The following is a 288,358-nucleotide window of genomic DNA, read 5'->3' as shown; positions in this document are numbered from 1 at the left end:
CGCAACCGTACTCACCCATCCTTCTGCCTCTACATCCAGGTCATTTATAAAATTCACAAAGAGCAGGGATCCCAGGACAGATACCTGCAGCACTCCAATAGTCAACAACCTCCAGTCAGAATACTTTCCTTCCAAAACTATCCTCTGCTTTCTTCCTTCAAGCCAATTTTTTATCCAAACAGCCAAGGTTCCAGTTATCCCATGCCTCATGAGTCTCACAAGAGGGACCTTGTCAAATGCTTTCCTAAAGTCCATGTAGACCACATGCACTGCCCTACCGTCATCAATTTCTTTTGTTATCTCTTCAAAAAACTCAAACAGGCTCGTGAAACACAATCTTCCCTTTACAAACCCATGTTGACTATCTATGAGGAGACTGTCCTTCTCTAAATGCTTGTAGATCCTATCACTAAGAATCCTTTCCTGTAGTTTGCATACCACCGACGTAAGACTCACCGGTCTATAGTTCTCAGGTCTCTCCCTATTACCTTTTTTAAACAAAGGAACTGTATCTGCCATTCTCCAGTCCTCCGGCAATTCCTCTGCAGTCAAAGAGGATTCAAAGATCATAGATAATGCTCCTGCGATCTCTTCTCTCAATTCTCACAATAACCTGTGGTGTATCGTATCTGACCCTGGGGAATTATCAATCTTAATGTTTTTAAGAAGATCCAGCACTTCTTCTTCCTTAATCCTCACACTGTCCAGCACACAGGCCCGCTCTACGTCGACCTCATCCTGATCAAGATCCTTTTCACTTGTGAATACTGAAACAAAGTATTCATTTAGAACCTCCCAATCCCGCTCCGCTTTCAGGCACATGTTGCCCTCTTTATCCTTTAGCGCTCCCACCTTCGTTCTCGTCATCCTACTGTTCTTCACATATGCATAGAACGCCTTGGTGTTTTCCTTAATCCCACGTGCCAAGGCCTTTTCATGCCCTCTTCGAGCTCTTCTAATTCCTTTCTTTAGCTCCCTCCTGCCTACCCTATATTTCTCTGAGGCCCCTCCTACTTCCTGCTTCTAATATCTAACATATGCTTCCTTTTTCCTCTTGACGAGTTGCCTCACGTTTCCCTTTTCCCTTTTCCTACCATGTTTTCCTTGCCTCAGTGAGACAAACCTATCCTAAACCCTGCTCAAGTGGTCCCTAAACTTCTCCCACATTACTTCTGTGCTTTCCCCTTTGAACATATGTTTCCAATTTACTCTCACTAATTCCTGATTCATCCCTTCAAAGTTAGCCCTTCACCAGGTAAGCACTTTACATTTTGTCTGATTTTATCCCTTTCCATTGCTCTGCTGAAGCTAAGAGAGTTGTGGTTACTCTCACCAAAATACTGCCCCACCAAGAGGTCTGTCACCTGACCAGGTTCATTACCCAAAACTAGATCCAGTATAGTCTCTCCTCTCGTTGGCCGGTCCACATACTGCGTCAGGAATCCTTTTTGAACATACCTGACAAATTCAGCCCCATCCATACTCCTTGCAGTCAGGTGGTGTCAGTCAATATGAGGGAAGTTGAAATCATCCATAAGTACTACCCTGTATTTCCTGCACCATTCTAAAATCTGCCTGATTATCTGCTCCTCGGTGTCCCGAGGGCTATTTGGGGGTCTATAGATTACTCTCAGCACAGTGATTGATTCCTTCCTCTTTCTGACTTCCACCCAGACTGACCGCCTATTTTTATTTTTCATGTTTGCCAAAAATACTCAGGGATTGTGTTCTTAGTTTAGGTGTATGTTACAAAGTGTGAATCAATACATGTGTGATTATAATATAGTACATTACAGAAATTTGTGCAAATACTAATCTCTATTTTACTTTTAAACTTAACGTTCAAACAGTCAATCTTTCATGGTGTTTTTATCTTTCCCATGCTTTGTCAAATTCCCTCAAAACCAGATCCTGTTATTCAAAGTGGCATTTGGTCAACCTTTATCCCTTTTCCACTTACCATTCATGTAGTTAGTTTTCTCACCAGTGAGACATAGGCCTTCACATACTCCTTTCACAGGAGTTATCTTATCACCAATGTTTTCCAAACTAAGCCCATTTGCTGAACTTCCAAACAATTCATCAATTTTATCTTCAGGGTCTTTCATTCTATTTGTTTTCAATTTAACAGCTGCAGATGATCCCTCTTGGTCAAAACATCGCTTCAAGCTCTGCCTCTCCAAATCACATAATTGAATAACATCAGCGAGTTGTCTATATTTAAATTTCCAAACAAACTGTAATTGATGCACCGGCACCTTGTTAACAAGCCATTGTTCAGTTAACGGTCCCTTCCCTTTTGTCAATCCTTCTAAAACCAATTCAGACTTTCAATTTTGTTTATTCAATTTAGGAGCAACACCTTTCCCTTCTCCTTCAATTATAGTCACTTCACCAGCTTTCATCTCCTCACTAACTTTTAACACACCTTCTAACACAAACAACTGAGAATTCTCACTTTCCACTGGTATCAAGTTTAACCCTTTCTTCACTGAACCAAGTCCTTCTGACCCAAAAGGACTGTATTCATTTTCAACTAAATCAGATACCTCAGACTTTTCCTGAGTTTCAACACTAGGTTCAGTACCCTGTGCATCCATACCCTTCACACCCTGAACACACTTAAACGGGACATCTGCCTCTTCCAGGCTTTCAATACCAGTCCCATTTTCAAATTCTAAGTTCCCTTGATCCTCCCAGTTACTCTCTGGGCAACTTCCCTTCGGAGTAAACTCAACCTTGCAGGTTAAAACAACCTCGTCTGCTAACCCAGCAGACTCCCTCAAGGTAGTAGCGTCCTTTTCATCTAGGACTGCCCTTACATCATGATCGGAAACACATTTAAATTCTTCAACTGCAAACTGCTCTGTCAAGACAGACAGATCATCCTTGTCCAACCCTGGACCTTCTAACTGCCATATCTGTTTCTCATCTTCACTCCGTGCCTCCGTAACATCCTTCCTTACTCCAAAATGTCCCGCTAGGGGTATCCTATGTCAAATTCAAATTTTCCTTCTGATAGACCTTCGGAACCACCACCTGGTGTACCACCGCCCAGTCCTCATCGACTGGCACCATGGTCGGCCTCCACTTCCTCATTAACACTCTCTCCTTCAGGTAGTAGCCCTCTGGTTCCCGATCAATTTCTGTCTCAGAAAGAGCTGACTCTCTCAAAGCCACAAGCTCCTAATCACATCTCTGTTCCTTTATAAATTCCCTCCTTGCTAAGGATAGATCTACCTCCTCTCCTTTACTCTCTTTCACCCCACTATCCTCCGTTTTACCACCCTCTCGCCCCTCTTTGTACAGGGTCGGTATAAACGTCTCCGCCAAATCAACACTGGATTCATTTAAACTGGCTCCTTTCTCAGCCGCCTTTCTAAATAAGCTGCGAGTGATTGCGCATGCGGGATAATCTTGGAATCTATGGGCGGGTCCTTAGCACTTGTCTGCTTTCCTGATGAACACACGTCACCACCGGCCAGATCGTTACGAAGTAGGACGTCCACGCCGTCCATCGGTAGTTTCGACCTCACCCCTATTTCGACTGGTCCAGATACCAGGTCACATTTCAAAAATATCCTGTGCAAAGGTACGGCCTTGGTCCCTTTTCCGATACCTCTTAACACAGCCTCCGCAGTCTGGTTCTCAAAACCAAAATCTAATACCTTTCTTAAAATCAATGACTGACCAGCTCCAGTATCTCTCCAGATCCGTATTGGAACTGGGTTTCTCCTTCCTTCACAGACACCGCCCCTTCCGAGCTAAACTTCTCACGCCCCTCTTGTGCTCTATCTACCTTCGCCTTCCTCCTCAATCCATTCACCGGCTCAATGCAACCAGTAGGAATTGCTGTTTTCCATTTTCCTGTCTCTTTCGGAGCAAAGCACTTAGATGATATATGACCAGCTTTCCCACAATTATAACACGTAAAGCTGGGATCCTTCCTGCCAACCTGTTTTTCCTGCTCCTTACCTTTTCCACAAGCTCCCGGCTTATTCTCTGCCTTAGTCGGTAGGCTTTATCTACGGTCCCTACTGCCTCTCTGGCAACTTTTATTTGAGGAAAACTTTGACTTGTGGGTTAAAGCATACTCGTCTGCTAAATTGGCAGTCGCAGACAGTCTCTGTCTCCTTCTCATCCAACTACGTCTTCATACTCTCAGGGATACAACTTTTAAATTGCTCCATCAGTATTAAATGTAACAGATTATCCTAATCTTCATCAACGCCTCTTGAGGCCCACCAACGCTCACAATACATTTGCATCTCACGGGCAAACTCTTTATTCGTGTGGTTCCAGGGCTTTCTCAAGTTCCGGAACTTCTGCCGGTATGCCTCTGGCACCAACTCGTAACTCCTCAGTACAACACTTTTTACTTCCTCATAATACCTAGACTCATCCATGGACAGTGCCGAATACGCTTACTGAGCCTTCCCCCTAAGTACCCTGTGTAACAGAACAGCCCATTTTCTCTCAGGCCAGTTCTGATTCACAGCCACTTTCTCAAGATGGAGGAAGAACTTGTCGACATTCATCTCCTCGAATGGATATACCAACTGGATCACCTGACCAATCTTGAACCCCTCATTTGGGTCTGCCGCTCGTTCTCTTCCCTGCTGCACCTTTAACCTCTCTATTTCCAGCGCATGATGCCTCTCTTTCTCCCTTTCTTCCATCTCCGTTTCAGCCTCCTCACTCCTCCTTTCAGCCTCCTCTCTCCTCCTTTCAGCCTCCCTTTCAGTTTTCTCCCTTCGCCTCTCAGCATCCTCTCTTCGCCCTGCAGCTTCTCTCTCTGTTTCCAGCTGCCTTATCCGAAGTTCATGCTCCCTCTTCTCCTCAGCCAACCTTAATTTTTCTATCTCTAACGTTGGCTGGTTTCCTCTCAGGGAACTGGTCAAATACATCTGGTGTGAACGCACCCTTGGATACATAATGCATAGCTATTTCCTTCTGTATATCCACTTTTCTTATCCACGATTTCACCTCTGGGAGATCTAATCTTTTCGCAACGTTCACCAATTCAGCCTTCCCGGCAACCTCTAATGCCCCCGAAGTCGGGTCTTTTAAAAATTTGACAGTCTCCACTCAGCTGGTTTCCCGACTGGTTAATCTCACAACCAGATCAGATAAGGGACTCTTATCCCGATTCGCTGGCACCCTGATTAGTTAATCAAATCCCGGACGAGCTCCCAATTTGTTACGTACCCCATAACTGGGTGTCAGACCAGCCGAGAAAGAAGAATCAGTTGAAGTCTGATGGTACTATATTTAAAGGTGCTTATTAACAAAAATAAGCAAAACCATATCAATAATGCAAATATACTAATGACACAAAGTAGCAGTAATAAACCTAAAAGTGTAGGAATAATAATAATAATCAATAATAAACAAGCTCTATCGATGACTAGGGATAAATTAATATCATAGAATATAACATTCAGTTCAGTTTATGAGTGCTGTCGTAGTTATGCTTGTTGTGTTGTAATCGTTGGGAGAGAGAGAGAGAGAGAGAGAGAGAGAGAGAGAGAGAGAGAGAGAGAGAGAGAGAGAGAGAGAGAGAGAGAGAGAGAGAATAAGCAGTTGCTGTTAGCAAACCTTATTGTTGCCTTTTGATTCCGTTGCACAGTTGTTACGGTGGTCATTCAGCTATGACCCCTCCATCCTTCTGCTAGACCGTTCTTCAGGATGGACTCGTCACTCTAGCATGAGTGGACACACACACAAGTCCCCACAGGCCCTGCTTTTACACTAATGGCCTTACTGACCGACCTCCTGATTCGGTCTTCGAATCCCCCACCTTTCTTGTGGGTTCCAACACTCAATCTGTGTCCACTGGCGTGTCTGACGGATGTCTCCCCAGACCTGTCTTTTATCCCTACCAATGGGGACTCAGCTATCCATCAATCCTGCATGACCGTGTTCATCAAAGCAGGCCACTCCTGCAGTCCACTGAGGACTGTTATTGAGCAAACTATTGTCCTTGCAGCGAAACAGTAAATAATTCAAAAGGAGTCACAATACAGTTAATCAGCAATCTCCCTTCTCTCTGATCTGTCGCAGATGGTATTGCCTGTTTTTCTTCTCTCTTTCTCATGCTCAGCATAACAACAGTAATAGGCCGTGCTTCTCAGGAAGGGGGGGGGGGTTGGGAATTGCTAACCCTTCACCACATTGTCCATCGAGTTCGTTCACCACTCATAACAGCTGTGAAAGAATATACACAAACTCTTCTCTCGTTCTCACATTTTTAGAGGGGCAACTTGCAACCTGATGTTATGAAGATCGATCTTTTAACTTCCGGTAGTGCCCCGACCCTCTAATATTCCCCATACCTATTTCTCTCTCCTACATTATCGGCTTAGTTGCCTTTCACCTACCTCTGGGGCTCCACGGACTTTTCTGACTTCCATGGACTTTTGTCCTTTCCTTTCAGCTTCCCCCTTCTCCTGCCCTGCATCTCTTTCACCAATTAACTTCTCAGCACTTTTTTCACCACTGACCCTGCTAGATAAACCTATCACCTTGTGTTTCTCCCTCTCTACACCCAAATTCATACTCTGACAACTCATCTAGTTTCGGGACTCGGCTCGAAACACCTACTGTAATCTTTTCCATGGATACTGACTAATCTGCTCAGTACCGTCAGCATTTGTGAGTTTTACTTCAACCTCTACACTTAGCGTCATAGCTAATGAAGGCCGGCGTGCTAAAAACATCCACTGCCACTTTGTGATGGTTCTTCTATTGGGTACAAATAGCTTGTGATCCTCTGTTCCTGTGTTTGATAATATTTCTCACTATGATACTGTTCAATCAGAGTCTCACATAGTTAAGACATTCTAACGCACTTTTCTGAAATGAACACCATTTGCCATAATGGCTGAAGAAGTGAATTGACGCTGTAGTGGGAATTTGTACAATCAAATATGAGGTAGCTCCATTTAGAAAGACAATAAAAACAAACTGTACAGTAGTGGATTAACCATGGAGATGTTCCAGAGAAAAATATACATGAAATTAATTAATTATAAAAGGCAGTTGTTAAAATATGTACCTGTAAAGTGATAAAATCGTCGAGTTCCCACACAGAAGGTAAAGGCGATGTACCTCAATGGATAGGAGGAATGGGAAGTGGAATAAAAATGAGTGAGCACAGGGAGATCGTGTCTATTTCTTGTGGACAGCTAGCTTAATGATCAATTTTAATTATATTGTATTAGGTACCTTCCGTATTCTGCAGGATATACTATGGCGAATGGGTAACTGGAAATTTGGGCTCGCATGGGATTTTAGTATTAATTGAAGCGCCAGGTATTATCCCAGGAATTAAATTGACGCCTTCAACGCTGGAGTATATACGATGTAACGTCACATGGAGTTTCGTGATGCAGCATTGAGCTTTGGAATTTCAGATCCATCTCAGTGCCTTGTAGCCTGCTGCGTTTATAACGCTCCTCTCCATGGCTTCCTTTTTGTTACACATCTTCATCGCTGAAGAATTAAGAATGCCACCTGTATGATCAAGGTTGCCTCATGTTCTAATTCAGTTGCGATATTATGATTAGTAACAATGAAAGTAATGGTACTGAAATCGATTTCGATTGGAGTATGATATTCTCCGAAACGGTTGTGTATTGGTGAGCATTCTCGGTGACTGCAGAGGAGGATTACGAATACACGTCTTCTCGGGCACTGTATACAGGTGTAAGTGGTAGTTAGTCGTGCTTTATTTTGTGTTTTTTTTGGACATCCACCCCATATGATGTGTTGTAATTCGTACTATAAGATATTCCACAGAGTTGTGAATGAAGCCCAGTCCATCAGAGGAAGTAACCTCACTCACCGCCTCAACCCATTGTTACATCATATAAACCAGTATACCTCTGGACATAAGCCATCTTAACGAGGAAGACTTTGCACTCAGGGTATTCTGCATTTTCTTTTTTCTTTGACTAATTTATGAAATTACATGTGGAATGATCCCACTCAATTGCATGCAAATCAAATAAATTAACTGTATCTCACTTCATGTGTTACGGACTCAAGCAACAATAAATATATGAGTTCGGCAAGGGTTTTTATAACAAATAACACGTTTATTAAACACTGAAAACGAACCCCCCAAAAGTAAACAAATCCCTAACGTAACCGGAAATCAGCTGCTGTGCGGCAGCTTAAACAGTTCTTAAAGCAATGAAGCTTAAACAGTTCTGAAAGCGATGATGCAAAACCAGTTCTTCAAAGTAGTATTGCCAAAAGTTCAAAATGCTGACAGTCCATTTAAGGACGATTTAAATTCTCTTTCAGGTCGTGTTGCTTCGGTTCAAATTGCTTCAAATTGAACTTTTCCCACGAATAATTTACGTAACAAATCAGCTTAAAGGCACTGACCTTTCCTTTACAAAACTATTCCCAATCCTTTCTGCTATTTCACAGGGATTAACACGAGAACAGTCAACGAATTCCGTCCGAATAAGTAACACACAAGTCCAACCTGTTTCACTGTCGAAATCGATTTCCCTCAATCTCTGAACTCCCGAACTCCGATCTTCACTCTCCACTGATTCTCAACTAGCAATGTAATAAAGAAACTGCTGGCAATGACCTTTTAAACTTTTGGCATTAAGTAAAACTTCATATTTCAACTAAACTGCGTCATAACATGAAGTCACGCAGTGGCATGAAGTCAACATGGCAAATCCAGCCGCAAACTGCCCCTCCTTACAGGGAGGGGTCCTCCTTTTATACCCTGTAAAAATACCTGTCACATGACCTCTACTGGCGGCAAAATGTTACGGGTACGTAACACCTCCCTCCAAAACAACATTTTTGGTCTGACAAGAACAAACATTTTAACTATTATTTACAAGAAAAACAAATGTATACATTTTAGAACATACACAATATACAATACAATATCATCATATCACATCTTACAATACAGTAGGAGTGTTACAATTGTAAAAAAAGCACCCCATAAAAATTATATTTTACATTCAACATCGAGATAGACAATCAGCAACCACTTTATCTTTACCTTTAATATGAGTTATCACAATATTGTACTCTTGTAACATCAAACTCCAATTTAATAATCTTCTGTTTTTGTTTGTCATCTTACTCAGAAAAACTAACGGAATTTCAGTGTAAACAATATGTGGTTTTTGAGTTGTACCAACATATACCTCAAAATATTCTAAAGCTAAATCAAGAGATAACAATTCCTTTTCTACTGTCGAATAGTTTCTGTGATGCTTTTATATTTCTTAGAAAAGTAAGCTACTGGATGATCAACCTCATCACCCTCATTCCTTTGCATTAATACTGCTCCTGCAGCCTCATCACTAGCATCTACAGCTAATGAAAAAGGCTTTTCAAAGTCAGGTGCCTTAAGCACAGGTTGTTGACGTATCACGGTTTTCAATTTTTCAAATGTTTCTTGACAAGGCACTGTCCACACAAACTTCACATTCTTCTGCAAAAGGTTAGTTAATGGAAGGGCAACATTAGCAAAATTCTTACAAAATTTTCGATAATATCCTACCATTCCCAAGAACCTTCTGAGAGATTCTTTCCCCGTTGGAGTGGGAATCTCTAAAACTGCCCGAACTTTTGCCTGTACAGGAGCTACCTTACCCTGACCCACAGCATAACCAAGGTAATTCACAGTGGCATGTCCAAATTCACTCTTAGCTAAATTAATAGTTACGTTAGCTTTTGAAAGCCTTTCAAACAATTTCTCCACCGCAATAATGTGTGCTTCCCAAGTATCATTTCCAGTCACTAAATCATCAATATAAGCAACAGTATCTTTCTATCCCTGAATCACAGAGTTAATCATCCTCTGGAAACTTTCTGGGGCATTCTTCATCCCAAATAGAAGAACATTATATTCATATAGCCCAAATGGAGTTACAAATACAGAAATCTCTCTACCTCTGTCCGTTAATGGAACACACTAATACCCTTTCAATAAATCAATCTTTGTAAGGAAATTTGCTTTTCCAAATTTATCTACATAATCATCTACTCTAGAAAATGGATATGCATCTGATTTCGTTACAGCATTCACCTTCCTATATTCCGTACAAAACCTAATACTACCATCGGGCTTTGGCACAATAACACAGTGTGAACTCCAATTCGAGTTAGAATGTCTAATGATATTATTCTCTAATATATATTCTATTTCTTTCTCAGCAAGTTCACATTTTCCTATGTTCATCCTATCTAGGTGTTGTTTAATAGGTTTGGCATCTTTAACATCTACATCATGTGAAGCTATAGTAGTCCTTCTCGGAACATCTGGAAACAAATCTTTATTTTTAAAAATTAATTCGTTCATCTGTTCTTTCTACTCTAGCTGTGATTGTGCTAGTTTCTCATCAATATTTTCTAGAATGGTTGAATTTGGTAACCTAACAGAAACCATGTTAGATTTAGAATGAAATTCAGTTGAAACATCTGTCATGGTCCTAGTTAAATCAAATTCATTATCATTGACCACAACAGTCATAGAGTCAGGTTGTTTCCCAAAATATGGTTTTATCATATTTATATGCCAAAGTTGTGTTGACCTTCTAAGATCTGGAGTTTTTATCACGTAATCTACATCATTGATTTTAGACACAATTTCATAAGGACCATGAAATCTAACTTGTAAAGGATTCGTTTGCACTGGGAAAAGAACCAACACCTTATCTCCAGGCTTAAACATCCTCATCCAAGCTTCTTTATCATACCAAGTTTTCCTTTTCTCCTGAGCCAATTTTAAATTTTCCTTGGCTAAGCTACAAGTTTTATCTAACCTGTCCTGAAATTTCAAAACATAGTCCAACAAATTAGAGTGTATTTCCTTACTAATCCACTGTTCTTTTAATAAAGCTAAAGGTCTTCTAACTCTTTGCCCAAATTCAAGTTCAAATGGACTGAAACCTAAAGATTCTTGTACCAATTCCCTTACTGCAAATAAAAGTAGTTTTATACCCTCATCCCAATCTCATTTTCAACACAATACGTCATAATCATATTCTTGAGGGTAGAATGAAACCTCTCCAAGGCCCCTTGACTCTCTGGATGGTATGCAGACGAAGTGATTTGCTTAGCTGCCAATTTATAAACTACCTGTTGAAACAATCCAGACATAAAATTACTCCCTTTATCAGTTTGTATTTCCATAGGTAGTCCAAAATAAGTAAATAATTTTATTAAGGGCCTTTGTCACAGTTGTAGCTTTTATATTCCTAAGTGGTACTGCCTCTGGAACCCTAGACGAAGTACACATGAGAGTCAACAAGGACTGATAACCAGTTTTTGTCTTTGGTAATCTACAATAACTTTAGAAAACGGTTCACCAAATGCTGGCATAGGTTATAATGGAGCTACTGGTGTAACTTGATTTGGATTACCCACAATCTGACAAGTATGGTACGTTTTACAAAATATCGCCACATCTTTCCTTAGACCAGGCCAGTAAAAATGTTTTAAAATCTTGTCCACAGTTTTCCTTACCCCTTTATTTCCACCTAAAGGCACACTATGAGCTAAAGTCAAAATCTTATTTCGATAAACTTTAGGGACAACTACCTGGTAAACAACATTCCATTCCACACTTGCAGAGATTGTAGGTGATCTCCACTTCCTCATCAACACTCCTTTTTCCAAGTAATATCCTACTGGCACCTTCTCAATTTCACTATCTAGAAGAGCTTGTTCCCTTAATTTTATCTCAGGGTCTCTATTCTGGTCTGCTATCATCTCCTTCCGAGACAAAGATAAATCTTCATAGTCAGACTTACTCAAAGAATCTTGTTCAAACAACGAAGGTAAGGAAGTCTCTGACATCTTCCAAACTCGAATCCTGAGTTGAGTAACAACCTCATTCTGCGCATCAATCTTTTTAGCCATAGATCTAGTCACAACACAGGAAGAATATTGTTAGAATTCATCTCTGGTTCCTCTGACTCCATTGTCAAATGCACTTCAGGAAAAACTTATCCACCAGCCAAGTCATTACCTAACAACAAGGAAATACCCTTCACAGGTAGGCTATGCTGCGATCCTACTTTAACAAATCCTGTAACTAACCCTGACTTTAAATTTACTTTATGCAAATGTACAGGCATAAAATCACTCTCAACACCGCTTATATAATTTACCACACCAGTATCAGGCTCTTCATTAAACTTCAATACACTGTCTAACATCACTGATTGAGACGCTCCAGTATCCCTAAGGAATTTTATTGGCACCAGAGTAGATCCTTCTTTCAAGGATACAAACCCTTCAGTTATAAAATGATTATATCCCTTTCTAACTTAGTCAGACTCTAACAAAACCTCATTTGTGTTTATCGAACGCTGAAATTTTACAGGTTCTTCAGTATGTTGCACACAAACATCTGGAACTGCTTCCTTCTATTAGCTATTACATGGCCAGGCTTCTTACAATAGTTACAAATAAGACCAAACTGTCTTTCCTTCAGAGGTTTTCCTTCCTCGTTATCTTTCTCATTAACTTCTGATTTAATTTCTGATTTATCTTGTGGCTCCATGTTATTTTCACTCTTAAAAATTCTGCCCTGAGGAAATTTATTCTTATGGATTAAAACATGTTCATTAGCTAATCGAGCACAGTCCTGCAATGTATCAGTATCCCTCTCATTTAAGTAGGTCCTTACTTCAACAGGGATGCTTCTTTTAAATTCCTCCATTAAAATCAGCTCTTTCAATGTATCATAGTCCTCATTTACATTTTTAGAAGAAACCCATCTCTCAAAACACACAGCTTTATCATAAGCAAATTCCACAGAAGTTTTTTTTTTTTTTCCCACAGACTTCTTCAAACTTCTGAATCTTTCTCTATACGTTTCTGGGACTAATTCGTATGATTTTAAAATATGCATTTTCACAGTATCATAATCAAGTGCTTGCGCAGCAGTTAAAGCTGTATAGACTTGTTGTGCTTTATCTTTAATTACACTTTGTAACAACACTGACCATTTTTTTCCGGCCACTCTTAAATCTGAGCAATCGTTTCAAAATGTTGGAAATATCTTTCCATTTCTGCTTCACTAAATGGCGGGACCAATATAATTTCTTGACTAGCAACAAACCGTTTTCTAGAACCAGAAGACTGATTCCCAGAACTTAATTCCGTCATTGCATATTCAAAATCCCTTTTTTTCCGCTCATCTTCTAACCTACAACGCTCCAATTCTGCTTTACTTTGTTCCAACTTCATTTGTTCGAATTGTAACTACATCTCTATATTAATTATTGGAAACGACTCTAAATTCGATTCGTCAAAATCACCCGAATCCACATAGTGTGACGAGATTTTTCTCTGTATTACAGCCTTTGATGCAGTCTTCAAAATAACTTTATGTTGCAATCTACTAGCTATCTCAGACACCTCAGTTTTTTTTTCGCCTTCGCTATCAACTCCGCGTCTGGCGAAATCAGAAACTCATCAATATTCATTGTTGCCGAAAACCACTCACAAGCCAATCAAACAAAAGAATCAAGTGTTCCCGATTTCCAAAACACCGATTCAAAATCTAACAAGCATTTAAACTCAAACGATCCAATCTGTACGCAGCCCCCATATTTACGTAATGGATTCAAGCAACAATAAATATATGAGTTCGGCAAGGGTTTTTATAACAAATAACCCGTTTATTAAACACTGAAAACAAACCCCCCAAAAGAAAACAAATCACTAACCGAAAATCAGGTGCTGTGCGGCAGCTTAAACAGTTCTTAAAGCAATGAAACTTAAACAGTTCTTGAAGCGATATTGCAAAAACAGTGCTTCAAAGTAATATTGCCAGAAGTTCAAAATACTTACAGTCCATTTAAGGGAGAGACTTTTTAAAAACGATTTAAATTCTCTTTCACGTCGTGTTGTTTCGGTTCCCAAAAAGAACTTTTCCCACGAAGAATTTACGTAACGAAACAGCTTAAAGGCACTGACCTTTCCTTTACAAAACTGTTCCTTTCTGCTATTTTACAGGGATTATCACGAGAACAGTCAACGAATTCCTTCCGAATAAGAATCAAACAAGGTCGAACCTGTTTCACCGTAGAAATCGATTTCCCTCGATCTTTGAACTCCCGAACTCCGATTTTCACTCTCCACTGATTCTCAACTAGCAGTATTATAAAGAAACTGCTGGCAATGACCTTTTAATATTTAGGCATTAGATAAAGCATCTTTCAGCTAAACTGCGTCATAACATTAAATCACGCAGTGGAATGAAGTCAACGTGGCAAATCCAGCCACGAACTGCCCCTCCTCACAGGGAGGGGTCCTCCTTTTATATCCTGTTAAAAAAAAGAACTATCACATGACTTCTATTGGCGGCAAAATGTCACGGGTACGTAACACATGTGACTATAACAAACCAGCACCAATATGCACCCAAGCAGAATTAATACTCAGAGCATGGAAAGGAACTCCATGCAAGACAAAATCGACGATCAGCTTTCTCTATAATTTCACATGACTTCACGGAATCATAACCCAGATCAGGAAACACAACTAGACAGGGCTGGAAATGCTCAGAGGAATTGTGTTAATCGAATTTACTTCCACCTGATATTGAAGCAGATATTTTCTTTTTCTCTACTTTTAGTGAAACTCGGAAGAAAACCTCGGATGTTGTTGACAAGATGTCAGTCAGTCTGTTCATCTATTCTCAACAAGCGGAACATTCTCTTGCACGTAAGCATCCTTGTTAAGATTTCTACTAATACACTGTGGGTGTTTCATATTACCAGTTCTGTAAGAGCATTCTGTTCTGCTTTTATTATATTTGGATTTCAGTAAAAAATAAGAGGCTGTGTTATTCAACTTAGGAATGAAATGTCAGATAATCAGAATGGTGGAATTGGAAGAAGTTTCTAGAGAAGGCTAGGGGAGAGGGTTTTGGGACAGGCACTGGTCTCGATGTACTTTAGGCAGAAGCTGGGTGAAGACAGGAGGGATGATATGTGAGGATGCCATCCGTATTGCACAATGTGCCTTGAGCAGATGAATAGCTGAAGACGGAAGGAGCAATACTCCCATTGGGGTGCCTGTTTGCTTGAAAATGGATTCGAGCGACATTTGGAATCTCGTGTGTGCATTCACGCACACCGCGTGTCTCGCGCATCACTTAAAGGCAACTTAAAGTTGAGCTGCAGCGTATGTGCACATTCAGGGTCGATTAACTGTAATAGGACATTATTTATCTTTTCCCTTTATCTTTTGCGTCCTAAACTTCTATAAAGCTGATATTCATGAAATCCCCTTCCTTCTAATTCTATGCAAAATGAAAAAAAAATAATAGATGACGGAATGTAAGAAAGAATATAAAGAGAATCAAAATGAGATTTAGCTCCATAAAACCATAAGACATAGCTGCAGAATGAGGCCCAGAGAGTCTGCTCCGCTATTCCATCATGGTTGGCCCTTTTCCCCATCCCTGGCCCCACTCCCCGGACGTCTCCCAGGAACACCGTTTCCGGCGTCAGTACACCCAATGACCTGACCTCCATAGATGCCTGTGAATTTCACAAATTCATCACCCTCTGGTTAAATAGCTTTCTCCGGATCTCTGCTTTAAATGGACGCCCCTCTATCCCGAGAGTGTTCTATCTTGCCCTAACCTTCACCACCAAGGGAAACATCCCTCCCACCTCTACTGTGTCTAGGCTTTTGAACATTAAGAACATTTCAGTAAGCAACTCTCCTCTCCCTCCTTCCATCCCTCTTAGCACCACCATCAAATGTTCCTCTTATGATAAACCTTTCATTCCCGGAATCATCATTGTGATTCTCTCTGAACTCTCTTAAATACCAGCACATATTGTCTAAGATGAGGAGCCTAAACCAAAGTTGAGTCCTTAGCAGTACCTTATAAACCCTCACCATGACATGCTGCTCTTTTATCCTGGACCTCTTGAAATGTATGCTAACATTGCCTTTCCCTTCCTCACCACCAATTCGACTGCAGGTTAACGTTTATATTTAAATAAATATACATGAAAGAAAGAACTATACAAATAAGCTGCACACTAGACGGAATGAATATAGCCTTGACATAAATTAACTGAGTCGACATTGAATACATTATAGCTGAGCAGGTTACAAATGTGAAAAACGCATTGGCTCTGGCCGCATTGTTTACCTTCACATCTAGCCATAAGCACGCAGAGTCTGATTAGACTCTGTAATTGATTCTATTTAATATATGTATGACAACGAGGTGTTATTTGTCCATATTCTTCAATATTTCACTGTCAATATCCGTGCCTTTTCAGTGTTATCTATAAATTCCTTCAGTGGAATATTGATATATATCGACCACGATCAAGTGTTAAAAAGTTACGCGTTGTGTTACCTGTTTTTATTAAACAATTCACCCCTGTGACCTTTCTGTGTTATACATCTCAATAAGGTCAGTCCTCATTCATTTGCCCCTGTGAACATATGTCCCTGACTGCTCAATCTCCCGCATATTGCTTTGTTCCTCAAGACCTAGACATATGGTTTTTGATCTCCATATGTATCGTTAAACCCACTTTTAGTTGTTTGGAAATGCGGTAAATTTTCTAGGAAGCATACATGAATCGCTAGAGGAATTCAGCAGGTGAGGAAGCATCTACGGAAAAGAGTACAGTAGAGGTTTCTGTCCGAGATCCCTCATCAGGACTGGAAATAAGGGATAAAGAGTCATCAGATTCCTGTTCCTCATTCCCTGTATTTCTCTCACCCATCATCTTCCCAGCTCTTAACATCACTACGTCCCCACGCGCTCGTGGTTACACTATCACTCTTCGGTTTTTTCTCCCCTCTCCCACCTTCCAGCTCAGACTAAGTCATTTTGTACGTGTTCTCTTAGCTTTTTTTGAAGAGTGTGTTGTGCTCAATTTTGTACAGAATAACCAACAGTTGATTTTGAATATTAAATAAGGCAAACAAGACTGGGAGAGCAAATTGCTTGATTCTGCCGTCACGGATTATTCAATTATGAACGTATAGACAGAAAACGAATCAATACTACATAGATACAGTAGCGTTCAAAAGCTTCGGTACCCCTGTTCAAAATTTCTATTACTATGAATAGTTTAGTGAGTAGAAGGTGAACCGATCTCCAAAAGTCATAAAGTTAAAGATGAAAAACTCTTTTCCACATTTTAAGCAAGCCTAGTGTGTTATGTTTACTTTGTACAATTTTAGAGTGAAAAAAGGAAAGGAGCATCATGCAAAGGTTTGGTCACCCCAAGAGATTTGAACTCTTAAATAACTTTTACCAAGGTCTCACACCTTAATTAGCTTGTTAGGGCTATGGCTTGTTCACAGTCATCGTTAGGAAAGACCAAGTGGTGCAAATTTCAAAGCTTTATTAATACTCTGACTCCTCAAACCTTATCTCAACAACCAGCATCCGTAGCACCTCTAAGCAGCTACCGAACGCTCTGAAAATTAAAATACTTGTTGCCGACAAAGCATTGGCAGAGTATGTGAGCAAGTCCTTGCAATTGAAATAAGTTTGCAAATGGCGAAAATACGAAACTTTACAAAAAGAGCACAGAAACTTTGTAAACAAGAGCCTAAAAGAACATAAGTGGTAGAACAGAGAACAGAGATGCGGAGAAACTTTTTCACCCAGAGAGTGGCGGATATGTGGAATGCTCTGCCCCAGAAGGCAGTGGAGGCCAAGTCTTTGAATGCTTTCAAGAGATAGAATTCTTAAGATATTGGGGTCAAGGGATGTGGGGAGAGGGCAGGAATGCGGTACTGATTGTGCATGTTTAGCCATGATCAAAGTGAAAGCCGGTGCTGCAGCCTGTCAGTTTGTTCTCCACGGTGCCACTATAGATATTTTGAGTGTATTTGTTTACATACCAAATCCCTTCAAATTCCTAATGAACTATAGTCGCTGTCTTGCCGTCGTTATAGCAATATCGATGTGTTGCGACCAGGTATTTCCTCAGTGATCTTGACTCCCACAAACTTGAAGCTTCTCTCTCTCTCCACTTCTACTCCCTCTTTTGGGATTTGGGGTGTTCCTTCAACTTAACCTTCCTGAAGTCCACAATCAGCTCTTTGGTGCTAGTCACGTTGAGTGCCAGGGTGTTGCTCCGGCACCACTCTAAGATTTGACATATCTCATTCCTGTACTCCCTGTCGTCACTATCTGATATTCTACCAACAATGGTTGTATCATGAGCAAATTTATAAATGGTATTTGAGCTATGCCTAGCCACACAGTCGTGCATATGTAGAGAGTAGAGCAGTGGGCGATGCACACACCCCTGAGTTGCGGCAGTGTTGATCGTCCGCGAGGAGGATATCTTATCTCAATCAGCAGAGCTTGTGTTCTTATGGTTAGGAAGTCAAGAATCCAATTGCAGAGGGAGGTACACAAACTCAGGATTTTCAACTTCTCAATCAAGATTGTGGGAACGATGGTATTAAATGTTGAGCTATAGATGAAGAAGAGCATCCTGACATAGGTTTTTGTGTTGTCCAGGAGGTCTAAAGCTGTGTGGAAGGCTATTGGTAAACTAACTCCTTCACCATGTCTTCAGCATGTTCAAAGTTTGATCACACCTGCGGGTTGAGATTGTGAGTTATTGTAAGGCCAATTAAATGGTATCAGAAGTAATTTTCAAATGTGGATTAGGACAGGCTGCTTTAAAGCAAAGTTGCACTTGACAAGTTGAAGGCTTTCAAAAGCAATCTTCTTGTGCATACCAAGTCTGTATGTGCCTGTCAGTATAAAAAGGTAAAGATAACAAATGTAAGGTCCCTTGGTTTACAAGAAATATTGAAAAGCTGGTTAAGAGTTTATAGCAGGTACATTGAAGATACAGCAAGCCGCAAGAAATGACATTTTTAAGGAGTCTAGGAAATGCAAGACAACGTTTAGGAAATAAATCAGGAGGGATAAAATGGCATGTAGTTTCTCCAGCAGGCAAGCTGAACAAGAGGCTTAAATGATTGGACAGAGATGTTAAGTGCAAAGGGGTTGCAAGTGATAAAATTGATCTTCAGAAATTCCAGAATAGTAACACATGTGAGGAACCAAAACAGACGGACGAGCTCAAGGTTTAGAATACTGGTTATCAATTTATTTGGCTTTTGTCGGGCACAGCCTCGAGGAAAGTGTCTGTGTGTGCAAGTCTATATGAACCTTTGTTGTAATGCGTTCTGACTCTCGTACAACTCAAGCTGCACATTATATTGCCTGTGTAATTTCCTGCTTTCTCGCCACTAGAGCTACACTGTTGACTGAACATTCTGCTACATGCCGCAACATATCACTATGTTCTTTCTATGTCCTTGACATAGAACGGTCGCATAACATTCGCCCATGTTCTATCCAAATAAAAGAATGGTGCTGTCTGGTCACACTCGACAAATCCCAAAGTGGCGCAGCAAATAAGGTGTTTCTTTTTAACACTAAAACGCCCGATCTAAAATGAGTGACCAGTCCAAATAGTATTTGCTCTCCCTTATCCTCCTTTTAGTGGAGCTCGGAAAACTGTGATTGCAATTTAGGATGTTTAAACTTGTGTGTCAACTACACTACTACTTCATACAGTCCAAACTGTACCTTAAAAGGGTTTACTTTCAGCCTCGCATTTTCGATAACCTTTAAAGTTCTCAAAACCACGTGACAACGCTTTTCTCTCTCCTGCAGTTGCAAGCATTATATCATTTATTTATTACTATCGGCATCTGCGGGTATTTTGGAAGGGGACACGACAATTGTTTTAAGTGGACATTTTTGGAAGATGACGAGGCCGTAATGGAAACACTGGGGCAGCCACAAACTGCTGTCCCTGAACCTAGTAGCTAACTTATCCTGACTATTGGGATGGACAAGAGTTCACACAAAAAAAAATAGACGCAACATTGCAGACAGGCTGTTCAAGCTGTTAGATGCATCCAACTACTTAGGTCATTACCGTCTGGCATACTTGTTCAGAAAGATGTAATCAATGTTACCAGGAAGGAGCTGACCAGCTTAAGTGAGAAATGGATCGGGAACTCCTTTGGGAAATGTTTCGCTGGATCACTCCTTGTTGCTGTAGTTCTGTCACTGCATTTAATACTGACTGCGACCTTGGTGTGACTGGTCTACTACTCGACGGGAATCACATCAATAAATCCAACATCTTGTTTGAAATTGACCCACATTAATGGATATTTTTAAACAAGAACAAAATAGCCTGCACTCTTGCCACTTCCCATCGTCCCCAACTTCTGGCGTTCCAATAGAACGGTCGCTATGATGATGCCTTCGTTATTGTCGTTAAAGCATTGGTGTACAGTTGTAATAGTGTTCATGTTTTATTTCGAGACGGGTTCACTAGACTGTGCAAACATAGATCCTCCCCCTACACTGGCTAAATTTGCTCATATGGGTAAATCCAGTTTCATGATCGATATTGTGGCCCGCTGTCTTTAAACACACTGCACTGTTAGCCCTCACCCTTGTCACCGGCAGACAGGAATTTTAACTCATCTGCCGCAATCTTGAAAACAGGTCCAAATAGGCTACTGTTCGACGATATGTGGTGATCATACACTTGGTATATTCGCGGTTCCTATCCTGCTTCTCCTGCACATTTCGCTGAAAATTTGCCCTTCAATCTCAGGGCCGGAGATTTCCGGAGATTTTATCCACTCGAAACTTAAGTCAGTACTCCCCAAATTTCATCAGTATGTGGGCTTTGCAACGAGGGGGGAGAACGCGTTGGACCTGGTTGACAAAAACATACCCGACGCGTACAGTGCCGGGCCAAGCCCCACCTCGGTTACTCAGACCACATCTCTGTTATGCTAATCCCAGCATACAGACTGCTCGTCTGGCGCTCCAGACCAGCTCAGAAGCAGGTGAAAACCTGGCCAGCAGGAGCCATCTCTGCTCTTCTACACTGCTTTGAGCACAGTGACTAGCACATGTTCAGGGAGGCTGCAACCGATGTTGACTCTACCAACTTAGAGGAGTACACAGCATCAGTGACTAGCTACATCAGCAAGTGCATAGATGATGCTACTCTGTCCAAGACCACCACTATACATGCTAACCAGAAGCCATGGATGACTGTGGAGGTGTATGCGCTCATGAGGTCCCAAGATTCCGCCTTCAGAGTAGGCGACAAGGCAGCACTCACAACAGCAACGGGCAAACTGTGCCAGGCCATCAGAGGGGCAAAGCGTGCACACGCGCAGCGAATCCACAGCCACTTCCAGGTCAGCGGCAACACACGGCGCCTACAGAAAGGCATGCAGGACATCAGCAATTTTAGGACAACATCACGTGACTGTGCGGGTGATGCCTCCCTCCCAGGTGCACTGAATAACTACTACGCCCTTTTACAGGCGGGAAATGACGTGGCGGAGAGGAAGTCCACCACCCTTACAAATAACCAGGTGATGTGTGTCACCTTGGCCGATGTAAGAAGAACCCTGTGTCAATCCACAGAAGGCTGCTGGAACAGAGAACATTCCTGTTACAGTGCTCGAAGGATGTGCAGACCAGCTATTAGATGTTCTCACTGACATCGTCAACATCTCCCTGAGCAGAGCTACCGTTCCAACGTGCTTCAAGGCCACCACCATCTTCCCCGTGCCGAAAAAGTCTTCAGTGCCGTGCCGAAATGACTACCGGCCCATTGCATTCACATCAATCATCATGATGTGTTTCGAGAGGCTCGTCATTAGTCGTATCAAGACGCTGCTGCCCCCTCCCCCACGTACTGGACCCCTGCAGTTTGCGTACCGTCCCTACCGCTCAACAGACGACGCCATTGCCAGCACTATCAACCGGTCCCTATCGCATCTGGACAAAAAAGACACGTACGTTCGAATCCCATAGACTTCAGTTCAGCATTCAACACAATCATCCGTCAGAAACTGATTGGAAGGCTGAGCCTACTGGGCCCGAACACCTCCCTCTGCAACTTGATTCTAGACTTCAGTCCGGATCGTGAGCAGCATCTGCAAATTCATCACACTGAGTACGCTCCCCCACCTCCCAGGGCTGTGTTCTCAGACCACTGTTGTTCACTCTTCTGACCCAGGACAATGCGGCAACAGACAGCTTGACCACATCATCAAGTTCGCCGATGACACGACCATGGTGCGCCTCATCAGCAAGAAGGACGAGTCCTCTTACATAGAGGATTTACAGCGACTAACGGACTAGTGCAGAGCCGACAACCTGTCTCAGAATGTCAACAAAAGAGAAGGTTGTTGACTTCAGGGAGCGACCACACCCCGCCCAATATTGACGGCTCCTCGTTAGAGATCGTTGAGAGCTAAACATTTCTTGGTGTTCTCCTAGCAGATAATATCACCTGGTCCCTCAACATCAGCTCCATAGCAAATAAAGCCCAGCAGCGTCTATAGTTTCTGCGAAGGCTGAGGAAAGGCTATCTCACCCCCCCCCCCCGCGCATCCTCATCACATTCTACCGGGGTTATATTGAGAGTGTCATGAGCATCACTGCATGGTTCGGAAATTGCTCTATCTCGGATTGCAAGACCCTGCAGTGGATAGTGAGGTCAGCTGAGAAGATCATCGGGGTCTCTCTTCCCGCCATCAAGGATATTTACACTACACGCTGTATCCGCAAAACAAACAACATTACGAAGGACCCCACGCACCCCTCATACAATCCCTTCTCCCTCCTGCCGTCTGGGAAAAGGCTCCGAAGCATTCGGGCTCTAACGACCAGACTAGGTAACCGTTTCTTCCCCCAAGCTATCAGAATACTCAATAACCAGAGCCTGGACTGACACCTATTGTCTTGTTTATTATTTATTGTAATGCCCGCCTTGTTTTGTGCACTTTTTACACTCCTAATTAAGTTTGTAGTCCAGTGTAGTTTTTTTTTCCCCTGTGTTGTTCAGTCTAGTTTTTGTACGGTGTCATTTAACACCGTGGTCCTGAAAAACGTTGTCTCGTTTTTACCATGTACTGTACCAGCAGTTATGTTCGAAATGGCAATAAAAGGTGAATTCACTTGACTTGTCTCAGCTTATGACCAAGCAGCAGTCTCTGCTACAAATAATTCGCTTATCTCAACTGATACGTGAAAACAGTTTTGATGAGGTATTTGTGATTATCGGGGAAGCATAAGTTGTCCCAATTCTGGATGTCTATACCTTAGGTAAAGAAGAGCCAAGGGGTGTGAAAATTTGCCACTTTTGCGGGGGATGATAAAGAAAGGAATGGCTTTGTCAAAAATTTCCATGTAAATTGCGTAAAGATGGAGTTTCCGGAATTTCCCAAACACGTCTGTAGTCTGGCAGGCTCGACCCTGGACCCTGCATCCAATCCGAGGCCATTCATTAATCTGAGGTGAAGTGAAGCTGGGCTCCAACGTAATTGAGGATGAAGCTGAAATCAGTTTGGTTACTGAGACCTGAGTTGCTGGAAGTCTCGCCTGATGGACGAGGTAGGCATTTCCAGGAGACAGGGAAAGTCCCATTTTGTGGCTGCGGCCGAAGAAACTGTAAATGAGATGATACGGTCCCAGAGACTAAGGAAACACTCCAATAGGCTGGCGTAAGACGCATTATGGAAGCAGAGCCTGTCCTCACAGTGATATATACTACAGCCATTTACAATTGAGTTGTGTGTGATATTCCGAAATTTGACATAATGTTAATTTTAAAGATCAGAAAACGTGACTATTGTGGGTGGGGGAGAATGTAAGGTGTTTACTGCTCATGCCGTAGGGTATTTCATTTAGTAGCTTTCCGTAGAAAACAATGTGTCCTGCTGATAGTTTTGGTTTCGGTTTAACACAAACGGCTGAAATGTTCAGCCAACCAATGTTATGTCAGCCAATCAGGACGCTGGAAGGCAAAACCCCTGGGGAAAGCTGGTAGGAGAGATATCTGTAGTCTTTTTTGTTGGAAATGGAGAGAGGAGTTCGAAAAAGACTGTCTTAGCATTCGATTCGAGGGGAGATGGTATTGCAAGGGTCCGTCGTCAGTTGAAGGGGTCCAAGTTGGAAAGTTCTACTGGTAATTTGTGAGGATAGAATGGCGCCGCGAGTAACGGGCATACCCAGGTGTTGATAGAAACGACCTTTATTAACTGAGCACATTTAGAGAGGGGTGATGTTACGGGTCAGTTTTGTTATTATTATTTAAATTCTATTTTTTTTTACTTTTTTTATTGCATTTTTAAATGATTACGAAGTATGAAAAAACAATGTATATATCCCTTACCCCCTCCCCTTAACCCCTCCCCCCTAACTGCCCTATAGAAAAAAAAAGAAAGAAAGAAAGAATGTCTGGTTGTTGGAAGATCTCCACATGCTCCATGGAATTCGTAATAACTTTAATAGGTATATTTATTTCTTTCCCCTAATAACCAATTGTTTCATCTTCAGAGCATCTATATATTTAATCCTGTCTTTTGTAAATAAGGGCTCCAAATTTTCAGAGATGTTTCATATTTATCTCTTAAATTATAAGTATTTTTTTCTAATGGAATACAACTGGAACAAATTACAGGAACACAACTTCCTCATAATCCAATATTATTTTTACTAGGTGGTATTGAAGGGATAAAACCGAAACTCAAACTAAATAAGTATCAGAAAGAATTTATAAAAATTGCACTGGCAGTAGCCAAAAAAGCTATTGCAGTTACTTGGAAATCGGATACACATTTAAGTATAGATTCTTGGAAGAAAGAAATCTATGGTTGTATTTAAATTCTAATTGTTATTTTCCACTTAGTAACTGGTTGATAAATTGAAATTAGCTAATACATTTTTCTTATAACTATATGTAAAGTATGTTCTGCTATTTCTTTCCGATGGTTAATTGTACATGTGCAGCCTTTACGCAACATTTGCACAAATCGGGTTTCTATTAATCGAAGCACCCCAACTTTCCTGTTTAGTTTGACCAAAATCATACTAACCCTTGACGTACATTTTTTAAGAAAGTGACATTGTCACTGCTGAGTCCTGTGGCTTTCAGCAAAGCTGGCTAACGAACCAAGATTTTTTACAAGCCCAGTGAGTGGGATCCAACGATACAAAGAAGTCGGTTTGAGCTACTCCAGACAACAACCGAGAGTAGGTGGGGTTGGTATGCCACTCTGAAGTACACAATGGAACAGTTAAGAATTCAGAACCAATGAGAGACATAGGCGGAGAGCCGAAGCAATAATATCCAAGGCCAACAATGACAATACACAACATTGAAAATATAGGAAATCGAATAAATTGCTTAGTAATCAATTCGATACCAATTGAGACAGCTGCAAGACAGAGAGATAAAAAAAACAGATCCACTCCAAACACAACCAATTAGACATACAAGCTAAATAATCCAAAGACAACCCATACCAAAGACATACAAAAGATGTGATACTGAGAAAATACAGTCCACATACTTAAAGTGATAAAAATCGCTTTTTTAAACCAAGCCTGGTTGAGAAACGTAATATTCTCTAACTATGCTGCAAGATCATCTACTGATTCAGAATACTGCGTGCAGACAAATTTACAATTGTCAGGCTTGTATCCATCACCCTTTCCCACACCCCATCCTCACGTTATAATTCAGTTAAACCAACTGCCTGCAGTTTTGCCCTATAATCAGCCGTTTCCTCTTAGAAGTGGCTCTACACACAGCATTAGCAAGTATACCAGAGACACAATATTTTGCCCTCTCTCTGCAGTTCCCAGCCAGATGTCGTTATTTTATACAGTGGTATGCAAAAGTTTGGGCACCCCGATGAAAATTTCTGTGAGTTCAGTGAGTAGAAGACGAACTGATCTCCAAAAGTGATAAAGGTAAAGAGGAAACATTCTTTCAAAAATTTTAGGAAAAATAGTGTATTATTTTAGTTTTGTACAATTTTCGAGTGATAAAAATGAAAGGAGCACGCGTCAAAAAATTGGGCATCCCAGGAGATTGGAGCTCCTGTAACGTTTGCCAAGGACTCAGAACTTAATTAGCATGTTAGGGTTAAGGCCTGTTCACAGTCATCGTTAGGAAAGGCCAGGTGATGCAAATTTCAAAGCTTTATAAATACTCTGATCCGCAAATATTGTCCCAACAATCAACAGCCATCGGCTTTTCTAAGCAGCTGCCTAGCACTCTAAAAATAAAAATTAACGATACCCACAAAACAGGAGAAGGCTATAAGTAGATAGCAATGCGTTTTCCGGTTGCCGTTTCCTCTATCCGTAATGTAATTAAGAAATGGCAGATAATAAGAACGGTGGAGGTCAATTTGAAGTCTGGAAGACCAATGAAATTTTCCGCGAGGTTTGCTCGTCGGATTGCTAAAAAGCACCGTTTGCTGCAAAGGACCTTCAGGAAGATGCAGCGGACACTGGGGTGGCGGTACACTGTTCTAATGTGCAGTGTAACCCGCACAAATATGACCTTCATCGAACAATCATCCGAAGAAAACCTTTCCTGCGACCTCACCACAAAATTCAGCATCATAAGTTTGAAAGGGAACATCTAAACAAGCCTGATGCATTTTGGAAAGAAGTCCTGTGGACTGATGAAGATAAAAGAGAAGTTTTAACTGCAATGAGCAAAGGTATGTTTGGAGAAAATAGAGTGTAGAATTTCACGGAAAGAAGACCTGGCCAACTGTTAAGCACTGGAGTGGATCGATCATGCTTTGGGCTTGTGTTGCAGCCAGTGGCACGCGGAACATTTCACTGGTAGAGGGAAGAATGAATTCATTTAAGTACCAACCAATGGAGGAAGCAAACATGACACCGTTTGTAAAAAAGCTGAAAGTCAAAACTGGATGGTTGCTACAAGAGGATAATGATCTTGAACCCAAGTCAAAATCCAGAATAGACTACCTCAAGAGGCGCAAGCTATGCCCTCACAGTCCCCGACCTAAACATAATCGAAAATCTGTGCATAAACCTCAAAAGAACAGTGCTAGCAAAAAGGACTAAGTATCTCAGGGAACTAGAAGCCTTTTGCATGGAAGAATGGGCAAAAATCCCCCAAAGAAGAATTGAAGGTCTCTTAGCTGGCTACAGAAAGCAGTTACAAGCTGTGTTACTTGCCAAAGGGGGTGTTGCTAAGTACTGACAATGCAGGGTGTCCAAACATTTTCTTCGGGCACTTTTCCTGTTTTTCTGCTATATTTAGAACTCTAGACGATGCAAAAAAAAAGTATACTTAGAAATGTTTCATCTTTAAATTCACACAGTAACAGAAATTCTGACCTGGGTTCCCAAACTTTTGCATGCCACTGTATCTTCTCCACATCTTGGCAATACTGTCCGCAAGGATATAGTTCTTTATCGGGTTCAGATGTAACTTCTCATTTTATACAGTTTACTCTTTACACCAATTATATCTCAATGATTTCATAATTATATATATATATGAAACCCTGGCCCCAGCATCTAATCCGAGGCCAGTCATACATCTCCAACATCACTCTATATTCCTCCCTGAGTTGCTCGAGGAACTGGGAAGAATCCATAGATTACTGCCTTGGTACTCCTGCTATTCAGCCTTTTCGCATGCTCCCTATACAGTTTGCGCAGGATTTCGTCCTGTTTTCTACCTATGACATTGTTCCTAATAGGCAGCATTAGCCCTGAGACATTCTTAATCGTTGCATGTGAGAGGCGACAAACATTCCTGGAGTACTTTTTTCGCGGACACAGAATCGCCTGCTTTTGTATTGTTCATTTCTGTACATCTCCAGACTCGGATTACTATCGCATTACCTGCCTTCTCTGCTGACACTTAGTGCTGACCATAGCGCTGCCCACAAACTAGATGCTGCTGCTGTGACGTTCAAGATCAAACCATCGTTGGTGTCCAAATTATCTTACTGCGGCAGAGGGAAACGGCAGCAGGGGAACACTCTGCTGACTGGTTAATCCCCTTGTTTCCGCCAGTAGTCACACATCTGCTTCTTGCAGTCTGCAGTTTTTGTTGCTGCTAAACTAAACTTCTCACCTTTGAGGTTTTCAGCTCCCAGATTGCCCGTAGTATATCTGGCACCAACTCCAGTGCACTTGTATTTGCCTTTTGAAAAACCTAATAAAAAGATTGAAAAAGAAAGAAAGAAAAATAGACTTGTCAACCAGGAGATAAAGCTGGGTGCATTTTCAGCAGATGTACTTTATGAAACGGCGGACCGTTACAATATCTGATTAAACCAGCTTTCCACTACATTAACAACGACCCTGCTTACATTTGTTATAACTCTGGTTCTGCCTTTCTAGTTATAACTGCTGTAGTCAACCAAGTGACTCCAAAGTCGTGGGCACAATTGGACTCCTCCTACTGCCGTCAATGCACGACTCTTACAAAACAGCCCCACTCAACGCAGATCTTTACCGAAAGGGTCCCACCAACCACTGGCTCATCCAATAATGAACGTTCCCAAAATGGGAATTCACAATATAGACGCGAAGTTTGCATTATCTCGTCTTATAGAAACAGATAAGACACAATCCGGAGGAAACTTGCAATTTTCAAATGGCAACCGCCCAGGAAGATGCCGCTCCCTCACTCGGTACGTCAGACAAATATTGTCTTCAATGGGGGAAAAGTGAGCAGCACAGACGTCCAATAAAACTATCGGCTCAGCTGATGGTCAAGGAACTTTTCCCTTCGTTGTCACGGTGGTCTGCCATATGGCGGTGTGCCAATTTTGAAGAACACTCTGCATACGTAGCTTCTTAAAGAGGTAAAGCAGCTGTGGAGCTTGAACAGCGAGGTTTCTGTCGGAGAACTAATGAGCAGATTGTCAATGTTTTCCCCCCTTTAGTCTGGCTGCTTTTGGAAGGTCAGAATTGTTTTGCGCAGAACCTACGGAATCTTCCGATATTCTTGATGGCTACAAACGGGTAGAGTGCCCAAATGCAGGAAACAATGGAATCTCCAATCACTACTGTTACGCCTATTTTCGCACTGCAGTGCTATGCACCAAGGAGGAATATTTGCAGTGCAGACCTCGGCAAAATGGTAGCGCGTTCGGACGCAGCAGCCTCTCGGGGGGTATAACCACATGTGTCTTTCTTTCCTTGATACATTCATATTTTTCTAGGATTACAAGACAAATCTTGACTCATGAACTTGGTTTATTCCGACTCTACCCCACCAATGAGTTGCACATTGGTGGATATGCGGACTCGGTGCTAAACGTCTTGCTGTCTGATATGTCGAAGGCATCGAAGCTGATCAGTCAAGGCGGCGTGAAGTGTTACTAATGGCGATTAACTTGGACGATTCCCTTGCGATAGGAAGACTCTGCAGGAAATTCATAATGCAACATGTCGCAAACCTGATTCCTTTATGTTGTGGTACGACAATCAGCGAGACAACTGCCTTTCCAAGGTGGTTGCGATGTGAAGACCTTCAGCCGAGCGTTTTCTTGCTGCGACAGTCCTATAGAGGAAACGCCAGATGCGTTGTATCTTGAGATCGGTGCTTTGTCGGGGTGGGGAGAGTGACCGCTTCCACTGGAGCCTTTCACCACTGATCGATTGGTATTCTGTCAGGCTGGATTGCGTGCGAGTGAGCGAGTAGCAACTTGCTGTGCGTTAGACTGTTGAAAACTGCACGTTCTCAAATATCAATATGCGGGACAAGTCTCTCAGGGACTTGGACAATATGTAATATTTCTTTACGTGACAGTATTTTTGTTTTTGTTTTTGCTATGTTGAATATGTCGTGTGCGTTTTGTTGTTGGAACCCCGGGGAATGCTGTTTCTTCTGATAGTATTCAAGTATGGTTGATTGCTATTTAAACACAAATTGTATTCCATTTGTTTTATGTCTGTGCCCAGGTGGTAGAGATACAGTGGATTGAGTCGATTAGCTGAGATCATGAGAGGCAGCAGAATTAGTGAGGTTGTCATACCTAAGGTGATGGATGCAGGTGGCCACCAGATCGGTGACAAGCAAGAAATTTAGATGAGGTTGGCAGAGAATGCTGTGTAATCAGTTCCTTCAGTTCATGCATATGGTTTAGATACTGTCGAGTGATGGAAAGCAGCACTGATCACGTCTGTTGAATAACGTTGTCTCGTGATAACAGCAAAGGGCTGCAGTGATTACTGTCCCGATAGCTTGGAGATGGGCATACATTTTTGCGGCTTGACCCAATAAGCCGGATGGTGTTTCGCCTCCAAGTGCTAGGGTCGAGAAGGATACCGCCATGCGATTGTAGAATATCTTAAAGGTGGAGTGTGAACAGACTGATGCAGTGACACAGCATTACAGAAATGAAACAGAACCGTAGGTACATCAGGTGCGGGCCGACATGAGATTCTGCATTGTCTCATCCTCACGTGATCCATAGACGTCCATACCAAGCGCATATAATTAACAACACCTGTTTTGAAAGTAGAAATCCAAGTTTAATGGTCGGAGCTTAGTGAACGTAGCGCTGAACGGCGACTCGCTTGCTTGCATCATCGGAAACAGCTCTATTTCCATCTTTAATATCTCTGTTTTCCATTTCAGGCTTCTTTTGAACACCCTAACGTAGAGTTACATGCTGTCCTAGGTTCTTTGCAGGAATTGGGTCAGCTCTCGGGGTTTCAGGACTGGCCGTTATCTGGCATAACAAAGGCGTGACCGTAGGCTTCGGCTCACCTTTGGAGGCCTAGGATCTCGGGGCTGTTAAGACGGGCAGATCGAAGATTGATATCCCGACAGGCTGGTGTGTCGTGGAAACCGGAAGATCTTTGGCTGCGTACCTAGAGACCTAATGAGGAATTCTTTCTCATCAGTACTTAACAAACTTTTGTAAATGGGCATCCTTTTCTCCGATATGTCGTCTGGTCCACGATTTATGACTTTAGGAATTATCATCTTCAAATCACGTCCATACAGGTCTTTCAAATTTTGATCTTTTTTTCGATGAGATCCCTCCTCTTCTACGTTCCATGGAAAAGAGGGCCGCAGCCATCAAACGTTTCTCAAACGATAAACCTTTTATTCACAGTATCATTCTCCTGAACCTCTTATAATCGCGTTCTGATGTCAGCGCATCTTTTCATAGAAAAGAAACCCGACGTTGCCCACAAGTGAGGCCACACCAGTGCCTTATGAAGCCTTAGCTTTAGATCATTATGTTTACATTCCAATCGAATGCTAACATTTCTGCAACCTCTTTGCCTCACCATCAGTACCCAGCTCTCCAGCTTTAGTATTGTCAGTATTCAACAGCACGGAATCAGAAACGGCACCCTTTATTTCATAAAACCTGTGTGGATGAGTCTGTGCCGATGAGAATAAACTGAAAATAGTCGAATGAAAAGCTGTGAGTGAACTAGTAGATACGCAGATTCTGCGGGTTGGATCGATGGCACTCAGGTCTCGCCATTCAGGGCTATCCAAGAATGCCGGGTGAAACTCACCGAGTGCTCGCTCAGCAGTAAAGGAAACATGACGAACCTTGTGAGAGACGGATTAAGATGCACAGCAACTGTAGCAGGGTTAGCAGACCGTTACCTTCTACAAAGCGCGGCCTAACATCTTGAATGTCAGTTTTCCTAAACTCCCAGATCATGTCAAATACTTTCTTTTTTCCTACGGTTTTAAAGGAAGAATTAAACTGCCGATATTGGGCTCTGTGCAGCAACCAGTGACCCTGTGATCTTTTTCTAAGAGGCCAACGTCATATTTTATTTCCAGTTTCTGAACCCTCGCAAGGTGGCAGGCCCAGATGGGGTACTTTGTGGGACTCTGAAACCCTATGCCAACCAACCGGCACTATGTTCAATAATATTTGCAATCTTTCAGAGATACAATTGGAATTTCCTACTGGCTTCAAAACGGCAACTATCATACAAGTCCAAGAAGAGCAGGGTAAACTGCCATAACGGCTGCGCCAAGTAGCATACAAATCGACGTCGATGAACTATTTCGACTGATAGTTATGGCTATAATCAAGCGTTTTATTTCAGCCAGCACCTGGACCAACAATAATTTATGTATTTCTTCTACAGATACGATTATGTTGGCTCTTCATGTGACAATACTAATACTAATATCAGGCTGCTGTTTACCCACTGCAGTTATACGGTTTAGATCATCAGATCATCCGACATTGGAACAGAATAAGGACAGTAGGCCCATCTATTCTGTTCCACCATTTCATCATGGCTGTTGCAATTTTCCTCTCAGACCCGTTTTTCTACCTTCTCCGCGGATCCCTTCATACCCTGACCAATTAAGAAGCTATCAAATGTTACCTTCACTATGTACATAGGTTCCTTTGGCAACGGATTCCACAGAGTCACCATACTCTGGCTGAACACATCCTTCCAAATCTCCGTTCTCAAAGGGCGCCACTCTTTTCTTTGCTGTGCCCTGCGATCATAGAGTTTCCCATCAGAGCAGACATCCTCTTCACATCCAATGTATCAAGGTTTTTCAACATTTGATCAGGTTCGATGTGGTCATCTCTAATTACATTAGATTTGATTAGGTTCGATTCAACTTTATTGTCATTGGGTCGAGTACAGATACAAAGGCAATGAAATGCAGTTAGCATCTGACCAGAAATGCAAAGAATAGTGTTATTTACAAAATAACTGCGAATAAATAGTAAGTGCAAGAGCACACAAATATAAAAGTACTGAGACAGTGCATTATGGGTGCAATACTGCTTAGCCCTGTGATGTGAGGTTCAGCAGGGTCACAGCCCCAGTGAAAGAAGCTCTTCCTACCGGATGTGAGGACAGTAGAAAGTCCATGGATAGGGTGAGATGCATCCTTGAAAATGATTTCCCCCCTGCTCAGGCAGCGTTTAAGACAGTTGTTCTGAATGGTGGGCAATTGGGTGCCGATAATCCGCTGGGACCTTTAACCACCCGCTGGAGAGCATTGCGGTCCGATACGGAAAATTGCTATACCACACTGCGATGCAGTTGGTGAGCATGCTGTCAACGGTACAGCGGTAAAATTCCGTTGGTATCCTGGGACAGAGGTGAGATTTCTTGATGCTCCGCAGGAGCATTTCTTGTTGCGCCTATTTGATCGAGTTCAGGGACCAGGTGAGATGCTTGGAAGTATTCAAAAGTGTTCATTAGTAAAATAAGATAATCAATATCAATAATGCAAATATATAGATAGCACGTTAGCAATAATAAACCTAAAACGTAGGAATAATAATAAGCAATGATAAACAAGTTCTATCGATGTCTAGGGGTAAATGAATTGTCAAAGAAAAGTGTAAAGTTCAGATCGGTTCATGCGTGCTGATGTAGTTATGGTTGTTGGTTGTAATCGTTGGAGAGAGAGAGAGCGCGAGCGAGATGTAACAGCTACAGTCCGGCCAACCTTCCTTTGCTTTCTTAATCCTTCGTATCTTTGTGGACATTCAGTTATGCCCCCTCTGCCGTTCAGCTGGACCGTTCTTCTGTGGTGAACTCGTCACTCTGGCATGAGTGGACTCACACACAAGTCCCCACCGGCCCAGCTGTAACAATGAGTTTAACTGACCGATCTCCTTGTTCGGTCTCCGATGCCTCACACCTTCCCGTGGGTTTCAACACTCAATCAGTGTCCACTAGTGTATCTCCTTGTGTGTCTGAATGGTGTCTCTCCAGACATGACTTTTATCTCTAATCACGGGGTCTCAGCAATCAATCAATTTTGAATGTCTGTGTCCATCAAACCAGCCCACTCCGGCTGTCCACTGAGGAATGTTAATGAACAGAATGGTATAAGATAAATAACCCCGGCAGAAGTCATAATACGGCAAAACAACAAGTCTCTCTCCCCTCTCTTATCTGCAGCAGATGATCTTGCATGTTTTCTTTTCATCTCTCTCTCTCATGAGCAGCATGGCAACAGTAATCGTTTGTGATTCTCAAAGGGAGATGGAATATGGCAATTCTGCACCCTATTGTCCATTAGAACTGTTCATCCTTCATAACACCCCCATCCTTCTGGGAATTTTCACCAAGGTGAAAATTAACTAATACAGCATCTTACAGAATTACTCAGTTTAACAAAATACAGAAGTGGTCTTAACTACAAAAATGATACAGATACATTTTTAACTTAACATCTAGATAAACAATCAGCAATTCAATTGTCACTCTTTATATGTTGTATTTTAATATCAAATTCCTATAGGAACAGACTCCAACTTAGTAAAGTCCTATTTATATTGTTCATGCTAGCCTGAAACACCAAGGGTTTGTGATCAATATAAACAATTAATGGTTTCGGTGCTGATCAAATGTAGACCTTAAAATGCTGTATCGCCACGATAAGTGCCGGCAATTCTTTTTCCAAAGTAGAGTAATTTTTCTGATGCATATTGAACTTTCGAGAGAAATAGGCTACTGGGTGTTCCACTCCATCCCCTGCTTTCTGCCATAGGACTGCCCCTGCAGCTTCGTCACCTGCATCAGTCATCAGGGAGAAAGGTTTCCAAAGGTCAGCTGTTTTTAAATCAGGGTGATGGCACAGTATGATTTTCAACTTCTCGAAAGCTTCCTGGCAAGAACTGCTCCACTCAATTTTTTCCTCCTTCCGTAGGAGTTTTGTAAGCGGGAAGGCAATATCCGCAAAGTTCTTACAACATTTTTGATAGTACCCCACCATGCCCAAAAACCTTCTCAGGGCTCTCTTATTTGCTGGTACAGGAACCTAGGAAATAGCCTGTACTTTAGCCTGCCCAGGAGCCAATTGCACCTGTCCTATCACATACCCCAAGTAAGTGATCGTGTCATGACCAAATTCACTTTTTGCGAGGTTCACTGTGAGTTAGGCTTGAGACATTATTTTAAACAGCTTCTGTACAGCCTCAAGGTGCTCATCCCATGTGTCACTCCAAACTACTACATCGTCAATATAAGCCTTTTTATTTGGTAACCCTTTAATCACTGCGTCAATCATCCTCTGAAATGTCCCTGGAGCAGCTTTCATTCCGAACTGCAAGACATTGAATTCGTAGAACCCGGATGGGGTGACAAAGGCTGAAATTTCTCAAGCCCTGTCCGTAAAAAGAACGCACCAGTATCCCTTTTAGCATTTCAATCTTAGTGATGTATCTCGCCTTACCCATTTTATCAATACAATCGTCCACCCTAGGGATAGGGTAAGCATCTGTTTGTGTGACAGCATTCACCTTTCTGTATGGAGATGCCCATGCAGAAGCAGATTCACGAATAATACCAGCAGCTAGCATATGCTCAATTTCTTGTTCCACCAGCTTGTTCTTTTCCAAATTCATCCGATAAGGGGATTGCTTAATAGGCTGGACTGAGGTAGCAATAACATCATGCTCTGTTCCTTTACACTCCCTTGTATCCCTCTGGTTGTTTATCAATCTCTGTCTCAGAAAAAAAAAACTGATTCTCTCAATGCCACAAGCTCCTCATCACGTCTCTGTTCCTTTATAAATTCTCTCCTTGCTAAGGGTACGTCTACCTCCTCTGCTGTATTCTCTCTAACCTCACTATTCTCCGCTTTACCACCCTCTAACCCTTCTTGGTACAGGGTCTGTAAAAACGTCTCAGCCAAATCAACACTGGACTAATTTAAACTTGCTTCTTTCTCATCCGCCTTTCTCGACATGCTGCGAGTGATTGCGCATGCGGGATATATCTCAGAGTCTATGGGCGGGTCCTCAGCACTGACAGCCTTGCTTTTTAATTTCACTGCTGAACACACGTCACCAACTGCTAATTCGTTACCAAGAAGGACGTCCACGCCGTCCCTCGGTAGTTCCGACCACACCCCTATTTCGACTGGTCCAGATATCAGGTCACATTTTAAAATGATCTTGTGCAGTTACCTCTCAACACAACCTTCCCAGTCTCATGACCGAACTCTAGCACCTTCTTTAGGATCAATGACTGACCAGTCCCAGTATCTCTCCAGATCCGCACTGGAACTGTGGTTTCTCTCTTTCACAGACACCGTCCCTTCCGAAATAAGTTTCTCACGCCCCTCTTGGGCTCTATCCAACCTTGCCTTCCTGATCGATCTACTGACCGACTCAATGCACCCTATAGGGATCGCCGTTTTCCCTTTTCCTGTCTCCTTCCTCGGAGCAAAGCACTTAGATGTGATATGACCAGCTTTCCCACAATTGTAACATGTAAAGCTAGGAACCTTCCGGCCAGCCTGTTTTTCCCCTTCGTTACCTTTTCCACTAGCTCCCGGCTTATTCTCTGACTTAGACGGTGGGCTTTCTGTACCGTCCCTACTGCCTGTCTGGTAACTCTTATTTGGGGGAAAATTTGTCTTGTGGTTTAAGGCATACTCATCTGCTAACCTGGCAAATTCCGATATAGACTTATTCTTCGTCTCATTCAGATACGTCTGGATATTATCCTTTAAATTTTTCGATTAGAATTAACTCCCTTAAACGACAGAGATCCTCCTCCACCATTTCTGCAGCGCACCAACGATCCAAGAGCACACCCTTCTCGAATGCAAACTCTGTAAACGTCTGATTCCAATGTTTCCTTAAATCCCTGAACTTTTGTCTATACGCTTCTGGTACCAACTCGTAGGCCCGAAGGATAGCCTCCTTTACTTCCTCATTACCCTCTGCAACCTCCTCAGACAACGCCGCATATGCCCGTTGAGCCTTCCCTTTTAATACACTTTGTTGCAACGCCACCCGCTTATCTCTGGGCCACTTCTGATTCACTGCCACCTTTTCAAAATGTAGAAAGTACCGATCAACTTCCGTCTCCTCGAACGGAGGTAGTAGCCTAAACTCCCTACTAACATTAAACTTCTCCTCCCGGTCTGCCCCGCTATCCAGACGTTACCATTTCTCAATCTCGAACTGCAGCTGTCTCTCTGACTCCTCCCACTCCAGCTTCTTCCTTTCTGCTTCAGTTTCCTTTATCCGGATCACATGCTTCCTTTTCTCCTTCTCCTCAGCCTCCCTCTCTGCTTCCAGCTGCCTAACCGAAATTCATTCTGCCTCTCCTTCTCCTTCTCAGACAACCATAATTTTTCTATCTCTAACTGAACCTCCCCCTCGGCTGGTTTCCGCTCAGGGAACAGGTCCAATACATTTGGTTGGAATACAACCTCGGAATAATGCATAGCTATTGCTTTCTGTATATCCAACTTTCTCATCGACGATTTCACCGCCGAGAGATTTAATCAACTCGCAACACTCACCAATTCCGACTTCCTGGCATACTCCAATGCCCGCGAAGTCTGAGCTTTTGATTTTTTTTCTCTATTTCCATCTCTGCTGGTTTTCCAGTCTGGTTACCCAGCTACCAAATCAGATAAGTGACTTTTATCCTGATTCACTTGCCCCCAATTTGGTAATCAAATCCTGGAAGACGAGGAACCAATTTGTTACGTACCACGTAACTGGGTGTCTGACCAGCAGAGAATGAAGAATCCGTTGGAGTCTGGTGGTACTATATTCAAAAGTGTTTATTGGTAAAATAATCAAACCAGTATCAATAATGCAAATATATAGGTAACACAAGTTAGCAATAATAAACCTAAATATTACTAAAAACAATAATAAACAAGCTGTACCGATGTCTAGGCGTAAATGAATTGTCATAGAAAAATATGAATTTCAGATCATAATGTCATAATACGGTAAATCAACAAGTCTCTCCCCCCCTCTCTTATCCGTTGCAGAAGTTCTTGCATGTTCTATTTTCATCTCTCTCTCTCTCATGAGCAGCATAGCAACAGTAATGGTTTGTGATTCTCATACGGTGGGGGTTGGAATTTGGGCAACTCTGTACCCTATTATCCATCAGAGCTGTTCATCCTTCATAACAACATCAAGGAATTTGAAGCTTGATACAGGCTCCAGTACAGCTCTGTTGATGCAGATGGGGACTTGAGTGTGGCTCCTAGCTTGCCTGAAATCCCCAATGATCTCCTTGGTCTTCTTGGTGTTAAGAGCCAGGTCGTTGTCGGCACACCACGCAGCCAAGTGCTGGACCTCGCCCGGTAGGTACGATGGCAGCGATCTTGAAGCTTGTAGGGACAACTTTGTGGGACAGGGACAGATTGTTAATGTCGGCGAATGCCCCGGCCAACTGCCCTGCAGAGACTCTGAGCACACTCTCAGGTATTCCATTCGGACCAACTGCCTTACATACATTCACCCTACTCAGGGTTTCGCAAACATTGGAGATGTAAAGTGAGAGAGGCTGTACACCAGGTGGGAGAACCGCTTTGAGGGTGACCTCCTTGTTCTCTCAGTCAAAGCTAGCGTAGAAGTAATTGAGCTGATCAGAGAGGGAAGCAGAGGTAGAGAGGGGCACAGTCCCAGGTGGTTTGAAGTCTATAATAATCTGCATGCCATACCAGATGTGCCGGGGTTCCGAGGAGTTGAAATGCTCCACGATTTTCTGTTTGTATATGTGTTTAGCCTGAGAGATTGCTCTCCTCAAGTTGGCCCTGTCTGAGCTATAAGCCTCCCGGTCTCTAGAGTTGAAGACTCAATCTCTGGCTTTGAGCTGGAGGCGAACCTTTCTGTTTATCCATGCTTTCAGATTGGGAAATACTTCTATTTGTTTTTGTAATGTCACTGTATCTACACAAGTGTTGATGTGCACAAGGACAAAGTTGGTATATAAATCAAATTTAATCTGAGAGTCTGTGGTGGCATGGATAGCAAACGCGCTGCAGTCTGTGTGCTGGGATTGGTGCTGAGGAACAGAGTCAGCACCCTCCAGCCAGATCTTAATAGTCTTCATTGAGGATTTCACACGTTTAATGACCGGGCTATACTACGGAAGCAGAAACAATGAAAGATGGTCTGAATGTCCCAGATGGAGAAGTGTAGTGGTTTTGAAAGCATCAGCCACATAAGTGTAGACATGATCTAAAGTTTTATTATCCCCTGTGCTGCATGATACATTTTGGTAAAATCTTGGATGCACAATGGTTACAATGATTAAAGTCTCCAGATACAGTAAAGGCTCTTCTAGATGTAATGTCTGTAATTTGCTAATAGCGGCACTGAGGTGTTTCATGGCTAATTTAGCATTAGCATCCGGTGGAGCATAAACTGCGACAACAATGATTCATGTAAACTCTCGAAGTTGATAAAACAGGTCGGTACCTAATAATCAGGCATACCAAATCAGCAGGGCAATAACTGCCAGCAATGGTAGTACACCATAATCGATTCACGTAGATGCATAAACCACCACCCTTACGCATACCTATCGCTGTTACAGCTCTGTCAGCCCTGAAGACCGTCCGCCCTTCCAGCTCCACCACGTTGCTTGGGACGTCACTCTATAGACTCGTCTCCGTAATAAAAAAAAACAAACAAACATGAGGTTGCAATCCATAAGCCTTCTTTGTGTGAGGGTACAAATCCATAGTTAGACCAGCTTTTTCGTCAGAGACCGAACATTGGTGAGGAAGATCCTAGGTAGCGCTGGCCGGTGTGGATTCAGTGTTAGCCTCACACGCAAACCTTCACGCGTCTCCCGTCTTTGTTTACAGTCTTGACGCCGGCGCCGGTCCCTTCCGGTCGGAGCGATTTGAATGCATGTCTGCCGTGTCCTTATTAACTTAGGAGGTAATTGGTCGAAGTTGAATGTATAGTCCAAAGTAGTGTCAGTGCATCGTTAGTTAATGTCCAAAAGTGACTGTTTGCTGTAAGTATAGATCGCATAGCCGAATCGAGCGAACACGCAGGAAACAAGCAGATAAATTATCACTATTTTTCGAAATCTGGTAAGACACTGACCCTGGCGGTACACATGCGCCGCAGCCATCAGTTCCGAATTCTAGTCGAAATACGCCCTGAGCCGCCAAACGCGTCTCAGAAGACAATTTGTTCAATCCTGGAATCACTTCCCGAAGCTTCCATTAACCCCTCTCCTCTCTGAGATCATGAGCCCGAAACTGCTCACAACTGAGACCACTGCCAGTATTTTATAAAATATCAACATGACATCCGTGCTTTTATATTATAGTTCTCTTGAAATTAATGCAAACATCACATTTGTTTTCCACACCACATGCTCAATTTGCAAATGAAAGTAGTTTATCCTACTCAGGTACCTCAAATCACTCGGCGCCTCGTTTTTTCAAATTTTCTTTCAATTTAAAAATAGTAAGCCCTTTCATTTCTTCTACCAAACTGCATGACCATGGACCTCCCGACACTGTCCCTGCAGCTATCTTCGTACAGGCTGAATGGGGTTCGACAGGCATCAATGATGGGGGTAATCAAATATGAACGCCGCTTTATTTTTTTTTTTAATTCCACTGATGACCCTGAAGTAATAGCTGGAATTTCCCGATGCAGTATAAAAGACACAGTATATATACATCACATGGAGGAAGAAGTAATATAAGGCAAGATGGCATGGCGGTGGCTATCGAGCGAAGTCAAAGCCTGCAAAAAAAAAAAAACAAAGGGAAAATATGAAGAGAACTAGAAAGTCAATAAGAAGTTAAAGATGGAATGCAGAGGTCAGTTTATCAATAATATGGAAGAGGATACCGAAAGTTCTTCAGGCACATTAAGTAGAAAATTGACAAGAGGTTGGATATCACAGCGCTGAAACATGATGCTGGAAGGGTACTAATGGGAAGAAGGAAATGGAGCACAAACTGAAAAAGTATTCGCCAACAGTATTCACAGTGGAAGTCACTAGCAGTATGGTGGACGTTCCAGATATTAGAGGTCATAAGTGTGTAACGTTACCATTACAAGCGAGTAGCTTCTTGAGAAACTGAAAGGTCTGAAATATAAAAGTGACCTGGACCACACCCCAGCGTTATGGAAGAGGTAGCTGAAGAGATTGCAGTGGTATCAGTAATAATCTTTCAAGAGTCACTATAATCTGGAATGGTTTCTAAAGACTGCATTTTGCAAATGTTAATCCACTCTTCAAGAAGGAAGAGAGGCAGAATTAAGAGAAATATAGGCCATTTAATCTGACCTATATCGTTCAGCAGAAGTTCCAGTTGATTGTTAAGAATCTGGCTGCAGATTACTTGTAGGCGCATGATAAATTACGCAGTATTCAGCTCAGGTTGCTCAAGGGAACTTATTGACTGATAAATCTGTTGGGATTCTTTGAAAACATAACAAGCAGAATGGACAAAAGAAAATCAGTAAATGTGGCGTATTGGGATTTTTCGAAGGCCATTGACAGGGTGGCACACATGATACTGCCTAACAAGGTAAGAGCCCATGATACTAGAAGGATGATTATAGCATGGACAATGCAGTGGGTGATGGACAGGTCTCAAAGAGCGGAAATAAAGGAGCTATTTTCGGTGAGATGCCGGCTACCATTCCGCATGAGCCAACTCCTCGCTCATCCCGTTGTAGTCTTCCTTGTTCAAGCATAATACAAAAATTTTACATCTAATTATTTCATCCTCCATCTGTATGCGAAATTCAGTCATAGTATGATCACTCTTTCTCAGAGGATCCCTGACTACAAGATCGTTAATCGTACCTGTCTCATTGCACAGGACTAGATCTAAGGTAGTATTTTCCCCTTTCAGGCTCAGAGTAATATGATGCTCAAGAAAACCATCACGGATGCATTTTATGAAGTCCTTCTCAAGACTCTTTTGGCTAACCTGATTCTCCCTTTCTGCGTGGAAGTTAAAACCCCCTAAGACAACTGCCGTTCCTTTCTTAGAGACCAGAGTCATTTCTTTGTTAATCGCCTTTGCCACTGCAATGTTTTTATTTGATGGACTATAGACAAAACAACAGGTGATTTTCTTTTCTTCTTTTACTATTCTTAATCTCTACTCAGTTGGACTCAACATTCTGCTCCGTAGTTCTTATATCGTCTCTCAATTCGGCCTGATATCATCCCTAATCAAGACAGCTACCCTCCTCTGCCTTTCTGCCTAACTTTCCGTATTATCTGATACCCTTGGATATTTAATTCCCAGTCATCTCTACTTTGCATCCAGGTTTCTGTAATGGCCTGTAAATCATGTGCCATGGTACAAGTTCTCTACCCTTGTATCTAATACTACGGACATTTAGGTAAAATGTCCTCATACTCATTGTCCTTTTTGAATCTAGTAACCTCTGAGATTTTTGCTTTTTACTTTTATACAAACTATTCTACTTTTTTTCTTCACCAAATCTAGCTCTGGTGATTGCATCACTTCCCTGTTACTTTCTGTGTGGGTTCCCTGTCCCATGCCATATTAATTTAAATCCTCTCCAACAGCACTAGCAAATAATCTCCCTAGGACATTGATTCCGCCCTGCCCAGATGTGGACCGTGCAGACGGTACGGGTCCCACCTCCCTCAGGAGCGATTCTAATGCCCCAAAACTATGAAACCCTTCCACCTGCACCACGGCTCAAGCGGTATATACATTCCAACTATCCTGCTATTCCAAATCTGGTTAGCAGGTGGCACCGGCAATAACCCTGAGATTATTACCATTGAGGACCTACTCTTTAATTTCTCCCCTACGCTAAATTCAGCTTGAACGACCTCCCTCTTTCTTCCTATATCGGTACCACCTGCATGCACCAGCTGGCTGCTTATCCTCCCCTTTCAGAATGCCCTGCAGCCTCTCCGAGACATCTCTGACGCTTGCACCCCGGAGGCAACACACCATACTGAAGTCACGCTTGCGGCCTCAAAAGCTTCTCTCTAATCCCCTTAACATGGAATCACCTACCGCAACAGCTCTGCCACGCTTTTTCTTGCCCTCATGCGCAGAGCCACACACGGTACCATGATCTCGTCTACTGCTCTTCAGCTGATGAGCCAACTCCCCCAACAGACTTCAGAGTGGAATATCCGTTTTGAATGACCGCAAGAGACTGCTGTACTACCTTCCTGCTACTATTCGTCCTGTTGGTCACCTATTCCCTATCTTTCCTTAGATCATTAAACTGCGGTGTGCCAACTCACTAAATGTGGTATCCACATCATTTTCAGCATCTCGGATGCCCCAAAGTAATTCCATGCGCAGCCATGCGGTGTATCAGGAACTGCAGCTGGACACACTTCCTGCACACGTAGCCTTCAGGGACACTGTCAGGCTTTCTGCTTTCCCACATAACACTGGAGGAGTATGGCACGTGTATGCGCTCACCTGCCATGTCAGAGCAACGAATATTAGCGGAGGAGGACTACAGGAGAAAAGGAAGTGCCCGCTGGAATATCGCATACAGTTATCTGTGAATCTCTGCGAACCGGTTCTTCGCCCAAGCCCCGTTTGAGCCACAGCCCCTCTAACTCTGCACCTTCTTAATCTACTGCCGGCTCTGAACGTTCACAAAACGAATGCTCATAAGGTGAAAACTAACTCAAGCTGAGAGAATGCACTGCGTCTAACAGGATGCAGAACACGATTCCTGGCAGCAGTAAAAAGAATTTCTGAAAAAAAAATCTATGTACAGCCTTCTTAATAGAAACATTGAAAACCTACAGGATGAGGTCTCCAGATGGCGACTGATGGAGTGAGTTGATTTGAAGCTTGCTCCTAAACTTTTCAGTCGTTTACCACTCTTATTATTTACTTAAACTAAAGCAGATAACTGTTTTTTTCAGATACTCTTACAATCTGATACTTATTTAGATAAATCCAGTACCAGAGGACAATAGAAATTAGTTGAAAACATTGGTGAGGGCGGGCTTACCCTGAATGCAATATCGAAGTTATTGTATGAAAGAATCGACCAATTAAATTTGAAACTGGAAATTAAAATTTCGAAACTATTCAACGAGAAAATCGAGCAGAGAGATTCGATATTGGAAGAGAAATTCGACGCCGTGGATTTGACGTTAAGGGTGATTAATACTGCAATGGGAACATTTAAAGGGGAGACCAAGGAGTTACAGGGACGTGCCTTTGAACTTGAAGAAGCCGACAAGAAGATATATGGCAGAGTCGAGATACTGGAAAGGAAACTGTTTACGGCTGTATTCGGCTTGATATAACTGTATTGGTGCAACAGAAAATTATGATGATTGATCTGGAAAGTCGAAATCGCAGACAAAATATTAGACTAATTTGCCTACCTGAAGATATTGAAAAAGGAGAATACCGCACTGATGTTTTCTCTGAATTTTTAAGGAAGGTGTTTGCTCGGAAATGTTCTCCAAGTCACCGATTCTGGATCGCGCACAAAGGATCCCAAGAATGAGACGGGCATCAGAATCCAAATCAAAGCGTGTCGTTTTACGATTTCATTACGTACATATTAAGGAACAGTTAATTTGACTTGCCCGTCAGAAAATAATTATGGAATATGGAAACCACCAATTTCGATTGGTGGAATAAAATATTCCCGAGGTGATGCGTCAGAGGTCGGCGTTTAATTCGATAATGAGTGATTTGTATCATGCTAAATTCAGACCTGCGTTATTATACTCTGCTAGCCTCAGAATGATCTTATCTGGTGAATCCCTCAAATGCTACACTTCAGTCGAAAAGGCTCAAACCTTTTCCGAGGATCTAAATGCAAGTTCGATAGTTTCGATATAGTCCAATGATTATGTGGATTTAATATTGTCTTCGATAGAAAGTGACAGTTTTCATATTGATGATAAATTGTATTTGCCTAGTCAATAAAGTCAACAGTCTGTTAGAGTATAATGGTTTCGATGATTAAAAACTGCTTTCTATAGTTTCAATTAAAATGGTAATTTGATACAGTCTACAGTTTAATGGTAGATCTTACATTTTTTGTTACTTATGTTCTGGTAAAATGTGTTTTCTGTTTCGAATTATAAGTGTGTGCCATATTTTTAGGATAATTATTTCTGTACTTTTAAAATGGCTTTTGAAGTATTCAAAAGTGAAAGTTTAAAGTAACCGGTTGTCTGATGTGCACTTGGTTTTTACTTTGTTTAGTCTATTTGAGACTGATTAAATTTAAAGCATGGCAGTCCTCTCCAGATTAAAGGATAAATTGGTTTATTATTATGTTTTAACATACACTTGGATTAATTTTAAAAACTAAATATAAATCTTGACTTTCATAGTTTGATTTTATTCTCTCCTAGCTTTCGTAAATGGTGATTGGGATTTGACAAAAGTTTTCGTTATATCTTTATGATAAATCCGTTCTTTATTGATTTTCCCCCTTGCGACTTTTTAAAATAACTCTGATTGATTTGAGTTCTAATGAACTGATTGTCCTTTTTTCAAATTGTGAAACATAACTAATCTATTAACACTTTTTCCTTCTGTTTTTCAAACTGGCTTTTCGTGATTAAAATAAAATCGTTTAGTAAAATGGTGGCTGCTCAAAATGTGAGAGGTGTTCATTTCTTTTTTAAAAATTTTGGAACTTCGTCACTAGAGAAATGGGGGTAGAGTCCGGGGTGGTTTGCTTTCTAACTGTCTATTGGTTAGTTTCTGGGTTCTTTGGGGTGGGACAGGATTGTTTTCTTTTTCTCAGTTTTTTTTCTGGGCTGGATTGATACTACAAATATATCCGATTGTCGTGACTTCCGGATCCTCTTTTGACTTGTTTTCCTTTTTTTAGGAACATGACTTCCCTACAGTATTATTAATTCTGTATACATTATATGATTTAAATACTTAAAATTAATAAGACTATTAATTTTGTTTCATGAAATAATAATGATTTGAAGCATTCGATTAAACAGAAAATACATAAAAATATTTAATAGACTGAAAGCTCAAACTTTTTTTTGCTCAGGAGACTCATGTGAGGAAGGAGGACAATCAACGTTTTTATTAGATTTTGGAGGGGATGCTAATTCACCCGCAAATGTGAAAGGTGTTTCTACATTTATTGATTGTTCGATTCCGGTCCTTCATTATGAGACAATTTCAGAACCAACTGGTAGATTTTTGATGATCCCCGGTTTACTTTATAATCAGGTAGTTTTTATGGTTAATATTTATGCTCCAAATGTCGTTTATCCTGAATTATTAAATAAATTATTTGCATTATTCCCTAATTTGGACAAATATAAGTTGATAATGGGTGGAGACGTTAACTGCTGTTTGGATCCTTTGATGGATAGGTCTTCAGAGAAACAAATCCTAACAATTAAACCTGCATTTTTTATTAATTCTTTTTTTAGAGGACTCTGGAACATCAGATATTCGGCGTCTTCTACATCCTAATGATAAAGAGTTTTCCTATTTCTCTCATGGAGTGAACAAATATTCTTGAATTGATTACTTTTTATTGACTCCCGATTAGTACCATCTGTCATTGCTTGTGATTATGATGCAATTACTATTTCTGATCATGCATCTCTGAAATTACGAACTAAATTAGCTGATGTAAGTATTAGAGGTAGATAATGGAGGTTCAACTCGACCAGACTTAAAGACTTAAATATTGTTAGTTTCATTAAAGAACAGATCTTTTTTTTTTTCTTTTCAACTATCTCTACTGAAGCAATTTCCAGTAGGATATTATGGGAAACTTTTATGGCATATATTCTTGGACAAATTGTTTCATACTCTGCTGGATTAAAAAACCGAAACAATAATGAAATGTGTATATTGGTTAATCAGATTAAAGCAATTGATAAAGAATATTCAGTTACTCCCAATTTGAAGATTTGTAAGAAGAGAGTTGAACTTACGATGCAATATAGTTTTGTTATTAAAATCTCACATTGAAAACCAGTTACTAAAAATTAAATCACCATTTTATGTGCATGGTGATAAATAGGGGAAATTATTGGCTAATCAATTGAAAATTGTTTCGTTTATACGCCAGATTATTAAAATTGGTAAACTGGATGGAAATTTTGCAGTTGACAGTGATGGCATAAATAAACCTTTTCAAGAATTCTATACAACTTTATATCAATCCAAATTCACTGACGATGCTACTACAATGCATGAATTGTTACAGAAATTGAATATCCCCAAACTATCATCTGATGAATATTTTTATTAGATAAACCGATTACGGAGGAAGGATATCAGAAAGCAATTTCTTTAATGAACTCCGGAAAAGCCCCTGATATGGATGGATGTACAGAAGAATTTAATAAAGGTTTTTTTTTCCGATTTCTTCTCTCCTTTGTTAAGTAGAAATTTTAAAGATGCCTTCTTTATAGTTAAACTACCAGAATCCGTTTATGAAACATTCATTTCCTTAATTCTTGAAAAATATAAAGACCCTGCTGCATGTGCTTCATACAGACCAATATCTTTGTTGAATGTAGATGTTATAACTCTATCTAATATAATGACACTTAGAATGGAAATTATAGAAGATCAGCCTGGATTTATAAAAAATTCGTTACTCATGCTTTAATGTTATAACCATATTATAACCATGGTTATGTTATTGGATATTATATAAACTTCCTCACCTAAAATTGCAGAACGTATTATTTCATTTGATGCTGATAAAGCATACGAGAGAATTGAATGGAAATATTTGTTTTATAAACGAGAAATTTAATTTTAGTCCAAAGTTTATATCTTGGAATAAATTGATATATCACCTCCTTTGGCCTCTGAAGTTACAAACAGTCAGAGATCTCCCTTTTTCTTTGGCTTTTTCTTGATACTATGCAGGGCTGCCCTTTAAGTCTTTTACTATTTGAATTGCTTTAGAACAACTAGCAATTGCTTTTCGAGATTCACCACATATATTAGACATTATGCGGGGCAATGAAACACATAAAGTATGATTATATGCAGATGACATGTTATTATATATGTCTAATCCAGAGAAATCCCTTCCTTCAGTAACATCATTACTTCCTCGATTTAGTAGATTTTCTAGTAATAAGTTACATTTTCATAAGAGTGAGTTATTCCCATTACATACGCAGACTTTAATTTACAGGAGATCTCCATTAAGATTGGCTACAGATTAGTTTATGTGTTTAGAGGTAAAATTACGAAGAAACATCAGGACTTATTTACGGCCAATTTCTTACCTTTAATTGATCATATTAAACAATTATTAACTAAATGGTCTCCAATGTCTTATCATTAGTTGGCAGAATCAATGCTATTTAGATGATAGTATTACCTAAGTTTCTTTATTTATTTCGGGTAGTACTAATTATTTTTCCTAAATCTTTTTTTTTATTGATTCCAAAATTTCTTCAGCTCTATGGCAAGGTAAAACATCAATGTTTGCTAAGAAATATTTACAGAATTACAGGTCGGTGGGACTAGTTGAGAGTAAACGTTCGGCACGGGCTAGAAAGGCCGACATGGCCTGCTTCCGTGCTGTAATTGTTGTCTGAATATGTTGTTATTTCATTATTGGGCATTTAATATCCGAAATTTAACCTTTTGGAACCAAGATTTAAATAAAATTCGAAGTCCAATGTGGTTGAATCTTGAAAGTGAGACAGTGCAAGTATTTTCATGGGCGTCTATTTTAGGGTCATCTCTCCCCTTTTCATTTACTAAATTTTACAAACAAATTACTAACCCAGTAATTATGGATCCAATACGAATATGGTTTCAATTCCGTAAATTTTTGATTTGAATAAATGTACCATTTATAGCCGTATTTTATTTCCTTTTTTCAACTATCCTGAATTGATCAAGACTTTCATCTTTGGAAAATGAAAGAAATGAACCGTTTTCGTGATTTAATTACGAGTAACTGTTTTAGGTCTTTTGAACTATTATCTAATAAATACAACTTGTCTAGATCGCACTTTTCTGGATATCTACAGATTAGAAAGTTCTGAATATTATTTTGCCTACCTTTCCGATGGCATCTCAAACTGAAATTACGGAAAAGGAAACAAGTTTAAATCCCTTACAAATAAATGTACTGTCAAAGTAACTACCTACGATTTGACCATGAAAATCTCCTTAGGTATATCTAATAAGATAAAGAATGAATGGGATCGAGAACCTGAAGTAAGTATATCCATAGAAGAATGGGAAAAGATTCTGAAATTATTTAATACTTCTTCAATGTGTGCTCGGCATACTTTAATACAATTTAAAGTGTTTCATAGAACATATATGCCAAAAGACAAACTAGCCCGTTGTTATTTCCAGATAAATCCTATCTGTGACAGATGTAACATTTTGGAAAACAAATGGAAAGATATCTTTAATATTGTTGCAGCAGTTTATATATTGATTCACAACTCCATCCTGTTACTGTAATTTTTGGATTACCGATGATTGTTATTCATCATCTGCAGCCTGCCGTTTGATAGCATTTGCTACGCTGGTGGCCGGACGATCAATGCTATTTAAATGGAAAGATGCTGATCCCACTACTACATTTCAATAGTTCTCTCAAATTATAGCTTGTATAAACCTAGAACAATTTAAAAGTGGCACGGTTAATTCCTCCATAAAGTTCAAGGAAACTTGGGAGACATTTATTCAATTACCATAGATGACACTTTTTTTTTTTTATTTTGAATCCTTTCCCTTAATACCTAATCCTTTATGGAAGGAGGAAGAGAGTCAATAACGGAATCATTATAATTAGCAAATTATGCCAGCCCAGTATTTCTTTCTTTGTTTTTGTATTGTTTTCTCTTAGTTGAGGGGATTTATGTTTTTTTTTTCTGTTGAACTAATCTTTTAGACGATTTCCTGATTATATTATCAAGAAATTGTGTGGACGTGACTGGATATGATATTTGGACGGTATGTTTGCATATTTTGTGGCTATTATTGGAATTCTGTTGTTACGAACCGTGGGTATAGTGTGAATGTTACATGACCATGATGTAATTGAGGCTCTGCTGGGCATGAGGTAATGGTCTTGTGATGGAGGAGTGATGTAATTTTCCCGCATGTGAGAGGTCATGTGATGACCTCTATCAACAGGTATAAAGGTAGTTATCCTCCCTGTGACGCAGATCATCTCGTGGCTTAATTCGTCGGTGATTCCGTTATGCTGCGTATTTGATTTCATGATGCAGCTTCGTTTTAAAATGGAGTTTCAATTTCTACTGTATGAATCGTAGTGCCGGCAGTTCTGAAAATCGCTGCCTGTTAAAGTCCAGTCGGAGAATGAAGTATTATCGAAGATCGGGAAGCTGAAGGATCGAGGAAAGTTGGTGTTGTCGCGGTAATACAGGATCGCATTATTTAATCTTCATTCAGAAGGTGGTAATCACGATGGTCCCTGGTGGAAGAGCAGAAAGGACTGTGGTGGTGAATTATTCGCTAAAAGGAAAAAGTCAGTCCATTTAAGCCGTTTTATTTCCTTCGTCGTAAATCCTTTGGACAAGACATATTTAGGCTTGGATCAGCAGTAACAGCGTGACGTCGAGGAATTCCCTATTTCTAGCAAAATCTCTCGAAAGTGATTGCATAAGTCATTTTGACTTTTACATTTACTACTTTAAGAACACTATTCGCATTTCTCATTTTGAAAACTGTTCAGGCTGCCGAATAGCAACTGACTTCCGGTTAAGTTAGTAATTTGTTTACTATTTTTTTTTTCTGAGCAGTGTTTAATAGATGTTTTAATTGATATAAAAATCATCTGAATTCTATATTCATATTTGCCATATCGTAACAACTAGCGGCTATCGTCCGGGATATGTACTATTTTTGTGTTTAACTGTTTGTTTCACTGTCGATCAGTGTTTTCGTAAAGGGGAATACCCGATTCTTTTGTTTGATTAGTTTGTGAGTGGTATTCGGCAACAACGAATATTATCGACTTCCTGGTATCGCCAGATCCAGTGCTATGAGCGAAGGCGAAAAACACTGATATATTTGAGATTGCTAGCAGGTTGGAACTTAATGGTATTTCGAAGGTTACAATAAAGTCTGTAATTCAGAGGAAAATCGCGGAACATTGCCAAGATTCGCGTTTTTTTGATGAGGTGATTTTAGACACCTCTGTGGGTAAAGCAGCAATCCAGTTACACCTGGAACAATTTGAGTTAAAACCGCTTAGAATAGAACCTGAATTAAAACTGAAGCAATTGGAAGCTAGCTTGTCGGTTTGAAGCTGAAAGCAAATTGAAAGAATTTGAACTTGCGTTGGCGGAATTAACGTCATGGAATCAGTCTTCTGATTCTAGAAAAACGTTTGTTATTAGTCAGAAAATTAAATCCGTCCCTTCCTTTAATGAAATAGTAGAGAAATATTTTCAACATTTTGAAACTCTTTCTCTGATTTCAGAGTGGCCGAAATAGAAATGGCCAGTGTTGCTACAGACTGTAATTAAAGGCAACGCACAACGTTTATACACCTTTAACTGCTGAGCAAGCACTTGATTATCATATTGTGAAAATGAATATGTTAAAGGCGTATGACCTAGTCTGGATGCATACCGTGAAAGATAAATTTGAAGAAATCTGTTGAAAATAATCATATGTAATTCGTCTACGATAAAGCTGCATGTTTTGCGAGATGGGTTTCCACTAGAGATGTAAATGGGGACTATAATCTCTTGAAAGAACTGATTTTAGCAGAGGAATTTAAAAGGAGCATCCCTGTTGAAGTAAAGACATACTTAAATGAGAGGGACACTGCTACATTGCAGGACTCTGCTAAATTTACTGATGAGTATGCTTTAATCCACAGGAATAAATTTCCTCAGGGCAGAACTTGAAAAAGGAAAATAACTCAGAAAATAAAGGTAAACCAGAAATTAAATGATTAGTAAGAAAGGTGTGAAGGAAAGACAGTTTGCTCCCATTTATAATTATTGTTGGAAACCAGGTCACGTAATAGCCAACTGTTTCCGATTGAAGAAGAAGTAGAAGGAAGCAGTCTCCGATGCTTTTGTGCAGAATACTGAAACACTTGTAAATCCACAGGGTTCGATAAATACAAGTGAAGCTTTGTTAGAGTCTGACCAAGTTAAGCAGGGATATGATCATTTTATAACTGAAGGATTTGTATCATGAAAGACGGATCCACTCCGTTGCCAATAACAATACTTCGGGATACTGGAGCTTCTCAATCACCGATGATATACAGTGTGCTATAGTTTATTAATGAGTCTGACACTGGTGAGGTAAATTATATAGAAGGTTTTGAGAGTGCCCTTATGCCTGTACATTTGCACAGAGTAAATTTAATGTCAGGGTTAGTTACAGGATCTGTTAACGTAGGACTGCAACCGAGTTTACCCGTGAAGGATATTTCTTTATTGTTAGGAAATGACTTGGCAACTGGACAAGTTTTCCCTGAAATGCATTTGACAATAAAGTCAGAGGAACCACTTATGGCTTCTTACACGGTCGTCTCCTATGTTGTAACTCGAACTACGGCTAAAAGGCTTAATGTGTCTGTGCAGAAGGAGGTTGTTACCCATGACTGTTAAACTCGGGTTTCGAGATTTGAGGATGGGTCAGGAACTATCCTACCTTCATTGCTTGACCAAGACTCCTGGAGTAAGTCTTACCATGAAGAGTTTTGTCTGTCTCGGAAAGAGATAATAGCAGAGCAGAGTAGAGACCCAGAGATTATCAAATTAAAAGAACAAGCTCTTCCGGACAGTGAAATGGTTAAGGTGCCAGTTGGATATTATTTTGAGAAAGGAGTATTGATGAGGAAGTGCAGATCACCTACAATTCTTGCAAGTGATGAATGGAATATTGTTCACCAAGTAGTTGATCCTAAAGTTTATCGAAATGAGATTTTAACTTTAGCCCATGGTGTGCCGTTGGGTGGACATCAAGGGGTGAGGAAAACTGTGGGCAAGATTTTAAATCATTTTTACTGGCCTAGTTTGAGAAAAGATGTGGCGATGTTTTGCAGAACGTGTCATGCTTGCCAAATTGTGGGTAAACCTAATCAAGTTACGCTAGTGTCCCCACTGCAACTTATTCCCGCATTCGGTGAACGTTTTCCAAAATTATTTAGATTGTGAAGGACAATTACCAAAAGCAAAAACTGCCTATCAGTACTTGCTGACTAACATGTGCACTGCGTCTTGGTTTCCAGAGGCAGTGCCACTTAGGAATATAACAACTAAAACTATAATAAAGGCTCTTATAAAATTCTTGACTTATTTTGGTTTCCTGGAGTAGATCATTGTGTAAAATGGGAAGAACAAAGTTCCTTACCAAGATCGATTTATTGAAAGGGTATTGTGTGTTCCATTAACGTATAGAGGTAGAGAGAATTCTGCGTTTGTAACTCCATCTGGGCTATTCAACATAATGGTTCAATTATTTGGGATGAAGAATGTCCCGTGTACTTTCCAGCTGTTGATTAACACTGTGATTCAAGGATTAAGGGATACAGATGCTTATAGTGACGATTTAGGTACAGAAAATGATACTTGGAAAGCAGGCTTTTAATACTTCTGAAAGGCTTTAAACAGATAACTTAACTATTATCTTAGCTTATAGTGAATTCTGTCATACCACCGTGACTTACCTCCGGTTATGTTGTGGGTCAAGTTAAGGTAGCTCCCCTTCAAGCAGAAGTTAGGACAATTTCAGAGATCCCCACTCCAAATGGGGGGGAGAAAAAGCTCTCAGAAGTTTCCTGGGAATGGTAGGATATTACCGAAAATTTTTAAGAACTTTGCTAATACTGCCCTTTGATTAACTAACCTCTTGAAGAACAATGAAATGTTTTTTCTGGACAGTGCTTTGTCAATAAGCAGCCGAAAACTCGAAAACTACGATATGTCATCAAACTGTGCTCAAAGCAAATGACTTTGGAAAACTTTTACCATGAGCTGTAGATGTTTGCGATGAGGCTGCAGGAGCAGTACTACTGCAAAGAAATGAGAGTGATGCGGTTGATCATCCGGTAGCTTCCTTTTCTAAGAAATTTAATAAGCATCAAAAAGTATTCGACCATATGAAATAAATTGTTATCTCTTGTTTTGGCCTTAGAACCTGTTGATGTATATGCTGGAATAGATCAAAAGCCAATCATAGTCTACACCGGCTATAATATTTCAGTGTTTCAGAGTAAGATGAAAAACAAAAATAGAAGGTTTTTCAATTGAAGTTTGATGTTACAGGAGTACAATATTTTGATAACTCATATTAAAAGCAAAGATAATGTGATTATTGATTGTCTATTTCGATGTTGAAAATACAATGTAATTTTTTAATGGAGTGATGTTTTAACATTAGTAACACTCCTGCTGTATAATAATTTATAAAGTGTTGTATAATAATACTATGTATACCCTTCACGTTGTAAATTGTATGCATTTGTATTTTGCTTCTATAAATAGTTAATTGTTACAATTTTGTTCTTGACAGATAATTTTTTTGGAGGAACGTGTTACGTACCCATGGTGTCTTTTGACTGTCACATGACCGTGATGTAATTGAGGCTCTGCTGGGCATGATGTCATGGCCTTGTGAAGGTGGAGTGATGTAATTTTCCCGCCAGTGAGAGGTCATGCGACGGCCTCGATCAACAGGTAAAAAAGGAAAACCCCTCCCCTTGGCGCAGATCAGTTACTGGCTTAATTCGTCGGTAATTCCGTTCTTCTGCGTATTTGATTTCATGACGCAGTCTTGTTTTAAAATGGGGTTTAACTTTGTCCTGTAAGAATCATTGTCCCAGCATTTATGAAAATCGCACCCAGTTAAAGTCCAGTCGCAGAGTGAAGAATTATCGAAATTTGGGAAGCTGAAGGATCGAGGAAAGTTGGTGTTGTTGACGGCAATACAGTATCGAACTTATTTAATCCACATTCAGAAGGTGGTAATCTGCACCCACGATGGTCCTTGCTGGAAGAGCGGAAAAAACTGGGGCAGTGAGTCATTCGCTAAAAGGAAAAGGTCAGCCCATTTAAGCCGTTTTATTTCGCTCGTCGTAAATCCTTCAGGCAAGGCATATTTCACCTGGAATTTCTAGTAACGTCGAGGAATTCCCTATTTCTAGGAAAATCTCTCCTAAGTGACTGTGTAAATCATTTGGACTTTTCCATATTCTACATCTAAGAACTGTATTCGGATTTCTAGTTTCAAGAGCTGTTGGAGCTGCCGTATAGCAGCCGACTTCCGTTTAAGTTAGTCGTTTGTTTACTTTTGAGATTTTTTTCTGAGCAGTGTTTAACAGATGTTTTATTTGTTATAAAAACCTGTCTAAATTCTATATTAATTGCTGCCGTATCGTAACACTATTCTGTTGATATTGTTATTATTGATATGTTCATTTAATTGTTGATAATGCAATAAAAAGATTTGAAAAGAAAGAAATCCTACAGCATAAAACAGGCTTTTCGGCTAACATAGCTGTGCCGAACAGTTCTCTACACTAAAACTATTTAGGCTTTACTCATAGCCCTCTATTTTCCTAAGCTGCATGTAACCATCTAGGTTTATCTTAAAACAATAAATCGTTTCCGCCTCCACCATAGCCGCCGGCAACCCATTCCACGCACTCAGCACTTGACACCTTGACATCCCCGTTGTACCTGGTTCAAATCACGTTAAAACTATGCCTTCCTATGCTAGGTATTTCAGCCCTGGGGAAAAGCCTCTGACTAGCCACACGATGAATGCGTCTCAATTTTTTGAACACTTCGATTCTGTCCCCTCACCTCTTCTTCGCTCCAAGGAAAAAAGGCCGAGTTCACTCAACCTAATCTCATTAGGCATGCTCGTCATCCTTGTAAATCTCTTCTGCACCCTTGCTCTGGTTTCCACATCGTTCCTGTGTGATCTTGATCCTGTATAGCTACATAGCTACAAATTTACCTCCTGGCTCTTACAAGGAATCACACGATTGATGAAGGCCAAAATACCGTATGCCTTCTTAACCATAGAGTCAGCCTACGTAGCAGCTCTGACAGCCCTATGGACTCGGACCCAAAGCTCCCACTGATCTTCCTCACTTCCAAGAGTCTTACCATTAATACTATACTTTACCATCATATTTGACTTACAAAAATGAACCACCTCACACTGATCGGTGTTGAAATCCATCTGCCACTTCTCAGCCCAGTTTTCCAACCTTTCATTTCCTGTTGTAACCTCTGACAGCACTCCACACTATCCACAGAACTGCCTGTTCTGTTCTCGTACAAGTGTAGGAACACAGAACTAAACACCGAGGTAAACCGTTGTCAATGAAAACAGGATCGCCGGAATATTAATCGTTTACTGTTCACTCTTCCACATTAACGTATGGTGAAAACTGTTGATAAAGCTATACATACTATATACAGTATTAGTTTCCTTGTTGGCATCAAATTTACATCATAAATATTTGTAAAAGTAAAACTACAACAAACTATATTACATTAAAGAACAGCATATATAGAACAGAATCTACGTACGCCATGAACTGGCATTAAAAACACTTCACACAAACTACCCAGTAACGTTCTCAGTAGCATAAGAAAATAAACTTTATCAACCGTCATTATTTTTAACAGAATCAGCGTTAACATTTTTACTTCATTATATCGATTATCATAGGAGTTTACGGCGTTACTTCGTTGATGTTTCTTAGTGTGAAAAATGAAAACTTCTCTCGCGCTGATGCTGCACACACAAGCCCCATCCTTTCGGTTTCTCCAAGCCGTTATTTACCCATAAAACGTAGCGAAAGCGGGTGTGACGTCATCGCATGTCGCGTTACAACACAGACAACGAATTTACTTTCAACAACCTTAACCTTAACTAGTGTTACGTATTCAGGCAACAATAAATACAATAGTTCGGCAAGGGTTTTATATAACAAACAACAAGTTTATTAAACACAGAAAACAAACCCCCAAAAAGTAAACAGACATTAACGTAACCAGAAACCAACTGCGGTGCGGCAGCCCAAACAGCTCTTAAAGCGATATTGCAAAAACAGTTCTTTAAAGTGGTATTGCCAAAAGTTCGATATGCTCACAGTCCATTTAAAAGGAGAGACTTCATAAGACGATTTAAATTCTCTTTCACGTCGCTTGGCTTCGATCCCCGACGTCGAACTTCCCACGGAGAATTTACGAAACGAAACGGCTTAAAGGCACTGACATTTCCTTCCTCACTACCTTCAATACTTTCTGGTTAAACCCAAGGATTAACAAGAAGATAGTCAACGAAATCCTTCCAAATTAGGATCAAACAAAGGTCGAAACCTGTTTCAACGTAGAAAGCGATTTTCCTCGATATTTAAATTCCGAAATCCGATCTTCACTCTCCACTAATTTCGAACTAGCAGAATCGTAAAGAACCTGCTGGCAATGACCTTTTAAACTTTAGGCATTAGATAAAAACTTCATGCTTCAAATAAACTGCGTCATCACTTAAAACACGCAGTGGCATAAAGTCAACTTGGCAAATCCAGCCACGAACTGCCACTCCTCACAAGGTGGGGTCTACCTTTTATAACCTGTAAAAAAAAACCTGTCACATGATCTCTACTGGCGGGAAAATGACGTCACTCCAGCATCACAAGACCATCACCTCAAGTCCATTATAGCTTCAACCCCAGTCACGTGACAAGGGCACCACTGTCATGTGTCACGAGTACATAACACCTCCCTCCAAAAAAGCATTTTTGGTCTGACAAGAACAGAAATTTTTAACAATTGCTTACAAGAAAAACAAAGGTATAAATTTTATAACATACACAATATACAATACCATCATATAACAACTTATAACTCACAATACAGTAGGAGTGTTACAATTGAAAAAAAAACACTCCATAAAAAAAATTACAGTGTACATTCAACATCGAGATGGACAATCAGCAACCACCTTATCTTTACCTTTAATATGAGTTATCACAATATTGTACTCTTGTAACATCAAACTCCAATTTAATAATCACTGTTTTTGTTTTTCATCTTACTCAGAAAAACTAACGGATTATGATCCGTGTAAACAATAAGTGGTTTTTGAGTTGTGCCAACATATACCTCAAAATATTCCAAAGCTAAAACAAGAGATAAAAATCCTTTCTCTATTGTCGAATAGGTTCTTTGCTGCTTATTAAATTTCTTAGAAAAGTAAGCTACTGGATGATCAACCTCATTCCTTTGCATTAATACTGCTCCTGCAGCCTCATTACAAGCATCCACAGCCAATGAAAAAGGTCTTTCAAAGTCAGGTGCCTTAAGCACAGATTGTTGACATATCATTGTTTTCAATTTTGTAAATGCTTCTTGACAAGGCACCGTCCATACAAACTTCTCATTCTTCTGCAGAAGGTTAGTTAATGGAAGGGCAACATTAGCAAAATTTTTACAAAAATTTCGATAATATCCTACCTTTCCCAAAAACCTTCTGAGGGTTTTATTCCCCGTTGGAGTGGGAATCTCTAAAATTGCCTGAACTTTTGCCTGAACAGGAGCTACCTTACCTTGACGCATAACATAACCAAGGTAAGTCACAGTGGCATGTCCAAATTCACTCTTAGCTAAATTAATAGTTAAGTTAGCTTTTGAAAGCCTTTCAATCAATTTCTCCATCGCAATAATGTGTGCTTCCCAAGTATCATTTCCTGTCACTAAATCATCAATGTGAGCATGAGGATCTTTCAATCCCTGAATCACAAAGTTAATCATCCTCTGGAATGTACCTGGGGCATTCTTCATCCCAAATGGAAGAACATTATACTCATATAACCCAGATGGAGTTACAAATGCAGAAATCTCTCTACCTCTGTCCGTTAATGGAACACCCCAATACCCTTTCAACAAATCAATCTTTGTAAGGAACCTTGCTTTTCCAACTTTATCTGCGCAATCATCTACTCTAGGAATTGGATATGCATCTGTTTTCGTTACAGCATTCACCTTCCTATAATCCGTACAAAACCTAATACTACCATCTGAATTTGGCACCATAACACATGGCGAACTCCAATTCGAGTTAGAATAAGTTATTCTCTAACTTATATTCAATTTCTTTCTCAGCAAGTTCACATTTTTCCATTTTCATCCTATATGGATGTTGTTTAATAGGTTTGGCATCTCCAACATCTACATCATCTGAAGCTATAGTAGTCCTTCTCGGAACATCTGGAAACAACTCCTTATATTTAAAAATTAACGCCTTCATCTGTTGTCTCTGCTCTAACCGTAAATGTGCTAATTTTTCATCAATATTTTCCAGAATGGTTGAATTTGTTAACCTAGCAGAAACAATGTTGGATTTAGAATGAAAGCCAGATGAATCATGCATCATGTTCCTAGTTAAATCAAACTCACTCTCACTAACCACAACAGTCACAGTATAAGATGGTTTCTCAAAATATGGTTTCAACATATTTATATGGCAAAGTTGTGTTGACCTTCTACGATCTGGAGTTTTTACCACGCAATCCACATGACTGATTTTAGACAGAATTTCATAAGGACCATGAAATCTAGCTTGTAAAGGATTTGTCTGCACTGAAAAAAAAAACAACACCTTATCTCCAGGCTTAAACATCCTCATCCTAGCTTCTTTATCATACCAAGTCTTAATTTTCTCCTGAGCCAACTTTAAGTTTTCCTTAGCTAAGCTACAAGCTCTATGTAACCTGTCCTTAAATTTCAAAACATAGTCCAATAAATTAGTGTGTACATCCTTACTAATCCACAGTTCTTTCAATAAAGCTAAAGGTCCTCTAACTCTATGCCCAAACACAAGTTCAAATGGACTAAAACCTAAAGATTCCTGTACCGATTCCCTTACTGCAAATAAAAGTAAGTTTATACCCTCATTCCAGTCACTTTCATTTTCCACACAAAATGTCCTAATCATATTCTTGAGGGTAGAATGAAACCTCTCCAAGGCACCCTGCGATTCTGGATGGTATGCAGACGAAGTGATTTGCTTAGCTCCTAATTTATAAACTATCTGTTGAAGCAATCCAGACATAAAATTACTGCCTTGATCAGTTTGTATCTCCTTAGGTAATCCAAAATAAGTAAAAAAAAAAAAAATAAGTGACTTTGTCACAGATTTTGCTTTTATATTCCTAAGTGGTACCGCCTCTGGAAACCTAGACGAAGTACACATGATAGTCAACAACTACTGATAACCAGTTTTTGTCTTTGGTAATGGACCAACACAATCTACAATAACTTTAGAAAACGGTTCACCAAATGCTGCGAAAGGTTGTAATGGAGCTACTGGTGTAACCTGATTTGGTTTACCCACAATTTGACAAGTATGGCACGTTTTGCAAAACATCGCCACATCTTTTCTTAGACCAGGCCAGTAAAAATGTTTGAAAATCTTGTCCACAGTTTTCCTTACCCCTTGATGTCCACCTAAAGGCACACTATGAGCTGAAGTCAAAATCTCATTTCGATAAACTTTCGGGACAACTACCTGGTAAATAACATTCCAATCCGCACTTGCAGGAATTGTAGGCGATCTCCACTTCCTCATCAACACTCCTTTTTCCAAGTAATATCCTACTGGCACCTTCACAATTTCACTATCTAGTAAAGCCTGCTCTCTTAATTTTATAATCTCAGAGTCTCTATTCTGCTCTGCTATCATCTCCTTCCGAGACAGAGATAAATCTTTATAGTCAGACTTACTCCAAGAATCTTGTTCAAACAACGAAGATAAGGAAGTCTCTGACACATCCTCAAAACTCGAATCCTGATTTGAACAGTCTTGAGTAGCAACCTCATTCTGCGCATCAATCTTTTTTAGCCATAGCTCTCGTCACAACACAGGAAGAATCTGTGTTAGAATTCAACTCTGGTTCCTCTGACTCCATTGTCAAATGCACTTCAGGAAAAACTTGTCCACCTGCCAAGTCATTACCTAAAAATAAAGAAATACCCTTCACAGGTAAGCTAAGCTGTAATCCTACTTTAACAAATCCTGTAACTAACCCTGACTTTAAATTTACTTTATGTAAATATACAGGCATAAAATCACTTCCAACACCTCTTATGGAATTTACCTCACCAGTATCAGACTTTTCATTAAACTTCAACACAGAGTCTAACATCAGAGATTGAGAAGCACCAGTATCCCTAAGGATTCTTATTGGACCAAAGTAGATCCTTCTTTCAAGGATTCAAACTCTTCTGTTATAAAATGATTATATCCTTTTTTAACTTGCTCAGACTCTAACAAAGCCTCATTTGTGTTTATCAAACCCCGTAACTTTACAGGTGCTTCAGTATGTTGCACACAAGCATCTGGAGCTGCTTCCTTCTCTTTCTTTTTCAATTTGAAACAGTTAGCTATTGCATGGCCAGGCTTCCTGCAATAGTTACAAATAAGACCAAACTGTCTTTCCTTCACAGGCCTTCCTTTCTCATCAACTTTCTCCTTAACCTCTGATTAAATTTCTGATTTACCTTGAATCTCCATGTTATTTTTCCTCTTAAAATTTCTGCCCTGAGGAAATTTATTCTTATGGAATAAAACATACTCATCAGCCAATCTAGCATAGTCCTGCAATTTATCAGTATCCTTCTCATTTAAGTAGGTCCTTACTTCAACAGGAATGCTTCTTTTAAATTCCTCCATTAAAATCAACTCTCTCAATGTATCATAGTCCCCATTTACATTTTTACAAGAAACCCACCTCTCAAATCACATAGCTTTATCATAGGCAAATTGCACATAAGTTTTTTCCACAGACTTTTTCAAACTTCTGAAACTTTCCCTATAAGCTTCTGGTACTAATTCATATGCGTTTACGATATGCATCTTTACAATATCATAATCAAGTGCTTGCGCAGCTATTAAAGCTGTGTAAACTTGTTGTGCGTTGCCTTTAATTACACTCTGTAACGACACTGACCATTTATCTTTCGGCCACTCTGACATCCGAGTGTCAAAATGTTGAAAATATCTTTCCTCTTCTGTTTCACTAAATGGAGGGACCAATTTAATTTCTTGACTAGTAACAAACGGTGTTTTAGAACCAGAAGACTGATTCCCAGACCTTTATTCCTCCATTGCATATGCAAATTATCTCTGCTTTTGTTCCGCCTCCAATTTACAACGCTCCAATTTCATTTGTTCGATTTGCAACTGCATCTCCAGATTACTTATTGGAAACGACTCTAAAACCGAATCATCAAAAACACCCGAGACCACATAGTGTGAGGCGATTTTTCTCTGTATAACAGCCTTAGATGTAGTCTGCAAAATACCTTTAAGTTGCAATCTACTAGCTATCTCAAACACCTCAGATTTTCTTCGCCTTCGCTAACACCTCGTCAGCTGGCGAAGCCAGAAACTCATCAATATTCATTGGTATCGAATACCACAAGCCAAACAAAAGAACCGAGTAATCCCCTTTTCCAAACCGCCGATTCAAAAGTTAGCAAGCATTTAAACTCAAATGATCCAATCCAGACGCAGCCCCCATATTTAATGTTACGTATTCAGGCAACAATAAATACATGAGTTCGGCAAGGGTTTTATATAACAAACAACACGTTTATTAAACACAGAAAACAAACCCCCAAAAAGTAAACAAACACTAACGTAACCGGAAACCAACTGCGGTGCGGCAGCCCAAAGAGTTCTTAAAGCGATATTGCAAAAACAGTTATTTAAAGTGGTATTGCCAAAAGTTCGATATGCTCACAGTCCAATTAGAAGGAGAGACTTCATAAGACGATTTAAATTCTCTTGCACGTCGCTTGGCTTCGATCCCCGACGTCGAACTTCCCACGGAGAATTTACGAAACGAAACGGCTTAAAGGCACTGACCTTTCCTTCCTCAATACCTTCAATCCTTTCTGGATAAACCCAGGGATTAACACGAAGATAGTCAACGAAATCCTTCCAAATAAGGATCAAACAAAGGTCGAAACCTGTTTCATCGTAGAAAGCGATTTTCCTCGATCTTTAACTTCCGATCTCCGATCTTCACTCTCCACTAATTTCGAACTAGCAGAATCGTAAAGAACCTGCTGGCAATGACCTTTTAAACTTTAGGCATTGGATAAAAACTTCATCCTTCAACTAAACTGCGTCATCACTTAAAACACGCAGTGGCATGAAGTCAACTCGGCAAATCCAGCCACGAACTGCCCCTCCTCACAAGGTGGGGTCTACCTTTTATAACCTGCAAAACAAACCTGTCACATGATCTCTACTGGCGGGAAAATGTCGTCACTCCACCATAACAAGACCATCACCTCAAGTCCTTTATAGCTTCAACCCCAGTCAAGTGACAAGGGCACCACTGTCATGTGTCACGAGTACGTAACACTAGAAAATAATTACAAACGAATTACTAAAGCGAAAATATAATAAGGCTAAACAAATGGCTTATGACCTGACCTTCGTAATGTCACTATGAACCTGATGCAAAATTTTAGTCTCTAAATCAGTCCTTCGGTAGTAGAACGACTTCTGCAACGACTCCTGCCTGATAGCCTCACATATCCCCTATCTTGACTGTAGCTATCCCTCTCCAAAGCTATTGTAAAGAGATAACATTGTGAACACTATCTCCAAACTGCTCTCCCAGTGAAATACTTGACAACTGATCAGGTTGATTTCCCAATACCAGATCAAGTATAGGATTTCCTCTTGACGAGTTATCTACATATTGTGTCAAGAAACCTTCCTTAATACTGCTAACAAACTCTACCCCACCTAAACTGCTCAGTCTAAGGAGATGTCAATCAATATTCCAAGAAGTATTCCAGGACAACAACGCGACGCAGCTTGCAGAGGCCACTCTGGAGCTGATTATCTGTTATTTGTGAAGTGGGGTGCCGTGCGCAATCATAATCGATAGAAAACGGACGTGGGAGCACGGAAGAATATCGGGAAATCTCCAGGAAGACGTTTTTCGTTGCTGCTGTTGCTGTGAGGTCCAGGATTCTGCTGGGAAGAACAGGCCCCCAGTCCTCGGGGTCGCGTTGACGATGGCCGTTAGCGGGGCCGTCTTATAAGCTCGGCAGAGGATGGTGCTCGGAGAAGCTGTGTTGGAGGGGATGGTCGTCGGCTCGGAGGTTCGACGGCCGTGCTCCGGGCCAGTAGCATCGGCGGTTCCCACCGGCCGTGCTCCGGGCCAGTAGCATCGGCGGTTCCCACCGGCCGCGTTCCGGGCCTTCGGTGTGTGCTGCGTCTGCGAGGCTGGGTTCGACGGAGCTTTCCTTGTGTGCTGCGTCTGCGAGGCTGAGTCGGGCGGCTCCGTGGAAGTCCATAGCGGGGTCATTCCCTTCTCCCGCCGGCGTGGGATAGCGAGTCTCTCGGGACCCTAGGAACTTGTGGGAACTGTGTCGTGATTTCTTTTGAACTTATAGTCCTTTAACATTTTTGGACTATTGTTTATGTGCCCATACTCTGTTTTTTTTATCAATTATGCTATTGTTTGCACAGTTGTAACTATATGTTGTAACTATATGGTTTTGTGCAGGTCTTGTGCCTTTAGTTTTTGGTCTTGTTTGTCTGGTGGATTTGGAGCTCCTTTCTGGGGAACGGACTAAGACGGTAGCGCGATATTAATACGCAACAGCCTTTCCGGACATTGGATTGGGGATTGCCAAACTTTATGTGAATTTTCTAGTGTAGTCTGTTTTGTCATATGCTTTTGTGATATCATTCTGGAGGAACGTTGTCTCATTTTTTAACTGCATTGTATTTATGGTTACTAAATGACAATAAACTGGATCCGAATCCGAATCTAAATCTGAATATTTGGTAAATTAAAATCTCCCAACACAACAATCCGGTTATTACTAATCCTTTCCAGAATCTGTCTCACCATCTTCTCTTCGATGTCCCTGTTAGAGTAAGATGCTTTAAAAGAAACATCCAGTAGATTTATGGACCCTCTCCTGTCCCTAACCTTAACCCACAGAGACTCCGTAGATATCCCACCATAACTTCCACCCTTTCTGCGGACGTGACACTATCTCTGCTCAACAATGCCACACCCCACCTGTTTTGCCTCTCTCTCCGTCCTTCCTTAAACATTTATAGCCTGGCACTTGAGGTAGCCATTCCTGCCCCTGCACCATCCAATTTTTTGTAATATTCACAACATTTTATTTCTAAGTGCTGATTCACGCTCTAAGCACATCCGCTTTACTCAAAATACCTCTCGCATTAAAATAGACACACCTCATACCATCGCTGTGAGCGCGTCCGTTCCCTATCACCTGCCTATCCTCCTTTTTGCACTGTACCCAAGCTTTGTCTAATTGTGAGCCAACTTACCTTCGGTCCGTCACTTCAATTTGGTTCGCATCCCCCAGCAATTCTAGTTTAAACTCTCCCCAATAGCCTCAGCAAACTTCCGCGCCAGGGTATTGTTCCCTCTCGGATTCAAGGGCAATCAGTACTTTTTGTACCCAAGAAGAGATCCCAATGATCCGGAAATCAGCATCCCTACACCCTGCACCAATGCCTCAGCCACACATTCATTCGCCACCTCATTCTGTTTCTGTAATCCCGGTCACGTGGTACAGGCAGTAATTCAGAGATTACTAACTTCGAAGTTCTGCTTCCCAACTTCTTCCCTAATTCACTGTAGTATGCTGTCAGGAACTCCTCCATTTTGCTTCTACCAGGAAAGCCGTCCCGCCCCTACCCTCGGCAACAGTACTCAAGCAGGATTACATTTTGTAAACAGAGCCAGCCACTGTGGCTCTCTCTGGTACCTGCTTCTTGTATTTCTTTCTACCTACTGTGACCGACTTCTCCGTCTCATGTGGTTCCGTTGGAACTACATGCATATAGCAACTCTCAATCACTTCCTCACTCTCACTGACCAGATGAAGGTTATCGAGCTGCATCTCCAGGTACATAACGCGATTTATAAGGAGGTGCAGCTCGCTGCACCTGGTGCAGATGTCGTCGCCTGGGTGGCTGGGAGTCTCCAGGACCTCCCATATCTGACACCGAGAACTGAAAACTGTCTCACACAGATACCCACTCTCTTTATTTTGAACAGATAACCTACCTAGCTTCGACCGCTTATCACCTACACCCCATTGAACTAAAGCCTTACGACTACGTCTCCCATTAGTGATCGCCCGCTTTTCCGAAGTCCGCTCGGTAAATATGTTTTCCTTTAAAAATCTTCCCGCTGTTCTCACTGGCCAACCTCCACGCGTATGCGCAGTCGGGTCCCGTTCAAACCGCTGAAGTATTGAGCAGACACGAGGAAATCTGCAGATGTTGGAAACTCAAACATCACAAACAAAATGGTGGTGGAACACAGCAGGCTCGGCAGCAACTATAAGGCGAGGTACTGTCGACGTTTCGGGCCGAGACCCTTCGTCCTGGCCTGCTGTGCTCCACCAGTATTTTGTATGTCCTGTTTTAATATTGGATCGAATCGTTCTTTAAAACTGTGCACCTCAAGAACACTTGTTGAGCTGAATTAATGCGTCATAATAATGCCTGTTCGGATGAAGCTAACTGAATGTTTATGAATGTCTCAGGGACTGAAGCCATTGCCTTTTCCAACACAATTGAACCAATAGAATTCAGTTACACGGATTTTCAGGACCCAGAATTAGAACAATCCTGTGATACTTACGGATAGAAATGATGATGTTTTGCACGCAAAAACTGTAATGCCAGGGATTTTGGGTGCTGGTTAAATATTTCGGTAGTGTTCATCTAACAAGTTTTAACACTCCACTTTCAGGACGAATAACATGTAGTCTGTTTTATCTCCACGCTCATTGAGACAATGAATATGGGACTCGTAATAATGATTCACACTATCCATCCTGGAACGAGGTGGCATAACATTTATCCGGATAGTCTGGAGTACGTATTGGCAATACAATGTCGAATGTTTAAGAACCATTTGCAATAACAGCGGAACTGATGGTTCGAAATGGATAATCCGCTGTCAAACGGAATGATAACAACGTTTTTGACAAAAATTGTAAAAACTAAGAAAGGCTTAGCATCTGAATCTTGAGGATAGACACAACATCATAAAGGCTAAAACACCCAGGCGATATGGTCCACATTGCTCAACCATACAGCAAATGATTTTCAAAAATTGTTTTGAAGTGTTAAGTAGCATCCTCGTGTACAAAAAGGGAGGCTTCAACGATATGATTCAATATGCTATGTGCAAAAGACAACCCAATTGGATAAATATAACTTTAATTAATCGTAAGCCAAAACTGAAAGTGCAGTATCATATTGAGAGAAAGTATCCAGCATATTAGTAATACAGTATCCTAAAAGGGGCTAAACGGGACAAAGGCGTCGTTCTAAAAAAATTGAAATATGTTGCGCGCGTACATTGACTGGGCTAACAATACACAACGGTACTACAAGCTGGTCACGCATTTAACTAGATATTTACGGGACAATTATAATATAGTCAGAGAGGAGTAACACAGTATAATGTCCAGCCATAGTGGGCTATGCAAGGAGACGTAAGACAGGATATACAAAGGGAAGTGGACAATTTCAGGTCCGTAGAAAAGGGTAAATGGTCCAGTATTGGAGGGACAGGGGAAAACGACAGTAAATGCATCTGCTATGGGTAGATTAAGCATAATCAGGGCAAGTGTCGATTGAAATGCTAAGGAGAATCAGAACAACAACCTTGGACATAAAGAGCGGGTGATCACACTTCGAGCAGTAAGGCAACGGGACCAGTTTTCGAGATCTCTGAATAGGAGTTGTAATGTCTTCTGACGAAATGTACTTGCCGTCGGTGACGAGGATGTGAAAATAAAACAAATCGGAAGACACCCGGGCCGCAATATCGATATTTAACCTCAATCGCCCACTGCAGATAACAACTACAATGGTGATGGCCTCAGGTAGAGGCTCGATCAGCTAACTGAACCCGTGTCGATAAAGAACAAAGACTGAACTACTACTGTACTGGTTTGGTTTTGCACAATCACGATTGCACCATCTTGGGAGTAGCTACACTGTTATGCGTGGGGTCTGTATTGAAGGCTGCCAAAAGGCCACGGGATTTCCCATATGAAATCCACGATCTGTCCACTATTTATGCCAGACGGCACCTAACAGTTAAACACTGATTATAACTGTCTAACCAAATATGTCAGTCGGTGTGTCCAAGTTTGGCGAATCCATCTAACGTTTTGAATAGCCTGAAGCAAGAACAGGACACTTTCACACTTGGATATTGCAAATATATATATAGCTCATTCTAGTGCATCCCGCTAGTAAGGATAAGACAGCTTTCATGTTCAGTGTGAGCAGCATACTTGGAGAAGGCTGACTCAGGGTTTCCATAACAACCTCGCCATTTTCCTTCGATGTCTCCTTAACACAATCCCCCTTCCTCCCTTCGTAGAATCCAGTACCAGTATTCTGCAAAAAACTAGATAATATTCTATAAACACCTCCACAGTGGACAGAGCACATCCGGGTGGTTTCTGAAACCTTACAGATTATCGAAAATGCAGGACTAAAAATAAACCGTTCAAGATGCAATTTGGACACACTGAGTTAGTGTCACAGCGACACCATCTTACATAAGGCAAGGAAATAGAACCGAAGGAATGTGAGAAATCAATTCTTAGATACCATTCCCGTTCACAAGAACGTAACCCTACAGTATTTAGCAAACCCAAATTACTCTCAAAGATTTCCAGGGAATTGCATTATTCTCGCAAAACCTCTTCGACCTCACGTAAGATGATGTACACAATGTAAAGGACAGTTGCAATGTACGTCGAACATATACCAGGGCGTATCGCGTCTGAAACCAACCCAGGTGCAGCGACAGTATCTGGACCTGTAGAATATATATATTTTTTACTGAGACCCAGAGCGAATTCGATGCAGCCGTTGTATCTCTAGAACATGGTGACAAGTTATTGCATACTACTTGTTTGTTAAACCTTGGGCCTGTAGCAGCTGGAATACATTGAAGTGTTGAAGCAACAGAATGTGCGAGTTTGACAAATGGAGCGTCGGAAACGATTACTCTGATGATTCAGGTATTCTATCACACACACCATAGAATGGATTCTCACCTAGAGGCAAGAAAACTACAGGTGCTGTGCGACAGACGTCGAGCGAAATGGGCCACCGTGTAGTTACCTGCTGACAAAACCGTACAGACAATAAGGGATAGTCAGGCAGTTTCAAAGAACGGAGTGGAAACCCACTGGACATCTTAGAGCTAATTCATGAAAGATGACGAGGAGTTAATCACAGCAGAATAGCCCTTAATATGAAGTGATACGTTGACATTTTTGAAGATAGGTAACATGATGGAAGTCCACGAGCAGGGTTGCTTGTTGTGGATAAAGTGGGGAAGTTAACAGGAAGGAAACACCCGGCTACGATCAAAATAAGTTACAATAATAAAAGCGACACGAGACTCCGATAAAATAGGTACGGGGCAGTGGGTGGACATCTTTACAGGCAGTAGATATGCAATTGGAGTAGTTTTCATGTAACTTGGACAAGGCGATATTATCTGACCTCCTCATGAGAGCGTATACAGTACACCATGGAGAAGAGTGAAGAATTTAGTTGAAACTGATAATTATTGTAAAAGGACCCGCAGGCAGAGCCTTGATGTAGAGGCAGGCAGGCAAAATTGATGCAGTTCCACCTTCAGGATTTTCGTTAATTCGGGTATAGAGAAAATTGCGTTTGCTGTTAGACAGATTGATCTTTTACTCTGTAATTAGGATCTCGTACGCGACATAATTAAATATTCTTAGAAACACAATTCTGTTATCAAAAATAGTTTTGCTGCTGATTTCATGAATTGAGACGCAAGATCTCTGTTATTTCATGCGCTGGTAGTTGAACATTGACTTGTCTCCAGGAGCATAACTCGCCCATTCTTTCAAAGAAACTCTCGCCTGACCTTTTAGTTTGCTCCGACACCACTATCAGGTATTTCTAGCAGAAAAACGCAGAATGAAAATTCCGTAAGTAACATTAATAATCATGGTGAATTATGCCAAAAACGTTTTGTTAATTAGAATCAGCAATTTAAAATCATTGGCGGAAGTCGGGAAATGTGTTGTTCTACAGCAACTGTACATTGGAATGTTAGAAAAATGTACAAATGTTTATTTGGGAGTGTTCGTCAATTTGCTAGGCCCGAAATGAAGGAGAAGTTCTTCGTGGAGACATGCAAATATTCTGTTTCTTCGGAACAGAGAGGGACAATGTAAAAGAGTCTTAAAAGCTATAATTTAATCTAGATTTTAGAACAATGCCAGATTCAGTACTTTATGAGCTTTAGATAAAGTCTTGATAGCAGACATCGATTACACAAATTCAAATATTTAACGAAAACATCGAATACATCATATTCACTGCAATCCTGATGACGGCCGAATTGTTGTCATGTTTCCCCTGGGGATCTTACAGTGGAAATATGTGTAGTTGGTAAAACAGCATCCGAATTCGAGAAAGCACTTGGTCTATTCTATAGGGAACGGAAACGTTAGTGTAGCCCAATGAACTTGCCACTCACGTTCGTCTAAGGCAATTAGCTTTCGGCCCCTCCAAACAGGGCATTCCAGTTTGGGTGGGTGCTGTGTACTGTTCCCCAGTGAAACCCACACGCAACATATCAGAGTACACAACATGTGTTGAAATGGTTACAGTTTATAAATCTTCTTTTTCTATGTGGTTAGCAGGTAAACAAAATATAAAAGAAAAAAACGCAACTTTATTAAATAATTCGTGCACAACAATCGCTGGAGCTCACGCCTCAGGTATTCCTCCGTAAACGAACTCTGCCGAGACGTCCCCGACGTCCGAACCCTCCAATTCCCGTATACGACCACCGGTGATCACTGAGCGCTCTCTACAGTCGTCTTTCTTCTTCTCGCCCCTCGTCCAACAGTCAGCGAAAACTCCGCTCCCAGACATACAAGAAAGAATAACATTTCTCCCATTGGTTAGTCCCCCGTTATCTGTAGTTATAACTGAAACATAGCTGCTACAGAGAAACCATTAACTCAGCAGTTAACACAACATAGAAACCATTACATTTTTAACATGGCAATTATCCGATTCCTCGTTGACGATACATAATTTTCTGCACAAGAATGAACGAATGGCCAATATCAAACTTCCTCGCAATCGCATCTGCTCCGTAGCTTGAGCAAAGGGACAAAACAGAGACGTATACAGCCTAAGCTTTTGTGGAACACATATTTTTATATATGCAACATTCAGGCTGTGCAGACTGTCTTCCTGCAGTTCAATCTGGCCGTCTTTGAAGAGAACCTTGCGACACAATTCATGAAAACATTATTCAAGTATTTGTTAGCGAGAGAAACCCGACATGCATAACATGACTAGAAAGCAGAGTACACTATGATTTATAAAATAAAATTAATTTAAATGTCATCAAAATTTCATACAGTAAACACCAATTAAAACTAAAATGTCAGAAAGGTGGGAAGATGTGCCTGGAGGCTGTGGAAGTGAGCGAGGTCCTGAATGAATACTTCTCTTCGGTATTCACCAATGAGAGAGAACTTGATGACGGCCAAGACAATATGAGTGAGGTTAATGTTTTGGAGCATGTTGATATTAAGGGAGAGGAGTTGTTGGAGATGTTAAAATACATTAAGACGGATAAGTTCCCGCGGCCTGACGGAATATTCACCATGCTGCTGCACAAGGCGAGGGAAGAAATTGCTGATTCGATGGCTAGGATCCTTACGTCCTCGTTGTCCACGGGAATGGTACCAGAGGATTGGAGGGAGCGGATATTGTCCCCTTGTTCAAAAAAGGAAGTAGTGATAGTCCGGGTAATTATAGACAAGTGAGCCTTACGCCTGGGGTGGGAAAACTACTGGAAAACTTTCTTAGAGATAGGATCTATGGGCATTTAAAGAATCACGGTCTGATCAGGGCAAGTCAGAATGGCTTTGTGAAGGGCAGATCCTCTCTAATAAGTCTGACAGTGTTCTTTCAGTAGGTGACCAGGTATATAGATGAGGATAGTGCAATGGATGTGATTTACATGGATTTTAGTAAGACCTGCAGAAAGCAGAGGGTCGCGGTGGAGGGATTACATTCGTATTGGAGGGTTGTGACTAGTGTCTCCCAACGAGGATTCGTTCTGTGTCCTCTACATTTCGTCATTTTTATAAACGACCTGGGTGTGGGGATAGACGTGTGGGTTGGCAAGTTTTCAGACAGAAAGTTTTCTGGGGTTGTGCATAGTATGGAGACATTGATAGGTTGAAGAAGTGAGCTGAGAAGTGGAAGGTGGTACTCCGAGGAAGGAGAAACTCCGAGGAAGGAGAAACTCCAAGGCTGAGAACAAAATAAAAACCAGGATACATTGAAGTGTGGAGGAGCAGAGGGATCTGGTGCTACACGTCAACAGATCGCTGAAAGTTGCCTCACAGGTAAATAAGGTAGTTCAGAAAGCTTATAGAGTGTTAGCTTTCATAAGTCGAGGGATAGAGTTTAACAGTCGCGGGTTAATGATGCAACTTTATAAAATTCTGGTTAGGCCACACTTGGAGTACTGTGTCCTGTTCTGGTCGCCTTACTATAGGAAGGATGTGGAAGCACTGGAAAGGGTACACAAGAAATTTACCAGGCTGCTGCCTGGTTTAGAGAGTATGCATTATGATGAGAGATTAATGGAGCTTGGGTTTACTCTTTCGAGAGAAGGCGGATGAGTGGAGACATAATAGAGTTATACAAAATATCAAGAGGAACAGATAGAGCGGGCAGGGCACCAGGGCACCACTGCTCAATACCAGAGGACATGGTTTTAAGGTAAGGGTTGGGAAGTTCAAGGAGAGTATTAAAGGAAGGTTTTTTACTCCAAGTGTGGTTGGTGCATGGAAAGTACAGCCTAAGTCATTGTTTGAGGCAGATGCACTAGTGAAATTTAAGAGACTCCAAGATCTATGTTCTAAAGTAACATAAACATTTTTTCAGAATTTTCTTCCTATATCTTTTCTAAATTTTCGTCATCTTTCCTACAGAATAGAAATATCTCAGAAATGAAGACGTCCTAAGGCAATTTAACTTTGAAGGTTGAGGAACACTGACAGGAAATCTACTTCACAATATTTACACATTGCCATTTTCCTTATTTTGGAATGGAATTTTAAATCGACCTATTTTTCTTCTTTGTGACTTTGAATAGGCATCAGGATTCATCGACTGCATATCGAAAAAAAAAATCAAAATATGTCGTTGATCGTTCAGCGTTGATATGAAGGAAAAAGTAAATATTTACACTGACGTCACGTCCGCAGAGTCACTTATATGCCCTTCCTTTGTGCGCAAAATAATGATATAACCATAATCTGTTTTCTTTATTATTATTATTATTATTATTATTATTATTATTATTATTATTATTATTATTATTATTAAGAATAACACCAGTACCTTGAATTTACAACACGTACAATGTCTCAAAAAGGAGGCAAAAAAACTTTTGCCGATAAATAAACCCTACGAAGCAGAAAAGTGAGGAAAAAAAGAGACCCGTTGGAGGTACAACCCCGTAGCCATGCGTCATACAAAAAGCTACTAAAAATAAGCATCACACCTCCAACAAGAAAAATAAAGACATATTAAAAATTACATTAAGCTCGTGGATAATAACGGGCTAATGAGCCCCATCTCTTCTCAAAGTAAAATAAAGATTCGAAGGTTCGACTTCTAATTTTCTCCAAGCTAAGGCACAGCATCATTTGCGAGAAACATTGTGAAAAAGTACAAGCTGATATACCTTTCCATTTCAACAACGTGGTCCTCCTAGCTATCAATATAACAAACGCAATAACATGTTGGTCAAACACAGAAAAACCATGTTTTTTTTGAGAAATTATTCCAAACAGCACAGTCATTTGTTAGGTTGTAAGTTGATTCTGAGTGCATTAGAAATTGTCGAAAAGACTGACTTCCAAAACTATTTTGTATAGAACATGAACAGTACATATATGTCAGTGTAGCTATCTCAGTTTTACATCTAACACAATATTTGTCAACATTGGGAAATATTTTAGAAAGTCTCTCCTTCGTCAAATGGTAACGATGTACCATTTTAAATTGAATCAGTGAATGACCAGGGCACATCGGAGAATCGTTAACCAGCTTCAGAATCCGCGTCCAATGCTCCAATATAAAAATCAAAATGAGTTCCTTCTCCCAATCCTGTTTAATCTTAAGTAAAGGACGCTTATCCCATTGTAATAATAAATTTTAAATTCTTCCAATAGAATCTTTCATCGAGAGGTTCATATTTATTACAGTATTTAACAAGTCAGCCTGCAATATGTAAGGAGAATTACTTAAATATTTTTTGTAAAAAATGTCTAACTGGAAGATATTGTAAAAATGTGAATATGAGAGAGAATACTTATCGATTAATTGTTCAAAATACATTAATCTGCCATTAAGTCCATTAAGGAGGAAAAATGGCTATAAATATCCTTATACATTTTTAGTAATTATAATACCTAAATATCTAAACTAATCCGTAGGTTTAAAAGAAATATTATCATATATAGAGACAGATTCATTTAAAGTAAGTAATTCACTTTTACTAAGATTTATTTTTAACCCGACAAGTCTCCAAATTTATCAAATAATTTTAGCAAAACAGGAATAGATTCTTCAGCCTTAGAGATATATATATATATATATACTTAGAATATTATACCAATAAATAATCAGCGTAAAGATAGAACTTGTGCATGGTCTCATTCACAAAAATCCCATGAATATTCTTGGCTTAACTAAGAGCAATAGCAATGGGTTTTATATTATATTAATTAACAAAGGACTTAATGGACAACCTTGTCTTTTGCCCCGTGAGAGCTGGCAAAAAGGAGACCTATAGTTATTAGTGACAACAGTAGCAAGAGGAGCTTTATATATCATTTAACCCAATTATTAATATTAATACGAAAACCAAATGTTTCTAAAACATTAAATGAATATTTCCAGTCGACTCAATCAAATGTTTTTTTTTCAGCTTCAAAATATACAGCACATTGTGGAGTTTTAGAAGAAGGCGAATATATAATGTTAAGTAATCTCTGAAAATTTGAAAAGGAATAACACCACTTTATAAAACCTCTTTGATCTTTAAGAATGATTTTACCCAAAATACTCTCCAACCGATTGGCCATTATCTGACAGAGAATCTTAGTATCAACTTTCGATACTGAAATAGCTCAGTATGAGGCAGAATCAGTAGGATCTTTATCATTTTTGAGAATTAAAAAAATAGAAGCTTCTTAAAAAGTGGAGGGTAAATCACTTTTCAGAAAATAATCTTTAAACATCTGCAACATATATGGAGAGAGCAATTTTCTATTTTTTGAATAAAATTCTAGAGGATATCCATCAAGTCCCGTGGCCTTACCAGACTGCATGGAAACAATAGCTTTATGAATTTCGGATTCAGTAGTTCGGGCATCAAGAGATTTTTGATACTCAGCAGAAATTTTAGGAAAAGCTATCTTTCGTAAAAAAAAACATTTCAGAAGAATCTACAGGACATTGAGATTTATAAAGTTCAGTATAAAATCTTGAAAAATCTTATTAACTTCTTCATATTCTCGAACTAGGGCACCATCCTTTCTACTAATTCTGAAAATTTGCTTTTTGGCTCCAGCCGATTTTAATTGAGATGCAAGTAGTTTATTATGTTTTATCTCCAAACTTATAATATTGGCTCTTTAACTTATGTAGATAAACTTCAATTGGATGAATTAATTATAGGTTATATTGTGATTGAAGTTCCACCCTTTATAAAAAATATGTCAGTATTAGTGGAAGTCGCATAGATATTATATAACTGTTTAATTTGGTTTGAAATCTTATCTAATTTTGCTTTGGTCTGTGTTTTTTTTTAAAGTTTAGCTGAATAAGAAATATTCTGACCACGTAAAAATGCTTTGAATGTACCCCATGTAATTAATTTACACATAACTTCTATATCATTATTTTTTATTATTATCTGGCTTTCAATAAAACTGATTAACTCAGAATTTTGCAATAAAGTCTGAGAAAGCCCCATGGTGGACGGCCAAAAATGACCTAATCAAATTCAAAGGACAAACCCAAAGGCGCATGATCAGATATAGCAATTGAGGCATGTTTAGCGTTTTTATCATTAGGCTAAAGTCGGAGATCAATTTTAATATAATCGATCCTCTACTATTTTTTTATAAACGTGAATAAAACGAATATTTTCTGTTATCAGGGTGCAAATGCTCCCATAATTCGATCAACTCAAAATCGGTCAAAAAGGAATTAATAACTGACGCACAACGGTTCGGATCATAGGATTTAAACAACAGTCATAATTCCCGCCCATTATCAACATATACTCATTTAAATCTGCAGTAAAGCAAATATTTCTCTTTTTAAAAAATCATCTGATTTAGGACCATACAAGTTAACCAAAACAAACTTTCTATTACAAATTACCCCTTTAGCAATTAAAAATCTGCCATTAGAATCTGATTCAATATCCTCTTGTGTAAATATGTTAAACTTAGTAAAGATAGATACGCCTTTAGTTTTGCACTGAGAAGTAGCACGGAGCTGTATGTCAGTCCACCAGCGAAAAAATCTATTTTGATCTCCCGCACTGATATGCATCTTCTGAGCAAAAATGAGACCAGGTTGGAATCGATTAATAGTTTTAAAAATCTTTTTTCGTTTAGTAGGATGATTCCAGCCACGTATATTCCAGCTTATTACATTAATCCTTTTAACTGCCATACACTAATTTGTATTCCAATTTACTTTATCCACGCGCAGAATACATACCAATACGGAATTATCAAAGATGGCGATGATGAAGAATACAGCCATATAGAAAACACGAATGCTCCGGAACCATCCAATGGGGGAAAAATAACTACGAACTCTAAACCCACCAACCCTCCCAAAAAAGCGAAAAAATCATGTGAAGTAAGATCGTTGCGAAGCCATCAGCCGCTCTGTCGGTCTCGTATCTCCCTCTCACCCGCCAGTACACAAAAAAAAATGATCAATCAAGAAAAACAGTAACGTCTCGACAAAGGAGACTGTTTACATTCCATCATGTATTAAACAGAAATAGAGCCAAACTAATATAATCTCTTAAAGAGAAACAACAGCGCCATCTTAAATTAAGTTTTAAATTCCTAAGAAAATTTTAAATTCGGTTAAAAGGCGCTATGATAAAACAGATAAAAAAGTTAATAGTATATTTAATCGCGGAGCAGGTTCTCTGCCCGAAAAAAAAAGTCTACACTTTATTCCTCTCCAGAGATGCCGCATGATTCTGAGATCCATCATCTATTTGTATTTGTTGATCTAAAATCTTTCCATCTGCAGAGTCTCTTGTGTTTCAGCTCAGTGCAGTTCTGTTTCTTGTCCATTTACCTGCCTGTTTTCCAGAATAATTGTCTATTCATCAATCTGTTATTATAGTTAAAACATTCAAGGCGATGTCATCCTTTGAAGGGTTCTGCTCAAAATCTTGATAGCATATCAGTCTGCAAACAATATATTGAACTAATCAGCAAATGTCAATAAGTAGACTTCTATGACCAATACTGGGTAATATTGCTAAATTTACCATCAAATTATTATTCAATTCTACGGACATAACATGACCAACAGATTTTTTTTCCGGAGTTATGAAATTATTGTGAGATTTTTTTCAGGAAAAATACGATCGTTAAGTAAATAAACGAACAGAAAATACATAAAGAACGAAATACCTGATATCCCTATTAGAATTGCAGCTCTGTTCCATATTCTGCAAATTGCCTGCGGTGAATCGGTTGGCTTGATGTTCATCATGTGTAGAATTGCTCAGGTCCAGCACCATTAGTGAACGATTTCCAGCGAGAGCGCAGAATAGATCTTCCAGACAGTCATCTGTAAGTTTGTTGGATTTCAGTCTGTAATGCAAGTGAAATATTAAAATATGTGCCAATTCAGAGTCTCATTACGTAATTAAAGGAAAATGCGGGAAGACTTAGGCTACTGGAGCCCTCAATACGATTTCTACTGATATCTGTTACATCTCTCTGCCATCCGATCAAGCTCGAAAAGAAGTGTTAAACCAATGGATCCACCATCTTCGAAGCCCTTTCTTTACCATGAGATCCTGATGATGCGCCTTCGTTTAGCCATGTGAAAATTTGGACATCAAACTGTGATTTAAACAGTTTCCTCCTTGCTATTTGAAATTAGCCTTCTTCTTATCTTTAGAGTCTTTGTAGTGTCCTCCATAGAGAAGATTGGTGGAACAGTCGTGTCCAGATTGTTTTTGTGTTTGCAGTTTGTCTCTATTTGCACATTTATAAGGCTTTGATTGTTTATGTACTCTTCCCAATGACCCTGTTACATTTCTTTGCTCTACTGTGAATACAGGCAAGAAAAATCCAGCGCAGGGTAGCATTTGTTGACAAATACCTATGTTGCTAATAACGTTACACTGAACTAGAAATTTTGTCTTTTTTTTTTTGCCTTCTTGGTATTATCTTCTCTGAATTTCCCGCAACGACGTGAGTTGTCTTATTTCTACTTGTATATCTACAGAAACTCCGATTATTTTACTTTTGTTGCAGGCAGACTATCGCACAATTTCCTGTCTTCCAATGAGGCATATAGTCTTTTTTCTAATTTATCCTAAAATATTCCATGTCCTCTAGAGTACCAACAAACTTTGCGCTTTGTACATTAAACTTATAAATATGTTATGCATTCCTGCGGCTTTCTTTCTCATTGAATCAATTCTTCCATTTAAGTTCAATTCCTTTAGAGTGTTATCGTCAAGGTGCCCTTCCAAAAACTTTTAATCAAAGTTCAAACTGAAGGAAATTCTAATCACTGCAATGTTATACTCTCACTGCCTGGTTATTACAGTGGACTATCCATATTTCAATGGAAATCTATGATGATTATTACTATTAATCTGCCACTGTCCATGTGCTAATCTGTCTCCCTGATTGCTTCAGCAAGCGGTCTCATTAATTCAATCAATACAACAATATATTTGCAGAATTTAATCTGAAACCGAAATTTCAATCTTAGCTATGCATCATGAATTCTGTTATATTTAAAGTCAATACCTGTCATGGGATGTTCAAAGACAAGATCTCTTATCATTCCTTCTTCACTACTGTTGACTGGATCTAAATAATCGTTCTCCCCTTAGGTTTGAAAATATACAATTCAAACAATTTCCATCCCTTTTTGATGCCAGCAATATCTACTTCTTCGTGAAATATTAAGCTACCCACTTGCAGACAAAAAATGGACTAGTGGTCGCTCCTCTCCTTTAGATGAAGGGCATGTTTGCAACACCCGTAAGCGAATTTCCGCTGTTACTGTCGAAACAGATAAATCCGTTTCCAATGAAACAGTACTATGAATTGAAACAATTTTTTTACGACAGACCCTGCTTAATCCTTTTATCTGTTTCCCTATTTATTGTTTGCTAACATTCAACATAAAACATATTGTCACAGGTCAGGTGAATATCAACACACACGCTTTTGGACGGGTAAGTCCCCGGTGCCTGACGGAATATTCCCCAGGCTGCTCCACGAGACAAGGAAAGAGATTGCTGAGCATCAGGCTGGCATCCTTGTGCCCTCGCTGTCCACGGGATTGATATCGGAGGAGTGGACGGAGTCAAATGTTGTTCCCGTGTTCAAAAAATGTAATAGGGATAGTCCGGGTAATTATATAACAGTGAGACTTAAGTCTGTGGTGGGAAAGTTGTTGGAAAAGATTCTTAGAGATAGGATGTAGGGGTATTTAGAGAACCATGATCTTATCAGGGACAGTCAGCATGGCTTTGTGTAGGGCAGATGGTGTCTAACGAGCCCAATATTGTTCTTTGTGGAGGTGACCATGCATATACATGAGGGTAGTGCAGTGGATGTGATCTTCATGTACTTTAGTAATGTGCTTGACAAGGTTCAACACGGTAGGCTTATTCAGAAAGCCAGATGGGATGGGGTTCAGGGAAGTTCGGGCAGCTGGATTCAGAATTGGCTTGCCTGAAGAAAGCAGAGGGTCGTGGTGGAGGATGTACATTCGGATTGGAGGACTGTGACTAGTGGTGTCCCACAAGGCTCTGTTCTGCGACCTCTACTTTTCCTGACTTTTATTAGCGACTTGAATGTCAGGGTAGAAGGGTGGGTTGGCAAGTTTGCAGACAACACAAAGTTTGGTGGTGTTGTGGATAGTGTATAGGATTGTCGAAGATTGCAAAGGGGCATGGATTGGACGCAGAAGTGGGCTGAGAAGTGGCAGATGGAATTCAACCCAGAGAAATACGAGGTGGTACACTTTGGAAGGACATATTCCGAGTCAGAGTACGAAGTAAATGGCAGTGGAGTGTGGAGAAGCAGAGGGATCTGGTGGTAAATGTCCACGGATCCCTGAAAGTTGCTTCACAGGTAGATAGGTTAGTTAAGAAATCTTATTAGCTGCTAGCTTTCATAAGTCAAGGGACAGAGTTTAAGTGTCGCGGAGTAATTATTTAGATTAATAAAATTCTTGTTAGGCCACACTTGGAGTATGTGTCCAGTTCTGGTCGCCTTACTATAGGAAGGATGTGGAAGCATTGGGAAGAGGTTCACAGTAGATTTACCAGGATGCTGCCTGGTTTACAGAGTATGCATTATGATGAGAGATTAATGAAGCTTGGGTTTACCCTTTAGAGTGGAGACATAATAGAGGTATACAAGATATTAAGAGGAACAGATGGAGCGGGCAGCCAGTGCCTCTTCCCCAGGGCACCACTACTCAATACCAGAGGTCATGGCTTTAAGGTAAGGGTTGGGAAGTTCAAGTGGGATAATAAAGGAAGGCTTTTTATTCAGGGAGTGGTTGGTGCTTGGAATGCACTGCCTGAGTCAGTGGTGGAGGCATATACACTAGTCAAATTTAAGAGACTACTAGACAGGTATATGGAGAAATATAAGGTGGGTATTTATATAGGAGACAGGGTGTAAGGGGCGGCACAACATTATGGGCCGAAGGGTCTGTACTGTGCTGTACTATTCAATGTTCTACGTTCACACACACACACGTGCGCGCGCAAAACACACAAAAATACTAGCAAATAGAAGCCTCGTCTTGCTGGACTTGTTTTGAGAGATCACATGGTTAAGTCCACATCATGGTATAAATCGGGATGTCTAAATTTGAAAACACAACTGTTGAATGACAAATTACTGCTTACTGTGAAACTTTTAGATGTCTACTCACTCTAGTTGTTTAACTTTGCAATCATCTTTCTTCAAAGCTTCAGAGACACACTTCACCCCAGCATCCTGTAGGTCATTTCCGCTGAGTCTAAACATGCATTGACAGAATAAATAATTAATCGAGGCAAATGGATGCAAAGCAAATTTTCACAATTTATCGCCGCTTTTGATTTTGGCTGTGTGATAATACAGGAAACGTAAATAAAATTTAACTCTGCTTTTCGTTCAATTTAATTATTCAAATTATATGAAAATAAGACTGAGTAGATGTTTTGTAATTGCTAAAAATACAATTTTCCATGCAAATCGTAAATAAAGGATGAAGTATGAAATGCACTTTATTATACACATTCTTCCAAATCAGGATGGGTTTCAAAGTAAATAAGATCGCCACTTCCAATTCCCATTCCTGCACGTCAGCCCTTGCCTTCCTCTATGACGATGATGAAACTACATTCAGTTTGGAGGACAAGCAAATGATATTCCGTCAGTGCAACCTGCAACCTAATGGCTTCCTGAACTTCAGTAATTGCCCAGCCCTCACCATTTCCATTCCCGTGCCCCTCTCTGATCTCATCTCCTTACCTGCCAACAACTCCCTCTAGTGCTTCTGCTCCTGCCCTTTCATGCATGTTCTTCTACGCTCTCCTATGAGATTCCCTATTATCCAGCACTTTATGTCGTTCACCTATCGGTTTCTTTTCTTGTTACTTCGTCTCGCTCCCGGTTTCACCTATCACCTACCGCCTTTATAATTGTTCTCCTCCCCTACATTCTTGTTCCAACTCCTCATTTTTCGTCGAGGCCTGTGAATTGTCTCGACCCTAAATGTCGACCGCTTCCTCTTTTCCACAGAATATATCAGGCCGACTGTATTCCTTCAACATGTTTCGAGTATTCCACAGCAAGAAACTACTTGGTGTCGAGAGCGATGTGTTGCATCATAATTCAACCAGCGCCGAGATGCCCCTAAATCAGAAGCTCAGTTTGATCTCAAGTATTGAAATACAGGCAGAAGATCAGAACTGAGACTTCGTGCTCTCGGCGACGTGCTGCATCCTGATTTACCGAGAGCAGAAATGCCCCTGAATTTGTTCTCCAATACTGAGTGAAAGGCTGCAGACCAGAGAGAAAACACGAGAAAATCTGCATATCCTGGAAATTCAAACAACACACACAAAATGCTGGTGGAACACAGCAGGCCAGGCAGCATCTATAATGAGATGCACTGTCGACGTTTCGGGCCGAGACCTTCGTCAGGACTAACTGAAAGGAAAGATACTAAGATATTTGAAACTAGTAGGAAGAGGGGGAAATGCGAAATGATAGGAGAAGACGAGTGGGTAGGGTAAAACTATGATCTGGAAAGGTGATTGGCGAAAGTGATACAGAGCTGGAGAAGGGAAAGTATCACGGGACTGGAGGCCTCGGGAGAAATAAAGGGGGAGGGCGGAGCACCAGCGGGAGGCGGAGAACAGGCAGAGTGATGGGGGGGTGGAGAGAGAGAGAGAGAGAGAGAGAGAGAGAGAGAGAGGGGAAACAAACAGCTAAATATTGTCAGGGATGGGGTAAGAAGGGGAGGGGAGCATTAACGGAAGTTAGAACAGTCAGTGTTCATGCCATAGAGACGTAGCGTGATCTCCCCCCCCCCCCAGTTAATTTTTTCTGCCCACCAAAGTGTTCATCCAATATCGTACCATTCGTTCCGGCTTGTTTCATGTCACTCTGTACATTCTTATCAATGAACTGACTGAAAAATATTTCAATTGTTCTTGTTGCCTCCTTAAAGCCGATTACGTTGAAGTTCTGATAACTTTTAATTCGTTCCCATCCCACCTGAAATCTGTGTCATCGAGTTCTTAGCATGGGGAAGCACACCGCATATTTCTTTAGAGAAAGTACTGTGTGCATTCACCATATCTGTGCTTCTTATGGATTCATAAGGACCTACATCCTGCCCTGTACTATAATGAATAAGAAGCACCACAAGTGCGATGATGCCATATTTTATTCGGCATTTAAGCTGACAGCAAATTCAAAAAAAATTGATAGAGACCTGAAAGAGACGATAAGAAAAAAAATAAAAATAAACAGGCATAAGAGCAAAGAGATATATTGAAATTTGAATTTTGTCTTTGAAGTTTAGGCTTGTAGACATATGCAGATTCACTCAGTGCCCTTTGTTAGGTAGACGAAGGAAATTCGTTGCTGACATCTGCTGCTGTAGCGCTTCCACTTCAGGACCCGACCTGTTATGCGTTCGGAAATGGCTTTTTGCAAAGCACCGTTGTAATGTGTAATTACTTGAGCTACTGGCTCCTTCCTGTCAGCTTGAACGAGTCCGTCAATTCTGCTCTGATGTCTCTCTTTAACAGTCCGTTTTCGCACCAAATCTGCCACTCACCGGATGAATTTTTCTTTTGTTTTTTTTATTCTCTCTGACCAATTCGTGTAAGCTCTATAGAGTATTGAACATAAACACTTAGGGATTAGGAAGTTCTGAGATATTAGAACCAGTTAACTGAGAGGAGTTCACATGGGCGCTTACAATGGAAGCAACCAAAGTTGTTCCTCTGTTAAATGCAGCTCTTCAGAAAACACTTGCGCATCTTTTCACCACCAATGACCACAATACTCTACACACATACCAAGTATGAAAACAAGTTAAAATTGATCCGCAAACCTTCTATGTCGTCCACCCACACGGGGATTTATATGATTGGCGATAACTTCATTGAAATATAGAAACATAGAAAACCTACAGCTCAATACAGGTCCTTCGGCCCACAAAGCTGTGCCAAACATGTCCCTACCTTAGAAATTAATTGACTTACCTATAGACCTCTAGTTTACTAAGCTCCATGCATCTATCTAAAAGTCTCTGAAAAGACCCTATAGTTTCCGCCTCCACCACCGTTGCCGGCAGCCCATTCCACGCACTCACCACTCTTTAATTAAAAGCAAATATCTCTGACATATCCTCTGTACCTGCCCCCTGCACAATAAACCTGTGTCCTCTTGTGCTAACCATCTCAGCCTTGGGAAAAAGTCTCTGACCATCCACACGATCAATGCCTCTCATCATCGTATACACCTCCATGGAGTCATCTCTCATCCTCCGTCGCTCCAAGGAGAAAAAGCCGAGTTCACTCAAACTTTTCTCATAAGGCATGTTACCCAATCCAGGCAACATTCTTGTAAATCTCCTCTGCACCCTTTCTATAGCTTTTACATCAGTCCTGTAGTGCGGCGACCAGACCTGATCACTGTACCCGAAGTGGGGTCTGACCAGGGCCCTATATAGCTGCAAAGTTACCTCTAAGTCCAATTCCACGATTGATAAAGGCCAATGCACCACTTTCCTTCTTAACCACAGAGTTAATCTGCGTAGCAGCTTTGAGTGTCCTGCGGACTCGGACCCCAAGATCCCTTTGATTCTCCACACTGCCAAAATGAACCACGACACTTATCTGGGTTGACTCCCTCTGCAACTTCTTAGCCCAGTTTTGCATATTATCAATGTCCTGCTGTTACCTCTGACAGCCCTCCACTCTATCCACAACACCTCTAACCTATGTGTCATCAGTAGACTTACTAATCCATCCCTCCACTTCCTCATCCAGGACATTCATATAAATCAAGAACAGATAGGGTCCAAGAAGTGATCCCTCAGGCACTCCACTGGTGATCGACCTCCATGCAGAATATGACCTGTCCACAACCACTCTTTGCCTTCTGTGGGCCGGTCAGTTCTGGATCATCAAAACAACATCCACTTGGATCCCATGCCTATTTACTTTCTCAATAATCTTTGCATGGGGTACCTTATCAAATGTTTTGCTAAAATACATATACACTACATCTACTGTTTTTCCTTCATCAAAGTGTTTTGTCATATCCTCAAAAACTTCAATCAGGCTCGTAAGGCAGGAACTGCATTGACAAAGCCATGCTGACTACTCCTAACCCAAATGTTCATCAATACTGCCTCTCAGCATCTTCTCCATCAACACCTACCACTAATGTAAGACTCACTGGTCCATAACTTGAATAACGAAACAACTACTGCAACACTCAAACCCTCCGGAAACTCTTGCATCCCCATTGATGATGCCAAGATCATCACAAGAGGCTCAACAATCTCCTCCCTTAACTCCCACCGTAGCCTGAGGTTCTTCGCATTCGGTCTCGGCGACTTATTCAGCTTGATGTTTTCCAAAAGATCCAGCACATCCTCCTTCTTAACAATACATCATCAATTATTTCAGTCTGCTGCAAGTCATGATTATAATCACCAAAATCCTTTTCTATAGTGAATACTGAGATAAAGTATTCATTAAGTACCTCTGCTATTTCCTCCGGTTCCGTACTCATAGTCCACTGTAACACTTGATCAGTCATAATCTTTCTCGTTTTATCCTCTTGCTCTTCACATACCAATAGAAGGCCTTGGGGTTTTCCTTAATCCTGCCCGATAAGGCCTCCTCTTGGCCCCACATGGCTCTGCTAATTTCCTTCATAAGCTCCTTCCTATTAATCTTATAATCTACTCGATGGCTAACATTACCTAGCTCTCTGAACCTCCCGTAAGCTGTTGTTTTCTTTTTGAATAGATTTATTACACTACCACAGTTGGCAAGTTTGTTGCTCTATTCTTGTTTTATACGTTGCTAAGTTGTCCGATTAGAAACGTTAGTTCTAAATTCAGCTCCAGTTTCAAGAATGTCCCTGTAAATCCCGTTTCCTTGTCAAGATTCCTCGGATTTGCTGTTCTACATCCGCCTCTACGGCAGCCTCCCCAACTCAGTCGACGTGCCGTTGTCCTGCACTTTGGTTCACTTCAGCCGCCCCGTGCAACAGGACAAACTGGCTGGAATTAATCCAGCGGACAGGAATCCCCTGCAACAATCCCTCGCCAGCCTGTGCTCCCTACTGGGCTTGCACGATCTGCTGCTCCGGGATGTAATGGAGAGCCTTCGTTCCCTATCAGTGAACGTAAGATATGTCAGTGAACAGGTCGACCGAGAATCCGCGCATCTTACCCCGTCGACTCCGGGAACTCTGTCTGACCAGCCCAGTCAGCCTGCTGTGGCGACGTCCGGTGTGCCAACTGAGAGAGCCGCACGTAGTCTGAACCAGAGCCCTACGCCGGAGATCTGGGGAAGTGCCTGTCTTTCTACTGCAATGCTCCTTGGTGTTGGAGCAATAGCCATCCACGTACGTCACGGACAGATCGAAAATAGCTTACATTATGGAGCTACCGCGATTTGGGATAATCAACCAGAGACCTACTCTTCCATGCACATCTTCATCTCCGAAATAAGGAAGATCTTGAGACCATCCAATCACCCTCCATCAAGGCTCACGCAGTGTTGCCTAATACTCCGTGGACATTCCGGAAGCTAGCGGCCGACTGAGGCTGGAATGATGAAGAACTCCAGGAGATATTCCGTCAAGGCCTCTGTGATAAGGAAAAGATCGAGTTGGCGGCTAGGGATAACGCTAACAGCCTGGATTCGGTGATCTTCCTAGCCACCAGGCTGGACAACCGACTTTGAAAACGTCGGAGAGAGAGAGAACCAGTTGTCCTACTCCTTTGTCCAACCCACTGCACGCTTTACCATCTACTCCCAGCTCTAACCTCTCTCCTCCACCCGTTCCTAGAATGGCACCCGGCCCGGCCGTTTCCACCACCCTGGGAAAGGAACCAATGCAGCTGGGACGGAGCCGTCTTTCTCCCGCCGAGCGCCTCCAGAGATTCGGAGCAGGAGATTGTTTCTATTGCGGTCAGTCTGGTCATTTTCGTGCTACCTGTTCCCTTTGGCCAAAAGGGCGGGCTCACCAGTAGAACGGGGGACCCTGGTGAGTCAGACAACATTCCCTTCTGTCGCCCAAACCAGATGCAGGTCCAAGCTTCTGTAAGCTATAGCCAACAGTCCATTGATCCCTTGATCGACTTGGATGCTGAGTGGAACCTGTGGATGAAAACATAGCTTCCCAGTCCGGAATTCCTCGGGAGCCGTTGAGTACCCCTCTGGAATCCCGGGCACTGGAAGGAAGACTTCTGGCCCGAGTCAGTGTCACCACTACTGTCATTGGTTTTCTCTGGGAACCATCGGGAACAAGTATAATTTGACATAATTTTCTCTCTTCAAGCTCCTATATCTCTTGGGTACACCTGTTTAAGCCGCCATAATCCTTGCATTGATTGGTCCACCGTGACGATGGCCAGATGAAGTCCGTCTTGTCACTCCACTTGTCTACAGTCGGCCCTTTCCCCTGTAAGAACCACCATGACCTCATCTGCCGTTGAACCCCCCGGCTTGTCCAGGGTTTCAGCGGAGTACCACGACCTCGGACAAGTGTTTAGTAAACAACGCGCCCTTTCCCTGCCTCCACACCGGCCATACGATTGTGCTATCAACTTCCCCAGAGTTCTTCGACCCACCAGTCGGCTGTATAACATGTCCCAGCCAGTGACAGAAGCAATGTGGGGTTACATCAGCGAATCTCTCGCGACGGGAATTAACCAGCACTTGTCCTCTCCGGTGGGCGCAGGGTTCTTCTTTGTGGGGAAGAAGGATGGTTCTCTCCGTCTCTGCATCGACTACCGAGGCCTAAATCAAATCACCATAAAGAACAAGTATCCACTGCCTCTAATAAGTTCTGCATTCGAACAACTTCACAGAGCCATCATCTTCTCGAAGTTGAACCGATGAAGCGCCTACCATTTGGTACGAACAAGGGAGCAGGACGAGTGGAGGACTGCATTCAATACCCCCTAGGCCACTTCGAGTACTCGGTCCTGCCTTTTGGCCTCAGCAGTGCCCCGGCAGTTTTTCAAGCCTTAATTACCGATGTACTAATAGACTTTAGTAACCGCTTTGTGCTTGTACACCTGGAAGATATCCTAATCTTTCCCAGCAGTCCTCAGCAAGACGTTCATCATGTCCGTCAGGTCCTGCAGAGGCTGGGGGAGAATAAATTATTCGTAAAGGCGCAGATATGCGAATTCCACGTCCCCTCGGACAGCTTCCTAGGTTATATCATCGAGAGCGGACAGGTAAGAGCTGATCCCGAGAAGAACCGGGCTGTGACGGAGTGGCCCTAACCCACGGACCCCACCGGTTCCTGTGGTTTGCGAACTTCTGTCGCCGGTTCATTAGAAACTACAGTCAAGTGGCGGTTCCCCTTACCCGAGTTACCTCACCTGCCACACTTTTCCTTTGGAACTCCGAGGCGGACTCAGCATGGCGGAACTAAAGAGGCGTTTCATGTCTGCTGCCGTTCTGAATCAACCGGACCAATCCTGTTAGTTCATTGTAGAGGTTGACGCATCCGACTCTGGGGTGGGAGTGGTAGTGTCCCACTGTTCCGGCCCGTATCAGAAACTACATCCCTGTGACTTCTTCTCTCGCCGACTTCATCCGCCTGAACGAAATTACAACTTGGGGAACCGGGAGTTACTTGCGGTCAAACTGGTGTTGGTAGAATGGAGTGGTTAGAGTGGGCGGAACACTTATTCATCGTCTGGACTGACCATAAGAACATAGAATATATCCAGACCGCCAAATTCCTGAATTCCTGCCAGGCCCGTTGGGCATTATTTTTTGGCCGGTTAAGGTTTACCCTCACCCATTGTCCGGGGATCAGGAACGGAAAGCCAGATGCCCTCTCATGTCATTACGTTTCCGAGGGGGACCTTTCCAACCCCGAGACCATCCTTCCACCAAACTGACACGGACTCAAACTGACAGTGGCATCGATCCTCCCAATCGCCTCTTGGTAGCCGATTTTGTTCGATCACAGGTTCTCCAGTGGGGGCCTGCCATCCCAGAATCGATAGGGACCTGACCCTCCAGAAGAGACATTTCTGGTGGCCCTTCATTGACGCTGACACCCATTCTTATGTCTCTGCATGTTCCGTCTGCGCCCGTGGAAAAGCCTCCCATCGGCGCACTGCGGGATTATTTCGTCCCCTACCTGGTTGTCCATGGTCACACATCGCTCTAGACTTCTTCACCGGTCTACACCATTTACATGGAAACACTACCGTACTCACTTTGGTGTACCGTTTTTCCAGTCGGTGCATTTTGTAGCCCTCGCTAAACTACTTTCCACGCAGGAGACCGCAAACCTTCTCGTCGCCTACGTTTTCCAACTTCAGGGAATGCCTTCTGATATTGTCTCTGACTGGGGATCTCAAATAATTTCGCAAGTTTGGAGATCTTTTTTTCGAACCCTTGGTGCCTCAGTTGGCCTGATGAACGGGCAAGCGGAGCGGGTCAACCAGGAGTTGGGGGCGCGTTACGTTGTATAACAGCCAAAAACCCGTCTACCTGTAGCAACCATCTCGCATGGTTAGAATACGACCACAACTCTCTGGTCAGCACCGCTACCGAAAAAAAATTGCTTTTGAATGCTCTCTTGGGTAACAGCCCACACTGTCTCTCGCCCAGGAAGAGGATACTGCGGTGCCGTCAGTCCAGGCCCATGTACACAGTTGCCGAAATCTGAGAAGACACACACACATGGCCCTGCTTCGCTCAGGCAACCGTAACCGAAAAAATGCCGGCCGCCATCGACAAACATCCGGCCTATTCCGTCCGGTGGTTACTGGATGCCCACCTTTGGAGCAGGTGTATCCAGTACCTGTTCGACTGGGAGGGGTAGGGCCCGGAAGAGCGATCCTGGACTCCCCGCTCATTCATCTTGGACCATTCTCTCATCCCGGATTTCCACTGGGATCATCCAGACAAGTCTGGGAGGAGGGGTGTCAACTGGAGGCTCCCGTTAAGGGAGTGATACCGTCATGGTGCCTTTTGGTGGTTCACTTTAACACTCCTTTCGCCTTGATTATGCGCTACTTTCAGTCATTATATTTCTAGTTGCTGCTAGTTTACTTAATTACAGTACACCTGCTTTTCATCAGAGACTGTGAAATAAGTACGATGGTGTCACTATCACGGGTTGCCATCTTGCTGGTCTATTCTCGTGTGATACTTCGTTCCCTTTCCCGATTAGAAGAGACAAGCAGCTCTAGTTCCAAAGTAGAACTTGTAAATTGAGTCTCCTTGTCAGGATTCCCATTCTTCTGATTTGTTGTTCTACGTTCACGTCTACGCCAGCATTTCCAACTCAGTCGACGTGCGGATGTCCTGCACTTCGGTTCTCATCAACATTCTCATTGGAACGTACCTATACAGAACTCCACTCAAATATTCTCTGAATATTGCCAAATTTCTTCCGTACTTATCCCTGATAACACCTGTTTCCAATTTGTCTCCAAACTCCTACCTGATAGCCTCATGATTCCCCTTCCTCCAATTAAAGACTTTTCTAACTTGTCTCTCTCTAATGCTATTGTAAAGGAGACAGAATTATGAACAATATCTCCAAAATGTTCTCCAACTGAGAGATCTGATACCTGACCAGATTCATTTCCCAATACCAAATCAATTCCAGCCTTTCCTCTTTTCTGATACCTTCCAAATAATCTGCAGAATACAATGGAAATTCTGAGACCTCCATCCTCCAGGCTACCATCTCTTCTCGCTGTTAGCATAATGCAGCATGTACAGGAGCCATAAGTATCAGATGGTCATGTACGGGAATAGCTATTACATAACAAGCACTAGCCTACCGAACAGGCGTGGATAACTCCATTTCACCACTATTTTGAACTGATTTACTTTCAAGGTCTTCTTTGCTTGTTTGCTATTTGTTACACATCCTGCATTCCGTATAATTTTTATTTGCATTACAATTATTCCTTTTCAGCTTGATTACTTGGCAGCCTTTGTCTGTCGATCTATAATTATTCATAAAATTCGATTGTATTTTTTTTTCCCTAGAAAAGCTTGCAAGAAAATTAATCTGAAAGAAATACATCGTAATATCCTTATTTTGATAATGAATTTCCTTGAAACTTTTGAACGTTGTGTATAATTTTGTTCACACTGTTAAAGAGGTCATTTTGATTCTAAGAACGGGAAGGCGTTTTGCGAGAATGTTGCCGAGAATCGAGAGCCTGAGCTTAAGAACTGAAACAAAGGTCGGAGGGGCATCGTCCTCAGGTGGTTTCTGTTCAAGCTGCAAGATGAGGACAGTTGAGAAAGCTGTAAGACGGACGTTTAAAATGAATTCAGATACATGGGAACATTTCTGAGTGATATTGAGCCTATCGGAGTTCAAAACATCTTGGTTGCCACAGCTAAGTTAGGCCTATGTATAGATTCCATTATATCGTACTATGTGACTCTAAACCTCTGATCTAAGGAAATTCACACCTATACGGATAGCCCGAAAAAGACAGTTCTCTCATTAGCTTCTGAATGCACTCAGCATGCTGTCGTACACAAAGGATAGATGCTTCTTTCTTGTCGCTCTGTTAATTCAACATAAGCACCGCTCTGGCTTAATGCTCCTTGTCCCAGCTTTCGCAACGAAGATTGGAGACTTTCCACCAATATTGGTTTCAACTCAGGCAACCTGTTCATATTCTATGTCTTCTAATATGGTGCAGGTCAATTTTGAACCGGCACAAAAATCCCCTCATAACAAGTGTCTGTCCCAGATTTTGAACAACGTATCTATTTAGAATGCATAAATAGCCCATCGGACATTAGCAAATGGGTGATTGATCCTTAATTAATGTTTCAGAGATCTAAAATCCATTTCAATAGATACGGATCAAATTTGACCCGGAGCAACCTAAATGTAAAAAAAAAATGTCGCACCTGTACAAAAGTATTTTTTTGAAATATCTCAATTTTGCGTATTTTGTGTCACTTAGGAAGTAATCAAATTTCGGGTTAAAATGGCATTTAGGTTGTTTTTACTGCTGTCCTTTTTTAAAGGAACAGTATGTAAGGGTTAAACATTCAATAACGAGCAAAAATATCTCTACTGCGGTCAGTGGCGCACTGACCATTACGTAACCTAAATTGATCCCATCTGTGCGTGCATGAACTACATCTCTCAATGCTTTTCCGTTTATGTCTTTTCCTCAGCAAGGTTCCGAATGGTGAATGCATGTACAAACATAATACGTGTTTCCATTTATACATTGACAGCCAGATATCTTGCGGTCTATACATCACTGCTTAGGAATATAGAGCTACATATTACACGAAGATTTATTTTCAATCTGGAAATAATATATCATAATATTATGTGGAAATTAGCTGCCGGCGACGGTGGTGGAGGAGGATACAATGAGGTATTTTAAGAAACTCTTGGAGAAGTACATGGAGCCCAGAAAAACAGAGGACTGTGTGTAACCCTAGGTAATTTGAAAAGTTGGTACATGTTCGGGTCAGCATTTTGGGTCAAAGGGCCTGTAGTGTGCTGCAGAGTTTCTATGTTTCTAAATCAGGGAACAATCGCCTGAAGGGTACGCAGGAATCCCATTACCTGATAGACAGACACAGCTAACAAATTTGGATCCCCAAAACTATCTCAAAGAATGTTAAAAAACGCAAAAAACCATGTTGGCGTTTTCAGCGATATATTTAAGTCATGAAACGAATGCGTACATAAACTAATTCTGATAACAATTTTGTGCTATCAACCAGTCATTATATAGTTGGAGGAGAGCAGTTTAAATGCTTTCAAATTCCACTCTAGACAGTCGATTACTAATCCATCTTGGCTTTACGCTTGCCCAAACTGTATCTTACCTGTTCGGTGAGATGCTCAGGCTGATATAGCCAATGACATGAAATGAATATCGGAAAACAATTTCAGAGAGAACATTGCAATGCTACTTAATATAAAGATGCATTATGACAGTAGTTTAATGTGAAACTAAGTGTACGCAGGTAAATTGCACAGCTTCGTTAATGGGCAAACTATTTGGAATAGTAATTGTATAAATCATGAGAACTGAATTTTGATGCACAGATTCAAGGTTTGAAGATTTCGCAGATGTAAATTGAATTTGTAATACTTATAAATAAGAAAATCCCTTGTCTGTTAATATTGAAATTAAGCGGCTTGTGAAATAGACGGAATCAGCGAAGGTTTACATTGACTCAATAGACAGTTCTTGAGGTACTTCTCCAAGTATCATTGTTTAAACAATTTTATTTGCATTTGTTTGTCACATAGTCCCTGTGACCACGTGGGTGTCCTGCAGGTGCTGAGTCATTTTCAAATTTTACAAAGACAGGCCAGTGAAGGAGTTATTAGGTCATAGTAAATTGTCTTTGAATAGTCGGTTATCAAGTATAAGTTTACTGGGTGGAAGGAACTGTTCCACGCTCTACCTCTAATAAATAAATAAACAAGCAAACAAACAAACAAATAACTTTACCGAGTTTGATATATTACCTTAGAATTTCACATTTGTGGAGAACTGTTTCCAATTGTTGGATTCCTTCCAGTTGTAAACGGCATGAACTGAGATCCATTTCTGTAATTGCTTCAGGGCAGGTTAACGTAGTGCATATCACGGTGCAGTCGGAAGGTCTGAGAACGCATTGATTAAATTTTATTGCCGGTTTAACTGTCAATGTATTTTTCGTTAGTTGCACGTCTCCAAATTCAGATAAACAGTGTAGAATGTTTAAGAACTTCTTCTGGTTATACTTTCCCTCCAAATTTTCGATGCGCCTTTTGATTGTTTCTGAGAGCCAATCGGAGATGCACAGGGATACATCATCATTACATTTGCCCAGTAGCCCCTCTAGACGATCAGTCGATTGCCCTGAGCAAAGGCCGAAAAGAAAACGTGAAAATATATTCCATCTGTCGTCGGTGGACGTGAAGGACTGGTCCAATATTCTTTGCAATTCAATTCCCTTTGAATATAGTCGTTTACTAACAGCGGCAACAAAGTCCCGAACAAAGGCGTGCGTGAATTTATAAACAGAAGCAGTCATATCGTTGTCCTGAACTTGAATCATAACCGTAGAGGCAAAATTGGGAAGATATAAATTCAGATCACTTAATTTTTCCGATTCAAACGATTCTTTTTTATTACAAATTCCTGTGTAGGCTAACTCGCCAAGTTTATGGAAGCTATTTCGGGAGGATTTCACATTATAACCGCACCTGTCCAGTAGGATTGCATAGTAGGCGGAGAACACCCGAGAGTTGTATATCACATACGTTGTTCCCTCTCCTTGTCCTTGTTGTGAATTCACTGAAGCGCAGAGGGCCGAACAGAATAAAGGGTTACGGCACATGCTGCACAATATGTCACTCTGCTCAATGAGTTTGATAACATTCGCTTGTAGCCCATTTCTAAGAAAGTATTGTTTCACTTGATCAGCGGTGAACCCGATGATTTGGAATGTTGAATCTATCGATGCCTCGCGCAGAGTGTCGAGGTTCCATGGCCGGGTTGTGATCAGCACTGAGCATCCCCTGAGCATGTCTCCCTGCAAGAGGGATTTCACAATGTCGGACACTAAGCAAAGAGATTGCGGTTCCAAGTACTCTTGCTGTTTGTTCTCTTTCTTCATCTCGTCCTGATAATAAATTATTCCCTCAAATTGATCGAAATCTTCAAGTATGAACAATATATTATTCGTTTCTTTCCACAGATGATCGAGACTACCTTTGAAGTGAGGATAAGCATCAAGGATCAGCGTATTTAAATTCGTTTTACATTTGATTGCATTTAATTGCCGAAGCGTGAAATGCAAGACAAACTTAAACTCTTTATAAATTGTCCCCGTGGACCAGTCGTGGATTATTTTCTGTATCATGGTGCTTTTGCCAGACCCAGCAGCCCCGCATACCACAGTGATGGCCGCATTGTTTGTCAAAGATTTGCCGCTTTTGAACAATTGATGAAAATCAACTTGAAAGTCTTGCTTGTTGCTCTCTTCCTGCATCTCATCGTGTTCAATAAATAACCGTTTTGGTGACGTGGCAATAACGCATAAGTCAGTGTAGAATTCATCAATGTTACGTTTCTCAGTCAATAGGCTTCCTTCAATCTCTGTGCCTTTCCAATGCTTACTTTGATCTTGGAGATGACGCATGTGCAGCTGCTCTACAACTTGAATATGGAATCAAGAAGAGAAAAAAAAAAAACAATTATTCGGTTTCTTTGCAACAGAAACAATGCAATAATTAAACTAAATATCTGAACCCAACGAAACGCAAAAACGAAAAGTCTGAAATTCCTTGCAAGCGTTTTGCAGTTCTCTGTCAATATACCCATATTATGTATGAAGTTAAGCAAAACATTGCATGGCCGCTTAATTCGAATCTTATTCAAAGGATTAGCACATCTATATTATAATTATCTGTTTTTCGAATGAGTTTCATATTTCCCTGATGTCTACTTTTCAGACTAGAGTATCAGACTGCTCCTACCTCTCTAGGCATACTGGTTTCAGTACAATCCAAATAATTTTACAGAGTAAATCTTCAAACCAGTCAGTGTACATTGTTCAATATAGAATACACATTACTTCATGACTACCGATCCAATTCGGCTCCAACGCATGCTTTAACAATGCAGATTCTGGCTCTAGCCCTATTAGCTATTGTGATTTTCTTGCTTACTCTCAGAATAGTCCAATTACAGACAATTAGTGCAAATGTGTATTGTACCGTAAAATGTAGTATTTACCAGCACAATCAGTAATGCATGCCTTTCCTGCAAGCTCACCTTTTAGCGTGCAGTGAAACAGCTTAGCTTGGATCATGTGAAATACAGAAATACGAGGTACTCAGTAATATACGTTTTAATGGGCAAGTGGACGTATAATTTATCGCAGAGTACACCACCTTGTTGTGTTTTGTAAGCTTACGTGACAAAAGGCCGATAGAGATACATTGGCTGGAGTTGGGAATTTATCCTATAGCTCTTGAGATGGCTGACCATGCCTAACAAGTAAAAAGAAAATAGCAATTGCTATGGAAGCAGCAATGAAAAATCCTGTGTGTGACGGCTTTTCTCAGACTGCAATCGGAACTTGCATGACTGTGATGAAAGCTGAACTGCTGATTCAGCGAAGGAATCTCAAACCACCACGAGAGATGAGAGCCTTTATTGCTGCTCTAAATGCAACCAGTGTAACAGATTGTAAGTAAGTAGAGAGCACAAGTAGTAAATGTATCAGCTGTGTTTTTGCCGTTTACTCCATTAGTCAGTAGACATATACATGACACAGAATATAACAGAGAAATATGAAATTCACCTTTGTCACTTCGATTCGCTTCGACACCTATTTTTCCTGACAGTGGTAATGCCGCTGGTTCATTGACCTCCGCTTTATTGGCGATAGCTCTCCTAAATTCGGTAACAAACGTATGTCCAGTTGCTGACGAAAGTTCTGATTGGGGTGGATCAAATAAGATTTATTAATCTTTGTGTTCTAAAATGCTCTCAGAGTCGCTGCGAAGTTTCTGGGATATCTCCGTTTGTGTCAGAGCTTTCTGAGTAATATCAGGAAAAGTGTCAACATTGTTTTGAATTTCCTGAGGGAAAAGTGCTAATTTACCGAGGATGGAATGAAGTATCAATAGTTTTCTGATCTCTTTATTGAAAGTTAGAGGAAAACCCTCCGATTTCAAAACTCCAGTTACTGGAGAACAGAAAAAAAAACCGTTTTGACAATATTAGTCCGGATTTTATTTTAAATAACTGGAAAAAGAGCACATCAACTTTTACAAGAACAGTATGGTTACCAAATAAAGAAAACGTCAATTGCCAGTATTTCAAACCAATTTGACATTTACAATCACGGTGCCAGTTTCATCTTTGCAGCTTTGTCGTGGTGTTGGACACATAGATGACAATGCCCGCACAACCCTATTCCACGCACCATTTCGTTCCAAGAAATTGTGCACATACGATCCAGTCGTCTAAACCCAGCTCAAGCCTTTTGTTGTGTGCTCTGTGATGGTAGTTATCTGGATTAGTTAACAACGCGTAACTTACTTATATTTGAAACTCACTTCCCCTTTCCATCTAACTATATAAAAATATAAAAATACAGCACGGAAACATGCTGTTCTAGTCCGTGCTGAACGCACACCTATTCGCAACTACAAGCACTTAGACTGGAAAGAAATGGTGGGTTATCGGCTATGTACCTATCCATGATTTTCTGAAATGACAAAATCGAACCTGGCTCTATCACTTCTGCTGGAAGCTCTTTCCACACACGTATCAGGAAAGAACTACTCTATGAGGAAGGAAGTTTCTCCTCGTGTTACCCCTAAACTTTTACCCCTTAAATCTCAACTCAGGTCCTCTTGTTTGAATCTCCCCTACTCTCAATAGAAAAAGCCTAATCGCGTCAACTCTATCTATTCCTCTCAAAATTTTAAATGCCTCTCTCAAGTCCCCACTCTAACTTTTGCGCTCCAAGGAATAGAAATCTAACTTGTTCAACCTTTCTCTGTAACTTAGATGTTGAAACCAGCTAACATTCAGGTAAATCCTCTCTGCACTCTCTCTATTTTTGATGATATTTTTCCTATAATTCGGTGACTAGAACTGTACACAATACTCTAAATTTGGCCTCGACAATGCCATGTACATTTTTTAAAATACATCCCAACTCATATACTCAATTCCTTGATTTGTAAAAGCCAGCATAGCAAAAGGTTTCTTCACCAACCTATCCACTATAGGTTCCACCTTCAGGGAACTGTGCACTTTGGATCATTCTGTTCTATTGCATTTCTCAATGCCCTACCATTTACCATGTATGTCCTATTTGGACTATTCCTACCAAAATGTAACACCTCACACATCAGTATTAAACTCTATCTGCCATCTTTCAGCCCACTCTTTTAACTGGCCTCAATTTCTCTGCAAGCGTTGAAAATCTACTTCATTATAAAGAATGCCACCAAATTTAGTATCATCTGCATACTCGCTAATCCAATTTACCACCCCATCATCCAGATCAATAACGTATACGTCAAACAACATTGGACCCAGTACAGATCCCTGAGCAACTCTACTATTCACCGGCCTCCAACCTGACAAACACTTCTCCAAACCTACTCTCTGGCGTCTCCCATCCAGCCACTATTGAATACATTTTACTACTTCAATATTAATATATAACGATTAAACCTTGCTAACAAACTTTCGCGTGGAACCTTGTCAAAGGCCTTACTGAAGTCCGTAGAGTCAACATCCACTGCTTTAACCTCATCAACTTTGCTAGTAAGCTCTGCAAAAATTCAATAAGATTTGTCAAACATGACCTTGAGCGCAAACTCCAAGCTGACAGTTCGACATCAGAGCCTGCCTATCCAGATAATTATATGTATCATCGCTAAGAATACTTTCAATTAATTTACCCACCACTGATGTCAACCTGACAGACCGATAATTCCTCGGTTTACTCTTAGATCCGAATCTTATTGATTACCGAAGAAAATAAATTGTTCAAAATCTCCCCCATCTCTTTTGGCTCCGCACATAGCTGTCCACTCTGGTTTTCTAAGGGACCGATTTTATCCTTCACTGTCTCTTTTTGCTATTAATATACCTGCAGAAAACCCTTGGATTTATTTTCACCTTACCTGCCAAAGCAACATCGTATCTTCTTTTAGCTTTTCTAATTTCTTTCTAAAATTCATTTAAAATTCTTTATATTCATCGAGCGCCTCATTTACTCCAAGCGGCCTATATTTATTGTAGATCTTCCTTTTTTTCTGAACTTTGAAAACCGTGGCTCTCTCAGACTTTTAACCTTTCCTTTCAACAAAATAGAAACATAAAGATTCTTTAACCTCAAAATTTCACATTTCAATGACGTCCATTTCCCTTTTGCTTCCTTCCCATAAAACAAATTGTCTCAATTCACTCTTTCTAAATCCTTTCGCATCACCTCAAAATTAGCCTTTCTCCAAACATAAACCTCAATCATTTGTCCTGTCCTATTCTTCTCCATAATTATATTGAAATTAATGACATTGTCATCACTGGACCCGAAGTGCTCCCAACACATAGTCCCGCCGCAAAAAAACAAACAAACAAATAAACAAATAAATAGATAAATAGATAGATAGATAGATAGATAGATAGATAGATAGATAGATAGGTAGATAGATAGATAGATAGATAGATAGATAGATAGATAGATAGATAGATAGATAGATAGATAGATAGATAGATAGATAGATAGATAGATAGATAGATAGATAGATAGATAGATAGATAGATAGGGAGATAGATAGATAAATAAATATATATCCTGCAGATATTTCACAAACTCAAAACCATCCAGCCCTTTTACAGAATGCGGAATGGGCTTCTCAGTCTATGTGTGGAAAAGTAAAATCCCCCAGAATCCCACAATCACAACCATGTGCTTACTACAAATACAATAATGAAAGGAGGGAGAAGGGGAAGTATCAGTTAATAGAGAGTACCTCAGTGGCTGTACCCCTTGACAATATGTACTCCTCTTTGGGTACTGTTGGGTGGGACAACCTACATGGGGGAATCAACAGTGGCCATGCTACGGCACAGAGTCCGGCGCTGTAGCTCAGAAAGGTAAGGAAGGGAAGAAGAAAGATGTAGTAATAGGGGACTCGATAGTTAGGCGGTCGGATAGGCGATTCTGTGCACGCAATCAGGAGACCCGGACAGCAGTAGTTTGCCCCACTGGTGCCAGGTTCCGGGATTTTTCTGATAGCGCCCAAGATACCATGAACTGGGACGGTGAGGAGCCATGGGGTCGTCGTGCATAGAGGTAGCAATGACATAGGTCGGGAAAGGGAAGCGGTCCTCAGAATATAGGGAGTTAGGAAGGAAATTGAGAAGAAGGACGGCAATGGTTGTAATCTGGGGATTACTGCCTGTGCCACACGGCAGTGAGAGAAGGAATAGAATGAGGTTGAGGATAAATGCATGGCTGAAGGATTGGATCATGGGACAGGGATTCAATGTTCAGTATCATTGGGACCTCTTTCGGGGAAGGTGTGACCTGTAATATAAGGAAGGGTTACACTTGAATCCTAGGATGGCCAATAACCTGGCGGGGGGATTTGCTGAGGCTACCCTGGAGACTTTAAGCTAGAATGGTTGGGGGTGGGGGGGGGTGTGGGAATCAATTTGAAGAGAACAGGGGAGAGGAAGTTACTTCAAAAAATAGGGAAAGCTAGTAGTCTGTGAGAGAGGATATGCAGGTGATAGAGAAGGGTAGTACTCAGAATGAAGATGTAGGGGAGAATGAAGAAAAAGATATTAACGCTGTTTGCACCGTTAAGGATTAACACAGAAGAACAGGTGGAGAGTTTCTTAAATACATCCAATTTAAAGCTATGAGCATTGTAAGAAAGGTGGATGAGCTTAAAGCATGGATTGATAGCTGGAATTAGGATGATGTAGCTATTAGGGAAACATGATTGCAGGACGGGTGTGATTGACAAGTAAATTCTCCTGGATTTCGTTGCTTCAGTTGTGACAGAATCAAAGGGGCAAGAGAGGAATGTATTGCATTGCTAGTCCGAGTAAATATTACAGCGGTGCTTTGGAAGGATAGATTAGAGGGCTCGTTACGGAAGACTGTTTGGGTGGAATTGAGGAATGGGAAAGGTATAGTGACACTTATAGGGGTGTATTATATACCACCTAAATATCGGGCGATCTTTTTTCGATCCCGTACGTCCTTGTACGTTCGGGTTATACACTTGTAATGTTACCAACGTGTTTTCAGCAGTCTCACCCAATTAATGCATCCAGACCCACCGTCCCCCTTCCCGCCCAATGACAATCTAAGCTTAGCAGCCAGTGCTGCGGATTGTTTACAAAAACTATTTCTGATTGAGGTTGTATAACGGAACGCACGTAGCGAGTGGATAACATTTCACAAAAATAATAAAGCATTCACAGCAAATTGAAGCGGCATCCGTAATTTCTAAGAGAGCATCTGTATATTTGTTGTAGACGTTGGGGCAATTTCAAGCAAAGTTCGACTTGGTGAACAAAAACAGATTGTTATTTTTGGTAAAATTTTAATGGAACAGAGTAGTACACAAAACGACCATTGTCAGTTCCGCTCACTTCGAGGCTTTCTCTCCCAAACAGCTGTAATGCATCGGTTCGATATTCATCTTCATTGTTAATTGTGGTCCTATCACATTCCGCATGAGAAATTATTCCCTTCACTGACTGAGATTCCACTTGATTTGAACGACATAGGGCTTTGACTCCTAATCTCTGTCTGAATCACTACTGCCCTTCTGGCGTTGCTGCGATTCTTTTATTGCATCTGCAGGAAACGTACAGAATACGCCGGTAGTTTTGTTAATATCTCGGGGGAATTCGTAACCTCATAGATGGCATAACGGAGGAAATTTTTTTGGCAATATCAGAGTTTCCACGGATGATGACTTTCTCTTTCAAGTAAATGATAAAATTTAAATATTTTTTTTTAAATCCTTGGCAGCATGAAGAAACAATCCCCTTAATACGCCTTTTAAAAACATTTGAACTATATACATGTGCGTCCATTTAAATTGGTAAACGTGTGATCAGCCCTGGTACAGTGGATCTCAAGCAATTAAGCATTTAGGAACAACATACTGTTTTCACATGCACATTAGAATGAGGGCCTTGCACTGGATATGCGCACACTGTTGTCACTTCTCTGCTTGCCGACATGCATTAGAATAAGTGCAAAGCCAATATACGGCAATCTAGATACAAAATACAAGATTACTGAAATATTATTGTTATACCTAACACCGAACACGACGCTGCGAATATGTAAAAAAATAACTCAATAATGAATACAACTCAGCGATATACGCAGTCTATTATATAATACATCTCCAGTATATGACATCAGTAGCATAGTAGGATTGAATTTTCCCATTCTGGGCGAAAGACTGAGTCAGTATCGAGAATTCATTTCCCTTGTGGGATAACGTCTATCCGGACAATGGGAACAACTCTGCTTGGTTGGTGAGACGTGCGGCTGAAAAATCATCTCAGCCTTTGGGGGTCTCATCTCTGTACCTGGAGGGGCAGATTAAGAGACTGCAGCAAGTGTTTCTGATGTCGGCAGACTTCTCCATCAATTTACTGTGCTCTCCCCAATTGATAGATGTGTCATCTCCAGATGATACCGGACTCTATCTTGACGATCTGGACAGTTTTAGAGTTTTGTCCTTAATCTTTCTGAGTAGCCAGTTCTGATCACCGCTGTATTCCCTCCACGGGACTGCTTTTATTGCAGGAGTGAAGCATTTACTTTTTCCCTTATGAGTAAGACCACCCCTCCCACTTTAATTGCTGTCACGTTTAAAACAACTGAACCTCAGAATACTTACCTACCAGTCCTGAAACTATTCTCACTGTCTTATCATTGTCTCCCATGTCTTAAATTCATGTGATGATCCATGCCCCGGGCTCATCGTTATTCCTGCGATACTACTTGTATTGAAATATAAACAACTCAGGGCATTAGTCGCACAGTAATCAACCTTTTGATACCTGAATTTGTCTGAAGTCTAAACAACATCTGGTTACAAAAAAATCCATTTTCATACTCGGTACTGAAATGTCGGTCCTGGAGGAATACCATGATATTATCGTCGTTTTCATCACTATATCACCTGAGATGCCAGTCTCATTGCATTATGGACACGTATTACTTTGTTCTACCGCATTCTTCAGGGCCCTGTCCTGGTTCATCCTACCAAGCTGTAACAGCTACAGTTTGTCTGCAATAAATTCCAGCTGTCATGTTTAGCATTTTTTTTTCTAGCTGTTAAAGATTCCACTGCATGATTGGATAGTCTTCTTCCCTGTGCACAACACTTCGCAATCTTGGTATCATCTGAAAATCTGGTGATCCAGTAAACACGTTAATATTTGAGACAGACTGTAGTCCCTTAGTCACAGACGCAAAGGCTTACTGCGGTTGTCTGTCTTCTCCTACAAAGTAATGTCTAATACAGTTAGCTACATCATGTTGTATGCTGAGCGATTGAAACCTCTTGACCAGCCTTCCATTAGGAACATGGTCAAATACCTTATTAATGTCCGTATGGGCAACATTCACTGCCTTGGCTTCATCAACTGCTTAAAAAATTCAGTAAGATTTTTTTTACATGCCTTACAACGTATAGAGTCAAGTCAGGTTTTTTGTGTCATTTCGACCATAATTCCTGGTAGAGTACATAGTAAAATCGAGACAACTTTTTATCATGAACATAATGCTACAGGAAACAATACGAAAACAATACTGAACTGCGTAAAACAGCAGTAAAAAAAAAGAAAAAAAAAGTGACACTAGACTACAGACCTACCCAGGACTGCATAAAATGCAGAAAACAGTTAAGTATTACAATGCAGTAATAAAAAAGACAATAGGCACAGTAGTGAGCAATAAGTTGGTGCCAGAGCGGACTCTGTGTGTTGAGGATTCTGATGGTTTGGGGTATGAAACTGTTACAATGTCTTGTGTGTGAAGGCTTGAATGTTTCGGTGCCTTTTCCCGGATGACGTGAGGGAGAATAGTTTGTATGAGGAGTGCGTGGATCCTTCTTAATGCTGATTCATTTGCGGAGACACTGTGGTGTGTAAGTTTCTGTAATGGCAGGAAGAGAATCCGATTATCTTCTCAGCTGACCTCAGTATCCGCTGCAGGGTCTTGCGATCCGAGATGGTGCAATTCCCGAACCAAACAGTAATGCAGCTGCTCAGGATGCTCTCAATACAACCTCTGTAGAATGTGGTGAGGATTGGGACGGGGAGGGGGGAGTTGTTTGGTGGGAGATGCACTTTCCTCACCCTTCGCAGAAATTCGTGATGAGTGTCTCAATCAGTCCCTGTCTCTGCCTCTCTTCTGGGTAAGGTATGAACTGCACAGAAGGGATGGGTCCAATATCTTTACGGCAGGCCGGCAGATGTTGCTCGGCTGGGTTTAAACTAATTTGGTAGGGGTACGGGAATCGGTGTGATAGCTCCTTTATAAACAGAGGCAATATGAAATGATACTATTAGCAAGGGAGTGGATAATGTTTGCGCAAAATCACTCACAGCGGGGTGAATTGCAATGAAAAGTTGTACAGAATCGATAAGTATGAACTCAGGACTGAACATGTTATACTTGAAAGTAAGCAGAACACGGAATGTCGATGAACAGTTAGATTTGCATCATTGAATCAAGGTCGAAGGTGGATTGGAGTTGGGAGTTTCATGTCGAAGCATACGCATTGTATTGAAAGAACAGGCATGAAAGCAGAGGCGGCGGCGTTGCTCTGTTAGTAAAAATGGCATCAATCCATTCGAAAGAGGTGACAAAAGGTTAGAAAGTGTTGAAACATTATCGACAGATCTAAATAACTGCAAGGTTAAACATACACAGATGGGTGTTATATGCAGGCATCCAAACAGTAGTATGGATGCAATCTGCAAATTACATCGGGTGATAGAAAATGCATACCAAAAGGACGATGTTACAATAGACACGTGGGTAGATTAGGAAAATCAGGTTGATGCTGTATTCCAAGAGAGAGTATTTGTGGAATGATTACAAGATAGTGTTTTACAGCAGCCTGGGCCTGAGCTCAATAGGGGATCAGCTGCTCTGGATTCGACGTTCCGTAATGAACTGCAATTGACTGGACAACTGAAGGTAAAATAACCCTTGAAACAAGTGATCATAATATGATCAGATAGACGTTGAAGTTTGAGAAGGTGTAGCTCAAGTCAGATATATCAGTATTACAGAGGTGGAAAGGCACGTAGAGAGGCACGAGAGAGGAACTAGTCAGAATTTATTAGATTGATATGTTTATATAGAGTTTTTCTGAAGTTTACATACACTTTAACCAAATAAATTTAAACTTAGTATTTCTCAATTACTCACATTAAATCCTAGAAAACATTCCCTGTATTAGGTCAGTTAGAATCACTACTTTATTTTAAGAATGCGAAATTTCAGAATAATAATAGAGAGAATGATTTATTTCAGCTTTTAATTCATTCATCACATACCCAATGGGATAGAAATATACATACACTTTGTTAGTATTTGGTAGCATTGCCTTTAATTTGTTTAACTTGGGTCAAACGGTTTAAGTAGCCTTCCACAAGCCTCTTACAATAAGTTGCTGGAATATTCTTCCATTCTTCCAGATAGAACTGGTGTAATTGAATTAGGTGTGTAGTCCTCATTGCTCGCTCACGCTTTTTTACAGTTCTGCCCGCAATTCTTTTTTATCGGATTGAGGTCAGGGATTTGTGATGACCACTCCAATACCTTGACTTTGTTATTTTTAAGCAATTTTGCCACTACGCTTCGAGTCTTTGTCTATTTGGAAGAGCCAATTGTGACTGAAGTTTAACTCCCTGGCTGATGTCTTGCGATGTTGCTTCAATATATTCGCATAATTAACCTTCCATATGACACCATCTATTTTGTGAACTGCACCAGGCCCTCCTGCAGCAAAGCACACACACAACATGACGCTGCCAGCCCCATGCTTCACGGTTGGGATGGTGTTCTTTGGCTTACAATCCCCACACTTTTTCGATTTTGGCCAAACAGTAAATTTTTTGATTCTTGAGACCAGAGGACATTTCTCCAGAAATTTAGATCTTTGTCCCCATGTGCACATGCAAACTTTAGATTGGCGGTTTTGGAGTAGAGGACTCTTCCTTGCTGAGCAGCATTTCGGGTTCTGTTCATATGTGACTCGTATTGCTGTGGATATGGATACATGTCTGGCTGTTTCCTCTAGAATCTTCACAAGGTATTTCTGGGTTTGATCTACACTTTTCGCGCCAAAGTACTGTCATCTTTAGGAAACAGGATACGTCTCCTTCCTGAGCGGTATAACGGGTGCGTGGTCCCATGGTTTATATACTTGCGTACTATTGTTTGTGCAGATATTGCTTCCAAAGATGAATCAGACTTGCTGGGTCCACATTATTTTTTTCTAAGGCATTGGCTTATTTCTTTTCATTTTGTATGTTAATTTCTGACTGGAATTGTGATATATTCCATTAAAACAGAAATAATAATTCTGTAAGCAATTGTTGGAAGGAATACTCGTGTCATGCACAAAGTAGATGTCCTCAACATCTTCCCAAAACTATATATTGCTAAAATGAAATCTGTGGATTGATTAAACAATGAGTTTTAATGACTTTAAACTAAGTGTATGTGAAGTTCTGACTTCAACTATATACATTTATTTCATTATTAATTAAGGAGGTAGAGGAAGTCCAAAGGCGAAATGACACAGCCGCTGATAACAAGAGACGTCAACCTAAACATAATGTCCCGAAAGGAAGACAGATCAGAACAAAAATATCGGGAAGTTAAAGGATAGGAAAGCTTTGGAATAACAACAGAAGATTTCAAATACCATGCTTCATAAAGGGTTTAAAGAGATTTGGTATGTCAACAAAAACACTGAAAAACAAGTATAGATGTAGCGTGGAGAGCATTCTGACAGGCTGCATCACTGTCTAGTATGGAGTTGGGGGACGACGGCACCGGACCGAAAGACACTGCAGAGGGTTGTAGGTTTAGTCGGCTTAATTTTAAGTACTGGCTTACAAAGTACCAAGGACATCTTCAGGGAGCGGTGTCTCAGAAATACAGCGTCTATTTTTAAGACCTCCAGCAACCAGGGCATACCCACTGTTACCATCTGGTGGAAAGTACAGAAGCCTGAAGGCACACACTCAGCGATGCAGGAATAACATCTACCCCTCTGCCACATGATTTTTAAATGGACATTTTACCCATGAAGTCGGTCTCACTTCATAAATATATATGGTTTCTCTTTTTTTTGCAGAAATAGGTGCTTACACGAATACTGTAATTGATTTATTTGTTTTGTATTTTTATTTTCTTCTTCTACATTACTTATCGCATTGAATTTGTGCTGGTAAGTTCACAAATTTTGCGACACTTAACGATGAGAATAATCTTAATTCGTATTCTGACTCTGTTTGTAAAGAGTCTTCCAGAAGGTAAACGTGGAATAACATACTAAGTTAACCTAACATATTAACGAGGATACCAGAAAGTTTATTCAGATATATTAAGTCTTAAAGTATCGCAAGAATGGATAGCGAACGTCGGAAAACATTACGGAAGAGGTTGTAATGTGGGGACCAGGAAAGGGAAGTCGAAAATAAGTATTTTGCGTCTGTCCTCACTATGGAAGATAATATTTCAAAATCTGAGCGGTAACGAAGTGTGTAAAGTTAGCAAAACTCGAGAGGGGGTTCTTGGGAAGCTAAAAAGTCTGAAGATTGTTAAATCACTTGGACCAAGTGGTGTACACTCCACGGTTATGAAAGAGTTGGCTTAAAAATCTGGGGAGGCACCAGTAAGCCTCTTTAGAGAATCACCAATTTCTGGAATGGTTCCAGAAGACTAGGAAATTGCATATGCCACATCACTGTTCGAAAAGGGAAAGAGGCTGAATGAAGGAAATTTTACGTCGATTAGTCTGACCTCAGGCGTTGGTAAGATGTTGCAGTAGATTGTTATGGATGTGGTATTGGGATACCAGATGTACATGATAAAATAAGTCGTAGACAGCATGGTTAACTAAAGTGAATATCCTGCCTGATAAATCCGCTGGAATTCTTTGAAGAAATACCAAACAGACTATACAAAGGAGAATCTGTGGATATTGTGTGCGTGGATTTTCAGAAGACATTTGACAAGGTTGCACACATGAGGCTGCTTAACAGGCTACGAGCCCATGATATTGCAGGAAAGATTCAAAGTTGGATAAGGCAGTGGCTGACTGGCAGGAGGAAGAAACTTACAGAGACAGGGAGACTTCGTTGGGTGGCTGCCGCTGACAAGTGGTGGCCGAATCTTATATCTTATAGGTTAATAAATTAGAGGATAGAATTAATGGCTTTGTTGCAAAATTTGCAGACGATGCGAAGTCAGGTAGAGGGAAACGTAGTTCTGAGGAAGCAGAGAAGACACTACAGAATGATATGGACAGATAGGACAATAGGCAAAGAAGCTTCCTTAATCTATGAGCATAATCCATACTCTCAAAACCATGCAGCATCCTGGTAAATCTCCTCTGTAATCTTTCCAATGCTTCCACGTCCTTCCTATTGTGAGGCGACCAGAACTAGACACAGTACATAGTGTGGCCTAACCAGAGATTTACAGAGCTACATCTTTACATTGCAACTGTTAAACTCTATCTCTCGACTTCTGAAAGCTAACATCCCATAAGCTTTCTTAACTGATCTATCTACCTGTGAGGCAACTGGCAGGGATCTGTGGACATGGACCCTCAGATTCCTGTACTCCACCACACTACCAAGTATCCTGCCATTTACTTTGTCCTCTGCCTAGGAGTTTGTCCTTCCAAAGTGTACTACCTCACACTTTTCGCGGATGAACTCTATCTGCCAGTTTTCAGCCCACTTCTGCATCCTATCAATGTCTCTCTGCAATCTTCGACAATCCTCTGCACTACCTACAACACAATCAACCCTTGTGTCGTCTGCAAAATTGCCAACCCACCCTTCTATCCCCACATGAAAGTCTTTAATAAAAATCACGAGGAGTAGAAATCCCAGAACAGATCATTGCACTAATCACAACGCTCCAATCCAAATGTACTCCTTCCACCACGACCGTCTGCCTTTTTCAGACAAGCTTCCCTGGATCCCATGCCTTCTGACTTTCTGAATAAGTCTACCATGTGGAAGCTTGTCAAATGCTTTACTAAATTACACATAGATCACATCCATTGCACTACCGTCATCTATATACCTGGTTAGATCCTCAAAGAACTCTAACAGGCTTGTAAGACACGATCTGCCCTGCACAAAGCCATGCTGACTGTCCTTGATCAGACCATGATTCTCGAAATGCCCATAGATCCTATCTCTAAGAATATTTTTCAACAGTTTTTCCACCACAGACGTATGGCTCACTACCTATAATTACCCGGAAAATCCCAACTAACAGTTTTGAACAAAGGGGACAACATTCGCCTCCCACCAAACCTCCGGTATCTTTCCCGTGGACAACGAGGATATAAATATCCTAGTCAGAGGCTAGGCAATCTCTTCCCTCGCCTCGTCGAGCATCCTGGGGAATATTCCGTCATGCCCCAGGGACTTATCCATGCTAATGTATTTTAACAACTCCAACACTTCCTCTCCCTTAATATCAACATGCTACCGAACATCAACCTCACTCATATTGGTCTCACCGTCATCAAGTTCCCTCTCATTGGTGAATAACAAATACCAGGATTCAATGAGGATTTCATTCCCTTCCACAGCCTCCAGGCACATCTTCCTACCTTTATCTCTTATCGGTCCTACCTTCACTCCTGTCATTCATTTGTTCTTCACATAATTGAAGAAAGCCTTGGGATTTTCCTTTGCTCTACTCGCCAAGGCCTTCTCATGCCCACTTCTTGCTCTTCTCAATCCCTTCTTAAGCTCCTTTCTTGCTACCCAATATTCCTCAGTAGACCCATATGATCCATGCTTCCTAATCCTCACGTATCCTGCCTTCTTTCACCTGATTGATTTTCCACCTCACTTGTCGCCCATGATTATTTCACCCTACCATTCCTTATCTTACTCACCGGGACAAATTTACCCCTAACATCCTGCAAGAGATCCTTAAACATCGATCACACGTTCATAGTATGTTTCCCTGCAAAATCTTCATCCCAATTCTAACCCGCTAGATCTAGCCTAATAGCCTTATATGTTGCCTTTCTCCTATTAAAGCAAAATACTGTCTTCTCTGATTCTATCCTTTTCCATAATAATGCTAAAGGCCAGGGAGCGGAGGCCATTGTCCACCCAGATGCTCACCCAATGAGCGATATGTGACCTGACCCGTTTCGTTACCTAATAGTAGATGTAGTATGGCATTCCCTCTATTCGGCCTGTCAACAGACTGTGACAGGAATCCGTCCTGGACACGCTTAACAAACGCTGCCCCATCAAAACCCTTTGAACTAACCAGGTGCCTATCAATATTACGGAAGTTAAAGACACCCATGGTAACAACCCTGTTGCTTTTGCACCTTTCCAAAATCAACCTCCCAATCTACGCCCCGGTATCTCTGTAGCTAACAGTGGGCCTACAGAATAACCCCAGTGAGTAACTGCTCCCTTCCTGTTCCTTACTTCCATTCATACCGACTCAAAAGAGGATCCTGCTACATTACCCACCATTGCTGTAGTGTGGGTAGTGCCCCTGACTAGTAATGCCACCCCTCCTCCCATTCCACTCCCCTCTCTATCCTTTTAAAAGCACTGAACTCCAGGAATATTTAGAATTCACTCCTGCCCTCGTGCCAACCAAGTCTCTGTAATGGCCACTACAGCATAATTCTATGTGTGTATCCAAGCTGTCAGTTCATTACCTTTGCTCTTGATGCTTTTTGCACTGAAGCACACACACGCTACTCTTCTACTTTAATACCCCTAATTCTGCTTGATTTTCCTCAAAGCCTCTCTATCTGTTAGATCTGGCTATACTACATGCACTCTTACACTGCTCTATCGCTCCGGTTCCCATTCCCCTTGCAAATTAGTTTTAACCCTCCCGAACCATCCTAGAAAACTTACCAGCAAGGATATTGCTCCGCCTCGATTTCAGGTGCAACCCATCCAATCTGTACAGATCCCAGCTTTTCCAGAGGAGATCCCAGTGATCCGAAAACTAAACACTGTTGCCTGCACCTACTCCTCAGCCACACATTTAATTACCAGCTACTTCAATTCTTACCATCACTGTCATGTAGTACTGGCAGTAATCCTGAAAAAGCCACCCTTGAGGTCCTGTTCTTCAGCATTCTGCCTAGTTCCTGAAACTCCAACTGCCGGACCTCATTCCTCTTCCTGCCTATCTCGTTGCCACCAACCTGTATCACGACTTCTGGTTGCTTTTCCTCCCGTACCAGGATGTCATGCAGCAGATTAGAGATTTCTCGGACCCGGACACCCGGGAGCAACAAACGATGCGGATGTTCTTCTCATTTCCACAAAATCTCCTGTCTGCTCCCCTGACTATAGAGTCTCCAATGACGACAGCTTTCGTCTTCTCCGACCGCCCTTCTGTACCATAGGGCCAGAGACAATGCCAGAGGCCCTGTCACTGTAGCTCACAACTGGTCTGTCCTCCTCACCAACAGTATCCAGGACGGTAAACTTATTATCCAGGGGAATGGTTACAGGGGTGCTCTGCATTACCTGTTTACTCACCTTTGCATTCCACCCTCTGACTTTTACCCAACGACCTGCTTCCGGTAGCCTAAGTGTGGCTACCTCCCTGTAGCACTCATCTATGACTGCCTCTTCCTCCTTTATGAGTGGAATGTCATCCAGCTGCTGCTCTAGATTCCTCAGACGGTCTTTCTGATCGCCCAGCCGCATGCACGTCTGGCAGATGTGAGTCTGACTCTGCGGGAGAGGGGAATTCCCCGAAAATTGCCACCTCTCATAGGAGAGGCGCATCACCATCTCAGGAGGCATTGTAAAGACTAACTGGGAACAGGCTCGTCCTCCGCCTCTTCCCGTCGAAGCCTCTCGAGTCAAAGCCTCAAAGCTACACTCTTTCACTGGCCCACTTATTCATTGACCGCTCTGCTGTGTTCGATAGTTCTGGGCATATATTCACTACAATTGGGAAGAATGAATGTCGACCTCATTGAAATCTTTCGATTGGTGAAAATGATTCTGTAGTATGGCTGTGGGGAGGACATTTCCTATGGTGGGACAATCTGACCAACGGACGCAGCTTTAGAACAGAGGGTTGTCCTTTTAGAACGGAAACGATGAGGAATTTCTTTCAACAGAAAGTGAAGAAGCTGTTGATTTCTTTGCCACTGGCAGCTGTGGAGGGAAGGTTTTTTATTTATATCTAAGGCAGAAGTTGAGAGAATTTGTATTTGTCAGGACATGAAGCCAAACGGGGAGGTCGCAGGTGATTGGGGCTGAGGTAAATTTAATCAGCTGTGATGAAATTGCGGAGCAGATGAGTTGGGTAAAATGACTTAATTCTGCTCCTATATTTTATGGTTTACCGGAAATCAATAAGTCAAGCACTTGTGATTTGCTAACATGAAAAACCAATAAGCTGGGTAGATTGTTTTTCATCAGCTTTATTGGAAATTACTGATTCGCTGGCAGTCGGTTGTGTAAATTGACGCTACCTCCACGGTGTCAACTATTTCTACAGCTAAATATATTTAGCAACGCCTATATACCCTCCATTTTCCCCACTCCCTATTCCTTTTGAATCATCTGAATCACTAAATATCAAACTCGGTAGTTCATATGCATCTGTCTCTGTTTTGAAGATCTCACTTTTCCCAGAAGTCATTGCAATAATCCACAAATCTGGCACCATCCCCTGCACCATCACATCATCCAGAGCACAAAATGCTGGCGCATTTCATCAATCCAGGCAGCATCTATGCTCAGAAATAAACAGTGAACATTTTCTGCCGAGACACTTCATCAGGAAATATTTAGATGCCTCGTGGATTGCAACTATGAAAAAAAAAACTTCAGCAAACAAATTATTTGGTGCTTGTGGCAGCATCACACGACAGGATAATTTGTGTGATAAACTTTATAAAAAATATTGTGGAACTCAACAGAGTACAGAGTCACTGACACGTACAACACATGATCAGCTTATTCAGCCTATAAACTCCGTGCCGTACCATTTAAAATTCCTACTCCCATCCAGCCGCATAGGCACTATAGCCCTCCGCATTCCTTCCTACCTTGTATCTATCCAAACATCTGCAGAAAGTTGAAATCAACCCTACAGGCACCAGTTGTGTTGGCAGCTGTCTCCACACTCTCATGGCCCATTCATATTTCTACTCATATACCCATTAATGCTTTTATATTTCACACTTAGCAAATGACCGCTAGTTTTAGTCCTCAATGGAAAAAGGCCTGCTGGTATTTATCCTTTATATAGCCTTCATCATCTTCTATTCCTGTATAAAATCTCCTCCCAAGCAATGAAGTCCCAAACAGATTAATCTGCTCATAACTCATCTCCTCCGGACTCGGCAATACACTTGTAATTTTTCTCTGCACTCCTCAAACTTATTTGTATCTTTCCAAGTCTGGGCACAGCACTACACATTAGGCCTCATCTTTTGCACTCAGTACTTCGATTTATGAAGACGAATTTTCCAACAGCTATTTTTACAAACATATCTCCTTGTGGCGCCACTTTCAATGAATTATTGCCCTGTTTACACAGATCACTTAGTTTTACGTTATTTCTCTGTGCCCTACTGTTCACCTTGTAAGTCCTGCCCTGCTTCTGCAGTAAATTCCTTCTGCCAATTTTCAACCCATATTTCCAGCTGCCCAGACCACGCCGCAGGCCATGATAGACTTCCCTACACCCAAATATTGCTTCATCAGCAAATTTGCTTATTACGTTAACGATGGTATCATTCAGATCGTTGATGCAGATGACAAACTAGAAAAGTCTCAGCAGCAAGTCCTGCGGCACACCACTAGTCACAGACCTCGTCAGAAAGGCAGCCATCTACTACCACATTCTGCCATCTTCCACGAATTCAACGTCTTATGCAATTTACCACCTCACTTTGAATACCGAGCGACTGAACCTTTGTGACCAACCTCTAATGCAGGTGCTGGTAAATGCCTTACTAAAGTCCTTGTAGGAAACATTCTCTGTCTTGCCTTCGTCAACTGTCCCGGTAAATTCATCGAAAACGCTATGAGATGGGTTATCACGACATTCCTTCACAGAAAGCCATTCTGACACTCCCTGATGAGTCCATTAATTTCGAAATACTCATATATTCGGTATATGAGAATACCTTCCAAAAACTTTTCACTTCCGATGCCAGGCTCGACGCCATATAATTTCCGGCTTCATTTCAGATACTATCTTAAACAATATTGGCTATCCTTCAAACCTCTGGTACGCCACATTTTTGTAAGGATGCTTTATTTTTGTAAGGATGAGCACTCCGTCAATATCTTCCGTACTTGCATTTCGCAGGGAACAGCTTGTCAGACCAAGTCATTTATGCAGCCTAATTCCTCTTAGAACAAATTACCGCCTCGACTGTAATCTGTTTGGGATTCATGAATGTGATGACGCTTTCCTTTATTCTTTCGACTCTCTCTACGTCACCCGAGTAAATACAGATTTAAAAAGCCACATCGCGTCACCTCCATCTCTTTAGACTCCACGCAATTATTTGCCACCGAGCACGTGCAAAATGCGAGACCTGGCATGTTGACGATCATCAGCAGTGTCATTTGCTATTCATAAATCCGATATACACCTAGCAGGTATGGAACTAGCACATATATCACCCTCATTTTGGAACATACATGAGAACATCACACTGGATATCATTTCGATTTATACATGTCTGCTAGAATAGGACAATAAACACATTGTAGTCACGTAAATCAATTCCTGCTCTCTAACCAAGGACAGCTTTATACTCTGTGCACAAGTGAGCTGTAATGTTGATTTCCAATGCAATACTCAGAATCTTCACACTCTGGTGAACTTGCATTGGGAATGCCATAAAAGAGAGCAGGATTCAGACTGGTGCCCTGAAGGAGGGTCTCGGCCCCAAACGCAGACAGTTTACTCGTTTCATTAGGTGCTGCCTGACCTGCAGATTTCCTCCAGCATTGTGTGTGTGTTTCTTCAGCTAAATATAGGTCTTAACATAATAATAAAATACATAAGATTATTTAGAGCTCTCCAATATATCTGCAGTAATATAAACGGTAGTCTTAGCGCTGCAGAGCACGGCTAACGCATTTTCTATGTATCATCCTAGTATCTTGTAACTGCTGCATACTGTAACAAAAAAAGCGCTTACGAATTCCATCAATGTTCTCTTCGGGAATTTGCATCTCCGCGCTTGGTGACCTTTGAACTTCATCATCTTTATTGGCAATGGCTTCTTCACTTTCGGTAGCGTGCCGTTGCTCAGCCGATGGCTGAGATTTGACGGGGTTTTGATCAGCATCCTGATTTTGATTGGAATCTATATCAGATTGATTGCGATCTTCCTGGTCTTGTTCATTTTCAGGAGCTGCAGCTTGATGACCTACTGTCAACAAGGGAAAGTGAAGAGGTGATAGACAGGAGATACAGGGAGATAGTTATCTCGAGGCTACAGGACAGAAAACTGGATGACTGTCAGGAGAGGGAAAGGCCATGCCTGGATAGTGAAGAGAATGCCTGTGGCTGCCCCCCCCCCCCAACTACAAGTATATCGTTTTGGATGTTGTTGAGGGCAATGACCTGACAGGGGACGGTCACGGTGACCGGGTCTCTGGCACTGAGCCCGGCGCTGTTTTGCAGGAGGGAAGGAGGGGAAGAGGAATGCGGTAGTCATAGGGGATTACATAGTCAGGGGAACAGACAGGAGATTCGGTGAGCCTGATAGAAATGCCAGGCCTGACGAAGGGTCTCGGCCCGAAACGTCGACAGTGCTTCTCCTTATAGATGCTGCTTGGCCTGCTGTGTTCCACCAGCATTTTCTGTGTGTTGTTAGATACCGGCATGGTGTGTTGTCTCCCAGGTGCCAGGGTACGGGATTTCTCGGATCGAGTCCACAATATTTTAAGAGAGCGGACGAGCAGACAGCTGCCTTGCTACATGTTGGTACAAATAATATAGATAGTAAGAGGGAGGAGGTCCTGCAATGAGATTTCCGTGAGTTAGGAAGGAAGCTGAGAATCAGGTCCTGCAGAGTAGTAATCTCAGGATTGCTACCTGTGTCACGTGCTAGCGAGGTCAAGACTAGTAGGATCAGGCAGATGACCGCGTGACTGAGGGATTGGTGCAGGGGGCAGGCTTCAGAATCTTCGATCATTGAGGATCTTTGCTGGGTGCATTATGCCCTGTTTAAAAAGGATGGCTTACACCTGAACCCGAAGAGGACTAATATCCTGGCGGAAAGGTTTAATAGATCAGATAGAGACGGTTTAAACTAATTTGGTAGGGGGATGGGAACCGAAATGATAGAGCGGAGGACGGGGAAAACAAAAATAAATCTAAGCTAGTGAGCAGTAAAATGTCAGTCAGGACAGGCAGGTAATGGGGCAAACTTGCAACCATTGGGATCAGTTCCAGTGGAATACAGATGCAGTGCATCCAATGCAAATGTACCAAATACTGTACTTAAGGTGTTATATTTAAATACACGCAGCATAAGGACTACGCTGGATACCGTGTCGTACAGCTACAGATTGGCAGGTATGATGTTGCGTACATCACTGAGACGTAGCTAAAGGATGCACGACTCTTGGGGTTGAACGTCCAAGGATATACGACGTATCAGAAGGTTAGGCAGGTAGGCAGAGTGGGTGTCGTGTGTTTATTGATAAGAAATGATATTAAATAATTAGAAAGAGGTGATAGAGAATCGAAAGGTGCAGAAATTTTATGTGTTGAGCTAAGAAATCGCAGGGGTGAAAGGACCCTGATTACAGTTATATACAAGCCCCCACACAACTTCAGTGATGTGGACTACAAATTACAACAGGAAATTGAAAAGTCTTGCAAGAAGGGTAGTGTTATCATCACTTGGTGGATTTTAAAACGCGAGTGGATTGGGAACATCAGGTTGGCCCTGGATCTCAAGAGAGGAAATTTGTAGAATATTTACGAGATGGCTTTGCAGAATACCTGCAGAATATTGCAGAATTTTGCAGAATTTGCAGAATATTGAGTATACTAGGGGGTTCCGCTGTACTGGATTGGGTATTGTGTAATTAACCGGTGGTGACTGGAGAGGTTGTTGAACACCTAGGGGACAGTGATCATAACATGATTGAGTTCACTGTGAAATTTGAGAAAGAGAAGCCGAAATCCGATGTGTCAATATTTCAGTGGAGTAAAGGAAATTACAGTGACAGGAGAGTGGAACTGGCTAAAGGTGACTGCAAAGGGACACTAGTGGGAAGGATGTCAGAGCAGCGGTGGTTGGAGTTTATGCGAGAAGCGAGGAAGTTGCAAGACCTATATATTCCAAAAAAGAAGAAATTTTCGAACGGAAAAATGATGACCGTGTCTGACAAGAGAAGTCAAAGCCAAAGTAAAAGCAATGGAGAGGACACACGAAGAAGCAGAACTTAGTGGGAAGACAGATGATTGGGAAGTTTTCAGAAACGTACAGAAGGGAGCTAAGAAGGTTATTAGAGGGAAATAATGAGAAAAGATGAATTATGACAATAAGCTACCACATAATATCAAAAAGGATGCTTAAAGCGTTTTCAAGTATATAATGAGTAAAAGGCAGGTGAGAGTAGATATAGGACCGATAGAAAATGATGCTGGAGAAATTGTAATGGTAAATAAGGAGATGGAACAGAACGAGTATTTTTAATCAGTCTTTACTGAGGAAGACATAAACATTATACAGGACACTCAAGGGTGTCAGGGATAAGAACTGTGCAGACACAATTACGACAGAGGGAGTGCTCAGTAAGCTGAATAGTCAAAGGGTAGATAAATTTCCCGGACCAGATGAAATGCACACTCGTGTACTGAAGGAAGTGGCTGTGGAGATCGCAGAGGCATTAGCAATGATCTTTCAAAAGTCAATATATTCTGGCAAGGTTCAGGAGTACTGAAAATGTCACTCCGCTATTTAAGAAGTCGCAGGGAAGCAAAAAGGAAATTATAGACCTGTTAGCTTGACATTGGTGGTTCGGAAGTCGGTGGAGGCGATTGTCAAAGATGAGCATAAGGAGTACCCTGAGGCATATGAGAAGAAAGGCCGAAGTCATCATGGTTTCCTTAAAGGAAAATCCTGCCTGACAAACCAATTGCAATTTTTGAGGAAATTCAAAGTAGGCTAGACAAGGATGTTGTGTATTTGGATTGTCAGAAGGCCTTTGGCAAGGGGCCGCAAATGAGGCTGCTAAACAAGACAAAAGCCCATGAAATTATGGGAAAGTTACATACGTGGATAGAGCGTTGGCTGATTGGCAGGCAACTGAGAGTGGGAATAAATGGATCCATTTTGATAGCTGCCGGTCACCAGTGGTGTTCCACAGGCATCCGTGATGGGGCTGCTTATTTTACGCTGTATATCAACGATTTCAAGTATGGAATAGCTGGGTTTGTGGCTAAGTTTGCTCGTGATGCAAAAAATACTTCGAGGGGTCTCCAAAGGCTGAGGAAGCAGGGAGTCTGCAGTGAGACTTGGATAGCTTGGGAGAATGGGCAAAGAAGTAGCAAATAAAACACAGTGTTGGAAAATGTCTGGTCATGCGCTTTGGTAGAAGTAATAAAGGGGAAGACTATTATTTAAATGGGGAGAGAATTCAAAGTTCTGAGATGCAAAGGGACTTGGGAGTCCTCGTGCAGGATACCCTTGAGGTTAACATCCAGGTTGAGTCGTTGGTGAAGATGGCGAATGCAATGTTGGCATTCATTTCTAGAGGAATAAAGTATAGGAGCAGGGCTGTGATGTTGAGACTCTATAAGGCACTGGGAAGAACACAGTTGAAGTATTGTGTGGAACTTCGGGTTCCTTATTTAAGAATGGATGTGCTGACGTTTCTCAGGGTTCAGAGAAGATTCACGAGAATGATTCCAGGAATGAGAGGGTTAAAATATGAGTAATATTTGAACGATCTTGGACTGTACTCCTTGGAGTTTAGAAGAATGAGAGGGAACCTCATAGAAACATTTCGAACGTTAAAAGGCATGAACAGAGTGGATGTGGTAAAGTTGTTTCCCACGGGGCGGGAGTCTAGTACGAGAGGGCATGGCTTGAGTATTGAAGGGCACCAAGTCAGAACAGAGATACGACGACTTTTTTTTAGTCAGACGGTGGTGATCTTTGGAAGTTATTGCTACTGGCGACAGTGGACGCCAAGACATTGGGTGCATTTAAGTCACAGATTGACAGGGATCTGAATAGCCAGGGCATCAAAAGTTATGGTGAGAAGGCGGGGGAGTAGGACTAAATGGGAGAATGGATCAGCTGATGATAAAATGGCGCTGCACAGTCGATGGGCCGAATGTCCGACATTTGCTCTTTAATCGTATGGTCTATCGTCTTATTTTGAACGTAGTAATATGTCTTCTGTGAGCTTTGAGTCATTTCCAGATCCGTGAGCTATGAACGAAAAGCTCTGTATTAATTAAGCTTGGTAGATATTTCATTTGAAGATGGATATAAGGAAACAATTCTCAATATTTTCTCTTGACGTGTTTTCGGAACCGTGCAGCTCTGTTTCTGGTAAAGTTGCAGGTTAATCTTCAAACAGTTTATTTGCTGTGACATCTTCAGATGTGCTGTGAGAAATTCAGCTTGAATATCATCAGCACCCGCCTTTTCCTCTTCATCGATCTCGGATTCACTGTGGATCAACTGGCCTTGTTCAATATCTTTCAGAAGATCAGAAGCAATTTTATGGAATATGTCAACATTTTAATGATTACTTGCAAGATGTAATGAAACATTTCGCGGGAATCTAGGCTATAATTTGGAAGGGAAATTCGAAATTAATCAAATTCAAATACAACAGAAGTTAATCATTACTGCAGCAACATGCTGTATATTAACTCTGAATCATACCAAATTCTGCTCGCATTGAAACAAAGAAACATAAAAAAAAAATCAGCAATATACCGACTCTTCAGTCCACAGCGCTGTGCAGAACATGTACTTCCTTTAGAAATTACGTATGCTTATTTTTTTTCTGAGCTTCATGTACCGGTCCAAGGGCCACTTAATAGAATCTACTGTATTCGCCTACACCACCGCCGTCAGCTGCCCATTTCACGCAATCACCACTCTGCGTAATAAGTTTCTCCTGACGTCCCTTGTGTTCCTACTTCCATGCACAGAAAAACAGTGACTTCTCGTGTTAGCCATTTCAGTTTTCGTAAAACGACTATGAATATCCACACGATCAATGCCTCTGATCTTCTACTACACCGCTATCAGGTCATCTCTCATCCTCAGTCACTCCAATGAGAAAAGGCCAAGTTCATTCAACCTTTTTTCATAAGGCATGCGCCCTAATCCAGGTAACATTCTTGTAAATCGCCTCTTCACCTTTCTACATCCTTCCTGCAATGATACGACTAGAATTGAGCACTGTGCTCCAAGTAGAATCCGACGAGGGTCCTATATAGCTGCAACATCCCATCTCGGCTCCGAAACACATTCCCATGACTGATGAAGGTCAATGCACCGTATTGCTGTTTAACCACAGCCAACCTGCACAGTAGCTTGGAGTGTCCGATTCACTCAGACCCCAACTTCCCTCCGATCCTCCACACAATCAAGAGTGATACCACTAATACAATATTATGCCATCATATATGAACTGCCAAAATAAACCACCTCGCACTTGTCAGTGTGAACTCCACCTGCCACTTCTCAGCTCCGATTTGCATTCTATCAATTTCCCACGTTATCCACAACACCGCTACCTTTGTGTCATCAGCAAATTTACTAATCCATCCTTCCACTTCCTTATCTATGTCATTTATAAAAATCACGCAGAGTAGGGGTCCCAGAAAAGTTCCTTGAGGCACACCACTGGTCACGGAACTCCATGCCGAATACGACGTGGATACAACCACCCTTTGGCTTCTGTGTGCGTCAGTTCTAGGTCCACTAAGCAATGTCCCATTGGATCCCACCGCTATTTACTTTTGCAGTGAGCCTTGCATGAGGTACCTTATCAAAGTCCTTGCTGAAATCCATATACTCTACATCTACTGTCTTGTCTACATCAATATGTTTAGTCACATCCTCAAAAAAATTCAATTAGGCCCATCAGGCAGGACCTGCCTTTGATAAAGCAATGTTAAATATTCCTGATCATACATTGCCTCTCTAAGTATTCATAAATCCTCCCTCTCAGGATCTTCTCCATTAACTTTGCAACCACTGAAGACTCAGTGGTCTATAATTTACTGAACTATATCTACTCCCTTTCTTCAAATAAGGGAAAACATATCCGCTAAACTCCAATACTCCGGAACCTCTGCCGTCTCCGTTATCGATGCAAAAATCATTGCCAGAGTCTCAGCAATCTCCACAGTCGCTTCTCACAGTAGCCATGGGTACATCACGTCCGGTCCCAGTGAATTATACAACTTGATGCTTTCCAAAAGATCCAGCACATTCTCTTCCTTAATATCAGAATAGTGTAGCTTGCAGTCTGCTGTTAGTTATCCCTATAATTACCGGGCTTCTTTTCCGTAGTGAATTGTTTATTAAGCACCTTTGCTATCTCCTCCGGTTCCATACACACTTTTCCACTGTCACGCATAATTGGTCCGATTTTCTGACGTCTTATCCTCTTGCTGTTCATATACTTGTAAAATGCCTTGTTGTTTCCATAATCCTGTCGGCCAAGGCATTCGTATGTCCCCTTTTCTCTCCTAATTTCATTCTTCAGATCCTTCCTGCCAGCCTTATCAATTTCTAGGTGTCTATCATTATCTATTTTTGAACCTCTCGTAGGCTTTTCTTTTCTACTTCTCTAGATGTTCAACAGACTTTGTTCACCATGGTTCCTGTACACTACTCTCCTGTGTCTGCTGTCCTGAAGGAGATTAAAGGCCCGCAAAGAAGACAGATTACTCTTTTCATTACGTGCTGCCTGGCCTGCAGAGTTCCTCCAGCATTCTGTGCATGTTTCTGCTGCTAAATAAACCTTATATAACAGAATGATCAGTTGCTTATGATTGTTCGGAGCTTATCAATAAATGTGCAGTAATATGAACGCTAGTCATAGCGCGGTAGTGCACGGCTAACACATTTTATATGTATTGTCCTCAATACGCAATTTTTTGCGGGAAATTATAACGAAAACCCTTACCATTTCCGACTACGTTCTCCTCGTGGCTTTGCATCTCCGCTCCTGGTGTTGACAGTGTTTGAACTTCATCAGCTTTCTTGACGATGTATTTTTTACTTTCGATAGCAGGTTGTTGCCCAGCCCGTGGCTGAGAAGTCGGCTGGACCTGATCAGCATCCAGTTTAAACTCGGAATTATTAACAGATTGACGGCGGTCTTCCTGGTGTTGTTTATTTTCTTTTGGTGTTTCCTGGATAATTTCTTGAGGCAAGGCAGCGTTTCCTTTAAACTCTGGAAGGAATATTAAAATTTCAGTTCTGTTATGATGAAAGAAAGTTGCTCATTCGTCCCTGTGGCTGCGAGATTGAGGAGTATTTTCAGTTTGAAATTACTTAATCAACACGGCCACACACGCCAGCACATGGCACATGATCCTTTCGTTTCACTTACAACAAATACAAAATGCCAGACCAGCATCGTTCCGAAATATTTTAGCTCAGGGATACCTAAACTCGGCACGTTCTGAGATCCATGTATAGAACTGGTGTTTACCGTGATCTTGGATGCGTGGAAAATACAGCATTATGTTCACTAACATGAGCTGAAATTGAGGATTTACTTCAAATATTTGGTATTTTAATATACATTTGTACTACAACATTTCAGTTTATTCAGTTCATTTGGGATCCTACGCATTCAATTTAATTTTTATATTTAAATACAAAATTTTGAGATATAATCAATGCCAGAGGCGTCCCGTACGATAAAATAAATCTTAACAACGTCAGCTTGTTTAGATAGTTGTTAAATATTTGTCGCTAAACTGTCGTACCACTACTTAATGCGAAGCCCTGATTAGGATTTATTCTACTGTGCTTGGAACTAAATTATATTAGGAGTTTCCTATAAAAGCAGTGTGTCATGACACTGGAAAGCATGTTTTGGCTTCAGTTAAGTTAAAGACACATACCGTCCAACGTAGGAATGCGAGTTAATCAGTCAGGATTTTGAGATTTGTGAGAAGGTTCGAGAGAGGTGTGGGGAAGTGTTTTATGAAGGACAGTAGTCTCGTTCTACATCTTTAGATGGTAGATGCGATAAGGGTAAGATCGGGAGATTCGAAAAGAAGGCGCGAGTACAAGCGATGATTTGCGAGATGAAGGATCCCGAGATGGGAAGGTCTACCGGTCAACAGTGATGAGAATTCAGCACCGTGAGTTATGGTTTGACCGAGCTTTAGGACGAAACGAACACTAATGGCCATGCTCGTATTTAGATTTAAGTGACGGCAATGGTGTCTTTAAGTTACACTTCTCTTACTTCAGTTTCTGTCTATACTTATTTCATGAAGCTGAAATTAATAAACACACTTTATAATTTTATTCATTATACGATCTGTTATTTCTTGCCCGCTTATAATTGTGTATTGTCAATATTTTCAGAACATTTCTTAGATAACACGCTCCTGATTTGTTGAACATTAAATCATAACGACCATGGTCTTATTTGTTTATGATGGTGGCCTTCGCACCATTGCGTCAAGCAGCTGTTAGAAGAGGCGGCTAATGAGCTGAATTTGTAAATTAACCCTCTTTCACTCTCTGAATACCCATAGCTCTGTCACGAGCCACGGCACCAAACTGCTACTTGAATTTCTGAACGACACTACACTGAATGGAGTAATCACAAGTAGGAATGAGGCAGCCTGCAGAGAAAATGTCATCATCCCGACACAAGAATATAACCACTCCCTCAACGTCGCCAAAGTAAAGGAGCTGGTTGTGGACTGCAGGAGGAATGAAGTCAAGCTCATACATATTAACATGAATCGATATGGGATTGAGAAGGTGAACAAGTTTAAGTTCCACGGCAAAACCATCACCGAGGATCTCACGAGGTCTGTACAAACCGGTTGTGTGGTGAAAAAAGGCAAAACAGTGCCTCTTTCAGCTCAGACAGTTGCTGATGTTTGGTACAGGACCCACCCAAATTCCAATGAACGTTCCATATGGGGTTCTATTGAGATATCCTGAGTGGCTGCCTCACTGCCTGGAATGGGAATTGTACCTCCTTTAATTGCAGTTGTCTGCAACGTGTGGTATGGAGGGCTCAGCGCATCTTTAGATGTAAGCTTTCGTTTATTCAGGAGCTTTACAAAGACAGTTGTGCAAATAAGGTCCGAAGGATCATTTGGGACTGAAGTCACTCCAACTACACACTATTCCATCTGCTACCATCCGAGAAAATGTACGGTAACAGAAGAGCCAGGACCAGCAGTCACTGGAACAGCCTCCTCCACCAGGTTATTAGACTGATGAATTAATGCTGACACAACTGTATTTCTTTGCTTTATTGACTATCTTGATGTACATATTATTCTTGATAAATAACTATGGAAAATATAGCACGTTTAGATAGAGACGTAACATAAAGTTTATTTTGTTACTGCTCATGTATGTGAAGAACGTTGGGAAATGAAACGATTCAATTCAGTACAATTCTATTAAAGAGTTACAGGATCTTTTCAGAGAGGGTTGATTCCTCCAGTTCGGCAGTGAGTTTGTCAAAGCAGTTTATGCAGAGCACAACTGCCCCTAGTCGTTGCGGTCCTCACCCTAATTTTGGCTCAGAATCAATTCTCACTGGTGTAGAGATTCACGCTGCACACGCTTCCCGCACATCAGATCATCTCTGGCTGTAGATACACCGTCCATAAGGATAATAATCTAAACACGAACGTCGCACTTTTTTTCCCATTTTGCATCTATGGGGGAAACTCCTAAATGTAGGAGTATCAATATATGTCACCCAATACGCCGTCAGTCCAGCGCTTATTTTCATTTGTGCATACGTGCATTCAATTGCGGCCGGCGTGCGTTCGCTAATGTTACATTACTGCTTCAATTCCAGTGATTGCCACCATGTGGAAATTAAAACTTATCAGTAAATCATTAATGTGATGTAATGCGCAATAGACGATAACGAAATGTTCCTACAATTATTGTTTTACCTGCAAGCTCACATTTCTGCCTGCCGCCAGGTAAACAGTGTTTTGTTTTCAGAATGGCAATATATTTCATTGCCCTGCGGTTTGAAAATGTTTATACTTTGTGTTCGCTGGATTAGTTTGCCCGTTTTTACGCGATATTTTTTACGCATTGGAGTTTGGTTTACTTTGTTTCGTTGCTGTTGTGCAAAGACAAATGTCAGGGTTATATGTTACAAACATAGCTTAATTCTGAATGCACGTTGAATCCCGAAAATTACATTGTGATTATTTGTTTACTTTGAGCATGGCAATATGCCTTCTGTGAGCTTTGAGTCATTTCCAGAATAACAAGACATGAACGATAAAGATGTCTATTAAATAAGTTTGGTAGACATTTCATTCGCCGGAGGATAGAAGGAATAATTCATACCATTTTCTCTTGGCATACTTTCCGAACCTTTTAACTCGAATTCTGGAGAAGTCACTGGTTGATCTTCATACAGTTTATTTGTTATGCTATCGTCAGGTTTGCTGACAGGCTGTTTGGCAACTGCTGTGGGGAGTTCAGCTTGACTTTCAGCAGGACCCATCTTTTGCTCTGCACCGCTTTTGGATCCACTGTTAATCAACTGGCCTCGTTCACTTTCTCCGAGAGCATCTGGAGGAAATTTATGGAATGTGTTAATATTTTCATAAATTTCTGGAGGGAAAATTCTACTGATTATTTGCATTATGAAATAAAACATTTCTCTAGAGTCTGGATTGGAAACTGGAAGTGAAATGTTAAATCAATCAAATCAAGCTACAACTTAACTTAAACCGCACTGCAGTAACACGTGACATGTCAACTTTGAAGCATTCCGAATTCTGCTTGCGTAGAAACGTTAAAAACCTAGAGCACTATACAGGCTCTTCGGCCCATATTGCTGTACCCAACTGGTACTTATTTTAGAAATTACGTATGGTTATCCCTGGTCCAGTATTTTTCCAAATTCTGTGTAGCGATCCAAGAGCCTCTTAAAAGACCCTATCGTTTCCGCCTCCGCCACCGACGCCTGCAGCCCATTCCACGCACTCATCATTCTCTACGCAATAGCTTACCGATGACATCTCCACTCTACCTGCTTACCTTAACCTTTACCTTATTTACCTTAAAACTGCGCTTTCTCGTGTTAGCTATTTCAGTCTTAAGAAAGAGCCTCTGACGATTCGCACGATCATTGCCACTCGTCATCTTATACATCCATGCACACTGTCACGCTTAATTGGTCCTATACTCTGACATCTTGTCTTCTTGTTCTTCATGTACTTGTAAAATGCCTTGAGGTTTCCTTAATCCTGTTGGCTAAGTCATTCGTATGGATCATTCTCTCTCCTAATTTCATTCTTCAGGTCCTTCCTGCTAGCATCATTTTCTAGGCGTCTATCATTATCTATTTTTGAACGTCTCGTAGGTGTTTTTTTCTGCTTCTCTAGAGTTTCAGCAGGCTTTGTCCACCATGGTTCCTGTACACTGCTCTCCTGTGCCTGCCCCTGGAGTACTGAAGGAGGATCAGGGCCCGAAAAAAATACAGTCTACTCTTTTCATTAGGTGCTGCCTGGCATGCAGAGTTCCTCCATCATTCTGTGTGTGTTTCTGCTTCTAAATAAACAGCACTAGATTTGTTTGCCCGTTTTTACGCGATATTTTTTACGCATTGGAGTTTGGTTTACTTTGTTTCGTTGCTGTTGTGCGAAGACAAATGTCAGGGTTATATGCTACATACATAGTTTAATTCTGAATGCACGTTGAATCCCGAAAATTACATTGCGATTATTTGTTTACTTTGAGCATGGCAATATGTCTTCTGTGAGCTTTGAGTCATTTCCAGAATTACAAGATATGAATGATAACGAATTCTATTAAATAAGTTTGGATGTCATTTCATTCGCCGGAGGATATAAGGAAACAATTCTTACCATTTTCTCTTAGCATGCTTTCCGAACCTTTTAACTCGAATTCTGCTGATGTCACTGGTTGATCTTCATACAGTCTATTTGTTATGCTATCTTCAGATTTGCTGTCAGTCTGTTGGCCAACTGCTGTGGGAAGTTCAGCTTTACTTTCAGCAGGACACGTCTTTTGTTCTGCATCGCTTTTGGATCCACTGTGGATCAACTGGCTTCGATCACTTTCTCCGAGAGAATCTGGAGGAATTTTATGGAATGGGTTAATATTGTAATATTGTTATAAATTTCTGGAGGGAAAATTCTGCTGATTATTTGCTTATTATTTCTGCTGATTATTTGATTATTTATCATGAAATAAAACATTTCTTTGGAGAACTGGGTTGAAAGTTGGAAGAGATATGTTAAATCAACCAAATCAAGCTACAAAATAACTTAATCCGTGACATGTCAACTTTGAAGCATACCGAATTCTGCTTGCATAGACACATTGAAAACCTAGAGCACTATCCAGGCTCTTCGGCCCATATTGCCTGTACCCAGCAGGCACTTATTAGTCCTGACGAAAGGTCTCGGCCCGAAATGTCGACAGTGCTTCTCCCTATAAATGCTGCCTGGCCTGCGGTGTTCCAGCAGCATTTTGTGTGTGTTGTTGTTTGAATTTTCAGCTTCTGCAGATTTCCTGGTGTAGATACTTATTTTAGAAATTACGTATATTTAACCTTGGCTCTCTATTTTTTCAAAGTTCTGGGTAGCGATCCAAGAGCCTCTTAAAAGACCCTATCGTTTCCGCCTCTGCCACCGTCGCCTGCTGCCCATTCCACGCACTCATCGTTCTCTGCGCAATAGCTTACCGATGACATCTCCACTGTACCTGCTTACCTTAACCTTTACCTTAACATTGACCTTAAAACTGCGCTTTCTCGTGTTAGCTATTTCAGACTTAAGAACAAGCCTCTGACGATTCGCACGATTAGTGCCTCTCATCATCTTATACAATTCTATCAGGTCACTTCTTATCCTCTGTCGGTCCAAGGAGGAAGGACCAAGTTCACTCAACATAGCCTCGAAGGGCATGCTCCCCAATCCAGGGAACATCCTTGCAAATCTCTTCCGCACTCTTTCTATGGTTTTCACTTCCTTCTATTGCGTCACGGAGCTATTAGCAGAGCCGGCTAATGATCTGAATTTGGACATGAGACCTCCTCCACTCTCTGTATAGCCATGATTCTTTGACGAACCACAGCACCAAACTGCTAATAATATTTGTGAACGAAATTACACGGATTGGCAAGATCACAAACAGAATGAGGCAGCCGGCAGAAAAAAAGTCATAACCCTGACAGAGTGGTGTCAAGAAAACAACCTTTCTCTCAATGTTGCCAAAATAAATAATCCAGCTGTAGACTGCTGGAAGAATGGAGATAGGCTCATCCGTGTTGACACGATTGGGGTCAGGGGATGAGAGGGTGATCAGCTGGAAGTTCCTCGGCATTAACATCGTCTAGGATAACACGTGGTCAGCACAAATCGGCTATGTGGTGAAAAAAAGCACAATAGTGTCTCCTTCAGCTCAGACGGTTGATCATGTCTGGTACGGGCCCCCAAATCCATTAAACTTTCTATAAGGGTACAATTGAGACAATCCCGATTGCCTGGTATGGGAACTGTACTTAACTCAATCGCAATGACCTGCAGAGCTTGGTGAAAACAGCAGAGCGCATCTGTCGGTGTAAGCTTCAGGAAATTTAGAAAGACAGGTGTGCAAAGAGATCTTTGGGTCCCTCGTCACTCATAGTAAAAACTGTTTCTGCTGCTACCATCCGGGAAAAGGTACCACAACAGAAAATCAAAGACCAGCAGTCACTGGGACAGCTTCTTCCACCAGGTTATTAGAACGATTAATTAATGCTGACTCAACTGTATTTCTGTGTTATATTGACTTTCCTGTTATAAATACCACGTATGATAAAGCGCTATGAATTGCAGATTCGCAAGAACGAGAAAATCTGCACAGGCTGGGAATTCAATTAACACACACAAAATGCTGTTGGAACGCAGACGGCCAGGCAGCATCTTTAAGAAGAAGCACAGTCGAAGTTTTGCGCCGAGACCCTTCGTCAGGACTTTTAAAAAAGGGAGAGTAAGAAATTTGAACGTGGGGGGCGGGTGTGGGAGATTAGAAATTATAGAAGACAGGGATGAAGCTAAGAGCTGGAAAGTTGTTTGGTAAAAGCGATACGCAGCTGGAGAAGGGAAAAGATCATGGGACAGGTTTCTGGGGAGAAGGAAAGGGGAGGGGAGCACCAGAGGAAGATGGAGAGCAGGCAAAGAGTTATTGTGAGAAGGACAGAGTGAAAAAAGGGAGAGAAAAAAGAAAAATAAATAAACAAATAAATAGGGGACTGGTAAAGAAGTGGAGTGGGAGTATTAAACCAAGTTAGAGAAATCAGTGTTTATGCAATCATGTTGGAGACTACGCAGATGGAATATAACGTGTTGTTCCTCCAACCTGAGTGTAGCTTCATATTAAGAGTAGAGGAGGCCATGATTTCACATATCAGAATGTGAACGCGAAGTGGAATTAAACTGTTTGGTCACAGGAAGATCCTTCTTTCTCTGGCGGACAGAGCGTAGTTGTTCAGCGAAACGGTCTCCCAGTCTGCATCGGGTCTCTCCAATATATAAAAGGCCACACCGGGAGCATTGGACGCAGTATACCATACCAGCCGACTCACAGATGAAGTGTCGCCTCACCTGGAAAGACAGTCTGGGGCTCTGAATGGCGGTGAGGGAGGAAGTGTAAGGGCAGGAGTAGCATTTGTTCCGCTTACAAGCATAAGTGCCGGGAAGCAGATCGGAGGGAAGGGATAGAGGTGGGTTCAAATGGAAAAGGGAGTCGCGTAGAGAGCGATGCCTGCGAAAAGCAGAAAGTGGGGGGATATGTTTGCTGGTGGGATCCGTTTGGAGGTGATGGAAGTTACGGAGAATTATATGTTGGACACGGAAGGGTGGAGGATAAGGGGAACCCTATCCCGAGTGGTGTGGCGGGTGTCTGGGGTGAGAGCAGATGTGCGTGAAATGGGAGAGATGTGTTTGCGAGCACAGTTGATGGTGGAGGAACGCAAGCCTCTTTCTTTAAAAGGGAAAACATCTCCTTCGTCTTGGAATGAAAAGACTCATCATGAGAGCAGATGCGGCGGAGACAGAGGAATTGCGAGAAGGGGATGAAATTTTTGCAAGAGACGGGGTGGGTAGAGAAATAGTCCAGGTAGCTGTGACAGTCTGTAGGCTAATAGTAGACACCAGTAGATAAGATGTCACTAGTGATAGCGACAGAAAGATCAAGAAAGGGGAGGGAGGAGTCGGAAATGGACCAGGTAAACGAGGGCAGGATAAAATTTGCAGGCGATGTTAATGAAGTAAACGACTCAGCATGCGTGCAGCGCCAATAAAGTCGTCGATGTTACGAAGGAAAAGAGGAGGACGGCTTGGAACATGAACGGTTCCACAAAACCAACAAAAGTGTAGGCATAGCTGGGATCCATACGTGAGCCCATGACTACACCTTTAGTTTGAAGAACGTAGGAGGAGCCAAAGGAGAAATTATTCAGAGTAAGGACTAATGCCGCTAATCAGAGGAGAGTTTAGGTCTGGAATCCCAAAAGAAGCGGAGAGCTTAGAGACCCACCTGGTTGGGGATGAAGGTATATAAGGACTGGACGGCTATGGTAGAAATATGACGGCGAGGTGCAGGGAACTTAAAATCATTGAAAAAAATCAGAGCATGAGACATGTCACGATCATAGGTGGGAAGTGATTGAACAAGACGGAATCAAAAAGGGTCGAGGTATGCAGAAATGAGTTCGGTTGGGCGGAGCAACTGAGACAATGGGACTAACTGGACAGGCATGTTTGTGGATCTTTGGTAGGAGGTAGAAACGGAAAGTGAGGGGTGTGTGAACTAAGAGTTTCAGTGGCAGTGGATGGGAGATCCGCAGAGCTGATTATGTTTATGATTGTGTAGAACAGCGCCCCCTTATCAGCGGGTTTTATAGCAAGGTTGGGATTGATGCGGAGGGAGTGGAGAGCAGTGCGCTCGGAAAGAGTCAGGTAGGAATTCAAACAGTGCGTGCTGAAGTCGTGAAAGTAGATGTCCATTCGACAGTTAGCAATAAGAGTTCCAGAGGAGGCAGAAGACCAGAGTGTGGTGTGCATGAAGAGGAGGAATGTTGAAAATGGAATTAGGGGTTATTGGAGAGGGTGGGATAGTCCTTGCCGAAGAAGTAGGCTCGAAGACGGAGCCGGCGGAAGAAGGGTTCAGTGTCATGGCGCACGCGGATCTCGCTGAGGTGTGGGCGAAAGGGATCAAAGGTAAGCCCATTACCGAGGACAGAGCTCTCGTCCTCAGAGTGTTGAAGGAATGGTAAAGACCCGGCACGGACGATAGCTGGGACCAGAGGGGGGGTGGGAGGTTGGGATTGTCAGTGGAGAGGGGAGTGTTGGAGTGAGAGGAACTTGGAGACTCCGAGGGTCCAGGAGCGGACGATGGAATGTGAGGGAGGCAATGTTGCAGGGTTGTGGTTGTGGAAGGGGAGAGAAGAGTCACAATAGCAACACATGAAGACCCGAAGACCCGGCCTGGAGTTCAAGGCTGGAGACGCAGTTGAGGGTTGCGCAATCGCTTTGAAGATTGGAATCCTCATTGGTGGTGCTGGAGTCCGGGCTTTGAATATGCCCTGGGTTAGTCGAGCCACAGAGATCGATTGCGGGAGGCGTATTCCGAAGCTCGTGCCTTCTAACGTCGGAGTAAGCAGGCTCTGGGGTGCGCAGATGGAAGATTTTGCCATCCTTGCCTCACATGACAAAGTCAAAGAAACGCGATTGCACGCATGGATCCGATGGAGGTTGAAATTACGGGCAGGTCCATTTCAAACGGCAATGAAAGTGTCCTGGAAGCGTCGAAGGAACTTGGTTAGGGACGCCATGTACCTCCTCATGGCGGAGAGTGGCGCCCTCAGAGATCGACGGAAGAAACAATGGGAGGTGGAGTCAATTAAATGTGAGTAGATGGGATCCTCAGAGGGTCCAAATTGTGGAGCTCACAAACGGATCCTGAAGCTAACTGGAGTAAGTCGGCGGCAGAGACATATATACTTCCAAGGAAGTATATATGGCTGAAATACCGGGTCTGGGTCAGTGTGTGGTCGAAAAGTTGAAGGGCCGAAGAAATTATAGATGGGGAGCAGTGAGAAAGGGTTTCACTAAACTCCCGTCGAAGAGAAGATTCAAATTTCTTCACTGTTGGCATCATTGGAAGAGACTTCGCAGAAGTGAATTTAACTTTCCAGCTTTTAGCTTCATCCCTCACCCTCTTGTCTTCTCCTATCACTTCGGATCTCCCCTCCTCCTCCTACCTTCAAATCTTTTACTAATTATTCCTGCAGTTAGTCTTCCTGAAGAGACTAGGACCGAAACTTCGACTGTCCCTCTTCCTATAGAGGCTACCTGACCTGCTGCGCTCCACCAGCATTTTGTGTGTGTTGCTTGAATTGCAAATTGCAGAGTTAGATGGGGACGTAACATAAAACTGTTTATACCACATGTATATGAAGAAATTAATTAAGTCAATTCAATTAAACACAATTAAATTAGAAGAATTGCAGGATCCTATCAGAGGATCAGTCCTCTGTCAGTCAGTGATCAGTCAGTGAGTTTATAAACGCAGTTTGTGCAGCAGACAAAGACATCCAGCCGATGCAGTCCATACCCCAATTTTGGCACACAAATAACCATCACCTCTGTACAGATTCACAATGAAGACGCTTCTCGCATATCAGACTCAATCTCTGGCCTGTAATTATACCCCCCATAAGGATAATGATCTAAAAACAACAGATATCTGAGGCACAACCCTGGTCACTGATCATTGGGAGGACTATATATATATATATATATTAAAAAAAAGTCAAGTCAACTTTTTATTGTCATTTCGATCATAACTGCTGGTACAGTACATAGCAAAAATTAGACAACAGTTTTTCAGGACCTTGGTGTTACATGACACAGTTCAGAAAACTTGACTGAAGTACGTAAAAAGAGAAAACACAGAGAAAGCTACACTAGAATACAGACCTACACAAGACTACATAAAGAGCACAAAAAACAGTGAAGGCATTACAATATATAATTAACAGGACCGTAGAGCAAGGTGTCAGTCCGGGCTTCGTGGATTGAGGAGTCTGATAGCTTGAGGGAAGAAACTGTTACCTAGTCTGGTCGTGAGAGCCCGAATGCTTTGCAGCCTTTACCCATACGGCAGGAGGGAGAGGAGATTGCATGAAGTGTGCATGGGGTCCTTCATAATGCTGTTTCCTTTGCGGATGCAGCGTGTAGTTCAAAACAATAACACCCAGTAGGGTTATTGACCCCTTCCTATTACTAACTTCCACCCACAGTTAACAGTCATAACATTATCTCTGATCAACAGTGTTAAGTCCCCACCTTTTATGCCTCCCTCCCTGTCCTTTCTGAAAAATCTAAAGCCTGGCACGCGAAGTAGCCATTTGCGTAGCCTTCCACGCTCTAAGCTCATCCATTTTGTTCATAATACTCCTCGCGTTAAAATAGACACATCTCAAACTATCGGTTTAAGTGTGTCCCTTCTTTATCATCCGCCTGTCCTGTCTCCCGCTTTGATACATTAGAAAAGATTCCATTAGCTTTTTCACCTTCGGTATCAGGCTTACCGGCCAACAATTTGAGTGTTTACTTGAGAGACGAAGCGGATGAGCTTAGAACGTGGATTATCGCTTGCAGCTGTGATTTTCTGGCCATTACAGTGATTTTGATGGTGCACGGGTACAAATGGCTACCTGGCGTGCCAGGCTTTAGTGTTTCAAAAGGGACAGGGAGGAAAATAAGAAGTGGTGACTTAGCACTGTTCATCAGAGATAGTGTCACAGCTGTTCTCTGTGGGTGGAAGTTAGGAATAGGAAGGGCTCAATAACCTTACTGGGTGTTTTATATATATATATATATATATATATATATATATATAGTCAACCCTATGATCAGTGATCAGTGCTGTGCCTCAGATCTCTATTGTTTTTAGATCATTATCCTTATGGAGGGTATAATTACAGGCCAGAAATGGAGTCTGATATGCGGTAAGGTCTTCAGCCTGAATCTGTACAGCGGTGAGGGTTAGTTGTGTGTCAAAATTAGGGTGAGGAATGCATCGGCTGGGTGTTGTTGTCTGCTGCAGAAACTTCAATCATCTGGTACGCCACATGTCGCTAAAAATGATTTATACTTCTCTACCAGGGCTCCGGGAAATCTCTGCAGGTTTAGAGGGAATACCTTGTCAGGTAAAGGTAATTATCCAGCCTAATTTGCCTCAAGACAGCAAACACCTCTTTCTCTGTCGTTTGTTTAGGAACCATGAAGGGGATGACTCCCCATCTCTTCAATCTCCACAAAGTTATTTCCTATCGTGCACAGGCAAATGGTGAAATCATCCAAGCTGCCTAACATCAATCTTTTCATTTTCAGAATCCAACATATAGCGAGCAGGTATGCAACTAGATTCTCCAGAGCGCAACTGGACATCGACACGAATGAACAGTCTATTGGGCCTTCGGACACACTTAGGCAAACTGTTGTGCAGGACCACATTATTCACGCGATTAATATATCGGGCTGCTACTAGACACTAGAAACTAAAATACTACAGCATAGTAAAGGCCTTTCGGCCCTCGATTTGTGCCGACCCATATATTACTTTAAAAATGTAGTAAACACACACTACCCCGTAACCCTGTATATTTCTTTCAGCCATGTGCCTGTCTATGAGGCTCATAAATACTCCTAATATTTTAAGCTCCAACATCATCCCTGGAAAGTCATTTCAGACACCCAGAACCCTCTGTCTAAAAATAAATCTACTTACCCCTGATGTCTCCCCTAAACTTCCCTCCTTTAACTTTGTACATATGCCGTCTAGTGTTTGCTAAACGTGCCCTAGTAAACAGGTACTGGTTTTCTACCCCATCTATGCCTCTAGTAATCTTGTAGTTTTCTATCGAGTCCCCTCTCTTCCAGCTATTTACTATCTGTGTAAATTTTGAACTGACAACAATTGTTAATGTGCAAAAAACGCACACAAATCTAGCCCATATATCACACTCAACCAGCAATCTACGTGAGAACATCACTCGGGATATTGTCCCCGTTGACATCTATCCGTCAGATTACGACCATAAACTCGCTGTTTTTACGAGCATTCGAGAAGATTAACCAAGCAGACATATACAATCTGTGCAGAAGTGTGCTGTACTGCTGATTTCAGTTTACCCACGGAGTTTTCGCTCTCTCGGGATCTTGCATTGGGCATGCAATTGAACTGTGTCAGATTAGGAATCGTGCTCTGAAGAGGGATCTCAGCCCGAAACATAGAGTGTTTACTCTTTTCCATAGTTGCGGTCTGACCTGCTGAGTTCCAACAGCATTTTTGTATCTGGATCTTCAGAGAATTGTTGGTAAAATGTCCAAAAAAAAATCGGCAGATGGAATAGAAATTTGGGAAATGTATTATAATGCCTTTTGGTTAAAGGGACAATACTGCGTACTATTATCGAAATAGGGAGAAGGTCAAAGACCAGAAGTGCAGAGTGACTTTGGAGTCCTCGTCTGAGATACCCAGAAGAATAATTTAAATGTTGTGCCTGTATAAACTACATGAGCGTGTGGGAATTACATTGATTACTAACAAATGTTGAAAGGAATAATATGTTGGAGGTGAAGACGTTGTTTCTTGTTGCGTGTATCTCCAGGACTAGAGGGAACAGCCTCAAAATTGAGGGGCGACCTTTTAGAACAGAGGCATATATGTTGTTTTATTATTATCTGATTACCCTTTTTAAGCCTATGCGTTCTGAATCTCTGGTATGCTCTTCCACGGACTGCAGTGGCCAAGCCCTTGCTTATATTAAGGAGGAATTTGATCTTTTCCTGATCGGTCAGGGCATCAAAAGATATGGCTAGAAAGCAAGTGTATGGGGTTGAGTGGGATCTGGCACCAACCATGATGGAAGGGCGGGACATTGACTGAACTTTACAATAATGAAAGAACAGCAACAGTGAGATTTATTATTATTTCTTTAGATGCAAATCAAATGTAAACGCTGACTTTCCTCTTTTGGGAAGTGCATGTTGTTTAGCCTAATGAGTGCACGTATCTGTAAACTTACATCAAACAGAAATGCAGACAGCTCAAATTCAACGCAGTGAAAAACGGATAAGACACCAAAAGAGCTACTATCTCTTCTCGTTTTGAAAATAAACAATTATATACGTCCAGTTTTATAAATGTTGTTTTTGTTAAGCAGGAGATTGGGGCTTAGAGGAAGCATGGATCAGCAATGATCAAACCCGAAACAGAATCGATGGGCAAAATGTCACAATTGTGCTCCTATAACTTATGATGTTATGGTATTACTAAATGCGTTCAACAAAAGGAAAAAAAATGCATATATTTATTTCATCCTCATTAATATGTCTGCAGCAATATGAACGCTAGTCCTAACACTGCAAATAAAGTAACAATCATTTTCGCATTTTTTGTAGCAGATTGTAACAAAGCTCCTTACCATTTCCACCTTTGTTCTCTTCGGGCTTTTGCATCCCTGCTTCTGATTTTGACTGTGGATGAATGTAATCAGTTTTATAGGCGAACGTTCTTCCAGTTTCGATGGCAGGCTGCTGTCCCGTCCATGTCTGAGATTTGGCCTTGTCTTCACCACAATCCAGCTTGTGTTTGGAATCATTGTAAGATTGGCTGCGGTCTTTCTGCTGTTGTTGATTTTCTTTTTGCGTCTCCCAGCTAATTACTTCAAATGTGTCAGCGTTTCTTTGATCAGCTGCAGGGGAAATTATAATTTCTTGTCAGATCTAAGGGCATAATGTTGTTCACTGTGGCTGCGTAGATTGAAGAGAATTTTCAGTTTGAAATGAATGATAAGCATTCACTGAAGTTACTTAATCAACACGGCTACAACCACCGACACATTGCCCAGGTTATTTCACTTGGATCAAGTACAAAATATAGTGTACAAACTAACATCTAACAAAAGGACTCTTCTTAAGAACTCTACTGTTTTTTTATGATTCTACTGAGTGTGTTTATAGACCACCTAATCGTAACAAGGACATGAAAGAGCAGATGGGGAAATATTCTGAAAAGGTGTAACCATAACAGGGTTGTCGTAGTGGGAGATTTTAATTTCCCATATATTGATTGACATCTCCCTAGGGACACGCGCAGTCCGATGGTTTGAGATGTGTCTATTTTAATGCAAAGAGTATCACGATTATGGTGGATCAGCTTAGAACGTGGATCAGCACTTGAAAATATGATGTTGTGGCCATTACAGAGACTTGGATGGTGCTGGGCACGATTGGTTACTTCGAGTGCCAGGGTTTAGATGTTTTAGAAAAGACAGGGAGGGAGGTAAAAGAGGTGGGGGCATGGCACTGTTGATCCGAGGTAATGTCACGGCTACAGAAAAGCAAGAAGTCATGGAGGGATTATCTACTCTGTGGGTGGATGTTAGGAACAGGAAAGGGTCTATAATTCTACTGGGTGTTTTTTATAGACCACCCAATAGTAACAGGGACATCGAGGAGCAGATAGAGAGACAGATTCTGGAAAGGTGTAATAATAACAGGGTTGTCATGGTGGGAGATTTTAATTTCCCCAATATTGATTGGCATCTCCCTAAAGTGAGGGGTTTAGATGTGGTGCAGTTTGTAAGTTGTATTCAAGAAGATTTCTTGACACAATATTTAGATTAGCCTACAAGACGAGAGGCTGTACTTGATCTGGTATTGAGAAATTAACTCGGTCAGTTGTCAGGTCCCTCAACGGGAGAACATTTCGGAGCTAGTGATCACAATTCTATTTCCTTTGTCAGAGAACTAGAGAGGTACAGGAACTGACAAGTTAGTAAAGCGTTTAGCTGGAGCTATCAAGCAGAAACTTGGAAGCATAAATTGGGATTACATGTTCTCAAGGAGATGTACTGCAGAAATGTGGCAAATGTTCAGGGGATATTTGTGTAGCATTCTGCATAGTTACATTGCAAAGAGAGAATAAAAGGATGGTATGGTACAGATAACATGTTGTAAAAACGCTGTTGAAAATCTCGTGAAGGAAAACTTACGAAATGTTAAAAAAACGTAACGATTGAGATGGAGAATATTACAACGCTAGCAGTAAAGAACTTAAGGATGAAATTAGGAGAGAGAGAAGGGGCCATGAGAAGGTATTGATGAGCAGGTTTAAGGAAAACCGCAAGACATTCTATAAGTTTCTGAAGAGCAAGAGGATGAGACGTATGAGAATAGAAACAATCAAGTGTGACAGTGGAAAAGTGTGTATGGAACCGGAAGAGATAGTGAGACACTTAATAAACTTAATTAAAACTTTCCTTCAGTATTCACTACGGAAAAAGATCTTGGCGATTGTAGGGATGACATACAACCTATTGAGATTAAGAAACAGGATGTGCTGGAGTCTCCAGGACCAATGAGATATAGTGCAGACTACTGTGGGAGGCGAGTGGGGAGATTACCGATCCTCTAATATTATAACGTTTATCGCGAAGGTTACCAGAAACCTTGATGAAGGAAGCTCGGTGGATGCTGTTCAAATGAATTTTAGAAACGCATTTAACAAGATTCTGCGTGGGAGGATAGTCAAGAAGATTCAGTGTTCGGGATTTGGGAAGTGGTCGGAAATTAGATTCGACTGTGGCTTCGTGGGAGAAGGCAGGACGCAGTAGCAGATGTGTAATTAACTTGGCGTTTGGAGACAAGTGCCGTGTTTTAGGAAGGGCTCTTGTTCCTTTTCAATTATTTCAACGTTCTGGCTGATACTTTACTATGCTAATCATAGAGTTTGCAGAAATCATCTTTATTGGTGTAGCTTTTGGCAGCAAGGAAGGATAGATTCAATGGAATTGAATGGAATATATCCGATGTTTCATCTGTTTTGTTCTGTTATATTGAAGGGTGCGTCCAGCTGAATCAATAACATGAGATTGAGTTACACCGTAACTGATACCTAACGATTATCTAATTAATTAATACCTAAGGATTGAACCATCTTAACTAACCATCCGTCTGCAACTTTGTCAAAGAACTTACTGAAGTCCATATACACAACATCAACTGCTTTACACTCGTCAACTTTCCTAGTAAACTCTTCGAAAAATTCAAAAAGGTTTGTCAAACATGACCTTCCACGCACAAATCCATGTTGACTGTTTCTGATCAGACCCTGCCTATCCAGGTAATTATATATACCATCTCTGAGAATACGTTACATTAATTTACCCACCACTGACGTCAAACTTACAGGCCGATAATTCCATGTTTACTCTAGGAACCCTTTTTAAACAATGGAACCACATGAGCAAAATGTTTCTAATTGCATTTGAAATATTTCTGTCAGAGCCTCTGCTATTACACTAACGTCCCCCAAGGTCCTAGGGAATATACTGTCAGGGCCCGGAGACTTATCCACTTTTATGTTTTTTTATCCACTTTTAGTACTTGCTCTTCTTTATCATCGTAGTTTCCAAAATTATCCTACTTGTTTCCCTTACCTTACACAAGTTAATATCCTTCTTAGTGAATACCGTAGAAAAGAAATTGTTCAAAATCTCCCCATCCTTTTTGGCTGCCACATAGCTGCCCACTCTGATTATATAAGGGACTATTTTTTAATCTCTCACTATCCTTTTGCTATTCATATAACTGTATATGGATTCATTTTCACCTTATTTACCAAAGAAACCTCATATCTTCTTTTAGCTTTTCTAATTATCTTTTTTATGATTCTGTTTACATTCTTTATATTCCTCGAGCAGCACATTTACACCACGCTGCCTATATTTATTGCAGATCTCTCTCTTTTTAAATTTTAAATAGAGAAAATAAAAACAGATAAAACCTTGACTTTCCCTTTAGTCTACATGGTGAACTATCTTGGGCATGATAGTCTCCATTTATGTTTCATTTTTTCATTTATGATTTTGGCTCTTAAACTAGGCCAGAACTTGCCTGCAGAATATGTCACCACTCAGGTCCCAATACCTGCTTTTGAATGCTTATCCATCTCTTCGTACCTGCACATTTAGTTAGCAAGTTGCAACACCAGCTTGACATCTATTCACATTGATCTGTGTAAAAGACTATGTTGTATCCAGATTCAATGGAGATTTGGCCTAGTGTAGCTCCGAAATAGAGTGAATACTTTGAAAGTTAATGAAGGTAGTGTACTTAGATTCCGCAGATGTTGGAAAAACTGAGCAACACACTTTAAATGCTGTACGAAGACCGTAAATGAAGCAGTATATTTCTGGCCAAGACCCTTCAGATGGAAACGAAGGGCCAGAATCCAGAATAACACGTTGGGCAGAACGGAAAGTATGAACGTTGGCAGGTGATAGCTCAGTGCTGGTGAAAGGGAAGTATGATGTGTCCCGGAGAGGGAAATAAAGTAAGGAACTGCGAGGGATATTTGTAAGAGATAAATCGCTAAACAGGTGAGAACAAAGGACAGTGGAAGAAAGCGAAGCAGAAAAGGAATTAGACTAAGGAATGTGCAAGTAAGAAATAGAGTAGGAATTGAGAGGTCTATCAGAGTTCGGAATCAAGAAGAAAATGGGAAGATGGCAGTAGGAATTACCAGAGGTTGGAGAATTCGATGTCCATTCTATCAGTTTGAAGACAAGCAAGACGGCGTAAGAAGTGTTGAGTCTTTAAGCTGTGTTTGACCTGATCGTGGCATGCCATGTTGGCAAAGGAAGTCGAATTAGTTTGGATATCCATCGGAAGATCCTGTGTTTGTGGGGTACAAATTGAAAGTGATCGACATAGTTGGCCCGAAGTCTGCATCATGTTTCACCCAGTTAGAAGTGGTGCTGACGGGTTCACCTCTTAAGGACGGAACTTTTGGGGCTTTGAAGGGTGGAGGGGAAGAGATTTAGTGACAGATAGAGCAGCTCTCAAGTTTAAAGGTTTAAGTGCCAGAGCGAGGATCAATGGGGAGGGACGACTTGATACGTGAGCAACGTGTCAAATGGTACCGATACTAAATTAAAAATATTGCGAGACATTACCCTAATGCTGAAATCTGTTCAGTTCTATTTCGCTAATCTCACTTGCCAAAATTGAGACTGTTTCCTCCGATGCGTTAAGTACTTCGTGCCTGTGGCTCTTAATCTCAGCGATTTCACTTAAGTCCTCCACCTTTCCGGCAAATCTTTCTTGTATCTGTCTCTCTCCATCTTTCTTTCTCACATAATTTTCTTAGATTTGTCTTCGCTTGTTTTTGATAATCATATAGAAAACAAACTAGTCTATTTAACGTATCGATGCCTTATATAATCTTACCCACCTAAGTCAAATATAAATGCATTAAATGTAGCAAGAGAGGTTTTAAAACGAAATTGTATCTGTCCGAAACAATTATTCAGCAGATAGCGAAACAGTGTCTACCTGCAGTTCTTAGGTTCTCTTTCTACTTGCGGGTTCATACTTACTATGCCTTTCAGTATCTTCTGTATTTTTAACAATGATCGTAGGGTCAACGTCTTCGGTTTCCTGATTCGGCTGTTTCTTTGATAGGCGTAACATACAATATCCAATAGCCAGCCCTACTAAGAATACAATCACGTGGGAAACAAACAATGTCCATTTTCCCATTGTTGCTATGTCTGTCAATTGCAAAGCAAAAACGAGAAATAAAACGTGTTATTATTACAACATATTGAAATACTAATATACACGAACGACAACACATCCTTTCTCAGATACCGGGCCCAATCTTTTGAAAATACTCTTAAGTGCGGCCTGACCGGTGTCTTAACAGGGTCAACATTATGTTCTTGGTTTTATATTCTAATCCCCTTGAAATAAATCAAAACGTGACACTTTACCACAGATTCAACCTGCGAATTAGCCTTCTGGGAGTCTTGCTCGATGACACCTAACTGCTTCTGCTCCTCTGATGTTTGAACCCACTGTTCATTTAGGTAATATTCCGCATTATTGTGCTGTTTTTTTTAACAATGTGCATTACCATTCATTTCACAAAGCTATATTTTGTCTGCAACGCTTTTGCCCATTCTTCCAATTTGTGTAAGCCCTGCAACAATCACTTTGTTTCCACAACACTACCTACCCCTCCAGCTATGTTCCTATCATCGGCAAAGATTGCCTCTAAGCCACCGATTTTATTGTCTAAATCATCGACAAGCAATGTGATATGTAGCGTTCCCGATAGGGACTCTTGAGGAACTGTATCACCGCCAGTCAATCAAGTATTCTCTCTTGCCTTTCAGCCATTACGCAATACTTGCAAGTGTCTATCATGTAATGCCTTAAGAGTTTATGTTGTTTAAACAGCCTCATGAGTGGCACCTAATCAAACATCTTCAGAAAATCCAAGTAAATTGCATCCAGTGCCTGTCCTTTGTCTAAACTGCCCGTTACATCCTCGAAGAACTCTAACAGGTTTGTCAGGCAAGATTTCCCCTAACAGAATCCATGCTGGCTTTGACATATTTTATCTTTTTTCTCCAAAACCCTTGGAACGGTATCCTTTTTAATAGACTCCGACACTTTTTCAAACCACTGAGATTAGCTAAATAGGCGAAAATCTACTTTATTTTGCGTTCCTCCCTTCTTTTCTATTATTATTATTATTATTATTATTATTATTATTATTATTATTATTATTATTATTATTATTATTATTATTATTATTATTATTATTATTATTATTATTATTATTATTATTATTATTATTATTATTATTATTATTATCATCATCATCATCATCGTCATTATCATCATCATCATCATCATCATCATCATCATCATCCAAAATAACAAGAGTACATCGAGATAGGTAACACTTACAATATCTCAAAGGGGAAAAACATGTTTTAAAAGTTGAAAAATATGGTGACACAGAAGAAAAAAAAACAACTACTAAAGCAAAGTGAGAGAGAAAAAAAACAACATTAAGTGTTCAACCCTGTAGCCATGTGTCATGAAAAAAGCTTCTAAAGATAAACATCAAACCGCTAGCAAAAACTTCTACCAAAATTTACAATTAGATCGTCGAGGAAATCTACCAATTAACTCAAATGGTAGTAGCGAGCAAATGAACCACAACCTTTCTCAAAATCAAACATAGGTTCAAAGCTTCGACTTCTAATTTTCTCCTAACAAAAACATAACATCATCTGAGAAAACTATTGTGACAGAATGGGAGCCGAAGTGTCCTTCCACGTCAACAGAATGGCCCTCCTAGCTATCAATGTAACAAACGCAATAACATGTTGGACGGACACAGAAATACAGCAGATATTTTGAGGAACTATTCCAAAGAGCACAGTTAATGTGTTAGGTTGTAAATTAATCTTAATTTCTTTAGAAATTGCAGAAAAAACTGACTTCCAAAATTTTTCGGTATAGAACTAGAACAAAACATGTGTGTCACTGTTGCTGTCTAAGTTTTACATCTATCACAATACCTATCAACATAGAAAAGATTTCAGACAATCTCTCCTTCGTAAAGTAGTAACGATGTACATTTGTCAACTGAATCAGTGAATGACTACCACAAATCGAAGAAGAGTTAACCAGCTTCGAAATCCGCATCCAGTCTTGCGGCAAAAAGACAGATTAAGTTCGTTTTCCTAAACTTGTTCAATCTTAAATAAAGGGCACTAATCCCATTGTAATAATAAATTATTAATTCTTCCAATGGAACCTTTCATCAAACGGTTCATAACCGTAATAGTATCCAGCAGGACGGGATCCAATATGTAAGAATAATTACATAAATATTTTTTGTAAGAAATGTCTAACTTGAAGGCATTGTTAATAAGTCTGAGCATGAAAGAGAATATTTATCAACTATTTGTTTAAAAGGCATCAGTCTATCTTCTTTAAATAGATCCAAAAATAATTAATACTTTTATTTTTCCAAAATACAAAATAGGGATCACTCAAAGAAGGCTTAAAAATAATTTCGAAAAATTAAACTACGAAATGTAATTTTTTTACGATTAAAAAATTACTGAACTGGAGCCAGATTTGTAAATAATACTTAATCACAGGTTATATATGCAAATTAGCAACTGTAGCTAATTGAATAGGTAGAGCAGCTCCCAATAACGAGGTTAAATAAAACTGTTTCAAAGCTTTCAATTCCAAATCTACCCAAATTGGCCGCTCGTTCTTATCAACCCACTGTAACCAAAAGAACATATATCGCACATTAACAGCCCAGTAATACAGTCTTAAATTAGGCAAAGTAAGAACTCAAAACTTTTTCAATTTTTGTAACGAAATTTACTAATTCCTGGTCTTTTATCATTCCATATAAAAGATGAGATAATAGAACCAATTTAATCAAATAACTTACTCGTCAAAAAACACGGATATTCTGAAATAAATATAAAAATTATGGTAAAATCATCATTTTGACTATATGGATGCGGCAAGCAAGTGAAAACGTAAGTGGGTTCCATCTACTAAATAAATATTTCATAGAATCTGCCAAGGAAATAAATTTAGCCCTACAAAGATACGTATACATTTTTTAGTGATTAAAACGCCTGGATACCTAAAGGAATCCGTAACTTTGATAGAAGTATTATAGAACATAGAACATAGAATAGTACAGCGGGTACAGGGACTTCGGCCTACGATGTTGTGCTGACCCTCAAACCCTGCCTCCCAAAAAAACCCCACCTAAAATTCTCCATATCCATGTCTAGTAGACTGTTAAATTTCACTAGAGTATCTGCCTTCAGCACTGACTCAGGCAGTGCATTCCACGCATCAACAACTCTCTGAGTGAAAAACCTCCCTCTAATACCGCCCTTGAACTTCCCTCCCCTTACCTTAAAGCCATGTCCTCTTGTACTGAGCAGTGGTGCCCTGTTGAAGAGGCGCTGGCTGTCCACTCTATCTGTTCCTCTTAATAACTTATACACCTCTATCATCCTCCTTCTCTCTAAAGAGTAACGCCCTAGCTCACTTAATCTCTGTTCATAATCCATACTATCTAAACCAGGCAGCATCCTGGCAAATCTCCTCTGTACACTTTCCAATGCTTCCACATCCTTCCTATAGTGAAGCGACCAGAACTGGACACAGTACTCCAAGTATGGTCTAACTAGAATTCTATAGAGTTACATCATTGCATCGCGTCTATTAAACTCTATCCCTCGATTTAAGAAAGGTAATACCCCATAATCTTTCTTAACTACCCTATGCACCTGTGGGGCAACAACCAAGTATCCTGCCATTTACTTTGTACTCTGCCTTGGCGTTTGTCCATCCAAAGTGTAACACCTCACATTTCTCCGGATTGAAATCCATATGCCACTTCTCAGCCCACTTCTGCATCCTATCAAAGTCTCTCTGCAATCTTCGACAATCGTCTACACTATCTACAACACCAACACAAATATTATCATATATAGAAACAGATAATTTAAAGGAAACAATTCACTTTTATTAATATTAATTTTATAACCTGAAAAATCTCCAATTTGATTAAATAACTTTAGGAAAACAGGAATAGATTCCTTGGGATTAGATATATAAATCTGTAAATCTTCAGCATAAAGGGAAATGTTATGAATAGTTTCATTCACAAGAATCCCATGAATATCATTAGCTTCACGAAGAGCAATAGCAAGGGGTTTTAATATTAAGTTAAATAGCAAAGGGCTTAATGGAATCCTTGTCTTGTCCCTCATGAAAGTTGAGAGAAAATGGGGATCTACAGTTATTAGTAATAGCATTGGTAATCAGAGTTTTTATATATCATTATAATCCAATTACTTAAATTAACACCAAACCCAAATTTCTGTAAAACATTAAATAGATATTTCGACTCAATCGAACGTTTTTTTAGCATCCAAACAGACAAGGTATTGTGGTATTTTTAAATGAAGCTGAGTATAAAATGTTACATAATCTCCGAAAATTGAAAAAGGAAAAAAAAAACACTTTATAAACCCCGCTTGATATTTAAAAATAACTCTACCCAAAATATTTTCCAACAGATTGGCAATTATCTTTGACAGGATCTTAGCATCAAAATTCATTAATGAAATAGGTCTATATGAGGCACAATGAGCAGGATGTTTATCCTTTTTAAGAAATAGAAGCGTCATAAAAAGAAGAGGGTAAATCACCTTACACAAAATAGTCAAACAATTCCCACATATACTGAAAGAGCAATTTTCCAAATTGTTTATAAGATTCTACAGGGTAGCCATCAAGTCCAGGGGCCTTACCGGATTACATTGAAAAAAAATAGCTTTTTGAATTTCGGGTTCAGTAATTTGGGCAGAGAGTTTTTTGATCCTCAACACAAAATTGAGAAAAAAACAATCTTTTGTAAAGAGGCATTCATTTTTAGAAGAATCAACGGATCTTGAGCTTTATAAAATTCAGTATAAAAATCTTGAAAAATCTTATTAAATTCTTCATATTCCCAATCCAGGGTCTTTCCATCTTTCCTACAGATTTTCAAAAATTTCCTTTTGGCTCTGGCCGTTTTTAATTGAGATGCAAGTCGTTTATTATTTATACCTCCAAACATATAAAATTGACTTTTCCGCTTTAGTAAGTGCCCTTCAATAGCATGAGTTAATAATAAATTATATTGTGATTGAAGTTCCACCCTTTGTTTAAATAAGTCACTATTAGGGGAAATTGCATAAATATCATCTGTCATTTGTTTCGAAATCTTATCTAATTAGCCTGTCCGGAAGCGGCCTGGTCGAGGGAAGTGCCTGGTGTGAGAAGTGCTAGTCTTTTGCTCGAGAGATTCTGGCAGTTCTGGCAGTTGGATTGTGCAATCAAGAATTGATTGGCAGTTGATTGGCAATCAAGCTTTAAATTGCCCAGACTCAGCAGAAAACAGTTGATTGGGCAATCGAGGTCAGGTGACCAAGCGGCGTGTACACCTCGTAAACAGGTTCACCCACCTGGAAGCAGTCAGGAGAGTAGACAATGCCAACGACAGCGAGAGGTGGACAGGTCTGCGAGTCGTAAATTGTGCAGAAGCAGAGCCGAGAAATCGGATATCAGGAAGAGCCGTGGTAGTAGGGGACTCCATTGTAAGTGGTACGGAAGGGGGTTTCTGCGGCAACAGGCGAGATTTAAGGATGGTGTGTTGCCTCCCTGATGCTAGGATCCAGACCATCATGTACCGATTGCAGGGAATCCTCAAGGGTGAAAGTGAACAGCCGGAAGTGGTAGTGCATGTCGGCATAAATGATATCTGGAAGAAGAGGAAGGACATTCTGTAGCGGGTCTTCAGAGAACTCGGAAGAACGCTGAAAAGCAGGACTTCCAGGGTGGTTATCTCCGGTTTTCTTCCAGTTCCTCATGCTGGAGAGGGCAGGAACTGAGAGATAATGGATATGAACGTGTGGCAGAGGAACTGGTACAGAAAGAAATGATTTGCATTCTTGGACAACTGGGGTATCATACAGTGTGGACAAGTGAAGTAGAAATTGATATGAAAGGTGAGGGGAGTAACGGATTCAAATTATTATATATGAATGCATGAAGTATAAGGATTAAAGTAGATGAGCTTGAGGCACAATTGGAAATTGGCAAGTACGATATTGTGGGGATAACAGAGACATGGCTTCAAGCGTGCAGGGCGTGGGAAATGAATATTAAAGGATATACGACTTATCGATAGGACAGACTGACGGGCAGAGTGGCTCTGTTGGTGAGGTACGATCTTTAGCCCATTGCGGGGGGGGGGGCACAGAATCAGAGGATATAGAGTCAGCATGGATAGAACTGAGAAATTCTGAGGATAGAAAGACCCTAATGGGAGCTATCTACAGGCCCTAAAAAAGTAGGCTGGATGTAGGGTGTCAGTTGAATGAAGAGTTAAAACTGGCATGTTGCAAATGTAATGATACAGTTGTCATGGGGGACTTCAATATGCAGGTAGATGGGAGTGTTAGGATGGTACTGGACCCCAAGAAACGGAGTTTGTGGAGTGGCTCCGAGATCGATACTTAGAACAACGTGCACTGAAGCCTACCAGGGAGAAGGCAATTCTAGATATAGTGTTGTGCAATGAACCGGATTTGATCAGGGACCGCGAGCTAAAGGAGCCATTAGGAGGTAATGACCACAACATGATATTTTTTAACCTACAATTTGAGAAGAAGGGAAAATCGGTTGTGTCAGTAATACAGTTCAACAAAGGGAACCATGGAGCAATGAGGGAGAAGATGGCCAATGTTCAATGGAACAATACACCAGCAGGGAAGACAGTGGAGCAACAATGACAGGTATTTCTGGGAATGATGCAAAAGGTGCAGGATCACTAGCGAAGGCACAGACAATCTCCCAGATGTAATAGTTGCCAAAGGAACTAGGGTAATGGATGAACTGAAGGAAATGTATATTAGGCAGGAAAAGGTGTTGGATAGACTGTTGGGTCTGAAGGATGATAAGTCCCCGGAACCTGATGGTCTGCATCCCAGGGTACGTAAGGAGGTGGCTCTGGAAATCGTGGACGCATTGGTAATCATTTTCCAATGTTCTATAGATTCAGGATCAGTTCCTGCGGATTGGAAGGTGGCTAAATGTGAGGTTATCCACTTTGGTGGCAACAGGAAGGAGATTACTATCTAAATGGAGTCAAGTTTGGAAAAGGGGAAGTACAACGAGATATAGGTGTTCTTGTACATGTCTATGAAAGCAAGCATACAGTTACAGCTAGCAGTGAAGAAAGTTAACGACATGTTGGCTTTTATAACAGGAAGAACTTAGTAGAGGAATAAAGACGTCCATCTGCTGCGGTACAGGACCATGGTGAGACTCCACCAGGAGTATTGTGTGCAGTTTTGCTCTCCAAATTTGAAGAAGGACATTCTTGCTATTGAGGGAGTGCAGAGTAGGTTCGCAATGTTAATTCCCGGAATGGCGGGACTGTCATATATTGAAAGATTGGAGCGACCGGGTTTGTATACACTGGAATTTAGAAGGATGAGCGGGGAACTGATTGAAATATACTGGATTATTAAGAGATTGGACATGCTGGTGGCAGGAAGCATGTTCCCGCTGACGAGTGAGTCCAGTACTGGAGGCCACAGTTTTAGATTAAGGGGTAGTCTATTTAGATCAGAGATCTGGAAAAACTTTTTGACCCAGAGAGTGGTGGATATGTGGAATGCTCTGCTCCAGAAGGCAGGTGAGGCTAATTCTCTGGATGCTTTCAGGAGAGGGTTAGACTGAGCTCTTATAGATAGCGGGGTCAAGGGATATGAGGAGGGGGCAGGAACGTGGTACTGATTGTGAACAGCTCAACCACTTACATTTGAGCTGCCTCCGCAGAGTTCTCCACGGACAACGGAAGGGCAAAGTCCCAGACACGGAGGCCCTGGAGCGGGCCAGCACCCACAGCGTCTACACCCTCCTACAGAAAACCCAAGCCAGATGGGCTGTCCATGTCGTCAGGATGTCTGACAGTCTACCACCAAAACAGCTACTGTATGGAGAGCTGAGCCAGGGCAAGCGCTCAGTTGGAGGGCAGAAGAATTGTTTCAAAGACTGCCTCAAATTGTCCCTCACAGTCCTCACCATCAATCCCAGTAACTGGGAATCGCTTGCTCCGGATCGCCCAACCTGGTGGAGCAGGACCACCAAAGGAGCGTATGGAGCAAAAATCAGACGCAACGCAGAGGCTCAGAGGAAGCAGGCCGCGCGCGAACTAACTCCGCTTCCACAGCAGCACCTACCCTCGTGTATCGCACATGTGGGTGAGCTTTCAGGGCTCGGATTAGCCTCAGCAATCACCTCAGGACCCACAGTTACAAACCCTCCACCTGACAGAAGTCGTGGTCGTCTTCGACTCCGAAGGACGAACAACAAAAACAACAACAACACAACAACCCACTGACCTGCACCTGGGCCATATCCCTCCAAACCCCTCTTATCCATAATCCTGTCCAAGTATTTCTTAAATACACTTAAATACTCCTACACCTACTGTCTATTGGCTAATTCTACTTTAGTCTGTATTTAAAGCCGAGCTGAAAAATAAATAGTACAAGGATAACATAGAATGCTGGTCATTTAGATCCATTCTTAATGTAGATTATATATTATTTACATCTGTCATGGCCAAACGAGTAGAGGAGTTTCCACCCATACTGATACGTATCGATCAGACAGGTTTTATACGACAACGCCAGACCAAGACAATATACGACGGACACTTCACATTACGTATCTTATACAAAAACTTAAAATCTAGGCAATAGTGATAAGCGTGGACGCTGAAAAATACATTTGATTAGGTTAGTTGGAATTTTCGTTACAGGGTTTTACATAGATTTGTTTTCCAGTACACAATTATTAAAACTATACAGACACTATATTACATTCCTACTGCTACGATTAAAATCAATGGATATTTATCAAACAGTCTTACCCTCGAAAGGGGCACGAGACAGGGTTGTGCATGGTCACCGCTACTCTTCGCGTTATAACTGGAACCATTAGCTCAATATATCAGACAAAATAAAGATCTCAGGGGAGTTGCTATTAAAGGACAGAGCATAAAGTGGCTTGTAACGCGGATGACATTTTGATCTATCCAGGGCAACCAACATACTCTTTACCTAAATTGTTGCAATACTTTGATCAATATGGTCAATTATCAGGATATAAGATCAAGATAGATGAAATCCAATTGCTTTCATAGTACTATAGCCCACCAAGAGAAATTGAAATTCGATACCCCTGGACATGGCACACAGAGTCTTTCACATATTTGGGCAACATTATGCCAAAAGATTTGGTAAAATTATCACAATGTAATTATCAGCCTTTATATATAAAAACAATACGGAAGATGTGGCAAGATGGAACCTGATTCCTTTTTTTCAGTCTCAGTTCAAGGATTCAGTCTATTAAAATGAATATGCTAGCTAGACTATTGTATCCCTTTCAGACCCTACTAATAGAGATTAATAAAAATCAATTCAATGAAAATCATCAAGATGCTCTCAGGGTATATTTCGCAGGGTAAAAGGCCTAGGGTTCGTCTCTAAACTTTGCAATTACCAAAGGAAAAGGGGGAATTGGGCCTACCTTCTCTTAGACTTAATGATTTTACCGCACAGTTGAGAGCTGTGATATGTTGGTGCAACCCATCATATGACGCTCAATGGAAAAACATTGAGGAACGGGTTCTTCCCATCCCCATACAAGCAATTTTGTCTGATAACGATCTGCAAAGGTATATAAATACTACTGATAACCCATGGGTGAAATAGACTCTTAAAATATGGAAACATACTATAAAGGAATATACTAAAGGGAGATATTACAATTTTTAAACGGTGTGCATATGACTGGGATTTTACACAAAATAAATTGGATGCTAGATTTAAGGACTGGACATCTATATGAATAACAGTTCTTTGCAACATAATGAAAGAAGGAACACTGTTCAATTTTGAAATTCTTAAAGAGAAACACTTAATAGAAAATCAATATTTTTATCGGTATTTACAGATGGGACAATATGTTAACAAGACGCTTAAAAATGTAGCCACGGCAAGTACATGCTTGATAGAGCTATTTAGAAAAGCGTATAATTCAGATAATGGTAGTAGAATCATTTCAAGCATGTATAATGGGCGGTCAATTCTTAAATCTCATTTAACTTCATACATTAAAACAAAATAAGAGAAGGAAGGAGGGATAATTTTATCTGAGGATGTACAGCAGTATGGAGGAATCAATGGAAGTGTACCAGTTCGCAGAAATGGAGGGGGTCCGAATGGAAAATATTGATAAGATATTTTATTGCACCCTCACGGAAATCCCATTATGATAGTAACTTCCCTGTTTGCTAGAGAAATTGTGGAAATCAAAATGCAAATCATTATCATATTTTTTGGGACTGCCCTGTTTTCAAAAACTATTGGAGAGGGATACACAATGCCCTAGAAGACATCTTTAAATGTGAGACAGTAAGGCCATATATTTCTGATATATACCTCAAGAACGGTTGAAAAGGGATATGAATATTCTGTTGGTGGCTGGTAAAAAAGACACTTACTAGGAAAGGGTTATCAGAGGAGATCCCAAATTTAAATACATGGATGGAAATTACAAAGGACATTTACAAAATAAAACAGCATCTGTTAGTCATAAGCTGGAACAATTTGATTCATACAGCGAAAAATCGTTTAACTACATAATGCCTCATAGGCCTGATTTTTTTCTCAGAAATCAATGAATATGTTGTAAAAAAAAAGATCACTCCCTACTTGTACATAGTTCATTATTTTTGATTTTTTTTTCTTTCCACTCTTTTCTATAAGCTTATACTTCAGATTAACACTTTGTGGAGATTTGTGATATATTTGATTATATGATATACATGTACAATGTCTGAAATACATCTTACGGACATTTTTATTTGATGATGAACATCAATAAAAACAAATTAATAAAAAAAAGAAATGATCTGACCACGTAAAAATGTTTTAAATATATCCCATATTATTAATTTAGACATAAACCATGTATCCATAAAAATAATAATTAAATACAATCTTTTATATGGGTTTCAGTAAAGCTACCGAAGTCAGAATTCTGCAATACTGTCTGAGATATGAGCCAATGTGGACGGACAAGGATGACATCTTTGAATTCGAAAGACAAACTGAAAGGCACATGATCAGACACATCAATAGCGTCACATTCACAATTGTTAATCAAACCTCGAATATTTTCTATAAAGATGTGAAAGAAAAGAATATTATCTCACATCAGGGTGTAAATATCTCCATAATTCAATCAATACAAAATTGGTCAAAAAGAATTAATACGTGAGCCAGAGCGATTTGGAAGTCGCTGGTTGTTTGAGCTCTTATCAAACAAGGGCTTTAAACAACACTTAAAATTCCCGCCCAGTATTTACATATATTCATTTAAATCAGGCAATAAAGAAAATACATAAAAAAGAAGGATCTTCTAAGTTAGGACTATACGAATTGACCAAAGCAACTTTTCTATTACAAATTACTCCTATAACAATTAAACAACTATCATTAAAATCTGACTTAATAGCCTCTTCACGGAACAAAATATTGGATTTAATAAAAATAAGTACCACTTTGAGAAGTGGAGTGAGATTGCAAACCATTCCAAGATCTAAAAAATCTGTCTTGAGCTCCCGCCATGAAATGCGTCTCTCGCGCATCAGGCTGGAATCGATTAATGATTTTAAAAGTTGTTTTTCGTTCGTTTGATAAGATGATTCCAACTACGTACAATGCACCTTATTGCATTAATCCGTTTAAATGCCATACTATGATTTAACTCTACTTTACACATGCGCAGAGCACATACCAATACGGGATGATCAAAAATTGCAGCGGTGAAGAATACAACCACATGGAAAACACTCATGCTCAGCAACCACCCAATGGGGGGGGGGAAGAAAACAACCCGAACTCTAACCCCATCCCTCTCCAGAGCACAGAAAAAAAGCTGGCAACATATGATAGAATACGAATCCAAGGACTGCCCTGTCGGTCCATGATTAAAAAAAAAAGTGTAAAAAAGGGTCTCTGCCCAGCCCACAGTTTAAAAAAAATTGAGATCCACTGACCTTGTAAGAGAAACGACGAAGTCTCAACAGATGACTGTTTACATTCCAGCATCAACAAACTACATCATGTTTATATTTAAAATTTTTTTAAAAATAAAGTGCAAGCAGTAAAAAATATTATCTCTTAAAAAGAAAAACCTGCTCCAACATAAGCTTACATTAGATACCGTAAAAAAAGCTGTAAATTCAGTTATTATTCTATTACATAAATGCATACTAATATTTTGAAGAAAGATTAAAGAGATTAGACAGTTATTAAGGTCTAAAATATATAACATAGAGAAACCAGGCATAGTATTTAGTAGCTGCTCAAAACTATTTTAAAAAAGAGCTATATATGTGTGTTTGTTTGTGTGTGTGTGTGTGTGTGTGTGTGTGTGTGTATGCGTGGGTGTATAAACACATACACATATATGAAGGAAATAGTCACTTTAGTTTGAAAATCTACCAGTTAGTTAATTAAGAAAGAAACAAATATAACACTTCGAACCAGGGAAGTCGCCTACCCTCATTTCCAGAAGATTTCTTGTCAACAATATTAGATTCACTGCGATCAACTTGCACAAGAATCTCAGGTCTTGTTTTTCCGTTCCTTTGTTCGGGCCCTGGATGGATATGGGGAATAAGTATATGTGGGATTAAATGGAGTGACTGAAAAGCTTTTAATTGACAGAATGCTGCCAAAAACACTAAAACACAGAGAGAGAGAGAGAGAGAGAGAGAGAGAGAGAGAGAGAGAGAGAGAGAGAGAGAGAGAGAGAGAGAGAACTAGAGAGAGATAAAAATATCATGCCGAAGACGCCGAGGTATATTTAAAGTGTTTGTGGAGTGACTGTCAATGTTTTGATATACACACAAACTTAGCAATGAACACTAAAATGAAAATAGTGCAAATTATATCAAATCTGAGAAAAATAAGTTTGAAGCAACGAGTTAGTTCCGACATCCACACCTCAGACGAATGTTTTTGAACAGAAAGCCGGTCGTCTGCAGACGCATGCTGACCTGTTGTTTGTTGCAGAGTTGTGTGATGTATTTTAATAATTTGAGCAATTTTTGATCGACTAAAACAGTTTATCTAAAAAAGCTTTCGTTCGTTTCGTTCAGCCTGCATGAGTCTGCGTTTCATCCACTCCTATTTGTTGTCGATCTTTATCCATGCTATTGAGTCGCCTACCTTCATTTCCAGAAGACTTCTTGTCAACAATGTCAGATTCAGTCTGATCACCTTGCCGGAGATTGGCACGTCTTGCTTCTCGCTTCCTTTGCTTTCTTTGATTACGTTGGTTATTGTTGCCTTCTGTGCCATTGCCTTCTGACACTTTCGGAGGATCCCCCAGGGTGTAATCGGGCACTGGATGAGGGATGGAGGGAGTGTGTTGAGAGAGAGAGAGAAATAGAGGAAGAGAGAGATTCTTGTCATCGTCGTTGTCAATACATGGCTAGTAGTGCACATGCTGTCACAGAAACAACTTGCTCAAGTGCAATCTGACACCATATCACCTGAACTCAGAGCTCCAACTGTTGAAAATAAGCATCAGGTTTTTTTTTTTCGTTAAACGTTTTCTAATATTATTACCAATGTTTTTTAACCACTGACTGTACGAGAATTTTAGTAGAAAAAAATATATATACCTATTAGAGACCCCCCCCCCATTCCTTGCCACATTAATTCTACATTCGTCACACTTTTGAATGAGCTGTACGTCTTTCCGCAGATTTACTGACCAGGCAACCGATATAGCAATTAAACTATGGATGTTCAGAAAAGACGATATCTGAAGCGGATCGCAGATAACAGTTTTCACGTCTCTAACACAACGTACCACATGCACCCACTGACTTCCGCCTGCAAGCCAATTTTGTCTGCATTTCACAGGCCAATCAATAATTGACCGTCTGCTTCTCATGAAGAGGTACCACTGATCATCAGACAATGTCAGATGACACCCAAACTGCAGTCAGTCGGCTATTTTCATCCAGTCAGCCCACTTGATACCTCCTATTGAGCTCCACCAGCAAGACAGTACACGGATATCCTCTATCTCACTGATGACTTACAACAGCGATCTTATGTATGTGTGTTTCCCCAAAGTTTGACTCTGTCTTTTCGCCCCTGGGCCATTCAGTTTGTACTTATATCCATGAAACCTCCGTTTTGAAAGATCTGAGGAATTTCATGTTTTTTTTTCCAGGAGTGGTAGCCCGATGCTATACAGCTGCCGTCCTTCTTACAATACAGTATGGAGCTGGATGATGGGCCTATAGGAGGGAACAAGAAGTCCTAAACCAATACCGCCGAAGATCATTTTGAAAGAGTTTAGGGATCATCAGAAAATACAGACGCACTAACAGCAGCTTCACGAGCAGGCCACCGCGACAAAGCAATACCAAATCCAAGTCATGTCATGCAAATGCTTAACCCTTAACATATCCTTTAGCTTCTTTTGAGGGAAGGTCTGTGAATCTGGTAGGCAACGAAAAGCTTCAACGGTAACATCAATATAATCCTATATGAACTCAGCGTTGTGTTTCAGCACGGGAGGAAATTGCACTGCATAGATATGCCATGAGGAAATCAGGGTTCAATGTTGCTGAAGAAAGACTTACGTTGTTCCAAAAAGATTAACGCGCCCCTGTGGAAGGGGAGACTTAACAGCTAAATGGCACAGCCAACACAGCAACCAACAATTGCTATTGCCTGCACTGCACATCCTTTAGCCGCTCCAATAAACAACCCATGAAGTGAACGTCACACTCAAATGGAGCAATCGGACTAGATGCCTGAACTGGCTATCCCCAACAGCACAATTACCGAGCTGCGCGTGTACTTTCATTCTGCAACATTCCCTTCAACTGAATTGCTTCTCGCATCACCGAAACCTATGTTTGTCTTCTGTTAGTGTAGTGTTTTCTATTTTCATTTGGAGCTAGTCCTCCATAGCTGCTGCCAGTACGTCGAGGGTTGAATTAGTGCAGCTGTCTATACTATTAAAAAGCCCACAGTTTCTTACCACCGTTATCCCTTTCATTTTGTCCGTCCCGAATTTATGTATGTATTTATTTATTTTTCCTACGTGGATCTCTATCTCTAAATTCGGATCTTGGCCTACTAATGGGTTATCGACATTCACACCTTACCTGCCTCTTCATTTCCCATTTTCTACGTTATGAAATATCTACCATCGTCTCAGCTTATTTGTTTAACTTCATTTTGTGTCTGTTTTAAATATTTGCATCCAAGACAGCATTGTAATGGCTTCCTCATCCCAGAACCTAGGTCTCTTACTTAACTTTGCTGAGGATGTTTGTGACGGTGACATAGTCATCTCTCGTTGGTGCCACAGTGTCTGTGTTCCACCAATTTCGCTTCATGGTCAGCAACCCCACATGAATATCGTTCTACTTCTGGTCTCCGTTGTCATCTGCCTACACCCTAATAATATGCAGTGTTACAGATCTAACATTTGCATCGGCCAATTCACCTTAATACGAGCTGCAAACCTGGTATTTGCAAAAGCAATGAACGAGTCAGAGAAATAGCAAATAACGCACAAAGCAGCTGGTCGTGTCATTGTAGAACTTGATAATGTGGTTCGAGCAGTGTGCTGCAACACAGTCATGGGTCAGCGGAGTTAACAGCAGTCGACTGAGCACACAACCCGGGGATTCCCCGTGCTCAGTGTGATGGTGTTGGAAATGCTGCCTCTGATCTGGACTGACTGAGGTCTCCCAGTCAGGAAGTCTCGTATTCAGTTGCAGAGGGAGGTGTTCAGGCCCAGTAGGCTCAGCTTTCCAATCGGTTTCTGAGGGATGATTGTGTTGAATACTGAACTGAAGTCTATGAACAACAATTTAGAGTATTGCGTACAGTGCTGGTCACTGAATTATAGGAAAGATGTCAACAAGATATAGAGAGAGCACAGCGAAGATTTACTAGAATGTTACCTGGGTTTCTGCACCTAAGTTATAGGGTAAGGTTGAACAAGTTAGGTCTTTATTCTTTGGAGCGTAGTGGTTTAAGGGGAAACTTGATAGAGGCATTTAAAATTATGAGGGGGACATATAGAGTTGACGTGCATAGGCTTTTTCCATTTAGAGTAGGGGAGATTCAAACAAGAGGACTTAAGGTGAGATTTAGGGGTCAAAAGTTTATGGGTAACACCAGGGGGAATTTCTGTACTCAAAGAGTGGTAGCTGTGTGGAACGAGCTTCCAGTAGAAGTCGTAGAGGCAGGTTCGGTATTATCATTTATATTAAAATTGGATAGATATGTGGACAGGAATTGAATGAAAGGTTATGTGCTGGGTGCGGGTCAGTGGTACTAAGTGGATGTAAGCGTTCGGCACGAAGTAGAAGGGCCGAGATGGCCTGCTTCCGTGCTGCAGAAGGACGGCTTTACTCCTCTACTAAGTTCCTCTTTTTATAAAAGCCAGCATGTCGTTAGGTTTCTTCACTTGCTTTCATCGATATGTACAGGGACACCTAGATCTCGTTGTACTTCCTAACTTGACTCCATTTAGATAGTAATCTGCCTTCATTTGCCACCAAAGTGGATAACCTCACATTTATCCACATTAAACTGCATCTGCCATGCCTTCGCCCACTCCCCTAGCCTGTCTAAGTCAACCTGCATTCTCTTAACATCCTCCTGACATTTCACACTGCCAACCAACTTTGTGCCATCGGCAAATTTGCTAATGTTACCCTTAATCCCTTCATCTAAATCATTAATGTATATTGTAAACAGCTGCGGTCCCAGCACCGAGCCTTGCGGTACCCCACAAGTCACAGCCTGCTATTTCGAAAGGGATCCGTTAATCGCTACGCTTTGTTTCCTGTCAGCCAGCCAATTTCAATCCATGTCAGCTCTCTGCCCCCAATACCATGTATCCTAATTTTGCCATGTACAATACCATGTACCCCTTAAATAAAGAATAAGGGGTAGTCTATTTAGAACAGAGATGTGGAAAAAGCTTTTCACCCAGAGAGTGGTGGATATGTGGAATGCTCTGCCCCAGAAGGCAGTGGAGGCCAATTCTCTGGATGCTTTCAGGAGAGGGTTAGATTGAGCTCTTATAGATAGCGGGGTCAATGGATATGAGGAGAGGGCAGGAACGTGGTACTGATTGTGTACAGCTCAAAAACTTCCATTTGAGCTGCCTCCGCAGACTTCTCCACGTGCAACGGCAGGGCAAAGTTGCAGACACGGAGGCCCTGGAGCGGGCTAGCACCCACAGCGTCTACACCCTCCTACAGAAAACCCAAGCCTGATGGGCTGTCCATGTCGTCAAGATGTCTGACTGTGGACTACCAGAACAGCTACTGTATTGAGGGCTGAGCCAGGGCAAGCGCTCAGTTGGAGGGCAGCAGAGTTGTTTCAAAGACTGCTTCAAATTGTCCCTCAAAGTACTCACCATCAATCCCAGTAACTGGGAATCACTTGCTCTGGATCGCCCAATCTGATGGAGCAGGACCACCAAACGAGTGTATGCAGCAGAAATCAGACGCACCGCAGAGGCTCAGAGGAAACACGCCGCGCGCGAACTAACTCCGCTTCCACTGCAGAACCAACCCTCATGTGTCCCACATGTGGGTGAGTTTTCAGGGCTCGGATTGGCCTCAGCAATCACCTCCGGTCCCACAGTTACAAACCCTCCACCTGACAGAATTCGTGATCGTCTTCGACTCCGAAGGACGAACAACAACAACAACAACAACACAACAACCCACTGACCTGCACCTGAGCCATCTCCCTCCAAACCCCTCTTATCCATATACCTGTCCAAGTATTTCTTAAATACACTTAAATACTCCTGCACCTACTGTCTATTGTCTAATTCTACTTTAGTCTGTGTTTTAAGCCTAGCTGAAAAAGAAATGATACAAGGATAACATAGAATGATGGTCATTTAGATCCGTTCTTAATGTAGATTATATATTATTTACCTCCATCATGGCCAAACGAGTGGAGGAGTTTCCACGCATACTGATACGTATCGATCAGACAGGATTTATACGACAACGCCAGACACAAGACAATATACGACGGACACTTCACATTACGTATCTTATACAAAAAACATAAAATCTAGGCAATAGTGATAAGCGTGGACGCTGAGAAAAAGCATTTGATTAGGTTATTTGGAATTTTTGTAACAGAGTTTTACATAGATTTGTCTTCCAAAACACAATTATTAAAACTATACAGACACTATATTACAATCCTACTGCTACGGTTAAAATCAATGGATATTTATCAAACAGTCTTACCCTCGAAAGGGGCATGAGACACTGTTGTGCATGGTCACCGCTACTCTTCACGTTGTATCTAGAACCATTAGCTCAATACATCAGACAAAATGAAGATATCAGGGGAGTTACTATTAAAGGGACAGAGCATAAATTGGCTTGTTACGCGGATGACATTTTGATCTATCGAGGCCAACGAACATACTCTTTACCTAAATTGTTGCAATCCTATGATCAATATGGTCAATTATCAGGATACAAGATCAAGATAGATGAATTCCAATTACGTTCATATTACTAAAGCCCACAAGAGAAATTGAAATTCGATACCCCTGGACATTGCACACAGAGTCTTTCAAATATTTGGGCATCAATATGCCAAAAGATTTGGCAAAATTATCAGAATGTAATTATCAACCTTTACATATATATAAAAAAGTTGTGGCAAGATGGAACCTGATTCCTTTTTTCAGTCTCAGTTTAAGGATTCAGTCTATTAAAACGAATGTTCTGCCTAGACTATTGTATCTCTTTCAGACCCTACGAATAGAGATTAATTAAAATCAATTCAATTAAAATCAACAAGATGCTCTCAGGGTATATTTGGCAGGGAAAAAGGCCTAGAGTTCGTCTCAAATCTTTGCAATAAGCAGCGGAAAACAGGGGATTGGGCCTACCTTCTCTTAGAGGTTATCATTTTGCAGCACAGTTGAGAGCTTTGATATGTTGCTGCAACCCATCGTATGACGCTCAATGGAGAAACATTGAGTAGTGTTTCCATCCCCATACAAGCAATTTTGGCTGATAACAGTCTGCAAAGTTACATAAATACTATTGATAACCCATGGGTGAAATTGACTCTTAAAATATGGAAACATACTATAAAGGTATATAATCTAGAGGGAGATATTGCAATTCTTAAACGGTGTATATATGACTCGGATTTTACGCCAAATAAATTGGATGCTAGATTTAAGGACTGGACCGCTAAATGAATAACAGTTCTTTGCAACATAATGAAAGAAGTAACACTGTTCAGTTTTGAAATTCTTAAAGAGAAACACTTAATAGAAAAACAAGATTTTTATCGGTATTTACAGATAGGGCAATATGTTAATAAGACGCTTAAAAATGTAGCCGAGGCAAGTACATGCTTGATCGAGCTATTTAGAAAAGCGTATAATTCAGATAATGGTAGTCGAATAATTTCAAGCATGTATAAGGGGCTATCAAATCTTAAACACAATCGACTTCATACATTAAAACAAAATGGGAGAAGGAAGGAGGGATAATTATATCTGAGGAAGAATGGACAACAATATGGAGGTATCAATGGAAGTTTACCAGTTCTCAGAAAAGGAGGGAGTTCGAATGGAAAAAAATAGTAAGATATTTTATTACACCCTCTCAGAAATCCCATTATAATAGCAACTTCCTTGTTTGCTAGAGAAATTGTGGAAACCAAAATGCAAATCATTATCATATTTTTTTGGGACTGCCCGCTTATCAAAAACTATTGGAGAGGGATACACAATGCCCTAAAAGACATCTTTAAATGTGAAATACTCTTAGACAGTAAAGCCATATATTTCGGATATATACCTCAACAATGGTTGAAAAGGAATATGGGGACTTCCGGTAAGATGGCGATTGCTTAGCTGCTCCGAACTTTTTTTCCGTTATTTTTGCTATCTTTGCACTAAATGTCTCCATTTTTTAAACCTTAGTTAGGAACGTTATTTGGTTTCTTTTACTTGCCTGTGAACACATCTACCTTACAATGTCTAACAAGAGTTCTAAATCCGGGAGAAAGGAAGTTCCGGCTCTGTCGGCTGAGACCTTCGCTGTGCTGGAACAACACCGAGACGATATTTTAAAGGAATTTAGATCCGCTTGCAAACAGCTGGAAGCCAAACTGGATCGGATCAACGATAGAGTGGCCGAACATTCTGAACACTTATCTCGCATCGATTCGACTTCTGAAGATTTAGAAAGTCGTGTTCGATACTTGGAGTCTCTCTGTTCTAGCCTAGAGGGAAATTATAACAAACTCCTTTCCAAAATGGTGGATCTCTGAAATCGCAGCAGACGTTGTAACCTTGGAATTCTTGGGTTGTGAGAGGCCACCGAATAGGAATCAACCGTGAAGTTTTTCGCCGTGTTTCTCTGTGAGATATCCGGGAAAGATTTGCTTCCGAACCCGCCTGAGCTCGAAATGGCACACAGGGTCTACGTTCCCCCCGGAATCCTGGGCTCCTGCCCGCGACCGGTAATTTTTTGCTTTCATCAATACCAGGCAAAACACCGTCTGATTAAGGAGGCACGTCGCAGAGGTACTTTTACTTTCCAAAATACAATCATTCGCTTTGTGGAAGATTTTGCACCCCAGATCTTAAAGATGCGCGCTGAGTTTAAAGGCGTAATGAAAGTGCTTTTTGATCGTGGTTTTAAACCCTCTCTTTGCAATCCTGCCGATTTACGAATCACGCTTAATACTGGAAAATATAAGTGGTTTAAGTCAGTGAAGGAGGCTGAGGCATTTGTTGCAATTCTTCCGGCTATCCAGCCATCTTCGGAACCCGATCGGTCGTCCTAAAATGTTGGATAAGTACTTCTCGTAGTAAAATTACTTTTTCTTGACTCAGCCTTTACTTGAATCACTCAGACATTATTTATTGAAACTCTAAAGGCTGTTGACAATCTGTCCCTGGATTTGTTGTGTCTTTTTAAAATAAACATTCGGTGCTTAATGTTTCCTTATGGACGTTTAAATAGTACTTGTGTAATCTATTTTATTCTTGTATAACTTTATCTATAGAGTTCTACATTTGACTCTAACTTGTTTTGAAGGTTTGAAGTCTTTATTGAAGGCCTCCCTGTTTGTTGGTTCACAGTTTAACAGCTGATTATTTTTTATTTTTTTAATTAATTTTCACGTTTTTTTAAATCTTTGATTATTTTTCCTCTCTGTAAATGGTTGATAAGTACTCTTCTCGAATCTACAATTTTCCCCTTCCTCCCTTTTTTCTTCCCCTTTCTCTTACTTTATTCTTCCATAATTTTTCGCGGGTAGGTTAGTTTTCGTTTTCTTCCGATTTTCTCTGTATTAAGTTTTATATTTCTGCAGAAGATGTTCCAATTTGTAGTTATGTTTTCTAGAGCATAAACTAGTTACTATTTGCTATAGTATTTATACGGATCTGCTGTTAATGACACAGATCTGGTAGTTATATTTGGGTTAATTTTTTTGGTAGAGCTAGCTGCTTTTTTTGGTAGCCGTCTAGTTTTGGGTTGTGTGGATGGGGTGGGTTTTCCAGTTCCAAAATCGCTCACAGTATTTATTGTTTTTCTTTATTGCTCAGAACATGGTTATGTTTTGATTTTACGAATCTATGTTTACATTTCTGCTCCAAGACTGCTATTGTATTGCTTGACATTTCATATGCCTGCTGCCTTTAATGCATTAGTAGTTGATAATGGCTAGTGCGCTTAAATTCGTGAGCTGGAATGTAAAGGGATTGAATCACCCTGTTAAAAGGAGCAAGGTATTATCACATATTAAACATCTGAAAACTGACATTGCTTTCCTTCAAGAAACTCACATTCGTTGTTTTGATAACACCCGGCTTCTGTCAAAGTGGACGGGTCAGCATTCTCATTCATCCTTTGCCCGCTAAAGCTAGGGTAGTCTCCATTCTTATTAACTCAAATATTCCGTTTGAACTCCTTAATAAATTATCTGTTACAAATGGCCGTTTTATTATTGTTTCTGGTAAACTATATAACACTAAAGTTGTACTAGCATACCAGTATGACCCCAACTTTGATGATGTTAACTTTTTTGAACGTTTTTCTTCCTCACTACCAGCCTTAAACTCATACTGTCTTATACTGGGTGGTGACTTCAACTGTTGGTTAGATCCTAATCTGGATAGATCGTCCTCTGTTACCAGATCATCTATTAAATCTGCCTTAGCTATCCAATTGCTTCTCACTAATTTTGGTATCTCTGATATATGGCGTTTCTTTCATCCTACTGAGAGAGATTATTCTTTTTTTCCACATGTTCACCATACCTTCACTGGAATTGACTATTTCTTACTCGATAACCAAATTATTCCATTTGCCTAATCTTTTGATTATCAGAGTATACTGATTTCTGACCATGCCCCAATTACTCTCTCTCTGAACTTTCCTGGTCTCCCTCAGAGGAATAAACACTGGTGGTTTGATTCAACTTTATTATCGGATGATGATTTTTTTTTAAATTTATTAAGGATCAGATAAACTTTTATTTTAACACGAATACATCACCTGAAGTGTCATCCCAGATTGTCTGCGATGCCATGATAGCATATCCGAGGGTTCAAATAATCTCTTACACAGCAAATCTCAACAGAAGATCCTGTGCAGATCGATTAGACCTCATTAATCAGAATAAAGAATTGGATCAACTGTATGCTCAAACTAAGAACCCTGAACTATACAAGAAGCGTGTTGAACTCGAAACTAAATTTAACCTTCTGTCTACTCAACCTGTCGAACGCCAACTTCTCGAAAGCAAGAGTCGCTTTTACATTCATGGGGATAAGTCTAGTAAATTTCTAGCCAATCAGCTGAGGCGTTCCAAAGCCAAACAGCATATTACAAAGATCCGGATCGAGAACGGAGACTTTACATCGGATCATTTCGAAATTAATAACGGATTTAAAAATTATTATTCTCGGCTTTATGCCTCTGAATCTTTGAATGACAATATCACTGTTGATCAATTTTTAAAGAATCTGAATATTCCTTCAATTTCATCTGATTTTAAAGCCAAACTTAATGCGCCTATATTATCAGAAGAAATATCTTTTGCAATTTCTGCACTGTCCTCAGGGAAATCTCCTGGAACTGATGGGTTCCCTGTAGAATTTTATAAATCATTCTCTTCACTTCTTTCTCCTCAGTTACTTTCAGTATTATCTGGCTCGTTTAATTACGGCAAATTGCCACCCTCTTTCAAAGAGGCATCTATTATTCTTCTATTAAAAAATGGTAAAGGCCCAACAGAGTGTTCCTCGTATAGGCCGATTTTTTTGCTCAATGTTGATGTAAATATCTTAGCTATAGTTTTGGTTTCTAGATTAGAAACCGTAATCCCTCCATTATCTCTGATGACCAATCAGGTTTTATGAAAAAAAAAACGTCTCACTTTTTTTAACATTCGGCGTTTATTTAATATCTTATACTCACCTCCAACTGGGATTATGTATCTGTTATTTCCCTCGATGAGGAAAAAGCATTTGATCGTATAGAGTGGAACTACCTTTTTGCAGTCTTAGTAAAATTTGACCTCGGTCAAAGTTTCATCTCTTGGATCAAATTGCTGTACCTGCGTCCTACTGCTACTGTTTTAACTAATTTTCAGAAATTCCAGGCATTTTATCTCAAGCGTGGCACCCGTCAGGGATGCCCCTTAAGTCCATTTCTCTTTGATTTGGCTGTAGAACCTTTGGCGATAGCATTTCGAAATTGTCCTGAATTGACCGGGATTTGGAGAGGGGGTGTTGAGCATAAAGTTTCTCTTTATGCTGATGACTTAATACTCTTTCTCTCAAATCCGTCTACATCCTTACCTCCAAAGTTTTCAGTTTTTGACCAGTTTAGCCAGATCTCTGGCTATAAACTTAATTTACATAAGAGTGAACTTTTCCCCATTAATAAAGAAGCAGAAGAATTAACATTTCGTGATCTCCCTTTTAAAGTAGTCCATAATCAATTTACTTATCTTGGAATTACAGTCACAAGGAAGTTTAAAGATCACTTTCGTGAAAACGTTGCCAATCTTTCATATACTATAAAACAGAGTCTGATACAATGGTCACCTCCATCTATGTCTTTGGTAGGTCGTAGTAATGTTGTTAAAATGTATGTTCTCCCCAAATTGTTATACTTTTTTCAATCCATCCCAATTTTTATTCCTAAATCTTTTTTCGATTCCTTAGACTCTATTATTTTGTCATATCTGTGGATGAATAAACGCTCTAGAATTAATAAGATCCATCTCCAAATGTCTAAAAAAGAGTTTGTCATGGCTTTACCTAACTTTCGTTTATATTATTAGGCAGCTAATATACGTTGTGCTACCTTTTGGTATTTCTTCCATGGCCAACCCGAGTGCATTAATTGGGTGGCAATGGAGTTGAGCTCCACGAAAGAATTATCTATCTCTGCACTTCTTGGCTCTGCACTCCTTAGTAGTCAGTCCAGATTAATAGCTAATCCTCTTGTTAGACCCACTTTGCGTATATGGGCTCAGATTAGGAAATGCTATGGTTTCCATGATTTTTCTGTTTCCAGCCCTGTCGTACATAATCACCTTTTTTTACCTACTACGCACGATTCAGCATTCCATGTTTGGTATAGGAAGGACATTAGACATTCTGAAGAACTTTTCATTGATAATCGCTTCGCTTCTTTTCAGCAGCTCTCTGTTAAGTTCAATCTGCCCAATGCTCATTTTTTCAGATATCTCCAAATTAGACACTTTATTGCTCCTCTAATTCCTAACTTTCCTGAAATGCCTGCGAAAAATGCTATGGACTTATTTATTCCCATTAATACACTAGGTAAAGGTTTAATATCAATTATTCGAGATATATTAGCAGCCTTACGACGGACCCCTGTGGATAAAATTACAATGGCATGGGAGCAGGATTTAAATACCTCCTTATCTGATGAGATTTGGGACTCGTTTCTTAAATTGGTTAACTCAACCTCTCTTTGTGCTCGCCATTGCCTTTTACAGTTTAAGATTATTCATTGAGCTCATATGTCTAAATCTAAACTATCTCGATATTATCCTAACATTAGTCCGCTTTGTGATAAATGCAATAGGGGCGAGGCCTCTCTCATTCATATGTACTGATTCTGTCCTAGCTTGGAGAAATTTTGGAAAGATGTCTTCACTACGTTATCGTATATTCTGAATCAGCACCCAGAAACAAATCCCTTAATTGCTTTGTTCGGTTTCTGGGGCGAGACAGATTTACGTCTGAGTCAGACCAAATGCCGAATAATATCCTTTGCCTCTCTCCTGGCTAGACGCTTGATCCTCCTTAGATGGAGAGATGTTGCCCCGCCCACTCATGCTCAATGGCTTAACGACATTATGGCCTGCTTGGACCTCGAAAAAAAATCATTATTCAGTTCTTAATTCGGATCTAAAGTTCCATAAGGTCTGGGGAACTTTTATTGAGTACTTTCATAACCTTAATCTCGACTAGGGTTTTTTTCTTTTCGGACCCTTGCTTTCAGCTCCCTTTATTTTTTCTGGTAGTAGGCATTATTATCCTCTGTTTCTAAGTGTATTCACAGTCTGGGAGTTTGATTGTCCTAATTTATATTCTCTATATTGTGTTGTGGTTGGTCTGGAGATTTTTTTTTTTCTGTTGTGGGGCTTGGGGAGGATACTAAGTTTACTTGTCTTCAATTTAGGTGTTTTTTTTAAATTCTCTTTATTTGTATCATATTGTCATTGTATGCTTAATTTTGCACTGAATTAACGTACCTCATTTTGATTTGGGTTTTTTTTTAATTTGTAAAATGTATAAAAAACTAATAAAAAAAAGAAAAGGGATATGTATATTCTGTTGGTGGCTAGTAAAAAAGACTCAGTAGGAAATGGTTATCAGAGGGGAGCCCAACTTTAAATACCTGGATGGAAATTACAAAGGACATTTACAAAATAGAGAAGAAAACAGCATCTGTTAGTCATAAGCTGGAACAATTTGATTCATACTGGGAAAAAAATTTAACTACATAATGCCTCATAGGCCTGAGTTTATTCTCACAAATCAATGAATATGTTGTAAAAAGAAAAGATCACTTCCTACTTGTACATAGTTCTTTCTTTTTGCTTGTTTTTTTTTTCTTTCCACTCTTTTCTATAAGTGTATACTACAGATAAATACTTTGTGAAGATTTGTGATATATTTGATTATATGATATATATGTACAATGTCTGAAATACATGCTATGGACATTTTTGTTTGATGATGAACTTCAATAAAAAACAAATTAGTAAAAAAAAGAAATGATCTGACCACGTAAAAATTTTTAAAATGTATCCCAGATAATTAATTTAGACATAACCCCTGTATCATTAAAAAGAAAAAAAAAACAAAACACAATCTTTTATCTGGGTTTCAATAAAGCTAACAAGGTCCGAATTCTGCAATACTGTCTGAGATATGAGCCGATGTGGACGGACAAGGATGACATCTTTGTATTCGAAAGACAAACTGAAAGGCACATGATCAGACACAGCAATAGCGTCATATTCACAATTCTTAATCAATCCTCGAATATCTTTCCATAAACATGTGAAAGAAAAGAATATTCTCTGTCATCAGGGTTTAAATATCTCCATAATTCAATCAATACAAAATTGTTTCAAAAATAATTAATACATGAGCCAGAGCGATTTGGAAGTCGCTGCTTGGTTGAGCTCTTGTCAATCAAGGGATTCCCGCCCAGTATCAACATATATACATTTAAATCAGGCAATAAAGCAAATACATAAAAAAAGAAGGATCATCGAAGTTAGGACCATACGAATTGACCAAAGCAACTTTTCTAATACAAATTACTCCTATAACAATTAAACATCTACCATTAAAATCTGACTTAATAACCTATTCACGGAATAAAATATTGGATTTAATAAAAATAGATACCACTTTAGCTGTACTTTTGAGAAGTGGAGTGAAATTGCAAAACATTCCAAGATCCAAAAAATCTGTCTTGAACTCCCGCTCTGATACGCGTCTCTCGCGCATCAGGCTGGAATCGATTAATGATTTTAAAGGTTGTTTTTCGTTTGAAAAGATGATTCCAACGGCGTACAATCCAACTTATTGCATAAATCCGTTTAAATACCACACTAACATTTTTATATTAATTTACACATGCGCAGAGCACGTACCAATACGGGAAGATCAAAAATGGCAGCGATGGGGAAAACAACCACATAGAAAACACGTATGTTCAGCAACCACCCAATGGGGAAGAAAGAAACAACACTAACTCTGACCCCATCCCTCTCCAAAGTTCAGAAAATAGCTGGCATCATATGATAGAATACGAATCCAAGGACTGCTCTGTTGGTCCATGACAAAAGTATAAAACGGGTTCTCTGCCCCTCCCACAGTTTTAAAAAATGGTGAAATCCACTAAAATTGCAAGAGAAACAACAAAGTCTCAACTAAGGACAGTGTTTACATTGCAGTATCAACAAACTACATCATGTTAATTTTTATTTTTTTTTTAATTAAGAGCAAACAGAAAAAAAAATATTCTCTCTTAAAAAGAAAAACCTGCTCCATAATAAATTTAACATTAGATACCCTAAAAAAGCTGTAAATTATGATATAGGCGCTATCATATTCAATTACAGAAAACTTACTAATATTTTGAACAAAGAATAAAAAGAACAAGCAGTTATTAATATCTAAATTTATAACCTAGAGAAACCAGGCATAGTATTTAGTAGCAGCTCAAAACAATTTTAAAAAGAAGCTATATATATGTGTGTGTGTGTGTGTGTGTGTGTGTGTGTGTGTGTGTGTGTGTGTGTGTATGTAGAAACAATCACGCACATGTATGAAGGATTTATGAAGGATATATGAAGGAAATAGCCCCATTAGCTTGAAAAACTACCAGCTAGTTAATTAAGAAAGAAACAACAATAACACATCCAACGAGATATTAGGTTCAAGGTAGGAATCAGTCCTTTCATCTTATTTCTCTCAGACGAATGTTCGAATGACAATTTAAAGAGTCATTCTTGAACCATGAATCTTATTTCCAAAAACACCCAATGATCTACAATAATGATCAAGTCCCCCTAATCTTCTTTTAATAGTCTCTCAATATAATTGAATAATATCTCAATGAAATAAATATTCATAAAACAGCCTTCATAAATCATTTCCGAAATACTAGTGCAGATATCCATGCAATCTTCCAAAGAGTTCAATCAGCGGTTGCAGCAGGTTTTGTTTGAACAAACGCCAACTTAGGATAAAAAAAATGTAGGAGGAGGAGAATCAGGAGGAAAAGCTTTAATTCTTATTGGGTAACGCAAGGAAGGAAACAATTTCTTTACATTTGCCTGTTTCATTACCAGAGCAAATTCTGTTTTTTTTTATTCCATTAAGTCCTTCGGATGATCTTCATGAAAACGGAGCTCAGATTTCTCAAATCTGAAGACTGTCTACTTTCTTGCCTGTCGCATTACTTGATCTTTCATCTTAAAATGAGGAAAAGAAGCCAAAACAGATCGTGGTTTATTTGTATCTTGATATCTCGAAGTAAACGATCTGTGTGCTCTTTCTATAGTAGGCGGTTGTGATAATATAGTAGGAAATAAGTTTTGAAAAAGCTTACCAAATTAAACAGTTACATCTCCATTTCCGGCTCCAGTAGACCAAAAATTCGTATATTCCTTCGGAGAGACCTAGTTTCCAGGTCTATATTCTTATTTCAATATCTTTCCAAACAGATTTTAGTTTCAAGTAATTTTTGCTTAGTTATCTTCAATTCCTCTTCATGTGTAAAGACTTGAGTGTCCAGATCTTAAGTTTTCCCAGATATGACATAATTTCGTTAATGTTCTTTTCCAGTTAGTCTTTAATTGAATTCAGTATCGGAGCCATATCTTCAGTCCACGATGGCATATCAACAGATCTTTCCTTTTGCATCATTCCTTTTCCGTTGCCTTTATCACTAGGTTCAGACAATTTCTTCCCACTGCTCAAAGACTTATTGTTTCCTTGCAAGAATCAGCAACTAAAATTTTTAAATTCCAAGTTTACACTGAGGGAAAGGAACAAAACTCGGAGCAGCACATAAACTGCTGTTACTCCATTCACAGACAGACGCAATCTCCCCTTTCCTTCCTATTAACGAGTAGAGTTACGTTTGCAATTTTTCTATCTTCTGGCAGCATGACAGAATCAAGCGATTCTTGACGGATCATGATCAAAGCATCGGTTAGCTCTTCAGAAAACTCTCTCAGGACTCTGAGATATAGTCCATTTTCCCTTGGTGATTATCCACTTTTGAATTTGCCCAGCACGTTCTCATTTGTAATAGCAATGTCACTCACTGCTGATCTCTAACTTCACGGACATTATGTTTATATTGTTATCTAGTCTGCCCTCATATGTATTCTCTTTTCCTTCTTCTAAATTTTCTAGTTGCCTTAGAAAGTGCGCTATCACAGGAGGGCATAATCGATAAATGTGTGTGTGTGTGTGTGTGTGTCTGTAGATAGATATACAGTTGACTTCAGAAGTTTTCATACACTTCAGAAAAATACATTTAAACTCAGGTTTTCACGTTTCCTGACATTTAATGCTAGAAAACCTTCCCCGTCATGTCCGTTAGGATCACTGTTAATGTTTAGTATAATAGTAGAAATAACGATTTATTTAAGCTTTTATTCCTTTCATCACATTTCTAGTGTGCAAGAAGTTTACATACACTTTGTTTTTATTTGGTATCATTGCCTTTGTTTGCCAGAATTGTATACGCCTTAGTGGAGTGACAAACAATGCATCCATTAATGGAAATATATCCTGAGAATGTATCTCTAAATTTTTGTAACTTATTGAATGACTGTTGTCCCTTTTCCTCTTTCTGTCCGAGCTAGGGCTAATCTATGTGAGTAGAAATGTGTATAGTATTTTCTAAAATTTGTGATTTCAGTTCCGTTTCTTTTTGTAAATTTTCCAGACCGGTTTCAGACCAGCATATTATAGTAATAGACTATGTTTTTTTATGGGTATAGCAAAGTTCTTATCGCCTTTGTTATACTTTGGCATCTGTCCTAAAAGGGTTCCGTCGGTAAACATATTGTTGTGTGTATTTTCTGATTGGAATCAATGACACCGGACAATTGTCGATTATGTCCAAAACTGCCAAATGGGCGATTTCCACTCATAATTCTGTTATGAAGTATGTTACTTCCTGAAGTACTGTTACACGCTCCAATCCATAAGGTTGATTATCATCTCCACTCACTGACCCAATCCAGCATACCCATCCAACCACTTCCCATCCCCAGTACAACATACCTCTCAGACTTGCCTTATATAAATACCCTCCTGTGCCTTGAGTCGCTTTGTAAATATATTTTCATTTTACATGCTATCTTACGTATGTACCTTTAATTATTGCGCATTTTAATTAACTATTAACTTATTTAATTTTCTATTAAAATTTATTGTGTTATATATTGAGAAAGCTTTTACATTCTGCATCAGATCGGGACACATAATTATTTCGTTCTCATTTTCAACTATATACTGGAAAAATTATTAAACAATCTTGTGATTGGAAATTGAATTGAATGGAAATAGAGCAAAATACACTCACAATCTTCCGTTTCATTCGCCCTGCATGAGTGTGCGTTTTCATTCTGTCCCATACGTTGTCCATCTTTATCCATTTTGTGAAATCGCCTACCCTCTTTTCCCGAAGAGTCCTTGTCAATAATTTTAGGTTCACTGTGATCAACTTGCTGGAGAATGTCAGGTCTTGTTTTTCCCTTTCTTTGATCCGGCCCTGGATGGATATGGGGAATAAGTAAATGTGGGATTAAATGGAGTGAATGAAAAGCTTTGAAATCGCAGAATGCTGCCAAAAACAGAAAGAGAGAGAGAGAGAGTAGAGAGGAGAGAGAGAGAGAGAGGAGAGAGAGAGAGAGAGAGAGAGAGAGAGAGAGAGAGAGAGAGAGAGAGAGAGAGAGAGAGAGAGAGAGAGAGAGAGAGAGAGAGAGAGAGAGAGAGAAGGAGCTAGAGAGCTATAAAAAGGTCATGCCGAAGACGCCGAGGTATATTTAAAGTGTGTTGTGGACTGACTGTTAATGTTTTGATATACACAGAAACTTAAAAAGGAACTCTAAAATGAAAATAGTGGAAATTATATAAAAGCATCAATGAGCAAAATAAATCTGAAGCAACGAGTTAGTCCCGACATCCACACCTCAGACGAATGTTTTTGAACGGAGAGCCGGTCGTCTGCAGACGCATGCTGACCTGTTGATTGTTGCACAGTTGTGTGATGTATTTTAATATTTTGAGAAATTTATGATGGACTAAAGCAGTTTATCTAAAAACATTTTGTTCGTTTCGCTCGGCCCTGCATGAGTCTGCGTTTTCATCCACTCCTATTTGTTGTCGATCTTTATCCATGCTATTGAGTCGCCTACCTTCATTTCCAGAAGACTTCTTGTCAACAATTTCAGATTCAGTCTGATCACCTTGCCGGAGATTGGCTCGCTTCCTTTGCTTTCTTTGATTACGTTGGTTAATGTTGCCTTCCGTGCCATTGCCTTCTGACACTTTCGGAGTATCCACCAGGGTATAATCGGGCCCTGGATGAGGGAGGGTGTTGAGAGAGAGAGAGAGAAATAGAGAAAGAGAGAGATTCTTATCATCGTCGTTGTCAATACATGGCTAGTAGTGCACATGCTGTCACAGAAACAACTTGTTCAAGAGCAATCTGACACCCTAACACCTGAACCCAGAGCTCCAACTGGTGAAAATAAGCATCAGTTTTTTTTAAACGTTTTCTAATATTATTACAAATGTATTTTAACGACTGACTGTACGAGAATTTTAGTAGAAAATATATATATACCTGTTAGAGACCCCCCCCCCCCAATTCCTTGGCACATTTATTCTATATTCATTACACTGCACTGTCGCATGAGCTCTACGTCTTTCCGCAACTTCGCTGACCAGGCAACCGACATAGCAATTAAACTATGGATGTTCATAAAAGAGGATATCTGAAGCGGATGCAGTTAACAGTTTTCAAATCTCTAACACAACGTACCACATGCACCCACTCTTCCACCTCCAAGCCAATTTTGTCTGCATTTCACAGGCCAATCGTTAATTGACCGTCTGCTTCTCATGAATAGGTACCACTGATCATCAGGCAATGTCAGATAACGCCCCAACTGCGGCCATTCAGCTATCTTCATCCAGGCAGCCCACTTGATACCTCCTATTGAACTCCACCAGCAAGACAGTACACGAATATCCTCTATCTCACTGATCACTTACCCCTGCGATCTCTTGTGTGTGTGTGTGTGTTTCCCCCAAGTTTGACACTATCCTTTCGCACCTGGGCCATTCAGTTTGTACTTATATCCATGAAACCTCCGTTTTGAAAGCTCTGAGGGAATTCATGTTTTTTTTTTCCAGGAATAGAATCCCTATGCTATACAGCAGCCGTCCTTCGTACAATATTGTATGGAGTTGGATGGTGGGCCTATAGGAGGAAACTAGAAGTCCTAAAACAATTCTGCCGAAGATCATTTTGAAAGAGTTTAGGTATCAACAGAAAATACAGACGCACTAACAGCAGCTTCACGAGCAGGCCACCGCGATAAAGCAATATCAAATCCGAGTCATGTCATGCAAATGCTTAACTAATAACATATCATTTAGCTGCTTTGAGGGAAGGTCTGTGAACCCTGCAAGGCAAAGTAACGCTTCAACGTTAAGATCAATATAATCCTAAATGAACTCAGCGTTGTGTTTCAGCACTGGGAGGAAATTTCACTGAATAGATATGCCATGAGGAAATCAGGATTCAATTTTGCTGAAGAAAGACTTACGTTGTTCCGAAAAGATTTACGCGACCCTGTGGAAGGGGAGACTTAAAAACTAAAAGACACAGCCAACACAGCAACCAACAATTGCTATTGCCGACACTGCACATCCTGTAGCCGATCCAATAATCAACCCATGAAGGGAACGTCACACTCGAATGGACCAATCGGTATGGATGCCTGAACTGGCTATCCCCAGCAGCACAATTACCGGGCTGCGCGTGGACTTTCATTCTGCAACATTTCCTTCAACTGAATTGATTCTCGCATCACTGAAACCTATGCTTGTCTTCTGCTGACGCCGTGTGTTCTTTTTTCATTTGGAGCTAGTCCTCCATAGCTCCTGCCAGTACGTCGAGGGTTGAATTAGTGCAGCTGTCTATACTCTGAAATAGCCCACAGTTTCTTACCCCCGTTATCTCTTTCATTTTGTCGGTCCCGATTTTTTTTAATTTTGCCTACGTTGATCTCTGTCTCCAAATTCGGATCTTGACCTATTAATGGGTTGTCGACATTCACACCTGACCTTTCTCTTCATTTTCTATTTTCTACGTGATGAAATATCTAGCATTGTCTGAGCTTATTGGTTTATCTTCATTGCGTGCCTGTTTTAAATATTTACATCCAAGACAGCACTGTAATGGCTTCCTCCTCCCAGAACCTAGGTCTCTGACTTAACTTTGCTGAAGAAGTTTGTGACGGTGAATTATCCATCTCCGCTTGGTGCAACCGTGTCTGTATTCCACCAATTTCGCTTCACGTTCAACAACCCCACATGAATATCATTCTGCTTCTGGTCTGCGTTGTCATCCGCCGACGCCCTAATAATATGCAGTGTCACAGATCTAACATTTGCATCGGCCAATTCACCTTACTACGAGCAGCAAACCTGGTATTTGCAAAAACAATGAACGAGTCAGTGAAATAGCAAATAACGCATAAAGTAACTGGTGGTAGCACTTCCATTCACATTTCATTCCGTTCCTTTAATGTAAAGTATACTCAAAATACATTATTCAGGATCTCTCTATATATATAAATGCTTGAGCTTGCATATGTACACAGATTGCATGTCGAGAAATGTGGTCTCTTGAGTGCCTGTGCATAAAGCGTCTTTGACGAGGAAAGGTTAAGTACTTGCGTTGGTAGGGGAGAGGATGCAGACTTGTGGGTTTGAGGGTAGGGTGTTCATTATCCTCACTGCATGGGGAAAGTTACTGCTTTTGAGTCTGGTATTCCTGGCATGTATGTCACAACGCCTCATACCTGAGAAGTGGCACAGACAGTCCATAGGATGAATGGCTGGTATTATTCATGATACTTTCTTTGCATACATATTACCTTCATGGTGACACTGATGTGCAGATGAGTTTCAACTACTCGTCAGCAGCAGTACAGTTTCCGTCCCACGCACAGATGGAACATGTTAGGAATATACTGTTGATGTGCACAGTACTGCTCCCTGCAGTGTGCTCAGATAATAGAGAATAGATGTGTTGTACATGCATTTGCGCAAATTGTTTCGTTTGTCTCTTTACACCTTGTGGATTTGATGTTTTCATTCAAATATGCCGCCGGTATAAAAAAAAAACTGTGTAAGCGGTGCGAGTTCTTCTGCAGCCGATAAACATGTCCAGTGACGTGGACATTTAAGTAAATATTATTTGTATGCGACCAAACCTTGAACTCCACCAGCTGTTCTCTGTCGGCCGGTACATCGTTCCTGGCAGTGAGCCCTACGGTCTCTGCGTTATCAGCAAAATACGCAATATGTTTATTCAGTTGTTAATCATTTCAGCCGATGCACTCTGCACAGCCCTGTTGCATGTCGAGGTTGTGTGATTATCTCCTTGCTTTACACGATTTGCACTTATGACTGTGGTGGCTAAGCACAAATCCAATACCCAACTCATGTTTGTTGACAACACAACTGTCGTAGGTTGGAAGGAGATTGAAAATCTGGCTGAGCAGTGCCATACCAACTCCCTCTTGCTAAATGTAATCAAGATCATGGAGCTGAAATTTGTCTTCAGTATATCGATATACAGAAGTGCATGTTCCAGTCCGCATCGGAGGCTGAAAGTTTCTCGGTTTGCTCATTTCAGAGGAACTGTCATGGGTTCACCACGGAAGTGTAATAAGTGCATTTGGGAATAAAACACAGCAATTTCTTAATTTTATTTGTGAAAAAATCGACATGGCATCTAAATATTTATCAAACATCTATAGATGGAGTCAAGTCAAATCAAGTCAGGTCACTTTTTATTGTCATTTCGACCATAACTGCTGGTACAGTGCACAATAAAAACGAGATAACTTTTTTCAGAAAGTTGCACGAAACAGTACAAAACTACACTAAACTATGTAAAAACAACACAGAAAGATAAGCTGCACTATATTACATACCTACACAGGACTGCACAAAATACACAAAACAGTGCAGGCACTGCAAATAATATTAAACAAGACAATAGGCAGAGTGGAGGGCAGTAAGTTGGTGTCAGTCCAGTCTCCGGGTATTGAGGAGTCTGATGGCTTCGGGGACGAAACTGTTACATAGTCTGGTCGTGAGAGCCCGAATGCTTCATTGACTTTACCCAGATGGCAACAGGGAGAACTTATATGAGGTGTGCGTGGGATCCTTCATAATGCTGTTTGCTTTGCGAATGCAGCGTGTAGTGTAAATGTTTTTAATGGCGGCAAGAGTGAACCCGATGATCTTCCCTGCTGACCACACTATCCGCCGCACGGTCTTGCGATTCGAGATGGTGCCATATCCGAACGAGGCAGTGATGCAGCTGCTCAGGATGCTCTCAATGCAACATCTGCAAACTGTGGTGAAGATACCGGTTGGGATATGAACTTTTCCAGCCTTCTCAGAAAGTAGAGACGGTGCTGGGCTTTTTAATCTATGGAGCTGGTGATAAGGGAACAGGTGAACACCAAGGAATTCGGTGTTCTTAACGATCTCTATCGAAGAACCTTCGATGTTCAGTGGAGAGTCGTCGCTCCGTGCTCTCCTGAAGTCAGCAACCATCTCTAGTTTTGTGTTTTCACATTCAGAGACAGTTTGTTGGCTCTGCACCAGTCCGTTAGCCGCCGCACCTCCTCTCTGTATTCTGGCTTTTCGCTATTGCTGATGAGAACTACGACGGTCGTGTCATTGGAGAACTTGATAATGTGGTTCGAGCTGTGTGCTGCAACACAGTCATGGGTCAGTGGAGTTAACAGCAGTCGACAGAGCACACAACCCGGGGGTTCCCCGTGCTCAGTGTGATGGTGTTGGAGATGTTGCCTCTGATCTGGACTAACTGAGGTCTCCCAGTCAGGAAGTCTCGTATCCAGTTGCAGAGGGAGGTTTTCAGGCCCAGTAGGCTCTGCTTTCCAATCAGTTTCTGAGAGATGATTGTGTTGAATGCTGAACTGAAGTCTATGAACAACAATTTGGAGTATTGCGTACAGTTCTGGTCACCGAATTATAGGAAAGATGTCAACAAAATATAGAGAGAGTACAGAGAAGATTTACGAGAGTGTTACTTGGGTTTCTGCACCTAAGTTGAACAAGATAGGTCTTTATTCTTTGGGGCGTAGAAAGATGAGTGGGGACGATATAGGCATATAAAATTATGAGGGGGATAGATTGAGTTGACGTGGATAGGCTTTTTCCATTGAGAGAAGGGGAGATTCAAACAAGAGGACATAAGTTGAGAATTAGGGGTCAAAAGTTTCAGGGTAACACCAGGGGGAATTCCTTTACTCAAAGAGTGGTAGCTGTGTGGAACGTGCTTTCAGTAGAGGTGGTAGAGGCAGGTTCAGTATTATCATTTAAAATAAAATTGGATAGATATATGGAAAGGGAATGAATGTTGGGTTCTGGTCTGAGTGCGGGTCAGTCGGACTAGGTTGGTGTAAGCGTCCTGCACGAACTAGAAAGGCCGAGATGGCCTGCCTCCGTGCTGTAATTGTTATACGGTTATGGTTGTATGGTTATTCGAACGTACATGTCTTTTTTGTCCAAGCGGGTTAGGGTCAACTGGAGGGTGATGGTAATGGTGTCGTCTGTTGAAAGGTTGGGGCGCTACACGGACTATAGTGGGTCCAGTGAAAGGGGGGGGGGGAAGCGGCAGCAGTGTCCTGTTGTGCCTCATGACGAGCCTCTCGAAGCACTTCATAATGATGGATGTGAGTATATGAGAGTACATTTACAGACTGCACACAGCCTATCTGAAAGTCTCTTTAATAAGCCTATCGTATGCATCTGCACTAACGATGCCGGCAGCCCATTCCACGCACTCAACACTGAGAAAGAAAAAACATTACCCCTGACATCTCCTCTGTACCCACGCCCCAGCACCTTAAACCTGTGTCCTCTTGTGGCAGCCATTTCAGCCCTGGGAAAAAGCCTCTGGCAATCCACACGATCAATACCTCTCATCAGCTTATGCATCTCTATCAGCTCACCTCTCATCCTCCGTTGCTCAAAGGGGAAAAGACTGAGCTCTCTCAAACAAAGGTCGAGTAGGTCGTCCACAAGGTGTCTGAATATTGCAGCCACATTGTTTCTGCTGGCCTCAGCTGCCGTGTTTCTATAGCTTTGGATCATAAAACCAAACGAACTCGTTTCTGCAATTGTAAAAAAAAAACGAGAATTGATTATTACATTGTCAATTGTAATGGTTGAAATTTTATATATGGCGGGAAGTGGAAGGATTAACGATACCCTTGGAACAGATTGACAAATGCTCATGAAATACAAATAAATAAAAAAATAGATAAATCAACTTCAGGAACTGAAAAAAAACACACCACAGTTATCAATACATTTTTCCGTCTTTAACGGCTCTGATTCAAAATTAAGCATCAGGGCGAATATTCTAACATGCATAAAGGAGTATATTCGGCATCTGAAGAAATGAGACCAGCGTATGATATGAAAACTTTTCTTAAATTTGTTATAGCCTTTGATGGTAATGGGTGCAAGGTCACACTGCCAATTAAATACTTCCAACGTTATGTCCCTCATATGGCTTCTGACAACCAAGCCCAGCTCCGGGACCTCACTTGTAGCTCAGCTACTAAGCCCGACGTTACCGTTTAAACTGACGTGAGAAGGGACAAATTCGGGATACCGGCGCTAGTAGCATCGGGCAGGTGTGGCTCGTCAGCCGTGGGTAGCAGCTCATCTAGGAGAAAGAAAACTCTGATCGCAAACCTCCGCTACATTTCGGTTTTACCCACCGGTGTGGAAGGGTGCTGAAGTAAACCCCGAGGGCAAAATGCAGAACTGTAGTCCTTTAAGCAGTCTTACGTTGGGTTCAATGCTGCCTGGCAACTCTTACAACTCGTCTAGTACCAAAAAGTCACCAGTATATACCTTTCCTTTATCTGATCCATGGGAAGTGTAGGCTTGCTACTTGGGGAACAGCTTGTTCCCCATATCATAGTGCTCAGGCTTGTGCATTTACAGAGCGAGGACGCAACCTCCATGTTCCGCAGTGACCTATGGAGTCCCTCACCTCACCTAACATGCAAACATTTCTTAAACACATTCCCACAACTGTCCATGCATTGGTGCAGGGGAACGGTCAATTTCTAAAGCAAAGATTTTGATAAGAATTTTCTGAGAAATAAGAGAAAACTCAGACAAAGGAAAATAAAAACAAACATGCAAATTCTGGGCATCTGAAGTAGAGACAATTATAAAAGAATTCGACCTTAATTTCTGATAAAGAACCTTGCAGGAAAAGGTTAATTCTGCTTATTCTGCTAATAGAGAGGTGTAACTTTGCCAAATTTGTTTGTTGTTGATATATTAATGTTCTGTGCGTAAGAAAGTATTTATCCCCCAGCACCGGAAGTTTTAATGTTTTATTGATTTACAACATTGAATCACATTTGATTTAATTTGGCTTTTTTGACCCGGAACAACAGAAAAACGTTAATTTCAAACTGAAAAAAAAAAGATCTCAAGAAAGTGATCTGAATTAATTTCAAATACAAAACCCAAAACAATTCATTGCACAAGTATGCTACCCTTTTTAATATGGCAAACCGAATTATTATTGGTGCTGCGAAATGGCTTCATAAGTTCATTGCTTGCTAAATTGTGATTTATTTTGGAAATCTGCATAGTCAAGGTCCAATCCTTGGTGAATCGGTATCCTGGCAAAAAGCAACAATCACGAAAACAATAGAACGCTCCACGGAAATCTACAAAAAAGGTTATTGAAAACCACTAGTCAGTAGATGGATACAATAAACAGAAACATCCAAGTCACTGAATGAAAAATCTCTTGGAGTAGAGTAAAGTCAGTAATCTGGAAATGGGAAAATATGGCACAGCTGTAAATAACCATCAGTAACCTAATATGATTGAGTTCATCTGGAAATTTGGCAGCGAGAAAGGAATGTCTTACGTAGAAGTACTTCAATGAAGTAAAAACATTACAGTAGCATGAGCGAGGTGTTGGCGAAGTAATTGGAAAAAGATGTTGGTAGGGATGACGGAAGAGCAGCAATGGCGTGAGTTTTGCTGCATGCGCGGGGTAGTATCGTGAAGTAAAACTAAAATGGTAAAATTGTACATCGGAGGTTGACACTGGAAGAAAAAGCCACAGTAATTGCTACAGAGAGGACATACAACAAGAGGATTAGGAAGATTTTTTCAAACCCTAGGGGTAACAAATACTAGATTTATTGGGGGTGGGGGAATTAAGATGAAGTATGAAAGCAAGCTGATATCAAAATGATACGTAAAATATTTTTCAATTATACAAAATTTTAAGAAGTCAGATTGCACTGGATGTGGGACCGACGGAAAATGAGGCCGGAGAAATAATAACGTGGAACAAGGAGATGGCAAATGGACTAAATTAGTGTTTTGCGTCTGTTTTCATTGTGGAAGACACGAGCAGTGTGCCAGTCGTTGAAATGTGTAAGGAAAGAGAATTAAGTGCAGATACTATTACAAGGAAAAACGTGCTCACAAACTATAAAGTTATAAGGGTACAGCCGAACTGCACCCTCGGGTTCTGAAAGAAGTAGCGTTAATGACTGGGGAAACATTAGCAATGATATCTCAAAACATTATTGAAGCCTGACATGGTGCCAGAACACAGGAAAATTTGCAAGTGTTACTCACCTTTTTTTATGAAAAAGGAAAGGCAGCAGAAAAGAAATTAGAGACCAGTTAACCTTACTGCAGTGTTTGGAAAAAAATGTTGGAGTCGATTGTTACGATGAGGTTACGGAGCATTTGGTGACACAGACAATGATATGACAAGGTCAGCAAGGTTTTCTGCACGGCAGGCCTTGCTTGGTGAACCTCTTGGACTTCTTTGTGGACATTACACGTAGAGTCGATAAAGGGAAGCACTGGATGTTTTCTATTTTGACTTTCAGAAGACCGTTGTCAAAGTGCCTTACATGAGGCCGGCTACCAAGTTAGGAGCCCATATTATTACAATAAATTTATTAGGATTGTTGGTGCATCAGCTGACTACTAGGAGGCAGGGAATGTGAATAAAATGATCCTTTCTTTCTGGCTGCCATTCATTGGTGCTGTTCGTCAGGGGTCGTTGTTGGGTCCGTTTCTTAATGCTACATACTTGTGGTTTAGATGATAGAACAGAAGACTTTATTGCCAAGTTTGCAGATTAAACGAAGATTGGTTTAGCGGCAGGTAGTTTTCAGGAAACAGATAGGCTGCAGAAGGGTTTAAACAGATTATAGGAATGAGCAAGAGAGTGACAAATGAAATATACTGTGGTAAAAGTGTATGGTCATGCTCTTTGTTGGTAGAAGTAAATGCAAAGTCTAATTTTTAAACGGGAAGAAAATTCAAAAATCTGAGATGCCAAGTGACTTGGGAGTCCTTCTACAGAAAACGCTAAAAGGCTATCTTGCAGGAGGAGTCGGTGTTCAGGAAGGCAAATGCTAATTTTGCATTCATTTAATGTGCACTTGAATACAAGATCAGGTATGTGATTCTGGTGTTTATTAAGGTAATCCTGAGGCCTCACCTTGAGTATTGTGAACAACGTTGGGCCACTCATCTTAAGAAAAATATGTTTACATTGGAGAGAGTTCAGAGGTGGCTCAGAAGGATGAATCTGGAAATGAAAGGTTCTACCTACGATGCAGTTTTGCAATCTCTGAGACTAATCTCACTATAATTTAGAAGCACGTGGAGTTCTTACTGAACCATTTCCAATTTTGAAATGACTAGGCAGAATAAATGTGGAAATGATGTTTCCCATGCGGGAAGATTACAGGGTAAGAGAGCACAGCCTCAGAATTGAGTGCGACTGAAATAAATCAGATATAACATGCACAAGAGATGATAAAAAGGACAGGCAGGAGATGTGGCACCATGACAGCCAGTGGGATGCCTTACAGGACAGTTAAATCAGAAAACAATAAATACTGGAAAGAAAATGTTATATTTTAATGCACGTAGCATAATAAATAAAATGGGCTACAGATTGTCAAATATGACGTTGGGCCAATCTCTGAAACTTGGCTAAACGTCCAAGGATATACAGTGTATCGGAAAAAAATGTTAGTAGGCAAAAGGAGCGGTGTAGCCCTGTGTATAAGAAATAATATTAAATCATTAAGAAAGGATGACATAGGATTGGAAGGTGTCGAGTCTCTATCGCTTGATTTATGAAATGGCAAGTCTAAACGCCTGGCAGCTCTTGGGCTGTATACCTTTGCGTTCAGAAGAATGAGGGGGGATCTCATAGAAATATTCCGAACGGTAAAAGGCCTTAACAGATTACAGATGGGAAAGTTATATCCCATGGTATGGGAAACCAGCACAAGAGGTCACGACTTTATGATTGAAGGACATTCATTTAGAAAAGATATGCGGAGGTATTACTTTAGTCAGAGGGTGTTAAAACTGTGGAATGTTTTGCCACAAGTGGCTGTGGAGGCCAAATGAATGAGTGTATTTAAGGGAGAACAAGATATGTTCTCGATTAACCAGGTCATTAGGAGGCATGGGGATATGGCAGGGGATTTGGAATGACGGGAAGAATTGAATAAACCCATGATTAATTAGGGCAGCGGAGTCAATGGGCCGAATGACCTACTGCTGTTCCTATATCTTATTGTTTTGTTATGGACAAAATTTCTGCAGCAACTGTCTGGTGAATTTCAGCTTATGGACGACGATGGATATGCTTATAGCTGGGTTTGAGGGTGTGATTTCGTACGTTTTGCTCAGATTTTTGCGAGTTTGATTTTTTAATTTTTTTTCCTGCTGTATTTTTGCTGGATTGAATTTCGATTAATGCTTCAGAGACAAAGATATCTGATTCGGTTTACATATTCATTTATTGAGAAAAGAAAGTGAAAGTAGTTCCACCAAGTATATATTTTAAAGGACTCATTGTGAATTATTCAATTTCTTCTAAAAACTTGACTTACCCCTTCCACCTTTACTTCCTGCGTAGATTTCTGGATCTTCTGCTGTAAACCTTTTACTCTCTTCTCCTTGATTCTCCAAATGCTCATCTGCATCAGACGTGCCCATTGGAAACATATTGAAAGACAACATGGATAGAACGGGGTGAATGCATACAGGTTGTCTAGAAAATGGAAACCGTAGATATGCATGGACTCTTTATTGATTCAGTCAAATTCTGAGATCATCTCTGGGAACGGTAAGAGTTTACCAGGAATGATTCGGCAAATTATATTTCTGGAAAACAATGGCAATACAGATAATATTGTACTGTCGACAACCGTAAACGCTCCTGTTTGGAAACGAAGCATGAAAATAAACCACTACAAATGAGGAATAATAGTTCGAGACCATCTGCAGTTCAACTGAAATATAACATCTTCGTAATGAAATATTGAGCGAATGAATACATAATAAGAAAAAAAATCTAAAATCATTTCAGAAGTAGTTTATAGCAAATCAGGGTATATGGTCGAAAAGATAGAGAGTGCCTTTGAATGGTATATCTCGGCAAATTTGCAAAATAAATGGGTGAATTAGTAACTGGAGCATGTTTGCAGAAAATATACGGTCGGGAACAGATGATGTTAAAAGTAAAACGCCCAGATTCCGGAAATCACAAACTTAAAAAAAAGAGCATTTTATAAAGAAACGAAAAAAAAAGTGCTATGATCAATTTCAAAATATTTTTTAACGAGGTACATTTATGTCATTTTATACAAATAGGTTCATTTTCTTGAGGGCATACTCATTAAATTTATAGAATAATAACCATAACAGAATCAATGAACACAACTAGGTGGTACAACTGGTGTGCAGAACACAACAATCTGTGCAAAAGCAAAGAGAAGAAGTAACAAAAATAATGAATAAGAAGTATGCAATATACAGAAAATGAGATGGAGAGTTCCTGAATGTCAGAAAATGTTTATATTGGGACAGATTCAATTGAGTGGAGTTATTCATTCTGTTTCATTATCACGATGGTCGAGGGCTATTAAACATCCCTAAACTTTGTGGCGGGAGAAGTGAACCTTCTTCCAAGCAGTGTTTCGTGGAGACCTATGGGACTGGTATATCCAATACATCTTCTTAGCTTCCGTTACAGGACATTAGTGTTCCCACATGTGGCTGTAATGCAGCCAGACAATATATCCTCCATAACACATCCGGAGATGTTTCACATAGATTTACATGTCATGCTGACTCGACAAGAACTTCTAAGAAAGAGGAGCGACCATTTAAAATAGAGAAGCGGAGACACCCCTGTGGCCATCCTCCTCAGTAATTGTTATCGCGTTTTGGATGCTGTTGAGGGTATTCACCTGACAGAGGACCCCCACGGCGATCTGGTCCCCGGTTTGTGGTACAAGAGAGACAGAAGATGAGCAATGCGATTGAGGATTCCGCAGTGAGGGGAAGAGACAGTTGGTTTTATCAGCCCGATAGGGAAACCCCTAGGATGTGCTACCTCCTAGGTGCCTGGCTACGGTTTGCCTCGTGTCGGGTACAGAGAATTCTGAAAGAAGAAGTTAAACAGCCAGAGGTCTAGATACACGTCGGTACCAATGACATCGGTATAAAAAGCGAGGAGATCGTGAAGAGAGAATTCAGGGTGTTAGGCAGGAGCAGAAAAGTAGGAACTCAAGGGGAGGAATCTGAGTAGGAATCTCGGTAGGAATTACTTCCTGTTTCATGGGCTAAAGAGGGCAAGAATAACATGATCAGGAATATTAATGCGTGGCTGAGAGCCAGGTGTAGGGGCAGGCCTTCCAATTCCTGGATTATTGGGGCCTCTTTTGTACGACCTGTACAAAATGCAGATTTGCACCTGGGCCCAAAGGGATCCAATATCCCAGCAGGCAGGTTTAATATACATTTTATGGAGGTTTTAAACTAAATAGATAGGGGGATGGCATCCGGAGCGATAGGACTGTGGAAGGGGAAAACAGAAATAAAGATGATTGAAAAGACAGGCGGAAGATGAGGCATAATCACAGCCAGTGGGATGTGTTACAGGGCAATAGCGGTGTGATGCAGTTAAAACAGAGAGGGAAAAAAGAAAACCACATTAAGTACTGGAATCAACATGTTATTTTTTTTTAATGCACGCAGAATTAGAAATAAAATGGACGATCTTAAAATTCAGCTACAGACTGCCCGGTAGACTTTATGACAATCTCTGAAACTTGGCTAAAGGATGCCTGTCATTGTGAGCTGAACATCCAAGGACACACGGTGTCTAGAAAATAATGGTTAGTAGGCTGATAGTGGCGTGGTTCTGTGAAAAATAAATAACATTTAATTATTACAAAGGTGTGACATAGGATCGGAACGTGCAGAGACGCTTTGAATTGAAAAAGAAATGGCAAGTGTAAATGTACCCTAATGGCAGTTATATACAGGTCTCCAAACAGCAGCAGGGATGTGGATTACAAGTTACAGCAGGAGATAGAAAATTAGTGCTAGAAAGTTATGTCATGATAGTCCTTGAGCATTTCGAAATGAAATAAGCATTGTAAAATGAAACTGGACCTCAAGAGAGGGTATTTGTACAACGTCCAGGGGATGGCTTCTTTGAACAACTTGCTGTTGAGCTCACCAAGGAATAGGCTGTCCTGGACTGGGAGTTTAGCAATGATCCGATAATAGTGCGTAAGGTTCAAGAAGCCTTAAGCAACAATGTTCACAATACGCTTGAGTTCACTTTGAAATTTGAGAAGGGGAAACTAAATGCCAATATGTTGGACTGTTAGAGCAATAAAGGAAATTTGAATGCCACAAGATGGGAAATGCCAATGTTGACTGCAAAGGGACACTAGCAGGAAGGACAGCAGAGCAACAATGGATAGGTCCTGCAGAAAAGGAGGGAAGTGCAAGACAGATATATTCCATATAAGGTGAAATTTTCGAATGCATGTAGGACACTACGGTGGATGACAAATGAAGTCAGAGCCAAAGTAAAACCAAAAGTGAGGCATGCAAGGAAGCCACAGGTACAGTACAAAACCGCGTTTTGTAAGCTTTCAAAATCTTGTGGAATGTAACAAAGAGGCTCATTGCGAAGGAAACGTTGAATTATGACAAAAAGCAGGCGTCTAATACCAAAGAAGATCCTAAATGTAAGTATCTAATAGGTAAAAGACAGTTGTAGTTAGAACTACGTCCAATGGAAAATAACGCTGAATATATTGCAATAAGAACGCCGTGTTGGCAGAGGAAGGGAAAGCGTATTTTGCAAAAGCCTTCACAGTGGAAGACATCTGCAATATTCCGAACATTCAAGGGTGTCAGGGAAGTGAATCTTCTGCAGAGAAAATTGCGACTGAGATGGTGCTCAGGAAGCTTAAAAGGTTTGAGGGTGGATAAAACTACCAGACCTGATGGAATGCACCTTTTGCTTTTGAAGCAAGCAGGTGGAGAAATTGCAGAGGCAATAACAATGATCTTCCAAGAATCGATAGATTCTGACATTATACTGGATGACAGGAAAATTGAAAATGTTACCCCACTATTTCACAGGGGTGGAAGGAAGCAGAAAGGAAACTATAGAACTGACATCAGTGGTTTCGAGTTTGTTGGAGGTATTGTTAAGGAAGCGATTACGGCGTACCTGGAGGAACATGACAAGATCGGCCAATACCAGTATAGTTTCCTGAAAGGAAACTCCTGCCAGACTAATCTACCGCAATTATTTGTAAAAACTGAAAAGCACGGTAGAAATGGGGATGCAGTGGGTGTGATGTACTTGCATTTTCACAGTTTTCTTGACAAGGTGCAGCACATGAGGCTGTTTGGCAAGAGGCCATGGTATTACAGAGGAGTTACTAGCATGGAATGAAGGGATCATAGTCTCGCTGTCTGGCGTTTTCCAGTGCAGTTCCACAGTGGTCGGCGCTTGGACCGCTGCTTTTTAGAATGCATGTCAACGATTTGGAGTGTGCGATTAATGGATTTTTAGCAAAATCTGCTCTAAATATGAAGACAGGTGGTGGAGTGGGTAGTGCCGAGGAAACAGGGAGCCTGCTGAGGGCATTAGATACTTTGAAGAATTGAAAAGAAATGGCAAAAGAAATACAGTACAATTTTGGAAATGGTATGGGCATGGACGCTTGTTTAAGAAATAAACGGACAGATTTTATTCAGATTGGAAGAAAACTCAAAATTCAGACATGCAAAAGGGCCCTTTGGCTGTCCGTGTGCAGGATGCCCACAAGGTTATCTTCCAGGTCCTGTCGGTGGTGAACAACGGGAATGCAATGTTGACATTCATTTCCAGAGAGATTGAATAAAATAGCAGTGACGTGATAATGAGGCTCTGTAAAGTTCTGGTTTGACCACACTTGAAGAGTTGTGTGCAGTTTTGGGTACGCATTTTAGAAGGAATAGAATAATATTGGAGAGGGTTCAGAGACGATTCACCAAAATGCCTCCAGGAATGAAAGGATTACTCTATGAGGAACGTCTGACAGTTCTTGGGCTGTATTCCCTTCCGTTCAGGAGAATGATGGGGATCTCACTGAAACCTTCGAAATGTTAAAAGGCCTGAACTGATTAGATATGGCAAAGTTATTACCCATGGTAGAGGAGTCTAGCACAAGAGGTCACGTCTTCAGGATTGAAGGACGTTCATTTAGAACAGAGATGTGGAGAAATTACCTTAGTCAGAGTGTGGTAAATCTGTGGAATCTGTTGCCACAGCGTCTTTTGAGGACAAATAATTGTGGGTATTTAAGACAGAGTTCTTTATTAAACTTTACATACGGCTCATATTCTATACCTCAACAGCATGGTCCGGGTCAGTTTTGCCCCGGCTCAAAATGCCCTCAAAACAAGTGTCTATACAAAATTTTGAAACACAGATATATTTAGAATGTATAAATTGCCTATGTGACATTAATAAATGGGTGATTAATGTTAAATTCATATTTCAAATATCTAAAATACATTTCCATTGATACGGTTAGAAAATGACACAGAACAGCCTCAATCTAAAAAAAATGTAGCACCTGTACGAAAGTATAAATTTTTAAAATATTTTTATTTTTGCTCATTTTGTATCACGTTAAGAAAAGTCATCAAATTTCGGCTAAAAATGGCATATAGGGTATTTTTACTGCTGTCGAATGTCACAACGCGTCAAATTTGACCCGAGCAGGATGTAAGGGTTCAACAAGTCACCAAAAGGCATGAGGTTAAGGCAGTGGAGTTGGGATGACTGGAACAATTTAATCAACTCATGACTAATAGGCGGAGCAGACTCAATTGGTCGAATGGCCTACTCCTGCTTCTATATCTTATTGTCTTGATATGGTCTACATTTCTGCGGAAAGAGTGTGATGAATTTACCACTTGCAGCTTACGGACGTCGTTGCATACATTTATGGCAGGGTTTGAGAGAGTGATTTCGTACGTTTTGCTCAGATTTTATGAATTTGCTTTTCATTTCCACCTGATTTTTTGCTGCCTTGAATTTCGATTATTGTTTCTGAGTTTAAGATATCTCATGCCGTTTAAATAATCACATATTGCAAATGGAAAGTGAAAAGCTTAACCAGGTATATATTTTGCGGAACTCATTTACTCAATTTCTTCTGAAAACTCGACTTACCCCTTCCAGCTTTACTTCCTGCCTCGATTTCTGGATCTTTTACTGAATCAGGATTACTCTCTTCTCGTTGATTCTCCAAATTTTCATCTGCATTAGAATTGCCCACTGGAAGCATATTCAAAAACAACACGGAATGAACGAGGTGAATGCCGGCAAGATGTCTAGAAAATGGAAATCATAGAGCTGCATATCTCTTTACCGATTAAGTAAAATTCTGAGATAATCTCTGGTAACGACAAGAGTTTACCAGGAATGACTCGACAAATTACATTTCTGGAAAACAATGGCAGTAAATATGATATTGAAATGTCGACAACCGGAAACGTCCTGTTTGGAAACGAAGTATGAAAATAAACAACTACAGATCAGGAATAATAAGTCGAGAGAGACCATCTGCAATTCAACTGAAATGTAGCATCTTCGTAATGAAATATTGAGCGACTGAACACAGCTGAACGGTTGAGAAGACAGCTGAAACGTCTCCACCCAGGCAAGACAGCAGTCCCGGATGGTGTCAGCCCCAGGGTGCTCAAAGGCTGCTCCCCCCAGCTATGAAGAATACTTCACAATATCTTCAACCTGAGCCTGAGTCTCCAGAGGGTTCCTGTGTTGTGCAAGGCGTCCTGCCTCGTCCTTGTACCGAAGACGCCGCGCCCCAGTGGTTCCAATGTCTACAGACCGGTGGCACAGAGCTCCCACATCATGAAGACCCTGGAGAGACTTGTTCCAGAGAAGCTCCGGCCAATGGGTAGGCCACACTTAGACCCCCTCCAGTTCAGCTACCAGTCCAGACTATTAGATGAGGATGCCATCGTCTACCCGCTGAACTGTGTCTACGCCCACCTGGACAAGCCAGCGAGCACTGTGAGGATCATGTTTTTTGACTTCTCCAGTGCGTTCAACACCGTCCGCCCTGCTCTGCTGGGTGAGAAGCTGACAGTGATGCAGGTGGATGCTTCCCTGGTGTCATGGATTATTGATTACCTGACTGGCAGACCACAGTACGTAGCTTGCAACTCTGTGTGTCAGACAGAGTGGTCAGCAGAACTGGGGCTCCACATGGGACTGTCCTGTCTCCCTTTCTCTTCACCATCTACACCTCGGACTTCAAATACTGCACAGAGTCTTGCCATCTTCAGAAGTTTTCTGATGACTCTGCCATAGTTGGATGCATCAGCAACGGAGATATGGCTGAGTACAGGGCTACGGTGGGAAACTTTGTCACATGGTGTGAGCAGAATCATCTGCAACTTAATGTGAAAAAAGACTAAGTAACAGGTGGTGTACCTGAGGAGGGCTAAGGCAACGGTGACACCTCTTTCCATTCGAGGGGTCAGTGTGGACATGGTGGAGGATTACAAATACCTGGGGATACGAATTGACGATAAACTGGTCTGGTCAAAGAACACTGAGGCTGCCTACAAGAAGGGTCAGAGCCGTCTCTAATTCCTGAGAAGTCTGAGGTCCTTTAACATCTGCCGGACGATGCTGAGGATGTTCTACGAGGCTGCGGTGGCCAGTGCTATCATGTTTGTTGTTGTGTGCTGGGGCAGCAGGCTGAGGGTAGCAGACACCAACAGAATCAACAAAATTATTCGTAATGCCAGTTATGCTGTGGGGGTTGAACTCGACTCTCTGACGGTGATGTCTGAAAAGAGGATGCTGTCGAAGTTGCATGCCATCTTGGACAATGTCTCCCATCCATTCCATAATGTACTGGTTGGGCACAGGAGTACATTCATACAGCGACTCATTTCATTGAGATGCAACACTAAGCGTTATAGGAAGTTATTTCTGCCGGAGGCCATCAAACTTTAAAACCCCTCCTTCGGAGTGTCAGGCACTCTAAGCCAATAGGCTGTTCCTGGACATTTTCACTTGGCATAATTTACCTATTGTTATTTAAATATTTATCGTTTTATACTGTTGTATTTCTACGCAATTCTTGGTTGATGCGACTGTAAGGAAACCCAATTTCCCTCCGGATCAAAAAAGTATGTCTGTCTGTCTGTCTGACATAATAAAAAAAAACTCAAAAAGCATTTAGAATATAGCAGGTCGAGGTAGGTGGTCATTAAGAGCGAGGACGACTTGAATCGTATATCTCTGCAATCTTGAAAATTAAGTGGATGGAGTTAGTCACTGGAGCATGCTTCCAGAAAATACACGGTCGGAAACAGATGATCAGAAAAGTAAAACTCCCAGATTCTGGAAATCACAAAAAAAGAAAGTTTTATTAAATAAACAAAAAAAAGATGCATTCAAGTTCAAAATGATTTTATCATCAATGTACATTTACGTCAGTATATACAATGAGGTTCGTCTTCTTGAGGGCATACTGAAAAAATATAACTATAACTATAACGGAATCAATTAAGTTGCCACCCATGTAGGTGGTACAACTGGAGAGCAGAATACAAAAAAATCTTTGTAAATGCAAAGAGAAGTAATAATGATAATTAATAAGTAAATATCCAATATCCATAACATGAGATGGAGAGTCAATGAAAGTAGCCCACAGGTTGTCAGTGCATGTCTATATTGAGACAAATTAAATTGAATGGAGTTATTCACTCTAGTTCATGAGCGCGATGATCGAGGGCTATTAACTATCCCTAAACTTTGTGGCGGAAGACGAGAAGCTTCTTTCTGCTAGTGTTTTGTAGAGACCTAAGGGACTGTTGTATCGACTACGTCTCGTTGACTCCTATTCAAAGCCATTAGTTTTCCCACATATGGCTGTAATGCAGCCAGTCTACATATCATACATTACACATCTGGAGATATTTGTCAAAGATTTACATGTCATGCTGACTCTCCAAAAACTACTAAGAGAAATGGGCGACCATTTAAAATAGAAATGCAGATAAACCCCTGTGCCCATCCTCCTCAGTAATCGTTATCCCTATTTGGATGCTGTGAGAGGATTCTCTTGACAGAGGACGACCACAGCGATCGGGTCACCGGCACTGAGTATGGTTCTGTGGTGCAGAAGGGAGAGAAGATGAGCAATACGGTAGTGATAGGGGATTCCACATAGAGGGGACGAAACTGCTGGTTTTACCATCCCGATAGGGACACCCGCATGATGTGCTGCCTCCTAGGTGCCGGCCTGCGGTATGTCTCGTTTCGGGAACTGAGTATTGTGAAGGAACATGGTAAACAGCCAGAACTCTAGATAAACGTCGGTAGCAATGACATAGGTAGAAAAGGGGAGGAGGTCATGAAAATAGAATTCAGTGCGTGAGGTAGGAAGCTGAAGAACAGGACCTCCGGGTTAAGAATATCAGGATTGCTGCCTGTGTCAAGAGCTAACGAGCGCAAGAAGAACATGATCAGGCATATCAATGTCTGTCTGAGAGATAAGTGTAAGGGCAGGGTCTCAAAGTCCTGCATTATCGCGGGCTCTTTTGTACGAACTGTACATGAAGAATTGCACCTGAACCCAAACGGATCCAATTTCCCAGCAGACATCTTTAAAAGACCTTTTAGGAATGGTTTAAAGTAATTTGACAGGGAGATGGCATCCGGGCGATAGGACAGAGGAAGGGGAAAACAGAAATGAATCAAAGATAGCGTTCAACACAGATGATTGAAAAGACAGGCAGGAGATGAGGCATAACCACGACCAGTTGAATTTGTTACAGAACAATAGATCAGTAATTCAGTTGAATCAGCAAACAACAATGAAAATGTTATTTTTATTGCACGCAGAATAAGACTTATAATGGACGATCTTGAATTTCAGCTACAGATTGCCCAGTAGACGTTGTGACAATCTGTGAAACATGGATATAGGTCGGCTGTCATTGGGAGCTGAACATCCAAGTTTATACGCTGTATGGGAAAGAAAGGTTAGAAGATAGATGGGATCTAATGGCAGTTGTATACAGGCCTCCAAACAGCAGCTGAGATGTGGATTACATGTTACAGCAGGAGATAGAAACGGTCTGCCAGAAAGACAGATAATGTCGTGATAATTGTTGGGGGTGTTAACATGAAAGTGGATTGGGAAAACTAGGTCAGTACCGAACCTCGAGAGAGAGAATCTGTAGAATGTCTAAGAGATGGCTTCGTAGAACAACGTGCCGTTGAGCCCACTAAGTGATCGGCTGTGGTGGATTGGGCGTTGTGCCAATGACCTGATATTAGAGCTTAAGTTTAAAATGAGTCTGAAGGAACAATGATCACAATATGATTGAGTTCACTTCGAAATCTGAGAAGGAGAAACTACACGTTTGTAAATCCCAATATGTCGGAATGTCAGCGGACTAAAGGAAATTGGAATGCAATTAGAGGGGAACTGCCAAGATTGACTGCAAAGGGACTCTAACAGGACGGATAGCAGAGCAGCAATGGATAGATTCTACATAAAAACAGAGACATGCATGACAGATATATTCCAAATAACGTGACATTTACGAATGCTAGAAAGACCCAACGGTAGACGACAAATGAAACCAAACCAAATTAAAAAAAAAACAAAGTGAGGGAATATAAGGATCCACAGGTAGTGTTAAGATACAGGTTTGGTAAGCTTTCAAAATCTTGCAGAAGGAAACTAAGAAGGCCATTGCGTAGGGAAAGGTGAATTATGAAAGAAAGCAGAAGACTAATGTCAAAGAAGATTCCAAAAGCTCTTTTTTTGTATATAATGGGTAAAAGACAGTTGAGGGTAGATATACGACCAACAGCACATGACGCTGAAAATATTGTATTAAGGACGCAATGATGGCAGAGGAATGGAATGTGCATTTTGCAATAGTCTTTACAGTGGAATACATCTGCGATATACCGAACATTCAAGAGTGTCAGGGGAGTGAAGTATGTGCAGAGAAAATTGCGACTGAGAAGGTGCTCAGGAAGCTTAATGGTTTAAGGGTGGATTAAACTACAAGACCTGATGGAATGCACCCTGTGGGTCTGAAGGAAGTAGCTGGAGAGATTGCGGAGGCAATAACAATGATCTGGATAACTGGAAAATTGAAAATGGTACTCCGCTATTCAAGAAACGTGGAAGGTAGCAAGAAGGAAACTATAGAATTGTTAGCCTGGCATCAGTGGTTTTGAAATGGAATCGTATCATTGTTAAGGATGAGATTACGGAGTACCTGGAGGAACTTGACAAGATCGGCCAAAGTCAGCATGGTTTCCTGAAAGGAAAACCCTGCCTGACTAACCTACTGCAATTATATGAGGAAGTTCAAAGCACCGTATACAATGGATGAGGTGTACTTGTATTTTCAGAAAGTTCTTGACAAAGTGCAGCACATGTAACTGCTCAGCAAGAGGTCATGGAATTACAAGCGAATTAATAACGTGGGTGAATCATTGGCAGAAAACGGAGTGGGAATAAAGGAATCATATTCTGGCTGGCTGTGGTTTCTCAGTGGAGCTCCCCAGGGTTCGGTGTTGGGACCGCTGTTTTTTATGATGTATGTTAATGAGTTGTAGTATGCGATTATTTGATTTATAGCTACATTTTCTGTTCATACGAAGACATGTGGTGGAGCGTGTAGTGTTGAGGAAACAGAGAGCCTGCTGAGGGAATTAGATATTTAGGGGAACTGAAAAAATTGGCCAATGAAATACAACTTTGGAAAGAGTTTCGTCATAGCCTCGGGCAGAAGAAATGAACAGGCAGAGTTTTATTTAGCTGTGAAGAAAATTCCAAATGCAGACATGCAAAGGGACATGGCTGTCATAGTGCAGGATGCCCACAGTGTTATCTTCCATGTTTTCTAGGTGGTGAAGAATGAGAATGGGATGTTGACATTCATTTCTGGAGGTATAGAAGATAACAGAAATGACGTGATGCTGAGGCTCTATCAGGCACGGGCAAGACCGGACTTGTAGTATTGTGTGCAGTTTTGGGTCCGCATTTGAAAAAAGAAATATATATACTAATATTGGAGACTGCGATATTGACTATTATATTGACTATAATATTGACTGCGATTATCGAGTGCTATTAACCATGACTAAAATTTCTTGCGGGAGAGGTGAATCCTCTTCCTGGCAGTGTTTCGTGGAGTCCTAAAGGACTGCCATATTCAGTGCTTCTTGTGGACTTTCGCTCAAGTCCATTAGTTTCCCACATGTGGCTGTATATCAGCCAGACAACGTATTCCCTATTGCACATCTTGAGATGCTTCTGAAGATTTAGATGTCATGCTGACCCATCAAAAACTTCTAAGAAAGAGGGGTGACCATTTAAAATAGAGAAGCGGAGAAACCCCTGTGGCCATCCTCCTCAGTAATTGTTATCTCGATTTGGATGCTGTTGAGAGTATTCACTTGATAGAGGACGGCAATGGCGTTCGGGTCAACGGCATTGAGTATGGTTTAGTGGTACAGAAGGGGCAGACGATGAAAAATGCTGTAATAATAGGGGATTTCACAGTGAGGGGAAGAGACAGCTGGTACTATCAGCCCGATAGAGGCACCCGCCTGATGTGCTGCATCCTAGGTGTTTGGGATGTTGTTAAATGTTAATGTTAAAGAAGACTTAATCAACAATGATCACACCATAATTCAGTTCAGTTTCAACTTTGAGATGGAGAAATTAACTTCCGATATGACGGAATGTCAGTGGAACAAAGGAAATTGGAATGGCATAAGAGGGGAACTGCAAAGGTGTGCTGCAAAGGGACACTAGCAGGAAGGATCAGCCGAGCAGCAATGGATAGATTATCTATAAAATGAGGGAAGTGCAAAGCAGATTTATTGTTATTGTATTGCAGGGTTATTGTATGAGGAACGTCTGACAGCTCTTGGGCTGTATTCTCTTGCGGGCTGTATTCTCTTGCGTTCAGGAAAATGAAAGGAGTGTCTCATAGAAACCATCCAAATGTTAAAAAGCCTTAACAGAATAGATATAAAAAAAGTTATTTTCCATGGTAGAGGAGACTAGTACAAGAGGTCACTCCTTCAGAAATAAAAGATTTTCATTTAGAATAAAGTTGCTGAGAAATTTCTTTAAACAGAGGATGGTATTCCTGTGGAATTTGATGCCACGAGCTGCTGCGGAGTCAAAACCAATGCGTGTATTTGATGCAGAGCTATATTGGTTCTTTCTTACCCTTACATACTGTTCATATTCTATTCCTTCGCAGCATGGTCCGGATCAGTTTTGTCCCAGTCGAAAATCCCCACATAACAAGTGTCTATACCAAATTTTGAACCACAGATATATTTAGAATGCACGAATAGCCTATCTGACATTAATAAATGGTTGATTAATCGTTAATTAATATTTCGAAGATCTGTAATCCATTTCAATATATAGGGGTAAAATTTGTGAACAGCACAATTGAATAAAAAAAATTGTGCCACCTGTACAAAAGTATATATAATATATAAAAATATTTCCATTGTTCTGCATTTGGGGTCACTTCAGGAAAAGCCATCAAATTTCGGCAAAAAATGGCATTTACAGTGCTTTTACTGCTGTCAAGGTTCAAAACGGGTCAAATTTGATCCAAACAGTATCTAAAGGTTAAGCACGTTCTTCAAAAGTCATGGGGATAAGGCAAGGGAGTTGGGATGACTGGAAGAATTTAATTAACTTTCGATTAATTGGCGAAGAAATCTCAGTTGATCTTATGGTCTACCTTTGCTCCTATATCTTTTTGTCTAGTTAGGGTCCACATTTCTGCAGCAAGATTTGATGAATTTACCATTGGCAGCTTATGGACGTCTTTAGATATATTTATGGCAGGGTTTGAGGGTGTGTATTCGTACGTTTTGCTCAGTGTTTGTGAATTTGATTTTCGTTTCCAGCTGTATGTTTGCTGCCTTTAATTTCGATTAATTAAGATATTAAGAGATTAATGTATCTAATGCCGTTTACGTATTCACATATTGAAAAGAGAAAGTGAAAAGGATGTTAGCATGTCTAGATTTTACGGAACCCATTAACTCAATTTATTCTGAAAACTAAGCTTACTCCTTTCAAATTTACTTCCTGCGTCCATCTCTGGATCTCCTGCTGTAATAAGATTACTCTCCTCTCGTTGGTTCTCCAAATGTTCATTTGTATTAGGCGTACCCACTGGAAACATATTCAGAAACAACACGGAATGAACCCGGTGAATACCGGCATGTTTTCTAGGAAATGGAAGTAATAGAAGTGCATGGTCTCTTTATTGATTAAGTCAAATGCTGAGATAATCCCTGGTAACGACAAGAGCTTTCCAGCAATTATTCGACAAATTACATTCCTGGAAATGAATGGAAGTACAGATAATATTGAACTGTCGACATCCGGAACCGTCCTGTTTGGAAACGAAGTATGAAAATAAACAACTACAGATCAGGAATAATAAGTCGAGACCATCTGCAATTCAACTGAAATGAAGCATCTTCGTAAAGATATATTGAGCGACTAAATACATAATGAAAAAAAATACATTTCAGAAGTAGATTATAGCATGTCAAGGTAGATGGTCATAAAGATAGAGACTGCCTTTGAAACGTATGTCACTGTAATCGTGCAAAATAAGTGGGTGGAATTGGTCACCAGCGCATTTATGCAAAAATATACGGTCACAAACAGATGAAAGTAAAACGCCTAGATTCAGGAAATCACAAAAATGAACATTTTATTAAAGAAACCAAAAAAAGCCACGTTCAAATTCAAAATAAATTTATTAGCAAAGTACATTTATGTCACTATATGCAATTAGTTTCATTTTCATTATATTCACAGAATAATAACTATAACAGAATCAATGGACCACCCAACTAGCTAGTACAACTGGAGTGCAGAATACTACAATCTGAAATGTCAATTTTGGGACTGATTAAGTTGAGTGAATTTATTCACTCTGCTTCACGAGCTCGATGATCGAGGCCTATTAACTATCCCCTAACTTCGTGGCAGGGGACGTGAATGTTCCTCCTGTCAATGTTGCCTGGAGACCTGATGCACTGCCATATCCACTACTTATTTTTAGCTTACTTTCAAGACCATTGGTGCTCCCACACGTGGCTGAAATGCAGCCATACTGCATATTCTGCATTACACACCTGGAGATGTTTGTCAAAGTTTTAGATGTCATGCTGACTCTCCAGAACCTTCTAGGAAAGTAAAAGAGCCCCCGTGCCTTCTTCATATTTGCACTTCTGAGCTGGGCCTAGGACATTTCCTCCTAATTAATACACCAAATAATTTATAGTCGATAACTCACTCTGCTTCTCATCCTCCGTTGAAAACTGGCTAGTCGATCTCTGATTTCCTTCTTCTGAAGTCTTTAATCAACTCTTAGTTCTTACTGACTCTGAGTAAGAGGTTGTTTTCATGACACCTCTCAGCCGGATATCCGACCTCCTTCCAATATACTGTTTAATCAGCACGTTTGTTTCAGTCTGCTACGACTTATATTCAGCAAACTTAATTACAGCATTGGAGCTGTGTTTAGCCAACCAGTGCTATGTGTAAAGGGAATGGAGCAGGTTACTAAACATACAGTCTTCCGGTGCACCTGTGCTGATGTTAGTCGCGGAGGACATTGTTGCCAATGCGAATTGAATGGTGTCCGTAGGTTTGGAAATGGATGATGCAATTTCACAAGGAGGAACAGCGCCCAAGCATTTGGAGCTTTTTGACTACATTGGAAGGCATGATGGCATTGCCGTTCACAATGACCATTCTGATGTGCGCATCTTTGCTGAACAAATATTCCAGGGTTCATTCAGGTGGCAACGGCTCTATTGCTCGGGGAGTCAATTTGAACTTGTTATATTTCATCACCAACCTTTCAAAACAATAAAGGAACGCGGACACAAGTTCGGTTGGGCAATTGTCATTGAGTCAAGTCACCACGCTTTTTCTGGAAATACCAGTTCCTTTCTTGTGCACCGGTATAATTGAAGCTGATTAAAGGAGATGGGGACCACATAATGCCGAAGCAAGAGGTTATAGAAATCAGTGAACATTCCAGCCGGTTGTACAGCACACTTTTAGATTTGGCTGTGTACCCTATCTGGCCTGGATGTTTTTCATGCCATCAAGGAGACGAAAGTCTACACATAGGTCGGTTTCAGTGACTGAAATAACGGGATCATCAGTGGATTTGGGACGTAGGTGGACCTGATCGATCCTCAATATTTGGACGCTCATATCAAGAACAGAAGGCATTGAGCTTATTTGGAAAAGAAGTCCCATTATCGTCTATGTACCTGAATATACCTTGAGAATATTCAAGCTACAACAGTCGAGCATCTTTGGATCATCTTTAGATTATCTTTGGATGATTCGTTTGTTGCAGAATTGGCACTTCGCAAGCAAAATAGCTTTTTGGAGCACTTGCAAATTTCTGGTTCTCTCGTGATGCCGGATCTCATGATTCCTCCCGGACTCTGATTGGTGAGTTCCCTAAATGCATTGTACGGAGACATGCGTCTATAGCTGTTTTTCTAATGCTTGTTACAATCGCTGTTTATTCATTCAGATACGCAGATGACTTTTTTTTTAAAACGGCCTCGTTCACTGACTCGACGCAATCCCGCAGAATCTCTTCTGCTTCCCGGGACTAACTTTTAATCTTTGGAGCTTTGCTCTCTAGCCACTGCCTGTGTGTAGAAAGGAGGACAGCCAAATCGTTGGATTTACTGAGATGCGGTCTGGGCCTGAAGCGGTTGGCGTAAAATGAAGACGTAACACTTTGTTAATACTTGAATAGTCAGCCCGCTTTTGAATGTAAAGAAATATGCATTGTCAGTTACATGTTTGTTTCGTCACACATAGTTGGACCTGGTAAGTTTTGACAGCAATAAAAAGTTTCATTTTCTGTTTCCAACATCTGAGGTGCTCTTGCTGGTTTCAGTTGCTTTGAAGAAAAAGAATAACGAAACACCTCTGTGCTTCGTTATTTCGAAATTGAAGATCGAACTGCCGGATCCACGGATAAGCATCAACAGTCTTGGACTATATTCATCAGAATGTCGGATAATGTAGCAGGGTTGTATAGATGTATATATAACATCACGAATGAGATAAATAAGAGGAGCATCCTTAGGGTTATCTCGGGTTTGTGGAATCGACAATTAGTGTGGTGAGATTTAAGGCAAGAAGTGAAAGGTTTAATAGGTACCTAAGATGTAACTTTTTAACACTGAGATTTTTACTCATATGCTATGCAGACACAGGAACTGGAAAGGAGAGTTTAATTGCCACGGGTCTTGGACTGATAAAGTGATAGTAAAATGTTAATTTATATGGGGAGACATATCCTAGCACCTCGTTTATATGACGCCGCAGCTAGGGCAGATGTTTTCAGTATTTCGTCATTATATGCGAATCCAACCAGTCCCCGTAGAGCAAGTAAACTATTCATTCCAGCGTGATTTTAATATCTGATCTGTCTTTCTCTCCTCAGTTAGCTCAATAAGGCTTGTTTATTCCTTCAATCTACTTTCTTAATCGCATGCGCACTTCCCTCTTGTTCTCTACCTTTCTTTCTTTCTACCATTATTTTTCTCTATTTTCTCTTTCAAATATTCTCTCGTACATTCTTCTTTCTACCCATCTTTCAGTCTTATTTTATTTTGATTTATTCGTGCTTTCTTTCAGTCTTTATTCTATGGTTTCTTTTCTTCTTTCTTCCTTCCATTATTTATTTTAATTTCTCGCTATCTCTCTCGTTCTCGCTCTCTCTTTCTCTTTGTTGCGTTCTTTCTATCATTCGTTTTCGTTGTCTTTGGTCCAAGGTCTTATGTCTCAATCCCTCCGTTCGATAAAAATGACTTCTTGTTGCGCAATCATTCGAGTCTGCATCAAGGATCTTGAAGTATGCATGTTTATTTTTTTGATAGAATTGCTGTTCATGATTTCAACGGATTTCGGTCAGTTAATTAAAGCGGCCGAGAATGGGTGCACTTGATTATTGTCCTGCTTAGTGCGATTGTCAGATTATTCCTACCTCAGTTTTCCCCTTTATTTCTTATTATGACAACGCTTTATACATATCATAGATTAATCAGAAAGTTGCATGATTTCAGCTATTGAAATATATGCAGTAATTTTACTAAGTAGAACAATTAAAAATCATATTGAAATGCTTCAACGAGATCTCAATGGCTTTGACGAAGCCATTTTAAAAATTTATGATAAATGATTGTCATTATTTATAAATATTCTGAGAATAAGTCTGGAAACTGTCTCATCATGCTATACATGAAAATTTGGGAGACGGAGGGAAACATACACAATTCAGAACTGGTCCCCTGTTCATTAAAGCCAGGGCTGATGAATCATTATTGAAGGGGAGGTATTACTACTTTAGCCTTCGTCAAGGCAAACGATTGGAAGAATCACAGTAGCGATAAGGAAAAGGAAATGCCTCGTGGATCTATCAGAAAGCGAATACAATTTGCTTGCTTTACAGAAGCCTAATTCAAATGAGCTGTGGTTAGAATGTTTAAGGTATAATAAATGCTGCGTTGTAGTTTAAAGCATTACAAATAATTCACCGGTATATTTCACAAACAATAGGTGGAAGTTGTAGTGTCTACCACTTTCTTGTGCTGGTCGTTATAGATTTTGTACTTACTTCTCAATTGACGGGCGTGGAACCCTGTATGGCCATCTTTTTCTCTATTGTCAGCAGTGGGTCCTGCATGATCAGGGGTAGATTTCTTCGGCAGATACGCAAATGTCCCCATCAGAAGTATGAAGAAGATGGAAAGCCGAGAAAAGCTGTACTTGATCTTACACATATTGGCATATCTGTCAACAATGCAAAAAACAATATGTGGAAGGTTAGTATAGTAGTCAGCATTTCTGTATGTACATCGATACTATATCGTAGTAATCCCGGTTCCGCTGTTTTCAATGCTGATAGTTCTTTCTAAAGTATTTGATGGACGTCATATAGATAATGTACATAGTGAACGCTGAACTCCCCTGAGAATATTTGCTTAAATAACAACGCACTTTCTCCATTCTTTGAGATGTCGATTGAGAACCTCGAACAGTACAACACAGTAGCAGGCCTTCAAACAATGGCGTTTTCAATAGCCTGATATGTACCATAATCACAGTCCTGCGCTACCTACGCTTATGCAAGATACGCTTAAACATCTCTATCCTATATTCCTCTCCTGCAATGTAGTTGCACATTCGAGATGCCCAACACTGTATAAGTGAATTACTCTGTGTAAGTTGTCGACATCTCCTACATTAGAAGGCAAATACTCTCCATGAGCACTATGGAGTCCAGTAGCCCCATGTTATTTTTATATTTTATTTCCTGTTACCTAAGCTGATCAATTTATTCACAAAGATTGGGTTATGCCACTGCTGCAGCACGCAGCCCTCTCGTGTAAATATATATATTTTTTCAATCATAGGGATTGGTTATTCTGCATTTGGGTTCCCCATAATACTTGCAGAGATCAATGGCATTTAATTATCAAACCTGACTGATGCATATCTTGTCATTCTATCCTGTTTCTGATTTTCGGTTTGTCAAAAATCGTATACTTGTTCTTTAGTGAGGAAATCATGGTAAGCACCACGTTAGCGCAGTGATTGGCGGGACACTATTACAGCTCAGGGCGTTCCAGAGTTCAATTTCTGGAATTCAATTTCGGCGCTGTTCTGTAAGCAGAATCTGAACATCCTCACTGTGGAACGCCTGGAATTTCTTCGGGTGCATTTTACAGACTTACAAGGTAGGTTAATTTTTCATTGTAATTTTTTCCGTGATGACGTTAGTGCTAATCGGGCTTGTGGGATTGCCCAGGGGTTAGGGCTCGAAAAGCAGAATCAGTTAAATGATACAATTCGGGGAGAGTTCTAGTAAATCTTTGCTGTACTTTCTTCAAACCCTCCGCGTTCCTCCTGTAATAATGCCACAGGAATTTAATTAAATGCTGAATTTTCTTTTATGCTGACTCCCGAATTCAATTCCTCAACTAACGGACGCAGACATTCAGAACTCTTATTTAGCAGTTTATGAACTACCGCAGTCAATTTCTGGTGTAGCACCCAAGTCCTCTCCGTACTTCATGACAGTCAATGATCCTGCCAATAACAAGTTCTATTAACATTTGATCAACCAAACTCTACCTCCTCAAGTTTGGCCGAAGGAACGTCAATCTACCCTTCCTTCGGGTAATAAAAACGATGAAAATGGTCAGTATGGTCTGTGATGTTTTCTCAGTTTCATCGGTTTGCATCTCTTGTTAAATTAGTATCGTTTGCATTTTCATGTTCTTTCAACAAAAGGCTGATACGTTCTTTTGGTGCTGTTACGATTCCTAAAGCTAAGGAAGCTGGATACCTAATGATGATGCCTTATGATATTTGTCAGGTGACAATTGCACAATCTGATCAGGTCTTGGCCCCACCTTCTATGAACTATTATGCTGGCATTGGAGAGAACCCAACTGAGGTTGTCGAGAATAATACCAGGAACATAACGTTTTATGTATGAGGATTGATTACTGAATTAGGGTTTGCACTCACTGAAGTGGTGACGATTGGGCAAAATGGATGGGGGGTGGGGAATGAAAATTATAGAGTATTGAAAGGCCTGGATAGAGTGGATATTGAGGGGTGCTTACTCTAGGGCGGTCTCAAGAATCAGAGGGCACGGCCTCAGAATTCAAAGATGGCCCCTGACATGAAAGGAAGAGAAGTAATTTTATAATCTAGTGTGTGATGTACCTGTGGAATTCATTGCCATACACCATAGTTTAGACCAATCATCAGGTAATTTTAAGTGGTGTGACACGTTGCGGTAGTAGACAGAAGGATGGGTTTGAGAGTGATAAAATAATTCAAAGAAAATGGAATTGCATCCCAGATCAATGGGCCGAATGACTGGTCATGGTCTAATTCAAGTAATGCACTTTCACACCAGAAGTTACATTTTCTGTTTGATTCATGTACTGATAGCAGTGGAATGAGCTATGAGCACAGTGAGGAAAAAAAAACACAGTTGGCTTGATTCCAGTTGCCTGATAATGAAGAACCAGTTTACCTGATTCTTATGTCGCTAATGCTGGTGACACCAGACTCAGGGAAACGTGATACAGTCAATTTCCGCGTCTTTAAGTTCACATGCAATAAATGTATACTCTATCCTATTGACTTCCATTTTTGTTTATTTTACTGTTTTCCAGTCTGTCGACAGTTGGTTGGAAACCAATAGCTTGGATTCTTCAGATTATTCATTGATGCTGTACCTACCGTCCATGAGGAAAGGATTTTGAACGAATCTACCCTTATCTAACATTCCAAGCATAACAATATAACGCTTAATAAAATAAAATTTTTAAAAAAAATCTGAAGTACGCCAAATGGCCCCCAAATTATTCAATATGATTGTCGTTAATTTTGCAATAAGTCTCTACTGCTGTCTGCAAGTTTACTGATGAGCTTGTTACTACTCTTTAAATGACTTGTGTTATTTAACCGTCATGCCCTCTGCGGTAGGGTATTCCATAGATTTTCCACTGCCCACGAGAGTTTCCTGCACACTTCATGTCTAAATGACGTGGCATATCGACATTCAGTGAAGTACGATGTGAAAATGTCTAACTATTTGTTAAGGGCATATTTCTCCCTCCAAGAAGTGATGTGCAGCTGCCCGAATGCAAGCATCAGTTATCGTACCAACTTATCCACTTAACGCTAATGAATCCATTGTACATTACTTCTCAATCGAGGAAAAGAGTGATTGGCTTGCAGGAGAGGTAATTTACCAGATGACCAAAAGATACGTTCCTGGCACGTGATCATTCTTCTTTGTCTACCTCAACTCTGCGGATCTAATAATATAGTAAATCAACCCTGGCCATCCACAGATAGTATTGTATGTCTGGAAACCGTTTCCAGATCAGATGAAAGGATGAGCAAGGTGCAACTTCAAGGGATATTCAGATTCATACGCAGATTTTGACTATAGTAAGAGCGAAATTCTTAGAGGCTATCAACACTCAGAAAATGCTGAACGAACTCAGCAAACTTGGCAGCATCTATGGAAAACAGTCGAACCGAGATCCTACATCAGGATTGGAGAAAAAGATGTCAGAGAGGATGAATGCTTCCTCACATGTGTACAGAAATGGTGTTGAGAGGGATAACAAATCAAGACTGATGGATTGACAGAACAGACACCGGAAAAAAATCTACTTCGAAGTTTATAGAACACAGAATATAAAAAACCTACAGCACAATACAGGGCTTTCGGTCCGCAAAGCTGTGCTGGACATGTCCCTATCTCAGAACTATGGCTTCACCCATAACCCTCTATTTCTCTAACCTCCATGTAGCCATCCGGGAGTCTCTTAAAAGACCCTATCATATCCGACTCCACCACCGCCGACTGCATCCCATTCCAAGCACTCACCATTCCCTGCGTCAAAAGTCTTACCCAGACATCTCTTCTATACCTACTTACAGCAAACTTGAAACTGTGCTAACTTGTGCTAGCCTTTTTCACCCTCTGGGATTGGGGGTGCCTTTGACTATCCACACGATCAATGCCTCTGATTATCGTGTACACATATATCAGTTCAGCTCTCATCCCCCGTCGCTCCAAGGCGAAAAGGCCGACTTCACTCACCCGAATGTAGAGGAATTAGGGGAGATTTCATTGACATTTACCGAATGTTGAAAGGACTAGTTCGGCTGGATGTGCAGAGGATGTTTCCTATGGTGCAGGGGAGGGCTGTTATAGAAATATTTCGACGGTTGAAAGGCCAAGGAAGAGTAAATGTCCAGGGAATGTTTCCAATGCTAGGGATTCAATGACAAGAGATTCAGGTTAGAGGTGAGAATGCAGAGTAGGTATGATTGTGTGAGAATAAAAGTCCAGGCTAGCGGGCTTAGAAAATATTGTTTTTCATAGATGTTTAAGCCCTAGGTAAGAGGAAGAAGGAGGTGAACAGCAAGTATGTCACCCAGGAACGTGATCTAGAGGAGAATAAGGAATTCAAGACTGTACTTAAGAAGGATATAAGACCAATAATATAGGAGCAGAATTAGGCCATTAGGCCCATCGATTCTGCCGAGCTATTTCATTATTTCCCATTCAGCCCCAAACTCTTGGTTTCTCCTCTTAAAGCTTCATGCCCTAAATATCAAAGAGCCCATCAAATTCTGCCTTAAGCATACACACTGACTTCGGCACAACGGCCGTCTATGCTAACGATTTCCAAAGATAAATCAATCGTTGGCTAAATAAATTCCACTTCATCTCCGTTCTAAAAGGACACCCTTCTATTCTGAGCCTATGTAATCTGGACGTACACACTCCCACCGTTTCCTGGATGGTAGCTGCTGGGACAGCCTGTGCTTGGTGTTAACCAGGTCCCCAGTGATCATTCGGTATCATTTTGCACACATGTCTTTGTAAATGTCCTGAGTAGTGGGAAGTTCATATGTACCTCTTTGGTTGAGAAGATGTTGCATTTTATTAATAAGGATGTGGTATCGCGGTATTTGTAGATGACTGAACAATTAAGTCAAAGTCTGCATGGTTTATGCTAGGGGAATTATTGCCTAACTGATATGTTAGACTTCTTTGAGGAAGTAACAAGCAGGGTGAACAAAGGAGAGGCAGTGAATGCCATTTACTTGAATTTTCAGAAGGCACTTGTTAAGGTGCCTCACACGAGGCTGCTTAAACAGATAACATCCTACGGTGTTACAGTAAAAATAGTGGCATCGGTAGAGGAATAGCTGCCAGCTCAGGTGTCGGCATTGAGGCCGTCAGTTTTGTGGCAAATTTTGATATAAATGATATAAAGATAGTTGTTCGGGTAGGTAGAGCTGAGAAAGCAATGCGATTGCGGCATTAAATTGCAAAAATGGGCAAATAAATAAATGTGACAGATGGAATAGAAAAGTTGGACAATGTATGATAACATATTTTGGTAAAAGAGAGATTAGAGGCGACTATTATCTAAATGGGGATAATGTTCAAACATCAGAAGTGCAGAGAGACTTAGGAGTCTTCGGGCAAGGCTCCCAGTAGGTTTATTTACAGATTGAGTCTGTTGTCTTGAAGACAAATACAATGTTGCATCTATTTCAATGGGAGTCCACTATAAGAGCAAGGAAACAATGTGAACCTTCATAAGACACACTCAGGCCGCACATAATGAATTGTCAACAGTTCTCGGCCCTTTATCAAAGAAAGGATGTGCTATTGTTGGAACGTGTCCAGATAAAGTTCACAAGCATGATTCAGGAAACAGAGGGGTTAACATACGAGAAGCGTTTGACAAATTTGCGCCTGTGCTCACCCGAAAGTAGAGGCATAGTGGGAGATTTCATTAAAACCTACCGAATGTTGAAAGGACGTGTTCGGATGGATGTGGAGAGGATGTTTCCTATGGTGGGGATTTCCACAAGTAAAGGGCACAACATCAAAATTGAGAGCAAACTTCCAGAACAGAAGTTAGGAGCAGTTTTTTATAGCCAGAAAATAGTAAATCTGTGGAATGCTCTACCGTAGACTGTGGTGTAGGCGAACCCGCGTTATATTAAGGACAGAATTTGATCGTTTCCTGATCGGACAGGTAATTAAAAATACGGCGAGAAGACAAGAGCATGGGGCTGAGTGGGATCCGGCATCGGCCAAAATTGAATGACGGAGCGGACACGATGTGCTGAATAGCCTAATTCTGCACCTATGTATTAATGTCTTGTGGTCACTGGGTTATTTTACCTTTAGCCCTCTATTCAATTCCGGTTCATTGCACAACACTCAATTCAGAATATATCAGCCCCAATTGAGATCAACCTCGATCTGCTCCCCAATGTCTTCTCCAATACGTGCTGCCCCTTTTAAATCCAGCGCCAAACGATTTTCCCAATTTAGTCGCATCGTCAGATCTCCCATACTATTGGAAAATTGCACATTTGGCATGAATTTTCAACCTGCCTTTTTCAGGATGGCTAACAGAAGGAATCAGTTTATTTTTGCTGACTAGGTGAAAGGGAATTAAAACGGTCTGTACAAATATATCTAGAACAAATTGATATCAAAAGACAATAATGTTGTCTCAAAGGTCAGCGTGATCATCATCTGTGTATTGATCTCCATGTAGAGTGCACCGAAGAGAGACGAAATAACAGTGAAATCATGGACTTTATGCATATTGCAGAGGAGGAGTTACCTTTTGACATGGGGCATATTAGTTTGGACACATCCTTTTTCTCTGAGAGGTTGTTCCTTCAGACCCTGTGGAATGCTACCGCAAACACTGCAGGAGTCCTAACAGCGGGAAGTATGTTCAAGTATTTGCCACAGGGAACTGTGGAGGTCAATGTTTATATAGTACAGAGTTTGGTAGATTCTTGTCTGGTCAGGACATGAAGGAGTACAGAGACAATGCAGGAGATGGCTGATAAGTGGAAATATGGATCAGTCATCATGAAATGGCGGAGCAGACCCAAAGGGCCAAATGTCCTTTTTGGGCTCCTCTAATTCATTAGATAATGGTCCTGCGACAGGAGATTACAGGCTGATTATCATGACGCCGGAAGTAGGTTAGTTAGTTATTTTCATGAGCAAGCAAAATCTCTGCTTGATTGCCAGTTTGATAATGTGAATTTTCCTTTTTTTATTGTTTTCAGATCAGGATAGAGTAGGCCCTTCCTGCCCTTTGAGCAGTGCTGCCCAACAATCCCCCAATAATAATGCAAGCAGACGCGCAAGATGGCACCCGGTGAAGTCGCATGGGTTGTTATGCTTGAGATACTGTGTTGATCTTCAACTCATTTTTTAATAATATGTCAAAATCCCTGTCCAGTGTAGCTCAATACCCGATCGTTTACTATTTTTGAAGTTTTCTTTTGCTTAGGAAGACAGATATTTGTTTTTTTTTAATTGTCGCGTGGTGGATAATACCACGTGCTCTGGAAAATGTTAATGCCTTCAAAGAAGCACAAGAAAGAAAGCGAAAATTGGCTGAAAAAAAACAATGTGCAGTTCTTCCCTGAAGATATGGAGTTTGGAGTGCATTTGGTAAAGTCTCGTGCTGCTGCTTCGGAAGAGGCGCACATCCAGAGATCGACTCCAACCTGGAGAATTTACCTGAGTCAGACCTCGACACTCTGGTGAAGCCTGGAGTTAAAAAGATGAAAACAGAGGTCACTTTACAAACTATAGCTCAGTTAATTAACGATAGGTGCGTTGATCTGTCGTTGAGAATTGGCAACAATAAAAATAGCATCGATGACATTAAGAAATCCCTCGACTTTATTTTTGAAGAGTTCAATACCTTGGAAGTCTGATGTTGTGCAGATTAAAGGGACTTGCACGGAGCAGGAAAAGAAGGTTGAGACTTTGGACTTGAGGCTGAATGAGGCCAAGCTTTATCAAAGAAAGTGAAATCTGAGAATCTACGGAATTCCAGAGCAAACGGATGAAAATATTTAAAAAAAAGTATCAAATATGCCAAGCAGTAGCTCCGGAGGCCAAGGAGCAGATTTTACTTCACGTGGATGTTGTACATCGTCTCGGTAGGATAAAAGAGAATAGAAAGTCTCGAGTGAGCAATATTCGATTTTTCAGACAGAAAAACAAGGGGTATTATATGGAAACAAGCTGGAAAAACGAATACTTGCTCTCGCAGAGACTAAGAATAGCCGAGGACCTGACTGCAGCTGATAAATTGGCCCGACAGAAGCTATGGCTGCTGGTGCAGGATGCTAGAAAAGATGGGAAGCGTGCTTTGTTTGCCGGGATCCGAGCTTTCATTAATGAAAAATAGATACGAGCAGAATGGTAACATGTTGGTGTTGCAATTGGTTTATTACCTCTACTAATATTCGAGTCTGGCCTTTATTTATATAGGACAGGGAAATTATTTTTTAAATTTTATTTTATTATTAGAGAATAAGAACTTTTTGTGTGTCTCACATAAGTGTCTTTTTCACTTTTTTTCTTTTAATGCCAGGGTACTTATACAAACTGTTAAATATAATGCTTTATTCTTGTTCTGAAAGCAGAATAAACATATGGACTTCTTTTTAATCCAAGTCACATTCTGTGGCTGAAGACATTAAACTCTGGATATAGGAGGTAAAACAATACAGCACAGTACAGTCTATTCAGCCCATAATGATATGCAGAAGCATAAACCCTGCTCCCCATTAACCACCAACTTAAATTCCTCCATATACCTGTCCAATAGTCTCTTAAAATTCACAAGGGTATCTGCTTCCACCACTGACTCAGGCAGTGCGTTCCACGCACCAACCGCTCTCTGAGTGAAAAACTTTCCTCTAATATCCCTATTGAAAATGCCACCCCTTATCTTAAAACCATGTCCTCCTGTATTGAGCAGTGGTGCCCTGGGGAAGAGGCGCTGGCAGTCCACTCTTTCGATTCATCTTAATATCTTGTACACCTCTATCATGTCTCCTCTCATCCTCCGTCTCTACAAAGTGTAAAGTCCCTTAATCTCTGATCATATTGCATACTCCCTAAACCAGGCAGCACACTGGTCAATATCCTCTGTACCCTTTCCAATGCTTCCACATCCTTCCTATAGTGAGGCGACCAGAACTGGACACAGTACTCCAAGTGTGGCCCAAACAGAGTTTTATAGAGCTGCATCATTACCCCGCGACTCTTAAACTATATCCCTCGACTTATGAAAGCTAACACTCCATGAGCATTTTTACCAGTGAGGTAAATGTCAGGGATCTGTGGACATATACACCCAGAACCCTCTGCCTCTCCACAATCCCAAGTACCCTACCATTTCCTTTGTACACTGCCTTGGAGTTTGTCCTTCCAAAGTGTACCACCTCATACTTCAATGCGTTGAGCTGCATCTGCCATTTCTCAGCCCACTTCTGCATCCTATCAATGTCCCTCTGCAATCTTGGACAATCCTCAACACTATCCACAACAACAAAAAATCTTTGTGTCGTCTGCAAACTTGCCAATCCACCCTTCTACCCCTACATCCAGGTAGTTAATAAAAATCACAAGAAGTAGAGGTCCCATAACCGATCCTTGTGGGAAACCACTAGACGCAACCCTCAAGTCAGAAAGTACTCCCTACACCACGACCCTCTGCTTTCTGCAAGTAAGCCAATTATAAATAGATAGATATATGAAAAGGGAAACATTTTCTTTCACATTTTCCTTTTCATGCTTGTTCGGACTGTTTCTCCTTCATTAAATAAGCTTTTTTTACCTCCACTTAAACAAAAATAACCGTATTAGAAGTTTGTTTCAAAAAGATATTACTTCTAGTCCTCCGGGTGTTAGTTTGGGGAATCTGAGGTGCAGGAGTATTTGTGGCTCGTTTTTTATACATTTTTATTAAGGAATAAAATTAAAGAAATTTCATTTAACATTATACAGAGATATTGTCCAATCAATGTTCATTTGACAAGGTTTAATTCTAATATTGAAACTAACTGTTCCTATTGTGGTTTATATCCAGTGGTTTTATTTAATCTGTTTTGGCTTTGTGAATATGTTAAAACACTTTGGATTGATTTTTGTCGAATAATAGATCTTTAAATTACAGATCTATAGATTATGGATTTGTAGATTTTAGTTTTTGATTTGAAAATGTCTTATTTGGGCTTAATAATAATAACAAACCTCATAGGGATCATATTTTATCATAAATCTTTTGTTAATTTACAGTAAAGTTTATATCCATAAATACAAATACAGCAATAAGAAACCTTTATTTATATTTCTGACTTCAGACTTCAAACTATACGTTAGTACACTAAAAACTTCCCATAACCAGAAACGGTGCTCCGGAGGGTATCAGCACGGTCACGGGGTGAACGGAAAAAAAAAATCCTTTCAGGCAACGGCGGGAATTAGAACCATGACATGACTAAACAGTAGAGACAGTGCATCTGTGTCCTAAAACCTCAAACTCCCATAGAAGCGTTCTTCTTTCAAACTATCTTTCCAGCTCTAATTGCTTCTCAGCAACGCTTCTGTTCGTCATTATTGCAGTGATTTTATTTTATCTGAATGGAATGATTTTAAATGTTGCATAATATCGCTGGAAATTTTGTGAGTTCTGTCATGCTTCCTTTATCAAACTATCTTACAAATTAAGATTTTTGTTTTCGGCAAGTTTACCAGCATACATTGGTTAATGGTTACTCACACCTCTGATTCATAAGAATGACCTTCTGTACCAATAGCTTAATTTCCCTCTGCCCTACTTTACTTGATGAGTACGGCTAGATTTAGAAATATCGCTTGTATAGAGAAAATGATGATTATCAAAATGAAATGCAGCATGCAGGGTCATGAGGTCAGTTCGGTGAGAAATAAAACGTTGGCTATCAATCAAAAGCATAAGTATTGAAATATTGTTCTATCGGGGTTTCCGGTCATAAGATTCCTCTGGGAATCGCAGAGCTCCAGTGCAATCACAGAAGAATGCGTATGACCACTTTTCTTCATTCTCAAATGTTTTAATTTAACAGTCCTGTATCTCATCGTGTTACAGGATGAACACATAATATTTGTCTTTCCATATATGGAAATCACTCAATTTCACTAATACAGCATTTGCAAATTAAGAAATTTGTCAATCTATTTATGTTAATTTCCCCCAGAATACGACCACTTATGGACACAGGAGCAATGCATAGAGCAAAAATATCACTGCCAAAAGAAGAAACACAACAACATTTATTTTGCAACTTGTTGTAACATACAAGATGGATTTGCTTAAAAAGAACTTCAAAAACTACCTTGCACAGAAAAAAAATACATTATTTCCCCATTTCAGAGGGACCAACTCACCACATAGTCTGTGGTGAACAGCTTCCACTGTTCTGCAGAGCCTAAAGATCCACGGCGAAAGGGGAGACTGGACTATCAAAACACTCAACCATTAATAGCAGCCAACATAAAGCGAATCTCGGATCAGCATTTACAGACCCATTGATAGACAGACCCTGAAAGAATAACAGTCAAGGGGCCGCTCTGCTCTGACACATTCTATGCACCATAGTCTGCATTTTGTCGCTGCTCAATGGTGGTGGGGGAGAGTGTTGCTGTATCTGTGGGAAATTAATTTGTTTCTGTAATCCAAGGAAATTCCCATGCCCGCCCCCTTTCTTCCTTCCGGAGTTCTGCTGATTTTTGTCCTATACTCTAGTGTTCAGTGGCCATGTCTGGACGCCTTTCTCCAGGACTTAATTGCTGAGATGGCATTGTAACCCTTTAGAGCAATCCGTTTGAAGCTCGCCAGTCATTCCTTCTTTTCCAATTATTCTCCGACAATAGACTTACTGCAAACTGTGTTACCCTCCTAAGAAAGCACGTGATACTTTTTTTTCGTACAGCTTGCAACTTTCTATTCCGTGTTGCTTTGTCTCTTCTTTTTTGTACAGTACGGTAATAAATATCACCCAGTTTTACGCAGTTTATGCCAAATGGCTAAGATCGGAAATTAATGAATGTTTTAGCAAGATCATTTCATGCCTTAAAAAAAACGTTTTTTGTTTGCTGGGCTGATATTGCCCTTCCCCGCCGGCTCCCCGCCCCCGCTCTAAGTGTATAATCTTAACAATTCCGATCATTGCTGAAGAGCCTTTGGTTAAGTGACGGGTTAGCTCTGACCAGCCAGCATCGCATTTCGTTCGAAACTTCCATTCCACAGCACCAGTCGCTTCTTTAATACAAGTTTTTGCTTGTTTGTGAATTGGAGAGGAATTATTTTTCTTCTGTTTTCTTAACCTGCGCCTACACCACGAATGGTTCGCATTTACTGAATACGTTGTAAAATAACTAACATAGATTCAGCGTAATTAGAACCAAGGATTCACTCATTATGTCTGTTTACCATTAGTTTTCATTCAAGATTTTTTCAGATATTGCCTTGTAGTTTACGTTTATTTGATCTGTAGTTTCTTCAGCAAATCATGGTTAAGGATAAATTACTCATAAATGTAACCTTCAATTTCGACAACCTGCTTTCTCACCGATTTATGTTTATTGAACTCGCCGCATAATTTCGGGTACATCCTCAAAATTTGAGGTCATTTTACATGAAATCTACAAAGCTATACAGACGACAGAGCATCGGAAGGTGACGTGTTTTAGGTTTTTCAAAAAGTCTTTGACAAGGTGCCGAAGATGTGGCTGCTTATCAATATAAGAGCCCATCCTATTACAGGAATTAGACAAGCATAAGTGGAGTGTTGACTGATTGACAAGAGGGAAAGAGTGGGATCACGTTTGCCTGATCTGACTGAATGCACGTGACTAGTATTGTTCCATAAGTATCGGCCTGCGACTGCATCTTTCCACGTTTGGAATGACTTGGTTAAAGGAATTGATGAAATTCTGGCCAAGCTTGAGGTCGATAATTGACAAATGGGATGCTCTGTCAGGAAGGCATTGGGCCTTTAATTTCTGGAATTTTGAAGGAAGAGAGCGGGGAAAATACCATTGCAACGCATCCTTTGCTGAAACACGGCGATCGAGTGGATGTGGGGAGCATATTTAGGGAGCTCAAGGACTATCGAGCATAACATCAGACTAAAGAGATTTCCGTTATTGAACGGAGATCAGGAGGAATTCCTACAGTCAGAAGGTCGTGAATCTATTGTTGAGCGGCTGTGGAGGCCAGGTTTGTTGTAATCATGTCGTAGTTTATGACATGCAATTTTGTAATTTTGATATGTTTTTGATAAGTCGGGGCGTGAACTGTTACGACTGAAAGCAGAAAAATGGAGTGGAGAGTGAAATGTATCAGCCATAATGAAATGACGGAGCAGACTCGATTGATCTAATGACCTAATTCAGTTCATCTGTCTTATTGTCTTAACATCCGCATAGATGTATTAGAATGAACCTACAAAGAAGAGCAAAGAACTACGAAGTGAAATCAACATTCTATACAATTTTAAATGCTTCAGTAATACTTAATTGCAGGGACACAATAATGAGCTTGCCTAATTCTTTCGGGGATCCTGATAAGAGCCGTTTCTTGGTTCTCTCAGTCTGCTTTTGGGAAAGACGTAGACACTTTCACACTGCTCATCATTGCCATATTGTAGTGTTCTTATTTTGAAACTGTTTAATTTTCAGAAAAATAGAGAATACTAACAAAGCACAGTATACTCGATCATTCAAATCCAGTTAATTCACCCTCTTGTCCATATTCATTGATCCCTCCAAACAGTAGAACTAGTTACAATGTGGCTGGAATATATTTACTTGTTTGGATTCAATTACAGCCTCCGATTGTACGTTGATATACACAATTTATTCGTCAATCTATTATACATAGCTTATTCAGAAAGTCATAACTGTTTTCCAGAAATAAAGCTGACAGACAGGTTCATCAGCATTTTGTCATTAATAGAAAATATGCATACCGACCAGCAGAATGCGATTTTTGAACATTCACACGAAATTGTCGTCAACTTTTCACCGCATCCTACCTGCGCCGGCCGACTATAGAACTTACTTAGCGCTAATGTATCAGTCAGATCGCAATTTTTCCCAGTCCACTATACAGAAGATCGTTCATCATTGATTTATTCAATCGTGTTCGCTTTGCTGGCAATCCACTGACTCGCTTCATAACCATAAACATGTGCTGTCTTCATAACCCGGTGATGTCACGACAATTACTTTCAGGTTGATGACCATTGACAGACGTTATTCTCTACCAAGAAGAATCTTTCTTCGATAAGGATACCAGGTTGCAGCCATTATAGTTACATTTAGACTTCCCAGTGAGGAAAAAAAGTGACAATCGTTAATGTAAGGCTGAGACATTACAAAATATTGGTCAGACTGCATTTCGAATATCGTGAACAATTTCGGGTCCTTCATCTTGGAAACGAGATGCTGCTGTTGTTGAGGTTGCAGCGCAGGTTCACGACAATGAACGTGTTAACGTATCAGTTTCGATTGATGGCTCTGATACTGAACTTTTTGGTATTTGTAAGAATCTTGGGTTGGGGGAGCGTCACATTGAAACAGTTGTAGGGCCTAAATAAAATGGATTTGGTAAGGACGTTTCCTATAATGGGGAGAGCCTAGGACCGCAGGAGAGAACATCAGAATTTATGTGCATTATTGACATAGATGGAGTTGGAGGCCCAGTCGTTAAGTATATAAATAAAGGAGATTCATAGGTCAACACATCAAAAAATACATAACAAAACAACAAAAATTCCAGACGAATAATGCAGAAAATGGCCAGAAGCAATCCAGAACATTTCACAATTCTGCAGTAGTTTTGCTCAGTCTGGTTACTTGCATTGCCAACAAGTGGCAATCACCAGTCACCTAAGTCTTGCTTTAAAATAAAAAAAATCGAAAAATTAACCAGACACAACGATAAATACAAGTCTGATTAGGGTACAGAGCCAGAACCCAGAAATAATATTATGACGGATTCAATATTACTTATAGGACAATCAATATTAACTAGCCCAATATAGTATTACAGCATAAACAAGCAAAATATATTTGTTAATACATATAGCCATTGCAATTGCAGATAACATGCATAGATCGATAAGGGAAAGCATGAGAAATATGCTGAATTAAAAGAGGAAAATGGAAGACGATGGAACATTAGCAGGTTATAGATTTATAGATACAACTAGTATCATCCCAATGTCACTGCACAACGACATTAAATAGTTAGGACTACACAGCAACACCTTGTAAATTTCCTGAAAGTTGCAAAATTGAACATCTCTCGAATAGTCAGTAAGCTCCAAGCAATTCAGAACTGAATGCGTGTGGGTATCCCCTACCTCAGATTTTAACAACTTGAGGCGAGAAAAAGAATAACAATACAGTCTTAGGGGAAGTGTTGCACAAAAGATGTTGAGAACTTTCTGTTACAGTTAGGACTATATATATTAAATGTACCGATGCAATACCACCGAATAAAGAAGCATGAAGAACTTACTTCAAAGAGAGAGATGCTTCATTTTAAACACACACATCATATATAGAACAGTAATCTAAAAATATGAAGAATAGGCTGAATAACAAGAACTGTGTACACGTTTTCCACATATTAATATAAGCAACTCTGCTCAAAGTCACTACACAATAACAGTTATGGTCCGGTCCGGAGACCGCATTCCGGGTCTTGTAGCCGTCCCCCCTTTCACCCTTGAGCCAAATAGTTACACCTGTGGATCATTTTGGCTTGTTTGAACTCGTGGAGGCGCACCTGATGCTCATCGTCTGGTATTTGGATATCAGGGGCTCTGGGACTGCGTCTAGTTGGGGGGTTGTTCTGCTCTGAACCCGTCCTGCTGCGCTGTTTGCCTGTCTGTCACGTTCTACCCGTTCATCAGGGTTGCCCTGCTTGCGCTGTTCGCCCGGTTTCGTTCTGTTCATCCTGTTCGCCCTATCTTGGAGTACCCACTGCTAATCAACTGGTTCTGTGAGTCAGTCTTGGAGTCGCTCTGGACTTAGTCCCCTTCCCATCCCTTGCCTCCGCCGTGTAAGCCAGGTCAGATTGCCATGCTCGGCGGAGGACTCTGCCATTTTCCTACCCCTCGCTTCCGACGGGTTGGGCCACGCACCTGCCCAGGTATCCCCGCGACCTGCCCAGGCCCCTGTTATCCTGCCTGGGAGGCAGGGCCCGGCCCAGGAGTTGTGCCCAGTGGGCTAACCTCATAGACCGATCCTTCAGCCGAGCCAAGACCCTACCTTGCGAGAACCCTGAGGAACCTGCCTCGCCATGAGGATCCTAACGCCTTGCCTGAACTATCTCTGAACTCCAGAATCACCGTTGAATGCCACGTCCCTCACGCCACGGTCACCACACCTTGTTCTATCCTTTAGTTATCCCTGTCCTGCCCCTTGTACTTCAGTGCCTGCGCCCTGCATTTCAGTCCATTCCATGTTCCCTTATGACAAATAACAGTAAACGCTTAGACCTACATAGCAATATTTCTGTACAACCTCAGAAAATACTAAGATAAATACTAGAATATTTCCAAAGTTCCTAGAATTGAAGAAATAAGTGTTCCAGACTAGGTCCTTCTTATAGGTTTTACTAGTTTCTCCTGGGAAGAAATGATTTGGAATTACACTTTCCTTCATTACTAAATAATAATAATAATAATAATAATAATAATAATAATAATAATAATAATAATAATAATAATAATAATAATAATAATAATAATAATAATAATAATAATAATAATAATAATAATAATAATAATAATAATAAATGTCTGTAGGTGTTAAACAATAAAATAGCCATTCTCTTAAAAAAAAGGAGAGATGTCCTTGAAATTGAATGATAGTGACGGTACCTGGGCTTTTTCAAGACAATCCTGGAGCAAGCGCTCAGAGTTGCCAGATGTGAACAGCACCTGTTTCACTGTTGACTAGGTGGTGTTATGTACCCCTTGGGCTCATATTTAATGCGGAAAATGACCTTAAATTGTCCGCAGAATGAGACTGGCTTTGGGACACTGACCCCCCTGTGAACTATGCTGTTAATGAGAGTAATGAGAGAGAGTGAAGAAGGGGGGCAGGGGGAGGCAAGGCATCCCGGGGAGATGAGAGAGCGAGAGAGACATGATTTAATATTATGGATCCCTGGGTGATTGTTTCCTTCTTCGTCAAGGACTTTGCCTGCTTGTTAAGATTCCTGCAGAGAAAGCAAGGAGGGACCTGATTGATGGACAGTTGGTATTCAGCATGGGAAATAAAAAGCAGGTCTGTTGAGACACAGGCAGACAGACCACGGGACACTGAAAGAGCGCTGTGCACCCACAAGTTGGTGGGGGTTTTGAGAATCGAATCGGAGAATCGATCAGTGGATCTCTCTCTCTCTCTCTCTGTCTCCCTCACTCTGCCTCTGCCTGTCCCCTCCGCCCCCAAAGTTACATCAGCCACTACATTGAACTGAACTGGCACTTTCTTCATTATATCGTAAGATTGTACCAATTCACCCCTAGAATTTGAAAGATCTTGGTTTTTGATTCCCATTTCCACACTCTGCATATATCATTGCTAACCTGCTTTATATATTTGAATTTATGGTACTGTATTGCTTAGTTTACTGATAAACACTATTGTTTACTAGTAATAACAGACTCCAATGTATTCTCCATTTCTGCTGGTTCGGTAACCCAGTCACGGTGTACGTGACAGTGGGAAACATAAAAAGACACAGCAAGCACTCAATGTAGTACAGCAGCACCAGATATACGGCATTTGCAAATGTTTCTCAGTGGAGCAGTCCTCTCAAAACTAAGACAGTTGTAGCTGTTACAAATGGTTAGTAGAAGTAAACACACCCTTTATGCGTTTATATTATCCAACAACGGGCAATAAGACTGACATTACGGCATACTGTGATAAACTTCATCCACAGTTTATAACACAATTCCTTTCATGCAAGCAAATGTAGAACGAATATCAGATCAACGTAGAGTGATAATATAGACAACTTAATCCTTAATCGATATGTTAAAGCGAATAAAACATAAGATCATAGCCACAGGAGCAGAATCAGACCATTCAGACCATCGAGTCTGATCAGCCATACCACCGTGGCAGGTCCAGGATCCCACTCAAACCCATACATTTGTCTTCTCGCCATATTCCTTGATGATCAGGAAACGATTAACTTCTGCCTTAAATAAACCAAAGGACTTGGCCTTAACCGCAGTCTGTAGTAGAGCATTCCACAGATTCACTAATAGTCGGATAGATTAAAAAAAAGTTCCTTAACTCTGATTTGAAGGGTCACCTCCCAATTTTGGGACTGTGTGATCTAGTTCTGGTTAGCCCCACCACAGAAAAAATGCTCTCGACATCCATTCTATCTTCTCCTTTCAACACAGAATTCAATGATGTTACCGACCACCACCCCCCCCCCCGCACTTTTCTAAATTCGATTAAGTGCAGGCCCAAAGCTGCCTCATATGTTACCCTCTTCATTGCCAGAATAATCATTGTGGATCTCCTGTGGACTCTCCCTGTAGACATCACATTCTTCTGATATATGGGGCCCAAACTGTCTTATAAAGGCTCAGCATTATCTCCTAGTATTCTCCATGAAATAAATGACAACACAGCATTTGCGATCTTTATCACAGATTCAAACTGTACTGTAACCTTCAGGGAATCTTGCATGTCCCTCTGTACTTTTAATGTTTGAACCTTCTCCCCATTTAGACAATAGTCCGCACTATTGTTCCTTTTACCAAAATGCGTGATCATGCATTTCCCAACACTACATTGCATCTGCCACATTTTTTGTCCATTCTTCCAATTTGTCTGAATGTTCCTGCAATCATATTGCTTCCACGGCCTTATGTACCTCTCCACCTATCTTCATATTATACAACAAACTTTACCAAAAAGGTTTCAATTCCATTTTCAAAATCATTGACAAACAATGGGAAAAGTGGCGGCGCCAATACCGTTTCTTGAGCGACGCTAGTTGCCACCGGCAGCCAACTATAAAAGGTGCCGCTTATTCCCACTTGCTGCATCCAACCTGTCAGCCCTTCTGCTATCCATGCCAGCATCTTTCATGTAACGCCGTAGAATTTCAATCAGCCGCGCGTGTGGTTCCAGATCAAACGCCTTGTGAAATCCAAGTAGATGATATCCATAGCCTTTCCTTTGTCCAATCTGCTTGTTTCATGATCGAAGAACTTTTAGCAGATTTGGGATATTGCACAGAAACCATCCTGACTTTAACTTATCTTTATCATTATTCTACAAGAAGCTAGAAACGTCACCCTTAATAATAGACACCAACATTCCCCAAATACTGTGTTCAGGCTAACTAGCTTATAGTTTACTTTTTTTTCTCTTTCCTCACTTCTTAAAGGGTGGGGCGACATGACAATCCTTAACGGATTCTCGAATGATCATTACCAATGTATCCGTTATCTCTTCAGCAAAATCTCAGAATTCTGGGACATAGTCCATCTGGCCGAGGTAACCTACCCACCTTTGTATCTTTGAGTTCGTCTAACACTTTCTCCTTAGTTATGGTACTCACTTCTGCTCCTTGATACTCACAGACAATGCTGGTAGTTTACACGAAGAAAACAGATGTAAAATACCCATTACGTTAATCTGCCATTGCTCTGTTCCCCATTACGACAGCACCTGCATCATTTGCCAGTGGTCCAATATCATCTTTCACCTCTCTTTCCGCTTTATAGCATTGAGAAAACTTACAGTAACCTGCTTTATATTATTGACTAATCTGTCCTGATAATTCACCTTTTTCCTTCTCATAGCTTTTTAGCTTCCTTTAATTAGATTTTAAAAAGCTTCCCAATCATCCAACTTCCAACTCAATTTTGCTACTTTTTTCCCTTTCCTTGGGTTTGATGCAGTCCTTAAATTCTTTTGTCAGCCATTGTTCCCTACCCCTGGCATTAGAGAACTTACTCCTTGGGATATATGTATCCCGCACACTGTGAACTGTTCCCAGAAACTTCAAGCACCTGCTTGTAGTTAAATCAGCCAGGATTCTTCTCCAATCTACCTGGATAAGCTCCTTTCTCATGCCATTCATTCTGTTGTAATACTGATATATGTCACTGATGCTTCTCCCTCGCCACTTACAGCATCAACTCAATATGTTATTATGACTGCCTCCTTAGGGTCCCTTTGCGTTTCTCTCCGTAATAGTATGTGGGTTATTACAGAACATTTAATGCCAGATAGAATTTCCTAGAGCAGGCTCAAGCTCAAGCTACAAAAGCTCATCCGGTAGGAATACTACAAATCCCCTCTCTTGCGATCCGATACCAACATAACTTCCCCAATCTCCTTGCATGTTGAAGTCCTCCATTACAGTGGTGTCATAACACATTTAATTTCACCCTCCCTTTGCAATATCAACACCACACCTTAGCTATTATTTAGAGGTCTACATATGATTTCCATAATATTTTGACCATGTCATTATCGTAATTCTACCCACAAAAGTCGATCATTCTGTACCCAAATTACCTCTTGCTAAATATGGATTTTCATCTCATATCAACAGAGCCACACTGCCACCTTTGCATTCCTTCCTGTCCTTTCGATACATAGTATATCTTTTGACGTTAATATCCGAACTATGGCCTTCTTTCAGCCACGACTCAGTGAAGAACTAACTCTTATTGCACCTCAAGTTCGTTCACGTTATTCCGGATGCTACTCGTATTTAAATGGAGCTCCTTCATTCCTGCATTATTCTCCCTTGTGAATTGTGTCTCTGTGATTCAACAAAACTCTTTGCACTACAGTATCTGTATTTGTGCCTAATCATTCGCTTTTTTCCTTCCTTATATTCATGCTATATACCCATCATCTACTAGTAAACCTGCTGGTTAATCCTCAGCTCTATCGTCCTCGTTCCCCTCCTCTTGCCATGAAGTTTAAGCCGCTCACAACAGCTCATATAAATCTGCCTGCAAGAATATTGGACGTCTCGGATTAACTTGAAGCCTGTCCCTTTTATACAGATCCCACATGTCCCAGAAGACGTTCAATTATCCAGAAATCTGAACCCCTGCCCTCTACTCCAAATCCTCAGCTACACATTTATCTTCCACATCATTCTATTCCTGTCCACACTGTTGCATGACATAGGCGGCAATCCTGTGATTATTACTGCTGAGGTCCTTCTACTCAGCTTCCTTCCTAACTCCTTTTCTTCTTTATAAAGATTTTCTCCCTATTTCATGAAATTGTACAAGAGCTATAAATAAACTATCTTAAAGACCACAAGGGTGTTCTACAAGAAAACAAGACGAAAGCACCGGATGCGTTGAAGAACATAAAATCACTTCAACAACTACTATCCAAGTTGATCGTTACAGCCACAGTGCAAATGAATAGGTTCCAAAGAATACGCATGACGAATCTGAGTTTACTGACAAAATTATCCGAACATTTAACATCACACTAACAGGATGCATGGGAACTGACCCAGCAAAAAGTCCCTACATACTCCAGCCATACTCCAGCAGAACATTTCATAAGAACTTCAAATGCTTTCAGTGATATGGTATTACTACAATGGCACCAGAATAGCGACATTCATGGACAGAAACACACAACTGAGTAATGACATTACAAATTAAGAAACGAAATTGAAATTTTACAAGGAGAAATAGCCTGTCTAACAGCATAAAATGGATAACCCGAACGCGTAAGTTACGAGAAAAACTAAGGGAATTCAATCACAATAGAAGGCCTATAACAAAGTCTAACAACAAATAAAAATGTAGAATTTACAGCTAAACTACGACAAAAAAATGGATTCGTGAAACGTGCCAGAAGAAGGAAACAGAATAATCATTTTATGATCAATGGAAAAAGTTTATATTGTTTATTGATGCTGAATTCGACGCAACAAAATGTTCACCATCCTGGTCACAGATTTACCAGCAAACAGTGATCGGAAAATTCTGCTCTAGTTTTACGAAGATGCACACGGAAGAAGCAATCTGGATTTAGAAGGAAAAAGAATATAAAACTGAAAGCATGCTGAAGAACACGTAGAACAGTGAGGACGCCTCAGGGTATTAAAGGTTATAAAGAACAACTGACAGGGCTGGTTTTTCCTTTGTCATTTCCTGTGCTTAGGTCGATGCCGGATTGTCCACTCCTTATCACTTATTTTTTATTTAGAGTTTGGATACAACTGGATATTATTAGGCCATTACAGAGACGTTTAATGTTCAGCCACATTTCTGTAGGTCTGGAAATGGTCATTATATATATAATTCAAATTCACCATTTGACATGGTGGAAATAGAACTTGTCCCCGGTGTATAACTCGGTGTCTGGATGGATTAGTAATTGTTAATCCACTAGTAATTACTAATCCACTGGTAATTACCACTACGCCACAATTTGTTGTATTTGTCTCTCTTGCTGAGAGAGACTGCATATGGAGCATTATATTACAGGTTGCAACTGGATGAAAATTTCATGTCCACCACTGTCTCTTGATATTACTGTTAGAAAATTTCTACAGCGGTGAACAATAAAATTAACCTGAACTACATATTGCAGATGTTCTCTATGCCGTTTGGAAACGTGTGGACATAAAGCAATTCATAAAAGTATTGCATTTTGCAGCTGCTGAAAAAAAAAAAAACGCAGGACACAAATATCCCTACAGGAACATAGCAATTCTGGAAGAATCTATGCAAATTTGACGATACTTTGGGCCGATGACTGGCAAAGAAGGAGGAATAATCCAGAATAAGAATGTGTCCAACGAGAAATGAATAAAAGCAATAAGGCGTTAGATGAAATCACTTGAGTGTATGGAATGAACTCAGAAGCTGCGGAGTGACTGGTGGAAACGGTAAATATGGAAAAGAAGGAATCTGATATGAGAGGAGAGTGGACCAAGGGAGAAAGGGAACCAGGGCGAATGGATACACATATGAGAAGAAGAGGGAAGCTGGGAGACAAAGTGCGGAATTAAAATAGGATGGTGGGAGGCAATAATTACCGGATGCGAGAGAAATCGATGTTTACGCCATCATCAGCTTGGTGGTTACACAGATTGAAATCTGCGTCAGAATGCGGAATTTGATACTTTAATTGTTTCTGCTCATATGAAAAATTGCCTGGGCTGCTTTTGTTAGACGTGATACAAAGGCTTTTTAAGACATTTGTCAGACTGCACTTAGAATATGTGGCTTTGTGAAGGACAGATCATGTCTAACAAGCCTGATAAAGTTCTTTGAGGAGGTGATAAGGCACATAGATGAGGGTAATGCAGTGGATGTGATCTACATGGATTTTAGTAAGGCACTTGACAATGTTCCACATGGTATGCTTATTCAGAAAGTCAGAAGGCAAGGAATCCAGGGAAGTTTGGCCAGCTGGATTCAGAATTGGCTTGCCTGCATAAGGTAGGGCGTCGTGGTGGACGGAACATTCAGATTGGAGGGTTGTGACCAGTGGTATCCCACAAGGATCTGTTCTGGGACCTCTACTTTTTGTGATTCTTATTAACGACTTGGATATGGAGGTAGACGGGTGGGTTGGCAAGATTGCAGACGACACAAAGGTCGGTGGTGTTTTGGATAGTGTAGACGATTGTCGAAGATTGCAGAGAGACATTGATGGGATGCAGAAGTGGGCTGAGAAGTGACAGATGTAGTTTAGCACGGAGAAGTGTGAGATTGTACACTTTGGAAGGACCAAGGCACAATACAAAGTAAAGGGGAGGATATTTGGTAGTGCGGAGGAGCAGAGGGACCTGGGGGTACATGTCCACAGATTCCTGAAAGTTGCCCCATAGGTAGATAGGGTAGTTAAGAAAGCTTATCGGATGTTAGCTTTCATAAGTAGTGGGACAGAATTTAAGAGACGCGATGAAATGATGCAGCTCTATAAAACTCTATTTAGGCCACTCTTGGAGTACTGTGTTTAGTTTTGGTCGCCTCAGTATAGGAAGGATGTGGAAGCATTGGAAAGGGTACAGAGGAGATTTACCACGATGATGCCTGGGTTAGAGAGTTTGCATTATGATCAGAGATTAAGGAAGCTAGGGAATTTCTCTTTGGAGAGGAGTAAGATGAGAGGAGGCATGTTAGAGGTAGGCAAGATATTAAGAGGAATAGACAGAGTGGACAGTCAGCGCTTCATCCTCAGGGCACAACTGCTCAGTACAAGAGGACATGGCTTTAAGGTAAGAGGAGGGAAGTTCAAGGGGGATATTAGAGGATTGCTTTGCATTCGGGAAGTGTTTGGTGCGTGGAATGCACTGCCTGAGTCAGTGGTGGAGGCAGATACACGAGTGAATTTAAGAGACTACTCAACAGGTATGTGGGGGAATTTATGTTGGGTGGTTATATGGGAGGCAGGGTTTGAGGGTCGGCACAACCTTTTGTGCCGAAGGGCCTGTAATGCGCTGTACTATTCTATGTTCTATAGTGTAAGCACTTTGGTCCCTTATCTGACAAGGGAAGAACTGGCATTTGGGGAGAGCGCAGAGGAGGTTTACAAAAATGATCCCAGGACTGTCTCGGTGTTTATATTTGCAGGATATCAGAAGAACTAAGGCGTGAGTGATCTCATTGCAATACTTCAAATATTGCAATATCAGTATAGAGAGGACTTACAGATGTTTCCTACAGTGGGCGAGTCCAGAATCAAAGGGCAGAGAGTCAGAATAAGGACATTCCTTTTGAGCAGAGATGAGGAAGAATTTCTTTAACCAAGGGGCGATTAATCCGAGGAACCCATTAGCACTGAGCGCGGAGTGGCCAAATTATTGGATATTTAAAGCAGACCTTGATAGATTCATTATTAATTCGTCCATAAAAGATTACAGAGAGAAAGCAGAGAGAATGAGTTGAGCGTGATAATAAACCGCCATTTTCGAATGGCGGAGCATACTCGATTAATTGAATGGCACCCTACGCATTCTATGTTGTTTGGCCGGATGGTACTATGTTATTCACATTTCAGTGAATTTTCAATAATTTCATATTTTCAGCATCTGCATCGTTATTTCATTGCAGGTAACTGAACGTGTATTGTCTACGCCCTTTTCTGTCGACTGCGAAGGCATGTAAAGGTATTTCCCAACTATACTATTCAGCCGATAACTCTGCCATGATAGTTTACTTTATTACACTTTAGCGCCCTGATCACGGAATCAAAGCACTCACACGCCACCTTAACGCAAATGTCCAATGCATTATGTTTGCAAATGGACGTTAAAACAAGGAAAAGAATACTGCCATTAGTTACTGCTCGGACACTTCCCTATCAGGCATCACAGCAGCTACCTGGCTTATAGTCGCTTAAACTATCCAATAGATCATTCCAAATCCATTGAGAAGTTTACAGTTCGACTGTCTATTTATTAATTAAACTTGACCAGTCGAAATGTAGATTGAAGTAAGATAGTATCCCGAGCATATTCTTTCCTGTCATCTCACCACTATCAGCAACGTGCGGAAGAACTTGCTAACCTTTTTTGAACTTACAGTCTACCATCTTAAATGCAAAACCCACCACCAGTATAAAATTTTTCATCCTGCGGAAATATACCGGATATATTATCAATAATTTTCAACATCTGTAAATTTTCCACTCAGCCTGCTATGCTCCAGAAATCAACTTATGTCAGCACTCTTCTACTATTTACTATGCTGCGTATGTCTATATTTCCTTTTTTAATTCCACTTCTCATTCTCAGTCCGATATGTCAATCCATGGGGTTCTCTACTCTTGAAATGAGCCTATACTCAGTTTGGAGAAATAACACCTTATATTCTGTCTCAGTAACCTCTAACCTGATGCCGTGGACATCGATTTCTCGAACTTCCTGTCACGTCTCCACCCCCGTCCAGTCCGTCACCAGTTCCCATCACCTTTAGCCTCTCTCAGCTGCTCTCCTTCAAGCTCATCGCCCCCCTCTGTTGTTCCTCCCCCCTCACTTTTCTTTTTTGCATTTCCTTTCTTGCCCCTCCTAAAATACCATCCATTCTGCTGCTCTGAATCTATTTCACCAATCAACTTCCCAGGTATTTACTCTAACCTTCCCTTCCTGGATACAATATTCAGTTTTTGTTTATTTCTACTCCGACCCTCCCCCGCAACGTTTTAAACCTATTCCTCAGGGCATTTCTCCCCCCCCCCCCGTTCTGACGAAGGGTGTCGGCCCAAAACGCAACTATACGACTTTTTCCCATAGAATGTGCCTGGCATGCTGAGTTCCTACAGCCTCTTTTGCGTGTTGTTTGTGACTCTAGCATCTCCAGATTCTCTTTTGCTAATGACAATTAACTCCCAGCTTTCTATGCAGTATTGCCCTTATTTAATCTGAATATGTGCAAAATTCTTTATGGGGAGAATAGCTGCAGGAAGGGACAGGAGGATTTGTCACATTGCCCTGCAGCTGGACAGCACACTTCCACTACACTCATCCACGTACTCATCCAAACATATCTTAGATGTTGCAATCTAGACCACATCCACGATTTCAGCACAAATGTACTATGTCTGTGTGAAAAGGCTGTCATGAAATATCTCAGATGTCACCCTTAACTCATGACCTCCAGTTTAAACCTCTGCAGGTTTCAGTCCGTTCGGATCGAACCGAACAATACCCCTCCTAATTCTCCATACGTTTGTCAAAATATCCCCCACCCGTTCTCCTTCGAGATGTTTCGTGGTTTCACAATGACTGAGCAAAGACGCAGCACATTAATTACACAAGTTCTAGTCCAAAGTTCAGCAACGTCTGTGCAACAGTCCATGAAGCCTGAAACAATGGATTATCTTCACATTAAGTTAAACATTAACTTAAGGCTCAAGGTTCAGAATATTATCAAAGTACCATAAATGATTATATCTCTTTCGCTTTTTAAACATTAACTCGGGAAAATTCCAAAGTGACCTGTATTCACTTTACATTTGCAAAATAACCTAGTAAAATTATTAAAGCAGTACTAAGTACTAGCAGTACTAAGAGGATTTTTATAAAATATATGATGCAGCAGCACCAAAGAGCATGCATACTGTAATAACATTGAAAAGCAAAAACTGGTTTATTTGAAATAATAATCTCCACATATAACTTTCAACTTTAAAACAACATATAACAATAACCATTAAAGTAGATTATCGCCATAGAGCCCAGAGTAAATAACAAACACAAGATTTTCTGAAGCTTCTGATAAACCAGAATAACTTGCACAAAATGCAAAGGAACTCAGCGGGTCATGCAACATCGATGATACCACTGAGAATTATTTTAAAAAGGCAGCACACTCTTTTGGAGTGAGTATGGTTAAATGAAGAACTAGCACAGTAAATTTGCAGTGATTAATAATCGTCCAATGTCCAATGCAAAAAGCCAGGTTTGGTATGTTAATATTTGAATAAATATATACGTTTTAACAAGTGTGCAGTCGTTTACGAAACATTATCTAGAGTATGTTAACTCTCTCTTCCCCACATCGTCCACGAAATTGAAACTAGAGCTTTAGATTCAAACTTCAGAAAATTACAGACATAGAGTAAACCAGCTCATTTCACAGTTTAATATTACCTGGAGAGTGTTCCAAAGTGAACCATATCATTGCGGTTTTGCAGAGCAGATCTGAAAATGAAGAACTCAAATTGAGGGAGAAGAGTTCCAGACATTGTTTGTAAACATTTCAATGACGAAGATAATACGAATGCAAATGTGTTATACTTGAGCATTGAAACACAACATCTAGATTCCAGATTGAAATTAAATCCCCCAAACGTATAGACATAACAAGTTGTTCAGGTACTTACCACCAAAGGGCACAAAGTGCCATCCACTGACATAACACTGCATCCGATCTGATTTTTTACGCTCTATCAGCCTGTAGAGGCATAACTGGAGCGACCCCGCGTCCCTTTATACCTCCCTCTATCACTCACCTTATGGTCGTTGATGTATTATACTTATCCAGAATACATCTGTTTGCCATGAACTTGTGAATTCGAAACAATGATTCCAGTGGTACCTTGCAACCTGCTGCAGGGCCGATGAGCATAAAGTGTTCGTGTCAGCAAAACATCCCACAGCTCAGGGGCACATTTTTACACCAGAACATGGAAAGTGTGTTCTTTTACTTCGCATGGAATGTCCACAAATCTGCATTGCATTGAGAGAGTCCGATGATATCATTCGCTGTTTGAGCCGTTGTCACATATTTGCAATGAACCTCATTATTGCCAAACCATGAATGGGCATGCAATCGTTGTATCATTCCTTCGTTTCTCTGATTTCCAATTTAAAGACAAAATAATGCAGGACTACATGGCCATCGACCATTTACACAAATACAACTGTTCCGGAGTGTACCAGTAAAAAAAAATCTAACGTATTGCGTCTCCTTCCCAATTCCTCCTCAGTACCTGGTACTAGATTGATACTTCACTTCTGCCTGTTCAGCTGGCCTGCTGTCTATTGATGTAACTCAAAGGTTTTGTAAGGCATTATCCAGACAGCACTTGGAGCACGTTTGGCCTTGAGTTTATAAGAAGTGTGCTAGCTTTGGAGAGATGCAGTTGTAAAGATAATGTTCCCAGAAATGGAACTGTTAAGTTTATCACGACAGTTTGATGTCTCTGGGACTTTACTTACTGGAGTTTAAAAAGAAATATTTGGGGCAGGGAACTTATTGAACACTACTGAAAGTTGAATACCTACGTACACTGAAAGTCAAGAATATGTTTGCTATAGAGGAGGTATCTTTTAGCAGAGGCCCCTCATAGCAGAGATGAGGAATTGTAAATATTTTATTAATTTGTCTCCACCTACCCATTTTCATCTGCCTATTTATTTATCAGTTTATTTATTTATTCATGAATTTATCAACCCATTCATCAACTCATCCATGTATTTGTTTGTTTTAGTTATTTATTTACTTAATTATCTATCTATCTATGATCTATCTATCTGTATGCTTGCTTATTTATCGGTACGTTCATTTGTTTGCTTATTCACTGACCTAACATATTTAGTGATACAGCACAGAATAAGCCCTGCCGGCCTTGCAGCCACCTGCCCCGCATGCTTGACAACGTCCATTAACTCTACCCGAATCAAGGAACAATTATTACTGACCAATTATCTTTCTCGTCACGTCTTTAAACTGTGAGGGGAAGCAGGACGACCTGGACGAAATCTGCTCATACAGGTGCTTTAATAGATTCACAATCATTGCGCGGTGAATCTGTGAAAGTCAAGTGCAGTTGACGGGCTGTTGGGTATATTTAGTGAGGTGGTTGATAGAACTTTCATTTATAAAAGGTAACATGAAGAAGCAAGTTGAGGGATAATAAATAAGCTATAAAGAATTAGCTTATACTCGATGTGCCGAATGACATAATTATGCAGTTTTGTATTATGCTCTTCTGGTCTTATGTTTGCAGCATTCCAGTATCTTAGAACCAAAGAGCCATAGAACATTACAGCACAGAAATAGGCCTTTTGGATCTTCTTGGCTGTGCCGAATCATTTAATTGCCTAGTCCCACTGACCTGTAACTGGACCATCTCCCTTTTCACCTTTAACCAATGTCCTCTGGCTTTTATTCTCCCCTAGCCTCAGTGGAAAAAGCCTGTTTTCATTAATTCTATCTATACCCCCCATAATTGCATACACCTCTATCAAATCTCCCCTCATTCATCTACGCTCCAGGGAATGAAATCCAAACCTATTCAATCTTTCTCTGTAGCTCAGTTTCTCAAATCCCGGCAACATCATTTTATACCTTCTCTGCACTCTTTCAAAGTTATTAACATCATTCCCTAATTAGGTGACCAAATATCCTTTTTGTTAATTTCCATTTTTCGGCACCTACATCCTTATTTCAATTGCAGTGAATTGCTAGCGTCTTCCCTAAATGTCCTCTGTAGACAGCATTCAAACAACGGGCTAGTATGTTCCAAACTACCATAGTCAACTGGAAACTAACGCAAGCGTATTCTCATTTACTTCTGTTTATCACTGTGATATCGAAATCGAAGTTCTCACCCGCCATCTTAATGAAAATTATGTCACACTGTGTAATTGTTAATTTGGTTTGACCGATTTAAATATTGGTTCTACACTGAGAACATGCACTTTCATGTTATATATCCTTATATTATCTTGTATCCCGCCATCGCCACCCGCTTGTTCAGTCCATATGCTTCTCTCAGTAACAATTTGGTCTTTGCCTCATTCGATGGAAAACGATTGGGTAAAGCAAAAGCATCTATGGACAGGGATATAGAGACCGCGTTTTGAACCCTTTATCTTTCCTGATGAATAGTCTTGTCTCGGAGATCGGCTCCTTATTCATCTGCATAGATGCTGCCTGAATTTTTGAGTTCCCTCAGAATTTTGCGGGTGAATCATTGGATTTCCTGATTCTTCAGAAGCACTTTTGTGTAGAAATATGGGGTTGATTCCACCTTAGGGCACCTGGTGCCTACATTATAAATATTGTGTTACGCCCTGCACATAATGATTTACTAATGCATATATCGTCTGCTCTAAAGCAAAAGAAAAAAGAAAAGAACATTGTACTGGTAAAATAGTGGTTGCCCAGGGTGGTTGAAAAAAAAGTTAAAAAGACAAAGATTACAAGATAACTACTTGTAGGGCTGAAATATTGCAAGTTTTGAGAGGATTTGCTAAGTTCAGATTTTAACAGATCAACAATGACGTTGTAATTGTAGCACTACTCCCGGGGGTTAAAATTACAAAACTACAATCTGGATCGTTAGAGCCCAGGAGCAGCATCCTGCACTTACGATACTGCGCCAGGTTAATTATCAGAATAATTTAGTAGTTAATTTTAATACTCCTTTCTGTCTGGACAATATCCTGTTAATTGGAATTGGATTTTTTTAAATGTATATTGTTCTCATAGGTACTGACGTAGATTGAAAAATTTGTCTTACATACTTTTTATACGGATGAATATATTGCACAGCGAATTGGGATAGTGCAACGCAGTATAAAATGCATCAGCTACAGAGAAAGTGCAATCCAGTTTCAGAATAAAGTCCCTTCAAAATAAACACATTCATCTGACTATGCAGAGCCTCTATATGTCTCTAATATATATGCCATGGGCCCACTAACGGTGTGAAAAAGAGAAATAAGACTGCCCCGGACACGTTTTTGGATAATACTCCCTGCCATCTGACTGTAACTCTTCCAGTATTAAATGCTTCAAACCTGCGAGTGAGGCACCGGGCCTGACATACCTCTCATAATTTTATAAACTCAGATCATGTCTCCACTGAGCCTTCGGCGCTCCAGATATAATAAATAATGTTCGTGCAACCTCTACTATATGGAACCTACTATTTAGTAATTAATTTAACATTAGCCATAAGGTCCCACCAATTGAAGTGGCGAAGGATTAGCATTTGTAGGGTCCTTGAATGGTTCAACCTTGGTGTTGTAATATAATAGGAAATTGAGCAAGGAATAGACGAATTGGAAGACAGAAAATAAGCACGTTTGCTGTAACGATATGCAATACTTCTTTTAAATGTACAGTTATCTGAAGTAAAGCTAGTTTTTTTCTCCTGCATGCAGTAGACCTGTGTGTGTATAAACATAGCAAAGTTTAAAAGTCTTCCGTAATTGCAAAGCTGCTATTATTTGTGTCTCGAATAAGCGATGCTGATTTAGATATAGCTGGTATTCAAATATGCTGCGTCAGTTACTTCAACAAACAATAAGCAACCTGCAAAGACATGCAATATTTGAAATTTTGCAAACGCCACCCACGGTGCTTACAGTGCCGTTGTTTCTGGCGTTTCATCGTAAGGTATCGTGGGCCTTCGATGTTCCGTCGAGCTAATTATCACAATAATTAAATCACCGATTTTCCAGAACATTTCTGCCCGCACAACGTCCAAATTATTGATCAAACAATTGCTATTTTCAGTGAAGTAGGTCAAAATGTCCCGCAAAATGCTGACGCTATGGATATATCACTTATCATCTCCGTGTATAATCCGACCTTGTTTTGATACAATAAATATGAAATCAAACAATCAATCTGAAGAAGCATAGTAGTTACGGAGGGTTTCACTTCAGTTATTTGCCACGAAAATATACAGTGCTTCTAATAAATAAGTACTAAATTTCGGATAAAAAAACACACACAATTATTATTTTACCTCTTGTCGACTTCTGGGATTATAGAGTTAGCAAAGGTCAAAAGTTTCGCATAACTTCAAAGCTGTTCCTGTTTGCTCAATGAAATAAGAGGTTCCCAATTAAGTAGACTGTGAGTCAAAAATGCGGAGTTAGCTTCTGCAAAACATCCATCAGCAAAGACATGCATTATTCCAAAAATTCGACTCTCCATCCAAGGTGTTCATAGTGCCCTTGTTTCTGGCGCTTCTCTGGCCCTCGTGGACGGCGATGGCACACTGCTGAGAAAAAGCACTACTCAGGTGTAATAAACTAAACAAAACCGAGGGCAGGAATGAATCGAACTGCGGGGCCTTTCCTGTAATTCAGAGTGAAGGGCGGAGTCAACGCTGCTATAAAAATGATTAACAGTTTTCTGTCCTACAATGTTTAAACTGCGCGTGACCTTCAGCTCCATGGAAATCAGAATGAGGCAGCTTTTGAATTTGATTACAGACTGCATTTACGGTTGAGCTTTCACTTGATATTTACACAACATACACTGGCAACTTAAATACTGACTTCCTCGAATAACTTTGAAGTTTTGGAGCATTGGCAAGGTGAAGGAGATGAATATCGCAAATTCATGATGATATGGCAATTAAGCTGTCAATGTAATGTTTCTGTGGTATGGCTTATTAATGTGGATAAATATAATAGAAAAAATAATATCATGTAGCGGATGATCAGAAAATATTTCTTGATGTATCAGCGATACCGACAGTTAGTTAAAGACAAATTCTAGATCTACATTTCCCGGACATGAAACATCATTATTTAAGTCTCTTTCTGTTCGCCTGGTTATGAACAAAGTGGATGTCAAAGAATCATTCCTGCCCAATAAAAAGGACTCCAGGCCACCATCTGACGGCGGATATTTTGTTTTCAGACAATGCTTGTGGGTACGAGAGTGTTGGTGTGTGTGTGTGTGTGTGTGTGTGTGTGTGAGAGAGAGAGAGAGAGAGAGAGAGAGAGAGAGTGTGTGTATTTATCTCAGTATGTGATTGTTGCGTTTGTGTACTTCAATATATGTGGATTACGATTGAATGCTTCTGTGTGAATGTCGTTCTGCCACTGTGAGTTATTCAGCGTGTTTACTTGTCTCTGGGTACATAATTATGTGACTATGCGCGTTTGTGTCCCTTAGGTACATAAGCGGGTGTGTATTATTCATCCACTATAAACGCCGACAAACATACAGGGAGTAAATATGTTTCAGAGGTAAGTGATCTTCTCGTTCTTATACTTTAGTATTTATTCCTTGAAACACACACAAACGTGAACATCTGACTATAAGACATATAACAATTACAGCACGGAAACACGGCATCTCAGCCCTTCCAGTCCGTGCCGAACGCTTTATCTCACCGAATCCCACCGACCTGCACTCAGCCCATTACCCTCCATTCCATTCCTGTCCATATACTTATCCACTTTTTTTTAATGACAACATAGAACCTGCTTCTCCCACTTCTACTGGAAGCTCATTCCACACAGCTACCGCTCTCTGAGTAAAGGTTCCTTTTCGTATTACTCCTAAACTTTTGCCCACTATCTCTCAAATCATGTCCTCTTGTTTGAATCACTCCTACACTCAATGGAAAAAAGCCTATCCACGTCAACTCCATCTATTTTCCTTATAATTTTAAATACCTCTATCAAGACCCCCCTTAACCTTCTACCCTCCAAAGAATAAATACCTAACTTGTTCAACATTTCTGTGTAACTTAGGCGCTGAAATGAAGGTAACATTCTAGTAAATCTCCTCTGTACTCTGTTCAGAATACTCCCACTGTGGCCTCACCAATGCCTTGTACAATTTTAACATTACATTCCAACTCCTACACTCAATGCTCGGATTTACAAAGGCCAGCACACCAAAAGCTTTCTTCATCACCCTATCCACATCAGATTCTACCTTCATGGAACTATGCACCATTATTCCCACATCACTCTATTCCACTGCATTCCTCAATACCCTGTCATTTACTCTGTAAGTCCTATTTTGATTATTCCTACCACAATGTAGCACCGCACAGTTATCAGCATTAAACTCTATCTGGCACCTTTCAGTCACCTCTTTTAACTGGCCTAAATCTCTCTGCAAGCTTTTAAAACCTGCTTCATTATCCACAGCGCCACCTATCTTAGTATCACCTGCATATTTACTAATCCAATTTACCAACCCATCATCCAGATCATTAATGTATATGACAAACAACACTGGACCCAGTACAGATTCTTAAGGCACACCACTAGTCACCGGCCCCCAACCTAACAAACTGTTATCCACAACTACTCTCTGGCATCTCCCATCCAGCCACCGTTGAATTCAATTTACTACTTCAATATTAATACCTAACAATTGAACATTCGTAACTAACCTTCCGTGTGGAACCTGGTCAAAGGCCTTACTGAAGTTTGTTTGCTTTACCCTCGTCAACTTTCCTAGTAACCTCTTTAAAAAAAAAAAATCAATAAGATTTGGCGAACATGACATTCCACAAACAAACCCACATTGACTGTTCTTAATCAGACCCTGTCTATCCTGAGAATTATATATACCATCTCTATGAAGAATTCCCATTAATTTAACCACCGCTGGCCTCAAACCTTCAAGCCTGTAATTGCTAGGTTTACTCTTAGACCCCATTTTAAACAATGGAACCACATGAGAAATGCGCCAGTTCTCCGGCACGATTCCCGTTCCTAATGACATTTGAAATATTTCTGTCAGAGCCCCTGCTATTTCTACACTTGCATCCTCAACGTCTTAGGGAATATCCTTTCAGGATCCGGAGACTTATCCACTTTTATATTCTTTAAAAGCGCCAGTACTTCCTTTTCTTTAATCATCATAGTTTCCATAACTAACCTACATGATTCCCTTACTTTACACAATTCAGTATCATTCTCCTTATTGAATACCGAAGAAAACAAATTGTTCAAATTCTCCCCTATCTCTTTTCCCTCCACACAGAGCTGTCCACTGTGATTTTCTAAGGGGCCAATTGTGTCCCTCCATATCCTTTTGCTATTAACATAACCGTAGAAATCCTTTGGAATTATTTTCACCTTACTTGTCAAAGCAACCTCATATCTTCCTCTAGCTTTTCTAATTTTTTCTCTGAAGATTATTTTTTACATTCTTCATATTCCTCGAGCACCTCATTTACTCAATGCTGTCTATATTTATTGTAGATCTCTCACTCTTTTCCGAACCAAGCTTCCAATATTCCTTGAAAATCATAGCTCTCTCAAACCATTAACCTTCCCTTTCAACCTAGCAGAAGCATAAAGATTCCGTACACTCAGAATTTCACCTTTAAATGACCTCTATTTCTCTATTACATCATTCGCATGAAAGAAGTTGTCCCAATCCTCACATTTTAATACGTTCGCATCCCTTCAAAGTTAGACTTTCTTCAATCAAAAATCTCAATCTTGGGTCAGACTTATCCTTCTCCATAATTATACAGAAACTAATGGCATTGTGATCTTTGAACCCGAAGTGGTCCCCAAGACAAACCTCCGTCACCTGACCTATCTCATTCACTAATAGGACATCCAACATTGTCCCTTCTCTAGTTGGCTCTTCTATGTATTGCTGCAAATAAACTAACCTGCACACATTTTACAAACTCCAAACCATCCAGTCCTTTTACAGAATGGGCTTCCTAGTCTGTGTGTGGAAAATTAAAATGTCCCACAATCACAACTTTGTGCTTACTAAAAGTATCTGCTGTCTCCTTACAAGTTTGCTCCTCCAATTCTCGCTCCCCATTAAGTTGTCTATAATATACCCCAATAAGTGTTACTACACCTTTCCCATTCACAATTCCAACCAAATAGCCTCCTTCAACGAACCTTCTAATCTATACTGCTAAGGCAATGCTGTAATATTTTCTCTGACAAGCAGTGCAACACCTCCCTGTCTTAGCCCTCCAATTCTATCACACCTGAAGCAAAGAAATCCAGGAATATTTAGTTGCCAATCACACCCCTCCTGCAACCATGTTTCACTAATTCCTACAACATGACATTTCCAGGTATCAATCCATGCTCTAGCCTCATCCACATTTTTAGCAGTGCTCCTAACATTAAAAAAATGCATTGAAGAAATTCTCTGCCTCTTACCCTATATTCATCCCTAACGGTGCAAACAACTTCACTATCTTCTTTTTGTTCCTTCTCCCCTACATCTTCAGTCTGAGCGTTCCCCTTCTTTATCAACTGCCTTTCCTCCCTCACACACTCTGCAAGCTTTCTCTATTTGTGAACTAACCTCCTCTCTAGTAGTCTCTTCAGCTTGATTCACACCCCACAACCATTCCAGTTTAAAGTCTCCCCAGTCGCCTTAGCAAATCTCCCCGGCAGGATCTTGGTTCCCCCAGGATTCAAGTGCAAACGGTCCTTTTCGTCCTGCCCCAAAAGGTGTTCCAATGATCCAGAAATTTGAATCCCTGAGCCTTTCTCCAATCCCTGTACCACTCATTTATCCTCCAACTCATTCCATTCCTACTCTCACTGTCGTGTGGCACAGGTAGTAATCCCGAGATTACTACCTTTGCGTCCTTCTTCTCAACTCCATCCCTAACTCCCTATATTCCACTTTCAGGACATCTTCCTTTTTCCCACCTATGTCACTGGTAACGATATGTACCACGACCTCTGACTCCTCACCGTCCCAGTTCAGGATATCTTGAACGCGATCAGAAAGATCCCAGACCCTGACACCAGGGAGGCAAACTGACCCATTGACTATCGAGTCCCCTATTACTAATGCCTTCCTCTTCCTTTTCCTTCCCTTCTGAGCTCTGTGTCGGAGGCACGGCCACTGTTGCTTCCCCCAGGTAGGCTGTCCCCACGAACAGTACTCAATCAGGAGTACTTATTGTCAAGGGGTACAGCCACTAGTGTACCCTCTATTAACTCTATTCCCCTTCACTCTCCTAACCGTGACCCAGTTGTCTGCCTCCCGTGGCCTTGGTGTGACCACCTGCCTGTAACTCCTCTCTATCAACTCCTCATTCTCACTGACGAGAGGAAGGTCATTGAGCTACACATCCAGTTCCACAACACGGTCTCTTACGAGCTGCAGATCGGCGCACCTGCGCAGATATGGACGTCCGGGAGGCTTGGAATTCCTCCCAATTCCGACACCAAGAATAACAAGCTGCCCTCACACTCATAATTCCCCCTTTCCTCAAATAACAGTAAAAACTGAAAACTAAACCTTCCTTGTCTCGCCCGTTTCCGCCCAAGTCGGTTGAGCCAAAGCCCTTAAGCCTTTAGTCTGCTCCCGGCTTTCTCCGCTGCCCGCAAAACTAAGTTGCCCACTGTTTCAGACTGTGTTCCTTGTAATTCTTCTGCACTTCACTGCCCGACGTCACACGCTTGCGAAGTCCCGCCTCTCTTAACCGCGATGAGAAGGAAAAAAAAACATACTGGCTGCCGCAGCTCTCCCGTTCTGATTTTCAGAATTCCTTCTCCAAATTGGAGAAATTGATAAAGAAAGACTTGGGAGCATAATTAGTACATTCAGTCCATTGAATCTGCACCGACATAGAACATAGATATCTACAACATATTAAAGGCCCTTCGGACTAAAATGTTGGGCCGCCCATTTAAGCTGCTCGGGGAACCGTTTCGAATTTCCCTATCGCATAGTACTCTGTTTCCCTAAGTTCAATGTACCAGACATTTTTGAAATGGAACAGAATCTCTTTAAAGTTAAATATCGACGACTTGGATGACGGATTTGATTTCTTTTTGGCAATGTTTGAAGATACTATATATGGTTGCGCAGCGGCAGACGGTGTTGAGGAAAGGAGAAGTCTGCAGAAGGATTTGGGGCTAATAAATCGTAGGGAGGTGTATGGAAGTACACTATGGTAGAGAAAAAAACATAGAATATTTTTATAAACGGAAAATCAAAAATCATAGGTGTCATGGGGTTTGGGAGACGTTGTCCAGAATTTAGTAAAATTTGACTTGCAGGTTAACTCGGTGGCATGGAAGAAAAATGCAATGTTAGCACTCATATCGAGAGGATGAGAATATTCAATACAATACAATACATTACTTTATGGTCACCGACCAATTGATACTAGAGCGTACAATCATCACATCAGAGGCTTAAATCCAATCTACTGCAAGCTGTCAAATCATGGGAGATGATTGTCGAGGAGTGTAGGACACTGCAGATCCCGGAGTTGGAGCAATGCACACTTCGACCAGACTTCATCGTGGCCAACGAAGGCAAGAATATCCAGGAGCAGGCCACTGTAATATTGGAGAAAAGATACGAGAGGAAGGCAGGTGTACAGGGACAAAATACGGCAAACGTGGGTACTCCTTCTGGGAGATCGGCTGTAAAGTGTTCCCAGCCTGGACTTGGGGCTAATAAATTGTAGGGATGTGTCTGGAAGTATGGATGTTACTGTCAGGCTGTGCCTTGATGAAATGAACAAGAACCAAATAGCTTACAGGTTGAGGCTGGAAGAATAAAAAAACAATTCTTTCTCTATATTTTGCAAGAAAAAGGAGATGAGCTGGAAGTCAGAAGCAGATGGGCAGCAACTCCGCCAACTAAAAAGTGTAGTGGTTACGAGTCGAAACACGTGATGAAGGCTGCACAACGTCTGACGACATCTACTCCAGGACAAATGCTGAGGTTACGCGTTCAGGTAATTGTAGGCAGCACACTGATTCAAGCTCATTTTCACCGTGACTGCAGATATTTCATTAGGTAATCGCACCAAGAACAGCTGAGAAGCCAATGTTTTACCAAGAACCTCTGTTTTCTTTGTTTGTTTTTATTTATTCGTGAGATATGATCTCCCATTATTGTCCATAAACTTCAGGATGTTGCATTTATAGCATGCAAGCATTCGCATTTTTATCTTGACCACAGATATTTCATTAGTTGTATAACAACTGGCTGATTTTAGCCTTTTCGGAAACTAAAGCCTCAGTTCAGTGTATTTTTTTTTGTTTTTGCAAATTATAAAGGAATTTAGAAGACTAATTAGAACAGATGTAAAATTAGAACCACTGAGATATTAATTTAGCAACGAAACAAAATCAATTTTTTTTGAAATTATTGTTCCGTCCACCATTATACTTGCGTTTTTAAACAGCTTCAGAGATTCCCACTCCTTGAGCTCTATTTGATTTCAAGGTGAGGTTAAATAAGTAAGTGCAAAAACAGGATCTTTTTCTTATTGTTGGGAACAATGCCATGATGAATGTTTTAACATATGTCAGCAAATTCTAATTGTTTTTAGTATGGATGCAGAAGAAACAGCTCATTGAATTTTCCTGGGAATAATAATGTCTAATAGAGAGGTACTAGCTTGGGATGGTCGTATTTGAATGAATATATACATTTCAACTGGTGTGCAATATTCTAGGAAACATTGACTCGATTAACTTGACACTCTGAACCCCCCACTCACCAACCACTCCCGAAAGTTAAATTGGAGCTTTAAACTCAAAGTTCGGAACATTTATGATATGTCATAAACGATCTGAATTTAAACATAAGCTATGGAATCTTCCAAGGTCATTGGGCCATTTTAGTGTTGCAAAGCACGTCTGCAAAAGAAGACCTCCGATTGTGGTAAAGGAGTTGTAGACAAACGTTTCTAAATATCAGAGTGCAGAACTGAACATGCAAACGCAAATGTGCTATATTTGAGCATAGGAAAAGTGCATCCAGCTTTCAGTTTGAAGTAAAATTACTCAAAAATGCAAGCACAATTGGTTCTGACAAAGCTGAATATTCATTGCAAACAAATAAACGAAATGTTGGAGGAAATCAGCAGGACAGCAAGCATCTATGGTGGGTAATAAACAGACAAAGTTTCGGGCCGAGACATTTGAACAAGTGGGAAAGGAAGCGGGGAAGAAGCCAGAAATAGAAGTTGGCGGGGTCCGGGTGGTGCGGGGAGGCGGTGGAGGTGAGGACTAGGATTACAAGCTAAAAATCGATAGGTGAAACCAGTTGAAGGGAAAGGTCGAAGCAGGGATGGGTCAGAAGTAAGAAGCTGGGAGGTGATAGGTGGCAAATCTAAGGGCATGAGAAGAAGAAATATGAGAGCATAATAATTATATTTACGTGAAGGATACAGTGGCTTTCATGCACAGTTCTTTAAAAGTACAACGTGAAACATCCGATGTTACTGCTAGGTGGATAAAACGGGGACAATGCGGAACAGATATTCCCTATCCTTAGCCAAGCATGGAATAGTTCTGTAACATGCAACAGAGAAAAAAAATCAAATGATGATTTCAGAAGAAAGAGAGGAGAACTCTGTGCCCTTGGTAGCAATATCCTGTACCAGCGTTAGCCACAGGGAATGTTCGTGACGAAATTTTCGAGGCACGACTGCACAAGCGCGTGGGCGTCTGCAAGTTAGACCAGCGGGAATGATTTAAAAGAAGGACTACTTTAAGAAAGAGGGCGTCGGCAAAGCGGGCATCCAAGCAAGGGACAGAGAGTACGAGGGTTCTGATTCAACGGGGCTTAGGCTGTAACTGAAACGTAAACGCAAATGTTGCGTGTCTGTTGGGACTTCTCTTGATAGGTGATAACGAATGTTTGAGGACGATCTTTCTTTCTAACTTCCTTGTTTTCTTTCTTTTCTTTCGATGCTTCTTTAGTTTCTTTCTCTCTTTCTCGCTTCATGTCCAGCTATCATTTTGTCTTTCTTTCTCACTGTTTTCTCCCCATCTCTCTCTCTCTCTCTCTCTCTCATTTCTCTCTGTTTGTTTCACTTGTTCAATATTTCTATGTGTTCGTCTAGAGGCTCAATCTAGGGGAAACAGGGCCCCGGCCCGGCCAAAAATAAGAAAACTTTTTTGGGTATACACTCGTGGAACACAGCAGGCAACTCAGCATCTATACGGAGAAGCGCAGTCGACGTTTCGGGCCGAGACCTTTCTCCCTATAGATGCTGCCTGGCCTGCTGTGTTCCATCAGCATTTTGTGTGTGTTGTTTGAATTTCCAGCATCTGCAGATTTCCTCGTATTAGATCGACACAGCGCGATTTGTCCACTGTTACAAATCAGTGCCACGAAATAACTAACAGGACACAATATCTGAGTAAATGATTAGACTTTATAATTCTTAATTTGAATATAGGATTCGTAAAGAAACAGAAACGAAAGGGGCCCATTCCATGAACAGTCTAAAGCGCAAACGTTGGAGCTCACGGTTTCTCCATTTGTTCCCGTCGACCTTCTGTGAGCGTACCGACTCTCGTACCCTCTCTCTTCAATCCATCCACTCTCTCCATTCACCTCCTCTTTCTTCATCTCTCCCCGACAAAGGACCTAGAAATCCCTTCTGCCAGACCGACCAGAAATAACCACATCCCCTGATTTGCTAACATAATTCCAATGCCCTGTAATCTTTTGTCATAAGCCAGATATTGCAGCTACAGAGAAATAATTACCTTAGGAGTGGAAAATTACAGAGCGGCCGTTAGATTAGCAGTGACACCTACAAAACATTACATACGTTTCTTACATTTTTTCTTTGAATTTTTCTTTCATCCCTACTTTATTTTTTATTCCATCCTCCTCTCCTTCCGTCACTGCTCCTCTCTCTCTCTCTCTCTCTCTCTCTCTCTCTCTCTCTCTCTCTCTCTCTCTCTCTCTCTCTTTCCGTTTCTCTACTACTATCTCCGTCTCCTACTTCAGATATGTGATTCTGCACACCATTGTCGTCGCGCGTGGCCATTTGAGTTACTGCCGCTTTCCTGTCACGTCGAAAGAAATTAGATTTTTTCATCTGATGCTTTTGCATTAACGATAAATTTTCGTTCACAGAACTACCGCTCGCAGAGTGTATTTAATTTTTGTATGTTACTCGCACAATTTTCTTCAAACTGTGGAGACTGCTGTGGGAGAAAGCTCCAGGGAAATAGCAGCAAATGAGATACGCAGAACACCCCCTGTAGCTCGAACAATTATTCCATAATCAATGTCACTGAGATTACATACTTGCCATTCTTCTGGCTGTTCTGAAATGCAACCGAACTTTTTGATATGTCTTATCCATAAAAACACTTCGTTCGGAGGCCTTGAGTTGTTCGTGCGAGACACATGGCCTTAGCAGTGGAGCTGTTTGAGCAACAAAATGGATTCAATGCATGGAAGATGGGCTTGATCCAGGACGTCGTTGCTGGGAAAACGATGCTGGCAGCTACTACCCACCAGGGAGCGAAGGCGGCGGAGATGGAACTGCTTGAGCACCAGGCTTTATTTGTGGTACAATACCGAGGCTTTGGAGACGTATTGCAGTGTTGTATCGACAACAGGCCTGTACACTGGGATGTTTGTGGATAGACGTAGCTGGTGGGTATTCCACACCCGTTTCTGGAAATACATGGAGACACATTGATTTGCAAATCCCCTTGCGAGTGTTTAACCGTGGTGAGAGTGTGGCCGTCAATGGTGATCCTAGGTGAAATGGAAACGCTTTGACGTGTCATCTGATGGAGGATTGTTGTTTCCTTCAGACTGACCATTAAGCAGATAACTTGCAGCCTTGGCAAACTGAGCAGTGCGTCCGCTACGAACAGGTGAAGACGATGGAAGTGTCATGGACAAAACATGGGACTGTACGCTGCATTCATGGATCTGAGCAAGTATATTCATACCGTTAACTTCAGGTGTCTGCAAGATTCTGTCGATGCTCAGAAGCACCCCGAAATTCCTCAACATCCTGCAACAGCTGATGAAGACCAAAACGATCAGGTCTGACAATTTGCCGATCAGTACGGGCATGAATCAAGGCTCTATTTTAGCTCCAATGCACCATACCATACTTTTAATCATTATGCAACTGGAAGCAAAATAAACTACTACGGAGGGCACCTACATTCGGTCTTGCACTGACGGAAAAATGCTCAACCTCCGCCGCCTACTGACTCCAACAGGAACCATGTGAGAGCCCCGTTCTCGACCTACGTTAGGCATAATTACACAGCAATGTCAATAGAACTCAAAAACATAGAAAATAAATATATTCCGTTGTGAAAATCAGAACACCTACTATCGAAGAAGATAATTCCGTACGCAGCGGCAATCCTTTAAAAACTGTAAGGTTGGAATTCATCAGAATATCTAAGGGGTTATTGTGCAAGTGTAAAATGGGAGAGATTGCGTTCTGATTGTTTTCAAATAAATCCCAATGCGCTAAATTCACACTTCTTTTTTTTTCCTGGTCTTGTAGGTGCCCCCTTTTTTTCCCTTTTGAGATTGCTTTAAGTCCGCTTGTCAGCCAATGATGAATCATCCTGCCTTTATAGATACATCTATTCCACGCCTTTCGGATACTTCGGATAAAATCCAGATATTGCTGCTCTGCTGCCGTCACTGTCTGTGTCCTAATTCAATCAGCTTTGGCCAACTCCTGCTTAATACATCTGTAATTTCCTTAACTCACTGCGTTACGAATACACATGACTTCAGCTTCTCCGTCCCAAATTGCTCCAAAATATTATGATCACTGCTTTCTCAGGGTTACATTACATTAGATTATTTATCAAATACGCCTAATAACACAACGCCAAATACAGAATAAGTGTGTTCAACTACAAACTACCTTCCAGGAATTCTTAAAATTTTTCTTCTAGGTATTCACTAAATTATTTCTCCTCTGGTTCAGCAGCAACTTGATTCTCCCAATCCGCCTACATATTCGGAAGCCCATGACTTTTAGAACTTTTCCTTTAGACAAACATTGTTCCGTTATGGCCGGATCGTACGCCTGCATATAGCTCACATTATAGTTATTTAATTTTATAACTTTGCTTCAACCCTTGCTACTTCTTATCTCTGCCGGTGTGGATATATCGGCCGATCGTATATCTTTCAGAGGAATTGGTTTACCAGTAGAGTCACACCAACGCCTTTGCCTACCTGTCTGTGCTTTCGATACAATGTGTACCCTTGGATGTTAAGCTCCCATCTATAATCTTCTTTCAACCACGACTCAGCGGCTTTGACAATGTCATATGTCTCAATGTCCAGAAGGTGTCACAGGATTATCTGCCGTATTCCGTATTTTCCACACTTTAACTAAAACACTTTCAGTCATATAGAAGCATTGAAACGTAGAAACGTAGTAAATCCACAGCACAATACAGTTCATCTGGTCCACAATGCTGCGCCGAACCTGTACTTACTTCAGAAATTAGATGGGGTTTCCCATAACTCTCTCTATTTCTAAACACTATATACCAATCCAAGAGTTTCTTAAAAGATCTTAATGTGTCTGCCTCCACCACCACCGCCGGCAGCGCATTCCAGGCACGCACCACTCTCTGCGTAAAAAAAAAACAAAAGTGCTTACATCTCGCCAGTATCTACTTCCAACCGCGTTAAAATGTGCCCTCTCGTGTTAGACATTTTAGGCCTGGAAAAAAAGGCTCTGACTACCCATGTGATCAATGCCTCTCATCATCTAATACACCTGCATCAGGTCACTTCTAATTCTCCGACTATCCAAGGAGAAAAGGCCGAGTTCACTCAACCTATTCTCATAAGGCATGCACCCCAAGCCAGGCAACATCCTTGTAAATCTCCTCTGCACCCTTTCTATGGCTTCCACATCCTTCCTGTAATGAGGTGACCAGAACTGACCACAGAACTCTAAGCGGTGTCTGCCCAGTGTCCTATAAAACAATAACATTACCTCTCGGCTTTTGAACTCAATCCCACGTTTGGTGAAGGGCAATACACCGTATGCTTTCTTTACCACACAGTCAACACCTCATATCCAACAACGTTTTTCGATTATGTACGACTTTCACGTTGCAACTCATATAATGACAGGCATTTTGCCATATCTGCTGTGCCTTCTGGCAGTCTCACCACACACTGCCGCGGCTTGTGAACTTGCGGCCATATACTCAGACCGACCACTCCAGTTCCCAACCCGGACAAATTAGATTAAACCCTACGCTTCTGCTCTAGCAAAACAGTCAGTCCACGTCTTGGATTACTGAATTGACGGCTTTCTGCCTGAGTTTGTGGACGATGTATAGATAGGTGGAAGTAGTGTAGTTTCAGGCAAATTTTGTCAGTTTAAGAAAATGGGCCAAAAGTTAACAATTGACGCAGTGTGCCGAGATATCTATGCCCAGGCACTTTTATAAAACGATTAAAACCGTAGCCTACTTCCTAAAGGGGAATTAAAATCAGAATCCGTGTTGCAAATTGACTCGGAAGACCTTGTTACGGATTCCCTGAGGTTTAGTTTGCAAGCTGAGGTGGTGGTGAGGAAAGCAAATGCAATGTTAGCTTTCACTTAAGGCCATAAGAACATATCATTTATGTTCAAACTATACCATTTGGTCCATTGGGTCTGCTCCACCACTTTATCATGGCTGATCTAATTTTCCTTTCTGACCCATTTTCATGTTTTCTCTCCGCTTCTCCTCATACCCTGACGAATCAAGAATTTATTACCTCCTGGCTTTAATAAACATAATGACACGGCCTACACACTTGTCCGTGGCGAAAAATTCCGAAGAGTCACCCCTCTCTAGATAAAGCAATTCCTCCTCATCTCCGTTTTCAAAGGACGGCACTCCAGTCAGAGTATCTGTTTTCTGGCCTTGCCCACCGTATGAAACATCCTCTTCAGATCGACAATGTCATAGCATTTCGACATTCGATAGGTTTCAATTCTTCTGAATTTTAGTGAAGCCTTCAAATGTCCTTCATATGACAAGGTATTCAACCCCGGAATCATTTTTTTGTGAATCTCCTTGCCACACTCTCTAATTTCAACACGACCTTTCTAAGATGAGTACTCCAAACCGGCTTACAATTCTCCAAGTGACGCCTCACCAGTGTTTATAAAGTTTCAGCATTATATCCTTGCTTCCATATCCTAGTCCTCTTGACTGAATGCTTACAGAACATTTGCCTTCCTCTCCACAGGCTCAATGTGCAAATTAGCCTTTTGGGATTACTGCACGGGACCACCTTGCACTTTTTTTTTTCTTTTGTATTTTCCCTCCATCCAAATCGTTGAGATATAACATAACAAGAAACGTTACCAACACAGTGGAACACGAGTACCCACCCGCGTCCATCCAGGAAAACCTCTATTTATTTAAAATGTTTGCCTCCTACCAATCGGCTATTGCGATATCCGTGCGAGAATCTTCCCTGTAATACCATGTAGTTTCTTAAGCAGCCTTATATATGGAAACTTGTGAAAGGCCTATTTTGTCATGTGCCTCCATGTATGCTGAAACTTCATCATGAATAATCGACTCTGACATCTTCCCAATCACTGACTTCAGAGCAAATGCCGTGTAGATCGAGTTGACCTGGATAGGCTTTTTCCATTGAGAGCAGGGGAGATTCAAACAAGAGCACGTGAGCTGAGAGTTAAGCGGCAAAAGTTTAAGGGTAACACAAGGGAGAATTTCCTTACTCAGAGAGTGGTAGTTGTGCGGAAAGAGCTTCCAATAGAAATGGTAGAGGCAGGTCCGGTATTGTCATTTAAAGTAAAATTCGATAGGTATATGGACAAGAAATGAATAGAGGGTTATGCGCCGAGTGCGGGCCACTGGGACTAGGTGAGAGTAAGCGTCGGCACGGACTAGAAGGGCCGAGATGGCCTGTTTCCGTGCTGTCATTGTTATATGATTATATAGTTGCCTTGCTTCCGCCATTCTGCCTTCATGAAGAGCGCAGTGAAATTTCCAATGTTCAACTTTTCTGAAACCATTTCGGAATATAGTGATTCTTGAAAGATAATCACTAACACCACTACAGACTTCTCAGCCTCCTCATTCAGATTCCTAGTGTATACACGACCTTGTCCACGTAACCTGTCTATCTTCATATCCTTCTCGCTAGGTATGGATACATCACAAACCTCAAGTCCCCTGACAGCTGGGACTGATATCATACCGCTAGCGCCTACCACAATGAAGCCTGGTGCAAAATACTTAATCAGTTCGTCTGCTGTTTCATTGCCCCCTTTACTACATCTCCAACATCGTTTTCTACCGTCCCGATATCCAATCTGGCCTCGCTTTTACATTTGATGTACCTGAAAAAAACATTTGGTATCGGAGTTAATAATACTGTTTAGCTTTATTTCATATTATTTCTTTAACTTCTTAACAACTTTTTAGTCGGGATATTTTGGTATTTGAAAGCTTCCCAATCCTTTAACTTTTAAATATATTCCGTGCCCTCTTGTTGTTTAATAAACTCTGTGTCCTACTTTTTAATATTTATTTTGGCTATTGCTTCTCTTGCTGGTCACGGTTGTCTATTTTTCCCTACAAATGCTGCACTTGCTTTTGGATTAATGTATCCTGTACCTAACGACCTTCTTCCAGAAATTCCAGGCTTTGTTCTCTGCCGTCATTTGTACCAGTGTTCTTTTCCAATCTATTCCGGCAATCTCTTCTCTCATACCGTTGAAATTCAATTTACTTAACTGTAATACTGATACCTCTGAGTTCAGATACTCATTCTCAGATTATGATCGCTTATTTAATGATATAAGCATATAACAATTACATCTCAGGAGACAGGCGATGTCGGCCACTCTAGTCAGTGTCGTACACTTACTCTCACCTAATCCTATTGACCCGCTCTCAGCCCATAAACCTCCATTCTTTTCCTGTACATATACCTATCCAAATTTGCTTTAAATGACAATACCGAACCTTCCTCTAGCACTTCTACTACAAGCTCATTCCACACAGTTACTACTCAGTATTCCCCCCTCATGTTACCCTTAAATTCTTGCCCCTATGTCTCACCTCTTATCCTCTTATCCTCATATCTCCCCGATTCTCAATGGAAAAAAAAACAAAGACTATCCACGTCAACTCTGTTTATCCCGTGCATAATTTTAAATACCTCTATCAAATCCGCCTTCAACATTCAGTTGTCAGTTCCACGTGCTAACCTAACAACCTTGCATAATTTACTTAATCATCAGATCTCCCAAGTAACTCCAAACTCCAAATAATTCAGATTAATGCCACTTCACAAGCTTACGAAGTAGATTAAAAATATATATTATTCTTATTTTAAGCTCCGGAAAAGATATTCTAGCCGGAATCATTTGTCTTTCCAAAGACAGGTTCTGACCTGCTGACTATTACAATAATGTTATTGTTCTAGTTACAGATATTATCTTCTTCTTTGGGTATTATAATCACATAACCATATAACAGCATGGAAACAGGCAATCTTGGCTCTTATAGTCCGTGCCGAACGCTTACTCTTACCCAGTCCCACCGGCCTGCAGTCGGCCCATAACCCTCTATCTTTTTCCTGTCCATCTACCTATCCATTTTGTTTTTTTTTAATTACAATATCCAAACTGCCTCTTCTACTGGAAGCTCATTCCACACAGCTACCACTCTCTGATTAATGAAGTTCCCCCTCGTGTTACCCTTAAACTTTTGCCCCTTAACTCTCACCTCATGTCCTCTTGTTTGAATCTCCCCTACTCCCAACGAACAAAAACCTATCCACGTCAACTCTGTCTATCCCGTGCATAATTTTAATTACCTCTATCAGATCCTCCGTCATCCTTCTACGATCCAATGAATAAAGACCTAACTTGTTCAAAGTTTCTCTGTAACATAGGTGCTGAAACCCAGGTAACATTCCGGTAAATCTCCTCCTTACTCTCTTTGTCGTGTTGACATCTGTCCTATAATTCGGTGCACAATACACCAAATTTGGCCTCAACAATGCCTTGTACAATTTTAACAGTACATCCCAACTTCTACACTCAATGCTCTGATTTATAGAGGCCAGCATACTTAAAGTTTTCTTTTCCATCCTACTCATATGATATTCCACCTTCAGGGAACTATGCACTGTTCATGTTCTACTGCATTCGTCAATGCCCTACTATTTACCATGTATAACTTATTATGATTATTCCTACCAAAATATAGCAACTCACTCTTATGAGCATTAACTCCATGTGCCATCATCAGCTCACTCTTCCAACTGGCCTAAATCTCTCTGCAAGCTTTGAAAACCTAATTCATTATCCACAACGCCACCTATCTTAGTAACATCTGTATACCTACTAACCGAATTTACCGCCCCATCATCCAGATCATTAACTTATATGACAAATAACTTCGGACCTGGTAAAGATCCTTGAGGCACACCACTAGTCCACCGGCCTCCAACCTGACAAACATTTATCCACACCTGTTCTCTGGCATCTCCGTTTCGGCCACAGTTGAATACATTTTACTCCTTTAACCTAACGATTGAAGCTTCCTAACTGGACTTCCGTGTGGAACCTTGTCAAAGGTCATACTGAAGTCCATATATACAAAATCCACTGTTTTACCCTCGTTAATTTTCCTTGTGACCACTTCAAGTAATTCAATAAGATTTGTCAAATATGACCATCCAAGCACAAATCCATGTTGACTGTTCCTAATCAGACCCTGTCTATCCAGATAATTATATATACCATCTCTAAGAATACTTTCCGTTAATTTACCCACCAGTGACGTCAAACTGACAGACCTATAATTGCTATGTTTACTCTTTTTTATCTTCCCAAAACCGTTATTTGTTTTCATGGACGATTTCACTTTGGTGCTGCATGCCAATTGGCAGGTGTATAAATTCAGGTTTGAGAGAGATTTACCCACTTTTATATTCTTTAAAAGCGGCAGTACCTCCTCCTCTTTAATCATCACATTTTCCATAACCTCCTTACTTGTTTCCCTTATCTTACATAATTCAATATCCTTCTCCTTAGTGAATTCTGAAGAAAATAAATTGTTCAAAATCTCCCCCATCTCTTTCGGCTCCACACGTAGCTGTTCACCTTGAATCTCTTAGGGACCAATTTTATCCATCACTATCCTTTTGCTATTAATTTATCTGTAGAAACCCTTTGGAATTATTTTCACCTTACTTGCCAAAGTAACCTCGTGTCTTCCTTTAGCTTTTCTAATTTATTTCTTAAGATTCCTCTTACATTCTTTATATTCCTCGAGAACCTCAATTACTCCATGCTGCTTATATTTATTGAAAGTATCTCTCTTTTTCCTAACCAAGTTTCCAATATCCCTTGAAAATCATGGCTCTCTCAAACTCTTAATCTTTCCTTTCAAACTAACAGGAACATAAATATTCTGTACCCACAAAATTTCACCTTTGAATGACCGCCATTTCTCTATTACATCCTTCCCATAAAACAAATTGTCCCTATCCATTCCTTCTAAATCCTTTCGCATCCCCTCAAAGTTAACCTTTCTCCAATCAAAGAACTCAACGCTGGGTACAGTCCTACCCTTCCATATAATTATATTGAAACTAATGTCATTGTGATTACTGGCCCCGAAGTGCTCAACAACACACATCTCCGTCACCTGACCTATTTTATTCCCTAACAGAAGATCCAACACTACCCCTTCTCTAGTACGTACATCTATGTATTTCTGCAAAAATTTATCCTGCACACATTTTACAAACTCCAAACAATCCATCCCTCTTCCAGAATGGGCTTCCCAGTCTATGTGTGGAATATTAAAATCTCCCACAATCATAGCCCTATGCTTACCTCAAATATCTCCCATTTTCTTGCAAGTTTGTTCCTCCAATTCTCGCTCCCCATTAGGTGGTCTATAATACACCCCTATAAGTGTTACTGCACCTTTCCCATTCCTCAATTCCAACCAAGTAGCCTCTCTAGACGAGCCCTCTAATATATCCTGCCAGAGCACCACTGTAATATTTTCTCTGACAAGCAACGTAACACCACCCCGTCTAGTCCCTCCGATTCTATCACACCTGAACCAATGAAATCCAGGAATATTTTGTTGCCAATCACACCTGACCTGCAACTTTGTTTCACTAATAGCTACAACATCACATTTCCCGGTATCAATCCACACTCTAAGCTTATCCACCTTTCTTACAATGCTGCTAGCATTAAAATAAATGCATTTAAGCTTTTCTCCACCTCTTCCTCTCTGTTTATTATTAACATTTCAAATAAATTTACTATCTTCTTTTGTTCCTTCTCCCATACATCTGTTCCTACACTCTGGTTCCCCTCCCCCTTCATATCTAGTTTAAGTCAACTGGAGCCTCTCCAGCAAACCTACCTCCAAGAATATTTGTACCCTCCAGTTCAGATGTAAACCGTCCCGTCAGAACAGGTCCCAACTTCCCTGAAAAACTACCCAATTAACTATAAACCTGAAACCCTCCTTCCTGCACCATGTCTTCAGCCGCGTGTTGATCTGCACTATCTTACTACTTCTAAACCCACCTGCACGTGACACTGGTAGCAATCCTGAGATTGCTATCTGGAGGTCCTTTCCTTTAACTTGGCGCTGAACTGCCTAAACACACGTTCCGGGACCTCCTCACTCTTCCTACCCACATCATTCGCCCCTACATGGAACACGACATTTGGCTTTTCACCATCCCTCTTGAGAATACTGAGAGCACGATCCGAAATATCACGGACGCTGGCACCAGGGAAGCCACAGACTATCCGGGATTCTCGATCTCTTCCACAGGACCTCTTATCTGACCCCTAACTATCGAATTCCCGATCACTACTGCTCTCCTCTTTTCCCTCCTTCCCTTCTGAGATGAGGTTCCAGTCTCAGCGCCAGAGACGCGACCGCTGCAACTTCCACCTAAGTATTCTTCACCTAATTTATCTAATAAATTCCAGTTAATTGCTGAACAGCCGAACTAGAATAGCTGATCCTGCAGTCTGCTCAACCACCGGCTGCTCTAAAAAGACATTCGTAGATAGTCTAGAAGCCCCTAGCCCCCTCCTGGAATTCAGCACCAAACTGAATTTCCAAAAATCTACTTATGAATTGAAGTCCACCATGATTATTATACCATAGCCCGTTTGGCACGCATTTTTACCTACTGTTTTGGTGTCTGTATACAACTACCATCAGGGTATTTTCACATCTCGCAGGGCCTTATGTCTATCCACCATGTTTTACTATCTTCCGACCCTATGTCACATCTTTCTAATTTATTCGGGAGGACCCAAATGTAAAGGAAGAACGTGGTGCTGTAGCCTTATGAGGCACAGTTCAAGTCTCATTTGAAGTGCTTTGAGCAGTATTTCGACCCATATTTCAAAACGGTTGTGCTGACGTTGGAGAATTCCGAGGAGTCTAATGAGAATGGATCGGGCATTGAAATACTTATCGTATGTGCAGCAGTTGATATCGCTGGGCTGGATTTAGGAGAACGAACGGGGATGATTCATTCAATCTTACCTAATATTGAAAGCTTTAGATAGAGTGGGTATGGAAAGGACGTTTCTTCTGGTGAGGCAAGTCTAGGATCAGAGTGCAAAACCTCTATACTGAGTTGCATCTATTGACCAGGGAGAAGAGGAAAAAATTATTCAGCATAGGGTGGCGAACTGACGGAATTGGCCTTCGCAAGCACGTTGGGATATCAGGTCATTTGGGTGCTCTTAAGGTGGTGTTAATAGGTTATTAATTCGTTACGCTGTGAAAGGTGAATCGGAGTTGGGAGAAAGTTAGTGTTGAGAGGGAAATGATTCAGCGAAGAAGAGATTACAGAGAAAATTCGGAGAGCTGAAGAGTCCAATTCTGCTCTGATATCTTATTGCTTTATGGTTTTTGCTGAAACACTGACAACATGAGATTAGTTTCGATAGTTTGCAATGTATGTGAGATATTAATAGTATAAAAAAGAAAGCAGACTTTCTCCTCCTTGTGAGATAGAACATCAATCATTAAGTCTGAATGGTGGAATAATTAAGGTGAAACCGATACGGAGGTCTTCACACAGCCGGTCGTGCGGTTGTGGAACAATCTGGCAGGGAATGTGGTATACCTGGGTTCCAATATGGTGTTGTTTTACAAGAATATTCTCCAGGAGCGGATACACGTGGTTTGGCAGAATGATGGTTTGACGCAAATAGATCCGGCGAATGGACATTGTCTATGTTATAGTGCTCTGTGGCTCCATGACGACATGGTCTGGAGCATGCAGTATCCCAAAAGAATACGTGAAATGCTAGAATTGCATTTGGGGAGCTCAATGCAAAATTGAAGATGATCGTACGTGGCCGAGACTACAAGCCTGTTTTATGCACGGAGTTGTCTTTCGGACACGGATAGAGCTAGTTCAGAAAATATTCAGTATTTTTAATTTATCGTTAATGCATGATATGACACAAAAGGAAGGTGGCACACATTCACTGGAGTGCAGACAAAAGTACTCTCTATGGATTTATTTAAGTTTAAGGGAAGACAGAAAGGTAAGCTCAAAATAAATACCTGCCTTTATATTTAAGAAAATAGCAAGGGAACTTTTCAGTGGTAAATCGGATTTTTGAAAATGAAATCGAGCAGTAAATGGATTTCTCTGTTAATATAATCTTTAGAATTATATATAGCTGCAAAGGCTGTGTATTTAACGTATCGAAGACCAACCAATATTTCCTGGCAAGTGTGGCTGGAGAAAAGGCAGGAAAGAGAAACTAAAATCTTTATTGGAATCAAGCCACAAACTTGCTGGATGGCTTATCAGATTTTTTTTTCTGTTCAAGGGGCAGCGATACATCAACAATTAATATCGATGCTGTTGTTAATTTTACACGGTTCAATCTTTCGAACTTGTACCTTGACACCCAGGAGACAATTTGTTCCTTGCATTATTGTACCTAAGTTACATCTTCTTCTCTCTTTTTTTTTTGCTTATCAAAAGCATTGAAAGCATTAAGCTTTAACCTCTTAATGCATTAATTTAAAGGGCTTTGTCCTTCCATCCGCCCTGAGAACTCTTACTCAAACAATCGTTCGTTTCTTGTCTGATCGGAGGTAAGAAGTTGCCACGGTTTGTCCAGAGGTATCCTACAGACCAGTAGACGCAGGACCAGCCTTTCTCTTCCTTTGCTGGAAAGTATTTCCACAACACCACCCAGCTCTTACTACATACCAACATCTTATAACTTAGATTAATTTCAATTCATTCATTAAATGTTTTTGGCTTTGAGTTTCTAAATTTCCTATTTAATTAATTTGCACTTTCGAATGAGTTAAATAATTCGATCCTTTCCTTGGCCGATACCTGTTTGGAACCAAACACTCCTCAGCAAACTTTCCCTCTTTTTATCACTCACCACTCCCACGGCCGCTCCCGCCATAAATTGTTCCTTTTAAGTGATTCTTGATAATTTTAAGATTTTATGACAACAATTTCAACATATGCACTTCGGAGTGGTTGCATAGATAGCCGAGGAAGAAGTTATTGGTGGATCGCCTGATAACAGTGTAAGCAATGGAGTTCCGTGGAACTGCAGAGCGCCCTTTGTCCATGCTGAATCGGCTTCATAATGTATGTCGTAAAGGCGAGTTATATATTACTGTCATAAATCTACGAAAAGGCTTCCTTGAAATAAGTTAATTCCAACAGGAGAAATACTGTATAATTCTAACTTCAGCTTGTAGATATTATCCCCTGATTTAATTAATTAGATACATTCGTGCTTCATTCTCTGATAGGAATAACCCACGGAAGGAGATCTATTTAATAGCTTTTATATTTTACTAAACTCCAGAAAACTTGTTTTTTAATTGCTGTCAATAAATTAAAAAATCTTCTTCTGATGAACTTAGACAAAAGTCAAAAAAAAAGTGTGAGTTTGGCAGTGATGGCAATCGAGGGACCTTCGCACATATTGACACTGAAAAAAAAATCAAAGCCTCTGTGGAATTTAGTGAAAGATCATAGAAAATAAATCTTTATTGCCTTATAGGATGAGGCACATGCTATTGTAAATAATCATAAATAATAGGTTCAGTGAAGGAACATATACACATTTTCGCCATTATCTTGCAATAATGCAATGCTGCTTTACTGAATATACTCATTATTCTATCATACAATTTCAAAAGATAAACTACGCATTTGATAAACATTTTAAAACATAGTATATAGATTATGTTTCTCAATAACTTTGGTATGGATTTCGTTTACACCACGGTCACCAGGTCAACACCAGCAAAGAAAGACTAATAGCGACTCTACTTTCTGCGAAGGCTGAGGGAAGTCCATCTCCCTCGCCCCCCACCCCTCCCCCATCCTCATCACATTCTACAGTGGTTGTTCTGAGAGCATCCTGAGCAGCTGCATCAGTGTCTGGTTTGGAAATTGCACCATCTCGGATCGCAAGACCCTACGGCGGATAGTGAGGTCAGTTTGAGAAGGTCATTGGGGTCTCTCTTCCTGCCTTTAAGGACATTTACAATACACGCTGCATCCACAAAGGAAACAGCATTATTTAGGAACCCATGCACCCTTCATACAAACTCTTCTCCCTGCCGCCGTCTGGGAAAAGGCTCCAGAGCATTCGGGCTCTCACGCCCAGACTATGTAAGAATTTCTTCCACCAAGCTATCAGATTCCTCAATACCCAGATCCTGGACTGACACCTTGCCCTATTGTCCTGCTATTTATGTATTGTAAGGCCTGCACTGTTTTAATGCACTTTACGCAGTCCTGTGTAGGTCTGTAGTCTAGTGTAGTTTTCTTTGTGCTGTTTTTAGTTCAGTCCAGTTTTTGTAATGTGTCCCGTAACACCATCGTCCTGAAAAGCGTCTAAATTTTACTACGTACTTTACCAGCAGTTATGGTCGAAATGAAAATAACAGTGACTTGACTTGACTTGACTTAAGAGGTATGGATTGTTATGACCCCAGTACAGGTCGAAGGAGGAAGAAAGTTGAAATGGCTTGGCAAGAACCGGGGTGGTCGAAGTGTCTCTATATGTGCTGTACTTTTCAAGGACTCCAAGACTCTATGTAGTTCTTGCGTGAAGCAAACTTTATGGAGGAGGTCAAATCTAATTGCTAGATTAAGTTATAAAGAAATTCTGAAAAAAAAAAAAACAAATACACAGTGAAGTATTGCAGTTGAAATCTGCAACCATTGTGAGCTCGGGACTTTGCATTTTACCTTTCACTACACATGAGACTTTTTAGCCTTTAATGGCGTTTGCTTTAATGGTTGATAGAACAGGTATGATACTTACTAAGCTGCTGGATTCCAGTTCCACGACTTCCTAAAATGGGTCGTGCAAATACATGGGTTTTTAAAGAAGACATAGGACCTGCTAGCCTTTAGTAGTAATCAATCAAAGAGTAAGCATTTCTATATTGATATGCCACACTTGCAACACTATCGACAGGTACTGAGGAGGAGGAGGCCCGGAAAGGTTGCAGGAGAGTATTGCCAAGATGATGCATGTGTTATTAAAAAAAAACTTGGACAAGTATAATGTATTTTCTATTTGGGCAATCGGAGGTATAGAGTATAACTTGTGATATTTACAGACAGGATAGATGTCAAATTGTGTTATATTTTCCATAATATAAATTTCAAAACCTATGCAGTGCGTATAGTTAAGGGGAAATCGCAATATTTCAAAGGAGATGGACGGAAAATGTTTGCACACAGAGAAAGAGGTGAAGTAAAGAGCTGTGAAGTTAATCATTGGAAAAGATGGAGGGCTGGAGCGGGTGCTTCTGATAGCACAGGGTAAATATCGAAAAAAATGAAGAGGAGAAGTACAGAGGGAAGACATGAGGAGATAAGGAGCTAAGTTGAGAGAAGGAAAGTGGACTGCGGCGATGATGAACGGAAGCCGGGGGCAATTGTTGAAAGTCTCAACAATCAATATTTATGTTGCTAGGTTGAAGGCTACTCAGACGGACTATAATGTGTTGCTTCTTCAACCAGAGTGTGGCCTCCTCGCTGCAGTAGAGGAAGGAATGTTTTGAGATGTCGGAATAGGAAAGCGAAGGAGATTTTAACTGAGTGTCCACCTAGACATCTCGCTTTTCCTGGCGGACGGATCATAGGTGCTCGGCAAAACAGGTTTCCCAATCTACATCGTGTCTCACCGCCAGATAGAAGGCCACACTTGGAGTACCGAATAGAGTAAATGCCCACAGCAGATTCACATGTGAAGTGTTATCGCACTTGGGAGTTGGACTGTCAGATGTGGTGCTTGATATCTGAATTCCTTTCCGCTGCATCATTTCCTTAGTCATGTGTTAACGGTATAACTTACTGTTTCTGGCTTTACTCACTGTAGGGTCTCGGGCATCAATCCTGAGAACACAACCCATATCGTGCTGCTTTTTTTACTTTAGCACGTAACTCCGTGAAACGACGTTGCAAAATCTCTTCACGCTTCTTACCCATGTCATTTTTTTCCGATAACGACCACATCCTCTGAATGCATTGCTGCTCCGTTAATATTTTTCAGATTCGATTCGAGATGTCATTGATCCTTGTTAAGGGGGAAAACAACATTCGGATATTTTATCCTCACGACAGGGTCTCTTGTCTCTTCCTGTAGTGAATTAATATCATCAGAGCTCGCTGCTTCCCAGCTCACCTAAGTCACTGAGCTGGACTCAGTACGTATAATCTTCATTTTGGGTGCACATGGCCCCTGTATGCCCTTCCGATGAAGTCCTCAGCCTACCGAATGATCCGGATTCCATCCAGCTTCAACCCCTTGCGTCACACCCCCATGATTACACACTCACGAACGCGGTCTGAAAGAAGCTGCAGCTAGATGCACTTCATGAATCTGTAGTCTTCAGGGATACTGGCGAACTCACAGAACATTCCGGATGTTGTGCATTCTACTACTCTGGATCTCTGTCGGACGAAGCCAACAGTTGACTTCGCAAATACTAATTCTTCATCCCTATTTCATCTTACACTCCTCATTATTCCACTGATAACCTTCCATCACTATTTTCAACTCCGAATCACACTTTCCTACCATTATTCTATCGCCCGTGTTCCTCGTATCAGATTCCATCAACTTTTAGCACCTTGCTGTTTCTACTTACCACATCTGTGCACTAGCGTTTATTTACTTTCCAGTCATCAACTAGCCCACTCCTCCGTTGAATATGTCAGATCAGTTCAAGTTTCATTCGAATATTCATGTTTCCTTACTATTGGTTAAGGATCGCAATGAGAAACTTGGAAAGTCAATTTCTCCCTAAATATGGCAAACAATCAACCGGTCTCTCCAGCGTCCTGTGCGCCATTGCTAACTACAAAAGATACAGGTTCTTGTGGCTTCACTGTCATCCCTGCTAGGATATCCTTCCTCATCATTGATTTGGCAGGGCGGCTTAGGACCTGCTTGAAGTGTTCAGCCCATCTCTGCAGAATCTGCATTTTCTCTGTCAGCAGCCGAGTCCCATCTGCACTGAGGAGGGGGCAGAAGCCAGAGGACTGAGGTCCATAGATAGCCTTCAAAGCGTCGTAGAAATGCTTGGTGTCGTGACTGTCTGCATAGCCCTGGTTCTCATCGGTCTTATTGCTGAACCAGAAATCCTGCATCTCACGGAGTTTCTTCTGCACATTCCTCAGTTGGAGATCAACATGGACGTTGACAACCTCCCCACAGAAGAAAAAGTCAGAAAAGCCATCAGGCAGCTTTCTTGTAGCAAAGCACCAGGATCAGCTGCAATCACTGCTGAAGTCGACAAAGCAGGAGCCCCATTCATGATGCAGAAGCTGACTAAGCTCTTCCAGTCTATGGGGAACGAAGGAAAGTTCCCTCTACAGTTGAAAGATGCCAGCATAATCCACATCTACAACAGGAAAGGCAATCGCCAGTCTTGTGACAATCACCGAGGCATCTCTCTCTTGTCCGTAGCTGGGAAGATCTTGGCTCGCATCCTGCTTAATCGCCTTCTCCTAGACCTTGAGCAATGTCTCCTCCCAGAAAGCCAGTGTGGCTTCCGTGCAGAGCGTGGAACAGTTGACATGATATTTGCTGCACGCCAACTCCAGGAAAAATGTCAAGAGCAGCACAGCGACCTCTTTATGGCCTTTGTCGATCTGACCAAGGCATTTGATACGGTCAGCAGAGATGGCTTATTGAAGGTAATGGAGAAGTTTGGCTGGCCTAGCAGGTTCTTCACAATTATTCCGCATTTCAACGATGGCATGATGGCGAAAGTTTTGAATGATGGTGACGAGTCAGAAACCTTCCCAGTGTCGAATGGTGTGAAGCAAGGATGCGTTCTCACCCCGGCACTCTGCTGTGCTGAATGATACACTCCATGATTGTCAGGATGGTATACACGTCGTATACAGTCCTGGCGGTGGGCTATTCACCTTCCAGCATCTACAGGTTGTTACAAAGTTAAAGGAGACCATCGTCAGAGACCTCTTTATTCGCTGATGATTGCGCCCTCAACGCCAGCACAGAGCAGAAGATGCAGCGAGAAATGGACTGCTACTCACGAGCCTGTGACAACTTTGGACTTACAATCAGCACCAGAAATTCCGAGGTTATGTACCAGCCCGCACCCGGAAAGCCCTAGCAGGAAGCACTCATCACAGTAAAGGGGCAGAAGCTACTGGCCATCGACAGCTTTAATTATCTGGCAGTACTCTGTCACGAGCGGTGAACATAGATGCAGAGATCAGCAACAGAATTGCCAAAGCCATTGTCGCCTTTGGGAGAGTCCGTGAGAATGTACGGTAGCGGAGAGGACTCAGCCTTACCACCAAGCTGAAGGTCTACCGAGCAGTGGTTCTCACCACCCTCCTCTATGCCAGCGAGACCTGGACTGTCTACAGCAGACACGCTAAACAATTCAACCACTTCCACTTGAGCTGCCACCGCAGACTTCTCCACGTACGATGGCAGGACAAAGTCCAGACACAGAGGTTCTGGAGCGGTCTATCACCCCCAGCATACACCCTCCTACGGAAAGCTCAAGCCAGGTAGGCTGGCCATGTCGTCAGGATGTCTGACAGTCGACTACCAAAGCAGCTGCTCTATGGAGAGCTGAGCCAGGGCAAGCACTCAGTTGGACGGCAGAAGAAACGTATCAAAGACTGTTCAAGGTGTCCCTCAAAGACCTGAACATCAATCCAAGTAGCTGGGAATCGCTTGCACTGGACCGCCCAACTTGGTGGAGCAGGACCACTAAAAGAGTGTGTGCAGCAGAAATCAGACGCACCACAGAGGCTCAGAGGAAACGAGTCACTAAAGGGAAACCAATGGACTTCACATACCCTTGTTAGGTCACTTCACTCCTTTACCAGCATACGGAACGTACTGCTAGAAGTTATATTTGCGGCATATATATTTGCAGCATTTAAGAGGTACTTGCACCGTACAGAGTTGGGAAACACGGATGTTGCTTGTATTATATCTTGATCAGCATGGGCCAGATGGGCGAAGAGCTCTGATTCCCTGATACAGTCCTCACTCCTTGTCTACTTGCAAAGAAAGTGCGCAGAGTATCTTTGTCTCCAATTGACAATAATAAGGACCATACCCCTACACTCAATCCTTAACGAATGCCTCTTGGAAGTATTTATTGACGGACGGAGTCAATCTCTTTTTGAACCAATGTCCAGTATTGTCATGCTTCTCTCCTGCTCGTTATTTGATTTGCAAAATATATAAAAAAGTTTACTTTATCTTACGATGTATGCCATACACATTTCCTGAGCAAATTTAGGCAATTGAAACTATGTTTCTGATAATGTTGCTTGTTGAAGATTGTGATCTTCTGTAAAATAATTATGCATAATCTCGTTGGCCACATGACAGACTCTGCGAAATCTATGGTACTCCGGATGATCAAAAATTGAATACCACTGTTAAGAAGCCCTGAAATGAATAGTGCGTGTCAAAGTTGCATTAGTGTAAGCAAATACCTAAAAATAGAAGAGCACTGTAACCAAAGTCTTGCGCGTTTATCATCTCAACAACTTTCCCTTTGAACTTCAGTCCTAACAAACGAACAATAAATGGAACCTTTGGACTGATAAGGAATTTCTGATAAGGAATATTTCACAACGCAACATGATTGAAATGTTCTTTTTTGTTTTCTCAAGTACAACTGGAGAACAGAGGAGGCCTAGTCTAGAGCGGGCTACTGCTGCTGCTGAGCACTTAATGATTGCTGTCTTACATCTATTGTCTACATGATTGGCAGAATCTCAGCATTCTTGCTGCAGACTCAGAAAAAGCTGATCACGTGAAATTCAGGCGTTAATATATCGACACCATGGCAACTCTTGATCTTTGTTGACGGTGTGTTCATAAACCTACAAATTTCAGAACGCCTACATTATCTGCAAATAGAAAGTTCGGTTCAGCTTACCGAGACGGACTCTTTGGAGAACATTTCTATCCTGTCCGTACAACAAAACGTTTCGCTTGAGTTGATTTCAGGGGACCGTTGCAGTGAACGATTGAAGGGATGGATACCCGATCACGTAAGACACTATTTATACAATGAGCTTATGCACCAAACCGAAGGTAACATTGCTGGAGGAGCTGATAGTATCAGTAGGAAAACATTGTTTCGGGTATTCTCCATATGGCATCGATTATCGTATCTCGTGCGTCCAGTGTATCAAGTGCGCCCCTTTAAATTTCCTAGAATTCCTATTTTTTTTTTTAATTTTGGTTTATGATGAAGACGCTATCACTCCACCTCAGCTATTTCTTTCGCCTGTACCCTGTAGTCCAGAACTCACCAATATCATTGTTGATATTTACATGGAATATTATGTTTTCTTGCAATTTATTTCCTGTATTAACGGGAGTTGCAAAAACGCTTACATCCATTACTGAATACTTGGTATTGCTCATTATTTTCTGATCGACATTGCTCTGGCAGTGTAGCAACGTAAGTGACATTCCGTTGCACTGATCGGAAAATGAGAGACGGCAGGATACTGCAACCCAAAGAATACTGTGTGAGCATTAGTAGGAGTGGTTGTTTTGATGTTGTTTTGTTATTTGGTGTGTTCTATGTTGCTCTGTCGAGGACAGCGGGCATGCCATTTAGACACGGGGAAATGTATCAACACGCTAGGGTGTATTGTTTTTTAACGCAAACGATCCAATTGACTTTATCTTCCCGCGTATATCTGATATTTAATCCAACACGAGTCTTGACTCAAGATGGAGAATTAATCTGTTTGTCAAGTGAAGTAAAGATGTAATAAAAAATCAATCCAACTTTGCTTCCCAACCAACGCAGCCATTTCCACCGATGACACCAGCACCAGTAAGTTGAAAAGTACTCAATAAAACTTGAACAGTTGGACAAACGATGCGATATATGTGGCATTGCAGAAAATTATGTGATATCGTGAAATTTCACAGTATTATATCAAAAGACGATTCGTATTATTTCAAGGACGTAAGCTAGAGAGCAGTAGGGTGAATTAATTCACAAAGACTAGGATTCATGTATAATGCAAAAAGCAAAGCCGAAAGAAGCGGAGATGATTGTTTTGTTTTAACGGATATTAACTGAGGTCATGTATTCACACCTTGACAGACTATTTGCCGACTTACTCATGGAAATCTAATGGGGACAAACCGGTTCAGGGAACATTTTCCTGATTGGTAATCCTTAATATTTATATATGGATCGCAGTTAGTGGTGAATCTGGGGTATTTATTTACATTTATTTCGAAGTACATGCCACTCTTCACCCTTCAAGCCGCACTGGACAGCAACCCCGACGAGGGCGATTTGACACTAACAGAATTACGATACAATGTACACGATAACTCCCGGCTAGCTGGAAAAATCGGAGGGCCCGGAAACAAAGCCATGCATTCCACGGGGAGGGTGAAAAGAAGCCTTTCAGTGGCGACGGCATTCAATTCAGAACTTCCGAGCCCTGAGCAGAAGTAGCGTAGCCTTGACCGCTACGCTAGGTGGCGCAGTATTTGAGGAGCGATAGGTGCATATCTGCTATGATAGTCCGGCGTTATTTGAGCTAGATTTTCCACAGGCTGGTGCAATTGCAAAATTAGCTTCCAGAATATAATGGTGATCATTATTCTTCCGGTGGGTGGAGAGGGTGTGTGTGTGTGTGTGTGTGTGTGTGTGTGTGTGTGTGTGTGTGTGTGTGTGTGTGTGTGTGTGTGTGTGTGTGTGTGTGTGTGTGTGTATCGGTTTAAATATTCGCAATAGTTTGCGTATGCCTGCTATCTATCCACTTTGGCAGTTAAGCTTTTCAACAAAAGGCAGTGATGAGTGCTTATCCGAATAACATATTTTCAGAAAAGTAGTTCAAAATCAGAATCAGATTCAGATTTACTATCAACGGCATGTGCTGTGAAATTTGTTAAAGCAGCAGCAGCTGTTCAATGCAGTACATCATCTAGCAGAGACAAAATACTAATAATAGTAATATGTAAAATAAGACTTAATAATAAATAAACGAGGAAACCAAACACGTATATTGAACAGATTAAGAAAGCATGCACACACGGAAATACGGTATATTTAAAAAAATGCATTGTGTCCAAAGCTTCAATGTCAATATAGGAATCGGATGGTAGAAGGGAAGGTACTGTTCCTGAATCGCTGAGTGTGCGCCTTAGGGCTTCTGTACCTTTTACCTGATGGTAAGAGTGTCAAAAGGGCAGGCCCTACGTGCTGGAGTTCCTTAATAACGGGCGCTGCCTTTCTGAGACACCGGTCCCTAATGTTATCCGGGGTTCTTAGTAGGCTTCTGCCCAAGATGGAGCTTCCTAGATTTACAACCTTCTGCAGCTTCTTTCCGCCCTATGCAGTCCGAATCCTCTCCACGGTACAAGTGTATAACTGCATCGATATGTTGTGACCAGGTATGATCCTCAGATGTCATGACAGCCAGGTTCTTGAAGCTGCTCGATCTCTTTAATTCTGATCCCTCTATGAGGATTGGTATGAGTCCCTTTGTCTTACCCATCCTGAATTCTACAATCATCTCTTTCTTCTTACTGATGTTGAGTGTCAGGTTGTTGCTGTGAAACCACTCCAATAGTTGGCATGTCTCACACTTGTACGCCCTCTCGTCTCCATCTGTGATTCCTACCAAAAGTGGTTGCATTGTCAGGAAATTTAGAGATGGCATTTGAGCTATGCCTAGCACACATTCATGCGTATACAGAGAGTGGAACACTGGTCTAAGCACACACCCCTCAGGTGCGCTAATGTTAATCGTCAGCGAGAAGGTCATGTTAACACCAATCCCCATAGACTGCGGTCTTCCCGTTTGGAAGTCGAGGATCCAATTGCAGAAGGAGGTACAGAGGCCCAGGTTCTGCAACTTCTCAATCTGGTTTGTGGGAATGATGGTATTAAATGTTGAGCTAAAGTCGATGAACTGCATCCTGACGTAGGATTTTGTGTTGTCTAGGTGATGTACGGAGAGCCATTGAGATTGTGTTTGCCGTTGACATATTGTGTCGATAGGCAAATTGCAAAGGGTCGTTGTTCTTGCTGAGAAAGATGTTCAGTCTAGTCACAACCAACCTCCAAAACGTTTCATCACTGTCTATATGACTGCTACCGGGTGACAGTCATTAAGGCAGCCAACATTATTCTTCATAGGCACTGGTATAATTGTTGCAGTTTGAAGCAAGTGGGAACTTCCGCCCGTAGCAGTGAAAGTTTGAAAATATCCTTGAATACTCCTGCTAGTTGGTTAGCACAAATTTTCAGAGCATTACTGGGTACTCCTTAAGGATCTTCTGCCTTGCGAGGTTTCACTCTCTTTAAGACAGTCTAACGTCGGCCACTGGGACGGAGATCAAAGGGACATCAGCTGCAGCTGGGATCTTCACAGCTGTAGTTGTTTTCTCCTTTTCAAAGCGTGCAGGCAAGACGTTGGGTCCATCTGCTGGTGACGAATCGCTACCATTCATACTATTGGGTATCGCTTTGTAGGAATTAATGCCATACAGAAACTGCCAGAGTTGACGTGCAGCTGATTTCGCCTCCAACCTCGTTCGGAATTGACTTTTCACACTCGAAATAGCCCTCCATAAATCATACCTGATACAGGCCTGGGCTGCCAGACTTGAAGACCACGTATCTAGCCTTCAGCAGACGACGTACCATAGTTTCACATTCTGTTTGAAAATAAGCAAATCACTTTCGTCCATATGGCCGCTCCGTTTCTTTTTCAACAAGCAACAGGCTCATCGCCTGTTTTCGAATGGGAATTTGTGCTTCCAGTTTAATCTATCTATGCTATGACAGGATTGGACACCAGAACACCATAACAGGCCGAGCTATAGGAACGCTCCTAAGGGTCTAATAGATTACGTACTCATTAATTATATTCCTTAACCCTATCTTTGCTGACATACTAGCGTGGGGTTGCTGCTTATAAGGTGTCTTCACACTCCGACCTGAGTGTGGCTTCACTGGAGGAACAAAACCTCATATTTCCTCGGAGTAGCCTCCAGCCTGATGGCATGAACACTGATTCCGCCAACTTCCAGTAACGCCCCTCCTGCCCTTCCAACCCCATCCCTGATTTATTTATTTTCCAGCCTCTCTTTTTTTTTCAATCTCTGCCCACTGATTATCTGTTCTCCATCTCTCTTTGGTGCTCAACTCCCCCTTTTCTTTTTCCATAGGTCTCCCACTCCATGATAACTTCCCTTCTCCAGCTCTGCATCCCTTTTGCCAATCGCCTTTCCGGCTCTCAGCCTCACCCCACCATCTCCTATCTTCTCCTAATATTTCGGATCTCCGTCTCCTCCTCCCACTTTCAAATCTCTTATTATCTCCTCTTTCAGTTCGTCCTGACGAAGAGTCTCAGCCGGAAATGTCGACAGTGCTTCTTCCTATAGATGCTGCCTGGCCTGGTGCGTTCCACCAGCATTGTGTGTTTAATAATGGATGCTGCTTTCCTTTGGGAACGTTTCAAGTAGATGTCCTCAATATTTGGAAGGATTTTAGCGCAATTCACTACGTTTTCCGGATTGTCTGCTCAAACGAAATGGTGCCCCCGCATCAGACTGTAATGCAGCCAGTGAGCTTAACAACATTTTTGATGGCATGCCGTATCACCGCTGACTTCTCCAATGCAGCCATCCTATAACTCCAGTAACGACTTATCTGCTGCCTTACATCTGGTGTCTTGATCACTAGTCCGGGGCTGTATGCAATTAGAAAAAGACAGCCACATGATTGGATTTCCTGAAATATTGTCGCGGGATTGAATGGTTGGCATTCTTCATCAGCTGCAGTTAGATCTTTTGCAGCTGCAGTTAATGTTCTGAAGATTGTTGGGCAGAGATTACTAGAAGCTTCTCTCATCAAGATCGCTGACAAGGACGTGAAATCCGTCAGGGAAGGGAGCTATATTTTGGATAACAGGCCTCACCAGTTCCCCAGCACCACCACATACCACCGGTTGGCGGACCTTGTTCTAACTCTCAGTAACTTCTCCTTTGGTTCTTCCCACTTTCTCCAGATCAAGGGCGTAGCCATGGGCACTCGCATGGGCCCTAGCTATGCCTGCCTCTTTGTGGGGTATGTTGAACAGTCTATGCTCCAAATCTATACTGGCACCACTCCCCAACTTTTCCTCCGCTATATCGACGACTACATTGGTGCTGCTTCCTACGCTCCTACGCTCCGTCCGTCACAACAGACAGGACCTCCCGGTTGCCACCCACTTCAATACTGCCTCTCATTCCCATTTAGATATGTCCATACATGGCCTCCTTTACTGCCACGATGAGGCCAAACTCAGGTTGGAGGAGCAACACCTCATCCACCGTCTGGGTAGCCTTTAGCCTGGTGGTTGGAACATTGAATTCTCCAACTCCCCGTAATTCCCTCCCCCACCCCCTTCCCGTACCCCTGGTCCCTCTCTCCTCTCCGCTTACAACTTTCTGCTTCTTTATCTCTACAGTTCTGTCATGTTTATCCCCTCCCACTCCGCCCTTTATCTTTCCTCTGATTGGTTTTCTAACTGGCGCCTCTATGCCCTACCACCCGCCTTATCTCTGTTACTGGGTTTCTGTCCTCTCCTCTCACCCCTACCCCATTCCTGATGAAGAGTCTCGGCCCAAAACGTTGGCTACTCTTTTCTCACGGATGTTGCCTGGCCTGCTGTGTTCTTCCAGCGTTGTGTACTAATTCTTTGATCCACAGCATCTGCTGTTATATTTTTGTACTTTTGAGCTCTATTTTGTTGTCGTGTCAATAAATACAAGGAGTGATTACTAGACATCTGTCTTTGGCGTTATGCTAACTGCGGTCAATATCTCATGAAAATGTTTCTCAACATGTAATGCGGTCGGTGTTTAATGCTTAGCTGTTCCAGTCGGGTGAACAAGAATAAAACAAGCCCAGCAACTCCGAGATCCATGATGAGCTTATCATGAAAGATATACTGCCGCCTCTGCCCATTATTGGTGTTTCTGTCTGGTCGACTGAACTCTTCTCGGGCTGGAGCGCCGTATCCGTGGGGTTGTGGGTGAGGCATGTCTCGTTAAACAGAATCGCAACAGCGAAGCCTTGTTTACATTTTGATTATCTATCTAGAAATTCCAGAAAGCCTAAATATTTCCGAGAATGTTGATGTTTTTCTGACCATGTTTATCGTAGGGTTTTGCAAATACATCATGCCTGTAATAATGTACGAAGTGCTTCACTTAAAATATGTTATTAATTTTACGAACCTTTCCAAAGCACTCCTGGATTATCGCTGCAGCCGTTGGTGCTGCACTTAATCATAATATTGCAGGGGTTTCTCTCTGATATTGCTGGTAGATATGAGGTGATCCAATATTAGTGCAGGGCTTAGGGACAGCATATGTATTTTCTGGTGGACAGAAAAGGACATGCTTTGCCGACACCACTGAGAGGATGCCTTCTGTAATCACATACAAATATCAGCCTCGAAGCATCAGTGAGCGAAACTGCCAAAATCCCTCATTCTGATGTTCATCACAGTGAAATTGTTTTCTTTGTTCACGTTCTCACCCGCAGGAACTACATTGAACGAAACAGTGACATTTGCAGAAGCCGATGAACTGCGTGGAATGATGCAGAAATACCTCCAGGGATTTCAAGGTCTCTTCAAAAAAACGATTACTGATTTCGTTTGGTTTATGGGGCAAGAAAAAATAATAATTTCAGATCAATGCAAGGTAAAATGCAAACTAATAATTCAAATTGCCAAAATATCAGATGTCATTTTTCGTGATCTTCGGCAAAATTTACCCAAAAAATCAATTGTATTCATACTACTGTGCCTTAAGCAAGTCTTGTCGCAAACAGTGTTTGCTGACTTGCATTTATGTCACTGTGGTTTACATTGAAAGCTTGCCAAGAGCGCCTGCAGTTGAGTAGCCCTACTGATATTCCTCGGGGATATTTTGTGTACAAAATATGACCTCATTAACCCATGTAATTTGTATATGATTTTTCCAGGCATTTCTGCAGGATGTTCTTTCAAACAATGATCCTCGCCTATCCCTCTTTGACATCATCAGCGCAAGTGACGATAAAAATGTACGACGACTATGGAAAAGACTTCTGGAACTTCAGAAAATAGATCCAGATCTAAAGAAATTCCTGAATGGAATTTCAGGAGCAGGTACTGATTGGTTCTGGTTTATCGTATTGTAACTAAAATAGATGAAATGGTAAAGTATGTGTTGCTAAACATTTGCATCATTGAAGTCACAGAATTATAGATCTCCCTTCAGACGAAATAGTGTAAATAGAACTATCATTTTGCTTAGCATTGTCGACGTGCAGCTGAACAATAATCTCCGCTAAGTCTCGAGCTCTGTCCAGAAAGCCACCCAGGTTGAACAATCTCTCACTATAGCACTTGCCCTCCAATCTAGACAATATTCTTTCAAGCCTCTTTTGTACGCACTTCACATTTCCCATTTTGGACAGACCAATACTGAGCAGTCTTCAGGCCTAAGTGCAGTTTTATGCAGCTCCGACACAACCTCCTGGCTTTTGACCTCATTATCTAAATTATTTGATACGAATATGCTATATTTTCTCGTACGTAGATCAAATTTAATTCCCATTCAACTATACGTGAATGGCTATGAATACAGCTAAACCAGCATTACTCCGTGTCCAAAGTAGAAATCACAGTTCAAACAACCACATACAGATTAATGTTGTTATAAGATAGCAAACATATAAAACATATCAGAAAAAAAACACAGTCACACAAACATTAGGCCAGAGACCCTGTATCAATGAATATCGCAGAAACCTGCAGCCGAACAAAATATGGATTGCTTTCTGCTGAGAGAACAAAAGGGGACAGCGACGAGTCAAGCGGAGACGCCACTCCACACTGCCTATTACGGAAGACTCAGATGCCTCTCTCCGGGGCGCGTCTTTGGCATTCTATGACCATTTGCAGACACTTTCTGGCAGTTTGGCGTCTTCGATCCCAAGATCCCTCTGTACGTCAACGCTATTAAATATCGTGTTGGGCAGTGTTGTTCTGCAATTGGTCTCCCAAAGTACAACACCTATCACTTGGACGGTTTCAATGTCATATGCCCGTTTCTCCGTCCATATCTATTAGATGTAATGACATTATTTGTCTATATCCTTCACTTCCAATATGTAGACAGTTTTTGTATGTTTTGCGCGTTTGCTAATTAAGCTATCCGGATCCATCTTCGTCATATATGTTAAAACGACAGAGATTACAATGCAGACCCCTGCGATATGCTATTAGCCACTAGCCTCGGGCTGATAACGGTTCAGCGATTGCTACACTGTCTATTTTTTTTGGGCAAGCTTGTAATGGATTAAAATTGTAAGTTCACTGTTAACGTGATTCCTTCACAACATCTGTATGATATTACCACGAGGGATCTTGTCAATTGTTTTGCCGGAATAGATGGAGACAATATCCATTGTTCTTTCTTGATCGATCACCTTCTTTGCGTCCAGGATTTTTTGCTTACGTGAGTACTACGTCAAATGCTTCTGTTGTATTTATCGACCCCCATCTAATTATCGACTCCTAATTGCCCATGGATTTTCGTCAAAGTTTGTAGTTTACTTATTTCCCTCGAGAATGACGTTCCGTATTTATTGCATTCTAACGCACGTGTGAACAAATGAAAAAAAAATATATAGACAGACCGTCTTGTGTCAGTTGTACATTGACAGTAATACTTTCAGTGGATGCCCATGTTGATGCAAAGATGGTAAAAGTAAACTCGCGTTGATTTAGTTAAATTATTATCCTTATGTAAGTTCACGGCAGACCTGGAGTTTTATGACTGGAGGCGTATGCCGCGTGAATCCATACGGCGGTGAGGGCAAATTGTGTGCAACATTTGAGGTGTGGGCTGCATCGACAGGATGCCGATGTCCGCTGCGAAAATTGTGTTTGCAAACTCACTGCATTGCTGCAGGATTCATGCATCTCGCAGAAGATCATGTAACATTCTCAACACGCTGGAGGAACTATGCAGGTTAGGCAGCATCCGTGGAAAAGAGCAGTCAACGTTTCGGGCCAAGACCATTCGTCAGGACTGAAGAGGAAGGGGGCATGGGTCCCATAAAGATTGTGGGGGGAGGGTGGGAAGGAGAAGGCTGGAAGGTGCCAGGTGAAAAACCAGTAAGTGGAAATATCAAGGGGTGGTGGAGGGAAGCAGGGAGGAGATGGGCAGGAAAGGTGAAGAACTAATGTAAAGGGAAAGCACTATGGGTGTTAGAAGAAGACGGAATCATGAGAAAGTTGATAGGTAGCTGGAGGAGGAGGCAGAGTGAAACTGGGATGGGGGAAGAAAGTGGGAGGGAATTACCGGTAGTTGGCGAATTCGATGCTCGTGCCAAGGGGCTGGAGACTACCCAGATGGTAAATGAGGTGCTGCTCCTCCAGCCTGAGTTTAGCCTCCTCATGTCAGTAGAGGAGGCCACGTATGGACATATCTGAGTGGGACTGTGTAGCAGTGTCGAAATAGGAGGCAACCAGGAGATCCTGTCTGTTGTGGCGGACAGAGTGGTGCTCAACGAAACGGTCCCCCGACCTGCGTCGGGTCTCACCGAAGTTCAGTGAGACGGAGCTTTCACCGGACTCAAATACAAATTGGGCTCATTAGCCAGCTCTGCCAGCAGCCGCATGTCTCAGCGGTGAGAGAACCACCTGTCATAAAAATCTCTGCCTCGGGTCGGTATGACATGCGGTTCAATCTTTCGTCATGTTCCGATTAAGGAAACCTTGATTTATGCGAATGTTCTGAAAATATTGCCCGTGCACAATTATTGGTGGGTAAGAATTAACAGATCGTATAATGCATAAAATTATAAATAAAGTGCTGTATATTTACTAATTTCAGCTTTTTGAAATTGTTACTAAGAGAAGGGAAATCAGAAAATAAGAATATAAAGAAAACGGCACCGTTGTAGTTAAATCACTGCGAATGTGTACATGATCTTTGGAGTTCGTCTCTCCTAAAGCTGGGTATAACCGTTAGCCATGGCGGTGAATCATCGCCCATCAGCGATAGAGATACTCAAATTGGATTCCTTCGCGTCATGATATATTCCTGCCAATTGCGCCCTCCTCTCGAATCTCCCGATCTTTTCTTTACCGCATATCCCGACAAAACACCACGAACCAGACGACTGTCCTTCAGAAAACACTTCCGCAAGCTCCCAAGAACCTTCAAACACACCGCACAATCCTGACTGGCTAATTCTCATCCCCACGTTGGACAGCATGTGTCCTTAACTTAGCCGAAGCCAAAAACACATTTCCCAGCATGGCACACTACTTTCACAGAAAACCGCTGACATAAACTAACTCACAGCATAGCAGACGAAATCTTAATCAGGGTGTTACATTAAGTAGCAACCAAATAAAGTTCAGCTGGTACTCTGCAGATACCATATAAAGTTTAACCGAGTGAGTTCGTAATCTTAAGGCTGTTGTAGGCGTAACAGCATCATTGGCAGTCCTTCAAACCCTCTGGACCACTTCTCAAAATGATCTATTTAGATAGACACAAAGATATCAAATCCAGAGAGTCACAATATAACAATTATACTGAAATGCAATTATCAAAAAACATATTACAATGCAAATTATTTCAAGGAAATTCTCAATTTTAGTTGGATGTTAGTAAACATAAAATTGTATTTGTCCATCCAAAATCACAGAGCCGAAGAGACCCATCAATTGATCCCCGAAAAGGCCAGGAAAAGAAACTCCTGAGCGAAACTATTTTGATAACCACGCTGTTCTCTTTTTTTTTTTATCCTCAGCCAATAAAGCTCAACCATCGTCAATACCAGAAGCGGTGAAGCAAAACCCCGAAGAGAACCTCCGTCGAGATGGTAATGTGTTTTGTTACAATCCGCTGACATAAAACATGAGTACTAGGAATAATACGTGTGCAAATTGTTAACTGTTCTCTGCAGGGCTGAGAGTCGCTTTCATATCTCTATAGATATATTGATGAGCTCTAAAAATATATATATATATCATGATGTTAAAAAATGCAATTCGTGACAGAGCGAAAAGTCCGTAAATAAATTACAAATCATCAGTACAGTACAGTTCGTCACTGACTGTAAAGTTCTCCTTGGTTAGTCTGCTCGAATTGATGGACATAACAATTACGAGTTTATGTTCGTGTTATAACGGGCATGTACAAGCCGAAGCGAGATTTCGAGTGATTTTCTCACGTAGGTTCATTAACAAGAATTAGATATAGGCTAGATGTCAGTGTGGATCTGAAAGGTAGTTTACAACGATCAGTGAGAGAGCAGTTTGGAGATAGTGATCACAATCACAATTGGTTTATTATCGCCGGCAAGTGACGTAAAATTTGTTAACTTAGCAGTAGCAGTTCAATGCAATACCTAATTACCTTTCTATCTGCTTTACTGGGCATTGGAGAGGGATAAGACCAAACAAGTCGGCAAAACGTTTAATTCGAAAAAGTCGAAAAATGATGTTATCATGCAGACACCATCAAACATAACCTGGGAGCAGACGTTCTCAGGGAAATGTATGGAGAAATACGGCAAATGTTCGAGGAATATTTGCGTCAGCTTCTGCAAAGGTATATTCAATAAGATAGGGAAAGTATGGTAGGGTATAGGACCGATAGTGAACAAAGGCTGTTGAAAGCCCAGTGAAGAATAACAGTGAAAGAAAAAAACAAACAAAAAACAAAACATGCCATGAATTTCTACTGAAATTCGAAGAGCAAGAAGAAAGTACGTGAGAGAATAAGACCAATGAAATGTGACATTGGAAATGTGTGTGTGGAATCGGAGGAGGTAGCGGAGGTACGTCATAATTACATTGCTTCCGTATTCACTGCGGAAAAGAAATTTGGCAATTGTAGGGATAACGCAGCGAATGAAACGCTTGAGCATAAATACTTTAAGCTGGAGGATGTGTTGGAACTTTTAGAAAGCATCAAGTTAGGTACGTTACCTGAAACGGGCGCGATATATTCCAGGCTGCAGTGGGAGGCGACAGAAGAGGCTGCTGAATCGCTGACAATGAACTTTCCATCATCAAGGAGAACGGGACAGGATCGGAAAGATGGGAGGTTTGCAGTAGTTGCTACCTTATTTTGGAAAGTAATAGGTATAGCCCAGGAAATTATACACCTGTGAGTATTACATCCGTGGTTGGTAAGCTGATGAAGAAGAGGAGGGATTTATGAACGTTTGGAGAAGTCTAATATGTTCATGAATAGTCAGCATAGATTTATTAAGGCAGGTCGTGCCTTACAAGCCTGATTTTTTTTTTATTTTGAGGATGTGGCTGAACACATTGATGAAGGTAGAGCAGTGGATGTAGTGTGTATGGATTTCTGCAAGGCATTTCTTAATATACCCTATGCACGGCTTACTGAGAATGTCGGGGAGCATGGAATCCAAGGGGAATCCAAGGGCTTTGTGGATCCAGAATTTACTTTCACACAGAGAGCGAAGAATATTTGTAGACGGCTCATATTCGGCATGGAGGTCGGTCTACAGCGGTGTGCCTTAGCGATTTGTTCTGGGATACCTTTTCTTCGTGATTTTTACAAAAGTCATTGACGAGTAAGTGAAGAAATGGGACAGTAAATTTGTTGATGACACGAACGTTGGAAGTGCTGTGGATACTTCAGAGGGCTAGCAAAGTTTCTATCGGGACATCGACAGGATGCAAGCATGGGCTGAAAATTGACAGATGGAGTTCAAACCAGCAAGTGTGAGGTGGTTCATTTTGGTATGTAAAATATGATGGTTGAATATAGTATTAACGGTATGACTCTTAGAAGTGTGGAGTATCAGAGGGGTCTTGGGGTCCGAGACAAACAGGGAGGGGCCGGGGTGTTTGGTTCTCTGGTTATGCTGATTGTTTTCCGCATGAGACTGCTGAATAGATGCTGTCCAGTTCTGGGAGCTCAATCCTGACAATTCACTGGGCCGCTCTTCACCACACGTTGCACGTGTTGTCGCTCAGCCGTTGTGCAGCTAGCATACCACACTGCGGCGCTTCTGGTCAGGATGGTTTCAATTGTACTTCTGTAGAAGTTAAGCAACAGGTTTTGTCGGAGCTTGTCCTGTTACAGCTTTATGAGGAGGAAGAGTCTTTGTTGTGCCTTTTTTTTTACAAGCAGCGAGGATTCGGTTGACGAAGTCAGCAGTTTTGACAATATAACTCCAAGGCACTTTAGTTTTTCCACACTTTCAACTACCTCTCTGTACCTGTAATGATGTGTTGGAACTTTAGGAAAGCACCAAATTACTTAAGTCACCGGGAACTGATGGGATGTACCCTAGGCTACCGTGGGAATCCGTTGAAGAGATTGCTAAGACTCTGTCGGTGATCTTTGCATCATCAATGAGGACTGGATAGGTACACGAGGACTGGAGGGTTGCGGATACGCTGTTCCCTTATTGAAGAAATGGAGTAGAGATCGTCCATGAAATTATATACCAGTAAGTCTCACTTCTCTGATTGGTAAGTTCATGGGGCAGATCCTGAAAGTCAGATTTATGAACAATTCGAGAGGCTTCATATTATTAGGAATAGTCAGCATGGCTTTGTCAAAGCAGGTCCTGATGCAATATTTGAGAACGTGGCTAAATAGAGTATATAACTACACATTGAAGTACATATGGATTTCAGCAAGGCATTTGATAGGGTATCCCATGCAATGCTCATTGAGACAGTAAAGAGGCATGCCATTCAAAGGGACATTTTTGGATCCAGAACTGGCTTGCACATAGAAGGCTGTAGTCTTAGACGTGTAATATTCTGCATGGAGGTCTCTGACCAACGGTATATCTCAAGGATCTCTTCCAGGACTTATACTCTTCGTGATTTTTATAAATGACCGATAAGAGGAAGTGGAGAATGAGTTAGAAAAGTTGATGATAACGTAAATGGTGGGGCTGTTGTGGATAGTGAGGAGGGATGTTAGAAGTTACAGCGGTACATTGATATGACTCAAACCTGGGTTGACAAGTGGCAGAAGATCGAGTTCAACACTGATAAGTGCGAGGTGGTTCACTTTGGTCGGTCAAATATGATGGCAGCTTATAGCATTAATGGTAAGACTCTCGGGTTTGAGTTTAGGAGACAAGAGGTGATGTTTCGGCTATATAACAACCTTGTCACATTCCACTTGAGGTACTGTGCTCAATTCTGGTCGCCGCACTACAGAAAGGATGTAGAAACCATATAAATGGTGCAGAAGAGATTTACAGGATAGTAAATCCTGGACTGGGGAGCATGCCTAACGAGAGTAGTTTGTGTGAACTTGGTCTTTTTTCGATGGAGCGACGGAGATGAGAGATGACCTGATAGAGGTGCATACGATAAAGAGAGGTATTGATCGTGTGGATGGTCAGAGGCGTTTTCCCAAGGCCGAAATGGCTAACACGACAAAGCACAATTTTAACGTGCATATAAGTAGGTTCAGAGTGGATGACAGGAGTATGTTGTTACGCAGTGAGTGGTGAGTGAGTGAAATGTGCTGACAGTGATTGTGGTAGAAGCGAATACAGTAGGGTTTTTTTTTAAAGGCTCGTGGATCGAAACATGGAGCTCAGAAAGAATAGAGTGCTCTGGATAATCATACAGATATTCTAAAGTAAGCAAATGATCAACACAGCATTGTCGCCCGAAGAGTGTTCCAGGTATTCTGTATTTCTATGTAAGCAGAATTTGGTATGCTTCAAAATTGATATGTAGCGTATTGATGCAGCACGGATTAATTTCAGTTGTATTTTGATTAGATTAATTTAAGAATTTCCCTGCAAAATGGCAACCCAGACTCCAGCGAATCGTCGTATTACATTATACAGTAATCATTGGAATCTTCCATTCAGCAATTTGTGAAGATGTTGAAACATACCATAAAATTCCATCAGATGCTCTGGAGTACATTCCACTAGGCCAGCTTATGCACAGTGAATCCGAGTGCGATGCAGAGCAAAGGGCATGTGCTCATGTAAGTCAGGCTGAATTTCTCACAGCGGGAAGCCAACAGCCTGACTGCGAATCTGAAAACTTCATTACAAATAAATTGTATAAGATCAATCAGTGACTTTAACAGAATAAGAAAAAAAAACAGATGCTATTTTAACGTGAACCGCGGGCGTTCGCTGAAGATACATCACTGCTTCAATTCCAATGATCGCCAGATAGGGTAAATTAAAACTTATCACTAAATCAGTGATATGACGCCATGTGCGATGGTCAGAAGACATGCCAAAAGAAAATGGTGAGACTTGTTTCGTTATATTCTACTTCGCTCAAACCTGCAGCAAGCTGAATTAATAGAGAGCTTTCCTGTTAATGTCAGATAGCTCTGAATTATCATGCTCAAAATAAACATGTGATCACAATGGAATTTCGGAGATTCAAAGTACATTCGTATCACGTAATGTATGTCGAATACAGTCCTGGAATTTCTCTTCACACAGCAGTCACGACACAAAGAAATCAAGAGAAGACTTTAAAGAAAATCAAAACCGCAATGCTTTGAAATAAAAAGTCCGTAAAAACGGGGAAACAAAATTAATGAAATAACAAGATAAAACATCAAACCATAACGTTCTGAAATATATTACCATTCTGAAAACTACACTCCTTCCATTGCTGCGGGCAGGAATGTGAATATGCAAGCGAATCAGTAATTATAGGAATACTGTGTGAACGACCATTGCGTATGACATCATATAACAGATTTAGAGATAAGTTTTAATTTCCACTAGCTGGCGATCATTGGAATTGAAGCAGTGATGTAACTTTAGCGAACGTCCGCGTTCACATTTAAAACAGCATGCGCACAAATTAAAATAAATCATAGACAGAAGGACTATTGCGTGATATATAATGAAAGTCGTACATATAGAATCTTCCCACGTTGAGGCAAAATGGAAAAAAAAAACGACGATTGTTTTCAGATCATTATCCTTATGGAGGAGTAGTACAGACCGGGGATGGATTTTAATGTGCGGGAATGTGGCAGCGTGAATCCGTACCGCGGCGAGGGCAGTTCTGTACCATATTTGGGTTGCGAACTGTCTCGACTGCGTGCCGTTGTCCGCTGCTCAATCACGGTTGACAAACCAAGTGCCTAACGAAGGACTCATCCCATTGAGGGAAATGTTGAGTGATGATCTTTCTCTGTAGTTTGCCTCATTAATCTTTGTGATTAGGCCAATCAATGTACTGCCGTCAGTAAATATAATTAGCGCTTTGGTGCTGCGGATCGCGACACAGCCATGTGTCACAGGGAGTGAAGGAGGGCTCATCTATAATTTCAGCTCATTAACCGTCTCCGATCACATCTCCGTGACACAATGATGAGCAGGAGAACTTTCAAAATCAAACATGTCTAGAGTCGGTATGATTTTGGGATTTAGCAAACAGGACCGTAGAGATGTTCCACGTAAAGAGACCTTGATTTAAGAGAGTGCCGCCTCAATATTACCCATACAAAATTATTACCGGGCAAGAAATAACAGATCGTATAATGCATAGCATTATAAAGTATGTTTATTAATTTCAGCTTTAAAGAAGAATTACAGAGAGAAAATAACAAAAGAAAACATTAAATTAAAGACATCAACACATTAAATCAATCTAAATCGTAGATGGCCGTTGATCTTGGTCCCTTCCTAAAGCTGGGTATAACCGTAACTCACGTTTCTGAATTCCCATCACTGCTAACCCGTAATGCTTCCATCTTGGGCTGTTTCGTCTCACAAAGTACCGATTCCAATCGCATCTGCTTAAGGAGTTTTCCCACCGATTCTTTACCACATCTCCATGCTAATGCCCTCGAATCAGACCTAGTCTGCCCAAGTAAAGTCAAGTCCCTTTTTATTGTCATGTCGAATATAACTGCTGGTACAGTACGCTGTAGAAACGAGACAATGGTTTTGAGGACCATGGTGCTAAATAAAAATGTACAAAAAGTACTCTGGACTATTTAAAAAAAAAAACAAATAGAAAAAAAAGAACTATACTAGACTACAGAACCAAGCAAGACAGAATAAAGTGCAGAAAACAGAGCAAGCATTATAATAAGTAATACACAAGACAGTAAGCACAGTAGAGGGCACTATTTTGGTGTCATTTCAGGTTCTGGTTATTGAAGAGTCTGTAGGCTTGCGGGAAGAATCTATTACAGAGTCTCGTCTGGAAAGTCCGAATGCTTCGGTGCCTTTTACCAGATGGCAGGAGAGAAAAGAGTTTGTTTGACGTGAACGTGTGTTCCTTAATAATGCTGTTTGATTTACGAATGCAGCATGTAGTGCAAATGTCCGTAATGGTGGGAACAGAGATCCCGATGAACTTCTCAGCTGACCTCACTTCCCGCTGCAGAGTGTTGCGATCCAAGATGCTGCAATTTCTGAAACAGGCTGTGATGCATCTGCTCAGGGAAGGTGGGTGGGACACGGAATTTCCTCAGCCTTCACAGAAAGTAGAACCGCTGTTGGGCCACCGCACTTCAGTAAATTCTTCCCCAGAGCTCTCTCAAACCATCTCTCACATCCCATATTCTTGAATGCCTAACTCAGATTCCTACGCTGCACAGCATGCATCCATATCTTAGCCTCGGCCAAAAAACACTTCCCAGCATAGCGGACTGTTTTTGCAGAAAACAAAACTAGCTAGGCATTGCAGTTGAAATATTAATCAGCGCGTCACATTAATTATTAACAGGTAAAGTTTAGGTGCTACTACTCAAATGCAATATAAAGTATAGACAAAATTCCACTGTTTCCATTCGCCTTCGGCCGTCTATTCCGTCTAAGGAAACCCCCAAGGCATTCTACAAGTATGTGAACAGCTAGAGGATAAAACGTAAGAGTATAGGGCCAATCAAAGGAGAAAGCGATAAAGTGACGAAAGAACCGGAGGAGATAGCCGTGGTGATATTCAAGACTTTGTTTCATTATTCACTGGCGATTGCTGGGAAGCTGACCGCAGACTGAAAAGCTTGAGTCTGTAGATATTAAGGAAGAGGATGTGCTGGAGCTTTTGGAAAGCATCCAGTTGGATATTGGATAAGTTGTCGTGAGCGGATGGGATCTATACATTGCTACTGTGGGAAGCGTCTGAGGAGATTGCTGACCCTCTGGCGATGATCTTCGCATCATCAATGCGAACGGGAGACGTTCCGGAGGATTGGCGCGTTGCTGATATTTTGTTAACGATAGGGCGTAGAGATAGCCAAGGAAACTATAAACCAGTGATTCTTACTTCAGTCGTTGGTAAGTTGATGAGAAGGATCCTGAGAGGCAGTTATTTTTTTCTTAATGAACATTTCGAGAGGCATTATAAGATTAGGAATAGTCAGTGTGGCTTTGGCAAAGCCGGTCCTTCCTCAGGAGCCTGAATGTATATTTGAGGATGTGGCTAAACGCAGCGTATACACTATTCATTGCAGTGTATATGGATTTCAGCTAGGCATTTGATAATTTATCCCATGTAAGACTTATTGAGAAGGTAAAGAGGTATGGGATTCAAGGGGACATTACTTTGAAGGTCCAGAACAGCCTTTCACATAGATGGTAAAGAGTGGTTGTAGACAAGTCATACTCTGCAAGGAAGGCTGTAACCAGTGGTGCTTCTAGGGATCCCTTCTGAGACCCTTTTTCTTTCTGATTTTTGTAAATGACCTGGACGACGAAGTGAAGAGATCGGTTAGTAATTTTTCTGATGACGGAACGGGTGAGAGCGTTGTTCATAGAGTGGAGTGATGTCACAGATTACAAGGGGACATTAATAGAATGCACAACTGGGCTGAGAAGTGGCAGATGGAGTTCATCATTGATCAGTGTGTGGTGGTTCGATTTGTTAGGTCAAATATGGTGAAAGCCTATTGCAGTAATGGTAGGAGTCTTGGCAGTGAGGAGGATCAGTGGGATCTTGTTGTCCGCGTCCATGGGACGCTCAAAGCTGCTCTATAGGTTGGCTGTGTTTTAGCAGATTTTGGTGCATTGTCCTTCATCATTTATATGATTGGGTTTAGCAGCCAAGAGTTGATGTTTCTGATATATAGGACCATGGTCCGATTATACCTGACATACCCTTCTTAATTCTGGTCGCCTCACTGCAGGAAGGATGTGGAAACCATAGAAAGGGTGCAGAAAGGATTTAAATGTATGTTGCTTGGATTAGGTAACATGACTTAACAGAATAGTTTGAGTGAAGTTCATCTTTTGTCCTCGGAGCGTCGGAGGATGAGAGTTGATCTGACAGAGTTGCATAAGATAAAGAGAGGCATTGATCGTGTGTATAGTCAGCGGCGTTTTCCTAAGGCAGAAGTGGTTAACACGAGGAGGCACAATTTTCCAGAGAAAAATTTGTAGGGTTACGGATATGTTGTCGAGGTATTGACGAAAGGAAGTACAGAACGTCCAGGAAATTATAGACAAGTGTGTCTTACTTCAGTTGTTAGTAAGTTGATGGGGAGGATCCTGAGAAGCAGTTTTTTTTTTTTTTTGGCTTTTGTTTTTTATTAAATGAACATTTCGAGAAGCATTATAAGATTAGGAATAGTCAGCATCACTTTCTTAAAGCGGGTCATGCCGTACTAGCCTGAATACATATTTGAGAATATGGCTAAACACAGTGTATACACTATTCTTTGTAGTGTTTATGGATTTCAGCAAGGCATTTGATAAGGTATCCTATGTAAGGTTTATTGAGAAGGTAAAAGAGGCATGGGATCCAAGGGGATATTGATCTGAAGACCCAAAGATGGCTTGCCCACCGATGGCAAAGAGTGGTTTTTGACGGGTCATATTCTGCATGGATGTCGGTCCCCAGTGGAGTTCCTCAGGGATCTGTTTTCCGATCCTTTCTCTTCGTAATTTTTTTTTTATAAATGACATGGAAGTGGAAGTAAAGGCAGCGGTTAGTAATTTTTCTGATGAAACAAAGGGTGAGGGTTTTATGCATAGTGTGGATGGATGTCAACGGTTACAGCGGGATGTTTATAGTATGCACAACTCTGCTGAGAAGTGGCAGATGGAATTCAACATTGATAAGTTTGAGGTGGTTCATTTTGTTAGGTCAAATATGATGAAAGCCTATAGCATTAATGGTAGGATTCTTGGCAGTGAAGAGGATCAGAGGAATTTTGGGACCGAGTCCATAGACTGAGTTTGTTTTTCAGCAACAAGTCTTAGCGACCAAGCAGAGTGGGTCCCTTGTCCGGAAAGACGTTATCCCACAATGGACAGTGATTCAGTCTTTCGCCTTGAATGGGAAAATTAAATCATATTATGCGACGGATGTCATTATATTATAGATGCATTATATAATAGACTGTGCATAGACCTGTGTGGCTTTATTGAGTTCTATTTTCACAGGTTCGCAGCGACGAGTGTTGGCAGTGTCGAGTATTGGGTATAGCCATAATATTTGAGTGTTTTTCTATGTTGCATATAGGTTGCCGTAAGTTGCCTTTGCAATTATTGCATTACATGTATGGAAGCAGAGAGATGACAAAAAAAAAGAAAAAAAAAAGAGCATATCCAGTGCAAGGTCCGCAATCTAATGCGAATGTGAGGACATAAAGTTGTGCTTAAAAGCTTAACTGCTTGAGATCCGCTGACCTGGACGAATCACTCGTTTTCCAAGTTAAAAGCTCACATCTGTATCCATTTCATAAACTCTAAAATGGAGTAATAAGGCGAAGGCTCCTTCATACGACCAAGAACTAAAACAAAATATTAATATATTATCATTCATTTGAAAGGGAAATTCAGCTTCCAAATGAAAACTCAGAAATTCACTGACGATTTTCCTCCGATATTCCACCTATAATGTTACAAATGTCCCAAAAAAATAAGGAATCTATGACGTATTCTGTACGTTTCCTGCAGAGCCAAAGCCGGATGCCGATCAAGGTCAAGTGGAATCTCAGATAGTGAAAGGAATAGATTCTCATGTGGAATCTGATAGGACCAGCATTAACAATGCAGATAAAATTCGATCAGAGGAATTGCAGCAGAGCCTCGAAATGAGCGTAACTGACAAAGGTAAGATTTCTTTACGACTCTGTTGCATTAAAATTCTACCAAAAGTAACAATTTGTTTTTGTTTACCAAGTCAAACTGCGCTGGAAATAGCCCCAACGTCGACAACAGACATAAACATATTCTCTTAGGATGCCACTTAAATTTGCTGTGAATGCAATGTTATTTTTGTGAAATGTTATCCACTCACGAAGTGTGTCCCGTTGTACAACTCAATCAGAATGGCTTTTGGCTAAATAATCAACAGCATTGGCTGCGAAGCTATGATTGTCATGGGCGGGATGGGGAAAGTTGGGATAATATGCAGTGATTGACGTAGACTGCTGAAAAAATTTTGGTAACATTACAATGTGTATGACCCTGACGTGCAAGGCGGAACGGGATAGAAAATGATCGCACGGTATTTTGGTCGTCTATAATGCACCCCTATCAGTGTTAAAACACCTTTCCCATTCCTCAGTTCAACAAAAATAGCCTCCCTAGACGATCCCTGTAATCTAACCTGCCAAAGCAAAGTTGTAATATTTTCTGGGAATTGGAGTACAAATCCTCTTCCTCTTGCCCCCCGATTCAATCACTCTTCAAGCAAAGATACTCAGGAATCTTTATTTGCCAGTTGCACACTCCTGCAAACATGTTTCACTAATGTCTACAACATCATATTTCCAGGTACCAATCCATGCTGTAAATTCATCCAGGTTTCATACAATGCTCCGAGCATAAAAATATATGTATTTAAGAAACTCTCAACATGTTCCTCGCTGTTTATCCTTTACGGTGCAAACGACTGCATTATCTTTATCTTCCTTCGCAAATTCATCTTTAGTCTCAGCACACCGCATCCCTATCACCTGCCTATCTTCTCTCAAATACTGCCTGCGATCTTTCTTTAATTGTCAACTTACCACCTCTCCCGTAGTTTCTTCAAATTGATTCCCAACGTACAACCCCTAACCATTCCAGTTTAAAGTCTCCCCAGTACTCTTAGCAAATATCCCCGGAAGGAGTTATGCCCCACTCGGAGTCAAGTATAACCCTTCCTTTTGTGCAGGTCACAACAGCACCAAAAGTGGTCCGAATGATCCAGAATCTTGAATCAATACTCCCTGCACCAGTCACTCAGCCATGCAGTTATCCTCTCCTTTCCTACTCTCACTGTCGCATAGCACAGACAGTAATCCCGAGATAACTACATTTGCGGCGCTTCTTCTCAACTTCCTTCCTGAAACCCTATATTTTCTTTCCGGGACTCTTTGCTTTTCCTACCAATATCATTGGTATCTATATATACGGTGGCCTCTGGCTCCCCACCCTCCCTCTTTAGGCTATCTTGGACGCGATCAGTAACATCCCAGAGACTGGCAGCTGGGGGAAATCTACCATCCGGCTCTCCTGATTGCGTCCAAAGTATTGCCTATCTGACCCCATAAGTAACGAGGCCCCTATCGCTACCGCGTACCTCTTCCTTTCCATACCCTTCTGAGCTACAGGGTTCGACTCTGCGTCGGAATTACGGCCACTGCTGCTTCGCCCAGTTAGGCATTGCCCACAACAGTACTCAAACAGGAGAACATATATTCAAGTGGTGCAGCCTTTGGGTTACACTGAAGTACCTGATACTGTCCATTCTCCCTCTTTTCATTATTGTATCTGTAGAAAGATTAAGGTTGTAGTAGTGGAGGATACTAATTCTAAAATTGACACGCCTGTATCCATTTGAAATCATCTTAAATGGAATAATTAATCGAGCGTTCCTTCATACGGCCAAGAATTAAAACGAAATATTTAAACATTTTAATTTACTTGAAACAAAAATTCAACTTCCAAGTGAAAACTCAGAAATTCACTGACGGCTTTCCTCCGTTATTCAACCTATAATGCTACAAATGTCCCTAGAAAAATTAACCAATCGACAGAAGTATTCTGTACGTTTCCTGCAGACGCATCAAATGAATCACAGAAACACCAGAAGGGCAGTCCTGTTTCAGACAGTGATGAGAAGCCAAATGCGGATGCCGATCAACCTCAAGTAGAATCTCAGTCAGAGAAAGGAATAGATTCTAATGCCGAATGCAAGAAGACCAGCATTAACAATGCAGATGAACATCTAACAGATGCATTGCAGCTATCAGGGATGCATAGCCTCCAAGGGGACGAAACCGGCAATGGTAAGTTTTATTTTATGACTCTGTTGCATTAACATTCTACCAAAAGTAATACTTTTGTTTGTTTACCAAATCGAACTTTGCTTGAAATTGCCGCAACGACGACAGCAGATATATAGATATTCTCTTAGATCTTAAGGACGACGCTTCAATTTGCCGTGAATGCTTTGATATGTTTGTGAAATGTTATCCACTCACTACGAGAGTCCCGTTGTGCAACCTCAATCAAAAAAACATTTTGCTCAATAATCCACAGCGCTGGCTGCTAAGATTTGATTGCCATTGGGCGGGATGGAGGAGGGCCGGACTGGATGTACTAATTGGATCAGACTGCTGAAAACATGTTGGGAACATTACCAATTGTATGACCCTAATGTGGAAGGACGAACGGGATCGGAAATGATCGCACGATATTTAGGTGGTCTATAATGCACCCGTATAAGTGTTAGTACACCTTTCGCTTTCCTCAATTCCACCCAAATAGCAGCCCTAGACGAGCGCGCTAATCAACCCTGCCAAAGCACTGCTGTAATACTTTCTCGGACTAGCAATATAAAACCTCCTCATTTTGCCCCCTCCCATTCTATCACACCTGAAGCAATACAATACGGGAATATTTAGCTCCAATCTCACCCCTCCTGCAGCCATGTTTCACTGACAGCTACAACATCTTTTTTCCAGGTGTCAATCCATGCTCTAAACTCATCCACCTTTCCGACAATGCTCCTAGCAGGAAAATACATGCATTTGAGAAACTCTCCACATATTCCTCCCTGTTTATCCATTACGAGGCAAAGAGTTTGGATATCTTTTTCTTCCTTCTTCCACACATCTTCAGTCTGAGCGCTCCACTTCTCTATCAGCTGCCTATCCTTCCTCACATAGGGTCTGCAAGCATTCTGTATTCATGACGTAACCTCCTTTCCACTAGTTTCTTCAAACTGATTACCACACCATCCCCCCAACAACTCTAGTATCAAGTCTCCCCTGTAGCCTTTGCAAACCTTCCCTCCAGGATGTCGCTCCCGATAGGATTCTAGGGTATCCATTCCTTCTTGTACATGTCACACCTGGGCCAAAATAGATCCCAATGAACCAAAAACTGAAATCCCTGCCCCCAGGTCCTATCGCTCAGCCGCGCATTAATCCTCCATTTTATTCAATTGCTACTCTCTCTGTCGCATAGCAGATGCATTAATTCCGAGATAACTATCTTTGCGGCGCTTCTTCTCAACTCCATCCTATCTCACTATGTTGATTTTTCAGGACATCTTTCTTTTTCCTACCTACGCCATTGGTACCTATATGTGCCAAGAACACGGGCTCCTGAACCTCCCACTTCAGGCGATCTTGGACGCGATCAGTAACATTCCGGACACAGGCAACTGGGGCAAAAAACCATCCGCGTTTTCTGATTGCGTCCAAAGGATCAAACACCCATATGACCCCATATGCATTCAGTCCCCAATCGCTACTGCTTACATCTTCCTTCAACTACATTTCTAAACTACAGGGCCCGACTCTGTGTCGGAGGCATGGACACTGTTGAATCACCAGTTAGGCTGTGCCGACCTATAGTACTCATACAGGAGAACTTATTGTCAGGGAGTACAGCAACCGGCGTACTATCTAGTACCTGACACTTTCCCTTCTCCCTCTTATCATTATTTTATTTGAAGTAAGCTTAAGGTTGAGATTGTGG

The 288,358-nt window shown here is 41.0% G+C and overlaps 1 protein-coding gene across 3 annotated transcripts; it reads right to left on the bottom strand.

Moving 5' to 3' along the window:
* Window positions 1–76,357: 76,357 nt before the first annotated feature.
* On the bottom strand, window positions 76,358–234,408 carry LOC132386050 (uncharacterized). Of its 3 annotated transcripts, XM_059958340.1 has the most exons (20): window positions 234,079–234,408; window positions 229,463–229,513; window positions 201,994–202,169; window positions 189,440–189,544; window positions 183,792–183,878; window positions 178,818–178,979; window positions 172,995–173,108; window positions 172,109–172,297; window positions 154,608–154,784; window positions 153,937–154,035; window positions 141,273–141,446; window positions 136,314–136,583; window positions 126,676–126,903; window positions 125,147–125,374; window positions 121,749–122,018; window positions 96,103–96,237; window positions 93,275–94,952; window positions 80,943–81,029; window positions 77,432–77,614; window positions 76,358–77,203 (listed from the first exon to the last, which is right to left on the bottom strand). In XM_059958340.1, the coding sequence occupies exons 2-20, from the start codon at window positions 229,486–229,488 to the stop codon at window positions 77,122–77,124; spliced, it is 4,470 nt and encodes a 1,489-aa protein (XP_059814323.1). In that variant the 5' UTR covers window positions 229,489–229,513; window positions 234,079–234,408; the 3' UTR covers window positions 76,358–77,121. The 3 variants fall into 3 exon arrangements, with proteins under 3 accessions (XP_059814323.1, XP_059814325.1, XP_059814324.1); XM_059958342.1 differs by lacking the exon at window positions 96,103–96,237; XM_059958341.1 differs by lacking the exon at window positions 229,463–229,513.
* Window positions 234,409–288,358: the final 53,950 nt, after the last annotated feature.

The sequence above is a fragment of the Hypanus sabinus genome, unplaced genomic scaffold (genome assembly GCF_030144855.1).
Source record: "Hypanus sabinus isolate sHypSab1 unplaced genomic scaffold, sHypSab1.hap1 H_1, whole genome shotgun sequence".
NCBI lineage: Eukaryota > Metazoa > Chordata > Chondrichthyes > Myliobatiformes > Dasyatidae > Hypanus > Hypanus sabinus.
Note: the sequence above shows the minus strand (reverse complement) of the source record. Positions and strands in the feature narration are given on the sequence as shown.

What these genes read in the sequence shown, in the direction of transcription:
- LOC132386050 (XM_059958340.1), bottom strand. Translation starts at nt 229,488, where the DNA reads ATGGTTCACTTTGGAACACTCTCCAG. An exon ending in CCACGCCCGTCAATTGAGAA is followed by an intron (nt 189,545 to 201,993) that starts GTAAGTACAAAA and finishes ATATGCTTCCAG; the next exon opens with TGGGCAATTCTAATGCAGAT. An exon ending in GCGAGCCAATCTCCGGCAAG is followed by an intron (nt 172,298 to 172,994) that starts GTGATCAGACTG and finishes ATATCCATCCAG; the next exon opens with GGCCGGATCAAAGAAAGGGA.